Consider the following 288,358-nt stretch of genomic DNA (forward strand, 5'->3'; position numbering starts at 1 on the left):
TAACAGAGTGGGGGGCTGAAGGGTTGTGGTTAGTGATCGGTCTGAGCCCTTTCCAGACAGACGTAGAGTCAGTGACTACATTTACATGCACGTCCAAATCGAGCTGCTGTTGGTAATCGAGCAAAGGGTCCCAGCAGGGGTGCCAGAGAAATCCAATCCTACATGCACAAGTGAAATCGGGCTATTGTGCAAGGTGCATTGTGCACCCGAGCCACACGTGGCGCTACACGCCCCATCGTGTTGGTACACTTCCGGTTGTCGTCATGAAGAAGAGCTATAGTGTTGCCAGATACTGCTGACGTTTTCCAGCCCAAAACATGTTCAAATCCGCTAAACTGCACTTAAAACCCCCAATCTGGCAACACTAGCAGTTCCGTGTTGAAGCTGTTAGGCTTGCTCTAACAGACTATGGCTACAAACTGTCCGGCGCAGACCACTGTTTTGTAAGACAACTTATTTTGCACAATAATATTTTTCTAAAGTCCATTTTTTGCTTACAAAAAAAATTTTTTTTTTGCTTACAATTTAACTTATGTCTTAATAAACACACAAAAAGTTCAATTGTTTTGTTTTTATTGACATTCTTCAGATGTTGGACATATACACACACACACAAATACAATGACTTGTTTATGTACACAATTCACAGCTATGCAACAGCTGTACAGATGTATTTGGTGATACAGTAAGTGAGCTAAATTTTAACAGTGCAAACAATGCCACAAAAAGAAAAGATTCATGCCGTTGTCATGATTCGTTGTCATGCCGACCGAGGCTGTTGTGTTTCCCGCTTGTGGTCTCGTCACTCGTCACTTCCGGAAGTAGCTCGACAACTAGCTCGATAGGGTATACATGCACAAAGTAGCTTGGCAGAAATCGCATAAACTAGGTCGTGTAGCTCGATTCCGAGAAATCAAGTTCGGTTCAATTTCAGCCGAATTAAGGTGTATACATGGCATTTTGAACTTCGATTTCAGTCGAGCAACGGCAGAAATTCGATTCTCTCTATGTGCATGTAAACGTAGTGAGTGACTGAAAACTGGTGTTGGAGTTTCTCAGAGCACAGATGTTGTTTAGCTTCTCTCACTGCCTTGCTAAACATGTTCAGCTTCTCTCACTGCCTTGCTAAACATGTTCCTAGATTCTTTAAACCTATCCCTGTCTCCACTTCTGAACACTTCTTCCTTTTGCTGCCTTAGCTGTCTGAGCTTATCTGTGAACCAGGGTTTGTCATTTTTGTAACTCACCCTAGTTTGTGATGGAATGCAGTAGTCCTCACAAAAGCTGATGTAGGACATCACAGCCTCTGCGTACTCATCCAGACTACTGGTAGCAGTCCTGAACACATTCCAATTTGTACTGTCCAAGCACGCCTGAAGGTTTTCTGCAGCCTCATTGCTCCACATCCTACAACCCCAATTCCAAAAAAGTTGGGACAAAGTACAAACTGTAAATAAAAACGGAATGCAATAATTTACAAATCTCAAAAACTGATATTGTATTCACAATAGAACATAGACAACATATCAAATGTCGAAAGTGAGACATTTTGAAATTTCATGCCAAATATTGGCTCATTTGAAATTTCATGACAGCAACACATCTCAAAAAAGTTGGGACAGGGGCAATAAGAAGCTGGAAAAGTTAAAGGTACAAAAAAGGAACAGCTGGAGGACCAAATTGCAACTCATTAGGTCAATTGGCAATAGTTCATTAACATGACTGGGTATAAAAAGAGCATCTTGGAGTGGCAGCGGCTCTCAGAAATAAAGATGGGAAGAGGATCACCAATATCCCTAATTCTGTGCCGACAAATAGTGGAGCAATATCAGAAAGGAGTTCGACAGTGTAAAATTGCAGAGTTTGAACATATCATCATCTACAGTGCATTATATCATCAAAAGATTCAGAGAATCTGGAAGAATCTCCGTGCGTAAGGGTCAAGGCCGGAAAACCATACTGGGTGCCCGTGATCTTCGGGCCCTTAGATGGCACTGCATCACATACAGGCATGCTTCTGTATTGGAAATCACAAAATGGGCTCAGGAATATTTCCAGAGAACATTATCTGTGAACACAATTCACCGTGCCATCTGCCGTTGCCAGCTAAAACTACTTCAAAGAAGCCGTATCTAAACATGATCCAGAAGCGCAGACGTCTTCTCTGGGCCAAGGCTCATTTAAAATAGACTGTGGCAAAGTGGAAAACTGTTCTGTGGTCAGACGAATCAAAATTTGAAGTTCTTTATGGAAATCAGGGACGCCGTGTCATTCGGACTAAAGAGGAGAAGGATGACCCAAGTTGTTATCAGCGCTCAGTTCAGAAGCCTGCATCTCTGATGTTATGGGGTTGCATTAGTGCGTGTGGCATGGGCAGCTTACACATCTGGAAAGACACCATCAATGCTGAAAGGTATATCCAGGTTCTAGAGCAACATATGCTCCCATCCAAACGACGTCTCTTTCAGGGAAGACCTTGCATTTTCCAACATGACGATGCCAAACCACATACTGCATCAATTACAGCATCATGGCTGCATAGAACAGGGGTGTCCAAACTGATCCATAAAGGGCCGTGTGGCTGCAGGTTTTCATTCCAGCCATGCAGCAGCACACCTGACTTGGCTCATTCAATCAACTGAACTGTCCTCACAAGTCAAATACTTGCAGCCACACCCACCCTTGATTAAAGGGTGGGTGTGTCAGTTGATTGAATAAGCCAAATCAGGTGTGCTGCTGCATGGCTGGAATGAAAACCTGCAGCCACATGGCCCTTTATGGATCAGTTTGGACACCCCTGGCATAGAAGAAGGGTCCGGGTACTGAACTGGCCAGCCTGCAGTCCAGATCTTTCACCCATAGAAAACATTTGGCGCATCATAAAACGGAAGATACGACAAAAAAGACCTAGGACAGTTGAGCAACTAGAATCCTACATTAGACAAGAATGGGTTAACATTCCTATCCCTAAACTTGAGCAACTTGTCTCCTCAGTCCCCAGACGTTTACAGACCAGTGGCGTGCACAGATAGACACGAGGTGGTGCTCAAGCACCTGCCCCTCTGCCCTCTGTCCAAAAAAGTGCCCTTTTGAATTTTTTTTTTACAGTTTACTGAGGCCAATGTCGACATGATCTTTTAGAAAAGCTGCGGCATTAAAAGCGTGTGTGAAAATAATGTCCCGATGTGTGCCCCCTCCGCGCACACACCGGACCTCTGTCTCTCTTGCTCTGTCACGTGAACAAGCGTGCAGCGCATTCAATGTGAGGTTGCAGCAGCATAGCGTCCTGGAAACCACGGCCTTGTCGTAGCGCAGACAACACATCGGGCAGTCAGTCAGCTCTTCCCCTGCCCCACCAGCCAGGTAACACATGAATCGAGTGAAAATGTATTGTTTGCCCTCTAAGCCCAAGCTGTAATTATTTTGTTGTGAAGTAGCCCGTCGCATACAGAAACAACTGCACATAAGTATTATATTTTTTGCTAGACCATTTTCAGATTTAGGAAAACAAAAATTTATTTTTCTATTTTGTTCAACTAGAGATTCCTGGCAAAGTCAAAAAGCCTTGATGTGGTTGTTTTACACCTTTAAAAACTAAAACGGGTCAGTGGCGACCCGAACACAAGAGGAGGGTTAAATCTCAGACTTTTATAATAAGGTGTTCCACATGCGCAAAAAAGTGCCCTTTCCCCCCCAGAGCACTTGCCCCCCAAAATGTCTGTGCACGCCACTGTTACAGACTGTTGTAAAGAGAAAAGGGGATGTCTCACAGTGGTAAACATGGCCTTGTCCCAACTTTTTTGAGATGTGTTGTTGTCATGAAATTTAAAATCACCTAATTTTTCTCTTTAAATGATACATTTTCTCAGTTTAAACATTTGATATGTCATCTATGTTCTATTCTGAATAAAATATGGAATTTTGAAACTTCCACATCATTGCATTCCGTTTTTATTTACAATTTGTACTTTGTCCCAACTTTTTTGGAATCGGGGTTGTAGATGCCCTCACTACAGGTTTCCTCAGATTTATTTTCTGCTTGTATGCAAGAATCATATTTACAATAATCAATTCCGCATACAATGTGGAGTCTATTAAGAGTAAGCTGTTTGATAAGCAACATCAGGGTCAAATATCAATGGCCGAATTATCATTTTATTGGTTTGTAACCTGACACATTAATACACAATACAAATATTGTGATGGGGTCATTAGTACGTGTATGTTGAGGATTTTGCAGTGGTTTTGAACATGCCTCTGATTTTGGAACAGAAACTATCCATTATATACTGTAGTACACAGCACTGTTGAATTCCCAAATCTGATTGGTCAGAAGGTGTGGAATTAGTAAGAATAAAACACGAAGAGGCATGGTGTTATCGGAACTTATAATGCGGCTTTGTTGAATACTCAATTCTGATTGGTTAATTATGGAATGCTATGGTCTGTTATTTCTCTAACAATCTGTTGCTATGAAAAACAGACCATTGCTATGGACCACCAATAAAATAATTTTTAAATCAATATTTTGTGTTAAATTATTGAATTCTTTAGTAAGCAGCCATGTAATAAATGAGAATGTACGGCGGGTTGGGAATTATTGCAAAATAAACCCCTTCAGGGTGATTCAAAACCCCACTACTTTGTATGATTTATTCCTTACTTAGGAGGCAACTACAAAACAAGTGATGTTACAGCCTCTAAAGATAATTCTGAGGTAAAATTCTGAGGCATAAAAGGTCATTATGCTATGCTATGCTATGCTATGCTACGCTGCCTGTCCCTGCTCAGCCTCCACCTGAACTGAGGTGGTTCTGTTTTGAGGATTCTTATGTGACATAATTTCCTGTAGTTTTAGGAAGACCTCACAATCTGGAGGAAAGCTGTTCCTCTGGAAAAAAAAAAAAAAGTCAAATTTCAGAAAAAAATTTAAATACTTGAATAAATAATCTTACATGGAATCAGATCAATGTATAAGGTATATATTCATATATGAACCTTACATTAAGAGAAATATATTGGAGACCAGTTTTCTCTTGACACGCCACAGATGACAGGAACATCTGAAGTGACTGCTGTGTCAGTTTATTGCCTGCATGAATGGGTAGAAATGATTTTAACATCAACACATCCACATAAATGTATGATTTGTTATCATTCCACAGAAAGGTATGACTTGTTAATGACGGACCTGACAAGTTCAGAGAGAGAAGTGTTGTGTTGCCTGGATAAATCACTTTCCCTCTAATGTTCTGTATAGCAGGGTTCAGCAAAGGGCTTTGTGTCTCAACAACTTCTTCTGCCTTACACACAGAAAATATATATATACACAAAGCTTAATTTGAAAAATGAGTTTCTGTGTGGGAGAAACAGAGCTGCAGTGTTGAGTTGCCATCCAGAGACTGATGTATATGAGAATCCTAGCAGATCAGCAGTTTCTGAAATACTCAAACCAGCCCATCTAACACCAACAGCCATGAGCAGGTATACAGATGTTCCTAATAAAGTGGCAGTGAGTGTATCTCAGGAGAAATGACTGCATCTCTTGTACAAAGCTACTCTTTTGAGAGGTAACAAAATATTTTGCATTTAAGAGGTTACATGACATGAATGACATTTAATATGCTTCATTAAAAGAGATTTATTTCTAGAATAATCTTTTCCACTGTCCCACCTCTTGTTCTTTCACTGAGGGATGCTTGTCTTTTCCTTCTGATTTTCCACCTCTGCCTTGTGGTATCTTAGAATCTGATGCTGAGATTAACAGCAAATAAAAAAGTAAGGTTTTTCGCAAGCTTCAATACCAAAACGTATACAGCCAATGTTAAAGGTTCTGACTACAAAGTTGAATTCTGGGCAAAATGTTCTATTTCTATTGCTGTTGGAGTTTCAAGATGTTTCACTGCTGTACACACTGTGTATCCTATGTGTAAATGTTTTGCCAAGATAAATTGTGTCCCACATTTTACAATTCCAGAGATTGCTGAAGCAAATGAGCAACAATATCACATGATCACCGTGGGGCGTGTTTGACCTACTTTTAACCAAAACAAGTCAGTGTGGGCAAACATGGCGGACTCGGCTCTCCCGCCAGCTAAAAGCCAATAGAAAAGAAAAAGAAAGCCTGCCTCGTAAGTGCAACTGCAAAATTAAATGACGTCATTTTTCTGGACAATCATTATAGCTAGTGCTTAGCTATCTTAGCCTTAGAATGCATGGGCTCGACTCCATGGTAGCGAGTATGGAGTTATACACCTAATGTTTTGATCTTACAGAGAAAGAAACAACACAAAAGCAATAACAGAGAAAAGATATATTTGTCTTTTGTTTCACAGATCTATTTGTGAATGTCAACCACAAATTACATAAAAAGCTCCTCGCGTTTGGCTGTTTCCATGGGGTCATACTGTTTACCTCAAGAGGGAGGAAAACAGTCCCAAAACAGAGAAAAGCGACCATCAGCACGTCAAAATGATCACATCTCATCTGCATGATATTGTTCTTGATAGGAAAATGCCATGCACGATAAAATTTTTTTTGAAAATTTCAGATGACTTTGTAGTCAGCACCTTTAATTTTAATTTAGCCCTAAGTTCTAAATAATAAATTCAACTATTTTTACAATTTCAGTGTTATATTTCTCTCAAGAACACATAGCTGAGGAGGGTTAAGTGTTTACTTCTTTTCTTTTCTACTTTGGGGTCCTCTTTCTTTCCTGCTGTTGTCACTGTCTGAGTTGTTGGAGGCTTCTCATCCTTTTTGGTGGTATCCTACAAATAAGCAAAGAATCATATCTTCAGCTGACATTTCTCCAAACATTTACTTTCCCTAAACGCTGAAACTCCTACTCTTGAAGGACTTCTTACCAATCCTGGAATTATTTTTTTTTTATTTTCTTAAGAACATAGATGTGTGTATTTTTCAAAATATAAAAAAAGAAATGATTTACACCACAGAAATCCTGACCAGGATAAAGCATTGAAGGAAACTGAAAGAATGAACACCGTAAATATGTATGAGCCCATGTTAATGTTCCCTATCTTCATTCCACAATCATATGATCAACCTTTTCAGTCAGGTCCTGAGTCCTGCTGGCATAATAAAAAATAATAATAATTTGTCAGTATGCATCTACTGTTATGGAGACATCTGGAAATTACTGTGGAATTATATGTTAATCTACTTCATCTTAAGTGTGTTGCTGCTTCTCAATTTTTAAAGTGAGAGAGTTGCCTTAACCATTTATTGCAGTACACTGGTGTTCCATTCTGCCAGCGGAATGAAAACTGACTTATTGGATATTTTCAATCGGTATAAACAAATTATTTTATTGGTGTTAGTCTGCTATAAGATGAGTCAGGACACTGTTGTTTTTTTGTTACCCTTTTTTGACCAACAGGGAATGGGTTCTTGAACCAGTTCCATTCAGGAGTATTTGAACCTTGGTGCCAGCTAGCGAACCAGCCCATGTTTTCACCAGTTTTGAACAGAACCATTGTAATCAAGGATGCATCATGAATGGAGGGTGTTGCACAATTCACAACGGGGGTAAATCATAGTCCCAGAGCTCATTGATTACGTTCGAGCTTTTGTTCCATAATTGCAAATATTTATTTTTTGGTCCAATTTTTTCTGAAGATGTATCCTTTTCTGTTGCATACTCTATTGCTGTCCTCTGCTTTCTCTCCAAACTAATGACACACCTACTGATGTCATCATGGTTCATGCTGGAAAAACCAGCTATATTTTGGTTCTAGCTGGGAACCAAGTTTTCAGGTTCAAAACCAATTTATTTTTGGTCGAAATGCTGTGGACAGTTTAAAATTTGGTGCACAAACAAGAATGGAACCTGTTCCCTGTTGGCGTAAAAGGGGTATCAGTGTGTAGAGTATCATGACTGTGTTTAACTGCTGGTGAGCAGGGCGAGGAACATTGGAGGGGTGTGAGCCCCCTGCTGGACAAACAATTCACACCTCTCCACACTAGCATTGCTACAAAGATAAAATGGGTAGAACAATTAAAGCTTTTTTTCATAGAAAAAACTATATACAACTGCCACAATAAAATTATAACATTTAAACCTAATATACAAAACAAATATTTGTGGAAAAACTGCAAATTCTTAAAGCCCTGAGTGTCTACTTTCATATGAGCCATGAACCATAAACGAGATCACAAGTTCAATGCTGAATAGGGGCACCATCAAAACAGGTGCAACTTCCACATTTTCTGGTCTCTGGTTTAAAAAAAAAAGTTAAGCTAGAGATAACAGTGGACAGTGGTGGCTCAGCAATTAAGGCTTTGGGCTACATACTGGAAAGGTTAGGAGTTTGAATCCTGGCACTTAATAATCTACCTTTTTCTTGGTGATGCTTTTGATGTTGCTCTTCAGCAATGAGCTGCTGGGGATGGACAGAACTGACTCACATTTAGAGTCTTCACTAATCAACTGAGTTGACTAAAATTGAAGAAAAGAGAGAGGGGAAGAGGAACTCAAAAGAAATTCGGCAATGCAATGAAGAAAATGGAAGGATTTGATTCAGAGACAAACAACTATTAGGGGAGAATAAATAAAGGAGATGGCTATTAACTTGAGCTCAACATGACATATTAGAAAGTAGAAACAGTACATTCTTTCTCACCAGTTGGTCCTTCCTTATCAACTGCCTTCTCCTCTCGACTATTTCTTCATGCGTCAGAGCAAATGGACCAAGCACCTATACAGAATGACAGATACAGTGGGGCAAAAAAGTATTTAGTCAGCCACCAATTGTGCAAGTTCTCCCACTTAAAAAGATGAGAGAGGCCTGTAATTTTCATCATAGGTACACTTCAACTATGAGAGATAGAATGGGGGGAAAGAATCCAGGAAATCACATTGTAGGATTTTTAATGAATTAATTGGTAAATTCCTCGGTAAAATAAGTATTTGGTCACCTACAAACAAGCAAGATTTCTGGCTCTCACAGACCTGTAACAACTTCTTTAAGAGACTCCTCTGTCCTCCACTCGTTACCTGTATTAATGGCACCTGTTTGAACTCGTTATCAGTATAAAAGACACCTGTCCACAACCTCAAACAGTCACACTCCAAACTCCACTATGACCAAGACCAAAGAGCTGTCAAAGGACACCAGAAACAAAATTGTAGACCTGCACCAGGCTGGGAAGACTGAATCTGCAATAGGTAAGCAGCTTGGTGTGAAGAAATCAACTGTGGGAGCAATTATTAGAAAATGGAAGACATACAAGACCACTGATAATCTCTCTTGAGCTGGCTCCACGCAAGATCTCACCCCGTGGGGTCAAAATGATCACAAGAACGGTGAGCAAAAATCCCAGAACCACACGGGGGGACCTAGTGAATGACCTGCAGAGAGGTGGGACCAAAGTAACAAAGGCTACCATCAGTAACACACTACGCCGCCAGGGAGTCAAATCCTGCAGTGCCGGACGTGTCCCCCTGCTTAAGCCAGTACATGTCCAGGCCCGTCTGAAGTTTGCTAGAGAGCATTTGGATGATCCAGAAGAGGATTGGGAGAATGTCATATGGTCAGATGAAACCAAAATAGAACTTTTTGGTAAAAACTCAACTTGTCGTGTTTGGAGGAGAAAGAATGCGGAGTTGCATCCAAAGAACACCATACCCACTGTGAAGCATGGGGGTGGAAACATCATGCTTTGGGGCTGTTTTTCTGCAAAGGGACCAGGACGACTGATCCGTGTAAAGGAAAGAATGAATGGGGCCATGTATCGTGAGATTTTGAGTGAAAACCTCCTTCCATCAGCAAGGGCATTGAAGATGAAACGTGGCTGGGTCTTTCAGCATGACAATGATCCCAAAAACACCGCCCGGGCAACGAAGGAGTGACTTCGTAAGAAGTATTTCAAGGTCCTGGAGTGGCCTAGCCAGTCTCCAGATCTCAACCCCATAGAAAATCTTTGGAGGGAGTTGAAAGTCCGTGTTGCCCAGCGACAGCCCCAAAACATCACTGCTCTAGAGGAGATCTGCATGGAGGAATGGGACAAAATACCAGCAACAGTGTGTGAAAACCTTGTGAAGACTTACAGAAAACGTTTGACCTCTGTCATTGCCAACAAAGGGTATATAAGAAAGTATTGAGATGAACTTTTGTTATTGACCAAATACTTATTTTCCACCATAATTTGCAAATAAATTCTTTAAAAATCAGAAAATGTGATTTTCTGGATTTTTTTTTCTCATTTTGTCTCTCATAGTTGAGGTATACCTATGATGAAAATGACAGGCCTCTCTGATCTTTTTAAGTGGGAGAACTTGCACAATTGGTGACTGACTAAATACTTTTTTGCCCCACTGTAGGTCTGAATGGACTTAATGAGAGTGGAGGAAAATGATATTGTAGCCCAGGGTTATTTTATAACTCCTGATGCTTACACTGGGTACTACTTTATGTATTGTTTATGTTAGCTGCAGACCTACACGGTATAGCTATAGTCCCTTCATTAGCTGTTTTACACACTGCTAGTTATTTTCCACTGACCGTTAAGTATTGTTACTTTGTTTCATTTGCACAGTTTGTGTGAGAGCACTAAGTGGGCAGACTGGGGGAGGATGCGCATGAAGAGAACGGGTTCTGCACGAGAGAGAGAGAATCGGACCGAGCTACTTTTAACCAGTTGCTAGCCGTCCATCTTGCTGTGGTAATTACAGTATTGTATAGTATTAGTATTGTTTATTTGCCTTGCATTGGAGTTGTCTGATAGCGCTTCGAGCTACCAGGACGCTCGAGGTTCCTCAGACAGCCGACGTGGGACATATGCGGCCTGATAGCGCCTCGAGCTACCAGGCAGCTCGAGGTTCCTCAGGTTAGCCATCGAGGGAGCAGCATCGAGGGGGAGCGCACTCTGACTGACTGACTGACCGTTTGAGTTGAAAGGTTGCTGAGCAAGACACTGGAGTGACTGTCACGCGAACTGTGAGTAGGATACCTGCTTTGGCGAGGATCCTCACCGATTTTGCGAGGCGTTTTAAACAGGCCTGCAACGGGGGCTTTTCTTTTCCTTGTGTTATGCCGGTTTTTCCGTGATCACGTTTATGTGTAGTTTGAGTGATGTCATCGCAGTATTCTAAGCATTTTGTTTAACGGTACTGAGTGTTGTATTGTGTGCGCTGTATCCATCCTGTTGAGCTCATATCAGCCGCAAAGAGTTAGACACTGGGAGATTATCCATATTTGAATCACTAGTTTGTGACGCTTGAAAATATTTGTTTACACTCTCTGAATTTTCACACAGGAGTCTTTTCAATACGGATCGAACATAGCTGTTCAATCCATTTGTATTATAGTCTTTCATCATATTTAATTGGTATACATTTAAAGCATCTAATAGTCGGATAACTTTATTATATACTGTTCAGCTTTTTATTATCGAGTCAGCATCTTTTTGCCTTTTTATATATTTAAATAGACTACTTTACTATATTGCCATAGAGTTCTTGTTTTACAACCTTTAGTAAGGACACCTTTTAATACACGTTTCACCCACTTGTACTGATATTCTCACTGTTAATAAGAGTTTTTTGGCTCAGGTCTTGTAGAGTATCCAGGCAAGGGGTATTGTTGCACTGTGTCTTGATATAATACACTTTATTATACTCTTTTTATTTTATTATTATTTTTTATTACTGCCTCTGTGTCCATTCATTGTTTAGCATAGCAAGTTTATGTTGTCGCATCAAGTGTATCGTGTGGGTGGTTAAGTCTCATAGTTTACTTAAAAGGCTTGACAGGTGAGAACCTAACCCCCGGACCCAGGTTACACTTATTACACCCCTCTGAGGGAAAAGAGGGCTACAATATGAAATCTTTTGTATGCAAGTTCACACACATCAAGTCGAAGTCCAATAAATGGGATTCTCCATTTATGCAGTGTGTGTACATGGCAATTTTTTGTTACCAAGCCTCCTTGTGAGTTTTTTAAATGGAGTTATGAAATGTTATGTCTGTATGGAACTTCAGGTGTGGTTTCCCTTTGTTCAGGAGAGAGACCACACCTGAAGTTCCACCTTCTTCCAAGTTAACTTCCTATAAATTCCCATCTCTGCCTCCTTCTACAGGGATCCACCCAATCCCTTTCTGGTCCCTACTATTCAACAACTCCTACCTTTAGTGGGAGGGTGTGGTCTACACTTGGACACAATTATGGGTGGCACCATGGTGTAGTGTTTAGCACTGTTGCCTCACAGCGAGAAGGTTCTGGGTTCGAGCCCAGCGGCTGACGGGGGCCTTTCTGTGTGGAGTTTGCGTGTTCTCCCCATGTCTGCGTGGGTTTCGTCCAGGTGCTCCGGGTTCCCCCACAGTTCAAAGACATGCAGTTAGGTTAACATGGGGTGGCCTTGGGCTGAAGTGTCCTTGAGCAAGGTACCTAACCCCTAACTGCTCCCCGGGCGCTGTTATATGGCTGCCCACTGCTCTGGGTGTATGTGCACGTGTGTTCACTGCTTCAGATGGGTTAAATGCAGAGGATGAATCTCACTGTGCTTGAGTGAGCATGTGACAAACATTTCAAAAGGTAAAATTTAACATGTCACTTTGTAATATCAGAGTGGCACTGAACCCATTAGGAGATGAGCGTTAACTACTCTGCTGACTGTATGCGACCTAACACACATTGTAATTCAGCTCCTACCTCTGTCTCAACATGGGGAGAGAAATTCACTAAGAACACTAATTACACTCTTAACAGTGTCAAATTGTACAACAACACATTTACCTGTTGAACTACTCAGATAAATGATGTTTTCAAGAAGGTTTGAAGGTGCACCTGAGCCAGATGGGCTGCTCCTACATCACCGATGTGATTATTAGCCAGGGAGAGATACAACAAAGTGCAATTGAAACGCAACCCCTGTAAAAGTCCAATAAAGATAAGGATGAGAGGTGACAGCTGACTATTAGGCAGTTAGACAAACAGCTGGATACCTGCAGGAGAGGACAAAATGAGCATTTTGCCTAGTGACATAAATTCCTTCACTTATTCATCTTTATTAACCACTTTGTCGGTTACAAATTGAAAAATGAGAACAGATTAAGATAATCTGATTCTATTACAATCAATCACCTAATGCACATTAAAATGTAAGATGAAAATCCACGAATATGGACACAGAAGTGTTGCCATTATGCTGAGTTGATAATGATGTAAATTTCAGGACCTGTGCAAGATAAATAGCACCCGCATCACCAACAGTGTTGAAGGCCATGTTGAGTGACAGGAGATTCTTGGAGAGTGCTAAACCAATCAGACGTGCTCCCTCTTCTCCTATGCGATTGTTTCTCAATGATAGGTGAGTTATCCTAGCAGATAAGACAAAATTAATACTGAATACAAAATTATAAAAAAAAAAGTAGAAATCTATTTAAACACTGCATGCTCTATTTTTGTGATGGTGAAAGCACAGTTTGCTGTTTAACTTCGACATGTGGTTATTTTCATTAGGATGCAAGTCAAATGTGGTCATAAAGCAACAAGCAGATGCAGGGATAAGGACTGTATTCCTGACTCCAGGCGCAGTGTTATAATTCTTGACCCATTTCCTAACATTTTTCAAAAAGACATTCTTCTTCAACCAAAATATCATGACTTTATCAGATGTTTATTCATATTAAATAAGAATAAACACCTCCATTGTGGAAGGCCAATTCGCAGAAAAAGCTTTTATGAAGCATCTTAAAGTCATGCACAAGCTCCTGTTTCAATCAGAATTTAAATCCATACCAGCTGTGAGATTGAGATTAAAAAAAAAGAAAAAGCAGCGCAACTAACACTGATGAAACCTTCATGAGCATTATGGAACCATGTCCCTTTTTAATATTAAAAATGTATGATGTATGTGAACATGGGTGTGACAGGCACTTACATACTGTCCTCTCCCATCAGAATATGGTAACTGTTTTCTGGAATAGGGGTCCCCTCTAAATTAACTGTCCTATCACAGGCATAGCAAGAACATAAAGTCTTTAGTTATATATAACTAAAGACTTATATTGTATCATTTGTATTGTATTGTATCACTTATATTGTATATTGTATCATTTTTCATATTGTAATTTTTACAATATGAAAAATGATACAATATACTATATTGTTTTAAAAACATTTCATCTTCAGATTTTCTCTGTTAACCTTGTTCACTGACAGAGAAACAGTAGAACAGCAAAATCAGTCTAAAGTCTGAGTACATGAGTTCCCTTGATAATTAACATAGTGTAAGCATTCTTAAATACAAGTAATAAGTAATTGGTTTAATTTAAAACCTTTACATCGTTCTTGAATGAAATCTTCAGTGATGGATGCATTTCTGTATGCCTAAAGCAAGAAGATTTCGGTCTCAATATGTTAATTTTTGCAAGCCATACAGTCCCTTCTCCATTCAAGTATTGGAACAGCAAGACCACTTCTTTTGTTTTTGCTATACGCTGAAGATATTTAGAGTTAAGATCAAAAGATGAAGATGAGATGATAGATCAGAATTTCATGTCCTGATAAATGTGTTAAACAACTTAGAACATAGAACCTTTTCTTTGATCCCACCCATTTTTCAAGCAATCAGGTGATTGACAGGTATTTCTTGTTGCCCAGTTAGACTGATGGTTTAAACAAGTAATAGCTCTGAATGTCTACTCTTGGTTTTGCTTGAGAAGACTGCATTTGTTGTTAAAAAGGATAAACCAATATGACAATCAGAGAGCTGTCTATTAGAGAAAAGCAAGCTATTTTGAAGCTGAGAAAAGAGGGAAAATAGATAAAACCCATAGCACAAGCATAGGGTATAGCCAATACAATAATTTGGACTGTCCTGTAAAAGAAAGAAACCACTGGTGTACTAATAACCAGATATTGAATAGGTAAGTCAAGGAAAACAACAGCAGTGGATGACAAACATTGTGAGAGTGATGAGGAAAACCCCCAAAACAATAGTGACATCACCACCAACCTCCACAGGGCAGGGGTGAAGGTATCACAATCCACCATTCAAAGAGACTTCGAGAACAATAACATTGAGGCTATTCCACAAGATGCAAACTACTCCTCAACAGTAAGAATTGGATGGCCAGATTGGAATTCAGAAAGAAATACCATAAACATTCTGGAACCAAGATTAACATATATCAAAATGATGTAAAGGCCAAAGTGTTGAGAAAAAGAACCTGCTCATGATCCAAAACATACAGGCACAGTAGAGGTAATGTCATGGCTTGAGCTTGCATGGCTGTTTCTGGAATGAGCTCACTAATCTTTATTGATGATAGAACTTATGATATTAGCAGCAGAATGAATTCAGAAGCAAAATTGTCAACCAATTTCCAGAGAAATGCATCCAATCTATTTGGGAGGAACATCATGCAGCAAGACAAAGACCCAAAATGTACTGCAACAGAAAGGACTTCATCAGGGGAAACAGTGGAAGGTTTTAGACTGTTCAAGTCAATCACCAGACCTTAACCCAATTTGGCAGCATTTCAGCTCCTGAAGAGGAGACTGAAGGGAGAAATACCCCAAAACAAACAACAACTGAAAGAAGCTACAGTACAAGCCTGGAAAAGCATTAAAAAAAAAACAAGACTGCATCAGTTTGGTGATGTCAGTGGGTCACTAGGTTGATGCAGTTACTGCAAGCAAGGAATATGCAACCAAATATTAAGTGTTATTTAATTTAAGTGTCATGATCCACCCCGGACTTCCACTCCGGAGATTTACTATCTCCCAGTTCAGCACAATCCGGATCCGGGACGGGACTTCCATCTTGCTGGCATTCACTTCCTGGTCTGCTCTGCTGTGTATAAATAAGCTGTTCTCAGCCAGGGACTTTGCCAGAATATCTTGTCTGTTTCTCACATTGTCTCTGTGCCATTTTTTGCTTCTTGGATTTTTGCTCTTTTTTTTGCCTAGTCTTAGCCACAGTTTTTTTGCACTCACGTTTTGTCAGTTTTTCAGGTTTTTTGCACTACGTTTTTGTCTCCAGTTTTTGTCAGAACTATTTTTCATGTTTTTTTCATATTAGCACTTTGTCTTTGTCTACCTCATTGTTGTGTGGATTATTTTAGCTATTTTTGTTCATTAACTTTTTTTGGACTTTAATTAAATAATTTTTTATTCATTGGATTTTCTGGTTTGTGTTCTGCTATTGGATCCTAACTCACCACATCTTGCCACCCTTAACAGTACGTTCTGGCCAACATGGATCCAGCAGAACTTAACCATCTGAGAACGGCTATGCAGCAGCAAGGAGCCCTCCTCGGGACCCACCAACAGGAACTCAGGCAGATCACTCAGAACCTGACCACCTTGTCTGACTCACTCAACCTCCTAGCCACACAACTCCAGCACTCCCAAGCTGTGCCTATCCCTGCCCAGCTGTCTCTTTCTTCACCTCCCGCCACCACCGCTCTCCACAAACCAAGACTCCCTTCGCCTCAGCCCTACAGTGGGGAACCAGGTACCTGCAGATCTTTTTTGTCACAGTGTTCACTGATCTTGGAGCTTCAACCTCTGGCTTTCCCCACAGAATGCTCCCAGGTAGCCTATACCATCACGCTCCTCACCGGCAAGGCCAGGGAATGCGGGACGGGGGTCTGGGACGCCGATGCGCCCTGTTGTTCCAGCTTCAAGGAATTCTCTGAGGAAATGAGGCGAACAATCGATTGCTCTCTGTCTGGCCGGGAGGCGGCAAGAGAGCTCATGGAGCTGCGGCAGGGGTCCCGATCTACCTTGGATTATGCCATCGAGTTCCGGACATTGGCAGCGTCATGCGGTTGGAACGAGAGTGCCCTGGTCGACGCGTTCCTACATGGCTTATCCGACGCCATCAAGGATGAACTCGTCTCGTGGGAACTGCCATCGGACCTCTCCAGCCTGACGGACCTTGCCAATCGTATTGATGCGCGGGTCCAACAACAGAGGAGAGAGAGGAACCGCCACAACTTCAACCCCTCTCCACCACCCGCCTCATCCATTGAACCCATGCAGGTAGATCGTGTACGAGTGTCAGCGGAGGAACGACTGTGCCAATGGAGCACGGGGGCTTGTTTCTACTGCGGTCAGCAGGGACACATCTGCCGAGCCTGCCCACTAAAAGGACGAGCCCACCAGTGAATCGAGGGGCCCTGGTGGGCAATGCTCGGAACCAGTCCCCTGTCTGTGAAGATACTCAGTCATCCAGGTACATAGTAATCTGTGGTTGGTAGAAGAGAGCAACTGGACTTGCTTGAAAAGTCTTGAAGACGTTTCGCTTCTCATCCGAAAGGCATCCTCAGTTCTGTCTGTCTAATAGGGAGTATCAAGTATTTATCCTCTCATCATCATCATAGAATCCGAATCAGAATGCTGATGGCTGCATTGTAGGTGGCTGATAGATGTCATAGACACCCACCTCTGTTCAGTGATGGTCGTTCCAGGTTGACAAAAATGAACGATCCTCTCTGGCTAAGATGTCTGCCAGTTTTCTGGAAGTCCTCTCATACTCCCGCACCAGTCGAAGGGAACTCATCCAAAAGTGCGTAGAAACATATCTGTGAAGATACTCAGTCATCCAGGTACATAGTAATCTGTGGTTGGTAGAAGAGAGCAACTGGACTTGCTTGAAAAGTCTTGAAGATGTTTCGCCTCTCATCCGAAAGGCATCCTCAGTTCTGTCTGTCTAATAGGGAGTATCAAGTATTTATCCTCTCATGGATCATCATAGAATCCGAATCAGAATGCTGATGGCTGCATTGTAGGTGGCTGATAGATGTCATAGACACCCACCTCTGTTCAGTGATGGTCGTTCCAGGTTGACAAAAATGAACGATCCTCTCTGGCTAAGATGTCTGCCAGTTTTCTGGAAGTCCTCTCATACTCCCGCACCAGTCGAAGGGAACTCATCCCAAAGTGCGTAGAAACATATCTGTGAAGATACTCAGTCATCCAGGTACATAGTAATCTACACCTATCACCTAGTCCCCTGCCAACTGACCATTGCTCCCCATCATCACTCTCAACAAATCGGCATCACCATCTTCAAGCACTCGTTGACTCGGGGGCAGACAGGAACCTGATCTGCTCCGCCACAGCCAAGGATCTTGGAATCCCATTACTCACCCTCGAGGTCCCTCTCACCATTCTGACACTCACTGGCGCTGGCTTGACCACCATCACTCACCTCACCACCCCGCTCACCCTAAGGATTTCAGGCAATCACTCTGAAACTATACAACTTCATGTCATGAACAACCCTCACGTTCCCGTTATTCTTGGATTACCCTGGTTGATGCAGCACAACCCCCACTTAAACTGGACTGACCACACCATCTTAGGCTGGAGTCCTTCCTGCCTGGCCTCCTGCCTGAACTCCGCTCTGCCTCCCGCCAAACCACCTCAGCCCTCAGCCAGTGAGTTTCCCGACCTTTCTCATGTGCCTCCGGAATATCTGGACCTCAAGCCTGTCTTCAGTAAGACCCGAGCAGTGTCCCTTCCCCCTCATAGGCCCTATGACTGCGGTATTGACCTCCTGCCAGGGATGGCGCCATCAAGGGACGTCTCTACTCTCTTTCCCTCGCTGAGAGACAAGCCATGGAGAAATACATCACTGAGTCTCTGGCAGCTGGGATCATCCGCCCTTCCTCCTCCCCAGCAGGGGCAGGATTCTTCTTCGTGGAGAAGAAAGACAAGTCACTCCACCCCCGCATTGACTATCAAGGTCTCAACGGCATCACAGTCAAGAACTGCTACCCACTACTGCTCATGACTACAGCCTTCAAACTACTCCAGGGATGGTGTTCACTAAACTGGACTTGCGCAACACCTATCAGCTAGTTAGGATCAGGGAAGAGGATGAGTGGAAGACAGCCTTCAACACTACCACAGGCCACTATGAGTACCTCGTAGTCCCTTTCGGCCTGACTAACGCGCCCGCGGTATTCCAGGCATTGGTTAATTATGTCTTGAGGGACTTTAACACCTTTTTCTTCATTTACCTGGACAATATCTTGATTTTCTCTCGCTCCCTGGAGGAACATGGTCACGTCCAGCAGGTGCTTCAATGCCTGCTGGAGAATAAGCTGTTCGTTAAGGCAGAGAAGAGCGAGTTCCACCAAGGCTCCGTCTCGTTCCTGGGGTTCATCATTTCACCAGCCAAGATCCAGATGGACCCCCTCAAGCTAGAGGCAGTCGCTGACTGACCCACCCCATCTTCGAGATGAGAGCTCCAGCGCTTCCTGGGGTTCGCCAACTTTTACAGACGTTTCATCCGCAACTTCAGCATGGTGGCCGGACCTCTGTCAGCCCTGACCTCGACCAAGACCAAGTTCAAATGGGGGGAAGAAGCAGAGAAAGCCTTTAACAGTCTCAAGCACAGGTTTACCACAGCACCCATTCTCACCATACCCGATTCTACCAAGCAGTTTATTGTCGAGGTCGACACCTCTGAGTCAGGGGTCAGAGCCATCCTATCTCAGAGGGCCAATGACAACAAGGTCCACCCATGCTCCTTCTCCCGCCAGCTATCCCCAGCCGAAGGAAACTACATTGGCGACCGAGAACTACTGGCTGTGAAACTAGCCTTGGAGGAGTGGAGGCACTGGCTCAAGGGGTCTGACCTCCTGTTCCTAGTCTGGACCGACCATAAAAACCTGGAGTATCTCAAGTCTGCCAAATGTCTCAACTCCCATCAAGCCCGTTGGTCTCTTCTTCTCCTGATTCAACTTCACGCTCTCCTACCACCCAGGCTCCAAGAATGGCAAACCCAATGCCCTGTCCAGGATGTTCTCTTCCCACCAAGAGGAGTCCAAGCCACCCGAGACCATCCTTCCTCCATGCTGCCTGGTGGGAGCCGTTATTCTACAAGTTGAGACACTTGTGCAGAAGGCCCTGGAGCAGGACCCTGGTGAAGGTAACTCCAACAATATTCCTTGTAACCATCAGTTTGTTCCTTGTCATGTGCAAACTCAGGTGCTGCAGTGGGGTCACGGTTCCAAGCTGGTCTGTCATCCGGGAGCCGCCCAAACCCTGGCTCTCATCCAGCAGCGCTTTTGGTGGCCATCCATCAAGGAGGACGTCCAGGAGTTCATGGCAGCCTGTGACACATGCTCCTGGAACAAGACAGCCAATCGACCCCCCTGCCGGCTTACTAAGACCCCTTCCTACTCCGCATTGACCTTGGTCTCACATCGCCCTGGACTTCATCACAGGACTCCCCAACTCAGGTGGCAATACATGCATCCTCACTGTCATTGACCATTTTTCTAAGACTGTCCATTTCATTCCTCTGCCCAAGCTCCCCTCAGCCAAAGAGACCGCAGGACTACTCATCCACTACGTTTTCTGCCTACATGGTCTGCCTACCGACATAGTTTCTGACCAGGGTCCTCAGTTCACTGCACAGTTCTGGAGAGCCTTCTGCAAACTCATCGGGGCCACCTGTAGTCTCTCTTCAGGCTTCCACTCACAGACCAATGGCCAGGCAGAACAGGCTAACCAGGCTTTGGAGGTTGCACTCAGGTGCATGGTGTCCAGGGATGCCAGTTCTTGGAGCAAATACCTACCTTGGCTCGAATACGCACATAACACTCTCCCTTCCTCTGCCACAGGTCTCTCTCCGTTCCAGTGCTCATTAGGATACCAACCACCACTGTTCCCCAGCCAGGAGGAAGAGGTCGCCATACCATCAGCCCAGGCCTTTATACACCACTGCAGGAGAACGTGGGCATTGGCCCGGAGAAGACTCATTCGCTCCACACTCACATCCAAGAAGCAGGCCGACAAACGTCGCTCCAAGGCACCCACCTACCGAGTGGGTCAATGAGTTATGCTCTCCACACGTCACCTGCCACTTAGGGCCATCTCTCACAAGCTGGCACCCAGGTTCCTTGGACCCTTCCTCATCAAGAAGGTAATCAACCCATATTCCATTACACTGGTATTACCACTCACCATGCGACGTGTTCACCCCACCTTTCATGTATCACAGCTTAAACCTCTGGTTTCCAGTCCTTTGAAAGCTGAAATTAGGGCTGCACGATTATGGAAAAAATGATAATCACGATTATCTTGATCAAAATTGTAATCACGATTATTAATCACGATTATTCTTGATGTTAGGGAAATCACTTAAATTTTATCTCACTATATTCAAACAAACAATATGAACAGCTTTCAGTGCAGAATGAAATTTAAAAGAGAAGTTCTGATTTCCAAATGACAAATAAATGAAATTTATCCAAGAAATTACCAAAGGATGAAGGAACTGAAAACTCAATTGCAACAACTACATAGCATTATACTGACGCCTACAAGTTTTTAGCTAGAAAGACCAGCCTATCAACATGCTCTGGCTTTAAACATGAGCGAAGGCAGGTCACAGCATTGCCTCCAGTGCTAAATAGTCTGTTGTTCCGACATAGTTAGCTTTTCTCTCTCACCTCAATCTGTTACCTACTCTCACGCCATTAGGGGGCGAACCGACGCATGTAAGGTTTCATTACTCCGCCTAAATAAGCAAGCAAGCCAAGTGACTTGTTCGCCCCCTAATGGTTTGGCGGAGTACTGGTCAAAAAGTGCTTTATCAGATATGCAGCAGAGCTCGCATTTTAAATGGAAATAAATCACGATTTTCATTTAATTTAATCGTGGCAGCCAAAATCGCAATTTTTGATTAAATTTGATTAATTGTGCAGCCCTAGCTGAAATTCTTATCTATTTTCTCATGTTTATCTTCGCATTTCAAACCCGAATATCTAGTGTATAACACCCCCCCCCCCCCCCAAAAAAAAAAAAAAAAATTGGCCTTGCTTTTCCAAAATTTTTGGAGGATACTTTATATTGTAAGGCTTTTATGAAATCAAAGGTTGCTAAGTAAAGGATACAAGAATCAGGTCAATGACCTTAATTTCCAGGAAATGTACTCAAACTTCTGACTGGGGTTTACCGGGGACGAGCAGCATACAAGCAACGCTTTCCTTTAGTCACCTGATCTTTGTGCACATAGAAATTGTGTTCTTCAAGGTGGTCAGAATGGGGTTAGTCAATCCAATCTGCCACATCCTGTAAAATATAACGTATTATAAACAGAGCATAATGTAGCATAATACATAACACCTTGCATTTGTTTTTGTGCTCGGTTTTATTTTCATTGTCGGAAATGAATGTGCTTGTGTTTGGTGCAACAGAAAATGTGACATATATGAAACTCATAGTGTGCTTGAAAGTTTGTGAACCCTTTAGAATTTTCTATATTTCTGCATAAATATGACCTAAAACATCATCAGATTTTCACACAAATCCTAAAAGTAGATAAAGAGAACCCAGTTAAACAAATGAGATAAAAATATTATACTTGGTCATTTATTTATTGAGGAAAATGATCCAATATTACATATCTGTGAGTGGCAAAAGTATGTGAACCTCTAGGATTAGCAGTTAATTTGAAGGTGAAAATAGAGTCAGGTGTTTTCAATCAATGGGATGACAATCAGGTGTGAGTGGGCACCCTGTTTTACAACCCCGATTCCAAAAAAGTTGGGACAAAGTACAAATTGTAAATAAAAATGGAATGCAATAATTTACAAATCTCAAAAACTGATATTGTATTCACAATAGAACATAGCCAACATATCAAATGTCGAAAGTGAGACATTTTGAAATTTCATGCCAAATATTGACTCATTTGAAATTTCATGACAGCAACACATCTCAAAAAAGTTGGGACAGGGGCAATAAGAGGCTGGAAAAGTTAAAGGTACAAAAAAGGAACAGCTGGAAGACCAAATTGCAACTCATTAGGTCAATTGGCAATAGGTCATTAACATGACTGGGTATAAAAAGAGCATCTTGGAGTGGCAGCAGCTCTCAGAAATAAAGATGGGAAGAGGATCACCCATCACCCTAATTCTGCACCGACAAATAGTGGAGCAATATCAGAAAGGAGTTCGACAGTGTAAAATTGCAAAGAGTTTGAACATATCATCATCTACAGTGCATAATATCATCAAAAGATTCAAAGAATCTGGAAGAATCTCTGTGCGTAAGGGTCAAGGCTGGAAAACCATACTGGGTGCCCGTAATCTTCGGGCCCTTAGACGGCACTGCATCACATACAGGCATGCTTCTGTATTGGAAATCACAAAATGGGCTCAGGAATATTTCCAGAGAACATTATCTGTGAACACAATTCACCGTGCCATCCGCCGTTGCCAGCTAAAACTCTATAGTTCAAAGAAGCCGCCATATCTAAACATGATCCAGAATCGCAGACGTCTTCTCTGGGCCAAGGCTCATTTAAAATGGACTGTGGCAAAGTGGAAAACTGTTCTGTGGTCAGACAAATCAAAATTTGGAGTTCTTTATGGAAATCAGGGACGCCGTGTCATTCGGACTAAAGAGGAGAAGGACGACCCAAGTTGTTATCAGCGCTCAGTTCAGAAGCCTGCATCTCTGACGGTATGGGGTTGCATTAGTGCGTGTGGCATGGGCAGCTTATACATTTGGAAAGACACCATCAATGCTGAAAGGTATATCCAGGTTCTAGAGCAGCATATGCTCCCGTCCAGACGACGTCTCTTTCAGGGAAGACCTTGCATTTTCCAACGTGACAATGCCAAATCACATACTGCATCAATTACAGCATCATGGCTGCATAGAAGAAGGGTCTGGGTACTGAACTGGCCAGCCTGCAGTCCAGATCTTTCACCCATAGAAAACATTTGGCGCATCATAAAACAGAAGATACGACAAAAAAGACCTAAGACAGTTGAGCAACTAGAATCCTACATTAGACAAGAATGGGTTAACATTCCTATCCCTAAACTTGAGCAACTTGTCTCCTCAGTCCCCAGAAGTTTACAGACTGTTGTAAAGAGAAAAGGGGATGTCTCACAGTGGTAAACATGGCCTTGTCCCAACTTTTTTGAGATGTGTTGTTGTCATGAAATTTAAAATCACCTAATTTTTATCTTTAAATGATACATTTTCTCAGTTTAAACAATTGATATGTCATCTATGTTCTATTCTAAATAAAATATGGAATTTTGAAACTTCCACATCATTGCATTCCGTTTTTATTTACAATTTGTACTTTGTCCCAACTTTTTTGGAATCGGGGTTGTATTTAAAGAACATGGATCTATCAAAGTCTGATCTTCACAACACGTTTGTGGAAGTGTATCATGGCACGAACAAAGGATATTTCTGAGGACCTCAGAAAAAGTGTTGTCGATGCTCATCAGCCTGGAAAAGGTTACAAAACCATATCTAAAGAGTTTGAACTCCACCAATCCACAGTCAGACAGATTGTGTACAAATGGAGGAAATTCAAGACCATTGTTACCCTCCCCAGGAGTGGTCAACCAACAAAGATCACTCCAAGAGCGAGGCGTGTGATAGTCGGCGAGGTCACAAAGGACCCCGGGGTAACTTCTAAGCAACTGAAGGCCTCTCTCACATTGGCTAATGTTCATGAGTCCACCATCAGGAGAACACTGAGCAACAATGGTGTGCATGGCAGGGTTGCAAGGAGAAAGCCACTGCTCTCCAAAAAGAATATTTCTGCTCGTCTTCAGTTTGCTAAAGATCACGTGGACAAGCCAAAAGCCTACTGGGGAAAATGTTTTGTGGACGGATGAGACCAAAATAGAACTTGGTTTAAATGAGAAGCGTTATGTTTGGAGAAAGGAAAACACTGCATTCCAGCAGAAGAACCTTATCCTATCTGTGAAACATGGTGGTGGTAGTATCATGGTTTGGGCCTGTTTTGCTGCATCTGGGCCAGGACAGCTTGCCATCATTGATGGAACAATGAATTCTGAATTATACCAGTGAATTCTAAAGGAAAATGTCAGGACCCCTGTCCATGAACTGAATCTCAAGAGAAGGTGGGTCATGCAGCAAGAAAATGGCCCTGAGCACACAAGTCATTCTACCAAAGAATGGTTAAAGAAGAATAAAATTAATGTTTTGAAATGGCCAAGTCAACGTCCTGACCTTGATCCAATCGAAATGTTGTGGAAGGACCTGAAGCGAGCAGTTCATGTGAGGAAACCCACCAACATCCCAGAGTTGAAGCTGTTTTGTACAGAGGAATGGGCTAAAATTCCCCCAAGCCGGTGTGCAGGACTGATCAACAGTTACTGGAAACGTTTAGTTGCAGTTATTGCTGCACAAGGGGGTCACACCAGATACTGAAAGCAAAGGTTCACATACTTTTGCCACTCACAGACGTGTAATATTGGATCATTTTCCTCAATAATGACCAAGTACAATATTTGTCTCCATTTGTTTAACTGGGTTCTCTTTTATCTACTTTTAGGACTTGTGTGAAAATCTGATGTTTTAGGTCATATTTATGCAGAAATATAGAAAATTCTAAAGGGTTCACAAACTTTCAAGCACCACTGTATACTAACCTTCAGGCTTCACTTCTTCTGTCTTTTTTTTTTGCGAGGAGACATGAGACTTGGTACATTGTTAGGAGACTTGGGACATAGTGGGAAGACATGGAACAAAAATAAAATACCTAGACCTACATGTTTAATTTTTATTGTTTATCAAAACCTGTAACATGAATTGTATGAGAACAATGCTGGTACAGTGATACAAAAATATCAGTTTACCAAAACCTGACTAGACAAAACAGGTCCATTCTCAAGAAGGAATGAAATTAGCTTAATCCTCATGCAGGGACACATTTTTAATAATTTTATATTTGTAAGCCACAAACCCCTAACATAAACCATCTCCACTCTCCCCATTTGGCGAGTTTGGAAAAAAAATCCTTAAACGTTTTTCCCCCAAAGTTAAGTTTAATAAATACTATATATGGTAACAGGGTGGCATGGTGGTGTAGTGGTTAGCACTGTCGCCTCACAGCAAGAAGGTCCGGGTTCAAGCCCAGTGGCCGGCGAGGGCCTTTCTGTGTGGAGTTTGCATGTTCTCCTCGTGTCTGCATGGGTTTCCTCCGGGTGCTCCGGTTTCCCCCACAGTCCAAAGACATGCAGGTTAGGGTAATTGGTAGCTCTAAATTGACCGTAGGTGTGAATGGTTGTCGGTGTCTGTGTCAGCCCTGTGATGACCTGGCGACTTGTCCAGGGTGTACCCCGCCTTTCGCCCGTAGTCAGCTGGGATAGGCTCCAGCTTGCCTGCGACCCTGTAGAAGGATAAAGCGGCTAGAGATAATGAGATGAGATGAGAAATCCCCAATTCACCAGCGTACATTACACCATAGAATGGAAGTGGAGGCAAAGTAGAAAATACAAGTTTTGGTTGACAAAAATATTGAATTGCACAAACCTTACTGCAGTGTCCAGCTTCATGGCTGGACACTGAAGTAAGGTTTGTGCAATGTATGGAATGTATGGAAGTTACTCTAAGGGGAAACATCTAACTTCTGATGTCATCTAAAACCTGATTGGTTGAAATTAATTTATGGGAATACAAACTGTCCCAAGTCTCCCTGCGCTCCCCTACTACATGACATGCAAACCTGATTCTGTTTGAGGAGATGTTGTGTTTTTCTCATGAGCCCAGCAAGTCTAATAATACAGTATCTCGTGAAAAGCACAAACTTTACTACATATTAATCTTATTAAAATTGCTTTGGGGTGGAAGTGGGCATGATTAAATTACAATGGTGCAGAATGTGCACAGAGCATGCAGGTGAAAAGTGACATTGATATTTTTATTTTTTCATTTCACCTTTACTTAACCAGGTAGGTCACAAAGAATAAGTTCTTATTTACAGTTGCAGCCTGGCAAATGGCAAAGCCTCATGAGGAAAGGGGGTAAGGGCTAAAAATAATAACAGCAGCAGGTATCAAAACACTTCAACACACCCACAACTTCATAACAAGCATAAAAGGTAACAACTAGCATTATATAGGTGCCATGCAATCTAACACAAACATCAAACAGGTAGAAAACAAACAGCAGCATCAGGCAGTGCAACAAACAAGACAATATGTACAAGCAGTAAAGAAAAAGAGTACACTTGAAACAACATTTAGAGATATTAGTTGGGAAAACAGTTGCATGCATCAGTGGGTAGAAGAGAACTGCAGTCCAACATGAGCCCTGCCACCACTTCAACTAGAACCTTGGATGGCACAGGAGGATCCCCTACCAAAGCCCACTCTTAGGGACAAGTCAATGCCCATGGAGCTAGAGCCAGAGCATGGCAGCCAGGCCCTTCAAGACCTGTTTGGCCGGATGCACCCTTCATACTACACCCCCCCCCCCCCCCCCCCCCCCAGGCTGAACGGCGTCCCAGTATCTGCACTGCTGGACTCAGGGTGAACCATTACCCTGGCTCATCCCTCTGCCCTGATTCGGACTTCCCCACCCTGTGGAAGCCTGGCTGTCACCTATGTGCATGGGGATGTGAGGCCCCTGCTGCAGAGGTCCAGATAGGAGGCCGAACGTGAGTGGCCAGTAATGGTGGGCCTGATCTCTGATCTCCCTGTGCCCCTCCTTGTAGGCAGAGACTGGCTGGGGTTTCCCACCTCTGTGGGTGCCCCAGAGTGGAGGAAGAAGAGGAGGAACTCCAGAAGATCGAGACAGCAACAGCATACCCTGCCAGCTACCCTTGGGACCGCACTCCTGGCTGAGACAGCACCTGCGGAAGCCAGTGCCAAAGGTGAACCCTGCCTACCCTGTAACCCCCTCTCTTTCTTGTCTCAGCAGGCCACAAAGGAGGGGAAATTTGGGAAGGAACAAAAGGAGGATGAAGCACTATTGGGGCCAGGTGCTACAGGTGGGAGAGCTTGTATCCCAACAAAGGGCTACCCTCAGCCTACTTCCTGGTGAAGAGAGGGCTGTTATATTGTCACTGCAACTGCCAGGGTGAGCCCTGTGACCTCCCCATTGTCCCCAGGTCCAAAATCAACTCCATCAGGGAGGTCTAGGAAGGTGTGAAAACAATCACAGGCCACAATACAAAGACCAGAGTCATTGAGGGGACAGTGGAGAGGGCAAATGAGTTGAATGACTTCTTCAACTGGTTCAACCAGTCCACGTCCCCCCCACCCTCCCCCTCACTGCAGCCATCTCTCCTTCCCTCAACACACCTCCCCCTAGTCATCGCAGCAGCCCCCTCCTCCCCCACCTCAACACAGACTCCTCCATGCATTACTGCAGACTAGGTCAGAGGTCAACTGAGGAAGCTTCACACCAGGAAAGCAGCAGGCCCAGACAAGGTGTGTCCCGGACTACTGAAGACCTGCGCTGCTGAACTGGGTGAACCACTCCAATGCATCTTCAACCTCAGCCTGCAGCTGGGGAGAGTGCCCACCCTCTGGAAGACATCGTGCATCGTTCCAGTTCCCAAAAAGAATCGGCCCAGCGAGCTGAACGACTTCCGACTGGTGGCACTCACTTCACATCTGATGAAGACATTGGAGCGGCTCTTCCTTAGCCTCCTCAGACCCCAGGTACAACATGCCCAGGACTGTCTGCAGTTTGCATACCGGGCAGGTGTTGGTGTGGAAGACGCCATCCTCTACCTGCTCCACCGAGCCCACTTGCATCTGGATAAGGGAAATGGCACAGTGAGGATCCTCTTCTTCGACTTCTCGAGTGCCTTCAACACCATCCAGCCCCTTTTGCTTCAGGACAAACTGAACAGGACGCGAGTGGACCCCTGCCTGGTTGCCTGGATCTCCAGCTACCTCACCGACAGGCCGCAGTACGTCAGGCTGAAGGACATCACGTCTGACACTGTGATTAGCGGCACCGGAGCACCCCAGGGCATGGTGCTGGCCCCTCTTCTCTTCACCCTGTACACTGCGGACTTCTGCTACAACTCAGAGCTGTGTCACATTCAGAAGTCCGCCGATGACACTGCCATCGTTGGGTGTATCGGTGACGACAGAGAGGAGGCGTATAGGAGCCTGGTGAGGGACTTTGGTGTGTGGTGCAACAGTAATCATCTGCTGGTCATTGACTTTGGGAGGTCCAGACCAAGGTCACGACCAGTTCTGATTGAGGGAGTCGAGGTGGAGGCTGTGGATCCCTACAAGTACCTCGGGCTGTGGCTGGACAGCAAGCTGGATTGGACTTGCAACATCGATCACTTATACAGGAAGGAACAGAGCAGGCTATACTTCCTTAGGAGGCTGCGGTCCTTTAACATCTGCAGGAAACTCCTGTGGATGTTCTATCAGTCTGTGGTCGCCAGTGTCCTGTTTTATACCATGGTGTGCTGGGGGGGCAGCACATCCAAGGACACATCCAGGCTGGACAAACTGATCAGGCGGGCCGGCTCTGTGGTCGGCATGAAGCTGGACTCTCTGGTGACAGTGGCGGAGAAGAGGACTATGGACAAACTATTGAACATCATGGACAATGCCAGTCACCCTCTGCACACCATCAGCAACCAGAGGAGCCTGTTCAATGACAGAATGCTCCTTCCCAAGTGCAGGATGAACAGACTTAAAAACTCCTTTGTCCCTCATGCCATCAGACTGTACAACTCCTCTCTGGGGGGGGAGGAGGGGTAACAGGAGGACAGAGGATGGGAAGGAGCAGTAGCTTAGCCTAACAATAAGCAATACTGGACAATGTGCAATATAATGTGCAATATAAAGTGCAATATATCTCCTGCTGGCCCCCTTCCCCCCTCTTCTCTTCCCCATATCTTTTTATATTTGTATATGTCATTTATCTAGAAGTTGTTTTTTTCCCTCTATTTTCTATTTTCTGTTTATCCTGTAATGATGCTGCTGGAATCTTAATTTCCCTGAGGGAACCTGCCCAAAGGGATCAATAAAGTTCTATCTAATCTAATCTAATCATATCATACACCTGGCCCACACCAACCCACTCAGTGGCCACCTGGGACCCCAGAGCATGCTGGAAATGATCTGGGACCAGTTCCACTGGGCAGGAATGGTGGCTGAGGTCTGCAACTTCTGTCATTGGTGCCCACAGTGCCAGTGGACTTCCCCATACAGGCCTGCACCAGCCCTGCTAATTCCTCTGCTCATCATCAGGCTCCCCTTTGAGTGGGTGGGCATGGATCTTGAAGGGTCACTGCGTAAGTCCACCCGGGACCATGAGTACATCTTGGTCATTGTCGACTATGCCACCCGGTACCCAGAGATCATCCCTCTTTGCAAAACCACATCTAAAAGCATGGCCAGGGAACTGATGCTCCTCTTCAGCTGGGTCGGACTCCCCAAGGTGCTGCTTACAGACCAGGGAACCACCTTTATCCTCAAGCTCATGGTGGACCTGTGTCAGCTGCTGTAGGTCAAACACCTCAGGACCTCATTCTACCACCCTCAGACTGATGGCCTCATGGAGAGGTTCAACCAAACTATCAAGCACTTGCTGAAGAGGGTAGTAGATGAAGATTGGTGAAACTGGGACGTATGCCTCCCCCACATACTCCTCAGGCCTCTGCAGGGTTCATGCCATTCAAGCTACTGTTCAGCCGACAGCTCAGGGGCCTGTTGGGCACTATGAGAAAAGCCTGGGAGGAGCAGCCATCCCCTTTCTGCTTCCTCATTGACTATATCCAGGAGTTGCAAGAGTGGATTGACTGGGTGGCCCCCATCATCTGGGAGTACATGCAGGCAGCCCAGAAGGAACAGCAGCGGGTCTACAACTGGCCGACCCAACCCTGAGAGTTTCAGCTGGTTGACCATGCATTCCTGCTCCTCCCAAATGTGAGCTGCAAGTTCCTTGCTCACTGGTAGGGCCCCAGTGTTATCCAGGAATGAGCAGGTCCTGTGAACTCCTGCCTGCAGCACCCAGGTAAGAGAGCTCCCATGCAAATCTAAAATGTAAACTTGCTAAAACATTGGATTGAACTGGTACCGGCATGCTCAGCCTTTTCTGCTCCCCCACCAGGTCCAGCCAAGCCAGAGTCAAGACCCCTGCTGGAATAGTCATCTGACAGCGGCCCTACCGAGTCCCAGAGGCCCGCCATCATGTAGCCAGGAAGTAGCCAGGATGCTGTAGGAAGGAGTCATTGAGGAATCCACCAGCCAGTCCAGCCCAATCATCATACTCAAGCTGGATGGAAGCCTCCAGCTCTGCAATGACTTCCAGAGGTTTTGGTAGAATATTGGTAGGTAGCCCTCACCAAAGAAACATGGCCAAGACAGCCTTCAGTACCAACTCTGGGCACTGGCATTACCAGGTCCTTCCCTGTGGGCTCTGGTCCATGGAGTGCCTGTGATGTTCCAGAGGCTGATGGACATCGTCCTGAGGCCTCATTGCCCCTATGCCATAGCCTCTCTGGATGATGTGGTCATCCACTCCAACAACTGGCAAGATCACCTACGCAACCTCAGGGAGGTGCTGAGCAGATGCCACAACGCAGGGACTGACGGCGAACCCAAAAAATGTCATCTGGGGCTGACCAAGAGACATTACCCGGGGTACTGGATTGGCTGGGGCCTCCTGAAACCCCAAGAAAAGAAGACAGAAGCAGTCCAAAACTACCCCTGGCACACCACCAAGAAACAGGTACATGCCTTTCTGGAGCTGGCCAGCTATGACCAGTGCTTTGTGCCCATATTTGCCTCTATATCTTCCCCTCTCTCAGATTTCATCAGGAAGGGGGAACCAGACAAAGTCCACTGGACTCCCCCAGCCAAGGAAGTGTTCCGGACCCTCAAAACCGCCCTCACCAGCTCTCCGGTCCTAAGGAATCCTGACTTCTAGTGCCCCTTCCTGATACACACAAACATCAGAAACTGCCCTAGGAGCCATGTGTCACAACAATTTGAGGGAGAACACCCAGTGGTCTACATCAGCCAAAAGGTGACACCCACCGAACAGAGGTATGCAGCAGTGGCACAAGAAGCCCTCGCCATCATACTTATAAGTATTTTCACATATCCCTATAGGGGCAGCACGGTGGTGTAGTGGTTAGCGCTGTCGCCTCACAGCAAGAAGGTCCGGGTTCGAGCCCCGTGGCCGGTGAGGGCCTTTCTGTGCGGAGTTTGCATGTTCTTCCCATGTCTGTGTGGGTTTCCTCCGGGTGCTCCGGTTTCCCCCACAGTCCAAAGACATGCAGGTTAGGTTAACTGGTGACTCTAAATTGACCGTAGGTGTGAATGTGAGTGTGAATGGTTGTCTGTGTCTGTGTCAGCCCTGTGATGACCTGGCGACTTGTCCAGGGTGTACCCCGCCTTTCGCCCGCAGTCAGCTGGGATAGGCTCCAGCTTGCCTGCGACCCTGTAGAACAGGATAAAGTGGCTAGAGATAATGAGATGAGACATATCCATATATACAGGGTGTCCGAAAGGTCAGGAAACAATGAGAGGAAAACTACATATACTTAATTTTGAACTTATTATTTAAAACCAAAGCTCTTCATGATCACTCTTATGCTCTGGGTATTTTCTCAGCCATTGTATCATGTTTTTTGGATTTTTCTCAACATATTCTCATTGGCTCATGACATTTTGGACAGCCTTGTACAACTACTTACTCTAGGCTCTGTAGATTGCTGAGGGATGGTAATGTCTTACTCAGGACTTGAGCCATTGCCTCATTCACCTGCCATCCTAGACAATAACACAGATCACAGCAGTTGCTTTTATAAGATTCCCCTCACAAAATTGGTGCTGAATCACAATTTTTTTTTTTTTGCATGACTCTTCATTTGAAGATACAGTTGCCAAATCACTGGTTTACAGTTAGCTAATTGTTAAATTTTTTCAGGAGTATACAGTAGCATTAAAAGATGGCCTGTTCGTGAAACCCCAAATCAGAAAGAGTTGAGATGATATGGAAAATGCAAACTAAAAAAAAGAAAGTAGTGAGTTCTAAATTTACTTTGACTTGTATTTTATTGCAGGCAGTATGAAACCAAGAGATTTCATGTTTTGTTTGGTCAACTTCATTTAATTTGTTAATATAAATTCCCCTCCTAGAACTGCCACCTTATTGTGGTGGAGGGGTTTGTGTGCTTGAATGATCCTAGGAGCTATGTTGTCGGGGGCATTACACCCCTGTTAGGGTCTCCCAAGACAGACAGGTCCTAGGTGACAGGCCAGACCAAGAGCAGTTCACGAAAACCCTTATGGAGAATAATCGATCAAGGACTGTGACGTCGCCTGGTATGGCGCAGCTGGGGCCCCACCCTGGAGCCAGGCCTGGGGTTGGGGCTCATATGCGAGCACTTGGTGGCCGGGCCTTTGCCCACGGGGCCCGGCTGGGCTCAGCCCGAAGCAGTGATGTGGGCCCAACCTCCTGTGGGTTCACCACCCACAGAGATAGCCGTAGGGGGCCGGTGCAGTGTGGATTGGGCGGCAGTCGAAGGCAGGGGCCTTGACGACCTGATCCCCGAACACAGCGGCTAGCTGTTGGGACATGGAATGTCATTTCGCTGGGGGGGGAAGAGCCTGAGCTTGTGCGGGAGGTTGAGAGGTACCGGCTAGAGATAGTTGGGCTCACCTCCACACACAGCTTGGGCTCTGGAACCCAGCTCGTCGAGAGGGGCTGGACTCTCCACTTCTCTGGAGTCACCCATGGTGAGTGGCGGCGGGCTGGTGTGGGCTTGCTTATAGCTCCCCAGCTCAGCCGCCATGTGTTGGAGTTTACCCCAGTGAACGAGAGGGTCGCCTCTCTGTGCCTTCGGATTGGGGAGAGGGCTCTTGCTGTTGTTTGTGCCTACGGGCCGAATAGCAATATAGAGTATCCGGCCTTCTTGGAGTCTCTGGGAGAGGTACTGAGAGGTGCTCAGACTGGGGACTCCATTGTTCTACTGGGGGACTTCAATGCTCATGTGGGCGACGACAGTGACACCTAGAGTGGCGTGGTTGGGAGGAATGGCCTCCCCGATCTGAACCCGAGTGGTGTTTTGTTATTGGACTTCTGTGCTAGTCATGGTTTGTCCATAATGAACAGCATGTTTGAGCATAGGGGTGTCCATAAGTGCATGTGGCACCAGGACACCTTAGGTCGGAGGTCGATGATCGACTTTGTTGTCGTTTCATCTGATCTCCGGCCCTATGTCTTGGACACTCGGGTGAAGAGAGGGGCTGAGTTGCCAACTGATCACTGTAGGTTGAATTGGGATTAATTAAATTATAAATTATGTGATAATTGATAATTAAATTAATCAATTTATAAATAAAGATCAGTCTCATAAAATCTTAAATTATTAATCTTAATACTCACCGTGAATGGTTACACTCAAGATTAATGGTAGCTCTGTATTAGATGGGAAACCCAGTTGTATACAAAAGCTAAATTCTGAAGGAAAAAGGAGTTCTAAATAGTTGACCTTGTGAATAAACAACAGGAACAAGTAAAATGCAATTCAATTTTATTAGCTTTTATTTGTCTACTACTCACTAATAATAATAAACTCAAAATACATTCAATGTCAGCAAAGGTAATAACAAGACAAAACAATGGAACAATTACACCTGGACTATAAATTTGAGGGAAAGAGAGAGAGAAAGAGATAGAAGGAAAAAGAAAAGAATCCCTTGTGTGTGCATGTGTGAGGCTAGGGCAAGCCGATGCGTGTGTGTGTGTGTGTGACCTAGCTTGTCGTTAGCTAAAACAAAGGAATGTTAGCTAAAACAAAGGAATGTTAGCTAAATAGAACAAAGGATTAGCTCTGTGGCTAATGTGTGCTTTGTGTAGGTATCTGTGGGCAGATGCTAATGACTAGCCACTCTGGCAATGCTTAAACAAAATGGCGGTCAGTGCCTAGGTGTCGTATCACAGGTAACTCAATGAGGAAGGTATCAAAATGGCGTCGGAAAAATGGCGCCTGCAGGCCTAGTCGAGAACACAAGCCTACCAGCTAGCGTATCACCCTGAGGTAGCTAGCAATAAGTTGCTAAGGAGAATCTGACCACGCTACAGCTGGGTCCAAACACTGCACTTAACAACAATTTCCAACAGACTATCTAGGCAAAGAACTCAACGCGAGAGAGAGAGAGAGAGAAAGAGTGTGAGAGAGTGTGTATATGTGTTGGATGGAGAGAACTAGGCCTTGTAGCGGTCTAGCCTCGGAGCTTAAAATAACAAACTTGTCGCTGCGCTGCTAATCAGATAGGGAAGCTAGCAATGGAGTTAAGGAAAGATATCATGCAAGATACCCTGTCTAACAAGTTCAAAGAAAAAAAACAGAACCAAAACAAACAATAAAAACAAACAAACAAACAATAAAAACAAACAAACACCTTCCGTGTCTGAGCGGGTATGCTAAATAGCTCAAAGCTTAAACATGACCCTAACAACCATCTGAATAAGCTACAAATTAAAAATTTGCCCAAGTGCCTACTCAATGCGATGGAAGTTCTTTCTCCGATGTCCGCGCTGAGGGTCGCAGTCCGAGGAGAGGAGGTTAGCGGCGCGTTGCGTCCAACCGCGGCTAACGAAGCAGGGAGATGAAGGCCTAGCTGGCCCACGGTGCTTCAGGAGAAACCTCCGGTGATGCGTCGACGAGGAAAAGAACTGAGAGGAGCGAAGCTGTCCGCAAATGCCTCTTAGCGTGTGAAAACTACTTAACTGTAGTTAAACTTTGCAAAGGTTTAGAATCGAAACCACTATATCGCTGAAACTTAGCGGGTCGTTCAAAAGTTCGGCCGAAACTAATTTGAACAGGCTGTTCTCAGACAATAGCGGTTAGTCTCAACACTGTAGGCGAGCGTGCCTACAGTCCGTCCGACCACTCCAGTAGTCAGAACATGAGAGAGCGAATCGAGGCGCTCTCGATACAGTTAAAGCAGTTCCACTTCACGTCACATCCGGGTGGAGCGCGCAAGGAAATTGTGGGATCGTTATAGGGGGCGCTGGCGAGTTACCAACATTCCCCCCTTGGCCATAGGCGCTGAAAGGAGTGATACCCTATGGGCACATGGTGTTTAGTCTGCGACCCACGGTCCCTAGTAATCCACAATGAGGTAGTTCCACAATGAGGTAGTTCCACAATGAGGTAGTTCCAAGGGTCCTTTCTGTGAAAAGTCTTTCAGACACAGTTCAACAGTTCAATTCATTTCATACAGTCCATAAGATGCATAGGCACTTGGGCATGAAAGCATAGGCACTTGGACATGAAAACAATTACACTATGGCTACTTAACTACCTTCTACATACAATATTTCACACAGCAAACAAAAATAATCAAAACTCCATAAAGGAAAATGGAAAAGAGGGGTTAGTTAGCGTGTTAGCAAGCCTACTCTTCAAGAAAGTTAGTGGAGGCCTTAGGCCTGATGGAGAATCGGACAATGCCACGATCTAATTTCTCAGGTGCGTAGATCATTTTGTCCAGTTTGCGGTGTAGTGTCAGTATGTACCTATGTAGAGTGATGGCTATGAAGACTGTGATAACCCAACCGCTAGCTAGAAATCCCAGCGCAATTCGGCTTATTAAAGATCCTTGATCGGAAGAAGGGTTTGCGCGGTTATTCAAGAAAGTGGTAGCGATGCCAGTGGGCTTAAGATCGAATTGCACGGTTTTGGTCCCTTCCAGCAGTAGTTGTGCTTGGAGGGTGGAGTTTATCTCAAGTTCGTGACCTGGGAAGGCATCGGGCATTTCTATCTCGGTCTCATACTGGTCAGCGCTAAGGTGATGGAGGGTGATGTCACCCACGTGAACAGTGGCTCCTAGTGGGACACTTAGGAGAGAGGTTTCGTTAGGGATCTTCATTCTAGTGGCAGTGTTATGTTGATCATATGATACCAGAATCTCAGTTTGGGGAGTGTTGATTAGCCACCGATTACCAGCTCTTTCTACTCTAGTTCCTATTCCTTCATCTTTAATAGACAATTTGCCTGCACACTTCTGCTCGGGGACTTTTGTCAATCCACAGAGACGGTCTGTGGTGTCTCGGATAAAGGGATTGCTGGGGCAGACCCAGTGGATATCTTTGGTAGAGATGCACATGTCTAAGTTAGGGACGAGGTAGATAGAGGGGTTGTCATCGTGATAGGCTATGGTGGAAGGTGTCTGCAAACGTACGTGTACGTCGTTGTTCCAGAAACCTACATTAAGGACAGATTTGATTCTGTATATGTTTTGCCGTTCAATAACAGGGAGATTGAGGATGAAGCCTATTTCTAGGTTTTGAGGGTTCACAAAAATGGGGATAGCACTGCCAAGACTATAAGCCAGATGAATCTGTGATGAGTAAACGTTAGTCGTGGTAGTAGATCGGAGTATGCTGTCAACCATGCTGAGGGGTATCAAATATGGTGGGATTTTACCTCCACTCAGGGTGCTGAGAGAGCTACTTACTTCTCTCATCAGGTCCTGCATTAGGTCTCGGATTACTCGGACGTACTTGACTTCGCTTCTCATGATTGTCGCTAGCCTGTCTACGGCATGTACTGTGTTCTTGATTAATGTAGAATGCATGTTAACGGTTAGTATGGTTCCCTGCAGGGTTTTGCCTAGGCCCTGCAGCTCCTCCTGTTGAGTTAGTAGTCTACCCTGGATTTCTGGCATTTCTTCCTTAAGAATGTTCATTTCTCGTTTGACCGCGGTTAGGCTAACGGTGTTAACGGCAGAGAGGCCCATTGAGAACAGAGAGCCAATGGCGGATGCAGCAGTAAGTAGTCCTCCGAGGAACCGTTTAGGGCGTGTTTTGCCGCTGAGTTCCTCCTCAGTGACTATGAACTTCTGTAACTGTTCGAGCATGTGAACTGTGGTACGCTTGGCGTGTTCGATGTTGGACCCAATCTCGGAGTCAGGCCCGGTTTCGAGGTTTGTTTGTGTGGGCGATCTAAAATGCTTACGGTACACGTCCCAAGGATCGAGGCGGGTGTACACGCGCTGGGTATGGACGCGGCAATTGGTGAGGAGCAGTCCTGGGGCATCTTGGAGAACAATGCCACTCGGCGGACCTGGTTCCACTATGTTACCGGCCAATGTGGTCTGCAGGACTAGGAAGATACCGAGGATCCAGAGAGGGGCCATTCTGCAACATACAGGAGTTTGTTATTCCGATTTGAGTGATAACGAGGGTGGTTACTTATAGATGCACGCTTATGGATTGAGAGGCATGCAACTAAGTTGGGCAGGCTATAACTTATTGTTTGTCCACCCCCCTATGGAGTGTGGACTGCTCAAAAAGCTTTATTTGGTTGCTATGGACCCATCTATACGAAGGCGCCTGGCTGGGCTTCGAAGTTTTGATGCGGTAGGCGACGGGGGACAGTTTACCGACGATTTCGAAAGGGCCGGACCAACGGGGTAAGAATTTTCTGGCTACTCCTACCGGTTTGGTGAAATTGAAGTATAGGACTCTGTCGCCTACTTCGTACTCACGGTGTGTCGCCTTTCTGTCGTAGTAAGCTTTCTGTCCTTTCGCACTCTTTTCGAGGTGTTCCTGGGCCCACGCAAATGTGGCCTGCAAGTGGCGTTGCAAGTCGGTGACGTACTGGTGTGCAGTGTACGCGGTGGCAACGCTTAGGTCCTCTGGTCGGTAGAGGAGGTGTAAGGGAAGAACCATTTCACGGCCAGTCATCATTTCGAACGGGGTGACTCCGGTGGTGCGGTGAGGAGTGGACCGAATGGCCATCAGCACCAGAGGGAGTTTGATGTCCCAATCTTTGCCATGGTGACTCACATACTTGCGAAGCATGCTCACGATGGTTTGGTTGGCGCGTTCGACCTGACCGGAAGACTGAGGATGATACGCGATGTGGAATTTTGCCTCGACTCCGAGCATCTCCCACAACACTCTCATGACCTCTGCGGTGAAATGAGTACCTCGGTCGGAATCAATGGATAGGGGCAAGCCCCAACGGCTGAACACATGGTTCATAAGAAGGAGAGCGGTGGTCTCTGCGGTTTCGTTTGGGGCGGGCAAGCATTCCACCCACTTCGTGAACGCGCAAGTGACGGTCAGGAGATACTTATTACCTCGAGCTGATTTCGGCACCGGTCCGACCCAGTCTATCTGGAGATTAGACCAGGGGAATGAGATGCCTTTGCTTTGCAGTGGGGCGCGGTTCAACGGTTGGGCTGGTCGGAATTGGCAGCAAATCAAGCACCCTTTAACATACTCGGTAACGTCCTGAATCATGAAGGGCCAATAGACAATCTGTTGGAGTGTCTGGTAGGTCGCCTGAGCGTTCCTATGGCCCCCGCACGGGCTGTCGTGAGCGTACTGCAACATGACCCCCCTATGATCTGTGGGCACGACCCACCGGGGAGGTCCCTGGTTGCGTGGTGTGTACACCAGGAGTCCTTTCTCGAGTTTTAAGCAGTTTTTGAGATTGTGAAGGTGGTTTAAGTCTCGGGACTGTTGCAACTCTTGTGGGGAAATTGGGGACGCCACGGGGTCCGCAAGGAACTTACGGATTTGGTGGATCACGGGATCCCTTTCCTGCATAGACACCAGGTCGGCGTCCTGGGGCAGTCGGCCGAGTTGCACGGTTCCTGCTTGGGGTACTGCGTCAGTTTGACCTGCTCTAGCCTGTCGGCGAGTAATCGCGGTTACGTTATGGCGTGGCGTCTCGGGAAGCCATGACGGCTGGAATTCCCAAAGGGGGCCGTCTACGGCTCCCGCTTTGGCGAGGCCATCTGCCTCATCGTTACCGACTTTGTCAGGTCCTGGGACTTGAGAATGTCCCTTCACCTTCTTCCAATAGACGCACATTCCCTGTTCGGTTATGAGTCGATCGCATGCTAGGAAGAGTTCGGAGTGTTTCACTTCCTTGCCCCTTGCGTTTTTCATGTCCTGCACCTTCCACGAGGGAAAGTGTGAGACGAAGCTATGCCTGGCATAATTTGAATCAGAGCAGAGGACTAACCGCTTGATGTTCTCACGGGCAGCTTGTTGCAGGACGATGAGCACGGCTGCTACCTCCGCATATTGGCTAGTCTTAGCCCCAAGTCGGTGTTGGTATTTCCCTTGTCTAGGGCCGTTCGCCCATACGATACCGACACCGGCTTGGACTTTGCGTTCATGATGGAATGAGCATCCATCTATGTAAGCGGTGGGGAGGTCTTTGCAGACGTTCTCGTCATAGTAGTGGTGGTCGGAGGGGAGAGCAGGTACGGTTGTTAGTTCGGTTTGATCCGGACTATTCTCGCAGTCGCAATGCTGGCATTCCGCCAGGCCTCGGCCAAGCGCCATCTTGTGGTTCTGGGCGTACTTCACCTCGACGTTGTAGCCCTGTAGTGCCATCATCCAAGCTGCGATGCGACTGTTCGAAACTCTTCCCTCTCTCAGCCTCTGGCTGTTCAAGAACAAGACCGGTTGATGATTGGTCTCTATCACCACCTTCTGGCCACCAATGTAACTGCGAAAGTGTTCAACGGCCCAGACCGTGGCCAGCAGGGCTTTTTCGCAGTCTGAAAATTTAAACTCCACAGCACTGAGGGGCCGACTGGCGTATGCTACGACACGGCGATCTTTGTCATGCTGCTGTGACAGTGCAGCGCTCAGGCAGTGGGTGGAGAAACTAGCCTCCAAGAAGAACGGTTTGTCTTTGTCGGGATACGCGAGGCAGGGAGCGGAGCAGAGCTTCTGCTTCATGCTCTTGAACGCGAGTTCTTGAGGCTCACTCCACTGGAAGGGTTTATCCTTTCGGAGGAGCTCGGTGAGCGGTCGTGCTATCTCCGCGTAGTCCTCGATGAACTGTCGGGAGTAGTTGCAGACCCCTAAGAAGCTCCTGAGTTCGGATACGTTGGATGGGGCTTTGATATCTTGGATAGCCCGCACCCTCCCTGACTGGGGTTCAATGCCATCTGGTCCGACGCACAGTCCAACGTATTCGACTTTGGTGCGACACCACTGCCCTTTGGTGACAGAGAGCTTCGCTCCTGCTCTGGACAGCTGAGACAGAACATGGCGTATCTCTTCGAGGTGTGCATCAAAAGTCTGTGACCTAATGAGGATGTCATCGACATAGATCAAGTTGCCACGAGCTGCGGCATCGCTCATTGCCTTATGCAAGAAGATGTTGAATTCAGCGGGGGAGTTCGCGTAGCCGAACGGACATCGGTTGAAAGTTAGCTGGCGGTTCCCAAAGGAAAAGGCCAGCTTGTGCTGGTCAGCTGGATCCACGCGCATGGTCCAGAATCCACTCGCCACGTCGGCGGTGGAGAAGAACTTTGCACCCTTCACCTTGGCAAGTTCTTGATCCAGATGGATCATGGGCCATCTTGACAAGGGCACTTGCTTGTTCAGCTGCCTATAGTCAATGGTGAGACGCCACTTGCCGTTCGGTTTCAGCACTGGCCATAAGGGGGAGTTGTAAGTCGAGTTACACTCACGAATGATCTGCTTTTCCAGCAGAGTGTCCAGTGTTTCTTGTATTGAGTCGTATGCGGCTAACGGGATTTTGTATTGCCGCACGAACGTCGGTGGAGCGTTCGGATCTGTTGGGATTCGGACGGTGTGGATGTCCGTGACTCCGCAGTCATTGGAATCTCGCGCCCAGATCGCCTTGAAGTCGTAGAACAGTTCACGGAGCTGTCGTCTCTGGGCGTCCGTGGTCAGGCTGTCAGCTTTCACCAGCTGTTGTTGAACTTCTCGTTCGAAGCCTGGGTACGGTTCACCTAGAGCTGAATCGACGACCTCAGTTGCAGGGGTGTCGTTGCTCGATTGCGTGGCAAGAGCGTACACCAGCATGTGTTTCGGGGTGTCAGTTTTGGTCATGACTATGCGCTCGTCGCAAAGCATGATGTGAGGTTCGATGCGGATCATGTGGAAAGGAAGAGTGATCCAGGGAGGTTCCACTGGATCGGAATGAGTGTCCGGCGTTGGCAGCTCACCAATGACTGGAATGGTGAGTTCAAAGTCATGGAATGCCTGGTCTATCAGAAGGCCTAAAGGCCGACGGGCGGGGATCGTGATGGCGTCCCGCGTGGAGTTTTGAACCAGGAGGTAAGCGGAACGATGACTCACTTCAAGCAGCGGAGTCCCACACACGGCTAAATCGAGCTCCATGAAGAATCTGAGAGGCTGGAAGAACGCCTGGGAGCTACGAAACTGTTGGTCTTTCATGATGACCAGCTTAAGAGGGGAACCAGCAGTCCTAGCGGGAATGACGATGTCAAATTCGCTAGCGACATGGCAGGCTTGGGGAATCGTTTGTCCTGACCGCATCTGTTCCGGGTCAGCTTGGAACGGGTGCTTAGCAGCGTCGGCTTGGGTCCAGATGACCCGGTTGACTAGGTCCAGTTGGGCTCCCAGTCTGACCAAGATGTCTGCCCCAATGACCAGTGGGTCAGGAAGTCCGGGGACGACACTCAAGAAATGAAGGAATTCTCTCTGACCGATGGCGAGCGACACGGCGCAGACGCCTGTGGCTTTGATGGGGCTCTGGGGTTGTTCGGCTGACAGTAGCCGGTGGCTCTTCTGCACAAAGACAGGGGAAGGAGTGCTCTGACGCACTATGTCGAACCACGTTTGGCTGATGGCTGACTTCTCTGACCAAAGCGCTAACCTGACGCCAGGTGCCGTGACGCCGTTGACAATAATGTTGCCAGATATCCAGGGGTAGTACCTGGTTGGGGCAGATTCGCCAAGAAAGCAAAGGAAAGACGGGTGGCCATCAAGCGCGTTGCGGTTGAGAAGAGTGTCGGTTGAGTTTGGTGCGTCTTGACTCGGCTCAGGGTGGAGCGGAGTGGTCTCGAGGTTCTCGGGGACCTGCCCTGACTCAGCTATCAGTGGAGTAGCCTCCACGCTAACTTCATCGCAACAGGCTCGATCGTGACGACGAGGATCTGGGGTCTGTGGGGGCGCGACCTGGGCCCACAGTTGCCCACGACGACAGTCAATGAGGGGCGCTAGCCTATCTAGTAGGTCTTGGCCAATGAGGAACGGTTCTACCCCAACAGAGCAGATGTAAGTGGGGTGAGTGATGGACATGCCCTGGAAGGTGAGTTCTAACCATGCAATGGTTGTTACTGGGGCTTGATTCTGGGTGAAGCTAACCAAGTTGACGTCACAACGTTCGGTTCTGATGGGTCTACCTTGCGCGCGCCGCGCATCAGAAACCTCTGCAAAGACTTTGGAACACATCAGGGTGATTTCTGACCCGGTATCCAAGAGAGCTTGGAGGGAAACGTTGCCTTCTACCACCACTGGGGTATAGATACGCTTGGCGTTGCCTTTCCTAACCAAATCTCCAAGAAACTGCGTCAGGGGTGCATCCTGCGGGTCAGGCTTCACTACCGGGGGGGGTGGTTTCAACTCATCGCTGCCTATTGGGCAGGGGTCCTTTCCCCACCCCACGAGGTAGACACGCGGTGGTGGTGGGGATGGGTCCCGGCCTAGTCATGCTGACGGTTCGTCCCTGTCCTTGCTCGGCTTACCCTTCCTGTTCTTATTGCTCAGCAGTTGTTTAACTCGTGCTAATTCGGTCCTCAGTTCTGCCATCCCAAGCGGCTCTTGGTTGGCTTGTTTAATCCGTGCTAATTCAGCCCTCAGTTCTGCCATCCCAAGCGGCTCTTGGTTGGCTTGTTTAGCGGTAGCTAGCTTAGGGCTCCGCTCCCTTCGAGAGGAGTTGCGATGGGGCCTTGACTGTCCGCTATTCTGAGATTTAGGGCCGTGACTGCCAGGTTTGCGGTTACCTTGCCCTTTGGCGTTGGGGCCCTGTTCCCCCTTGGCTCCAGCTTGTCGAACTTTCCAGTTACCTTTGGGTTGACTCGACGTCTGGTGGCCGGGGTTTGGGTTCGCCCAAGGGGGCCCGCGGTTTGGGGCTTCACCCCCTTCTAGGCCTAAGGACTGACCTTCCTGCTCATATAGGCTGAGGACTCTGGGATCGTCCTCGTGGCGGTCCGTGGGTCGGACGAACGTCTCCCACGTTAGTTGTGCGGTGCGACGCATTTCTCTCATAGTATGGGGGCGCTGGCGACACGCGAGTGTTACTTGGTTACGGATGCACGGGTGAAGGTTATGGAGGAAGAGGGACTTGAAGTTGCGATCTTCCTCTAGCCCGGGCTCGCTTCTGCCCTGAAAGTACGCTGCACGGAGCCGACGGTAGTACTCGCGAGGGTGTTCGCTTCGTTTCTGTCTGATCAGAATAGCACCCATCGTCGCAGCAGTCTCATCCTCGTACAACGAGTATTCCTCTTTCAAGTACTTGCGTATCTTCTTGTAGTTGTCGAGGACTGACTGCGGTAAGGTCTCAACGAATGCTCGTACGCCGCTACCTAAAGTTTTCCAGACTAGTCTGGCCTTTTCATGCGACGTAGCCTCTGGCAGGTCCAGGAGGCTACGCTCGATTTCCCGGAAATAATCATTAACGCTTCGGTGTCTATGATTTTCCGGCTCAAAACGCTCTATGTCTTTCGCAAGGGCGTCGATTTGGCGGATCCTAGTTTTGCGTTCTGCGACGAGGCGTTTTGATTTTGACCCGTAGGGGTCCTCGCTGTCTTCGCTATTTGAGCTGCTCTCATATCGCCTATGTCTGCGTTTCGGCTTGGAGGCGGCCTCTCCGTCAGAGGAGTCTGAGGGTACGTAGCGCGGCGTTTTCTGCGGGCTAGAGGCTGCAGCGATATTGAAGCGCGAGGGGGTGTAGTGGGGAGTAAAGTAAAAACTCCCAGCGCCACGAGGTGGCGATCGCGCGACTTTCACGCGAGTTGAGCTTGAGTGCGGTGTCTGATCTACCGTTCTAAGCTCAGGTTCTTCCTCCTCCAGAGCGGAACTCTGTTCTTGGGAGGGTTTGGCCGATCCCTCATCTGAGCGACGTGCTTGCGTCACTTCTTCTCTGAGGTATTCTATTTCGCGCTTTAGTTCATCTTGTGTGGCTCTCAGGCCCACGAGGCTACTCTCCGCGCTTTCTGCTCTCCTTTGAGCTTCGGCCAGTTGTCGTTTTAGTGTTCTTTTCTCTTGTTCGAGGGTCATACACACATGTTCCATTTCCTTATAGTAGATCATGAACAATTTGGGTAGCCCTTCTGGGAGAGTCATAGTACGCTCCTTAAGTTCCCTAACGGCTATGTGTATTTCATCAAAGCGAGCCTTTTGGTCCAGATCACAGAAGTAATTTCTCCTATCCTCCGGGACTTGGCCTAAATCGCCTACAACGTCGAAGAGAGAGAGGAGGGGCCCTTCTGACTCCCTTGATGGGGAACGCGACATTTTGTTCGAAATGTATTAATTAACTTAAAGGAAATTAATACTAGGTGTTGATTAGGTTAGAATTTAATTTAATCCAAGTTGCTAAATAATTGATGTGGTTTCTTAGCTACTTTGTTTTCACTAATGTTTCACTTGTATTAATTAGCTCAATTAATAATTAGTTAACAATAATGATTATTATTATTAATAATATTAATTAAGTACTTGGATTAGATATTACTCTAATGTACCAATCAATTAAACCAGTTTATCAGCTAACTGTGGTTGGCAGCTGAATTTCAGTTCTGTGATTAACACACTGTTAATGATTCACCATTAAAGTCATCTGTGTTATACCTTGGCAGTTGATTTTGGGTATACAGCAGTTTACAAGTTATTGTTGAGAAATTCACAAGGTCATTAAACTATGCCTCACACGGGGCACCACTTTAATGTAGGTTGAATTGGGATTAATTAAATTATAAATTATGTGATAATTGATAATTAAATTAATCAATTTATAAATAAAGATCAGTCTCATAAAATCTTAAATTATTAATCTTAATACTCACCGTGAATGGTTACACTCAAGATTAATGGTAGCTCTGTATTAGATGGGAAACCCAGTTGTATACAAAAGCTAAATTCTGAAGGAAAAAGGAGTTCTAAATAGTTGACCTTGTGAATAAACAACAGGAACAAGTAAAATGCAATTCAATTTTATTAGCTTTTATTTGTCTACTACTCACTAATAATAATAAACTCAAAATACATTCAATGTCAGCAAAGGTAATAACAAGACAAAACAATGGAACAATTACACCTGGACTATAAATTTGAGGGAAAGAGAGAGAGAAAGAGATAGAAGGAAAAAGAAAAGAATCCCTTGTGTGTGCGTGTGTGAGGCTAGGGCAAGCCGATGCGTGTGTGTGTGTGTGTGACCTAGCTTGTCGTTAGCTAAAACAAAGGAATGTTAGCTAAAACAAAGGAATGTTAGCTAAATAGAACAAAGGATTAGCTCTGTGGCTAATGTGTGCTTTGTGTAGGTATCTGTGGGCAGATGCTAATGACTAGCCACTCTGGCAATGCTTAAACAAAATGGCGGTCAGTGCCTAGGTGTCGTATCACAGGTAACTCAATGAGGAAGGTATCAAAATGGCGTCGGAAAAATGGCGCCTGCAGGCCTAGTCGAGAACACAAGCCTACCAGCTAGCGTATCACCCTGAGGTAGCTAGCAATAAGTTGCTAAGGAGAATCTGACCACGCTACAGCTGGGTCCAAACACTGCACTTAACAACAATTTCCAACAGACTATCTAGGCAAAGAACTCAACGCGAGAGAGAGAGAGAGAGAAAGAGTGTGAGAGAGTGTGTATATGTGTTGGATGGAGAGAACTAGGCCTTGTAGCGGTCTAGCCTCGGAGCTTAAAATAACAAACTTGTCGCTGCGCTGCTAATCAGATAGGGAAGCTAGCAATGGAGTTAAGGAAAGATATCATGCAAGATACCCTGTCTAACAAGTTCAAAGAAAAAAAACAGAACCAAAACAAACAATAAAAACAAACAAACAAACAATAAAAACAAACAAACACCTTCCGTGTCTGAGCGGGTATGCTAAATAGCTCAAAGCTTAAACATGACCCTAACAACCATCTGAATAAGCTACAAATTAAAAATTTGCCCAAGTGCCTACTCAATGCGATGGAAGTTCTTTCTCCGATGTCCGCGCTGAGGGTCGCAGTCCGAGGAGAGGAGGTTAGCGGCGCGTTGCGTCCAACCGCGGCTAACGAAGCAGGGAGATGAAGGCCTAGCTGGCCCACGGTGCTTCAGGAGAAACCTCCGGTGATGCGTCGACGAGGAAAAGAACTGAGAGGAGCGAAGCTGTCCGCAAATGCCTCTTAGCGTGTGAAAACTACTTAACTGTAGTTAAACTTTGCAAAGGTTTAGAATCGAAACCACTATATCGCTGAAACTTAGCGGGTCGTTCAAAAGTTCGGCCGAAACTAATTTGAACAGGCTGTTCTCAGACAATAGCGGTTAGTCTCAACACTGTAGGCGAGCGTGCCTACAGTCCGTCCGACCACTCCAGTAGTCAGAACATGAGAGAGCGAATCGAGGCGCTCTCGATACAGTTAAAGCAGTTCCACTTCACGTCACATCCGGGTGGAGCGCGCAAGGAAATTGTGGGATCGTTATAGGGGGCGCTGGCGAGTTACCAACAATCACCATCTGGTGGTGAGTTGGATCCGCTGGCAGAGGAGGAAGCCGGACAGCCCTGGCAGGCCCAAATGTATGGTGAGGGTCTGCTGGGAACGTCTGGCCGAGCACTTTGTCAGGGAGGTCTTTAACTCCCACCTCCGGGAGAGCTTCTTCCAGCTTCTCAGGGAGGCGGGGGACATTGAGTCTGAGTGGACTATGTTATCTACCTCCATTGTAGACGCAGCTGTTCGGAGCTGTGGCTGCAAGGTCTCCAGTGCCTGTCGTGGCGGCAATCCCCGAACCCGGTGGTGGACGCTGGAAGTAAGGGATGCCGTCAAGCTGAAGGAGTCCTATCGGGCCATGTTGACCTCTGGGACTCCTGAGGCAGCTGATGGGTATCGGCAGACCAGGCGTGCCGCAGCTCGGGCAGTTGCGGAGGCAAAAATTTGGAACTGGGAGGAGTTCGGGGAGGCCATGGAGAAGGACTATCGGTCGGCCTCGAAGGAATTCTGGCAAACTGTCCGGCGCCTCAGGAGGGGGAAGCAGTACTCTGCCAACACTGTTTACAGTGTGGGTGGGGAGCTGTTGACCTCGACTGGGGACATTGTCGGGCGGTGGAAGGAATACTTTGAGGATCTCCTCAATCCCACCATCATGTCTTCCATTAAGGAGGCGGAGGCTGATGACTCAGAGGTGGACTCGTCCATTACCCAAGCCGAAGTCACTGAGGTGGTTTGCAAGCTCCTCGGTGGCAAAGCACCGGGGGTGAATGAGATCCGCCCTGAGTATCTCAAGTCTCTGGATGTTGTGGGGCTGTCTTGGCTGACACGCCTCTGCAACATCGCGTGGCAGTCGGGGACAGTGCCTCTGGAGTGGCAGACTGGGGTGGTGGTCCCTCTTTTTAAGAAAGGGGACCGGAGAGTGTGCTCCAATCACACTTCTCAGCCTCCCAGGGAAGGTTTACTCCAGGGTACTGGAGAGGAGAATTTGGCCAATAGTCAAACCTCGGATCCAGGAGGAACAATGCGGTTTTCGTCCTGGTCACGGAACACTGGACCAGCTCTATACCCTTCATCGGGTGCTTGAGGGTTCATGGGAGTTTGCCCAACCAGTCCACATGTGCTTTGTGGATCTGGAGAAGGCATTTGACCGTATCCCTCATGGTATTCTGTGGGGGGTGCTTGGGGAGTATGGGGTTTGGGGTTCTTTGCTAAGGGCTGTCCGGTCCCTGTACAAACGGAGCAGGAGTCTGGTTTGGATTGCCGGCAGTAGGTCAGACATGTTCCCAGTGCATGTTGGACTCCGGCAGGGCTGCCCTTTGTCACCGGTTCTGTTCATAATTTTTATGGACAGAATTTCTAGGCGCAGCCAGGGGCCGGAAGGAATCCTGTTTGGGAACCACAGGATTTCATCTCTGCTTTTTGTGGATGATGTTGTCCTGTTGGCTTCTTCAAACCAGGACCTCCAGCATGCACTGGGGCGGTTTGCAGTCGAGTGTGAAGTGGCTGGGATGAGAATCAGCACCTCCAAGTCCGAGGCCATGGTTCTCGACCGGAAAAGGGTGGCTTGCCCTCTTCAGGTTGGTGGAGAAGTCCTGCCTCAAGTGGAGGAGTTTAAGTATCTCGGGATCTTGTTCACGAGTGAGGGAAGGGTGGAGCGTGAGATCGACAGGCGGATTGGTGCAGCCTCTGCAGTGATGCGGTCGCTTTACTGGTCCGTCATGGTGAAGAAGGAGCTGAGCCAAAAGGCGAAGCTCTCAATTTACCGGTCGATCTACGTTCCAACGCTCACCTATGGTCATGAGCTTTGGGTAATGACCGAAAGAACAAGATCGCGGATACAAGCGGCCGAAATGAGTTTCCTTCACAGGGTGGCTGGGCGCTCCCTTCGAGATAGGGTGAGAAGCACAGTCACTTGGGAGGAGCTCCGAGTAGAGCCGCTGCTCCTCCACATCGAGAGGAATCAGCTGAGGTGGCTCGGGCATCTCTTTCGGATGCCTCCTGGACGCCTCCCTGGGGAGGTGTTCCAGGCATGTCCCCCTGGGAGGAGGCCCCGGGGAAGACCCAAGACACGCTGGAGGGACTATGTCTCTCGGCTGGCCTGGGAACGCCTCGGTGTTCTTCCCGAGGAGCTGGCCGAGGTGTCTGGGGAAAGGGAAGTTTGGGCTTCCATGCTCAGACTGCTGCCTCCGCGACCTGGCCCCGGATAAGTGGAAGAAGACGAGATGAGAATATAAATTCATTCCTGCATTTCAGGCCTGCAACACATTCCCAAAACAAGTTGAGATGGGGCAACTTAAGGCTAGTAATGAGGTATAACAATTAAATAATGATGTGATTTGAAAAAGGTGATGTGAACAGGTGATTGTAATCATGATTGGGTACAAAATCAGTATCCAGGAAAGGCCTATTCTTTGAGGCACACAGATGGGTTGAAGATCTCCAGTTTGTCAGCAAATGTGTGAGAAAAATACTGAAATGTTTTAAAACAATGTTCCTCAGAGAAAGATAGGAAGGGATTTGAATATTTTAACCTCCATGTTGCATAATATTAAACGATTCAAGAAATCTGGAGAAATCTGGAGAAATTTCGGTGTGTAAAGGGCACAAGTGTAAGCTGAACACCCATGCTCTCCCATGATCAGATGGCACTGCATCAAGAACGGTCATCAAGAATCATCTATAGCTGATTACAACCACATAGGCTTGGGATTACTTTGGCACACCTTTGTCAAGCAGTATAATCCAGAGTTACATCCACAAATGCCAGTTAAAACTTTACTGTGCAAAAAGGAAGCCTGATGTTAACGGTGTCCAGAAGCAACATCAACTTCTCTGGTCTTGGAGGCATCTTGGATGGACCTTCACACAGTGGAAATGTATATTTTGGTCACACAAATCAGTATTCCAGGTCTTTTTTGTAAGAAATGTGCTCTGGACCAAAGACTAAAAGGACCGTCTAGACTGTTACCATCAGCAAGTCCAAAAACCAGGGTGTGTCATGGTATGGGATTGTCGGTGCCATTGGCAAAAGTAACTAAATTCTGGGATGGCAGCATTAATGTAGAAAAGTACACTGAAATTTTGGAGCAACATAAGCTGCCTTCAAGACGACATCTTTTCCAGGAATATTTCAACAAGACCATTCAAAACCACATTCTGTACACATTACAAAGGTGTTGTTGTGGAAGAAGAGGGTGTCTGTCCCCTCTGTCCTCACAAGAGAATGTGTGGTAAATTTGAAATGAAAAATGTGACAATGAAGACCTCATACTGTTGCACACATTAAGACCTGTTTGCAGGAAGAACAAGACAAAATAACACCTGCAACACTTCATCCCTTGGTGTCTTCAGTCTCTGAACATCTTTTACATGTTTGTGAGAAAGAATGGAAATATTACAAAGTGGTAAATGCTTTACTGCCCCAATGTTTGTTTGTTTTTTAAATGTGTTGCAAGAATCAAAATTAAAATGCTTTTATTTTGAACAATCATACAATTCATAAGGTAAAACATAAAATAATGTGCTGTGTTTTGAATGTAATACAAGTCAAGGATTATTTACAAATCATTGTTTACAGTTTTACTTTCAACATACCATCCCAGTGTTTTTCTGATTTGGGGTTGTAGAATTGATTTGGCTTAATCCAGTATACAGAAATACTGAATTCCCAGAACATTCCACAAATGTTCTTTAAATGGTTTTAAACAGTTTATATATGTGACCTTACATTACAAAACCAGTCAAAACTCAAGTCATGATTTTGAGATACAGTGCCTTGCAAAAGTATTCATCCCCCTTGGTGTTTGTCCTGTTTTGTTGCATTACAAACTAGTATTAAAATGGATTTTTGGGGTGTTAGCACCATTTGATTTACACAACATGCCTACCACTTTAAAGGTGCAAGTTTTTTTTTATTGTGACAAACAATAATTAAGATGAAAGAACAGAAATCTGCAGTGTGCATAAGTATTCACCCCCTTTCATATGAAACCGCTAAATAAGAGCTGGTCCAACCAATTCGCTTCATAAGTCTCACAATGAGTTGATTAAGATCCACCTGTGTGCAATCAAAGTGTCACATGATCTGTCACATTAAGTCTGTATAAATCAACCTGTTCTGGAAGGACCCTGACTCTGCTACATTACTAAGCAAACAACATGAAAACCAAGGAGCACTTCAAACAGGTCAGAGATAAAGTTGTGGAGAAGTATAGATCAGGGTTTGGTCATAAAAAATATCCCAAACTTGGAATATCCCAGGGAGCACCATAAAATCCATTATAGCAAAATGGAAAGAATATGGCACCACTACAAACCTGACAAGAGAAGGCTGCTCACCAAAACTCACAGACCAGGCAAGGAGGGCATTAATCAGAAATGCAAAAAAATACCAAAGAGAACACTGAGGGAGCTGCAAAGATCCACAGTGGAGATGGGAGTATCTGTCCGTAGGACTACTTTAAGCCATACACTCCACAGAGTGGGGCTTTATGAAAGAGTGGCCAGAAAAAGTAATTTCTTTAAAAAAAAATATCACGTTTGGAGTTTGCCCAACAGCATGTGGCAGACTCCCCAAACACATGTGTGGCAGCGGGGGCGTGGTCAAGCGCCGGTCTGTGACAGGAGGGCGGAGTCAGGGAAGGTAAGTGGCAGAATCACTTCACCTGAGAGCAATTAACCTGTGTTTGTGTGTCTTCCCAGTGACCGCGCCCTATATGAGGAGGGAGAGCGAGAGCGGAAGTGGCTCATCCCTGAACCAGACGCCGGTTGTGTGTGTGTCTGTGCGAGAGCAATTATTGTTGTACTGAAAAGTGTGGCAATAAAGCCAAGTATTAAACCTGATCTCTGTCCTGCCGTCCTCTGTGCTCCACCCACACATAGGGAACTCCTACAGTGGTGCTGAAACCCGGGAAACGTGGAGCACCAACCCAGCAGCCCCATGGAATCCTCCCCGTTCGCCGACCTGGTCCACGCCCTCGCCACGGCTCAGCAAAGCCAGCACCAGGTGCTCGTCACACTCCGAAAGGAACAAGAGCGGCGCTTCGAAGCCCTGGTGCTGGCCCAGCAGGAAGATCGCAAGGCGTTCCAGCATCTCCTCACGTCGGCGGGGCCCACCAGCGCTCCGGCCGCGGGCCCGTCTCCCCTCACTGTCACCAAGATGGGCCCGCAGGACGACCCCGAGGCGTTCCTCACGTTGTTCAAGCAGGTCCCCGAAGCCTCGGGGTGGCCGATGGAGCAGCGCGCGGCGCGCCTCCTCCCCCTCCTGACGGGAGAGGCGCAGTTAGCCGCACTACAGCTCCCCGCCGACCGCCGGCTGGCCGACGCCGACCTTCGCCGGGCTGTCCTCCAGCGCGTGGGGCGCACGCCGGAGCAGCAGTGCCAGCGCTTCCGCGCGCTGCGGATGGAGGAAGTCGGCAGCCCGTTCGCGTTCGGCCAGCAGCTCCGGGACGCCTGCTGGCGGTGGCTGAGGGCCGAAGATCACGACGCCAAGGGAATCATCGACCAGGTGGCGCTGGAACAGTTCATCGCCCGCCTACCCGCCGGAACCGCGGAGTGGGTCCAGTGCCACCGCCCGGCGTCGCTGGATCAGGCCGTAGGACTGGCGGAGGATCATCTGGCGGCTGTCCCGACAGCAGATGACATCATCTCTTCTTTCCTCTTCTCTCTCTCTCTCTCTCTCTCTCTCTCCCCCTCCTCCTGTGTCCCGTCCTCGCCCCATTCCCCCACCGCGGAGGCGGGGGCCGGCACCACCCCAGCCGGCCCGCCGCACCCGCGGTGCCCTCCCGTTTCTCCCTTCTGTGTCTGTCTCTCCCCCACCTCAGGTGAGTGAGCCCCAGGTCACCGGTGCAGAGGGAAAGCCTGGGCCGGTTTGCTGGCGCTGTGGGGAACCGGGCCACCCTCAACAGCAGTGCACAGCAATGGAAGTGGGCGCGGTGGTTCGGATCCCCGACGCGCCAGAGGCCGCCCTCGATCGGGCCGGAGCGTATCGCATACCGGTGAGTATCCAAGGGGCTACATATCAGGCGTTGGTGGATTCTGGTTGTAATCAGACCTCAATTTGCCAAAGCCTGGTTCAAAACGAGGCATTGGGGGGAGCACAAGGGGTGAAGGTGTTGTGTGTGCATGGGGATGTTCACCGCTACCCTTTGGTGTCGGTCCACATTATTTTCAGAGGGGAAAAATTTATAGTGAAGGCGACGGTTAATCCTCGCCTTACCCACTCTTTTGGGGACTGATTGGCCGGGATTTCGGGGTTTAATGACGCGCCTAGTAGAGAGTGGGTCCTGCCAGTTGACAGGGGGAGGTCCCGGTGTCGCTTTGGCGGGAGCAGCTGTCACAGAGCCGTCTACGTCATCTCCGCGTCAGAGTGAGGAGCCGCCGGCTCCTCCTCTCTCTATTGGGGAATCCCTCGCGGATTTCCCATTAGAGCAGTCGCGAGACGAGACTCTGCGGCAAGCGTTTGACCAAGTGAGAGTAATCGATGGTCAAACGCTCCTGCCGAACGCCACCCCATCCTTCCCCTACTTCGCGATTATGAAGGATAGATTATACCGAGTGACGCAGGACACTCAAACTAAAGAGCGAGTCACGCAGCTTTTGATTCCAAAGAGCCGCCGGGAATTGGTATTCCAGGTGGCTCACTTTAATCCCATGGCTGGACACTTAGGGCAGGATAAAACACTAGCCCAAATAATGGCCCAATTCTATTGGCCGGGGATTTGCGGCGATGTCCGTAGGTGGTGTACGGCATGCCGCGAATGCCAGTTAGTAAATCCAGCGGCCATTCCAAAAGCGCCCTTGCGCCCGCTACCGTTAATCGAGACCCCGTTTGAGAGAATTGGGATGGATCTTGTCGGGCCATTAGATCGGTCAGCACGAGGGTACCGCTTTATATTAGTTCTGGTGGACTATGCAACGCGATACCCGGAAGCAGTGCCTCTGCGCAATATCTCAGCACGCAGTATTGCAGAGGCACTCTTCCGCGTCATCTCCCGAGTTGGAATCCCGAAAGAGATTCTGACTGACCAAGGCACTACGTTTATGTCACGAACACTGCGCGAACTGTATGGGTTATTGGGGATTAAGCCGATCCGCACCAGCGTGTATCACCCACAAACAGACGGTTTAGTGGAACGGTTCAACCGCACCCTCAAAAATATTATTAAGAAATTCGTAAGTGAGGACGCACGTAATTGGGATAAGTGGCTTGAACCCTTGCTGTTCTCAGTGCAAGAGGTCCCCCAAGCCTCCACGGGGTTCTCCCCATTTGAATTATTATATGGGCGTAAGCCGCATGGCATCCTGGACGTGCTGCGGGAAAATTGGGAGGAGGGACCTTCACAAAGTAAGAACGAAATTCAGTATGTTATGGACCTGCACGCAAAATTCCACACGCTCACCCACCTAACTCAGGAGAATTTGCGGCAGGCCCAGGAACGGCAAGCCCGCCTGTACAACAAGGGTACACGCCTTAGAGAGTTCACACCGGGAGATAAAGTACTCGTACTGTTGCCCACGTCGAGCTCCAAATTGATCGCCAAGTGGCAAGGGCCCTTTGAGGTCACACGGCGAGTCGGGGACGTCGACTATGAGGTGAGGCGAACAGACAGGGGTGGGGCGCTACAGATCTACCACCTCAATCTGCTGAAACTCTGGAACGAGGAGGTCCCTGTGGCGTTGGTGTCGGTAGTTCCGGAGAAGGCGGAGCTGGGGCCGGAGGTTCAAAAAGGGACATTGGCATCACGTACCTCTCCGGTCCCCTGTGGAGACCACCTCTCCCCGACCCAACTCACGGAGGTAGCCCAGTTGCAGAAAGGGCTGGGGGCCGTTTTGTCCCAGCAGGTGGAGGGGGAGGACCGCCCGGTCCTTTACATCAGTCGGAAGCTGTCAGTGCAGGAGGGGCGCTACAGCACGATTGAGAAGGAGTGCTGGCGATCAAGTGGGTGGTCCTCGCCCTCCGTTACTACCTGCTGGGGCGCCCTTTCACCCTCTGTTCGGACCACGCGCCCCACCAGTGGCTCCACCACATGAAGGATGCCAACGCGCGGATCACCCGTTGGTATCTGGCACTCCAACCCTTCAACTTCAAGGTGGTCCACAGGCCGGGGGCGCAGATGGTCATGGCGGACTTCCTCTCCCGTCAAGGGGGGGGGGGGGGGAGTCGGCTGCAGGCCGGACGGGTGCCCGGCCTGAGTCGGGCGGTGGGGGTATGTGGCAGCGGGGGCGTGGTCAAGCGCCGGTCTGTGACAGGAGGGTGGAGTCAGGGAAGGTAAGTGGCAGAATCACTTCACCTGAGAGCAATTAACCTGTGTTTGTGTGTCTTCCCAGTGACCGCGCCCTATATAAGGAGGGAGAGCGAGAGTGGAAGTGGCTCATCCCTGAACCAGACGCCGGTTGTGTGTGTGTCTGTGCGAGAGCAATTATTGTTGTACTGAAAAGTGTGGCAATAAAGCCAGGTATTAAACCTGATCTCTGTCCTGCCGTCCTCTGTGCTCCACCCACACATAGGGAACTCCTACAACATGGAAGAAGATTCTCTGGTCATTTGAGACAAAAATTTAACTTTCTGGCCATCATGGGAAATGCCATGTGTGGCACAAACCTAACAGCCTGAGAATACCGTCCCTACAGTGAAGCATGGTGGTGGCAGCATCATGTTGTGGGGATGTTTTTCATGTTTACATGTTTATCTGCTGGTCAGGACTGAAGGAAAGATGGATGGCACTAAATACAGGGCAATTCTGGAGGAAAACCTGTTTGAGTTAGCCAGAGGTTTGAGACTGGGACGAAGGTTCACAGTCTAGCAGGACAATGACGCTAAACATACTGCTAAAGCTATATTGGAGTGGTTTAAAGGGAAACATTTAAATGTCTTGGAATGGCCTAGTCAAACAAATTTGAGAATCTGTGGCATAACTTGAAGATTGCTGTACACCAACGCAACCCATCTAATTTGAAAGAGTTGGAACAGTTTTACCTTGAGGAATTCGCAAAAATCCCAGTGGTTAGATGTGCTAAGCTAATAGAGACATACAGTGGTGCTTTGAAAGTTTGTGAACCCTTTAGAATTTTCTATATTTCTGCATAATTATGATCTAAAACAACATCAGATTTTCACACAAGTCCTAAAAGTAGATAACGAGAACCCAGTTAAATGAGACAAAAATATTATACTTAGTCATTGATTTATTGAGGAAAATGATCCAATATTACATATCTGTGAGTGGCGAAAGTATGTGAACCTTTGTTTTCAGTATCTGGTGTGACCCCCTTGTGCAGCAATAACTGCAACTAAATGTTTGCGGTAACTGTTGATCAGTCCTGCACACCGGCTTGGGGGAATTTTAGCTCATTCCTCTGTACAAAACAGCTTCAACTCTGGGATGTTGGTGGGTTTCCTCACATGAACTGCTCGTTTCAGGTCCTTCCACAACATTTTGATTGGATTAAGGTCAGGACTTTGACTTGGCCATTCCTAAACATTAACTTTATTTTTCTTGAACCATTCTTTGGTAGAACAACTTTTAGTGTCGTTTTCTTGCTGCATGACCCACCTTCTCTTGAAATTCAGTTCACGGACAGATGTCCTGACATTTTCCTTTAGAATTCACTGATATAATTCAGAATTCATTGTTCCATCAATGATGGCAAGCTGTCCTGGCCTAGATGCAGCAAAACAGGCCCAAACCATGATACTACTACCACCAACATGTTTCACAGATGGGATAAGGTTCTTATGCTAGAATGCAGTGTTTTCCTTTCTCCAAACATAATGCTTCTCATTTAAACCAAAAAGCTCTATTTTGGTCTCATCCGTCCACAAAACATTTTTCCAACAGCCTTCTGGCTTGTCCAAATGATCTTTAGCAAACTGCAGATGAGCAGCAATGTTCTTTTTGGAGAGCAATGGCTTTCTCCTTGCAACCCTGCCATGCACACCATTGTTGTTCAGTGTTCTCCTGATGGTGAACTCATGAACATTGGTTAATGTGAGAGAGGCCTTCAGTTGCTTAGAAGTTACCCTGGGATCCTTTGTGACCTCGCCAACTATTACACGCCTAGCTCATGGACTGATCTTTATTGGTCGACCACTCCTGGGGAGGGTAACAATGGTCTTGAATTTCCTCCATTTGTACACAATCTGTCTGACTGTGGATTGGTGGAGTCCAAACTCTTTAGAGATGGTTTTGTGACCTGAAGTGAGTAGTTCATGTGAGGAAACCCAACAACATTCCAGAGTTGAAGCTGTTTTGTACAGAGGAATGGGCTAAAATTCCCCCAAGCCGGAGTGCAGGACTGATCAACAGTTACCGGAAACGTTTAGTTGCAGTTATTGCTGCACAAGGGGGTCACACCAGATACTGAAAGCAAAGGTTCACATACTTTTGCCACTCACAGATATGTAATATTGGATAATTTTCCTCAATAAATCAATGACCAAGTATAATATTTTTGTCTCATTTGTATAACTGGGTTCTCTTTATCTACTTTTCGGACTTGTGTGAAAATCTGATGATGTTTTAGGTCAGGGGTCATCAAACTACGGCCCCCGGGCCAACTACGGTCCATCACCCCTCTTTGACCGGCCCCCCAGCCCCTCTGCCCCCCACCACTTGAACCGACCCTATGAGGAAATCCCCAAAAGTGGTCATGGCCTATTTTTTTTAATTGCTTTTTGGCAAATAATAACATGTCTGCATCTTGTATTTTGTTGATTTTATCAATTAAAATTGATATTTAGTTATAAAATGAACTATTCATATTTTCCGAATTTTCGTCATATGCTCACGATCAAGCAGTGACAGGCAGCGCACGCGCAGAGAACTGTCAGTGTTCAGGACAGCAAAATGGCTAGCGGTAAGCGAAAAGTTGACAGATTGCAGAGTTTTTAAAGAACAATGGACCACCAATTATTTATCTGCTTCCTGTCCTTGCCCCATTCCCCCACCGCAGAGGCGGGGACTGGCTTTCCCCCAGCCAGCCTGGCACACCCATGGTGTCCTCCTGTTTTCCCATTCTTTGTCTGTGTCTTCTCCCCCCCAGATGAGTGATGTCCATAACACCGGTGCAGAGAGAGAGCCTGGACTGGTGTGCTGGCGCTGCGGGGAGCCAGGACATCTCCAAAATTAGTGCTCTGCGATGGAGGTGGGCGCGGTGGTCCGGGTCCCCAATGCGCCAGAAACCGCTTTCAATCGGGCTGGAGCATATCGCATACCGGTCGGTGTCCAAGAGGATATGTACCAGGCTTTGGTGGATTCCGGGTGTAACCAGACCTCACTCCACCAAAGCCTGGTGCAAGGTGAGGCATTGGCGAGAGCATGAATGGTGAAGGTGTTGTGTGTGCACGGGGATGTTCACAACTACCCTTTAGTGTCCGTCCACATTCTATTTCGGGGTGAAAAGCATAGTGTAAAGACGGCGGTTAACCCTCGTCTCACCCACTCGCTGATTTTGGGGACTGATTGGCTGGGTTTTAAGGAGTTGATGACACACATAGTGAGGAGTGGGTCCTGCAGTAATCCATCTGGGGAAGACCCCGGACTAGCATTGGCGGGAGAAGCTGTCACAGAGCCGTCTATGTCAGCACAGCGTCAGGGCGATATGCAGAGTGAGGAGCACCCCGCCCCTCCTCCCTCTCTCGGGGATTCCCTTGGGGATTTCCCATTAGAGTAGTCACAAGATGGGACTCTGCGGCATGCATTTGACCAAGTGAGAGTAATTGATGGTCAAATTCTCCAGCCAAATGCGAGGCCGGCCTTCCCCTACTTTTCTATTATTAAGGATGGGTTATACCGAGTGACGCAGGACAATCAAACTGGCGAAAAGATAACACCATTATTCATCCCAAAGAGCCATCGGGAACTCATATTCCAGGCAGCTCACTTTAATCCCATGGCCGGACACTTAGGGCAGGATAAAACACTAGCCCAAATAATGGCCCAGTTCTATTGGCCAGGGATTCGCGGGGATGTCCGTCGGTGGTGTGCGGCATGCCGCCAATGCCAATTAGTAAATCCCGCGGCCACTCCAAAAGTGCCTTTGCGTCCTCTCCCTTTAATCGAGACCCCTTTTGAAAGAATTGGGATGGATCTCGTCGGGCCATTAGATCAGTCAGCATGGGGATATTGTTTTATTTTAGTTCTGGTGGACTACGCAACGCGATATCCGGAAGCAGTGCCTCTCCGCAATCTTTCAGCACGCAGTATTGCGGAAGCCCTCTTCCACTTTATCTCCCGGGTCGGGATTCCAAAAGAAATCCTGACAGACCAAGGTACTACATTTATGTCACGCACACTGCATGAGCTGTATGGGTTACTGGGCATTAAGCCTATCCACACCAGCGTCTATCACCCACAAACTGATGGCTTAGTGGAACGTTTTAATCGAACTCTCAAAAACATAATTCGGAAGTTCGTAAGCGAAGATGCACGTAATTGGGATAAGTGGCTCGAGCCCCTGTTATTTGCAGTACGAGAGGTCCTGCAAGCCTCCACAGAATTTCACCATTTGAATTATTATATGGGCATAAGCCGCGTGGCATTTTGGACGTGCTACGTGAAAATTGGGAGGAGGGACCTTCGTCTAGTAAGAACAAAATTCAATACGTTCTTGACCTGCGTGCCAAACTCCACACACTTAACTCAGAAGAATTTGTGGCAGGTGCAAGAACGTCAAATCCAGCTGTATGACAGGGGCACGCGCCTTAGAGAGTTCACACTGGGAGACAAAGTACTCGTATTATTGCCCACATTGAGCTCCAAATTGATTGCCAAGTGACAAGGGCCCTTCGAGGTCACACGGCGAGTCTGGGACATCGACTATGAGGTTAGGTGAATGGACAGGGGCAGGGCATTGCAAATTTACCACCTCAATCTATTAAAATGTTGGAATAAGGAGGTTCCTGTGGCATTGGTGTCTGTAATCTCGGAGAAGGCGGAGCTGGGGCCGGAGGTTTAAAAAAGAAAATTGACATCACCAACCACTCCGATCCCTTGTGGAGACCACCTCTCCCCGGCCCAACTCACGGAGGTAGCCCAGTTGCAGAAAGAATTTTCTGACATGTGTTCGCCCCTGCCCAGCCGCACCTACCTCATAGAACACCATATTGAGATGCCCCCAGGGGTGGTAGTGCGCAGCCACCCTTACCACCTGCCCGAACACAAAAAAAGGTGGTCCGGGATGAACTCGAGGCCATGCTCGAAATGGGCATAATCGAGGAGTCCCACAGTGACTGGAGCAGCCCAGTGGTCCTGGTCCCCAAGACCGATGGGTCAATCCGGTTCTGTGTGGACTATAGAAAAGTCAACGCGGTGTCTAAATTCGACGCGTACCCAATGCCTCGTATTGATGAGCTGCTCGATCGATTAGGCACTGCTCATTTTTATTCGACACTGGATTTAACGAAGGGATATTGGCAGATCCCCTTGACTCCTCTGTCCCAAGAGAAAATGGCCTTTTCCACACCGTTTGGCTTACACCAGTTCGTCACACTTCCTTTTGGGTTGTTTGGGGCTCCCACGACATTCCAGCGGCTCATGGACAGGGTTCTCTGCCCCCACACTACCTACGCAGCTGCGTATCTCGATGACATTATCATCTATAGCAATGACTGGCCGCGGCACCTCGGACACCTTATGGCCGTCCTAAAGTCGCTGAGGTGTGCGGGTCTCACAGTTAACCCAAAAAAGTGTGCAGTTGGGTGGGTGGAAGTACAGTATCTGGGTTTCCACTTGGGTCATGGACAGGTACGTCCCCAAATAAATAAGACAGCAGCGATTGCGGCCTGCCCGAGGCCCAAGACCAAAAAGGGGGTGAGACAGTTCCTGGGGCTGGCTGGCTACTATCGTAGGTTTATACCTAATTATTCGGACGTCACCAGCCCGCTGACTCATCTCACTAAAAAGGGGGCACCAGATCCGGTCCAGTGGACAGAGCAGTGTCAGCGGGCTTTCTCTGAGGTAAAGGCTGCACTGTGTGGGGGGCCACTGTTACACTTCCCTGACTTCTCTCTCCCTTTTATGTTACAGACAGATGCATCGGACAGAGGGCTGGGGGCCGTTTTGTCCCAGCAGGTGGAGGGGGAGGACCGCCCGGTCCTTTACATCAGTCGGAAGCTGTCAGTGCAGGAGGGGCGCTACAGCACGATTGAGAAGGAGTGCTGGCGATCAAGTGGGTGGTCCTCGCCCTCCGTTACTACCTGCTGGGGCGCCCTTTCACCCTCTGTTCGGACCACGCGCCCCTCCAGTGGCTCCACCACATGAAGGATGCCAACGCGCGGATCACCCGTTGATATCTTGCCCTCCAGCCATTGAAGTTTGAGGTGATCCACAAGCCGGGGGCACAGATGGTGGCGGACTTCCTGTCCCGTCAGGGGGGTGGGGGAATTCAGCTTCAGGCCGGAGGGCTCCCCAGCCTGAGTCGGGTGCTGGGGTTATGTGGCAGTGGGGGCGTGGCCAAGCAGCAGTCTGTGAATGGAGGGTGGGGTTGGGGAAGGTAAGTGGCGAAGTCACTCCACCTGCTGTTAATTAGTGTGTGTGTGTGTGTGTGTGTGTGTGTGTGTGCGTGCGTTTGGTTGTTACAGGGAGGGAGCATAAAAGGAGAGAGAGAGAGCAGAGAAAAGCAGCTCTCTCCCCAACCACAATGCATGTGTGTGAGTGAGTGAATGGAAGAGAAAGTGAAAAAAAGCTGAAAAGGCAAACTGAAAAGTAAAAATAAAGTATTTGTGGAAACATCATCTCTCGCCTGCCGTGCTTCTGTGCTCCACCCACATCAGGGTCTTACTACAATCGGTTAGAAAAATCCACCTTTTGGTGAAGTAGCTTCATTTCACACTGAAAAAAATGAGGAAAAAATCCAATCTTTAATTGAAATAAATATATGGGGTGTACCCTGCCTTTCACCCGTAGTCAGCTGGGATAGGCTCCAGCTTGCCTGCGACCCTGTAGAACAGGATAAAGCGGCTAGAGATAATGAGATGAGAATTATTTCTTGAGGGATTTGTTTTTCTCTGAATAAATTTATTTCAGTTCAAGTTTAGATTTTTCTAATTTCTTTCAGTGTCAGATGAAGTGACTTCACCAAAAGGATTTTTTTCCCCTAACCCTTTTTACTAATCTTTATGGGGGGACAATAATCTTGGAGGGCATTGTAGTTCCAGTATGGACCATGGCAGGAAAAATCACAAAGCTAACAGGAGATAACTCAAATCACAACAATAGTTAAAGGTTGAGCAATTTAGTTGTGCATTTCTTCACACAACCCTGGGAAGAGGATATTATAACCGAGATCAATAACAGTGAAGATGAAATCAAAGATGATTTTGAACCAAAAATTTTGTATTGGTTTCCTATAGCTCAATGAACATCTTTTTTTTTTTTTCAAGCTGCACATGCCAGATTGGGCCTGAGGGAATACCATGCTATCGCCTATTTGTACCCAAATAAATGATCGTGGTCTTCCAGTCACACTTCCCTCACCTGGACTTCCACTAGCTAGGAAACAGTACGTCTCCAAGCACATCTGAGCCTTTGTTCCTGAGCCCTGCAAGGACATAATATGTTCTGAACCAGACGTGCTGCCTCCAGATGGGTCAGATGATGAAGAGATACAGGTGCAGGTAGATAATGAATGAATGAATGAATGCCTTTATTGTCACTAGTCACAAGTCCCAGCGAAATTGACCATCAACCTGTCCTTACATACACACATACACACAATTGACAGAGGGGGAGTAGACAGGACAGGAAGACAGGGATGAAAAGAAAAAATACAGAGTAACATGAGGAGAGGGGAGGAGAAAAAAGCAACCCACATACTATGCTCCTGTGAGGAGTACAGTGTGGGAACATTAAAAAACACCTCAGCACATAAGCACAAAATAACACAAGTACACTTTACAACATGAAAACTCGGGACTTGAGGGGGGGAGGAGAGGAGGGGAGGGGTGGAGGTAGAGGTAACCCAGCGCAAGCAAGCAGCTGTCCGTTCCTGCAGCCATGATGGCACTGGTCGCGCAACCACTTGTCACACTGGGGGTAAAAGCGGTGACCGCGGGAAGTGGGGGAAGGGATACAAGAGCATCTCACTGCAGTGATCTTCAGGGGGAGATGTTGTCCCAGCAACGGCCTTGGCCGAGGCCAGTGCTGTCTGAGGGAGCCGAAGGCAGATAAGATTGGGATTGTTTGGTCTTGGGGTGAGTAGACGCATTCTTTTACACGACTACTCTGTTTGTCCATTCTGGTCTCCGAATCAATCCATTTCCTTTGCAAAGCCGAAAGCTTCTCCATGATATCCATGTTGTGGTTCAAGTTCTGAATAGTCACAGTCTGAGTGCTGACAGCTCTGCCCACCGCTTCAATCATGTCGGGCAGCTTTATGGGGCATTGGACAGCTGTCACCATTTCCTGATTTCCTCGATAAACTAGGGCAGTGCCTAATCCAATCAGCAAAAGACCTGTAATCATGGTTCCGAATAGGTAGATGTCTTCAATGTCCTCCACAGAAAGAACCACCAGGCACACAACCCGCCACTCCTCCCACGTGTAGCCAGCTGCGAACGTTCCGGCAGAAGGGCAGATAAAAGACAAGAAGGATAGAGTCGAGGTAATGGATGTGGGTGAGGACATGGGCATGGCCACAGAAGCAGAATTGGTCATGGGTATGGCCATGGCAGAGGGGTTGAAGCAGGGGAGTTATTTGTTGTTTTACATGAACAGTAGATAACATTTTCAAGAAACTTTAGAACTGTAGACTGGGGGGGGAATCCTGTTTAAAAAAATCTATATTTTGTAAATATGTTCATAACATGTTCCTAAAAAGGTACATTGGAAACATTTGGTGTGACCATCTGTGAAGCCATAATGAATATGTGCCCCAAATCTCATTTTAATAATTTTTTAAAATATACAGTACTGTACAAAAGTCTTAGGCACCCAATTTTTTCATACAAACGTTGTTATAGATTTCTATTGTATAACTTTTTACATGGGCGGCACGGTGGTGTAGTGGTTAGTGCTGTCGCCTCACAGCAAGAAGGTCCGGGTTCGAGCCCCGTGGCTGGCGAGGGCCTTTCTGTGCGGAGTTTGCATGTTCTCCCCGTGTCCGCGTGGGTTTCCTCCAGGTGCTCTGGTTTCCCCCACAGTCCAAAGACATGCAGGTTAGGTTAACTGGTGACTCTAAATTGACCGTAGGTGTGAGTGTCTATGTGTCAGCCCTGTGATGACCTGGCGACTTGTCCAGGGTGTACCCCGCCTTTCACCCGTAGTCAGCTGGGATGGGCTCCAGCTTGCCTGCGACCCTGTAGAAGGATAAAGCGGCTAGAGATGATGAGATGAACTTTTTACATTATCAAGTCGGTACAAAAACATTTTAGAGTTCCAAATGTTTGATTTCCAATATAAAATTAAATGTTACAAAAAAAAGTTTGTATCTGAGCAGCATATTATATAAGAGATCACTTTTTAGATTAAAAAAGAAAACATAATGAAGGCTACTGGGTTTTGCTGCAAAATGAAGTGAGTGTGACAGTCAAAGTGTCCAGAGGAACTGTGACTGGTTCTGCAAGATGCTCAGTAAAACCTACAGCTCATTTCCTTATAAAACTGCACTCATTGTAGCTGAGACTACTTTTTTTTTTAAAGCAAAAGGTTGTCTCACACCAAATATTGACTTTCATTTATTATGGCTTACTGCTGTCTATAGTTTTTTTTGTGTTTGTTTTTAAATGTTGAAAATTTTCATTTCATTATTTTTAAGCCATTTTTGGTCTACAGCATTTCTTTACATGTGCCTAAGACTTTTGAACAGTACTGTAGATTGTGAAGGAGTTTATATAATAAACTTTACAGAGTTCTCCATTTCTGACTTTTCATATAAAGTAAAATGTGACTACTCAATGGTATATTGGTCAAATTTCTTTATCCATCAGCGCATCAAAACTTTTTTAATGGCCTTTGATGAGAACACAATAACTCAATTTTGAAAAACTCACCCATGTGACTGGTTTTGTAAAGCAGGGTCACATATAGTTGAGCAGAGTTACATAGTTATGTCAGAGATAAATGAAGCACTTCTTTAATGCAATACAGTGCCTGTTAACAGTCCTGTAACTGATATTTTACAATGCTGAATTTATTATAGGAGTTTAGTATAATTGCATATTTTTAAGTGCCTTACCAGATATTCGGATTCTCTTTACGCTCCGACAGTCCTCATTCTCCAATTCTATGTGAAGGCAGGGTTTAGGAGACCAGGTTGCCATATAGCTTTCAGAGGAAATCTGTTCTTGGCTGCTCTCTAAAAAGATATACCTTTGTTGTCATTTCAACAGAGTTTGTACATGTTGAACACATACTCAACATTTTTTTTTTTACAACAGTGGTAGGCTTACTGTCCTGATTTACACCCAATGACAATTTAATTCCAAACCTAATCTAATATACCTAAGCAGTTCCAGAAGTATTAGAGAGTGTAGTACATGAATACAATGAGAAGAAATAAGTATTCAGACACTTGTTTTTGTTATTGAATATAATTTCAGTGTATATTCAAATTTACACACGTCATCTTTGGACTTCTTGTAAATATGAGCAAAAATATTTATTCATAAGCATTAAAAAGATATGTTTAAAAACAAAATTGGCAGGGAAAAAATTTTGAACACCACAAATTACCAATATTAGTACTGTATCTTGTTGCAAAGCTGTCACTGGTAATTACAGTTTTGAGATGTCTAAGGTAAAAAGTAAAATATCTTTTTGTAGCATTGTGGTTCAATTTTGGCCCATTACTCTTGACAAATCATCTTCAATTCCCCAAGTTTATGAGAGTTCCTCCAATGACCCCATAATTTTAAAAATCCTGCATCCATTTTCAGTTGGATTGGATATTTGCTAGGCCATGCAAAATATGTTTGGGTTCGTTGTCCTGTTGAAATGTTCATCTTTTCCCAAGATTCTTTATCTTGGCCAATGAGATTAAATTCTTCTCTAATATGCCCTGGTCCATTGCTTCATTCATGTTTCCTCCAATGATGTCCAATGTCCCACTACCATTTGTAGAGAAGCAGTAAAATATCATAATGCTCCCACCACCATGCTTCACTGTAGTTATGGTATTCTTGAGATCAAACGCATAACCCTTCTTTCTCCAAACATGATAAGCTGAATTATTGTCAAAGTGTTCTGTTTTTGTTTTGCTTGAGTAGAGTATATTGTTTCAAAAGAGTTATGATTTGTCTAAATGCTTTTAGAGGTGTTGGGGAGTTTTCCCTGAGTTGTAGGAATGGAGATTGTGGTGATGTTCATTTCTTATTGCTCTGTGTGTAACTGTTGTTCCTGCTGCTTTCAGTTGGTCTTGCAACATTTTTGAGTGACTGCTGACTTCTTTCATATCTTCCTTATTATTAGTGTAAGAGCGCATTGTCAAATCTTGTGTAGCGCACCTGTCCAAGGTTGATTAGTTGTGGTTTTCATGAACTTTCCATCTTATCAAACCATTTGTACTGACGAGGATATTTAAGGTTTTTGCTGTGGCCTTGTAGCTTTTTCCATTTGAGTGTTGTTGTCTCTGAGAATGTCTGGTCAATCCGAAACAACTTACATGTAGGATTGCTACTGTAAGGCCATAGACAGTACAGCTAGTGACGCACATGAGCTGAGTATAACATCCAACTCATAGCTCATCTCTGTATAAGCTGTTCAGGGACCCATTCAGCTGTCAAAGCGGACTAAAATAATTCTGGAAAAATTGTGGTTATGAAAACCACGAAGAAGTATACTAGAACTAGATCAAGGTAGTCAGACAGATGTCCCCCTCAGACTCTATGATGGACCAATGGGAACCTGGAATTTCATCACAGACTGCTGGTCCTGATATGTCTTGTCTACCTACCTTCAAACCACTAGTAGTATCAACCTACAATGTACATACTCTTTACCCAAAAGGGAAGACCTATCAGTTATTCATGGGCTGCAATGATGCAAGCGTTGACATTGTTGGCATCCAAGAACATCAGCTAGTAACATCATCCCCTACTGAAGAACTATGGTCAGATGATAAGAACTGGGTCCTTATTTATAGCTCAACCAAAGACTAGGAGATGTTGGACTCGCAATGTCGAAATACATACACAAGTCCCTGCTAAGTCTTGATTCTGTCAGCCAGAGAATATTAACTGCCACATTCCATGGTAACCCTCAGCTCACCATTACAGTCATCTATGCACCAATGGAGGCTGCCACCACAGCAGAAAAAGATGACTTCTACAGCTCACTCAAAACCCACATGGACAAGGTGAAGAAACATGACAAACAGCTTATAATTGGTGATTTTAATGCTAGAATTGGTCTGGACAGCCACACATCCCACCCAATGTTGATTGGACCCCATTGCTTTTACAGCGAAACAAATGACAACAGGGATTGTCTTGTGAATCTTTGCCGAGAACACAAACTTCACCAAGCACAGACTAGATTCCCTCAACCCAGAAATCACCTTTGGACCTGGATGCACCCAGGAGGTTCCACTTATCAACTAGACCACATTCTCATCAATGGCAAATAGGTGAACTCCTTGAGGAACTGCAGAGCGTACAACTCTGTAGAGTTAGATTCAGACCATCACATTGTCAGTGTATACATCATCACCAGTCTTTGTACATCCAAAGGGAAACCCTGTCAGAGGCCCAAATTTGACTGGAAGAAGCTCAAGGACAGCCAAATCAAGACTAAATTTCAGATTGAGCTCTCAAACCGTTTTAAAGGCCTCCACTTTAAGGATACCACAACATCAATCACAGAGAGGTATGATAAGTTAGAGAAGACCGTGGCAGAAAAGGTGGTTGGAAAATGCAAACCCTGTGGAATGTCCAGCTGGGTGTCACACAAAACCTTGAAGCTGCGGCAGGAGAGAGATGAAGCAAAGAAGAAATACCTGCTTGCAAGAAGCCGGAAGTCAAGAGAGGCGTGGAGAAAGCTCAATACCAGCTTGAATGAGTCGTACAGGGTTGATGAACTAGCTTTCATACAACAGCAGATAGAAGACCTTCAAGAAGCCGACAAGAAGGGTGACTATAACACCATTTGGAAAATCATCAACTCTATCTCTAGCCAGAATAGAAGATCTAATCCTAAGGTGAAGAAGCTAGATGGATCAGCTCCGACCAATGATAGTGAGCTCCTTGCTGAATGGAGACAGTACTTCTCTAACTTACTCAATAACGACTGTGGATCACCACAGTTGCTCTCCCACCACCAGGATCAGGACCCACCCACTTTAGAGGAAACACAAAAGGCAATCAAAGACATGAAAAATAATAAAGCTGCAGGTCTGGACTTTGCGATCACTGCCAAAGCCCTCCAAGGGGGTGGAGACATTAAATGGCAAGCATCATTCACAAATTATGCATGGAAGTCTTCACAACACACATTCCCTCCAAGCAAGGGATTACCAATGTCATTGTTCCCTTGCCAAAGAAAGGGGATCTCAGCCTCATGACCAACTATAGAGGGATTACACTAATGTCTACTGCTGCCAAGGTGTACAACAAGATACTGTTGATGAGAATAATAGGCCATGTGGATCTGCTACTAAGGAAAAACCAGGCTGGTTTCTGCCCAGGAAGAAGTTGCACTCTGCAAAGCCACACCTTGCGAAGGATCATGGAAGCCTCTGGAACCTACCAACTTCCAATGGCCATCACTTTTATTGACTTTAAAAAGGCATTTGACTCCATTAACAGAAGCGTCATGTTCTCCATTCTACATCACTATGGAATCCCAGAGGCCATTGTCAAAGCCATCAGTGCACTCTACACCAACTCCAAGAGTACTGTCATGGTGGATGGGAACATCTCTGACCCCATTTCAGGTTACAACTGGGGTACTGCAAGGAGATGTTCTTGCCCCATTCTTATTCATTGTTGTTACTGACTTCTTAATGAAGAAATCAATGGAGAACACCAACTCTGGCATAGTTACCCATCCTTGTCAATCTAGGAGACACCTTGCCAAAATCCTAAATGATCTAGATTTTGCTGACAACATCACCTTGCTTGAGTCATCCATACCTAGGGCACAGGCACAACTTTCCAAATCAGCAACTGAAGCAAAACAACTAGGTCTCGTAATCAGTGTTCCCAAGACAGAGTACATGACCATCAACTGCAATCCACAGGCACCTCTAGAAGTATATGGAAATCCAATAAACCATGTATCCAACTTTAAATACCTGGGATCCATGATGGCGTCTAGTAACATTGACCTAACCAGGCGAAAGGCATGGACTGCTTTCTGGAAACTAGAAAAGATCTGGAGAAGCCCATCAATGCCCATTGCAATTAAAATCAAACTTTTAGTCAGTGCTTCTGTATGGATGTGAATCCTGAGTACTATCGGTCAACATGGAAAACAAGATAAATGCATTTGCCACATTCTATTATAAGATCATGCTTAACATCAAATGCCTTGACTGTGTGAGCAATGCTCAGATCTACAAAATGATAAACACCCAGCCCCTCATCAACAATGTATGGCAGTGTTAGCTACATTTCCTTGGACATGCCCTTAGGATGCCAGAAGAAAAGCCATGCAGGAGGTATGCCCTCTATATTCCAGCCCATGGCAAAAGGCATCCAGATCGACAGAGGACAAGCTATCTGAACTATATACAGAAACTGTTAGGGGACACAGAGGGCAATTTGTGCCCTGATTGCTGCATTGGCTGCAGATTGAAGGCAATGGATAGTCACCTACAAGAAAAATGCAGCTGAAGGATGATGATGACATTAGGAAGCTCCTTTAATTTTACCATGATTGCGATTCCTGAATGTCTTTTTTAATGACACCAGGTGCATTTTGCACAATAACTCTTTTTTTTTTTTTGCTAAATTTATATCTCATCTCATCATCTCTAGCCGCTTTATCCTTCTACAGGGTCGCAGGCAAGCTGGAGCCTATCCCAGCTGACTACGGGCGAAAGGCGGGGTACACCCTGGACAAGTCACCAGGTCATCACAGGGCTGACACATAGACACAGACAACCATTCACACTCACATTCACACCTACGGTCAATTTAGAGTCACCAGATAACCTAACCTGCATGTCTTTGGACTGTGGGGGAAACCGGAGCACCCGGAGGAAACCCACGCGGACACGGGGAGAACATGCAAACTCCACACAGAAAGGCCCTCGCCGGCCACGGGGCTCGAACCCAGACCCTCTTGCTGTGAGGCGACAGCGCTAACCACTACACCACCGTGCCGCCCTTAAATTTATATCTAGAATGTAATTTTTTTTTTTTGTAAATATAATATACATGATTGGCTAGCGTCACTGTAATTGACAGAGGAGAGAGGGTATAACACCCTCCCTCAGCACAGGTCAGTTTTGCTCTCTTGGGCTCCTGGCCACGGAGGGCTATGCCATCATCAGGATTCAAACCAGTGATTTCTGGATGAAAAGAAACAATTTTCTGTTGCACAACTCAGGAGCATGTATATCTTTTTAACATAGTGACTGAATATTTTTTCCCCTATCAATTTTGTTGCTTAAACACATCTATTTTAATCTTTATGAATACATACATTTTTGTTCATATTTACAAGAACAAAGGTAAAGGACATTGTGTGTGTAATTGTAAAGCGGATTGTGGCAGTGGGGGCATGGTCAAGCATCGGTCTGTGACCGGGGGGCGGAGTCAGGGAAGGTAAGTGGCAGAATCACTACACCTGTTGTCAATTAACCTGTGTTTGTGTGTCTTCCCAGCGACCATGCTCTATATAAGGAGAGAGAGAGCAGAGGAAGTGAGCTCTCTCCCCAACCAGACGACTCGTGTGTGTGTGTGTGTGTACGTGCGCGCGTGCATGGCTGGGAGAGTGGATTTTTGCATCTGAAAAGAGCAAAATAAAACAGTTTGGAACGTTATTCTGGCCTGCCGTCTTTCTGTGCTCCTCCCTCTCCTACGAACTGCCACAGTGGTGCCAAAACCCGGGAGCCGAGCACAGGAAAAGAACAGCCCCATGGAGTCCTTCCCCTTCACAGACCTGGTCCACGCCCTCGCCACGGCCCAGCAGAGCCAGCACCAGGTGCTAGTCACCCTCCGGAAGGAGCAAGAGCACTGGTTCGGGGCCCTGGTGTTGGCGCAGCAGGAAGATCGACAGGCGTTCCAGCACCTCCTCGCGTCGGCAGGGTCCACCACCTCCACCGCCACGGGCCCTTCTCCCCTCACCCTAACTAAGGTGGGCCCGCATGATGACCCCAAGGCCTTCCTCACGCTCTTCGAGCAGGCAGCAGAGGCCTCGGGCTGGCCGGTGGAACAGCGTGTGGCGCGCCTCCTCCCCCTGCTAACGGGTGAGGCGCAGCTGGCCGTGCTACAGCTCCCTGCCGACCGCCGGCTGGCCTACGTGGACCTTCGCCGGGCCGTCCTCCAGCGGGTGGGGCGCACCCCCGAACAGCAGCGAGCGCTTCCGCGCTCTGCATCTGGAGGAAGTCGACCGGCCGTTCGCGTTTGGCCAGCAGCTCCGGGACGTCCCGCCTGCTGGCGGTGGTTGAGGGCCGACAACCGCGACGCCGAGGGAATCATCGATCAGGTGGTGCTGGAGCAGTTCATTGCCCGCCTACCAGAGGGGACCGCGGAGTGGGTCCAGTGCCACTGCCTGGCATCACTGGATTAGGCCATCGAGTTGGCGGATGACCAGTTGGCGGCTGTTCCGACGGCAGGACAGCGGACATCCTCTTCTTCCCCCTCCTCTCTCTCTCTCTCCCCTCCTGTGTGTCATCCTTGCCCCATTCCCCCACCGCGGAGGTGGGGTTGGCCCCACCCCAGCCAGCCCGTCGCACCCGCGGTGCCCTCCCGTTTTTCCCTTCTGTGTCTGTCTCTTCCCCCTCCCAGGTGAGTGAGCCCCAGAGCGCCAGTGCAGAGAGGAAGCCCGGGCCGGTTTGCTGGCGCTGCGGGGAGCCGGGCCATCTCCAACAGCAGTGCTTGGCAATGGAAGTGGGCGCGGTGGTTCGGATCCCCGACGCGCCAGGAGCTGCCCTCGATCGGGCCAGAGCGTATCGCATACCGGTGAGTATCCAAGGGGATACATATCAGGCGTTGGTGGACTCTGACTGTAATCAGACCTCAATTCACCAAAGCTTGGTGCAAGATGAGGCATTGGGGGGAGCACAAGGGGTGAAGGTGTTGTGTGCGCATGGGTATGTTCACAGCTACCCCTTAGTGTCGGCCCACATTTTTTTCAGAGGGGAAAAATTTAGAGTAAAGGCGGCGGTTAATCCTCGCCTCACCCACTCGATAATTTTGGGGACTGATTGGCCGGGATTCGGGGAGTTAATGAGACATTTAGTGAAGAGTGGGTCCTGCCGTAGTTCAGCAGGGGGAGGTCCCAGTGTAGCATTGGCGGAAGCAGCTGTCACAGAGCCGTCTACGTCATCTCTGCATCAGAGTGAGGAGCCGCCGGCTCCTCCTCCGTCTCTCGGGGAATCCCTCGCGGATTTTCCGTTAGAGCAATCACGAGACGAGACTCTGCGGCATGCGTTTGACCAAGTGAGAGTAATCGATGGTCAATCGCTCCAGCCAAATGCCACCCCGTCCTTCTCCTATTTTTCCATTATGAAGGATAGATTATATCGAGTGACGCAGGACCCTCAGACTAAAGAGCAAGTCACACAGCTTTTGATTCCAAAGAGCCGCCAGGAATTGGTATTCCAGGCGGCTCACTTTAATCCCATGGCTGGACACTTAGGGCAGGATAAGACACTAGCCCGACTAATGACCCAGTTCTATTGGCCAGGGATTCACGGCAATGTCCGTAGGTGGTGTATGGCATGCCGCGAATGCCAGTTAGTAAATCCAGCGGCCATTACAAAAGCGCCTTTGTGCCCTCTCCCATTAATCGAGACCCCATTCCAAAGAATCGGGATGGATCTCGTCGGGCCATTAGATCGGTCAACACAAGGGTACCGCTTTATTTTAGTTCTGGTGGACTATGCAACGCGATACCCGGAAGCAGTGCCTCTTCGCAATATCTCAGCACGCATTGCGGAAGCGCTCTTCCGCATCATCTCCCGAGTTGGAATCCTGAAAGAGATTCTGACTGACCAAGGCACCTCGTTTATGTCACGTACACTGAACGAACTGAACTGTATGGGTTATTAGGAATTAAGATGATCCGCACCAGTGTTTATCACCCACAAACAGACAGTTTAGTTGAATGGTTCAATCACACCCTCAAAAATATAATTAAAAAATTCGTAAGTGAGGACGCACGTAATTGGGGTAAATGGCTCGAACCCTTGTTATTTGCAGTGCGAGAGGTCCCCCAAGCCTCCACGGGGTTCTCCCCATTCGAATTGTTATATGGGCGTAAGCCGTGCGGCATTCTAGATGTGCTGCGAGAAAATTGGGAGGAGGGACCTTCACCAAGTAAAAATGAAATTCAATACGTTATTGACCTGCGCGCAAAACTCCACACACTCCCTTAAGCGATATGCGATAAGATAAGCGATAAGCGATATGATAATATTGCATGCTATCAATAAACCCACTAGAAGGGAATAGAATACATGTCTGTATTCCATGGAAAGTGTCCTGTATGTATAATAATTCCCGATATTTCACTCTGATGATGTCCCTTCTGGTGTTTTAACGCTGACTCGACATGCGTTGTCAAAATGGGGAACCGGTTCAAAATTAAAATTCTTTTGATTGTGTATTTTTTGTGGATGTGTCCATATAATATAAAGAACATTCCACAATTGCGTCACAATATGAAATTTATCTTCCCATGTTGAAAATATTTTCACTCCTTTGCTTCACTCACTCGTGAATATGTTCACTACTCGAAGATAAACTTCATATCTTCGCATGACCATGTAATTATCATCTATGTCTACAGCTTGAGCAATAAAATTATGACATTTAAACCTAAGTAGGCTAGGTTAAAAAAAGAGAAATACTTTCAAATTCATGGCTTTGAGAATTCTTAAAGGCGGCACGGTGGTGTAGTGGTTAGCGCTGTCGACTCACAGCAAGAAGGTCCTGGGTTCGAGCCCCGGGGCCGGCGAGGGCCTTTCTGTGTGGAGTTTGCATGTTCTCCCCGTGTCCGCGTGGGTTTCCTCCGGGTGCTCCGGTTTCCCCCACAGTCCAAAGACATGCAGGTTAGGTTAACTGGTGACTCTAAATTGACCGTAGGTGTGAATGGTTGTCTGTGTGTCAGCCCTGTGATGACCTGGCGACTTGTCCAGGGTGTACCCCGCCTTTCGCCCGTAGTCAGCTGGGATAGGCTCCAGCTTGCCTGCGACCCTGTAGAAGGATAAAGTGGCTAGAGATAATGAGATGAGATGAGAATTCTTAAAGCCTTGAGTGTCTACTTACATTTGAGCCATTCACCATTACTGTGGGGTGTGAGATCACAAAGCAATTTTAATGCTGATAACAGGCATCCTAAAAGAGGCAGAAATTCTATGTTTTGGCCTCTGTTAAAAAAAATTAAGCTAAAAAACTTAAGCTTCTCATATGTATTCAGTGGCATATAAATAACACTGATCACATTAATTTCTGTTTACCAGTCAGACAGAACCTTAGAATTCCAAGGTCTTTTGGTCCTTATTTATTTGTCTATCAGTTATAGGTTGTGAATACGTTGTCTACAACAGCCTATTCTCTGGCACCTAAGCTGCTATGTTAAAAACCAGAGCACCAGCCAGCTCTTTGTACTTGAGCCTTTGAGTTGTAATGTTTTTATAAAGAGCATATCATGACAGCAAACACCTTGCTTCCATGCCTCACTCATCATTCATCACAGAGAGCTGAAGATTAATCGTTTATACCCATTGCTGTTTCTGGAGATGCTGCTGCTGTTAGTCGTCTCACATCAGGGATTTCCCTCAGGCCAAATAAAGCACACAGCTCTGGGAAATCCACTTCCAAATTGCCGGAGCACTGGTAGTCATCTGTAAGCAGAAAATGCCAGAAAAGTTTAACAGAAAATGCCAGAGCAATATGGAAACTTTGAATGTGCTGCTATTGGAGAAAGTCAATGGTCTTATCAATGCTTTGGACAGGGCATTTATCTTGTATATTCAGTCCTAACTATTAGAAAGCAGAGCATAATTAACAGGCATCAATTCCACTGCCAATACTTACAGCAAGACTTAACAAGTAGAAACAATTTTGATCAAGTCAAAGAATTTTTCTGATTTTTGTACTAATTGCATTGATAGCATGTCTTAAATTGTAATAATACATATTGTATATTTTAAAAATTAACAGAAAAGTGTTCATTTAGCTGTTTTTGTCTATTCACAACCATCACATTTTAATGACACTCCACCTACTCTGAAAACATATATCTGCTTCTTAATATATTATGCATGTCAATTTGTCATGTGACATACAGCAATTTTTTGGATAAAATATGTACATTAAAGTGGAAACACATGAAATGTTGTATTTTAAAATCATTTTCCTCAAAACATTGTTTTTCCATTTCCAGAATCAAAAGTCTCACTTTCTAAATGATCTGCATTCATGAAAATGTACACATTTAATCCTGTTCCTAGTTAGAAGGATATTCCAGAGGAATCTCACAAAATGTTACATTTACATTTGAATGAATTTTTATTTTCTTGCTTAAACAATAAAGAAATGATTTTCCAACCAACTGTCCAACAAAGTTTTTCTCTGAAGAGAGTCTTCACAGTGAAAGAAACCTTTGAATCCAAAGACCACATGTGATTTTTGGTGTTAAGTATGCAAAAAAGTACACGTTTAATTGGTCAAAATGTCGCTTGCATGAATAAATGTGCATTATTGAGAAGTTCCAATGCAAAAAGAAAAAAAAGAATTGTGAAAAAAAAAACTGGTGAAGTTTGATTGTGATACACTATGTGGACATGACACCCATCTGTGGTTCTTCCCCAAAATTTGGCAAAAAAAAAAAAAATGTGAATCACACAGTTGTCTCGAATGTCTTTGCATTAAGGGGCCCAAACCTGTTCCAGCATGACAATGCCCGTGTGCACAAAGCAAAGCTCCATGAAGAAGCGGTGTGTTAAGGTTGGAGTGGAAGAACTTGAGTGGCCTGTACAGAGCCCTGGTTGAACTCAACCCCACTAAACACATTTGGGATGAACTGGAACACTGACTGCACCCCAGACCTCTTCAGTACTTGATCTCAATAATGCTCTTGTAGCTGAATGAACACACATCCTCACAGCCACGTCCTAAAATCTAGTGGAAAGCCTTCCCAGAAGAATGGAGCTTTTTATAACAGTAAAGGAGAGTAAATCTATACTAATGTTCATGATTTTGGAGCAAGATATCCAACAAGCCCATCAGGGTGTGATGGTCAGGTGTCCACATACTTTTGGCCCCAAATGGCCCTATTCACCTGTAGTGCCTTGCGTTAAGAAATATGCCCAACCAAAAAAACCCACTCACATAAAAATATCAAGCTAAAAAAACAGCACAGGTAGATAAACATTAAAAAAGTCCAACCTGCAGTCTGTGGAGGCTCTTCCTCCAGTCCGGAAGTTCCTTTCTCCTTGCTGACTTTTTCCATCTGTTTTTTCATTACTTTTTTAAATATTAATTATTTATTTTCGACACAACCCTATTTAACAACGTTGCCTACTATAAATGGTGCATGCACACACTTCAGAATCAGAATCGGAATCAGACTCAAGTTTATTGCCAAGTCTGTTCTCACATTCAAGGAATTTGCTTTGGTGGTTGGTGCTTGAACAATTAAGATAGAAGAAATTTAAAAAAGTTATATAAATTGAATAAAAATAAGAAGAATCTAAAGCTATGGTCACACTATAGCTTGTGATGCTTTGTGATGGATTATTGATGAAAACGAGGCATTTTGGTGGCGATGCATGGCCGATATACACATGAGCTATAAGTAAGGCAAAGTCAGTAAGGCATTTGCATTTACAACTTGGTCCCAAGAGTGCGCACAATGCACTCGTGAGCGAGTGTGACCACTCGAACTGCACCAGACTGGAGTGCGCTAAGATGTGGCAGTCAAGTGTTCACCTGCTGTGTGACTGTGGTCACACAGCAGGTGAACACTTGACTGCCACATCTTAGTGCACTTCAGTCTGGTGCAGTTCGAGTGGTCACACTCGCTCACGAGTGCATTGTGCACACTCTTGGGACCAAGTTGTTATGGGAAACACCTAATACACCTGATACTGATTTGAGTGCAATCAGCACACACATATGGACGCTGTTTTCACAGAGACTTTGTGAAGTATCATTATCACTGTCACATTTGTTTCTTACCATGTTTATGGCGCTGGTTAAATACTCTCCTTTATGATTCTGCTTTCATTTGTGTTTTGTTACTGACTTTGCCTTACGTTTTGTTTTTGTAAATATCATACTTGCTAATAAGCACTCTTCCTGCATTTACATCTGTCTACTGCCGCATACCTGACAGAATACTTTGCAAAGTCTCTGTGAAAACAGTGTGCGTGTGCTGATTGCACTCAAATCAGCATCAGGTGTTTCCTATAACAACCGGGTCCCAAGTGCGCGCACCGTGCGCCGATGGATCCCCGAAAGTAAATGCATTTTTTAAGTCTTGGCATTGATGAGACTCCCACAAGCATCAGGGACATGGATTTCAGACAAATACATCTCAAGAGGCTCAAGGAAGGTTCCCTGAGCTTTAGGATGTATTCCCAAGTATTTGCCACTTAGTTTGCTGATGAAAATATCGCCACTAAATTTCAATCCATGCACTGAAATTTTTCCTGACATTTTTGGCCACTCACAAGGCAGAGACACACCAAAAACAATTCGCAAAGCTCTGAGAACATTCACCGTGCATCGCACAATTGGTGGCGATGCAACCAATTTTTCATCGCCAAGTATTCACAAATCCATCATGAACTGTAGTGTGACCAGGGCCTAAAATATACAAATTTGAAAAGTGGACATATTTACGGGGTATGTTCATGGATTGTTTTGAAGTCCAAGCTGTACAGTATGTCCCAGAATGTGGGTGGTTGACAAAATACAGATGAGTCACAGACTATGGATTCATGGAAATATTAAAAAACAGATACAAAATACAGAGTGATTATGGATTTTAATACAGATGCATTGAGGAGGCTAATAATTTACAGATTGGCCATGGACATTTCACTATATTACAGCTTGGTTACGGATTTCATACAGATAATGTATCATGGATGGTTAATTTTATGGATGTTGCTACAAGTCTATGGAATGAAAGGCTGACTAAAGATGCCATAATAAATTTGCAAGCAATTGCATATGAAGACAAAAGATTTGTTCATTTCATTGCAATTTTTCTGGATCTTATTGTAATTTTAAGTATGGGAGACATCTCATCTCATTATCTCTAGCTGCTTTATCCTGTTCTACAGGGTCGCAGGCAAGCTGGAGCCTATCCCAGCTGACTACGGGCGAAAGGCGGGGTACACCCTGGACAAGTCGCCAGGTCATCACAGGGCTGACACATAGACACAGACAACCATTCACACTCACATTCACACCTACGCTCAATTTAGAGTCACCAGTTAACCTAACCTGCATGTCTTTGGACTGTGGGGGAAACTGGAGCACCCGGAGGAAACCCACACGGACATGGGGAGAACATGCAAACTCCGCACAGAAAGGCTCTCGCCGGCCACAGGGCTCAAACCCAGACCTTCTTGTTGTGAGGCGACAGCGCTAACCACTACACCACCGTGCCGCCCCTATGGGAGACGTTGAAGAAATTAAACCAAAGTCTTCATCTTGCTCCCAAAAATGAACAACTCCTAGCTATGACACTATGTTTCTCATGGGAGATTTTTATGTTTCAGCACTTTTTGTGGAAACATCAATCATTTGAGGAAAAACCTGTTATACTTGCTTTGTTCATGATCCATGAGTGAAAATTTCAATCACACCATGAACTCTTATTTGAGACGCTCCATAGTTAATGTAAATCAAATCTCTCTAATGTGCCCATAGCTATTGATATGGAACGTAGTATATTAAAAGCAATAGAAGCAGAAACAACTCTTAAAGTAGTCAGGTGTTGGAGGCATTTGCAGATGGACATAGCGCGATATGTCTTGTCCACTGGTGGAAATAAAACTGATGCTAATTTGAAGAAAGGTGAAGAAATTTACGGAATTCTCCGTGTGCCAATAAAGACTTTGATTGAAATGGAAATTGAAAAACGGCAAAACAAATGGAGTCAAAAGTTCGTGGAGTACTTTAGGTCACAAATTCATCCCAAACTTGAGTATTTTGCAAGGGCTCATGTTGAAAGTTTTGTCAATCTGCATCTGGAAAATGGTGTTACATCTAATCAAAGTAAAGGCATTAACTGGCTCATGAAAGACTTGAGCAATTGGAAAGAAGGACCTATTGATTCTGTTATCATTTAAATTTCTGCAGCAGTATTATGTAGGAGAACTCAGATGAAGAAAGGCAGGTCTTGGAAACTTCACACTGAAAAGTGACCTTTATCATCTTCAACTTCCTCTGGAGCAATAGAGACAGATCACCCGTGAAGAGTTATCAGTCAATTGTCAAGTCCATAAAGTCATCTGACTTTTGTTTCACAGATGGTGTTTCTGAACCTACGGAATATTCAAATTTGTCGAAAACAGAAAAATCTAAAGAAATCATTTCAGGAGACCGAATATCTTTTGTCCCCAAAATGGGTTGTTTTGTTATATTAGGATACACCGTCCAATTATTTCCAAAAGAAAAACATTCCTGTTTAATTCCAAGTGACTGTTGTCACATTTTGTCCATGAATGCCAATGACTGTGGTATGTATGCGATAGCACACGCTGTAGAAATTTGTTTTGGTGGATTGCCAGAGACCGTACATTATGCCCACCAAGCTATGAGACAACATCTGAGAAGATGCATCGATAGAGGAGTTTTTTCATGATTTCCATCTAGTGAATGCAAACGAGATGAAGCTACAGAATTTACTTATGAAATAAAACTTTACTGCACATGTACAATGCCAGAATATGGATTTATGATTAATTATACAAAATGCAGGAAATGATTCCATTCAAGATGCCAGAATTGTAAACTCAGTAAAAAACAAATTAAGAAGTTAAATGTTTGGACTGCCAAATTTCATAATACAAATATTTTACCTTCATTTGTATGTTTATTAATTAACTATTTAATTTTAACTATTTGTATTTCACAGAAAATATCACATATCCATGAATAAAAGATCCATGCTTTGTACAATACTTTTTATTTTCCGTGAATCCGTATTCCGTGACTTGTCCATATTTTGTAAACAGGCTGGAATGTGCAAAAATAAGTCACATGATGAAGATGACATGACAAAGACATGCATTTAGGTTAACATGGGGCGGCCTTGGGCTGAAGTACCCTTGAGCAAGGCACATAAACCCCAACTGCTCCCCAGGCACTGTAGCGTAGCTGCCCATTGCTCTGGGTATGTGTGTGTGCTCATTGCTTACTTGTGTGTGCATGCGTGTGTTCATTTCTTGAGATGGGTTAAATGCAGAAGATGAATTTCACTGTGCTTGAGTGTGCATGTGACAAATAAAGGCTTCTTCTTCTTCAATGAAGAAGAGTCATGACATGAATATGTGAGAAGAGAATGGGTTAAATAAATAGCCAAGCTGTACAGCGTGTGCCAGAATGTGCAATAAAAGTTCAAAGAATGAAGATGTATGGCATGACATGACATGACATGACATGACATGACATGACATGACGTGGAGTTAGTAATCCCCCAACTCCGGCATTAGAGCCCTTACAGCGGGGCGAATGGGTGACGGCTCGGCGGCATAAGCGTAGAGTCAAAGCTACCGCTGAGGCTCGCTCACGGGAGCACCACTCCTCTCCGCGTCACGTGCCGAACAGGTTTGCTCTCCTTAGTGATGCACCCACTGAGAAACCTGAAAGAGCTCTGGTTATAGGGGACTCTATCATACGGCATGTGAAATTAGCTCAGCCTTTAGGGGCACCAGCAGCTTTAGTCAGGTGTATACCGGGAGCCAGGGTGCCGCACATAGCAGGTATTCTTAGGGTCCTAGGCAAGCACAGGTTCTCAAAGATAGTTATCCATGCAGGAGCTAATGATATACGCCTTCGTCAGTCTGAGGTTACTAAGAGTAACTTTGTAGAGGTGTTTAAATTAGCGAAGGCGATGTCCGATGCTGTAGTATGCTCTGGCCCCATCCCAATGCGGCGTGGCGATGTAGCTTACAGCAGGTTATGGTCGCTGAACTGCTGGCTGTCCAGGTGGTGCTCTGAAAACAGTGTGGGCTTTATAGATAATTGGGCTAATTTTGAGGGCACTGCTGGCCTGTTAGGGCAGGACGGTATCCATCCCACTCGGGAAGGTGCTGCTCTCATTTCCTGCAGCATAGGTCATAGTCTCAGAACAGGCCTAGTTAATTTCTGACAATCCAGAGCCAAGGCCAGGGAGCAGACAAACAGGCTAAACCGACTGTCTGCTAGCTGCACAGAGTCGTCACTCAGGGTCCACTACATCGAGACTGTGTCTGTTCCCCGAGCTCAACAAAAAGGTAGAAATTTTCAGAGAGTTTGTTCCAGTAACCTAATCAATATAAAATTAGATCATACTGACTGTACAGCTGCTGCCAGCACCTTTGATCTAAAGGTGGGGCTATTAAATATTAGATCTCTTACATCTAAAGCGCTAATGGTTAATAAACTCATTACTGATCAGGAGTTTAATGTACTTTGTTTAACAGAAACATGGATTAAGCCAAATGAATATATAGCATTAAATGAAGCGAGTCCTCCTGGATACAGTTATATACACCAGCCTCGTCTAATTGGCAGAGGAGGAGGCATTGCGGTTATTTATAACGATTATCTAGGTGTAACACAAAAACCTGGTTATAAATTTAATACATTTGAAGTTCTTCATACTCATATAATGTATGTAGCCTCGAAAAATAAGTCTACCCAGTTAATTCCATTGCTTATTATTTACAGGCCCCTGGGGCCATATTCTGAGTTTCTTTCTGAATTTGCAGATTTTATCTCAGATCTGGTTATTTCCTTAGACAAAGCTTTAGTTGTCGGAGATTTTAATATTCACTTCGATAACCCAGAAGACCCTTTAAAAACAGCGTTTGTGTCCATCTTAGATTCAGTCGGGATTAAGCAGAATGTCATAGGACCGACCCATAATGGTGGTCACACCCTTGATCTAATACTAACATTCAGATTAAACGTAGACAATATAGTCACACTTCCACAGTCTGAAGTTATCTCAGATCATTGTCTCATCTCATTCAAACTATGTCTGAGTAATAATATATGCACCTCACCACGCTACTGTATTAAACGTACTTTCACATCAACTACTGCACAGAGCTTTATAAATGATCTCCCAGAGCTGTCAACTTTGATTGGGTCACTGTCAGCCCCTGCAGAACTTGATCAGGCAACTGAATGCTTAGAGTCAACATTCTGCCATACTTTAGATAATGTAGCTCCTCTAAAAAGGAAAATGGTCAGAGACAAAAAATTAGCACCCTGGTATAATGATGACACTCGCACATTAAAACAGACCACTCGAAAATTGGAACGTAAATGGCGTCAAACAAAATTGGTAGTGTTCAAATTAGCTTGGAAGGAGAGCTTCCTGAAGTATAGAAAAGCTCTTAGTGCTGCGAGATCAACATATTTCTCCTCCCTAATAGAAGATAACAAAAATAATCCTAGATTCCTATTTAATACTGTAGCAAAATTAACCAGGAATAAGTCCACTATCAACACATGCACACCTGCAGTATGTAGTAGCAACGACTTCATGAATTTTTTTAATGACAAAATTGAGAATATCCGACAAAAAATTCAAACTACTAATTTAAGGTTAGACAATGAAAGTGACCTTGTAGTTAACAATATAACTGTATCAGATCATCAGTTAGAATGTTTTACTCCCCTAAAAGAAACTGAATTACTTTCATTAATCTCTACATCAAAAGCCTCAACTTGCGTACTAGATCCCTTACCGACACGTCTATTCAAACAGATAATGCCTGGAGTAATTGAACCGCTTCTAAAAATAATAAATTCTTCTCTTATGATTGGCTATGTACCCAAATCCTTTAAACTAGCAGTTATCAAACCCCTGATTAAAAAACCTGACCTTGATCCCTGTCAGCTGTCCAATTATCGGCCAATATCAAACCTCCCCTTTATCTCCAAGATCCTTGAAAAAGCTGTGGCACAACAGTTATGCTCATATTTACATAGGAATAACATCCATGAAATGTATCAGTCAGGATTTAGACCTCATCATAGCACAGAGACAGCACTGGTTAAAGTAGTAAACGACCTACTGTTGGCGTCTGATCAGGGCTGTGTCTCGCTACTTGTGTTGCTTGACCTTAGTGCGGCATTTGATACCACTGATCATTCCATTCTTCTGGATAGACTAGAAAATGTTGTGGGAGTTAAGGGAACGGCCCTCTCCTGGCTCAGGTCTTATCTAACTGATCGTTATCAGTATGTTGATATAAATGGTGATATTTCTAGACGTACCGAGGTAAAGTTTGGTGTTCCACAAGGTTCTGTCTTGGGTCCACTGCTTTTTTCTCTATATATGTTACCTCTGGGCGATATCATTCGTAAACATTGTATTAGTTTCCACTGTTATGCTGATGACATACAGTTGTATGTCTCTGCAAAACCTGATGAGAGACACCAGCTTAATAGAATTGAGGAATGTGTTAAGGACATTAGACACTGGATGCTTATTAATTTCCTTCTGCTTAACTCTGACAAGACTGAAGTACTTGTGCTAGGACCACATACAGCTAGAAGTAAGTTTTCTGATTACACAGTGACTCTGGATGGCCTTTCTGTTTCTTCACGTGCAGCAGTAAAAGACCTCGGAGTGATTATTGACCCCAGTCTTTCATTCGAAACTCACATTGATAACATCACCCGGATAGCTTTCTTTCATCTCAGAAATATTGCAAAGATAAGAAATTTAATGTCATTGCATGATGCAGAAAAACTAGTCCATGCTTTCGTTACCTCCAGGTTGGATTATTGTAATGCCTTACTGTCTGGATGTTCCAATAAGTGCATAAACAAGCTCCAGTTAGTTCAAAATGCAGCAGCAAGAGTCCTTACTAGAACTAGAAAATATGACCACATCACGCCTGTCTTATCCACACTGCATTGGCTCCCAATCAAATTTTGTATTGATTATAAAATACTACTATTGACCTTTAAAGCACTAAATGGTCTCGCACCACAGTACCTGAGTGAACTTCTGCTCCTCCATGACCCGCCACGCCTACTTCGATCAAAAGGTGCAGGCTATCTGCTGGTACCTCGTATAGTGAAGGCTACATCAGGGGGCAGAGCCTTTTCTTACAAAGCCCCACAGTTATGGAACAGCCTTCCAAGTAATGTTCGGGAATCAGACACAGTCTCAGCATTTAAGTCTAGGCTGAAAACATATCTGTTTAGTCAAGCCTTTTGTTAATGGTGTTTATGAGGTAAAGGTGTAGATCTGGAGGGTCCTCAGACATAGAGTGTTTTGGTAAACTGGGATGTATGGATGCTGTCAGTCCCCACTCGCTTGCTCACTCGAGCTTGTTGACGGTGTAGTGGCTGGCTGCTTTATGTCCCGGGGCTCCCTCATGCCTGTGTTACCTTCTGGCTCTCTCCTTTTAGTTATGCTGTCATAGTTAGTTGCCAGAGTCCCTGCTTGTACTCGGTGCAATATATATACTGCTCCTACTTATTCAGGTGACATTGGGCATACCTAACAACCTGTGTTTTCTTTCCCTCCCCCCCACCCCAAATCTGTCCCTCTGAGTTACATGGAGTCAACAGGAAATCTTTTGGTGGAGAGGGTGGAGACCTCGACTGGCTATCGTCGCCTGCAGGGAATCGGCCGTCAGACATTCTGTCGCATGTCCCAGACCCGGTGAAATGTAACTGAATTGTCTTGGCCAGCCCTAAGGGTCCCATCTGCATCTCATCATTGCTGAGGAGTGTGCTCCCATCACCCAATCAAGCATCCAGCCAGAGCAGGTCATGATATATTTTTTACCATATTAACATGCCATTGTTGTGTGTTATGCCTGATGTAAAGACTCTCGTCTCTGCAAGCCTACCACACAGATTTAATACTTGTCATTTTTAGGGCATACCTAACAACCTGTGTTTTCTTTCTCTCTCTCTTCCCCCCCCCCAATCTGTCCCTCTGAGTTACATGTTGATCCTGGGATTGAGATGCTGGCCTCTTCTGCCCCTCGGACCTGCTTGATCCATCCTGGTGCCCTGTGTCTGGTCGGAGTTTTATCGCACCGCTCCTGTGAAGGACGGCCCCATGAGGACAGTTGAGGGCTATACCTGTTAAAACTGTTAATATTATAGTCAGGCTGTCTGTTGTTGCCCAAATGAGGATGGGTTCCCTTTTGAGTCTGGTTCCTCTCGAGGTTTCTTCCTCATGTTGTCTGAGGGAGTTTTTCCTTGCCACCATCACCACAGGCTTGCTCATTGGGGATAGATTAGGGATAAAATTAGCTCATGTTTTAAGTCGTTCAAATTCTGTAAAGCTGCTTTGCAACAATGTTTATTGTTAAAAGCGCGATACAAATAAACTTGAAACTTGATGATGAAATGTACAAAATCACAGTTCAGAGACGAACTGCATTAATGTCACAGATTGAAAATGTGAGGTCATAGTTAGTGGGGGTCTCTGATCTTATTGATGAGGCAGCTGCAGTGGGGAAAAAGCTGGCCTTATGGCATGAGGTTTTGGTTCTAATGGACCACAACTTCCTACCAGAGGGAAATGATTCTAAAAGTTTGTGTCAGAGGTGAGAGGGGTTGGCCACAATCCTTTCTGCTCTCTTCAGGGTTCTGGACTTGTACAGGTCCGGAAGAGATGGAAGGTGCAACTACTCATCCTCTCAGCAGAACGAATGATGCGCTGCAGTCTGCCCTTGTCCCTGGCAGTGGCAGCAGCATACCAGACAGCAATGGTGGTGTAAAAGTGCACCATCAGTGTCTTTGGCAGATCAAACTTCTTCAACTGCTGCAGGAAGACCATCCTCTGCTGTGCTTTCTGGGTGAGAGAGCAGATATTTGTCTCCCACATGAGGTCCTGAGTGATTATAGTGCCCAGGAAGTGGAAATACTCCACAGAGGTTACTAGGGAGTCTGGCAGAGCACCTCCTGAAGTGTACAATCATCTCCACTGTCTTTAGAACATTACACTCCAAGTTGTTCTGCCTTCAACAGGACACCAGATGGTTAGTCTCTCACCTGTAGGCAGACTCATCCAAGGTTCTCTGCAACCTCATTGTTCCACTTCTTTTAAGTCCTCAGTACCAATTTCCTCAGCTTTAATTTCTGCCTGTATGTAGGAATCAGGTGGACCGTGACATGGTCAGAGTGACCTAGTGCAGCGTGGGGGATGGCATGAAAGGCATTGTTGACTGTAGTGTAGCAGTGATCCAAAATATTCTCTTCCCTGGTTGGGCATTTAATAAATTGTTTGTATTTGGATAGTTTGTGGCTGAGGTTACTTTTGTTAAAATGGCCGAGAACAATAACTAGGGAGTTTGGGTTAGTCTGCTTCACACCCAGTATCTGGTCAACCAGCATGCGCTGTGCGTCCTGCACGTTGGCCTGCAGTGGAATGTAAACACTGACCAGAATGAATGAAACAAACTCAAAGGGGGAGTAGAAGTGTTCACAATTAATGAAAAATGATTCTAAGTAAGTGTGTTGTAATGGCACTAGTTTATGTGCAGCGCGGAGCGCGGATGAATACATTGGGGTTTCATGTGTGTGTGGGAGGAATTGGAGGGCAGTTTGAAAAGTCATAGCTAGCAGAAGGTGCTCTAGCTAGATGCTCTCACATGTTGTAATGACCAGTTAATAAACCAGTCTTTGAAACGTTCATTTGATCCACGTTCGGTAATTCTACATGGTGTCAGAAGTCTAAGTAGATGGCGAAGTTTCCACCTCCCGAAAATTTAGATTTTTCTCGACCTCAACTGTGGCTGGAATGGCGCCAACGTTTCCAATGCTTCAGGATAGCAACGAAACTTCATAAAGAAACTGGAGAGGTACAGGTCTGTACACTGCTATATTCGTTGGGAAAGGAAGCTGAACAAGTTTTCAAGACATTCCAATTTGATCAGAGGGGTGACGAGAATAAATATGAGACTGTGTTGGGCAAACTGGACAATTATTTTGTGCCCAAAGTGAACGTCATTTACGACCGAGCCCGCTTTCATCAGCGAGTACAGAAACATGGCGAGAGCACCGAGGAGTACATAAGAAGCCTGCATGAGATGGCAGATACATGCTGCTTTGCTGACGTTAAAAATGAAAATGTCCACGTGTCAGTCTGGGTATGTGAAAAATTCTCTAGGTACTTGTATGGCCTGGACACATTCACTTTGCAGAGTGATAGCTTAATGATCATAGCAAAGAGCCGGATTAAAGTTGAACAACAAGTGCCTGCTACGTCAGCGACGGCTCAACTACCTGGGCCACTGTATCGATGAGGACGGAATCCGACCAGACGAGACCAAAGTCCAAGCCATCACCCAGTTGCAACCACCCAACAACGTGCACAAGCCAAAGCTCAAGAAAGTTGACACTGCACTTGATAGCCCAGGAGGCAGGCTGAGCTGTCTAGGCTATTTCATAGCAAACACTATGCTAAAGAAGAAGCAATTCAGATTCAAGGTGCATGTGATAAGAGGGGATGGCAGTCACCTTCTAGGAAGAAATGTTGCAGTGGCTATGGGCTTAGTTAAACGTATTGCTAAATTGAAAGAGCAGAATACCCCTTATCCGTCTTCTGATGTAGGACTGCTGAAAGTAAAGCCAGTAAAGATAACATTGAAAGAAGATGCAGTGCCTTACAGTGTTTCAACGGCAAGACGTGTGCCTGTGCCTATGCTCTCTAAAGTTAGGGAAGAGCTAGATCACATGGTGGCCAGTGGTGTAATCACTGAAATTAAAGAACCAACAGAGTGGTGCCCAGATAGCAGAGGGTCGTTGATTCGACGTGGAATCATCGGCATGTTCTTCGACCTATACGCCGTCGAATCACCGTCGATCACCGACGTTGATTCAACACCGCTTTGCTCATACGAGTTTCCGTTGAAACGACGTTGAAAAGTGGCTGGTGGTCGACAGAGAATAGACCCCCTTTCACCCTTTATTCAACTACGGATTTCGGTCGATTTATAGTTGAATTTTCGGCGATGATTCATCCAACTTTACTTCCTGTTTTATGTACAACAGGAAGGCTACAAATTAAGCAAAACAGGCTAAATTAAACTAGCTAACAATAAAGCATCGGGGCTCTTGCCTAGGATGAACACACACATGCATACTTCAACCATGAAAGTGAAACTTAATTTATATCAATGTGCGTAGGCTACGTCCTGTTTAATGTACAACAGGATATAAAAATGCATGCAACAATGCACCTCTCCTAATGTTTGTCAAGCTATCTAATGAGGCATAACTTTTAACATTTATAAGGAACAGAACACACTTGAACAAGTTCTTAGAAACATTTTATGATTTATTTATAATTGTGGCATATTCCTCCTGCGGCGCAGACCCGTACATGGAAACAGAAAAACATGACCAAAATTAATCTGATGCAGCATTGATAAAGAAAGTCAGCAGTAGGCTATGGGTTTCTAAATGCCACCCTACCTCATTATTTGGACATGGGGAAAAACTATATTTAAAATCCAAAGAGGGATGGAGGGAGGAAAATTAAAACAAAAGAAAGAAATGAAATATAGAGTAGAGAATATTTGATAAAATTAAGGATGTTTTTATTCAGTAAACATTATCTCTCTAGCCGCTTTATCCTTCTACAGGGTCGCAGGCAAGCTGGAGCCTATCCCAGCTGACTACGGGCGAAAGGCGGGGTACACCCTGGACAAGTCGCCAGGTCATCACAGGGCTGACACATAGACACAGACAACCATTCACACTCACATTCACACCTACGGTCAATTTAGAGTCACCAGTTAACCTAACCTGCATGTCTTTGGACTGTGGGGGAAACCGGAGCACACCCACGCGGACACGGGGAGAACATGCAAACTCCGCACAGAAAGGCCCTCGCCGGCCCCGGGGCTCGAACCCAGGACCTTCTTGCTGTGAGGCGACAGCGCTAACCACTACACCACCGTGCCGCCTTATTCAGTAAACATTTAAAAAAATGTTCTACAACACTCTAGCCTAGTGACTTACCAGTAACAAAATAGACTTGAAGTATTCAGATCCGCTCTGCATAAAGCAGCTAAATCCTCTCTCTGTCTCCTGGCAGAAAGCTGCTTGGTTTGCTTGTGTCTCAATCACAGCTGGTATTCTGTAGAAAGACTTCTTTTCACCTTTCCCATCAGCTTTGTTGGAACCCTAACACAGCACAAAAGTTTACCATTGTAGGTTTATGATGAACCAAGTGCCTCGTGGGTTCACATACCGCGCGCTGCCTTTATTTCCCCCAAATCACGAGTTTGTTGGTCTTCCAATGTGGCGCAGGGTTTGTTTACTTCCGGTTTCGGGTGACGTCAGTGAAAGGGGTCTAATGGGGGCATTACCGCCACCCACTGGATTGGGGTGTAAAGCAGTCTGAACAAAACGTGTAAACATAAACATAGGAGAAATGAACCCGTTTTTCTAACTCGTCCTCACTTAGTCTACTTTTCTTTTTTGATTAGTCTGGATTTGATATTCTAAATTTAAATGTGAATCAATGTATATTCATCGGACATGAACAAATGAATAAATCTTGAGTAGTCTTGAGGCGTGTGTGTCCGGGGCGCGGTGTCGCGGGGGGGGGGGGGGGGGATCGAACGAACCCTCCGATCCCCCCTGGCTACGGGCCAGTTGCTCATCCTACCAATGTTGAAAACTGGCCTGCAAAAGTGACGATGGTTCAACGTCGTATATTCAACCTTCTCTGACGGTCGACAGATCAACCTTTACCCACGTTGATTCAACGGTGATAAATCGACCCTCTCAGACGGCGGAGAAATCGACGTTTCACGGCGCCGTTTCAACGTTGATTTTCTGACGTACGACGGAAACCGAACATTCTGACCAAAACTCTATGTCGTTTCAACGACCCTCTGCTATCGGGGTGCGCACCTATAGTAGCAGTACCAAAGAAAAACAAAGAACAGATCCGGATATGTGTGGATTTAAAGAACTTGAACAGAGCAGTGAAGAGGGAGAAATATATACTGCCCACAATTGATGACATTCTGCCTAAGCTGGCTCATGCAAAAGTCTTCTCACTGCTGGACGCTGCTAATGGTTTCTGGCAGATACCACTGGATCCCGAGAGTGCCAAGTTAACTACATTTATCACACCATTTGGAAGGCTTTTCTTTAACAGACTCCCTTTCGGAATCACCAGCGCACCCGAGATCTATCAGCGAGAAATGAATGAACTTTTGAAGGATCTAGAGGGGGTGGCTACATACATAGATGACATTCTTATTTATGCAGAGACCGCCGAGCTTCATGAGGAGAGGCTCCAGAAAGCCCTTGACACGTTGGAAAGAGCCGGATTAAAGTTGAACAACAAGTGCCTGCTACGTCAGCGATGGCTCAACTACCTGGGCCACTGTATCGATGAGGACGGAATCCGACCAGACGAGACCAAAGTCCAAGCCATCACCCAGTTGCAACCACCCAACAACGTGCACGAGCTCAGGAGAATGCTAGGCATGATTTGCTACCTTGGCAGGTATCTTCCAAACCTGTCAGAAGTCACCAAGCCACTCACAGACTTGTTAAAGACAGAGGTAATGTGGGGTTGGGGTGCTGCACAACAGGAGGCCTTTAAGAGGGTGAAACAGTTAGTCATTGAGACTCCTGTTTTAGCATTCTTTGATTTAAAGAAAGACACAGTAGTCAGTGCTGATGCAAGCAGTTATGGGCTGGGTGGGGTTTTACTTCAATTACATGATGGACAATTGAAACCAGTAGCTTACTGCTCCAGGACAATGACTGATGCCGAAAAGTGCTATGCGCAGATTGAAAAAGAATGTTTTGTGGCAGTCTGGGTATGTGAAAAATTCTCTAGGTACTTGTATGGCCTGGACACATTCACTTTGCAGAGTGACTCAATACCAATGAGATGTCAGAGACTGCTGCTCCGTATGATGTGTTATAACCCAAAAGCTGAGTTTGTTCCAGGGAAGTAGTTGGTCATTGCAGACACCCTTTCTAGACATCCTCAGCCAGAGATGACGCAGGACATCGCAGCGTTGACCAGTGAGCTGGAGGCGTACGAGGAGGCTGTTCGTGAGGCATGGCCTATCTCTCCCAGCAAGCTTGGCATGGTCAAACAGCACACACTATGGGATGAAGAGCTACAGTTGGTGCAATGCTACGTCCTGGGTGGGTGGCCACAGTATTCAGCCAACGTGCCACTGAAGGTAAAACCTTACTATACTCACCATGACCATCTGACTCTGTCACAAGGGCTAGTGTTGTACAACAACAGAATAGTGATACCCCAGAACATGAGAACCGAAATACTGGAACGCATACACGACGGCCACCAAGGGATTGTTAAGTGCCGTGAGTGAGCTAAATGTAGTGTGTGGTGGCCTGGCATAAGCAAACAGGTACAAGAGACTGTCAGCACTTGCAGCGTATGCCAAGAGATCAAACCTACTCAGAGGAGGGAACCTCTGATCTGTACGCCACTCCCAGGCTGCCCATGGGAGAAGGTGGCAGCAGACATTTGCCAGTGGAAAAAGGATAACTTTATGGTAGTGGTAGATTACTTTTCAAGGTACATTGAAATTGCTCACCTAACTAACATGTCAACCGCTACAACCATAGCCAGCCTGAAGAATATCTTCGCCAGGTGGGGCTGTCCAAAGGAACTCATAACTGATGATGGGCCTCAATTCTCAGGGACTGTTTTTTTTTGCCCAATTTGCCAAAATGTTTGATTTTAGGCACACAACTACGAGCCCTCACTATGCACAAGCCAACGGAGAAGCGGAAAGAGCCGCGCAGACAGCCAAGCAGATCCTTAGGCAAGCTGATCCAAGCTTTGTTATCCTACAGAGCAACGCCACTGCAGGCAACAGGAGCTAGCCCTGCACAACTGATGCTGGGCAGACAGATCCGCTCTACACTGCCTACCTTGGAGGAGAACCTGCAGCCTGCATGGCCGGATCTGCAGAAAGTGCGAAAGACTGACAGCTGTGCCAAGCTGCGCTACAGTCAAACCTACAACGCCAGGTACAAAGCCAAACCATTACCTGAACTTCCGCCCGGAACCCATGTTTCAGTAAAGCTGGACAATGAGAGGGGATAGACTAAATGTGCTACTGTGGTGAAGAAGTGCCACACTCCACGGTCGTACATTGTACAGACCGAGCAGGGAGAGCTGCGGAGAAACAGACATCACTTCAGACCCATCTTTGGGGCCCACAGGCTCCTCAACAAGAACAAGTTCCGTTGGGTAGTAACACACACACAAACAAGGACAGTGACACACTAGTGACTTACCCAAGAGCTGACATACTTACCCAAGGCGATCAAGGTCCAGTCACTCCCAGTCCCACTGTGTCTGTGTTTCCAGAGACTCAGAGAAGCAGTGGCCGAGCAGTGAAACCACCAGACAGATATGGGGAATATGTGTAGCTACAGTATGTGTCAATCATAAATGTTGAATTTGCCTGTTCTATTGAAAAAAAGAGATTGACAATGCAAATGTTCTTTTAAAGTGAATACAATGTGTTATGAGATTGACAATGCAGAATGCGTTATGGAATAAGTAATGTTTAAAATGTAATGTTACAGTGGTAAGAATATTGAACAAGTTGACTTTTAACTGTTTTAGAAGTATTAATGTTCTACATGTCTTAACAGACTCAAAGAAAGGGAGATGTGTTGTAATGGCACTAGTTTATGTGCAGCGCGGAGCGCGGATGAATACATTGGGGTTTCATGTGTGTGTGGGGGGAATTGGAGGGCAGTTCGAAAAGTCATAGCTAGCAGAAGGTGCTCTAGCTAGATGCTCTCACATGTTGTAATGACCAGTTAATAAACCAGTCTTTGAAACATTCATTTGATCCACGTTCGGTAATTCTACAGTAAGGAGAACAGTGCTGCGGGATCACCGACATCACTGCACCAGTCACTGTTTACATAAAACCAGATTCCACCGCCTTTTATTTTACTGGAGAGATCCGCGTTACAGTCCGCTCTGAAAAGTTGGACGCCGGCCAGCTGTAGTGTAGAGTCCGGTATGAGCCACGTCTCCATGAAGTTTTAAGTTTATTTGTATAGCGCTTTTAACAACAGACATTGTCACAAAGCAGCTTTACAGAAAATTAAAGACCTTAAACACGAGCTAATTTTATCCCTAATTTATCCCCAATGAGCAAGCCTGTGGCAACGGTGACAAGAAAAACCTCCCTCAGGTGACATGAGGAAGAAACCTTGAGAGGAACCAGACTCAAATGGGAACCCATCCTCATTTGGGTGATAACAGATAGCATGATTATAAATAACGTGCTTAAACTATAACTGTGTCCTATATTGTCACAAAGTATAACTGTGTAAGCAGGAAATTCATTATAGTTTTAGCATTAAGTCTATTTTGTTGAAGTTATCAACTGTTCATTGATTAGAAACTTGAGTGCAAAACTGTTCATGACAACAGCAGTCCTCAAGTTATCATGTCAAAGAGAGAGAGAGAGAGAGAGAGAAAACACAGGTTGTTAGGTATGCTTAGTGTTACCTAATGAGTAAGAACAGTGTACTAGTACATTGTGTGCTGAGGGCAAGCGGGGACTCCAGCAAGACTATGACAGCATAACTAAAAGGGGAGAGCCAGAAGGTAACACAGACATGAGAGAGCCCTGGAACATAAAGAAGAAGACACTCCACCGCATAAAACAGAAGATGAAGAAAAGTCCCTGTTTCTCCCCACCAGCAGCTGGAATTCGTCCAGTTTGTTCAGAGCATTTTTTAAGGATTTTCCACTAGGAGACCAACTGGTCTGGGCAATACAATCACAGGCCCCAGAGTCCATGCGGCTGCACCGCTGCGGCATATTCTGTGATGCAAAATGGTTCACCAATCACCATACAGACAAACACACTACAGTGACTACACAGCTATCAAGAGCAATTACCAAGCACAAATGTTATGTCAAAGACACTCAAAGTTACACAGTAATGACATCGGATTCTGACATCAGCCATCTCAGTAACCAAATTTTAGTTTTGTTTTTCTTAACCAACATGATCTTGTGTGTACATCTTATAACATAGAGCTTCGTTTTCCTTGTTAAATGTATACTTACATGGTACTTGGTTAATTAATTGCAACTGATTGAACCAAATGACAAGACATAACTTGGTTTAAAATTTGGTCTCCCAGTGAAGCTGGTTTGGCATTGACTAGGAGACCAAATCTTGGTCTCCCAGTAACTACAGTATGTTAAAAAATGCTCTGAGTTTGTTCCATAGTGAGCGCACATTGGAGAGAAATATCGCAGGTAGCAGAGGCGCAAGATCCTCCGGCGTCTCACTGAGTGAGCAAAGGTGAGATCAGCTTTGACCAGAATGTCCAATAATTCCATGGATGACACCAGAAAGTTGGTAATAAGTCCGCTGTAGTTGTTCCCCTGATGTTCATGAACGCTTCTCTGGTGAAAGAAATTCAAGTATCACAGCAGACAACTGGGGCGGCACGGTGGTGTAGTGGTTAGCGCTGTCGCCTCACAGCAAGAAGGTCCTGGGTTCGAGCCCTGGGGCCGGCGAGGGCCTTTCTGTGTAGAGTTTGCATGTTCTCCCCGTGTCCGCGTGGGTTTCCTCCGGGTGCTCCGGTTTCCCCCACAGTCCAAAGACATGCAGGTTAGGTTAACTGGTGACTCTAAATTGACCGTAGGTGTGAATGTGAATGGTTGTCTGTGTCTATGTGTCAGCCCTGTGATGACCTGGCGACTTGTCCAGGGTGTACCCCGCCTTTCACCTGTAGTCAGCTGGGATAGGCTCCAGCTTGCCTGCGACCCTGTAGAAGGATAAAGCGGCTAGAGATAATGAGATGAGATGAGATGAGATGAGATGAGATAAGAAAAAACAATGCTCACCACCACACCGAGGCAGCCATCTTGCACTCATACCTTATTGTTCTTATTCCTGTTATTGATATTTTTAAAAGTATTTATACACTCCGTTTTGTTTATAAAGAGAATACCTTTCCTTAGTGTACCGTCAGTGCCTTTGACTTAGAGGGTTTCAGGCTATGTGTTTCGGTTGCCATAACAACCATCCTTCAGCGCTCTATCGTCATGGCGACCTGAGATGGCGGAAGTGACGTACAGGCGCGTAGCGACCCCTAGTGAGCAGAAAAGATTATGTGGCGCTAAAATTATTGCAAGTATTCTTCATGTAAGAAAGTTTATGGTGAGAGTTGTACCAGTAAGATTGCCTGTTTATATATTTGTTTATCTGCGTGGCGACGCAGTGAAAGGGGATTGTGGGTAAGCGCGCTGTGCACGTCTGCTACGGTGCTGTGCCTTTGATGCAAAACATGGGTCAAAAGTGACCCGGCTGAGTTTTTATCTTCTAGATCTTTGCAATAAATTAATTCCATCATTCAGTATTCAAGGTATTCCTCAATTAACTTGTTTTTGATCATCACACATCCTTATTTTATTTTTTCCTTTCTTACTTTCTGAATAAAAACCCTTTTTGTATCACTACCCTTCTAATGCACAACATGGGTCAAAAACGACCTGCATTCATTTTCCAGGTTATTTCATGTACGGCTGAGTGTTTCTATGATCTACTTTTGAAATAAATTCATTTTGTCATTTACTTTTCCAAATATGCAGTAAATATCTTGTTTTTGTTTCGCACAAATCATCATTTTTATTTTTCCTTTCTTAAGTTATGAACAGGGCGGCACGGTGGTGTAGTGGTTAGCGCTGTCGCCTCACAATAAGAAGGTCCAGGTTCGAGCCCCGGGGCCGGCACGGGCCTTTCTGTGTGGAGTTTGCATGTTGTCCGCGTGGGTTTCCTCCGGGTGCTCCGGTTTCCTCCACAGTCCAAAGACATGCAGGTTAGGTTAACTGGTGACTCTAAATTGAGCGTAGGTGTGAATGTGAGTGTGAATGGTTGTCTGTGTCTATGTGTCAGCCCTGTGATGACCTGGCGACTTGTCCAGGGTGTACCCCGCCTTTCGCCCGTAGTCAGCTGGGATAGGCTCCAGCTTGCCTGCGACCCTGTAGAACAGGATAAAGAGGTTAGAGATAATGAGATGAGATGAATGCGGGTCATTTTTGACCCATGTTGTGCATTAGAAGGGGTGTGCATATGTTTCGCATCAAAGGGTTAAGGTGAAAGCCGATTGGTTGCTAGAGAGGAGGCTTCGGTTGCGTATACAGAAGCGTTTAGATAAGACAAAAAAAAAATCTTCCGCGGCTTTAATCATCTCATTATCTCTAGCCGCTTTATCCTGTTCTACAGGGTCGCAGGCAAGCTGGAGCCTATCCCAGCTGACTACAGGCGAAAGGCGGGGTACACCCTGGACAAGTCGCCAGGACATCACAGGACTGACACATAGACACAGACAACCATTCACACTCACATTCACACCTACGGTCAATTTAGAGTCACCAGTTAACCTAACCTGCATGTCTTTGGACTGTGGGGGAAACCGGAGCACCCGGAGGAAACCCACGCGGACACGGGGAGAACATGCAAACTCCACACAGAAAGGCCCTCGCCGGCCCCGGGGCTCGAACCCAGGACCTTCTTGCTGTGAGGCGACAGCGCTAACCACTACACCACTGTGCCGCCCGGCTTTAATCAAATTCATAATAATATATTTGTTCCCTTCAGAGTAACTCGATGTTCCATGTACAGCTCGTGTGTAAACAATTAAAATTTGCTCGTGATCCCCAATTACACGATTGTTAGAGCTTGTTGAGCTCTAACAGCAATCAAGTCCAATAGCATTATGCCTCTAAGTCGTGTGAAAGGACTCAGATTTAAAGATAAGGTTAATTTCAATTCCATTCCAACTTAATCACCTTGTTTCATTTCCAAATGTACAAATAGAATCTGTTAAAGTGAACATCAAGCATGAAACGTGTTGAACAAGAGAACTTTGGCCAAGCAGACCGTATTAATAAGTGTCCTAAATAGAAATTTTGCTGTTTTCAGGCAGCACTTCGATATCTGCATCGGTACTTCTAAGCAGATGGTTTGAGACGGGCTTTGAAGGCAGCACACATGGGATATACAGTGGTGCTTGAAAGTTTGTGAACCCTTTAGAATTTTCTAGATTTCTGCATAAATATGACCTAAAACATCATCAGATTTTCACACAAGTCCTAAAAGTAGATAAAGAGAACCCAGTTAAACAAATGAGACAAAAATATTATACTTAGTAATTTATTTATTGAGGAAAATGATCCAATATTACATATCTGTGAGTGGCAAAAGTGTGTGAACCTCTAGGATTAGCAGTTAATTTGAAGGTGAAATTAGAGTCAGGTGTTTTCCATCAATGGGATGACAATCAGGTGTGAGTGGGCCCCCTGTTTTATTTAACGAACAGGGATCTATCAAAGTCTGATCTTCACAACACATGTTTGTGGAAGTGTATCATGGCATGAACAAAGAAGATTTCTGAGGACCTCAGAAAAAGCGTTGTTGATGCTCATCAGACTGGAAAAAGTTACAAAACCATCTCTAAAGAGTTTGGACTCCACCAATCCACAGTCAGACAGATTGTGTACAAATGGATGAGATTCAAGACCATTGTTACCCTCCCTAGGAGTGGTTGACCAACAAAGATCACTCCAAGAGCAAGGCGTGTAATAGTCGGCGAGGTCACAAAGGACCCCAGGGTAACTTCTAAGCAACTGAAGGCCTCTCTCACATTGGCTAATGTTAATATTTGTGAGTCCACCATCAGGAGAACACTGAACAACAATGGTGTGCATGGCAGGGTTGCAAGGAGAAAGCCACTGCTCTCCAAAAAGAACATTGCTGCTCGTCTGCAGTTTGCTAAAGATCACGTGGACAAGCCAGAAGGCTATTGGAAAAATTTTGTGGACGGATGAGAACAAAATAGAACTTTTTGGTTTAAATGAGAAGCGTTATGTTTGGAGAAAGGAAAACACTGCATTCCAGCATAAGAACCTTATCCCATCTGTGAAACATGGTGGTGGTAGTATCATGGTTTGGGCCTGTTTCGCTGCATCTGGGCCAGGACGGCTTGCCATCATTGATGGAACAATGAATTCTGAATTATACCAGCGAATTCTAAAGGAAAATGTCAGGACATCTGTCCATGACCTGAATCTCAAGAAAAGGTGGGTCTTGCAGCAAGACAACGACCCTAAGCACACAAGTCGTTCTACCAAAGAATGGTTAAAGAAGAATAAAGTTAATGTTTTGGAATGGCCAAGTCAAAGTCCTGACCTTAATCCGATGGAAATGTTGTGGAAGGACCTGAAGCGAGCAGTTCATGTGAGGAAACCCACCAACATCCCAGAGTTGAAGCTGTTCTGTACGGAGGAACGGGCTAAAATTCCTCCAAGCCGGTGTGCAGGACTGATCAACAGTTACCGCAAACGTTTAGTTGCAGTTATTGCTGCACAAGGGGGTCACACCAGCTACTGAAAGCAAAGGTTCACATACTTTTGCCACTCACAGGTATGTAATATTGGATCATTTTCCTCAATAAATAAATGACCAAGTATAATATTTTTTGTCTCATTTGTTTAACTGGGTTCTCTTTATCTACTTTTAGGACTTGTGTGAAAATCTGATGATGTTTTAGGTCATATTTATGCAGAAATCTAGAAAATTCTAAAGGGTTCACAAACTTTCTAGCACCACTGTAGAAGACATCAAATGAGTATGATGTATTTTGATGTAGTATGATGCCTACAATAAATTAAAAAAACAGTACTGTACAGAACACCGCAGGCTCAGAAGGCATCATTCAATGTTGTGCCTCAACTTTTTTCCCCTCCACTTTTCAGACACATCCAATAATTCAAATAACGGTACACAATGTAAATGCTCTACGCAATAGTTAAAATTCACTTTATTGGCAGATGTATTAATTGACTATCCATACAATTAAAATATGCTTTGACTGTATATCTTGAGTATCAATAGTTATGACCTAGTAAAGAATTATCACATGATTCTTGGCTAAATGTAAGAGCAACAGGCAGGTATATTCACAACAATGTAGTGCTTTTTATTAAAAAACAAACAAACAAAAAACAAATAGAATATAAAACAAAAAAGTAAAAACCAACAGCATTTTCATGACTTTAGAATCATAATTACAAACTTTTAACCAGAGTGGAAAAAGTTTTGACAAACTGTACACAACACAAAATGTCTGTCAGTCTGTCCATATACAATGCTTGCATGTTATTTTTGTGATTGTCTAAAATAACTAAACAAATCACACAAAAACACACAAATACAAGAAATACGAGCATCATAATTATGACCGTTATCACAAAAAGAAAAAAGAAGCTGTTTTCTCCCCCCTCCCCCCACCATCCAGAGTTGGTGGGGAAAAAAAAGATTAAGAACATGATAGTCAGCTGATAAAATTTTTTTTCTTGTTTAGTTTGTTTCTGCCATTTTTCAAAATAGCATCTTTATATTTTTATGTTGGTTTATTTTTTAGTGTTCAACACTTTGCAGCAAAGTAACGAGGAGTACATTTCCCTCCCCTTCAAAAGTAATAATAATTATAATAGCATTAAAATTAATAATTACAGTGACAGTTGTCAGGTCTGGGGTCACCGAGTCCATTTCGCCTTTCTCCTATGTCAACAAAATCTTGGACAAGTTGCTTAGTTTCTTTCTTCCATCACTGGGTTTTAACCTTCAGCCACATCCTCCTCATGCCCCAAGCTTAAATGAACAATGATGCCAATACAAACGGCGTAATAATAATAATAATAATAATAATAATAATAATAATAATACATATAGGGTTGAGTCCTGTACAATACAATACACAAAAAAAAAATCCATTATCAAGATATTGCTTTTTGGAGACATCTCTCACATATTCCCGTCTGCATATATACATAGCTTGGCACATCATATACATCTTCCTCTCTTGTCAGTTTTCTCCCACCTCTTCTCTTTCTCTGTCGTTTCTGTCAGTTCATTCAAAACAAGTGATGTTTGCTTGGGGCTAAAAATTATTAATATTGTCCTTTTGCGATCTAAAATGCATTTAAAAGAAACAAAAAGAAAACAAAAAAACATCCGAAGCCCCTCCCTTCTCCTGCCCAATCATCTCACTTGACTTCCCAGGATGTGTTAACTCATCCATTTTTGTTAATTGCAAATCAAACCCTTATTTAAAATTTTTTTTTTACCTAAAAGTTATGACATTTTCTTCTGACAGGCTACATACATTCAGGGCAGCGCTCAAACACACACACACACACACACACACACACACACCATTCTAAGGCGTTACAGTTAGTCAGTGCACCTCCACTGGTTAAACATCTTGTTGAGCTGGTAAATTGAACACTCAAAAACAGGGCAAGCTACTTCACAGACCAAAATCTCCAAGCTTTTCTTCTTCTTTTTTTTTTAAAAGACACAATATAGTAATCTCACCCTGCTCCCCTCCACTATTCCAGGTTTACAAAATAATGAAACCCTTCCCATCCATTCTGCCCTTGCCAATCCTAATATAATTACAGTATAACAGAAAAAAAAAAACAATAATGTACTTAATTATCTGTTTTGCTTATTTTTTTTGCCGCACAGCATCTTTCCAATACTGTAACGAGTGTTAGTGTACATCTCTGGGAGCGAATGACGTCCATGTTAGAAAAAAGTGCAGTTAGCTCTTTCTCCGCTTGCTTTCTTCCCTCCTCTTCTGCTGTCTCAGTCGACAGGCAGTGTATGTGCGTGCTACACTGCACCTCCTATGATATCCTTTATCCACTAAGAGGCGCTGGTCTCAGTCTCCTCTTATATCCAACTGCATGGCCAAACTCCCCCCCTCCCCCCCTCCCCAGTCCATTCTCAGAGGCCATATTCTTTCTGTATGTAGTACCACCTTGAAAAAACATTGACCTCTGTTGTCTTAGAAACAGAACAATTGTTATGTGACAGTTCATATGTGGTAGACTTAAATAGTACATATTCCTATGTTCATGTGTCACTGCAACGTAATTTTTTAAAATGCATCAAGGCAATAATTCTCTCATTGCTGGCAAAAAAAAAAAAAAAACACCATGTCCTGTGCACATACATGAGTCTCTCTTTAGTTCATTTCGGAAAAATAGAGCAAAATGGAGGACAGATGTTTTGAAAGGGGGAGCCTTTAAGCCTCAAGCGTCTCCCCTTTCTCAGACCTTCATCGTTCTTTTGCTGTTCCTGCATATTGTTCTGTTGCTGTCTGCTTGCCACCTGCAGCGATGCCATCACTTCCTGCTCACAAAGTCACTTAGTCCAAGAGTGCGTCTGCGCAAGCGGCGTCCAGAGCCCTCCTCGAGAAGATAAGTGACGTCTATAACTGCAGGACATACAAAAGGGAGCATTAGTCTGCTAAAAAAAAAAATTCTACTCTCCTCCGCTGTATGAACAGGCTGCCTGCTTGTGCTTCAAATTTTCACAGGGTTTAACATCTCTCTTGTATTTCTGAGTGCACTATGCATTCAAAAGGCTTTTTCATTCCATAACTGTTCTGAAAATAAAAGGGCTTTCCCTCTGCTTCTCCCTCACTAAACGACATCAGTGTTTTTCTCTTACCGTTTTTGCTGGGGGTCCGATGTAGGAGGTCCAGCAGGATCTTGTTGAGTCGTTCCCTCTGCGCTTCCCTCCGTCCCAAAACGGACAGATGCAGTAGTGAAGAGGAGAGCGAGGACGCCTCTGCTCCTCCTTTCTCCACGGAACTTTCTTCCACCTCCCTCCTCTCCTCTTCCTCACCCAACTCTTCCTCCTCTTCATCATCTTCATCCTCTCCAGCCCTCCTCTGCTCCTGTGGTGGCTCCAGTACAGACAGCGCAGTGGAGGACTCCTCGTGGTTACAACCCGCATGTGCTCCTGCTCCTCTTCCTTCTGTGTCTCTTGAGAAGGACAGCTGGTCGCATGACCCACCGGGGGAGGGGTCTTCATCACAAAGCCCGACTCCTTTGGAGCGTTCACTCTTCCAGGCTGATCGCCCGCCATTCCTCTTGTAGTTGTCGGGAACATGGTGAGGCTAAGAGAGGTAGAAATAGAGAAAGACAAAGAGAGAATCCAGAAAGAGAGAGAGAAAATTTGCTTGCTAATTACACAACATAAACATATGCATTATGGAACACATTCCATCAACATATCATCTGCTTTAGGTTTTCAAACCAAGATCAGTGTGCGTTTAGTGTATTCGCAATTAGGATAATTATCCCATGTGACATTTTCCCCTCATCTTCTACACCTAATCTCAGTGTGAACGACAGTCGCCCACCAGTGACAGTTGTCAATTTTCACATGAAGCATAAGCATTGCCATGGAATAGGTCAGTGTGTTTACATGTTCATTTCTGTGGTTGCAACATCTAAAAAAAATATTTATAGATAAGTAAAGAAGGCCGCAACACATCCTCTACTCTCTGCTTTACTACAGTGGACAGTTATGTATGATACACATCTACAATATACTGTACTACCTGAGGTTAAAAAAAAAAGAAAAAAAAAAGAAGGATTACTTCAACAGTCTAGATCAGGGATCATTAAATACAACCCCAAATCAGGTAAAGTTGGGCTGGTATGTTGAAATTGAAGTTAAAAGAGAAAACAAATAATTATTTGTAAATTATCATTGACCTATATTACACTCAAAACAATACAACAGCGCATTATTTGACGTTTTACCTCATGTATTTTATTACTGCTGTTTTTTTTAAATAAACAATTATTTAAATTTTGATTCTTGCAACACATTTAAAAAAAAGGATGGTAGATTCCTTCTCATGGCGGCACGGTGGTGTAGTGGTTAGCGCTGTCGCCTCACAGCAAGAAGGTCCTGGGTTCGAGCCCCGGGGCCGGCGAGGGCCTTTCTGTGTGGAGTTTGCATGTTCTCCCCGTGTCCGCGTGGGTTTCCTCCGGGTGCTCCGGTTTCCCCCACAGTCCAAAGACATGCAGGTTAGGTTAACTGGTGACTCTAAATTGAGCGTAGGTGTGAATGTGAGTGTGAATGGTTGTCTGTGTCTATGTGTCAGCCCTGTGATGACCTGGCGACTTGTCCAGGGTGTACCCCGCCTTTCGCCCGTAGTCAGCTGGGATAGGCTCCAGCTTGCCTGCGACCCTGTAGAAGGATAAAGCGGCTAGAGATAATGAGATGAGATGAGATGAGATTCCTTCTCACAGTACTTAAAAGATGTTGAGGCATGAAGCGTTTCAGGTGTTACAACCCCAATTCCAAAAAAGTTGGGATGCTGTGTAAACTGCAGATAAACACAGAATGCGATAATCTGCAAATCATGGAAACCCTATATTTCCATACAATATACAATTTAATTGAATAGTACAAAGAGAACATATCAAATGTTGAAACAGAAATTTTATTCATCTCATTATCTCTAGCCGCTTTATCCTGTTCTACAGGGTCGCAGGCAAGCTGGAGCCTATCCCAGCTGACTACAGGCGAAAGGCGGGGTACGCCCTGGACAAGTCGCCAGGTCATCACAGGGCTGACACATAGACACAGACAACCATTCACACTCACATTCACACCTACGCTCAATTTAGAGTCACCAGTTAACCTAACCTGCATGTCTTTGGACTGTGGGGGAAACCGGAGCACCCGGAGGAAACCCACACGGACACAGGGAGAACATCAGGGATGTGATTTTTCCGCGAATTCACGGAATTCTGCTTTTTTCACCTCAAAACTTGAAAAAAAAAATGTTTCCGATTTTTCCCTCAAATCCACATTCGTATCCTATTCGTTCCGACTTTGTTTGAAAGATGGCAGCCTCGGATTTGCATCTTTATGCCTCGATCACGGAGGCTGCCATCTTTCAACTGTTTGTTTGAAGCGAGCGCGTTCATTGGTTGTTACAGAGCGATGGGCCAATCACGTACCTCGTTTCATCTCATTGACGTAATTACGTCATTTACGCAATTACGTCATTGAGATGAAACGAGGTACGTGATTGGCCCATCGCTCTGTAACAACCAATGAACGCGCTTGTTAGATAGCTGTACGTAAGCTCACTTCAAACAAAGAGTTGAAAGATGGCAGCCTCCGTGATCGAGCGTAAAGATGCAAATCGAGTTAAAGAAATCGACAGAATAGTGAAAAACAAGTTCCGCTGGGAATGGTTGGAGAAAGAGCTTGCTACAGACGTTGGACATGAGACTGTGAGACATTTGTTCAGTGATTTCGTTCTTTGGGGAGATGGCAGAGGTCTCTGGCTGTCAAGTTTGGGGATACTGGGACCTCCCCTGTCCGAGCTACGAGCGTCCAAAGTCGGGCTGGAGCCCGGGATAGAAACGAAACCTAAGCGGAGCGCCGCGGCTCGCCTCGGGGCGAATTACGTCCCAAGCCCTGCTCGCGCTGGTTCTTGGGGGGGGGGGGGGGGTGAGAGTGTGTGTGTGTGTGTGTGTGAGTGAGTGTGTGTGTGAGAGTGTGTGTGAGAGAGTGAGTGAGAGTGTGTGAGTGAGAGTGAGTGTGTGAGAGAGAGAGAGTGAGCATCTGTGTCAGAGTTGCATGTTGACCATTAAATTGGCTTGAATTTGTTAATCATGACAAGTTTTTTCTTGTGTGTTTTGCTTGCCATTTTAGTACAATTTTTAAGTCAGAAAACCCCAAAACCCAGGAGCTTCGGGGGGCTTCCCCCCTTGTCCCCCCACCAGGGCGCTGCCCTGGACCAGCTGGGGGCCTGCGGCCCCCAGACCCCCGCCTAAAATTTTCAGATAATTTCACCAGCCCCAAATCACATCCCTGGAACATGAAAACTCCACACAGAAAGGCCCTCGCCGGCTGCGGGTCTCAAACCTGGACCTTCTTGCTGTGAGGCGACAGCGCTAACCACTACACCACCATGCCGCCCCAGAAATTCTATTGTTTTTTTTTAAATATCTGCTCATTTTGAATTTGATGTCAGCAACACATTTCAAAAAAGTTGGGATGAGGTATGTTTACCACTGTGTTGCATCACCTCTACGTTTAACACCACTCTGTAAATGTTTGGGAACTGAGGAGATCAATTGTGTGCGCATGCACCAGCTCGTGTGCAGCCTGCGACGAACGTTCCTGATTCCTTTTCTCTATTTTTCTACTTGTCTTATCTTCACTTTTTTTTTCTCCGTTACCATGACACTGTAATCATGCCACCATGAGGGTTGCAAGAGTTTTGGCGTTTTTGCTCGCAGTCGCAAAACTTTTTTTCAGCACAGCGATGCAACAACTCCACGCCACCTGCATTGTTTACACCAGGGATCAACTGATCGAACTGAAGCCGGCCGCTCTAGCGACAAGACCGGAGAAGATCCCTGCGGTAATTTGGCAGAAAACACACAGAGGATGCAGAGGAAATAAGAAGCTACGGAGAAAGAGGGTGGCTTTGAGACAACGGAAGCTTATTGAAAAAATCTTATAAGCCGTGTCTCCCCTCTATCATCATGGGGAACGTGAGGTCCCTCGGGAATAAAGTGGACGAGCTGATGGCACTGGCCCAGAGTCAGACAGAGTATCGGGAGTGTAGTTTAATGTGCTTCATGGAGACATGGCTGCACCGGGATGTTCCTGACGACAACGCTACAATCAAGGGCTTCCACATGGTGTGTGTGGACAGAGACTGCACCAGGAGCGGTAAGCGCAAAGAGGGAGGGCTTGCTGTTCTTGTGAACAACCGGTGGTGTAACCCAGCTCACATCACCATGAAGGAGCGCATCTGCAGCCCGGATGTTGAACTGTGTGCTGTCGGACTTCGTCCATATTATCTGCCCAGGGAGTTTTCTAATGTCATCATGGTGGCTGTTTATGTTCCCCCTGCTGCAAACCCAAACACTGCTTGTGACACTATTCATTCTGCAATAGCCCGGCTACAGACTCAACACCCGAGTGCATTCATTGCTATCTCGGGTGACTTTAATCATGTTAATTTGGACAAAACACTTTCCACTTTCACCCAATTTGTGAACTGTCTTACCAGAGAGGGAAGAACAATGGAGCACTTGCATGTGACGTCACAGCCGATCCAGATTGTGACAGACGCCATCTTGTCGGTCAAACGCCATATTCCGCCTTCTACTTCTACTTCTGGTTCTACTTCTGCTTTTACTTCTACCTTTTCTTCTGGAAAACCCTACTATATACAATTCTACTACAACGGCTGCGGCTACAAGCTCTCCCTACCTGTGCACGTTTTTTATGTTTTTTGTGTGTATTTTTGCATGTTGTTCGTCTGTACCGGACTTCAATATCCACTACAACCGTATGGACTTACTGGACATTGGTTTCCAGCAGAAAATGACAGTTTGTAGCGATTTCCATCGCATGCACAACATTCCGGACGAGAAAAAAAAAAAAACATTCCGGACGAGATAGCGAGACCAGCGGGGTCTCCGTGGATTGTTATCGGAAGCAAAGCCAAGGAGGCGGCGCCGGGAGCGGAAGCAAAAGCGAGGCTGCAGGCAGAGCCGGCCTGTTGACTAAGCTCAGAAAACAGCTGCTCAAATCTCCACTGCCAAGCCTCTACCTCTCCAACGCCAGATCCATGTAAACAAGACGGACGAGCTGGAATTACCTTATTCTATTCTATAATCGGCTGGTCAGTGCTATACTCAATACTTAAGTGACTTACCCGTCCAATGAGGATTCTTGTTTACAAGATGCCACATCTGAGTCGCTGACAAATCCTGAATTTCTGTAGAGATAACTGTCCAGAGATTTATAAGCACGCAGTGCTTCACCACTGAACAACGAGGGAAAGTTAATGAGGTAATTATACACGTCCGGGTATTCCGCTGGCAGTTCAAAATCCGGTCGTGAAAACTCCGTCCGGAAAGCCATAAGGGTCACAAATCTGTAGATCGTTTATTTTAGACATATATCTAGTTATCTGTTCATTAGAAAAATGAGCCGTGTAGTCCGTCGGTTGAAATTGATCCATTCTGCACACGAGTGCAGCAGTATTCAGCGGTGTTTTTGACCGACAAGATGGCGGTTGTGTACTTTCCGGTCACGTGACTGCAAGATCTCTATAGACCTGCTGTATGCTAATGTTAAAGAGGCTTACAGCTCTTCCCCCCCTCCCCCCACTGGGCAGGTCAGACCACAACCTGATTTACCTCTCCCCCTGCTATGTGCCTCTGGTGAAGAGACTACCCACCACATCAAAGATAGTGAGGAGATGGACAGATGAGGCCAACGAGACACTGCAGGGATGCTTCGAGGTGACGGACTGGCAGACACTGTGTGAGCCCCACGGAGATGACATTGATGGGCTCACAGAGTGCATCACGGGATACATCAACTTCTGTGTGGACACCACTGTCCCAGCTCGGACTGTCAGCTGTTACCCCAACAACAAGCCATGGGTAACGAAGGACATCAAAGCCCTCTTAAATGAGAAGAAGAGGGCTTTCAGAGCCGGCAACAAGGAGGAGGTGTGAGGAGTACAGCGTGAACTGAGAGCAATGATCAGGGAGGCCAAGGAAAAGTACAGGAGGAAGTTGGAGTGGAAACTCCAACTGAACAACATGAGAGAGGTGTGGAGTGGAATGAAGACCATCACTGGTTACAAGCCAACCAACAGTGAAGGAGTGGATGGCAATGTGGAAAGGGCGAATGAGCTGAACCTTTACTTCAACAGATTCGATGGCGTGACCCCAACCCACCACCACTACTCTTCTATGGGATAGCTACAACCACACACTTCGCATTCTCTCCCCCGCCTCTTCTTGCCCAACCTCATCCCCATTTCAGGACCTCGTTCGCACCTCCTCAACAGACCCCTGGCTGAGCACCCCCCCCAAGAAACATCTTCATCCCTCCCCCACCCATCACCTCCACACTGATCATCAGCAAGGAGCAAGTGAGAAGACAGCTGAAGAGACTCCATGCAGGAAAATCAGCAGGCCCAGATGGTGTTAACCCCAGAGCCCTGAAGACCTGTGCCCTCCAGCTAAGTGGAGTACTTCAGCATGTCTTCAACATGAGCCTGGGTCTTCAGAGGGTCCCTGTGCTGTGAAAGACGTCATGCCTTGTCCCTGTACCAAAGAAGCCGCGTCCCAGTGACCTCAAAGACTACAGGCCCGTGGCACTGACGTCACACATCATGAAGACCCTAGAGAGACTCATCCTGGAGCAGATCCAGCCTATGGTCCAACCACTTCTTGACCCCCTTCAGTTCGCCTACCAGCCCCGTCTTGGAGTAGAGGACACAATCATCTACCTGCTCAACAAAGTCTACGGCCACCTGGACAAGCTAGTCAGCACTGTGAGGATCGTGTTTTTTGATTTCTCCAGTGCTTTTGACACCATCCGGCCGGCTCTGCTGGGTGAGAAGTTGACAGCGATGCAGGTGGATGCCCCACTGGTGTCCTGGATTGTGGATTATTTGACTGGCAGACCACAGTACATGCGCTTGCAGTGCTGTGTGTCGGACAGAGTGATCAGCAACACCGGGGCTCTGCAAGGAACTTGTCATGCTCCGCTCCGGACATCCACTCCGGAGATTACAAATCTCTCATGCCAGCGCCGATCCGAATCCGGAACAGGAATTCCTTCCTGCCTGCATTCACTTCCTGGTTTTCTCTGCTGTTATAAAAATGCTGTTCTCAGACAGAAACTTTGCCAGAACGCCTCGCTTTGCTTCTAGCTGTTTCTGTGTCTCGGTTATGTTTCATGGTTGTTTGCTCAAGCTCATTTTTCTATTTCATGGTTTTTGCACTAAGGGTTTATTTCTAGTTCATGTTTTTTGCACTAAGAGTTTATCCTAGTTCATGGTTTTTTGCACTAGGGGTGTTTTCTTGTTTTTGGTTTCTTGTCCTAGCATCTTTTTGTCCTTGCCTGTTTCGTGTTTTTCTCTAGTTTTCTGTCTCTTGTTATCTGGATTATTTTTGCCATTTGTTTTTGTCCCGTTTGTTTACCCTTGTGCCACGCCCTTTTCCGTGGATTAAATCTCTCTATTTATTTGATTACTGTCTGTGTTCTGCTTGTGGATCCATCTCACCACACCTCCACGATCCCTAACAGGACTGTTCTTTCTCCTTTCCTTTTCACTCTGTACACCACTGATTTCAGCTACTGCACGGAGACCTGCCAACTCCAGAAATTTTCTGATGACTCTGCAGTGGTTGGACGTATTACTGGTGGTGATGAGAGTTAGTACAGGATGGTGGTGGACAACTTTGTCACGTGGAGCAGAAAGAACCACCTACAGCTCAACGTGACGAAGACGAAAGAACTGGTAGTTGATCTGAAGAGAATCAGGGCTCTGGTGAACCTTGTTAACATCCAAGGGGTCAGTGTGGACATGGTGGAAAAATATAAGTACCTGGGGGTGTACTTGGATAATAAACTGGACTGGTCCAAAAACATGGGCATGGCATACAAAAAGGGCCGAAGCCGTCTCTATTTTCTGAGACGGCTGAGGTCCTTCAACATCTGCTGAACGATGCTGCGGATGTTCTATGAGTCTGTGGTGGCCAGTGCCATCCTGTACGCTGCTGTCTGCTGGGGCAGCGGCTTGAGGGTGAAGGACACTAACAGACTCAATAAGATCATCAGGAAGGCCGGCCATGTTGTAGGTGAGGAACTGGACTCTCTGACAGTGGTGTTGGAGAAGAGGACACTGTCCAAAATAAAGATAATCTTAGACTGTCCTTCCCACCCTCTACATGAGGAGCTGATCAGCCACAGGAGCACGTTCAGTAAATGGCTGATTCTTCCACGCTGCACAACTGAGAGACACAGAAAATCATTCCTACCTGTTGCAGTCAAGCTGTAGAATGCCACTGTATAACTGTGGTACACTGTCTTACCATGTATACTGTATTCTTAATTCGGGTGCAATATATGTATACAGAGTCTCTTCATTTTGCTTTTATTTGAAGTTACTGAACTTATTTAAATTTATTTTATTTGTATTCTTTTTTCGGATGATTTTATCTTCTATTTTTAGACATGTTTACTTCTTCTCTGATTCAGGAGCTTTGTAGCAAATTTGAATTTCCCTCCGGGGATTAATAAAGTAAGTCTGATTCCAAATTGCTGTAGTCCTGAAAGAGAAATGTTGTCCCATTCTTGTCTGATATACAATTTCAGTTGTTCAACAGTTTAGGGTCTCCTTTGCTGTATTTTGTGCTTCATAATGTGCCAAGTGTTTTAAATGGGAGACAGGTCTGGACTGCAGGCAGGCAAGTTAAGCACCTGGACTCTTACTACAGAGCCATGCAGTTTGAATATGTGCAGAAAGCAGTTTGGCATTGTCTTGCTGAAAGAAGGAAGGCCTTCCCTGAAAAAGATTTTGTCTGGATGGCAGCATATTGCTCTGAAATGTGTATATATCATTCAGTATTAATGATGCCTTCCCAGATGTACAAGCTACCCATGGTATGTGCACTAATGCCCCCTCATACCATCACAGACGTTGGCTTTTGAATTGTGCACTGATAGCAAGCCGGCTGGTCCCTCTTCTCTTTAAGCTGGAGGACGTAGTGTCCATAATTTCTAAAAGTTATTTCTACTTTTGATTCATCAGACCTCAGGACAATTTTCCACTTTGTCTCAGTCCATCGTAAAAGAGCTCGGGCCCAGAGAAGATGGTGGTGTTTCTGGATATTGTTTTATATCTGGTTTTAACTTGCATTTGTGGATGCAGTTAACGAACTGTTTTCACAAACAAAGGTTTTCTGAAGTGTTCCTGAGCCCAGACAGTGATTTCCACTACAGACATGTGTCTGCTTTTAATGCAGTGTGCCATCTGAGGGTCTGTCGTCAGTTTTCAGCCTTGTCTCTTGCATACAGAGATTTTTCCAGATTCTCTGAATCTTTTAACGATATTATGTACCATAGATGATGCGATTCCCAAATTCTTTGCAATTTTACATTGAGGAATGTTATTCTTAAATTGTTGCACTGTTTGCTCAGGAAGTATTTCACAGACCGGTGAACCCCTCCCCATCTTTACTTCTGAGAGACTCCACTTCCCTGGGATGCTCTTTTTATACCCAATTATGTTATTGACCTGTTGCCAATTTACCAAATGAGTTTTTTTTAGCATTACACAATTTTTTCAGTCTTTTGTTGCCCCGTCCCAACTTTTCTGAACCACGTTGCTGACATCAAATTCAAAATGAGCATATCTTTTTCAAAAAAGAATAAAATCTCTCGGTTTCAACATTTGCTGTGTTGTCTTTGTACTATTTTCAATGAAATATAAGGTTTTCATGATTTGCAAGTCTTCACATTCTGTTTTTATTTATATTTTACACAATGTCGCAACTTTATTGGATTTGGGGTTGTATTTTGTCCCATTCTTCCTGCAAACAGGTCTTAAGGTGTGCAACAGTCTGGGGTCGTTGTCATCATATTTTTCATTTCAAAATTCTCCACACATTCTCTATTGGGGACAGGCACCCTCTTCTTCCGCAACCACGCCTTTGTAATGTGAGCAGAATGTGGTTTTGCATTGTCTTGTTGAAATATCTCTGGAAAAGATGTCATCTTGAAGGCAGCGTATGTTGCTCCAAAATCTCAATGTATTTTTCTGCATGGCGGCACGGTGGTGTAGTGGTTAGCACTGTCGCCTCACAGCAAGAAGGTCCAGGTTCGAGCCCCGTGGCCGGCGAGGGCCTTTCTGTGTGGAGTTTGCATGTTCTCCCCGTGTCCGCATGGGTTTCCTCCGGGTGCTCTGGTTTCCCCCACAGTCCAAAGACATGCAGGTTAGGTTAACTGGTGACTCTAAATTGAGCGTAGGTGTGAATGTGAGTGTGAATGGTTGTCTGTGTCTATGTGTCAGCCCTGTGATGACCTGGCGACTTGTCCAGGGTGTACCCCGCCTTTCGCCCGTAGTCAGCTGGGATAGGCTCCAGCTTGCCTGCGACCCTGTAGAACAGGATAAAGCGGCTAGAGATAATGAGATGAGATTTTTCTGCATTAATGCGCCATCACAGAAGTGTAAGTTACCTTTGCCAAGGGCACTGACACAACCCCATACCATGACAGACCCTGGCTTTTGGACTTGTTCCTGGTAACAGTCTGGATGGTTCTTTTCGTCTTTGATCCAGAGCACATGGCATCCATTTCTTCCAAAAAAAGACCTGGAATACTGATTTATCTGACCACAATACACATTTCCATTGGGTGATGGTCCATCCCAGAAGCCCCTGAGCCCAGAGAAGTTGAGGGCACTTCTGGACACAGTTAACATAAGGCTTCCTTTTTGCACTTCCTTTTTGTTAATCCGTATTATAGTGCTTGACAAAGATTTGCCAAAGTAACCCCTGAACCAGGATGACGGTTCTTGATGCCGTACCATCTGAGGGATTGGAGATCACTGGTATTCAGCTTTGGCTTGCGCCCTTGCCATTTATGCATCAAAATTCCTCCAGATTCCTTGAAATGTTTAATGATATTTTGCACCATAGAGGGTGAAATATCCAAATCCCTTCCTATCTTTCTTTGAGGAACATTGTTTTTAAACATTTCAATAATTTCCTCACGCATTTGTTGACAAACTGGAGAGCCTCTGCCCATTTTGCCCAACTTTTTTTGGAATGTGTTGCAGCCCTGAAATGCAGGAATGGATGTATATTAACAATCAAAATGAAGCTGACCAGACAAAACATGAAATATCTTGGGTTTATATGGTCTGCAATTAAATGCAAGTCAAAGTAAATTTAGAAATCATGGCTTTTTTTTTTAAATTTCCATTTTCCTGATCGTCCCATCTCTTTCTGATCCGAGTTTGTAACAGGATACATTACACTTAGTCACTGTCAAATCTAACAACCAATAACGCATCACCTTCAATGTGAAATGGGCAGACAGTACATATACAGTGCTTTGCATAAGTTTTCACTCCGTTGAACTTTTCCACATTTTTCAGTGTTACAAGCTGGAACTGAAATTGACTTGAATTGTAATGAATTTCATGCACCTCAGTTAAACAGCCCATATTACAGAAGCTAATTTAAAACAAAATCAATATAATTTGCAAAATTAAAAAAAAGTAAAAGTCATGTAAAAAAAATTTACAAGTTGTGATTGGAGACGTGGGCGGCACGGTGGTGTAGTGGTTAGCGCTGTCGCCTCACAGCAAGAAGGTCCGGGGTTCGAGCCCCGTGGCCGGCGAGGGCCTTTCTGTGCGGAGTTTGCATGTTCTCCCCGTGTCCGCGTGGGTTTCCTCCGGGTGCTCCGGTTTCCCCCACAGTCCAAAGACATGCAGGTTAGGTTAACTGGTGACTCTAAATTGAGCGTAGGTGTGAATGTGAGTGTGAATGGTTGTCTGTGTCTATGTGTCAGCCCTGTGATGACCTGGCGACTTGTCCAGGGTGTACCCCGCCTTTCGCCCGTAGTCAGCTGGGATAGGCTCCAGCTTGCCTGCGACCCTGTAGAAGGATAAAGCGGCTAGAGATAATGAGATGAGATGAGACTGGAGACGTATTCACCTCTGTTGCAGTCAAGAGACATCTACAGCATCAACTTTTTAATGATAATTAAGAATAAAAAACTGCTTATCATGGACAAATTTTTTAAGTAACTGAGTTTACAGCCTTGAATTCATTGCTCTATCTTCTCCCCCTAGTGGAATAACAGAGCTCTTTCGAATCAATCCACTTGTTAAGTGTGACGTCAATAGCCATTTCCAGGACCAAATGTCCCTTCAGTATTACCAATAGACTTAGCGATTTTTCAGACCCCTTTAGTGACTTTAATAAAAAAGAAAACCTCAGGACAAATCTAGTGATTTTTCCAGCACACGTTGTATAGCCATATTGACTGTCTTGAACTCAATATGGCTATCCAACTCACATTACAGCTGCTGTTATACAAGTTTAACAAGATATCCCTTGCTGGCAACTATGCCATAACTCAAATGCGACTGAATTGAACAAAACGGCAATACGCGTCTTACCGACATATAACAAAGAATCCTGTCAAGTTTCATGAAATTCCTCCAAAAATTGTGAGAGGAGTTAACTTCAGAAGGTGAGCACCCTTCCCAGGATGGACGGACAGACAGACGGACGGACATCGCCACGACATAATCCCCCTTTGGGCCTTTCGGCTAGCGGGGGATGAAAACTTTTTGCCAAATTACATGAAATTCCTCCAAAAATTGTGAGGGAAGTTTCAGAAAGCAAGCACACCTTGATGAAATTGCCAAAGTACAACTTTGTACAATCAAGAGCATAACTCTGGTAAAATTTTCACAAATGAAATTAAATTGCAATATGCATATTACTGTCATATAACAAGGCCTTTTGCCAAGCTTCAAGAAATTCATCCAAAAATTGTGAGAGGAGTTGATGTCAGAAGGCAAGCACACCTTCATGAAATTGTGAAAGTACAAGGTTGTTAATCAAGGGCTGTAACTCTGGTAAAATGTGACTGAATTTAACGAAATTACAATGTGTACTACCGACATACACCAATGCCTCTTGTCAAGTTTCATGAAATTCCTCCAAAAACTGTGAGATGAGTTGATTTCAGAAGGAAAGCACACACTCATGAAATTGTCAAATTATAATTTTGTTAATCAAGGGCTGTAACTCTGGTAAAATGTGACCAAATTTAAAGAAATTAGAATATGCGTATTACCAACATATAACAAAGAATCCTGCCAAGTGTCGTGAAATTCCTTCAAAAATTGTGAGAGGAGTTGATTTCAGAAGGTGAGCACCCTTCCCAGGACGGACGGACAGACAGACATTGCCACGACATAATCCCCCTTCGGGCCTTTCAGCCAGCAGGGGATAAAAAGCAGGTTCGCGCAACTAAGGCCGAATCCCATTTCACCCCTTGGACCAACCCCTTGGCCCTTCCCCTCCATTTTGCGCGTTCACGTGAAGGGGTAGGGGTATCCCAATCCCAGTTAACGCGGAGGGGTAGGGGAAGGGGTAGGGCTTCTGTACCCCTCCAAACGGAGATTTTCCTGGAGCTGACTCAGAACGAAGGGGTTTGAGTGATTTCCCACAATGCCATGCGGATTTCAGTGAGATTTCATGCGGATTTCAGAAAGATGGCGGTTCCCGCGGCGAAAGATTGTCATAAATGTATTTTCTCCATTATTTACGTGTTTTAAGTTGTTATCCAGAGGAAACACGCCGCTTGATTCGCTTTCGAGCTGAGAATGAGCAGCGATTTCTGAAATCCAAGCTGCTGCTAAAAAGCTTTGGGAGTGAGTATTGTTTTCGGTTGCTTGACTGCGTACGTTTTGTTCTGTTATTCTCGCTTTTATTGTTTACATGAGTGTTCTGACACCTCATTCTGTCGGATGTGGTGCACGAAGCGCCAAAGATATCCCATTCAGTGGTGTTAGTTAACAAATCACACCCTGCCAGCAGAGATTTCTGGCTCTGACTGTAGCGGCTGGTCGCAGCCAATGACGCATTTGGTCGCGTTTTGCTAACGTAAACACTGACGGAGGTACGCGATGACGTATGCGATCGTTGAAGGGCTATCCCAATACGTAGGGGTTGAATTTCAAGCCCTATCCCTTGTAGCTCAGTTTCAAGGGGAAGGGCCAAGGGGAAGGGGAAGGGGTAGAAATTAGAATTGGGATTGGGCCTAAGTGTAATGCTGGACTTGTGCTTGTGACCAATCACTGATAACGCATGACCAATCACTGAAAACCCTGATCCCCCCCGACCAATCAGTGATACCCACTGTTTGTCCCACTCTTTTGCCTTTGTTCTTCATTTTAAACTTTTTTTTTGGAGATATTACATTTTATAAGTACTTCCTTCATGGCAATTAAATGAATTTTTTGGACCTGGATCTATTCAAACAAGTGACACAGCACTGCAGCATGTTGAGAAGAACAAAGCTTGGCCCCGGAAATACTGTCCATCATGGCTGAACAAGCAGATAAAACAGTCCACACAAGCGGATTTTAATTTAGGACATGGATTCTGTGACACCCCTGGAAAAAGACTGATAATTTATTGAACTGGTTGGGAAAGGAACACACCATCACCAATGTTCCTAGTACTAATGTTCCTAGTACACTACTGAAAAAACATATTTAAGTCAGCTTTATGCAGTCCAATTTCTGCCGTCGTAGATATAACTGTACATTGCAAAGGATCATGTTTGTTCAGGAGTTGAGAATGCGTGTCTTAGGACATGTAACGTCCTAATCTCAGACTGCAGACACACGTCTACAATCTACCAATAGGAGGATGGCATAAGACTACACAAAACTCACACCACAGCTACAAATACGGTCTCAGTGATGGCAAGCAAACATAAAAAAAAGAGCAATGTGGTGAATCATGGCAGCGGAGAGAGCTGTTTATAATGCATCTCAGGACAGGACAGAGCTAAAAGGGACGAAAGAAGTAGAGGATGAACGTGTGTTATCGCACAGTCTGTTGCTGAATTTACACACAGTGTAAAACCTGCTTTAAAATCGCAAATACGGTATAGTGGTGAATACTTCAGCTGTAAACACTACACAGGCTACATTACTAAACTCAGACTGACAGACAAAAACTTACTGAGAAGTCCCTTTTGGGTGCGAGTCTCTTGGGGAAGTGGTTGAAGGCGTAAGACTTGGTGCACACTGGGTAACGGTTACGGTGGATTTTGTAAAAAAGATGAGCAGATTTGTCCAACCGGTAATCGCAGATGTACACATCCTGCTCCTTCACGCTTTTCGGCCGACCTGCCACCATAGAGGAGGAAGAGGAGCAGAGAGAGTGTTTGACTGTGTGTGTAGGTCAGAGTGTGTATGAATAAGTGTGTGAAAAGACCTCCGTTGTGTACATGATGTCCTGAGGTGTGTTTTATCACACGAAGCACATCTCACCCTTGCAGTAGGTGTACAGGTCCAGGACACAACACATTCCCACCACTGCCTCCAGAGGAATGATCTCATAGAGCGGCACTCGGAACAGCTCGTTATGGTAGAAGCGGCGTGAGGGCGAGTGATGAGTCTCGTGAGGTCGGAAATAGTGATGACCAAAAGCAAATCGCTCACCCCTACCGAAAACACAAACCTGGTTAAAACACTGCATTCACAAAGAAAGGTTTGTTGCGCTCTAATAGCACTGTTTTTGTATTAGGTTGCAGTTATACGTGTGTCCTCTAGGGGCTGCTGTCACATGAACCACACCAGAATTTACTGAATTCCAGTGCACAAGTAGAAGAGCAAAAAACAATGCTTCACTGTCGGAATAATAAATAAACGATAACGCAGACATCATGTTGTTTGGGGGAAAAGATTATAATGATAATTATAAATCAAAAGTTTATTCAGCAGAAAGAGTGGCTTTTGTATGACAGCACTTTAATTTAACTGGTGTTTTAATTCCCAATTGTTTTAATTCTTCTGAGTCCATCAGAAGAAAAAGAAAGAAGAGTGCAAGAATAAACTGGCCACTGTAATGAACTATATAGTTATATATATAAGTTAATGAACTATATAGTTATAAAGCCTCACATTTTATATTAGGCATATCAGACGCTTGCTGGCCATGGTATGAAAACTGTGCATGTAGATGCTCATCTAAGACCCCGTCCACACGTAGCCGGGTATCTGCTAAATCGAAGATATTTTTCTACGTTTTGGCCTGTCATCCACATGAAAACACATCAAAAACGAATATTTAAAAAAACTCCGGGCAAAGTGAAGATTTTTGAAAACTCCGTGTATGCCTTTTCGTGTAGACAGAGATAACCGGAGGTTTGCGTTTTAGAACGTCACAATCTGCCCTGACGTCAAACGTGCGACCTTTGTTTACTGCAGAAGCCAGATTAAGCATGGACTTAAGCTAGCCGCACACCACGGCGATCCACGCGGTACCGAACCGACCCATTTCAGAGCCGACTCCCGACAGGGCACGCACATATCCTCCGACTGTTGACGAGTGCAGTCGCGATTGAAGCGACACGTGACAACTTAATAGCTTTGTGATTGGCTATTGGATATAGTTACTGTTAAATCCAACACTTGAAGATGCTACAGGCTGAATTACAAATGACACAACACGGAATATGTAACGCACTATCTAGGCTGCATGAGCTATTATTCCCAACCTTAAATAGTGCACTTATATAGGGGAGTTAAAGCGATTTGGAATTCAGCCACACAACTTGAGCAGAGTGGCTTTCCAGCCCACTGTGTCTATGGATAAAGCTTCAGTCTATGGAATTACAGTATATACCTGCATTAGGTGCTACCAACACGTATTTCTCGCGCTAGAAATTGTGTTTAATGATGTCACGTGTTATATGCGAAAGATATGATTGGCTATTGCTAGCGACTCTCGCCGATCAGTCTGGCTCCCGATTAGTTTTTCGAATCGGCTGTGAGATGAGTCGGGACCATCGAAAACTAGTCTTTACGCCTGACTCGCGACTTCAGTTGGCTCGGTACGCTGAAAATCGGCGTAGTGTGCGGCTAGCTAAAGAGTAATGGATCGGAGTAGTGCCTTGAAAGCGTTAATTATTGTGCAGGTGCTATTTACATGTTTAATTTTAGAAGCCCAACTACTGCTCCAAGAGCACAGGCGATGTGATTAGGGGGTAGGATTTGGGGAAATAGCCATCTACAGGTTTGGAATGCTTATGAATGTGATTGAAAACGCAGATGTTCGGTTATGTGTGGAAGGGATTTTTTTTCGAAGACGAGGTGGTGTGGATAAAACATTTTTATAAACGGAGGGGGGGAAAATGTTCGGTTTTAAAAATACCCGGCTACGTGTGTACATGGCATAAGTTTCCAAATCTGTCATTGCTTAAAGCTTGAATATTTTCTATCATAAATACTATCATTAAAAAAAGGCTTATGATTTCTGCTTTCCAAATAAATTTATCTCGTTATGATCTGTTCAGTACTTTGGGAGTAATGGCAGGTTGAAGTTGGTACAACAGAGTGCACTCTGTTTGCGTGACAGGAAACTGCCCGTGCTTTTTGAGTCATGGGAAAGCAGTCAGACTCTCTTCTGATCGGTTTCTGACTGGATTACTCGTGAATATCAATCAGGTAACTTTTATCGGGATGTTCTCTCGCCCTCACTGTTTCTGATGAAGTATTCAGCAAAATTTTCCGTCAGCTAGTTTTGATGTTATGATTCAAGGGAGACTTTGAAGTGAGTTTTCATAGCTTTACCTACTTATTTTTTCAAATCAAATTGATTCATATAAATAAATAACTATTTTAGAATATAACTGTAGTTGTTTTGATGAAAAATATTGAGGTCTTGGTGGTCGGAATGAGATTTAAAAAAAACCTAAGTCAGAAACGCGTGTCAATTTCAATTAAATTAACTGGAATTGTTTACTGGATGTGGCTCACACAGTTTTTTCAAGGTTCGTCTTGAAAGCCGTGAATAATAATTGAAATAATTTATATTCTTTCATATAAACACTAGTAAGCCCTACTTTTGAGAAATACAAAGGCCTACAGAGCACAAAAAGGGTATTAGAAATATTCTTTTATTACTTTTTATTTTGACAGAGAATGGTAGATATGAATGACGTTCAGTGCTTATTTATGCAGATTTTATAATTAACACTGATTTCTCCTTCTTTGTGATGTATAAATGAGAGTTAAGATCAGCTTTATATTGCACAAATAAAGCCATTTGGTGAAACTTTGAAGAAGAGAGTGTACCGATTTAATGTTTTTTACCTAATAAGAATAACTTATACTAATTAAATGCTAATTTGCATAATTGTTTTTGCTATTTAAAAAAAAAATCGTATTCAGTATACAACCAAATATGTGCCTGACAATTTCCACAGAAATAACTTGGGGAAAAAAAAGTTGTTAAGAAAAAACATTTGATGTCATTGGTTAATGAGGCCCATTTTGGACCATATGATCCTCATACAGAATATTACAGCAGTTTTCTAAAAATTAAGCCATTTTTTCAATCTTTGAGTTTTAATATCTCAAAAACGGATAAACATACTTTAATTCTGTAAAAAAGTATGATGTTCTGCATTAAATTCAGAATTCAGTGAGACCAGTTTCAAGCAATTTGGAATGAATTTTCACCTGATATGCCTATTTATAAGTTATGTAAATTAACACAATGTCATGATGATCGTAGTTTTCTGTAAATAAACATAGCAATACAATAGAGTGATGGGTGTCTGAAGCAAGCATAAAACACCTCCATCAACCAAACAACGATCACGTAACATCGCAGTGCCTTTAGTGTTGTATGAATTCTATCTAAAAATGCAGCCTATTACCACCATAATATCATCGTTCATGCTGTTTGTCATTGTATATCACATTAAAACGGTCACCACATGCCTAGAGAATTAAAGAGCTCACTTTTCATTTTTCCAAAGTTTCTCAATGCGGAAGATATCCAGTTTGTCTCTGTTGACATGGGACAAGAGGCGATAGGACTGGCGCAGTGGCTGGCCCTCTGGAGTGCGCCTGCTATCCCTCATCAGGTACACACAGTCACCTGAAAACAAACAAACACACACAAACCATAGCATGTGAAATGTATAGTATATGAAGTATCAAATTATAGCTTTACCTAGTTAGATATACATTAGGAATCACTGGCATATCCAACAGAATATCTGCCTGGTCACAAACACAAACGCACACACATACCCTGGTGTAGCAGCAGCTCGTCCCGGAGAAGACAGATGTAGTAGATGGAACCTGACTGCGCATAACTGGGCTGAGGCACCATAGGGACCTCCTATTAGTTAAAAAAAATAAGAGCAGGAAGTCAAACAGTGTGTAAGTTTTTTTTGAGATTTAAAAGCAGTATGACATTTTAAAAGGTGACATACTCTGTCCACTGGGCGAGGGTCACACTGCTCACAAAGATAATGCTCCACCTCAGCCTCTAAACGCATGCAGTCACAGTGCTGCCAGACCTGAGAGAGAGAGAGAGAGAGAGAAAGAAAAGCAGGTTTTATGTCTCTGTCACTACGTTCACACTGCAAGGCTTAATGCTCAATTCCGATTTTTTTGTGAAATCCGATTTTTTTGTGAGGTCGTTCACATTAACAAATATATGCGACTTGTATGTGATCCTCAGTATGAACGAAAAGCGACCTAAAAGTGTTCCGCATGCGCATTGCAGGATACGACGACGTCACACGCAGTGAGCATGGCCAGTGTTTACGGAAGTAAAACCGCCCGGTTGCGGTATGACCCATCCAATCTAGCTTGAATAGCTGTATCCCCCCAAATGGAAATCAGCTCCCTAACCTCTGCGTCCTTCCATTGAGAAGATTCAGAACCTTCACAGCCCGAAGCGTCCCTCGCATTGATGTCATGCGCAGGGGCGCAGATACGTTTTTTGAACTGGGGGGGACAAAGCTGCCAGCAAACCAACCCCAACCCCGATATGCCTGTCAAACTTGTTGTTAGTAACCATAGCAACCAAGCTCGAGCTCGCAACCTGTGCAGTCTGCGCAGCTCAACCAACCGAATATCAGTCTTTGTTTTGTTTTATGTGAGTTGTTGCAACTATGTATACACTGCCGTGCACCTCAATAAACCGAATGGTAATTAGTCTTTTGATTTTTCCGTGAGGTTTGCCTTATGCAAAGAAAGACAGCATAGACGTTTTTTCCTCCCTATAAGTAGGGGGGACCGAACGAGGTGAATTTAAATATGACTCGTCCCACCCTCTATCTGCGCCCGTGATTATGCGCCATGTTGTTGTAACTTTTTTTGAGAGACCCGCCGCCTACTTCAGCGCAGAATAGTGACGTTTGTGGCTTGTTGATGACGTGTAAGTCGGATGAATGCGACCTGGCGGTTCAGACTGAAGTCGCATATGAAAAGAGCGGATAGGAATCGGAATTAGCACCACATATCCAAACGGCCTGGGTCGGATTTGAAAAAAATCGGATCTGTGTCGTTCATATTGTCAATAAAAGATCGGATACAGGTCACATATGGGCGAAAAGATCGGATTTGAGTCACTTCAGCCTGCAGTGTGAACGTAGCCTGTGTCACTTACTTACACTTAATTTTAAGTGTGGAATCTTAACATAAGTTATTCTGAAAATGTCCCAAAACAACTTGAAGTGTCCTTCATTTCAATGCTTCGCGTTCCCTCAATACTTCAACAGAACATTAGTGAACCTCTTTCGGATTCCTTCACAGGCTTCTGATTTTGACGTCTAATTGAAGTCAACTCGCATTTTCGATTGTTACCAAGTTACTTGCTTCTTTTACAAGGGATGCTGATGGAAAACGAATCATCAACAATGATTCTCAAAGCACGTGAACATCACACAGCAGCTAAGCAACCATGTCTGACCATGCTGTTCTATAAACAACTACCGTATTTTCTGGACTATAGAGCGCACCTGTATATAAGCCGCATCCGCTCTATTTTTAAAAAAAATTAAAAAAAAAAGATATACAAGCCGCACCGGGCTATAAGCCGCAGATATCTATGTTGAAAAATTAGATATTTACTGCATGTACAGAACGATTTTGTACTGTAAATGTACATGTATGTACCTGAACAGATTCTTTCCGAACAGTGCCTTTTAACACGGCAGCAGCTTTGCTGATTAAAACGGAACAGAGCCAAGAGAAAATAACCGGTATTTATTTACCTTCATTTCTCCTGTGTTTGAAACCACAAGTCACTTTAATCATCTTCGCTGGATTTGAAAATAATTACCAGTTAGTAATTTGTCGTGCGTGTTCTATCTGCTAAAGATCTGCTAATTCTTCTTTGCATTGATTTTTCGTCTATCTTATTTTTGATTCTACTTCCGGTTAGAGCGCCCCTAGCGGTGGAAGAAAAATCCACAGAATAGCCGCACCTTTGTATAAGCCGCATGGTTCAAAACCTAGGAAAAAAGTAGCGGCTTATAGTCCAGAAAATACGGTATATAAAGATAATACAAAAATATAGCCTCAACTTCAACAGAAGAAATAAAATACTAGCAGAAGCAACTTCTGACACAATAAATACAAAAAAAATCCCAGACAGTTTAGTGTCTCGCTAATTGGGTAGGGCCAAGTCTCAGGTACTTATTACCAACATCTCGCCCTAGATGAACAAAACCCTGCTGTACGTATGTACATACTTGCCAACCCTCCCGATTTCAGCGGGAGGCTCCCGATTTTAGCCTCCGTCTCCCGCCTCCCGATCGTATTTGTTAAAAACTGGATAATCTCCCGGTTTTGGGAAATCCCTACCGCCAAGTTAAAAATATTCCTGATGATGTCCAATCAGAATCAAATGAGAAACACTGCTGACATCAACTGATTTTTAACCAATCAACAAACAGAACGACAGTCACTTCCGTAATGTAGGATTCACCCGGGCTGTCCGACATATTTTACAAGCAGTCATTCATCATGGCCACTAAACCCAATACCAAACGGCAAAAATATGAACGCAAATACCAGGTTGCATGGGAGAATGAATTTCCATGGATAAGCAAATGCTCAGCCAGAACAACATATTTTGCAAAGTAAGACTACAAAGCGATTCATTTATCCCAATTATTCAATTGCGATTCAATTATCCCAATCTTATGGTGGGGTAAAAGCAGGTAAATTACATATTCTTCAAAACTACAATAGGTCATTCACACCCTTTTATGTAAATTCTTAATGTTCTCATCTCTCTCATTATCTCTAGCCGCTTTATCCTTCTACAGGGTCGCAGGCAAGCTGGAGCCTATCCCAGCTGACTATGGGCGAAAGGCGGGGTACACCCTGGACAAGTCGCCAGGTCATCACAGGGCTGACACATAGACACAGACAACCATTCACACTCACATTCACACCTACGCTCAATTTAGAGTCACCAGTTAACCTAACCTGCATGTCTTTGGACTGTGGGGGAAACCGGAGCACCCGGAGGAAACCCACGCGGACACGGGGAGAACATGCAAACTCCACACAGAAAGGCCCTCGCCGGCCCTGGGGCTCGAACCCAGGACCTTCTTGCTGTGAGGCGACAGTGCTAACCACTACACCACCGTGCCGCCCTTAATGTTCTTTTTTTTTAATTAAAAATAGTTGATCATTTGTACGTGTATGTACGGTAACAAGTACTTATGAGACATTGAAATTAACTTAAGATTTATATGACGTTTTGTATTTTTTTATAGTAAGAAGTTTTATTAAATTGCATATACAGTAGGATCTGCGCCTCTGTATAAACCATACCTGCAAACTCGTCAGAGAAAAAAAGGTGACGGTGTCCGGGGGGGGTGCGGATAATGGTGACGCCGACACTGAACTCAAGTAAGTGTTAAGAAATAAGAAAACAATAAAAGAACCAAAACACAAATTATATTATACTGAAAAACATTTATTTTTTCCTTCTCTAGCCTGGACAAGGGCTTCACAAACACTCTTACGCACGCAAACACCATGGAGGGAAACTGAAAAACACTATTTTTCAGTATGTTTTGCATGAATAATGAAAATTAATGAATACTGATGCACGAGTTTTAAAGATCATAGGATGAATCGCAGCTCCCTGTGCGTCTGTTTTGCAACAATGAGACTGTTGCGCAACGTTTTATGTAATCTTGCAATGTTTTACTATCAGTGCGCGATTTATCAGCTTCAATTTGCCACGCTTTGTCACTAGTATATAAACTCTGTATAGTCAGCTGCTTCAGACCACCACTGACCATGGCTGCTGCTGCACCAATACCTCCTCGCCGTCTATTGGGATTGCTGAATGTCCGAGTACAACTCCAAGAACTCCAGCGAAGACGTTTGGGCGTGCTGGCATTACTTATCCGTCGTCGACTCTAACCTGACTCGTACGTGCACTCGTACCATGGATTCGTTAATTGCACGAGCGCCGCGCGTTCAATCGTCCAATTACCAGATGATTCGCGCCACCCTATCGCACTCTCTTACAACACCTGCTTTCATTGTACAACAGTCGCAAGATATATCGCAAGATTTCATGCTTTTGCATTGCACAACGGTCGCTTTAGACGTGCAGGTTTTGCACGACTACTTTTTCATATGCGATTATTTCGGCAACAGTTAACGATCAATATGAAAATGTATCGGTCGCACGAATGTTTGGTCGCTTCTGATCGTGATCCAATTGTGAAACATGCTTTAGCAAACAAATATCTGTTGTTTTAGCTCCAAAAAGGCTGACTTACCTTCAATTACCATCAGAGTTTCCACATTAGGTTCAGGGGTCTCTTAACAAGCGCGAACATAGATGGCAGTGTGTTTCAGATCCTGAGGCAAAGGCTGAGATTCCGATTGGTCCAGAAAAAATGTCAATTATAAGAATTGTCCAATAATGGCCTATAACATGGCAGCAAGCCCACCCCCCCTCTCTTGACAGGCGCGAGCTCAGTTGAGATTACGATCGGCCCAGATGCTGCCCCCCCCAAAAAAAAACTCTCCGGTTCTACACGATTCACGTGAATGACCCAATTGACAATGAAAAAGGTGACTGTCGCCAAAAAGCGACAAGTTTGCAGGTATGAGAAACGAAATATATTTATCATATTGAAATGTTTTTAACTCTTGAGAATTTCTTTTTGCAGTTGTGTCGCAGAAATTTTAGCATCAGCCACGGTGGAAAAAATTATGCCAAAAACGACACCATTTCAGAAACAAACTGTACAACTTCTAAAGTGTTTAGTGAAATTTTGCATGACAGAATTTGTTTGATGAGTGTATTTGAAGTGTGTGGTAGTGTCTTAGTGCTATTTCGAATTTATGTTTGAAAGTTTTAAGTGAAAATTTCAGGCAGGAGATTTTTCAGCTCAAAATCTGATTTAAGACTTCCCTTTCATTGTTATATTAAAATTCAAGACAAGAGTACTATTTCAGATTTTTCACTCTGAGCTCTCTCATGCCTGATACATGAATCCCATAACCGATAGTAATTGATCGAACAATATCAACAATTCAAAAACTCTTTAACTGTATAAATTTCAAATGGTTTGTAATTAATTGGGATCCACTGTTTTTATTGTTTCAACCGCGCATCATACCCTCGTCCAATTGAAAAGGTCGTTCACGCACTTTTCTCCCCCATGAGAATTTTGAGAAGTTGACAAGTATGTATGTACCATGCATTTCTCACACTGGATCATCAGGCCCTCGTCCTTGTACATGCCACAGATGCAGCGGATGACGTCATCATCTTTGTTGACGTGGTGAGCATGATCACGGTCCATTGAATCGGAGCTGTCTGCCTCGCTAACCGTCTCGCCGACGATCTCGTCAATCTGCACCGCGGCCTCGTGTCGTGCACCATAGTATGCCTTCCGCAGCCGGCACATGTCCCGGCCCACCGAAGACTTCCGTCCGTAGTATTTCTTTACAAGACAGATAAAAAGGTGAGGCAGGACATCTGACAATGATGTAATTTGTAACAGAAAAACAATACAAAATTCAACCAAAATGTGTCTCTTAAGTAGAAAGGAAAACATCTGGCAATGCTGTAACTTTGAACTTTGTCCTGGAACTGTGTACGATGGCCAAAAATAAAGGCATCTTTAAAAAGTTAGAAACATTCCTTGATCTGTGCATAGATTCAGTGTGGGTTTTTTTTTCCTGAGTTGGACACAGGCCATTAAATTCCACGGCAGTCTGCTTTGTTTTTACTTACAGCTGGAATTCAGATTAGGTGGGAATTTCAATCTTGTACCGCTATTACACCACAGACATGTAGGATCTAAATAGTATTAGCTGGTATTAGGCTTGCTGGTGATGTTTCTTGAAGGGCTATGGAATATGTCCAGGCTCTATAAGGTGGTGGCTTGTGCAGTTAAACTGACCTCGGCATTGCGGAACACCTTGAGCATGTCTGTATCAAAGGCCTCCACTGTTTTGTAATGTCCGGTAAGGATCTGCTTTTCTATGGTACTAAGGTCCAGAGGATCTGACACCTTCTCATAGTACTGCATATTCCTGTGTACACACACACACACACACACACACAAGCAATGAGGCACCAAAACAGCCAGAACCACTTTTCCAAAGTGTTACTCTGAAAGAACTAATTAAGGATTGGATATGAGATTGATATCTATACTGAATTCAATTTGATCCTGGACTCATAATTTCAAATAAAATTTCAGCATTAAATCCAATCAACCCTTCTGGATGCATCTGGAGACAACATACTGAGCTTTCAGTCTATTAGGAAACCCTACCCAAGTTTTTATGCCATACACCCACCATTTCGATACACTTCATAGACTAACAATTCCTTTAAAGATAAAATGATCCCATAGCCACGCTAAACAAATTTAGCACTACTGCCTTAGGGTTCAGACATTTAATTTTTTTAAGATGAACAATAATAATTACATCTTCTCAGGCAATGCATTTTCCGATATGCTGATATTATTTGGGTTTTAGGAGTATTATTTGGACATGTGTACAGTGCATATTACATTAATCGGAGTATGCACGGCTACATGTAAACAGGAACATTAGTGAAAATTTCATTTTTATTCACCATGTAAACAGCTTAGGAGGAACACTGCCTTTTTTGGAATAAGGACAAAAACTGGAATATTTTTATGCATGTAAACATAGTGACTATGACTTTCTGAAAATACAATATCTGCAAAATACAGTAAGGTTTCAAATACATGTTCTTACCTCTTTTTAGAAGGCAAGTTAAGTAGGGGAGCTGCAAGAGTTTGGCCTGAGGAATCTACAGAGAGAGAGAGAGAGAGAGACAGTCAATAATATATTTAATACTTATACACTATGAAAAGGGGGCAGCACAGTGGTGTAGTGGTTAGCGTTGTCGCCTCACAGCAAGAAGGTCCGGGTTCGAGCCCCGTGGCCGGCGAGGGCCTTTCTGTGTGGAGTTTGCATGTTCTCCCCGTGTCCGCATGGGTTTCCTCTGGGTGCTCCGGTTTCCCCCACAGTCCAAAGACATGCAGGTTAGGTTAACTGGTGACTCTAAATTGACCGTAGGTGTGAATGTGAGTGTGAATGGTTGTCTGTGTCTATTGGCCCTTTTCCACTACCCTTTTTCAGCTCACTTAAGCCCGACACGGCTCGCGTTTCGACTACCAAAAACCAGCACGACTCAGCTCGCTTCAGCCCCTAAAACTCGCACCGTTTTGGAGTGGGGCTGAAGCGAGCCAAACCGTGCCGAGTGAGGCTGGGGGCGTGAGCAGACACTCCCCTGTGCACTGATTGGTGAGGAGGAGTGTCCTCACATGCCCACACACGCCCCGCGAGCGCGCTGGGATCTGTAAACACCGCAAACCCGGAAGGAGAAGAATTACGAATTACGAGAATTTCTGAAGCCTTATGCGCCGCCTCGCCTCATCTATACGCTCTTGCCAGTATCTGTTGGCGTTGTCGGTGACAACAAGCCACAGCACCAAGACCAGCAACACTAACGACTCCATGTCCTCCATGTTTATTGTTTACTATTCGGGTCGTGAGACTACCGCTTAAAAGCTCACTGATGTCACTGTTTGCGCTGCTTAACGACATCACCTGACGTCCACCCACTTTCGCTAACTCCACCCAATGTGTCCACCCACTTCCAGCCAGCACGGTTCAGCGCGGTTGTAGTCGAAATGCAACTCCAACAGCCCCACTCAGCTCGACTCAGCACGGCACGGCTCAGCCGCGTTTGTAGTGGAAAAGCGGCATGTGTGTCAGCCCTGTGATGACCTGGCGACTTGTCCAGGGTGAACCCCGCCTTTCGCCCGTAGTCAGCTGGGATAGGCTCCAGCTTGCCTGCGACCCTGTAGAAGGATAAAGCAGCTAGAGATAATGAGATGAGATGAGATTATGAAAATAAAGCAAGTGTCCTATGTCCTAGAGATGTGCAGAAGAACCTGCATGAAACTATTGTTCTCCACCCTACTGCATCTAACTGAGCTTAACCCTGTGAGAAAATCTTTAGGATGTCCAAAGTGTCTAAGTCTTATTTCTGGCTCAAAAAGAACATATTAAAATTTGTTAGAGTTTTTATAAACAAAAAGAGTTACACATGCAATCTAGTTATAAAAAGCCCAGAGTTAGCCTAACTACCCGACATTACTTGGTTATAATCTGACTCAAGAATCAATCAAGAACTGGATGAACAATAACTGAAAAAGTTATCTACGTATAACTACGGATTAACAAAAAAAGACAGACAGTACTGTTTGATCCTAAGCGGCGGTCTAGTCGGCAATGGCAGATACTCCATACGTTTATATGAGAGGAACACGAGGCATACAAGTCTCTTGATGCTTACAACTTCGTTGTTTGTTGACATGTAATGTTTTACGCTTCGAAGACACATGCTAGCTAAACGTGTATCACGGGCAACTCCTCAGGTTGTTGGAAAGGTGCCTGATTGGCTAGGATAGTGTTTACGAACCCTTCCATTTCTGACATCTAACACAGCAACGTTACATTTTAGAAAAATTCTGGCTTCCTGTTACAAACCCCTCAAGTTTCCTACTTTTTTTGCAACCAGGGGGCTTGGCTGACGTCACAGTGACGTTGGTGTGTTTTTTGTATTTCCAGACACATTTGTCAACACAGTATACACTCACCGTCCATTTTAACAGGAACTTGTTCCGGATTCTAAGATTCCTGTTCTTGAATGGCAGGAGTGGAACCCAATGTGTTCTTCTGCTGTTGTATGCTGAGATGCTTTTCTGCTCACCATGGTTGTAAAGAGTGATTATATGAGTTACTATAGCCTTCTTGGCAGCTCAAACCAATCTGGCCATTTTCCTCTGACCTCTCTTATCAACAAGGAGTTTGTTTCCACCCACAGAACTGTCACTCACTCAGTGTTTTTTGTTTCTTGCACCATTCTGTGTAAATTCTAGAGACTGTTGTGTGTGAAAACCCCAGGAGATCAGCAGTTTCTGAAATACTCAAACCAGTCCATCTGGCTCAAACCAACACCCATGCCACAGTGAAAGTCACAGAGAGAACAATTTTTCCCATTCTGATGTTTGAAGTGAACATTAACTGAAGCTATTGATTTGTATCTACATGATTTTATGCATTGTGCTGCTGTCAAGGGTTTGGCTGATTAGACAACTGCATAAAACAGCAGGTGTACCTAATGGGTGTTCCTAATAAAGTGGCTGGTGAGTGTAGATCCTTGTGAAACACAAGGATATCCATCCATCCATCCATCCATTATCTGTAGCTGCTTTATCCTGTCCTACAGGGTCGCAGGCAAGCTGGAGCCTATCCTAGCTGACTATTGGCGAGAGGCGGGGTACATCCTGGACAAGTCGTCAGGTCATCGCAGGGCTAACACACAGACACAGACAACCATTTTCGCTCACATTCACACATACGGTCAATTTAGAGCCACTAATTAGCCTAACCTGCATGCCTTTGGACTGTGGGGGGAACCGGAGCACCCAAGGAAACCCACGCAGACACGGGGAGAACATGCAAACTCCGCACAGAAAGGCCCTAGCCGGCCGCTGGGCTCAAACCCAGGACCTTCTTGCTGTGAGGCGACAGCGCTAACCACTACACCACCGTGCGGCCCGAACACAAGGATATTTAAATAATATTGTCTGGCGTTGAGTGGTATATCAGATATATTCCATTCAGCTAGCATGATACTGAACGAGTTGAAGACAAGTAGCTGAATGGAATGTGTCTGATATACCATGAAAAAAGCCAGCCAATATTATTATTATTATTGTTAATAATACACATTCCTTTCGGGTGTTCAACGTGTCTTTCTCATCTCATCTCATTATCTCTAGCCGCTTTATCCTTCTACAGGGTCGCAGGCAAGCTGGAGCCTATCCCAACTGACTACGGGCGAAAGGCGGGGTACACCCTGGACAAGTCGCCAGGTCATCACAGGGCTGACACATAGACACAGACAACCATTCACACTCACATTCACACCTACGGTCAATTTAGAGTCACCAGTTAACCTAACCTGCATGTCTTTGGACTGTGGGGGAAACCGGAGCACCCGGAGGAAACCCACGCGGACACGGGGAGAACATGCAAACTCCACACAGAAAGGCCCTCGCCGGCCACGGGGCTCGAACCCAGGACCTTCTTGCTGTGAGGCGACAGCGCTAACCACTACACCACCGTGCCGCCCCCTGTCAAAATCTTCCATGTTTAATGAAGCAAACCTGCTGGCCATGTTTGTTTACAAATTGTCAATGTTGTTCGCTAGCGCAGAAGTTTTATGTCGCCGTCGTGTGACGTCATGTTGTCTTGACAACCATGCAATATCATAACCCATATTCAATGGTCATTCCCCGTTGGGCAGAAGTGACATAATACACGTAGGATAAGCGATATGCAAAGAATATCGCATGCTATCAAACCAAATGAATTCCCCTAGAAGGGAATAGAACACGTTTTTATTCCAGCGAAAAAGTGTCCTATATGTATAATGATTTTCAATAATTAACAGCTAAGAATTGTTACACACTCTTAAGTATAATTCCACATGCTTTTGTGTGTGTGTGTGTACACATGTATACATGTCAGAGTCAGCATGTGCCCAATCAGCCAAAGACAGACTGCTCATTAACACTGAGATCAGGGCTCGAAATTAACTTTTTTTCTTTGTGTCCCCCAGTGGTCCCGAATTCTGTGTTGTATTGTCCCGAATGGAAGCAATAGTGGCCCCATTTTTTCCTCTCTGAAATAACCAGTGGTTAATATTATCATATGAAGTTACTATTATATTTGTAACTATGCGATTTTGAACCCTTTATATCATTTTTACAATAAGTCACAAGACACAAGCGACACATGTCCAATACATCATCTACTTCAAAATTACAGTTATTGCATTTTCAGTTTATTAAACTTTGGCGATCTCACTGTATGAATAGATACCCGTTTATTTAAAGGGGCCAACTAGCTCATTCAGAAAATGTTTCAACTCCCTACATCTGCAGTACACTTTAGTTGAAAATAAGACCCCTTTTATGTTCATTTCATCTACTTATACCTTGAATATCTGTTGGCATGTATAAGGCCAACTTATAATTTTCACCATTACCGTTATCCATTTTTATGAACTTTCCGTTATCCATTTTTATGAACTTTCCGTTATCCATTTTATGAACTTTCGCTGCCGAAACATCAGCACAGTGCCAGGTCCGAGCCTAGTTGTGCTGCTGACTGACTAAACTTTCTGAACTAGAAAGACACCAAGAAAACTCACTTATTCTGTTGAACGGTATCTTCCGTCAATATCATCCACATCATTCCTGTTGTATTTTATAACGTGTCTAACAGTGTTCATTAAGTTCATTCAGTTGCTAGCGTTGCCTGCAGACCAGGCGATGACACTTTGGATCCTGAAGGTCCCGGAGACGTTATGTCTGGGCTTTCAGTTTCTTCCCCGCGGTCGGTCCGCTTCAACCACTTCAGCATTTTTGTTCTGGCAAGAGTCGGCGCAGCGTGTGCGGTAGCAATTCCATTCCAAGTCCATATAATGCGGACTCCGGCCGAAGATTCTAGAACAGAATGCGCTGCTCTGTAGCCTACGGATGTAGGTGCATCGAAAGTGTAGCTACTATGTATTTTTCGCTGTTAACGTTTTAAAATTAAAATTGACAAATTAGGTGAATGTCTACGTATGTGTTACGGCTTTGTAAATAATATTAATGTAGAACTTTTTTTCTAGATCTATTTTTTCCATTGTCCCGGGATTGTCCCAGATATGATAATTTTGTGTCCCGATGACATTTTTTATGGTCCCTGGGACATCGGGACACCGTTAGTTTCGAGCGCTGACTGAGATAACACATTACTTGGAGGTGTTGAGAGAGTGTCATGTAAAAGAAGCAGGAATCTATGCGAGTCTTTTTATGTCTTAACTCTTACTGATGTGTGTGTGTGTGCGCGTGCGTGCATGTACTGACCCTTGTAGCTGGTGATCATATCACAGATCTCTTTGAAGATGTGTGCAAGACGAGCTGTGCGAGTGACTTCAGTGTTCTCCTCAGCAGCAGCGAGTCTGCGTGTGCGCACCGAACGAGAGGTCTGTAATGCTGAGAACTGCGTTAGGAACACATCTGCAACACAAACATACACAGAGGGATAATTCAGTATACAAGCAAATATGCAATTAAAAAATTAAGACACACTTTCATGTAAACACATGCAGCACTACGTTTATCTGCGGTAAACCGGAGTGTAGATGCGACCCACGCACGTACACACACCTGACTTGATGTTGCCATCATCACGAATGACTCCTCCCCAGCGGGCATACTGCGAGAGGCTGCTCTCCTTCTCTCTCTCCCGCTCGCCCTCCCTCTTCAACAGCTCCCGTTTGTCCCTCATCTTCTCCCAATTGCGCACCAGGAACACTCGGTGCTTCAGGACAAAGTTCCTGCAACCAACCGGTCAGACTTCTTATGAGTATGCTGGGATATGTAGTTGTATTTAAACACATTTTGATGAGCTACTGAAAAGATATCGGACTCTACCTCTCTCTATTAGACATCGGCTTCATCAGAAGGTGCTGGAAAAACTTGCTGCTGTCACTGGACTCCTCCTCCTGGGGACAAAAACAGATGTGTGATATTACTAGGGACAAGGAGGGGGGAAAAAGTTCCACCACTGATTCATGAATATCTTTTTTTTACTTCACACCCTCTTACCCGTTTTTTAAGATGGTGTTTCGATTTGCGCTTCTCTTTCAGCCTCCCAAGCCTTCGTGCCCCACCTCCTGATCCTCCCGCTTTCCCAGGCAAGCCATTGATTCGTTGACTCTTTCCACCAATGATGCCACGGCAGCCGTCTGAGCCACACTTACACGCTTGCTGAACAGGAATAAAGTGAAAAACTTTTTTTTTTTTTACTTTGCATTGTTTTATTACAAACAGGTGTCTCAAAACTTTATCTACATTTATTTTTCTACATAATGTCCATTTATTTTTTTCATGGTGCGGGTTTCATCAAATCCTGAGCTCTGATTGGCTGGCGAGCGGGTCCGTATCCTACGGTACGGACCCCAGTTACGGACCCCGGTTACGGACCTCTGGCGACTCGCTTGTTCACAACAACAAAAATAGTAGCAATTTTTCTCAACATTTATATTTTTTTAATAAGATTTATTTATAAGATCTCATCTCATCTCATTATCTCTAGCCGCTTTATCCTGTTCTACAGGGTCGCAGGCAAGCTGGAGCCTATCCCAGCTGACTACGGGCAAAAGGCGGGGTACACCCTGGACAAGTCGCCAGGTCATCACAGGGCTGCACATAGACACACAACCATTCACACTCACACCTACGCTCAATTTAGAGTCACCAGTTAACCTAACCTGCATGTCTTTGGACTGTGGGGGAAACCAGAGCACACCCACGCGGACACGGGGAGAACATGCAAACTCCACACAGAAAGGCCCTCGCCGGCCCCGAACCCAGGACCTTCTTGCTGTGAGGCGACAGCGCTAACCACTACACCACCGTGCCGCCTATTCCCATACATGAAAAAAAAAATCTATATTTTAAATTACGGACCAGCAATTCAGCTAGTGTATCATGCATAGATAGATGGGTATTTTTAGATATTTATCTCATGTTTTCCTGAATCGCTTTGTGATAATGCTGGTTAAACTACGCTTACGGGCCTAGTGATATCAACAACACAGTAGTTAATTATATTTAAACAGTCTAGTTCTTTTTGTAGCACATGGTATTAAAAGCCTGTGTCTACCAGATGTGGATTTTTGTGTTAGCAGTGCCCCCGACCGTTCCAAAGCGCTTCGCTCAAGTGCTTATTGTTGCTAGGTTACAAAAACATCAAGCACTTCTGCTTTCCTTCGTTGTGAACGTTAAGTCTCTATTTACTTCAGAAAGTGATTTCAAATGATGATCATGGTAACCCTTCAATGTTAGATTGTAAATAACTGTGAGTATCAGTGACAGCCAGGATCAGTTTCTCCCCCACTATTGTTGATGGTGTTGATATAGTAAGTCCTGCCCCTTCTTAATTTTGATTGGTCAGCGAGAGAGAAGTTTGACAGTGTTCCAAAAGTTGAACTATTTTCAACTGAAAAGAACTGTATGCTGAGGATGTTTTTGCACCAAGGACGTTGAGTGCTGTCAACGCTGAATTTTGCATAGAAACCAGACGCTTCCAGCACAAAATACACATTTGGATGAAATCAGTGCTGGTGCAGTTATAACCTAGCTTGCAAGCTTTTCATCAACAAATACAGCCAGGACCTAACTACTTGTACAGAAAGATGACATTCAATTTGAATAGCATGGCAAGATAACCAACCACAGACAAACTGACACACCTAAGATTATCCTGTTTACTCTCTGATAACTTTTAAAGATGGAAACAGTGTGAACTTTTTCCAATCTAATGACTATGTTTCTCTGAAATGCTCACTGGGTCAGACTGAAATCTTGAACTTTCTGAAGGTTGTATCCACTTGGGCAAATCGTCTGAGGTTGGAGATGGGTCAGTCAGTGCCTCTGTAAACCCGACTATCAAGCCAGCTTATGATGATTTATAATGCTAACATTACTAAAATATTTAGCTGTGGTAACATATTTCTTAGAATGTAACACATACTAAGAACAACAGACACCAGATTAAGAAAATAATAATAATTTGTGACCATCTAACCTCATCTAGCAAATAGTTAAAAGCATCTAATGAATGCCATAACCTTTACCGTATTTTTCGGACTATAAGTCGCACTTTTTTTCATGGTTCGGCTGGCAATGCGACTTATACTCCGGTGCGACGTATATATGTTTTGGGTTTTTTTTCACCGCGGAATAACTGGAGCTGATGCTGAGTCTGACGACAGCCACGCAGAAGAAGAGGAAACGGCGCTTCGTCTGCCGCTGGAGTTGGCAGAGTTGTTCAGAAGCGACACCGAGGATGAGGAATTCAATGGATTTGCTGATTTGGAGTGAAATCATCAGCTTGATAAACTTGATTGACCTGTGTTTTATTATTAATGATAGGCCTATAGTTATTTAAATAAGTTATGTAGTGATTTTAGGCAGTGCTTAATTTGTGAAGTGGGAGGTCCCAGAACGCAGGAGGTGGGTGGGTCCGGCGACTCAAAAAAAAAAAAGGCGGGGGATGGTTTACTATAACTTTACGCACATGCGCTTATTGTGTGTGTAAAATAATAATAATAATAATAATAATATCAGACATTATGATCTTAGAAAATGCTTTAGTGACAAACAGTTACAGACAGTAATATGTCGTGATATTATATTATAAAATATTAATTTTTATTAGTCTATATATTAAATTATATATTACATTTATCTTCTAAAATAACAGACTGTACTCATCACAACCGGTTTATTTCACCATTGGAGATCAGATCACACAAGACATGAGTTAAATGACTCATTTTAAGGATTTAAGTAGGGGATTTAAAAGCGGTTGTTGTTGTTTTTTTTTCACTAGACGGTTGTTTTTACTACCGTACCTGTCTTTGGAGATGATATACCTATAGCCTACTTGACCTCTGATTTGATGAAATAAAATTCGACAAAAATGAAGAATGACACTCCTCGATGATGACTACAGCTTTAATAACAAAGATGAAAGAGCCATGGGGCGATAATAAGCCCTACCGGTAAAAATATTCTAAAAGCAAACTGATTAATGCATCAGTAATAGGCTACTAATATTAGTTATAATAATAATATAGGCTATTAGTAATAACGATAGTGATAGTATTAAAGATAGTAGTAGATATTTAAAATAATCAGACTAGGCTACTTACAGGGCAAAGGGCACGTTATCACTGCTCAGCTGTTCGTTTATTAAATAAACAATGCAGTCACGCAGTAACCACGCGCCGCTTATCAGATACAATCACAGATTCTATGGATAGAATAACCCTTCAAAAAAGTGCGACGTATATATGTTTTTTTCGTCTTCATAATGCATTTTTTGGCTGATGCGACTTAAACTCCGGAGCGACGTATAGTCCGGAAAATACGGTACTTTGGTCTCTTGCTTGAAGAAAAAAAGCCTGCGATTCTTTCATCACATTAAATTAGAAGGTGGACCTGGCTGCACACAGCTCTGTTGCCAGGATTATGACTGACTGGCTGGTTGTTTTTTGGCCAAAAAGCACCATGTGTGTATCTGACATGTAGGATATAAGTGCCCATCTGCATACACACCTGCTCTTCAGTGTTAAAGGAGTGAAAATTGTAGTCGTAAGTCAGCTCTGTCCCACTGTCCATGTCTCTGAGGGCAAACAGTCCAATCCTGTACACCCCATTCACGGACCTGGAAATAATAGAAGAAAATATATACATCATTTGACTGCAAGAAGGTTACACAGCATGATCACATACTATTAATTTAATGTTCAATTAAATTCGATTAAAAAGTTTATCGAATTTAGCCAACAGTGTTACATTTAAATAAAAACGATGACATTTTTTGTCTATAAAGTTGAGGTTAGAAAAAAAAGTTTAAAAAACATATTGTGATGCTTGAAATATCTCAGAATGTAACACAATGACGATATTATATTGTGAAATCGTCCAGTCTTAACTGATTTGATCCAAACCATGTAGTCATAGAATTTCCACAAAAATAGTAATATTTGGGTGGCATGGTGGTGTAGTGGTTAGCACTGTCACCTCACAGCAAGAAGGTTCTGGGTTCAAGCCCAGCGGGTGGTTGGGTCCTTTCTGTGCGGTTTGCATGTTCTCCATGTCTGCGTGGGTGTCCTCCAGGTGCTCTGGTTTCCCCCACAGTCCAAAGACATGCGGTTAGGTTAACATGGGGCGGCCTTGGGCTGAAGGCACTTTGCCCTTGAGCAAGGTACCTCACCCCCAACTGCTCCCCGAACACTGTAGCATAGCTGCCCACTGCTCTGGGTATGTGTGTGTGCTCATTGCTCACTTACAGTGGTGCTTGAAAGTTTGCGAACCCTTTAAAATTTTCTATAATTCTGCATAAATATGACCAAAAACATCATCAGATTTTCACACAAGTCCTAAAAGTAGATGAAGAGAACCCGGTTAAACAAATGAGACAAAAATATTACACTTAGTCATTTATTTATTGAGGAAAATGATCCAATATTACATATCTGTGAGTGGCAAAAGTATGTGAACCTCTAAGATTAGCAGTAAATTTGAAGGTGAAATTAGAGTCAGGTGTTTTCAATCAATGGGATGACAATCAGGTGTGAGTGGGCACCCTATTTTATTTAAAGAACAGGGATCTATCAAAGTCTTATCTTCACAACACACATTTGTGGAAGTGTATCATGGCACGAACAAAGGAGATTTCTGAGGACCTCAGAAAAAGCGGTGCTGATTCTCATCAGGCTGGAAAAGGTTACAAAACCATCTCTAAAGAGTTTGGACTCCACTAATCCACAGTCAGACAAATTGTGTACAAACAGAGGAAATTCAAGACCATTGTTACCCTCCCCAGGAGTGGTCAACCAACAAAGATCACTCCAAGAGCAAGGCGTGTAATAGTCGGCGAGGTCACAAAGGACCCCAGGGTAACTTCTAAGCAACTGAAGGCCTCTCTGACATTGGCTAATGTTAATGTTCATGAGTCCACCATCAGAAGAACACTGAACAACAATGGTGTGCATGGCAGGGTTGCAAGGAGAAAGCCACTGCTCTTCAAAAAGCACATTGCTGCTCGTCTGCAGTTTGCTAAAGATCATGTGGACAAGCCAGAAGGCTACTGGAAAAATTTTTTACGGACGGATGAGACCAAAATAGAACTTTTTGGTTTAAATGAGAAATGTTCTGTTTGGAGAAAGGAAAACACTGCATTCCAGCATAAGAACCTTATCCCATCTATGAAACATGGTGGTGGTAGTATCGTGGTTTGGGCCTGTTTTGCTGCACCTGGGCCAGGACGGCTTGCCATCATTTATGGAACAATGAATTCTGAATTATACCAGCGAATTCTAAAGGAAAATATCAGGACATCTGTCCATGAACTGAATCTCAAGAGAACGTGGGCCATGCTGATGGTGATGCTTGCCCAAGCTGATGGTGAACCTGAAAAGACGGGATGCCTCAGCAAACTTGTCGGCGATATGCTGTAGGGCAGATTCTGTGTGGGCCATGAGGGCACAGTCGTCAGCAAAGAGCGCCTCCAGTATCACCTTTTCGACTGTCTTTGTCTTGGCATTCAGGCGGCGCAAGTCAAAGAGGGACCCGTCCATTCTGTATTTCAGGTACACCCCATGCTCAAGATCTCTGACAGCGTGGCTGAGGATGCAGGCGAAGAAGAGGTTGAAGCTAAAATGCAGCCTTACTTCACACCATTTGATATCTCAAAGGCATCTGATGCCTCGCCGCCAGAGAGTACCAGCCCTGTCATGCTGTCATGGAATAGGCAGATCAAGGTTGTGAACTTCCTGGGGCAGCCCAGCTTCTGTAAAATTGTCCACAGAGCCTCTCTGTTGACAGTGTCAAAAGCCTTGGTCAAGTCAATGAACACTATAAACAAGTTCATATTCTGTTCTCTGCACTTTTCTTGGACTTGGCAGACTGCGAAGATCATGTCAATAGTGCTTCGACCGGGGTGGAATCCACACTGTGCCTTGGGCAGGATCTCCTCAGAAACAGCAGTGATCAGGTGGTTGAGAAGGAAGCGCGCCAGTATCTTGCCAGAGATGGACAGCAGAGATATGCCTCGATAGTCGCCACAGTCTGACTTGCCACCCTTGTTTTTGTAAGGGAGATAATCGTGGCATCCCGAAACTCCTGAGGAATATCCTCTTCCTCTCAGATGCTGCAGAGAACTGTTCCCACAGCCTTATAAATCTCTGCAGGGATCCCATCCTTGCCTGGAACTTTTCCAGAGCAGGTCTGGCTGATGGCTTTCTTGACCTCATCTAGGCTGGGAGGGGTGTCAAGACTGTCTATCGTTGGTCTCTGAGGGATCTGGTCTAGGGCCTGGGGGCTGACAGTGGAGGGTCTGTTGAGGAGAGTGCTGAAGTGTTCCTGCTACCTCTCATTAATGGTGCTCTTGTCCTTCAGCAGCGTGCCATCGGTGGACAGGAGGGGGGTGATGCAGGGTCGGGACGGTCCATATACGGCTTTAATGGCACTGGAGAACATCTTAGAGTTCTTTGTGTCAGCATACATCTGGACCTCATCCGCCTTCCTCTGCCACCACTCATCCTGCATGCAGCGGAGAGTGGCCTGGGCACAGCTTTGGAGGTGCTTGAAGCGGTCACTCTTGGGGTTGGAAGACAAGTCGTTCTGCTGTGCTGTGAACACTTTCCACTTGTTGTCCAGGAGCTGGGCGATGGCAACATTCTTTTCGTCAAACCAATCCTGCTGGACTCTCTTTTTTGGGTCGAGTATTGACTGGGCTACCTCCTTCACCAACGTGCTGAACTGGTCCCACTGCTGAGTTGGGGTTCCAGTGAGGGGTCTGTGGGAGGTCAACTTGTCATCCAGGCAGCTCATGAAGTTATCTCGACATACTGGGTTCTGAAGTTTGATAGTGTTGAACATCTTAGAGTTCTTTGTGTCAGCATACATCTGGACCTCATCCGGCAGACCTCATCGTCTGACATGCTTTGGCTTTTTGTGGTGGGTAGGGGCGATGTGCAGCTTGATGACCGACCTAAGAAGTTGGTAGTTGGTCCAGCATTCAGCTCCTCGTATGGCCCTGGGGACCCTGAAGTCTCTGGTGTCGCATCTGCGGCAGATTGCAAAGTCAGTGAGGTGCCACTGTTTTGATCATGGATGCATCCAAGTTGATTTATATTTGTCTGCTTGCCTGAACAGGGTGTTGGTGATTGTCAAGTCATTTTCTGCACAGAGATTCAAGAGCAGTAGGCCATTAGAGTTCATTTGTCTATGCCATGTGGCCCCAGCACGCCTATCCAGTTAGCGCACTCTGTGCCGACTATGGCATTGAAGTCTCCCAGCAGGATGAGCTTGTCTCCGGGGGTTGTAGCCTTTACGAGGTTGTTGAGGTCCTCGTAGAAGGTTTCTTTTGCCTTGTCGCTGCTGGTCAAAGTAGGGGCATAGGCGCTGATGACTGTGACATGATGGGAGACAATGAGTGGGAAGCGGAGCTTCATCAGGTGCTCATTGATCGAGATAGGGAGGTCAGGGAGCTGCTTGAGAAGCGTGCACTTGATGGCCAGGCATACCCCATGTATTCTTTCCTCATCTTGGGATTTGCCTTTCCAGGAAAAGGTATAGCCACCCTTCCGTTCGGTGACGGATCCTTTGTCAGTTAGCCTGCTCTCGCTGACGGTAGCGATATCAATGTTGTAGTGCACCAATTCACTCACTAGGAGGGCTGTTCTCTCAGGTCTTGCTGATGTTTCCCTGTCCATTAGGGTTCGGACGTTCCATGCTCCAAAAATCATTTATTTGTTCTTCTTTGTATTTTGACCGCTTGGGGAGTAACACTACCAGCCACGGTAAGCTAGCTGGCTATGGGTAGAGGGATGAGCAATTTTTGAGACACCTTTTCTAGTCTCCTCCCTCATGTGAAGGTGAGCAGTGCTGTCCTAAAGAGGGCTGCTCAGTCGCCTGGGGGAATACCGAACTCCTCTGTCATCCTGGGGTCAGAGAGAGAGCGACTCTTGTCACCAGGCTGCCTACGTGCAGGGTTGGAACTACAACCCTGATTCCAAAAAAGTTGGGACAAAGTAAAAATTGTAAATAAAAACGGAATGCAATAATTTACAAATCTCAAAAACTGATATTGTATTCACAATAGAACATAGACAACATATCAAATGTCGAAGTGAGACATTTTGAAATTTAATGCCAAATATTGGCTCATTTGAAATTTCATGACAGCAACACATCTCAAAAAAGTTGGGACAGGGGCAATAAGAGGCTGGAAAAGTTAAAGGTACAAAAAAGGAACAGCTGGAGGACCAAATTGCAACTCATTAGGTCAACTGGCAATAGGTCATTAACATGACTGGGTATGAAAAGAGCATCTTGGAGTGGCAGCGGCTCTCAGAAGTAAAGATGGGAAGAGGATCACCAATCCCCCTAATTCTGTGCCGACAAATAGTGGAGCAATAAGGAGTTTGACAGTGTAAAATTGCAAAGAGTTTGAATATATCATCATCTACAGTGCATATCATCAAAAGATCCAGAGAATCTGGAAGAATCTCTGTGCATAAGGGTCAAGGCCGGAAAACCATACTGGGTGCCCGTGACCTTCGGGCCCTTAGACGGCACTGCATCACATACAGGCATGCTTCTGTATTGGAAATCACAAAATGGGCTCAGGAATATTTCTAGAGAACATTATCTGTGAACACAATACACCGTGCCATCTGCCGTTGCCAGCTAAAACTCTCTAGTTCAAAGAAGAAGCCGTATCTAAACATGATCCAGAAGCGCAGACGTCTTCTCTGGGCCAAGGCTCATTTAAAATGGACTGTGGCAAAGTGGAAAACTGTTCTGTGGTCAGACGAATCAAAATTTGAAGTTCTTTATGGAAATCAGGGACGCTGTGTCATTCGGACTAAAGAGGAGAAGGACGACCCAAGTTGTTATCAGCGCTCAGTTCAGAAGCCTGCATCTCTGATGGTATGGGGTTGCATTAGTGCGTGTGGCATGGGCAGCTTACACATCTGGAAAGACACCATCAATGCTGAAAGGTATATCCAGGTTCTAGAGCAATATATGCTCCCATCCAGACGACGTCTCTTTCAGGGAAGACCTTGCATTTTCCAACATGACAATGCCAAACCACATACTGCATCAATTACAGCATCATGGCTGCGTAGAAGAAGGGTCTGGGTACTGAACTGGCCAGCCTGCAGTCCAGATCTTTCACCCATAGAAAACATTTGGCGCATCATAAAACGGAAGATATGACAAAAAAGACCTAAGACAGTTGAACAACTAGAATCCTACATTAGACAAGAATGGGTTAGCATTCCTATCCCTAAACTTGAGCAACTTGTCTCCTCAGTCCCCAGACGTTTACAGACTATTGTAAAGAGAAAAGGGGATGTCTCACAGTGATAAACATGGCCTTGTCCCAACTTTTTTGAGATGTGGTGTTGTCATGAAATTTAAAATCACCTAATTTTTCTCTTTAAATGATACATTTTCTCAGTTTAAACATTTGATATGTCATCTATGTTCTATTCTGAATAAAATATGGAATTTTGAAACTTCCACATCATTACATTCCATTTTTATTTACAATTTGTACTTTGTCCCAACTTTTTTGGAATCGGGGTTGTACAACTGCCAGTGGTTACCTCCACCTGTTGCTTCACCTCTTCCCCGTTGCCGCAGAACTTTAAAGAAAGCAGAAGAGTTTTGGGCAGAGTTGAGGGATTGCACATAGAAACCTGTGCGGGAAGTTGTTTAAAGTGGGAAAGTCATTGCACTGGGGCGATCCCTCTCTCTCGGCCTTGGAAGTCGGGTTCCGATGGTACGAAGAATCGTCACGACTGGGGACTTCTTTGGCTGCAGTGGATGACCATGATGTCTTCCACGTCTTGCCAGGCTCTGGGCGCTCCACAACGCCTTGCTGTCGCCGCCTTTGTGATCGTTGAGTCTCATCTGATTTCTTCCGCACACTCCGCCGGGTCCAGTCTCCACACGCTTTGGACAGACATATCCCTCCTAACTCACCAGAGGGTAGGAGACCCGACCGGCTACCCTCACCTGGTCTGGTCTGCTAGCCAAAGCGGTGTTCTGGGGTGTGGCTGCTGCACGTGCTACAGCTTCTACGAGCCACAGGTGAGAGCTGCATGTCAGGTGGGAGCCAATGAAGGATGAGCTACCCTGAAAAGGGCATAGCAAGCTCCCTCTACAGAGGTACTGTCCCTCCCTGACACCCCATACACCCTGTAGTTTTCACTACAGTAGAAAAGCACAAACAGCCTCTCTCTCACCCTGTAACTCTAACAGTGTGGTTAACGTAGCTTTTTTTTTTTTAAATGAGCTTTACATATTCTGACAGAGCAAAAGGCACGATTTCCAGGAAGCGTCCCTGTTTTTTTCCCCTCCAATTTGCACACTGAATATTACAACTTGCAAATTAGCATTTACAAGGCACCATGAATGTAGCATATTTTCAGCTCTGAAAGCACTCTTCTGTAAGTTTATAATAGTTTTTCATTTTGATATGGTTGTATTCAATCTGAATTTCTGTTTAGTATTAGTTATAGTTTCATTTTTATTTCATAGACTAAGTTATATTTCATTTTAGTTTATTATAGTTTTCATTTTGGTTTTAGTCATTTTAATTAAGGACAACAACTCTCAAGGAATGAGAAACAATCAGCTTATCAAGATATCAACATTTCAAGGCTAAACTTTCAAGTGACGTGTTTGTTTCAGACTGAAAGCCTGTTAATACACAAAAAAAGGCAAGAACACGATTAAATATTTCACAAAGACGCTATTACCTGAATTTACCATGCACTTCCTTGTACCACTTTCACAATTAAATTCAAAATAGTCCCATTCAGGTCTCACTTCAGACTTCACTAGAAAATAACGGTCTACTTCCATTTGTTAGTGAGTGTAGCTCTTGACATGCTATATCGCCATCTGACGGTTGTTGACTATAGTGACACAGAAGTTTGGAAGTGTGCCATCCTCTGCCTCGAATGGATACGACATCCGCCGTCTTCCAGCAGTAACAATTATTTTTTGTCTTTTCTTTTATTTGTGAGGGTTTTTTTTTTTAGAACTCATTATTAGTTTACTTTTGTTTTACATTTTCTTTGAGTAAATTATTTCTGCTTATAAAAATGTCTCAAAACTGTTATTCTTCATCTTAGTTTTGGTTTATGATAAAACCCCTGCTCTTCTGTAACAAAAACAAAAATCAGGAGCAGAGCTTTTTACAATCAGCCTGCCTTGCAGCCGCTTCCCATAAGCCTCATAGGATGTGTTTAACTGTATGTTTTAGGTTAATGCTAAGCTGAAGTTGTAAAACTGGTAGAAACTCAAGCTCTACTACACCAAAGTCCTGTAAGACACAGTCATGGTCGCACATGGCTTTGGGTGTGTGAGAAAGCATGCATGAGTGAAGGAATGCACATTTGTGGGTATCAGTGTCTAGTGGGCAGCACAGCTGTGTCCTCCACCCTCTCTTGCAAAACAATTGTTCTTCCATGACAAGACGGACGACCCACCAGCCCCTAGTCTGGAAGCACTCATTCACTTTTGTGTATGTGGTGTGTGTGTGAGCGTGTGAGTCCTTTGGTACTAAGCAGATGTTGGCTCTGTAACCTAGAGCTTGAACATGTCCTGTTCCAGAGGATGTTTATGTTTGGCTAATCATGCCATTTATTATCATCAACATCTGTGATCTTAATGTGCAGAAAACGTTTTGATGTAATCGCTTACTCTTCACAATCACTCTGTATAACAACTATGGCTGCAGTAACAGACACTATGCAACCAAGAATTACTGGTTTAAAGTATACATTAACCCTCTACTGAAGATTTATGGAACACATCAGTCCTCAATACAGTTGCTAAAGCCTCGTCGAGCATGTGTGATGTCACTTCTGAATCACTGTACACTATTAATTCTGACTAATGCTGATTTTCCATTTGCAAATGTTCAAATCGAAATTAATCAGCCCTAGCTAGTGATTTGTTCACGTTTCTTACCATTTCTGCATCTCACAGTTGGGCTCACAGCTGTGGTTGATGAAGCGCGCCTCGTTGCCCATGCGGTAGCTGTCAATCACCATACCACTGTCCAGATTTAGACAGTACTGACCACTGTGAGAGAAGTACTGCTCCATCATTCGACTCCTACAGACACAGGAATTTCATTCAAGATTTAAACCATGAAAATCATTATTTGCTGTGGTGTAATGTGTATAATCGAAGAACTACCCCAGCAAGTTGAAGGACAAAAAAAGGTACATCACAGATTTCTGCTTTACCTGGCCACTGAATGGCTTAAAGTAATGGCTTATTTACTCCCTTGCTGATTTCTCAGCCTCTTGTAGATTCAGGTGCCTGCTTTACAGTGCAGGGGTTTAGAACATCTGTTACGGTACATGGAACACCTGTTTTTCTTGTGTCTGTTGGCTTTGTTAGCAAGGCAAGTTAAATACGGTATATCCAAACCTCACTCCTTGTTTGTCAAGAAAGACATTGGCTTTTACCTGGACAAGAGCACAGGCAGGGTCTGGGACCTTCTGCTAGGCAACATTTCACATTATACATTCAAGTAACAAAAACTTCCAGCATATTTTCAAGGAGATCTTATGACAGACCAACAGTCCAACAACTGCAACTCACACCCCCAAATTCAGATTCATCTTCTCTATTATTGAGAATTCTCAAAATCCAATTCATATTCAAAAAGGTCATCTTTAACAACTGTCTGTTAGGAGCAGGGCTTTGAACCAGAATTTTTTTCCTATTGGTTCGTTCCGAACAGAAACGGAATTTTAACGTTTCCGGTTTTGGGTTCCACCATTAAATAGACGTTCCCGAACCGGTTAGAACAAAAAAATTTCGTTCCCGGAACGGTTAATTACGTTCCCTGTCAGCTGTTTAACAAATGGCTATAAAATTATGTCTCTGTCTCATCCAGCTTAAGCCAAATGTAGGCTAATTCTATTACAACCTTCATTAAATAAGACAAGAAATAATTCAAAACAATTATTATTTCAAATGTTGGCGATTTGGATTCTCAGTATGTCTTCCCATCTACACAAACAGAAAAAGTGCCAAAAATGAAAGATAATTCGTTTAGTGTGTTACCAAAGGCTAGTCAGGCCCTATAGAGGGCTACCGCATGACGTCACCGCGCCGTGAGATTTTGTTAGGCGCCATATTGGAAGACCAAGTACACATCTATGCAAGTACATACATACATAAAACAAACTACACCTGAAATGTAGCCAGGGCCGGTTCTGCCCTAATCTGGACCCGGGTGCAACATCGCGCAACCCCCCCCCCCAAAAAAAAACACCAGTCTAAATCAGGACAACCATCACATAACTATAACTATAAACATTTTATATAAACTATTTTAACTAAATGGGCTATAATAAATAAGCCTGCAGGCAGCCACGGCGGGCTGCCTCAGAAAAGTAACCATTTGTCCTACCTTAAAACTCGTTTTGCATTTTCTGCCTCCTTTTTTGTATTTTCAACCCTCCGTTTATTTTCTTTCCTTTTCTGAAAACCCAATTTGTGTCCAGACATTTTGTTCTGCTACCAACGAACTAACTCGTCAGGTCTCGTCTCTCGAGCCCGCGATGATTCCCGTGGGAAGGGCAACAATTGATACATTTTTACAAACAGCCAATAGGGAGGTTGCATCGTTCAGGCTCTTCTTTGCTCAGACACTCATGGCTTTTTTATTTGTAGGCTACGGAAACTTTGAGGAACGAAATAAAAACCGGTATTAACCGGTTACCATTATTTTTAATAAGCGTTTCTGTTCCGGAACATAAAAAATAAAGTTTCTGGTTTCGTTTCTGTTCCATTTGAAATAGAAAAAGTTCCCGGTTTTCGTTTTCGTTCCCTGAACCGGTTCAAAGCCCTGGTTAGGAGACAGCTAAACAAATTCTATCCCAGCAAACAATTATATCACAGCAAACTGTTTGCAGGGATAGAATGTTACTCTAGTTATCCATGTCACTATGGATGATGAAAGAGTGTTTTTTTTTTTAAATTTTGCAGGTTTTTTTTAAAAACACAATACAGGGTGTCTGAAAAGTCATGAACCAATTAGAGTAAAACTACATATACATAATTTTGTGTTTATCATTCACCACATATACACGACATTTTCTCAGCTGATATTTTTCCCCCCGCAGATTTTGCCCAACATTTTCAGACTGATGTACATGTTCAATATTCCCACTGGCTCCTGACTTTTCTGACACCGTGATGATTATTAAGAATTTTCTCCATAATTTTCTGCCTCAGATCCAACAACAATGAGAGTCAGATGACCTTCTGGATCTGGTCTCACTGAGCTGCTTACCTACTGACTGCAACGTGCACTTTATAGTGAGCGGTCTGGTGGCTCTGTTATGGTCAGGACATTTTGTAGGTGTGGTTCAGTGCAGTACCAGAGACTTGTAGAATCTATGGCAAGGTACACTTAAGCTATTCTGACACTTCTTGGTGGTCCAACACGATACTAATATGTTATGTTGATTTTGCCACCCCTGAGGATTTTTATAAACTGGCAACATAGCTTTAAACCCTCCTGTCTACTGCAGAGGGCCCTGGTAGTGTCACACATTTTGATTTTCCAGTGTTGCCCTATTTTCTCCCTCAATTTGGTCCTACTAATTCCCACCCAACAGCCAACTTTCCCTTATCACATGACATCCATCAACCTAACAAAGGCTCCTCAGAGACCTGTCAAGCCACTCTCCATGCATGACACCCATGACTGGCTAGTGTCGCTGTGATTGACAGCAAGAATGCAAGCGCCTCCCACCCTGAAAGCAGGACCAATTTTGCTGATGGCTGTGGTATCATTAGGACTGAAATTCATGATCTCCAAATGATAAGGCATATGGTTTTCTGTTGCACCACTCAGGAGCCCTCCAGTGTTTTTAATACTATACAACCCTCTTTACTTGGCGAGACCTAAGGGGGTACTGGAAGACAGTACCACAATCACCTGAATCACTGACTATATGACATCCAAAAGAGTTTGCAGCACTGCGTCTCGGACCAAGCAGTTAGCGTGGGAAGGCGCTCCACAGGGTACAGATCAGTCTCCTTTCTTGTTCACAGTTCAGATTTCAAGCACAATTTAGATTTATGCCATCGGCTCAGACTCCTATAGTGGGGTGTGTCAATGCTGGGCAGAAGTCAGAATATAGGCCTGTGATCAACAATTTCATTGAGTTGCATGGGAAAAACAACATGCAGCTCAATGTGGCCAAGACAAAGGAGATGGTGATGGACTTATTTAGGAATACCAAGACCCCACTGATCCCAATCTCCAGGGAGACAGTAGACACTTTCCGACCAAACAGTTCTAGGGACTTATTGCTGGTGCTGCCTTGACTCATGTTTGACCACACAAAGTGCACTTATTTTTGGACCGATCATTGTGTACTTGCGTCACTCATGCTGAGAGAGTACCTACCCTGAAGTAGAAGCTAAAAAAGTCCCTCAAAATGGTGTTCTAAGATCTATGATCTTTCTCAGTTTCTGCAGTACAGAGAAACAAAAATGGGGGGACTTCCTCTAACAGATCTAAAAACACCTAGCTACCAGGCCGGACTGGATGTATACCACAGAGAGACAGTATTCAGTAAATGACAGAGCAGGCACTACGTTTTGAGGAACCTTTGGTCTTTCAATATATGTAGCAAAATGATACATGGTGGCAGAAGGCAGGAAACTAATTAGCAAGACTGGAGAGGTCTCTGGGGCCAACCTAGACTCCTAGGAATTGACTGTTTAAGGGAGGACGCTAAACTGGCTAAACTGTTGCTCATCATGGACAACGTCTTCCCCCTCCTCCATGAATCAAACAATCAAGCATTTTTAGTGCAAACTGATTCAGATACTGGATGGCACAGTGGTGTAGTGGTTAGCACTGTCACCTCACAGCAAGAAGGTCCTGGGTTCGAGCCCAGCGACCGACGAGGGCCTTTCTGCATGGAGTTGGCATGTTCTCCCCGTGTCTGCATGGGTTTCCTCTGGGTGCTCCGGTTTCCCCCACAGTCCAAAGGCATGCACGTTAGGCTAATTGGTGGCTCTAAATTGACTGTAGGTGTGAACGTGAATGGTTGTTTGTCTCTATTTGTCAGCCCTGCAATGACTTGGCGACTTGTCCAGGGTGTACCCCGCCTCTCGCCCATAGTCAGCTGGAATAGGCTCCAGCTTGCCTGCGACCCTGTAGAACAGGATAAGTGGTTACAGATAATGGATGGATGATCCAGATACCATTCAGCAACGAGCAGAACAAGAGGACTTTCACACCTTTTTGTCAAGCAGATACAAGATCATTCATTGTGCAATAAAACCTTTGCTTCTGAAGATGTTTTTAGCAGAATGCCCATCAACCAAGCATAATATTTAACCTTCAAAAATACTGTCTTTGAATGCTTAACTCCTTTCACAGGCCCAACTACCTCGTCCACTGTAGGTATGTCATATTTTACTTCAGAACTATAATTAATACAAATAGATAATACATAAACACTAACTGCTTAGTGAGTTGCACTGCTATATAGATGTGAACAAGAGTGTTCGGAGAGCACAATATCCCCCGCTAGCAACTAGGCCATAACTCTGGTAAAATGTGACTGAATTGAACAAAATTGCAATATGTGTATTACTGACATATAACAAAGAATTCTGTCAAGTTTCGTGAAATTCCTCCAAAAATTATGAGAGGAGTTGATTTCAGAAGTTGAGTACCCTTCCCGGGACAGACGGACGGACATCGCCACAACATAATCCCCCTTCGGGCCTTTCGGCCAGCAGGGAATAAAAATTGTGAGGGAAGTTGATTTCAGAAAGCAAGCACACCTTGATGAAATTGCCAAAGTACAAGTTTGTTAATAATCAAGGGCATAACTCTGGTAAAATTTGTCCAAATTAAACAAAATTTCAATATGCTTATAACTGTCATATAACAAAGCCTTTTGCCAAGTTTGGTGAAATTCCTCCACAAATTGTGAGAGGAGTCGATTTCAGAAGAACGTACACACTCATGAAATTGTCAAAATACAAGTTATTTAATCAAGGGGCAAAACTCTGGTAAATTTTTCACAAACCAAATTAAACAAAATTTCAATATGCGTATTACCGTCATATAACAAGGCCTTTTGCCAAGCTTCGAGAAATTCGTCCAAAAATTGTGAGAGGAGTTGATTTTAGAAGGAAATCGATTTCAGAAGGAAATCCTCCTTTGGGCCATAATTTTTTCACACTCTCATGAAATTGTCAAATTATATTTTTGTTAATCAAGGCTTGTAACTCTAGTAAAATGTGACAGAATTTAACAAAATTACAATCTGAAACTCTTTCACTCTCATGAAATTGTCAAATTATAATTTTGTTAACCAAGGGATATAAGTCTGGTAAAATGGGACCGAATTTAACGAAATTACAATCTGTGTAGTATCGACATACAACGATGCCTTTTATCAGGTTTGGTGAAATTCCTCCAACAATTATGAGAGGAGTTGATTTCAGAAGGTGAGCACCCTTCCCAGGCCAGACAGATGGACATTGCCATGACAATCCTCCTTCGGGGCTTTCGGCCAGCAGGGGATAAAAACCAAACAGTATATTTTAATCCAAATGTTAGTTAATTATAAGTTACTAAAGTTACAATCAGTACATTTAAAATCTAAAATAATTAATACACTTTTCTGAAGCTTAGAAATTGTTGTAATTATTAGATTCCAACCTTTTACTTTTCCTATTTCATCCACTATTTAGCCATTACATTACAGTACGATCACAAATCAAAAATTTTCAAAACTAACACTGAACAGGGACTAGAAGGCACCATTTTCTCACCCACAAAACACCCAAACTGCGATTTATTTTCTTAATGGTACTCTTGAGCTTTGAAGCCAGTATGCGGCTAACCTGAACTCCTGCTCGCTGACCACCTCTCCAAGGTACTCAATGATGAACTGGCCAGCACGCAGTGGCTCTTTAGTGCGGATGCCCCAGCCCTTTCCTTCCGTCCTGAAACGCTCCAGACACTGAACCCACTCGTGCCTCTGGATTCGCTGATTATCACATTGTTCTCCACATGGACAAGTGCTGGGAGAACACTCCGCAAAAATCATCCTGAGAGAGAGAGAGAGAGACAGAGAGAAGGGGGGGAGATAGAGAGTGAGATGAAAGAATCACAATATAATGAAAAGCTCTTGATCTAATCATCGACTATTTTTAAAAAAATCATCCTATATTTAGGATTTCAAGAACTTGTCAAGAACAAAATTTCTTGGAGTGCTACAAAAAATGTTGTTTGTGGCTGTCGTCACACTTGTGTGCCATCGTACGTGCATCAGTCGGACTCTCGGGCGCGCTCCGGACTGGGCGCGCACCGAGCAGACTCTCGCACACGCACTGTTAACTATGCCCACCTGCACAGGATTAAGTCGCATCAGCGTGCCTGTATAAAGACTCTGAAAACACACGCTCAGTGCTAAGTTACGTTACGTTGCAAACACATTACCGAGCCTTAGTTCCTTGATTGTTCTCCTGGTTTTCTGATCCCTGATTTCCTGTTTCCTCTTTTTTGATTCTGTCTTTGCCTGTGATACTCCGTTTGTGCCTTGCTCTTGCTTGTTCTCCATTTATGGTTTATGCTCGCCAATTTGGATTGTTTGCCTTTTGTCTATTTTATTAATAAAATTATATTCTGCAATTACATCCGACTGCAACCCATCCCTGACAGAACACTTTGCCAAACTATGGATGTAGCAGAAGTGTTCCAGCATGCCATTCCGTGCCACTTCCAGATTTTCGTACGTCAGCCCCTAGCCTTGTTTTTCCAGCAGCGTATTGGAATAACCACCCCAGCACTCTATGATGGAGTATATCACCCTAATGGATTCAGCCTGCAGCATGCCTTCTTTTATGCGGATCTAGAAGAGCCTAAGCCTCCAGAACCTGTCTGGGTAAGCTGCATGATTTCCTGGCTTACGGGACGGGCATGCCGATGGGCCGAGTACACTGTAAAAAAAAATGATAGCAAGTGGAAAATATCTTGAAAATAATTAAAACAATCTAGCATTTCCTATTAGAAGAATACCAATTCTGAGATTATTAAACCTAGTTCTAGATTGCAACCAACTTATTCTAAGATGTCTTATCAAGTAAAATTATCTGTCCATGCAGCAAGATAATTTCACTAGTATTAAGTCATTTTCTCCTCAAATTCAGTTTTCAATTTTTTGCAGTGTACCTCATTAGAATAGAGCACCCGTGCCTCTGGAGGTTGCAGGCTTTTCAGGTCATGCTCCGTTACATCTATGAAGCATTAGAGAAGGAGGACCCCCATCAATTTTTGGGGGGGGAGGTCAACATCACGTCTGAGGCTGATGTAGCGGCAGCAGAAGAGGCCATTGCTCCAGAGGTCCTCTCAGTGGCTGACACAGCGACAGAGGCGACAGTTGCTCCTGAGCTCCTGCTAGTGGCCGTTGCTCCAGAACCAGTCCCACAGCCCGTACTACAGTCAATCCCAGAGCCAGCACCTGAACCAGAGCCAGAGCAAGTGCCAGAGCCTGCATCAGAGCCAGAGCCTGAACCAGACCACAAGCCAGAGCCACTGCTAGAGCAAAAGCCAGAGCCAACACCAGAGCCAGAGCAAGAGCCAGCGCCTCTGCTAGAGCAAGAGTCAGAGTCGGAACCAGAGCTAGAGCCAGCGACCAAACCAGAGCCAGAGCTAGGACCAGTGCAAGAGCCAGTGCCAGAACCAGTGCCAGAATCAGAGCCAGTGCCCAAGTAATGCCGACATCAGAGTTGGTGCCAGTGCCAGTGTCAGATCCAGTGTCAGAGCCAGTGCCAGAACCAGAGTCTGAACCAGTGCTAGAGCCAATGTCAGAGTCAGAGCCAGAACTAGTGTCAGTTCCAGAACTGGTGTCAGAGGACGACGGGGTGGCCTCTGCCTCAGCTGGCTATGAAGACATCGTTGCTCCACCACCGGCCGGCCATGAAGATGTCGTTGTCTCACCGCTGGGTCCTGACCAGGACCGAAACGATGCGCAGACAGAGCTTGAGCCCATGCCCGAGTCCAGTCCAGAGCTCAAGCCCATGCCTGAGTCCAGTCCAGAGTCCAAACCATGATCAGAGCTCAAGCCTGTATCCAGCCCAGAGTCCAAGTCATGTTCAGAGCTCAAGTCCATATCCAGCCCAGAGTCCAAGTCATATTCAAAGCTCAAGCCCGTATCCAACCCAGAGTCCAAGTCCTGTCCTGAGCCCGAGCCCACTTCCAGTCCAGAATCCAAGTTCTGTTCTGAGCCCGAGCCCAAGCCCAAGCCCCCACCTAAGCCAAGAATCTGGCACCACGTCGGCTCAGAGTGATGTGCCGATGGCATGGCATCCAGCGTCAGTCCCTCATCACTGGGGCCAGGAAAGATAGATTTATGCTCCTGGAGGGAGCTCTGGGGGGGGCGGGGGGGGGGGGGGTGTTCTGTCACACCTGTATGCCATGGCGCATGCATCAGTCAAACTCTCAGGTGTGCTCCGGACTGGGCGCGCTCCGGACTGGGCGCACCAAGCGGACTCTCACACACGCAACGTTAACTATGCACACCTGCACAGGATTAAGGTGAATCAGCATGCCTATATAAAGACTCTGAAAACACACGCTCAGTGCTAAGTACTGCGTTACGTTGCAAACACATTACCAAGCCTTAGTTCCTTGATTGTTCTCCTGGTTTTCTGATCCCTGATTTCCTGTTTCCTCTTTTTCGATTCTGTCTTTGCCTGTGATACTCTGTTTGTGCCTTGCCCAACCTTTTGCTTGTTCTCCGTTTATTGTTTATGCTCGCTGATTTGGATTGTTTGCCTTTTGTCTCTTTTATTAATAAAACCATCTTCTGCAATTACATTCAACTCCAACCCATCCCTGACAGCTGTGGGTGTTATGTATGAGTCCAGTTTGGACAGCCACAAAAAGGCTGATTGTTAAGGGATGAGAGGGAGTTCAATATAAAACTATAAACATGGTTTTCCGAATTCAAACAGTTATGCACTGTATACACGTAAATTATGGCTGGGAGGTCAACATGCCTGGTAGTATCCAGTGCAAATTTTCAAAGTAAATCTCAGTTTAGCAGTGACACTAAAATACACAGAGGATGACTAATATAAACAGTCAGAACCATAAACATTTGTACACTGATAAGTTATTATTAGTTCAACTGTCTATGATGGCATGTCTTTGAGTTGACAAATAATTATTAAAATAATATGAGCTTAAAGTGCAGACATTCAGCTTTAATAGTTACATCCAGATTAGAGTTTGCCAGAAAACATTTTTAAAAACCTGTACAGGTCTGGAACAAGATCCTGTAGACAGATGAAATATCCAAAAGACAACTTGTACCAGAATGAATTGAAGAGAAGAGTATGGAGAAGCTCATGATATTATAGCATGGGGTGTATGGCTGCCAGTGGAACTGGCGCCATTGTATTTTTTTCAAGTGACTGCTGACAAAAGCAGCAGGACGAATTCTATAGCGTACATGGACGTTTATGTCAGATGAGTCAATATTCATTGGATGGCGCTTCAGAGTACAGATGGACAATGACCTGAAGCGTACTTTGAAAGCAATCCATGACTTTAAGCGCAAAGACGTGGAATGATCTGCAATGGCCAAGTCAATCACCTAACCTGAAGCTAATTGAGCTACATTTCACTTGCTGAAGGCAAAACTGAACACAAGGCACCACAAATAGAGATGAAAGTGGAGCAAAGAAAAAAACCCTGAACTTTTGAAAGTCAAACTAAGACGGGGGGGCAACGTCCCCCGAAAATATTTTAATAACATAACACGCAAAATCCTGCATTCTAGTGCATTTTAGTACTTATTTTCACTAAAACAAGTTATAACTTTTAAGCCTTTTTCTTTCATGTACATTAATGATTAACATGTCAAAAATACCACATTTAATTCCCCTAGTTAATGAGTAATTTTCAGGAGTGCATTTAGAAAACGCGGTGATTTTCCTGGCTACACAGTTAATTACTTTGAAAAAAATCAGACAGTTGAAGGTAAACTCAGCAAAATCCCAAAACAGTACTGTTAAAAAGTAAAGGTCTGTTAGAGTTTCTAAAGCTTTCAGGTTTCAATGTTGGGGACATTGAGCCTCGTTTATCAATCTTTTAGTAGAGTTGTGCGTTTGCATAAGCTAAAGTGAACTAAAAATTTCCAATTCATATTTATGCGAGTTGAAGCCAATTGTTCGTATTGTCTGTAAATTTAAACACACCAATGAATACCAAATTTCTCATATAAATCAGGGGCGTAGCTAGGATTTTTCAAGGGGGGCGGGGGGTCACACACTGACTGGCAGACTGAGTGCATTATGTAACAAAAAATGCATAATGTCATTGAGTCAAAATTTGCTAATGGGTAATAATGGTGAGACGCGTCTAAAAAATCATCTCCATCCACTATTTTAAACATAAATTGGATATTTTTTGGTTTAAATAAAATAATATTGCTCTAAGAAATAATGTTGACAACTTCAGATATCACAAGCTATATTTTCCCAATAAAATCATGAATTAATTTTTTGAAGTTGGTGAATTTTAGACACCCGACCGTAACAGTTCTGACTAACCAACTTCGACAAGGTTTGATTGCTATACAACTTATTGTCGGAATTAAATCAACTACACTCCATAAAACAGGTTTACTGAAGTGTTTAAAAAACCACATACAATGGGCCTGCACATTTTCTAAACACGAAAAAATAATAAAAAAAAGACCCTTATGCACGTTACTGTCCGTCAGAAGTCAACATCAACTTGTGAATAAGAATATTCCAACTAAAAACATTAATATAGAACAATATATGTAATCAATCACTTTAATATAAAAGCACCAATTGATTTATAATTAATTCTCGCCTTGGAATCTGCCTGTTTTCAAAATACATCGATGGTAAAATCAAAGGATCGCTGTCTGTCAGAAAATAACGTACACAAGACTGTATCGTATATCTCCGACCGGCATAGCACCGCATGATACACAAACCTCCAGGAAATCCACACTACCACAAGTTTTGATGACATCATCGCTTTCCGAGAAGATGGAGAAACTGGCCGCCTGAGCAGCGTGTTTGCAGTCTGTCAAGAAAGCTAACGTGCATAATACGTAACGCACGTAAGTATAGATTTGTTCTTCAGTCACTAAAAATGAACCGTAGCGATCGGGGAACTGGCTGAAATACTTCATTATGGATGTAAACAAAAATTGACGCCAGTGCAACTGAAAGAATTTGCCGGGAGGGTGAATGATCGTGTGGAATGTGTTGGTCCCTGACAGAAGCAGGAAGTCGCACGTTACAATCTGACGGACATTTCTTATGCACGTTATATTTTGACGTCCCCCAACTGAAGATAAATACAATTTGTTTTGGGTGTACTTGTCACCATGTCAGACAGGTCAGACAGGTCTCCTTCTGGAGTCAGAGAGCTTTAAGTGGACTTGTTGGAAAAAGGAAGAGATTGATGGCCCAGAAATACGTTTCCATGGCTGTAATCCAAATTTTAAGTCTCATTTATTACTTTATGGTGCATGCATATTACTATCAGACAGTTCCGGCTGTGTGCAATACTCATGTTGTAGTCTTCATTTATGAATTTTACTATATAATTTTAGTCTTAGATTTCTCCTGTTACTTAAATATTCATATTCCCCTTTCCCTAGTCAGATCTTATAGTGCAATTAGAGTACATTTCAATGAATTCATCTTTGGTAATTTATGTCCGTCAAAAGTAACATGCATAAGTATACTAACCCACGTGTGTTTAATATTGTATTGTTCCACAAAGTCCTGTTTCCAATCCTTAATGTTAATAGTAAGTTACTACTGTTATGTTATGAGGATTTCTTCACAATGAATTCTTGTGTTATGTCGGTTCATAAGTGATAACAGAAAAGTTATCACCTTGGCTCTTGGTCGTGAATCTTTTCACCTGTTTCTTGAATAATTATATTCTCATTTTCTGGAAAGATCTTTGATATTTTCCATTAAGTATTGTAAAAGCCTGATTATTTCATTCCTATATGCATGGAGGTTTGTAAAATAAGGAGAAAAAAACTAAAAATACTTCATTTTTTTCCGTCAAAAAATAGCATGCATAAGCGTAGATTTGATAACTTCGCAGACGATTTTTTTGAAAATCCAGTGTGATTACTATCTTTTCAATTGTTAATACGTTTAATAAAATAATAAAAGTTTAATATGATGTAGTTTAATTTTTCAGTAAAAGAATATGAATTTTGACATGATTTGTTACATATTATTACCCATTAGCAGATTTTCATCCCATTGCTAGTTTTAGGTAGCTTAGAAACCGGCTCTTCCATTATTGCTGTTTCTTCCACATTTTCTTGATGTTGTGTTCTAGAAACGGCACTAAAACTTAGCTTCGAAACCACAAAATGCAACTTTGATGGAAAAAAATATATAATAAATTGCTTATCTCGCTTAATGTCGAAAGGAGGAGGAAAGTTTTGCTTGTTTTGACATGGCGAATTATTAACACAAGGAAATACTTGTAATTTGCAACTAAAAAGACCGCAGCTACACTGGCAGCTTGAACATGCTTTCTAGTGCGATTGTGTTGCGTTTGTGCAGAATGGTGTCAGTCCTGCGCGCCTTAGCGCGTGCACCTGGAGGTGCGCCTTGGGCGCGCGCGCCTAATGAGCTCCGGCACACGCGCCATTAACAAAGAACACCGGTCTTTAATCAATGAACTATGTTTGGACTATTTAAGGACTGCGCCCACGCAAGGACGATGTGAAGTATTACACCGTGTCTAGGAACGCAAAAAATCCGAAAAATAAATTTCTCCATTCGGAAAACCGGAGATTTTCAAGAGTTTTGTCAAATATCCGTATTTCCGGGTAAATCCGGAAGACTTTCATCCCTGCACAAAGAACAAGCAAGAAGTGAAGACAACTTCAGTAAGGGCCAGACAAGCGCATCACCAGGGAGGAATCCCAGTCATGTCTATGGGTTCAAAATCAAGGCTTGTTTAAAAGTAAAATGTTATTCAGGGATGTGATTTGGGGCTGGTGAAATTATCTGAAAATTTTAGCCGGGGGTCTGGGGGCCACAGGCCCCCAGCTGGCCCAGGGCAGCACCCTGGTTGGGGGACAAGGGGGGAAGCCCCTCGAAGCCCCTGGGTTTTGGGGTTTTCTGACTTAAAAATTGTACTAAAATGGCAAGCAAACACACAAGAAAAAACTTGTCATGATTAACAAATTCAAGCCAATTTAATGGTCAACATGCAACTCTGACACACACACTCACTCTCTCACTCGCGCGCGCACACTCTCTCTCTCTCTCTCTCACTCACGCGCGCGCGCACACTCTCTCTCTCACTCGCGCGCGCACACACTCAGTCTCTCTCGCTCGCTCTCTCGCGCGCGCTCTCTCTCGCTCGCTCTCTCTCTCGCTCTCTCTCGCGCACACTCTCTCGCGCGCACGCTCTCTCTCACTCTCTTTCTCTCTCTCGCGCGCGCGCACTCTCTCTCTCGCGCGCACTCGCTCACACTCTCTCGCTCGCTCTCTCTCTCTCTCGCGCGCGCACGCTCTCTCTCTCGCTCTCTTTCTCTCTCTCTCTCGTGCGCACTCTCTCGCGCGCACTCGCTCACTCTCTCTCGCTCGCTCTCTCTCGCTCGCTCGCGCACGCGCGCACTCTCTCACTCTCGCGCGCACTCTCTCTCGCGCACTTTACGCTCGATCACGGAGGCTGCCATCTTTCAACTCTGTTTGAAGCGAACTTACGTACAGCTATCCAACAAGCGCGTTCATTGGTTGTTACAGAGCGATGGGCCAATCACGTACCTCGTTTCATCTCAATGACGTAATTGCGTAAATGACGTAATTACATCAATGAGATGAAACGAGGTACGTGATTGGCCCATCGCTTTGTAACAACCAATGAATGCGCTCGCTTCAAACAAAGAGTTGAAAGATGACAGCCTCCGTGATCGAGGCGTAAAGATGCAAATCCGAGGCTGCCATCTTTCAAACAAAGTCGGAACGAATAGGATACGAATGTGGATTTGAGGGAAAAATCGGAAACATTTTTTTTTCAAGTTTTGAGGTGAAAAAAGCGGAATTCCGCAAATTCGCGGAAAAATCACATCCCTGGTTATTACCTGTTAAGGCAGTCATCCAAGCAGCCCTTAGCAACGTGGTCCTCAGGGGGCCTGCAGTTACAGGTAGTGGCTTCATAGCCTGAGAGTGGCTTTACATCAACATATACATCTAAGGGAAAGAATACAGAAAGGTTTTTAACGATGCACAAACCCGTAAAACACAACCCACATACTAGAAAATGTGAGTGCAAATGCTTATCTGCAAGCAGATGCATATGTAGGTAAAGAGTAGAGTCTTACTGGATCTTATTTTCTTGTAGAGAGGGACATCTGGTCTCTTATACAGCTGAAATGAATAATATGTTGTTAACAGTTGACGGGTGATAGACGATAATGAATAGAAAGTGAACTGTGTAAATAAAGCGAAGTTGTACAGGCAAACTAAACTACCTGGTCATGTTTCCAAAGCCATAGGATGTCATAAGGCAACTGGAAATCTATGCGTTTCTGTCTCAAGTACTTCCCTGGAGAAAAGAGGAGGTAAGAAAGTGGTTAATAATAGACAGGCTGAAGGGGGTTGATACACTGAACCATTCATTTAACTTTGCAGCCTGCAGTTTACACAAAAGCCAATGTTACCGAATACCTAGCTGATGAAGTTATAACCTGATAGCCATCCAATGTGTAACTAACAATCAGCACGAATGCTCAGTGATCTTCAAATTAATCAATGCCCTGCTCAGTGAGCAACAGAGATTTAGACAGAAGCAACATGTACGACTTTATTACCTTGGGATAATATAATAGGGAGAATAATGACCTAATAACCTTGGGATATTGAAAGGTGCGATAGAAATTTAACTTATTATTATTATCAGACCCGTTGCAACAAGGTAGGCAGACTTGGCAATTGCCTAGGGCCCCAGCCCTCGAAGGGCCCCCGCTGCCGAACGACTGGTTATGTATTCAATAGCAATGACAACTTTTTGAGCGCGGCAGCGCAGCGCCTAATGACACTTGTTGAAATACCCTAGTTCCAAGGGGGGCCCCCTAATGCACAACAGCGCCTCCCTACACGCTTTGGCCGAAAAGTGCAATGACAGTCTGTTGTCAACCGCTCAATGCCCATCTCCGTCCAGTCAAGTGGTTGCAGAGCTCCGCGGCAAAAAAAACAAAACAAAATCAAATACGAAGCGAAATTACCCCTCAGGGAGCCAGAAGAGAAAGAAGAAAAGGGAAGAGGAAGACAGAAAAAAACAAGACACTGGTAAGTGAGAATGTACACACTCATTAATACCAAGCGGGTCGACAAGCAAATTTGGTAGCTAGCTTACGTTAATGGTAGTTATCTTGTAGACAGTGTTTATAGCTGCCTTTGCTGAAGCCAAAGCCCGCAAGCAGCAGTTTTAGACATTTTGCCCATGATTCTACACTGTAAAAAATGTCCGTAGAATTAACAGTGAATTTATGTAAAATCATGACATAAAAAAAACCGTAAATACAAAAACAATGAAGCAGTGTGTAATTTACATCAATATACTGTAAAACTCCTAACCAAATGCCACTGTTAATTTAACAGTAAGAATATGTTGAATTGATCATATTTTTTTGTATAATTTACAAATTGTTGTAGTTTAAATACAGACAAACTGTAATACTAAAACAGAATGTGATGGTTAAAATTACATCATTGCCCTGTTAAAAAAACAAAAACATGCCCACCATTGTGGCTCAGTCAACTAAGGCGTCATACAATGAATCTGGGGACCTGGGTTCAATTCCGACCTGAGGTCATTTCCCGATCCCTCCCCGTCTCTCTTTCCAGCTCATTTCCTGTCTCTGCACTGTCCTATCCAATAAAGGTGAAAAAAGCCCAAAAAAATTCTAAAAAAATATATATATCTGTCTAGTAGATCATTACTTGTAACCATCATTTTGAATCATTGTTTATTGTACAATGAATATCCGTAAAATTAACAGTTATGTACTGATTATTGTACATTGAATACCTGTAAAATTGAACATTTTCAAACTGTTGTTTTTACAAGTGTTGATATACCTTACCGTAAAGCCATATACACTGTCACTGTATTTTTTACGGTGAAAAAATGGCAACCACAGCTGCCAGTTTTTCACTGTAAATTTGACAAGATTTTTTTTTTTACAGTGTAGTTGTGTATTCTTAAATTTTTATATGTTTTTCGATACCTTTTGCACTTTTCTGTGTGTGCTGGTTCTTATTAAGATTCTTATTCATGTTTGTAATCATTTAATCACCATTTGAAGTTATTTCTACTTGTGTATATACTGTAAATATTTAGTGTTGTGTTATTTGCACATTTTATATTACTTTGTCTTATTTTCATATTTGATTTTTATATATATGTGTGTGTGTGTGTGTATTTTGTCTATTCTTGTGTTTAATTGGGTTTGATAATTATTTATAATAATGTAAAGAGTTCATTTATTAAGTAAAAATCGTAAGAATGATTACAATATGTGTGATGTTTATTTATTAAGTCTTCAGTGGGTAGGCGGCCAAAAGGCCTTTCGTCGAGGGGGGGATAATTATGGGCCCCAGATCCCCCTTTGCCTAGGGCCCCCAAATAGCTTGAAACGGGCCTGATTATTATTATTAATGGTTCAGTGTCAGTATCACAGAGAATTGATAACACTTTTAACAGATTGTTTATTGTTTTAATCTTTACCCCAAAAGTCAAAAACAAAAATAATGTGGATAACGCAATAAAAGTAGCTATCAAGATCATGAGCAACAACCTACGGTAGATTTTTTACCATCTTTGAAGCTCGAGCTGTAATAAAGCACTAAAAAAAAATGCATGTTCACACGCTATCATCCTGCAAAAGCTCTTATGCCATGTACACACGTAGCCGGGTATTTTTAAAACTGAACATTTTCCCCCCCTCCGTTTATAAAAATGTTTTATCCACACCACCTCGTCTTCGAAAAAAATCCCTTCCACACATAACCGAACATCTGCGTTTTCAATCACATTCATAAGCATTCCAAACCTGTAGATGGTTATTTCCCCAAATCTTACCCCCTAATCACATCGCCTGTGCGCTTGGAGCAGTAGTTGGGCTTCTAAAATTAAACATGTAAATAGCACCTGCACAATAATTAACGCTTTCAAGGCACTACTCCGATCCATTACTCTTTAGCTAGCCGCACACTACGCCGATTTTCAGCGTACCGAGCCAACTGAAGTCGCGAGTCAGGCGTAAAGACTAGTTTTCGATGGTACCGACTCATCTCACAGCCGATTCGAAAAACTAATCGGGAGCCAGACTGATCGGCGACAGTCGCTAGCAATAGCCAATCATATCTTTCGCATATAACACGTGACATCATTAAACACAATTTCTAGCGCGAGAAATACGTGTCGGTAGCACCTAATGCAGGTATATACTGTAATTCCATAGACTGAAGCTTTATCCATAGACACAGTGGGCTGGAAAGCCACTCTGCTCAAGTTGTGTGGCTGAATTCCAAATCACTTTAACTCCCCTATATAAGTGCACTATTTAAGGTTGGGAATAATAGCTCATGCAGCCTAGATAGTGCGCTACATATTCCATGTTGTGTCATTTGTAATTCAGCCTGTAGCATCTTCAAGTGTTGGATTTAACAGTAACTATATCCAATAGCCAATCACAAAGCTATTAAGTTGTCACGTGTCGCTTCAATCGCGACTGCACTCGTCAACAGTCGGGGGATATGTGCGTGCCCTGTCGGGAGTCGGCTCTGAAATGGGTCGGTTCGGTACCGCGTGGATCGCCGTGGTGTGCGGCTAGCTTAAGTCCATGCTTAATCTGGCTTCTGCAGTAAACAAAGGTCGCACGTTTGACGTCAGGGCAGATTTGTTGTCATTTTTTTGGCGCAGATTGTGACGTTCTAAAACGCAAAACTCCGGTTATCTCTGTCTACACGAAAAGGCATACACGGAGTTTTCAAAAATCTTCACTTTGCCCGGAGTTTTTTTAAATATTCGTTTTTGATGTGTTTTCATGTGGATGACAGGCCAAAACGTAGAAAAATATCTTCGATTTAGCAGATACCCGGCTACGTGTGGACGGGGTCTGAGTAGTTTGTTATTATTAGTCGTCTAGTAGTATGCAGGGTGTCTACAGGTTTGTCCAAGTTAAATTTAAGACTTTTTAAAACTTTTTCATACCATATTCCAAAATAAATTAAGACCAAATCTAAAGTCAAGCAAAAACGTACTCTTTTGAAAAAAAAAAAAAAACTATATAATTTAATGTAACTTATTGTTCTTGTAAACATTCACCAGAAAACACTATTCTATTCTAGTAGAAGTACTTCATTTCTTTTCCTTGACAGGCATTCACACACTCAGAACGCAATATAAGGATCGGATAAACTTGTAACTATGCGACAATCAGAATGCAGTCGCAACGTTTGAATCCAATGTGAAAATGTGAATGAAGTCACACACACAGAATCCAATGCAACAGGTTTTTTTTTTATTATTATTTTCTCTGCTTGGGGAGTCACATTGTAAGCAGAATTGTTCAAATCCATCTTTGGTCAAACAACAATGCAGAAAACAAACAGTTAAACAATGTGAATGCACACACACCTGAAACTTCAGCTCACTCACTTGAAAGGTACGCTCACTTGCACTTCTTAAAACACTTGGAACGACACCCACACACAAACAATACTATTCTCTCACATGCACGCAATAGAATATATTCTCTTTCTCACTCACACACAATATTCTCTTACATCTCGCAGATCTATCCTCTTCTCCACGACCGTTAGTGGTGGCAGCGCTGAAGTCGGATATTCGAGGCTGATGCTCGCAGCCTTTAGCAAAAGCAACGTGCTTGGCGCTCTTCATATGAGAGTCCACCGCTCTTATCCCCATTGTGCCCAACTTAAAAGTCTTAGGCCGAATCCCATTTCACCCCTTGGACCAACCCCTTGGCCCTTCCCCTCCATTTTGCACGTTCACGTGAAGGGGTAGGGGTATCACAATCCCAGTTAACGCGGAGGGGTAGGGGAAGGGGTAGGGCTTCTGTACCCCTCCAAACGGAGATTTTCCTGGAGCTGACTCCGAACGAAGGGGTTTGAGTGATTTCCCACAATGCCATGCGGATTTCAGCGAGATTTCATGCGGATTTCAGAAAGATGGCGGTTCCCGCGGCGAAAGATTGTCATAAATGTATTTTCTCCATTATTTACGTGTTTTAAGTTGTTATCCAGAGGAAACACGCCGCTTGATTCGCTTTCGAGCTGAGAATGAGCAGCGATTTCTGAAATCCAAGCTGCTGCTAAAAAGCTTTGGGAGTGAGTATTGTTTTCGGTTGCTTGACTGCGTACGTTTTGTTCTGTTATTCTCGCTTTTATTGTTTACATGAGTGTTCTGACACCTCATTCTGTCGGATGTGGTGCACGAAGCGCCAAAGATATCCCATTCAGTGGTGTTAGTTAACAAATCACACCCTGCCAGCAGAGATTTCTGGTTCTGGCTCTGACTGTAGCGGCTGGTCGCAGCCAATGACGCATTTGGTCGCGTTTTGCTAACGTAAACGCTGACGGAGGTACGCGATGACGTATGCGATCGTTGAAGGGCTATCCCAATACGTAGGGGTTGAATTTCAAGCCCTATCCCTTGTAGCTCAGTTTCAAGGGGAAGGGGTAGGGGTAGAAATTAGAATTGGGATTGGGCCTTCCAGCATGCTACACAGTATGCCTTGTTGGCATCTTTGGGTACAGCTTTCAGCCACCACGAGTATTTTGCATCTTGCAGCCAGTTATCATTAAATTTACATTTACCCATTGTGGCTCGGACTACCCTCCATCAACAGATCAGGCACTGAGTGGTTGTCAAGCACGCGCGTGTCTAGCAACCGGTGGATTCAGAGCCTGCGCGGTATAACTGTGAGCATCAAAAACGATTAAACTGTTTCCCCATCCAAAGTGTACCACATTTTAACGATATGACTGAGTAAAATCTCCATAAATTTAAGACTGAAAATTTAAGACCACGGGGTTTGAAATTTAAGACAATTTAAAGGGATAGTTCGGGATTTTTGACATGAATCTGTATGGCATCCCCATCAATAGTGTCGTGCAAACACACTGACTTCCCCCTGACAGCATCCTGCGAGTCCGGTTCTCGTCCAGTTTTGGTCCAGACGAAAGTAGTCCGTCAAGTTTGTTGGGGTCACGAAAGTAAAACGTTTTTCGTCTCAAAACAGTGATATATTTGCATCACAAAACCGTTGTCAAATAAAAAGTCAGACCTCGAAATCGCTTGGCACTATTTTCTCTCCCTCGGTATCACTGCGCGCTGCCGCCAGGTGACAGCCACGGCTGTTTCATTCATTGTTTTAGTGATGGGAATTTCGGCTCTTTTTCGGGAGCCGGCTCTTTTGGCTCTTCTTACTATAAGGAGCCGGCTCTTTCGGCTCCTGAGATTTTATTTTTGATTTAAAGGAGTACGCCACCCCCAGATGAAATTGAGTCAGTCCCTGCAGTCCCTAGAGTTGGATGAGTGAGCCAAAGCGTTTTGTAGCCGACCCAGCCATTGTCCTGATCTATAAACGCCCCGGTTAGCTTAGCGTAGTCGCTGTAATCCGGCGTGTCCAGCTAGCATTGTCGTTACAAAAGTGAATTAAATAACTCAAGATTTTTTATAATTATTTCTCATGACTTGTACAGTCACATCGAATACACATATCAATGCAAATTAACACGAAGGGATTTACTAGACCAATTTATATCTGGAACTATTTTCAGCCACAGCACAGGCAAAGCACCGCTGCAGGCGCAAAGACACCGGGTGCGCAGCGCCCGAAAACGGGTGCGCAGCGCCTGAAAACCCGTTTTCAGGCGCTGCGCGGTGTCTTTGCGCCTTCCTTTTCCTACCTATTCCTTTAATTGCTGCAATTAACTAGTTAATTCCGATTCTATTTCTCCTCTCAGTTATAATCTGTCCTGCTTTTGAAAAGATCCACTCTGGGGGGACAGATGCTGCCACTATACACATCCTCCGTGCCATCACGCGTGTAAGCCGTGGATAGAGTGCAGCCTTGGTCTCCCACCAGCTTAGCGGGTCTGCGTTTCGCTGTCACCTGGCGGCAGCGCGCAGTGATAAGAAGGGAGAGAAAGGCCCAATCCCAATTCTAATTTCTACCCCTACCCCTCCCCCTTCCCCTCCGCCTTCCCCTTGGCCCTTCCCCTTGAAACTGAGCTACAAGGGATAGGGCTTGAAATTCAACCCCTACGTATTGGGATAGCCCTTCAACGATCGCATACGTCATCGCGTACCTCCGTCAGCGTTTACGTTAGCAAAACGCGACCAAATGCGTCATTGGCTGCGACCAGCCGCTACAGTCAGAGCCAGAAAACTCTGCTGGCAGGGTGTGATTTGTTAACTAACACCACTGAATGGGATATCTTTGGCGCTTCGTGCACCACATCCGACAGAATGAGGTGTCAGAACACTCATGTAAACAATAAAAGCGAGAATAACAGAACAAAACGTACGCAGTAAAGCAACCGAAAACAATACTCACTCCCAAAGCTTTTTAGCAGCAGCTTGGATTTCAGAAATCGCTGCTCATTCTCAGCTCGAAAGCGAATCAAGCGGCGTGTTTCCTCTGGATAACAACTTAAAACACGTAAATAATGGAGAAAATACATTTATGACAATCTTTCGCCGCGGGAACCGCCATCTTTCTGAAATCCGCATGAAATCTCGCTGAAATCCGCATGGCATTGTGGGAAATCACTCAAACCCCTTCGTTCGGAGTCAGCTCCAGGAAAATCTCCGTTTGGAGGGGTACAGAAGCCCTACCCCTTCCCCTACCCCTCCGCGTTAACTGGGATTGGGATACCCCTACCCCTTCACGTGAACGCGCAAAATGGAGGGGAAGGGCCAAGGGGTTGGTCCAAGGGGTGAAATGGGATTCGGCCTTAATAGTGCCAAGCGATTTCGAGGTCTGACTTTTTATTTGCCAACGGTTTTGTGATGCAAATATATCACTCTTTTGAACACATACTGTTTTGAGACGAAAAACGTTTTACTTTCGTGACCCCAACAAACTTGCCGGACTACTTTCGTCTGGACCGAAACTGGACGAGAACCGGACTCGCAGGATGCTGTCGGGGGTAAGTCAGTGTGTTTGCACGACACTATTGATGGGGATGCCATACAGATTCATGTCAAAAATCCCGAACTATCCCTTTAAGACTTTTTAATGGCCTTATTTTAGGAAAATCAAATGTAAGACTTTTTAAGGACCCGCGGCCACCCTGGTATGGTTTTATTTTCTGTTCATGTTTTACTCTGTGTGTAAAGTAATAAATAAATCACTTGGCTGTCAATAAGTGGACTTACCAACATGAATGGGAGCAGGAAGCAGGCCATACTCATGTTCACCTGGAATATACTCCAACTTCTCCTTCTTTAACTGTAGCAGCTGACCACGAGGACTGATGGCGAAACAGGAAAAGAGGGCGAGAATGGTGGGGTGTTAACACGATCATAAGGAAAAGTTGATAAGATGGCGCTCTGTATTTAAACTAACCCATTTCAGATTAAGATTTAAGATTTCTGTGCTTGACATACTCATCTGTCTTGTACACATCAGAATAAAGGCCAGCCTTCTGAAATTTCTTCTTGGGTGGCCTAGCAGCTTTTTTCTCCCGTTGGGTCGTCACTGATGTGGGTGGAGCTTGTACCATGGGGGTTGGACCTGTGCGTTCAGGGGAGGAGTGGCCATCAGATTTTCCTTCCACAGCACTAAAAAGTAAATACAATTACGTTAATTTTACCCACTGTTTGGGTTGAATCGTTGGGTCAAATCATTACGCCACGGTTTTACAACAGCGGAAGTTTGTTAATAAAATATATGAGCTTAGCTTTGTCATTAAATAAATAAAATAAATAAAAAGCCAGACCTCTGAAAGCTTTGCATCTCCTCATGTGCCAGCCATCCTTTCCCTCCTGTCGGCTGTCCCCGTGTGACCGTCTCCTCCTCTATGGTCTCTGGCCTTGTTTCCTCCTCCTCTTCTTCCTCCCTCTCATGCGCAGTCTCATCCTCATCCTCTCCATTTTCATCCCTGTCCCTATCCCAGTGCTTCCTCTTTCGGCCCTTTCGTTTTTGTCTCTGTATGACAGACTCGATGGCATCTGTAACCGTGTCTTCCTCCCATTCTTTACTATGCTTCTCTGGTTCAGGCTCCAGTGGTGGAGGCGATGTTGGGGGCAATGCTGATGGCGAGGGTAACGGATTCTTGCGGGGCCGTCCCGGGCCCCTTTTCTTAACCATGTTATTCCCTGTGCGCGCCTGTCTCTGCAGCTTCTTGGCCCGGAGGATCTTGTTGACATGATGCAAATTGTTTTTGGGAGGAGGCGGAGCTGAACGTTGGGAAGGACGGGAGGGGGAGGAGTCCAAGCAGCAAGTAGGCTGTGAAGAGCGCGCAGATGGACTTCCCCCTGGCTGCTCCAGGCCACAGGCAGCAATGCAGGAGGATGAGTGGGAGACAGACAGAGGAGTATGGTGATGGTGTCGGTGAGGAGTAGCCTCTGAAAAATCAGGTGCGCTGAATTGACCGTATCGTGTCTGTATGCCGCAGTTTCCTTTGAGAAGAGGAAGACAGGGATGGGAAGCAGAGAGGGGACATGACAAGATCACCATAAAAAGGTTTTCAAACAAAATACTGGTTTATTTTGTTTACTGAGCTATCTAGTACTGGGCATTTTCATAAAATATTTTCATGTAATATTTGTTCTAATATACACAAATACGTGGTCTTACTCATTTCATACACAGTGTGGGAAATAAGGAATTTTAAGCAGACTGTCACAGGACAGACAAGTCTGAAATGTTGTCTGTCTGTCAACATTTCAGCCTGCCTGAATAATGGGCCAAAGACCCGGAACAATGCAGCCCAGGGCCGTCTTTGGGCCCCAGAAGCTGAAGGGCTTTAGATGCCTGTAGATGGCTTCTCAGCTATTTCCAGGTACATTTTTGTGATCTTCAAAGGCCAAATTACACTAGACATTAGTTGCTAATTACACTACAAATTGAATATAATTTACAAGAAAATGTCAGAAGATTCAAGAAAAACATGCTTAAAGTTCTACCCAAGAAAACAGTAGCACACACAGGTCAGTTCCATGTCTAGAAAAATGTATGGGGGACAAGGATGTTCCAGTTGGTTACAACTTACTGGTACTCATATGGCCCTTTTCCACTACCCTTTTTCAGCTCGCTTCAGCCCGACACGGCTCGCGTTTCGACTACCAAAAACCAGCACGACTCAGCTCGCTTCAGCCCTGCTTAGCCCCTAAAACTCGCACCGTTTTGGAGTGGGGCTGAAGCGAGCCAAACCGTGCCGAGTGAGGCTGGGGGCGTGAGGAGACACTCCCCTGTGCACTGATTGGTGAGGAGGAGTGTCCTCACATGCCCACACACGCCCCGCGAGCACGCTGGGATCTGTAAACACCATAAACCCGGAAGAAGGAGAATTACGAATTACGAGAATTATGAAGCCTTATGCGCCTCGCCTCATCTATACGCTCTTGCCAGTATCTGTTGGCGTTGTCGGTGACAACAAGCCACAGCACCAAGACCAGCAACACTAACGACTCCATGTCCTCCATGTTTATTGTTTACTATTCGGGTCATGAGACTACCGCTTAAAAGATCACTGATGTCACTGTTTGCGCTGCTTAACGACATCACGTGACGTCCACCCACTTTCGCTAACTCCACCCAATGTGTCCACCCACTTCCAGCCAGCACGGTTCAGCGCGGTTGTAGTCGAAATGCAACTCCAACAGCCCCGCTCGGCTCGAATCAGCTCGGCACGGCTCAGCCCAACTCAGCTGCGTTTGTAGTGGAAAAGCGGCAATATATAGGTATTATAATAACACTCATGAAACATTATGTCAACAATGAATTTTTTTTATACTATGTTTATAATAAGTCTATAAGAAATTTAGTAATTACAACTATTCTTACATTACAGAGTTAAAATTTTGAGTATGAGATTCCAAGTAACTTTGTAACAAAATTGCTTAAAATGACTCAAAACTAAACATGGTCGTATTTTGCATTCAGACTAAAAACCTGCTGGACTAGAACTTAGAAAATAGTGGAAAAGAAAAACTATTAAAATATAAATCTACATCCTACACAGCATATGATTATGACTGTCATTCTTATTATGAAAGAAAAAAAAATCCACATAATAACAACCACTGATTGGCAGTTTGGCACTTAATATAATGATGTACTGCAAAGTTTCATGTAAACTGAACTCAATCAACTGACTGGATCAATCGGATACTGTCAACCCTAAAACACTAGGTTCAACTGCATCATGTAATAAAAACAACAGTGAATACTGAGTGTATTATTATTGTCTTATTTAGTGTGCCACTCGAGGAGAGGGAGGTGCCTGTAGATTTTTGCAGGGCTAGGACCTTCGGTGGCCGAGTTATGAATTTTTAAAGGCTGGCTTGAGCCATAGCTCATATTTCAAGTTTTTGGCGAGCAGCGCTCACGCGGAGGTTTCGGGGGCGAATAACGGGCCGAAGCGGGGTCGTACTGGGCCAGGCCTGGGCTGGTTTGAAAGAGCTCGGGGAATGGGAGGTGCTTGTAAATTTTGATGGGGCTAGGACCTTCGGTGGCGGAGTCATAAATTTTTGAATCCCTGTGCGTGCGAGCGGCTGGAGCAAGGGCTAGTGCGCTCGCTGCTGACGTTGGATCGGGCCACGCTCACTGCTGATGTCGGATCGGGCCATGCCTGTGCTGGTTTGAAAAGGTCCGGGGAGAGAGAGAGGTGCCTGTAAATTTTGGCAGGGCTAGGACCATCGGTGGCCGAGTTATGAATTTTTAAAATCGGGCCTGCTGGGGCCCCTGTTTCACAAGCCGCGTTACGTGTATTCGCCCAGTGTAACAGTTGGAAAAAAATCAGAAGTAGATTAGACCCATATCTTTACAATTTTTCATGGGCCACCTGGTCTGATGCTTTTGAAACACACACAGACACATTTGAATTATTTTTATTGGCCGTCCGGTCAGATGCTTTTGAAATACAGACGGACAAATTTAAAAATTAACAGTAAATGTCTGCCAGTCCGGCCTCATTTTCCACACTGCATACACGTGTACAAGAAATATATTTCCAACTCCCATTTATTTAAAACTAAAATCTAACAAAGCCTATTTTCTGCCAGATCAGAATGATGTGAACGATATGGCTTGTTGACTGATGGTGACAATTCCTCTGCAATGTAAACCTGTCAACAGTGCTAGAAAATTGTGGAAGAATATAGAGGTATTTACAGCTCTTATGTTTTGGCACGGTGGTGTAGTGGTTAGCGCTGTCGCCTCACAGCAAGAAGGTCCTGGGTTCGAGCCCCGGCCAGCGAGGGCCTTTCTGTGTGGAGTTTGCATGTTCTCCCCGTGTCCGCGTGGGTTTCCTCCGGGTGCTCCGGTTTCCCCCACAGTCCAAAGACATGCAGGTTAGGTTAACTGGTGACTCTAAATTGAGCGTAGGTGTGAATGTGAGTGTGAATGGTTGTCTGTGTCTATGTGTCAGCCCTGTGATGACCTGGCGACTTGTCCAGGGTGTACCCCGCCTTTCGCCCGTAGTCAGCTGGGATAGGCTCCAGCTTGCCTGCGACCCTGTAGAAGGATAAAGCGGCTACAGATAATGAGAATGAGAATGTTTTTACACAATGTACAAGTCATGAACAGTGCACAGTGTATTTTGCACATATACAAATAAAGGAAGATCATGGTTTGGTGTGCACTTGACTTTTACTTCCCCCTGCCAGCTATTTTAGTTTAAAGAGCTAAACTGAAGAGGCGCTAACTGCACTTGGTTTAAAATGGCTTAAAATGAGCTTTATTATCTTCTCATTTAACTGGGTCAAAAGCATTTTGCGAAGTGAAGCTCGGCAATATTGGATCAACTTTGTAGCACCTGACTCATACCTGACTCAAAAAGTCTCATACCTGACGTTTTCCCATCTGTCTACCACACTAAAATGGTGTAGATGCAGTTTTTCTCAAGGCCACTCAGGCACAAAGAAGCTGCGTGAGCAGGAAAGAAGGGGTAAATGGAGAGCTGATGTAGGCAAATGGCTAATTCTGATTGGTACTTTGGCAGACATCACATCACACTTATCAAATATGACCTGATTACATAGTAGGGAAAATGTCTGCAGAAAAAAAAAATGTGGATTTAAACAATTGGATAACAAGATTTATGAAGTTACAGACTAAACATTAACCTTCTGGGATCTGAGGGTGTTTTCTGGTACTCTAATGATTTTGGTATGCTCTGATTTTGTTGTCAATTTCAACAAATCTAAGCAGTATTTTCAATGTCGTATGACTTTTTTTGTATTCAGCACAAGTTCAGCTACGATAATATGTACGATAGTATGTACAGTGGTGCTTGAAAGTTTGTGAACCCTTTAGAATTTTCTATATTTCTGCATAAATATGACCTAAAACATCATCAGATTTTCACACAAGTCCTAAAAGTAGGTAAAGAGAACCCAGTTAAACAAATGAGACAAAAATATTATACTTGGTCATTTATCTATTGAGGAAAATGATCCAATATTACATATCTATGAGTGGCAAAAGTATGTGAACCTTTGCTTTGAGTATCTGGTGTGACCCCCTTGTGCAGCAATAACTGCAGCTAAATGTTTCCAGTAACTGTTGATCAGTCCTGCACACCGGCTTGGAGGAATTTTAGCCCGTTCCTCCATACAGAACAGCTTCAACTCTGGGATGTTGGTGGGTTTCCTCACATGAACTGCTCGCTTCAGGTCCTTCCACAACATTTCCATTGGATTAAGGTCAGGACTTTGACTTGGCCATTCCAAAACATTAACTTTATTCTTCTTTAACCATTCTTTGGTAGAACGACTTGTGTGCTTAGGGTCGTTGTCTTGCTGCTTGACCCACCTTTTCTTGAGATTCAGTTCATGGACAGATGTCCTGACATTTTCCTTTAGAATTCGCTGGTATAATTCAGAATTCATTGCTCCATCAATGATGGCAAGCCGTCCTGGCCCAGATGTAGCAAAACAGGCCCAAACTATGATACTACCATCACCATGTTTCACAGATGGGATAAGGTTCTTATGCTGGAATGCAGTGTTTTCCTTTCTCCAAACATAATGCTTCTCATTTAAATCAAAAAGTTCTATTTTGGTCCCATCTGTCCACAAAACATTTTTCCGATAGCCTTCTGGCTTGTCCACATGATCTTTAGCAAACTGCAGACGAGCAGCAATGTTCTTTTTGGAGAGCAGTGGCTTTCTCCTTGCAACCCTGCCATGCACACCATTGTTGTTCAGTGTTCTCCTGATGGTGGACTCATGAACATTAACATTAGCCAATGTGAGAGAGGCCTTCAGTTGCTTAGAAGTTACCCTGGGGTCCTTTGTGACCTCGCCAACTATTACACGCCTTGCTCTTGGAGTGATCTTTGTTGGTCGACCACTCCTGGGGAGGGTAACAATGGTCTTGAATTTCCTCCATTTGTACACAATCTGTCTGACTGTGGATTGGTGGAGTCCAAACTCTTTAGAGATGGTTTTGTAACCTTTTCCAGCCCGATGAGCATCAACAACACCTTTTCTGAGGTCCTCAGAAATCTCCTTTGTTCATGCCATGATACACAAACATGTGTTGTGTAGATCAGACTTTGATAGATCCCTGTTCTTGAAATAAAACAGGGTGCCCACTCACACCTGATTGTCATCCCATTGACTGAAAACACCTGACTCTAATTTCACCTTCAAATTAACTGCTAATCCTAGAGGTTCACATACTTTTGCCACTCACAGATATGCAATATTGGATCAATTTCCTCAATAAATAAATGACCAAGTATAATATTTTTGTCTCATTTGTTTAACTGGGTTCTCTTTATCTACTTTTAGGACTTGTGTGAAAATCTGATGATGTTTTAGGTCATATTTATGCAGAAATATAGAAAATTCTAAAGGGTTCACAAACCTTCAAGTACCACTGTATGTCATGATTAAATTAACAGATAAATGATGTGTGAAAAAACATGACCTTACCCATTGTGACAAACCGTTCTGATCACCTGAGGTGATTCTGTTCAGTCTTAGGAATGTATCAAGCACAAAAACTTCAATCTGCTCCACTGATTTGGACAATTAACTGGCCATCAAAAAATTTATGTCCTATTGTTTTGGGATAAAGGGTTGGCAGTGGGAGGGGTATTCAATGAGAAGTGTAAAAAATTTTCATTCCATTCAATGAGAAGAGGGAAAACCCCTCCCACTTAATTAACAGAGTTAATTAAGATTAACTCTTAATCCCAATGGGTAAGGCAATGTATTTTCACACATTCCAACACAGTTCTAAAATTGCTTTTTACAACTGTCAGTATGAGTGTTGAGAACTGCAAAGCTGAACAAACTACAAACATGGCTGCTCAAGACTACAACGCCCATGAATCACAGCGCCCCCAGTCACCAGAATATTGAACACAGCTGAAGTGCATCTGTAATCAGCACAACGTTACTTAAACACCTCGCACTCAAGTACTCATTGTGAAGTATCGTTCTGAGTTCTCCAGTTCATACCAAGCCTTATCTTCCTGACTGCTTACCGTTATTCTGACTCTCACTACTCTTCCTTGTCTATTCTCCCTGCCTAGTCTACGTTGTCCTGTTCGTCAATCGACCGACCCATGCCTGTCCAGGACCATGAGTCTTGTTTCACAATTTGGCTTCGTTACCATTTGTTCCCCGTCTCCTCTGCAATTACATCAGTAAGTGCTTGCGCCCGGACAACAACAGCTTCATTTATCTGGTATTTGACTCTATTTTGGTATTTGAGTCTATTCAGTGTCTTGAAATTAACTCTTCAGTCCTTGAAAAAAATGTCGCAGTCTTACTTGCCCAATGGGCAAGCAGCACCCAAAACATACTTGCCCGAAAAACAATTCCACTTGCCCAGAATTTTATTTTATTTTGGAGAGGACAGAATGCAGTTAATTTTTTTTAAATAGATGAAGCATAGGGCGGCACGGCGGCGTAGTGGTTAGCGCTGTTGCCTCACAGCAAGAAGGTCTGAGTTCGAGCCCCGTGGCCGGCGAGGGCCTTTCTGTGCGGAGTTTGCATGTTCTCCCCGTGTCCGCGTGGGTTTCCTCTGGGTGCTCCGGTTTCCCCCACAGTCCAAAGACATGCAGGTTAGGTTAACTGGTGACTCTAAATTGAGCGTAGGTGTGAATGTGAGTGTGAATGGTTGTCTGTGTCTATGTGTCGGCCCTGTGATGACCTGGCGACTTGTCCAGGGTGTACCCCGCCTTTCGCCCGTAGTCAACTGGGATAGGCTCCAGCTTGCCTGCGACCCTGTAGAACAGGATAAAGCGGCTAGAGATAATGAGATGAGATGAAGCATAATTATGAAAAATCCACAAAACCATAACACCAGTATATGCAGACACATTCAGAAAGAAAGAAGTTCTAGTAGCAGAGGAATTAATAATTTAGGGTATATTAAGCTGTGGAGAGTTTTGAATGAGTATAATAATAATGCTGGAGCTTTGTTTCTGTTATCAAAGGAACACAGTCCAGTGCAAAATGTCATCATGGAGTCAGTGTAGAAATGACCCTACAGTTCAAGAGTTCTACACAAATGCACTGAGCTTTACAACAGCTGCACGCACGTGAAATGGAAATAAATCGACTAAAGCAAGAAAAACTATTTTGGATAAAACTGTTACTGTCCGTGACACACTTATCAACCTGTGTGACTCAGTTGTGCCTTTGAATAGAGAATAAATGAAGAGAGAACTGAACATTAACCGTTTATTGAAATGATTATTACAAGGGTGATTTATAGTTACTATATGACTACAGCTACAACTGGAATGTGCTGATTCTATTAGCGTTTGTAATTATTGTACCATCCACTATTAGATAAAGTTAAAATAAAATCTTACAATATTGTTTGAAAGTCTAAAGCAAGCTATTTTATTTTACAAATAATAACACATCAGATATTGTTTTAAAAATAAGCATCACTGTATAAATAAAGTGCAAATAGCTCTGTAACTGCATGTCCTTGGGGTTGATGAGACATGGAGGGGAAGGAATAGTTTACCATCCAGCCCACAGTTCAGGATGGAGTCCTTTGAGAGTAAATGCTTTGGCTTTCGCAACATTCTTTTCCCAAAAGCTGATGACGGGAAAAAGTCTTTACACAAAGGTTTTCTTGCTTTTGTAGGTTTTTTAACTGTTCTTCTGTGTCAGGACTTTTCGGGGAAAAGAAGGTATACTCCAACACATAGCTAATGCTAACACTAGACCACAAATCTGCACTGTCACCCCAGTCGTTTCAAGGAATTTTGTACGGATCATAACCGCTAATAAACTCTAATTTCCGTGTATATCTATCCTGCGGGGGCGGCACGGTGGTGTAGTGGTTAGCGCTGTCGCCCACAGTCCAAAGACATGCAGGTTAGGTTAACTGGTGACTCTAAATTGACCGTAGGTGTGAATGTGAGTGTGAATGGTTGTCTGTGTCTATGTGTCAGCCCTGTGATGACCTGGCGACTTGTCCAGGGTGTACCCCGCTTTTCGCCTGTAGTCAGCTGGGATAGGCTCCAGCTTGCCTGCGACCCTGTAGAACAGGATAAAGTGGCTAGAGATGATGAGAGGACGGCACGGTGGTGTAGTGGTTAGCGCTGTCGCCTCACAGCAAGAAGGTCCGGGTTCGAGCCCCGTAGCCGACGAGGGCCTTTCTGTGCGGAGTTTGCATGTTCTCCCCGTGTCCGCGTGGGTTTCCTCCGGGTGCTCCGGTTTCCCCCACAGTCCAAAGACATGCAGGTTAGGTTAACTGGTGACTCTAAATTGAGCGTAGGTGTGAATGTGAGTGTGAATGGTTGTCTGTGTCTATGTGTCAGCCCTGTGATGACCTGGCGACTTGTCCAGGGTGTACCCCGCCTTTCGCCCGTAGTCAGCTGGGATAGGCTCCAGCTTGCCTGTGACCCTGTAGAACAGGATAAAGCGGCTAGAGATAATGAGATGAGATGAGATTTACAACCAATGGGAGACACCCTTTGTTGGCTGTCCACCAATCACAGGCTCCCGTGCCACAGTGGCAGTATGTTGATAAATATTTTGAAAATAAAAATATAATTATGAAATATATGAAACCATCAAAAGCAATTTAAAAAATCTTTATATATACATACACACACACACACACACACACACACACACACACACACACACAGGTTAGAGGTAAGGAATATTATTCAGTGATTATCGTTTATTATTAACTCCAATCGTGATATAAAAGTTCCAAGTTTGACACCTGCCCGCTTCAACCGCGCTGCTGGTACGCGATGTCCTTGACCCTCGTCGCCCTTAGCCAACTGGTATAATTACGTCATTAGGTGGACCCCCTGAGCCGAGCTTTCCAGTACACTCGAACATGTATACTTCGACGGATTATAACCAGAAACAAGGAAATTTAAATCGTTTCCTCAATGTTTTTTTGTACTTTTATATATTGTCGTGTTGATGAATAAACTTTAACGCATTTCCGTGACACGAGACGAGCTACTTTAAACTGGTTCCCTGCTCTCTTAGTGCAGAGTGAGCATACAGTTAATGTCTCTGATGCTTGGTAGGATTAATTTTATATGGCAACCAGTCCAGGAAAACAAAGATTTTCAATAGACACAGGTGAACTTTGTTTTGAGGAGGAGTTCGTCTGATTCACGTCGCAGAATAATAACAACTGAAATGCTACTGCTGGACTGACAGTTCAGACCTGCATCACGGAGCGGTTGCCTGTGTTGCTTAGGTTGCCAGCATTAACTTTTGTTGTCCGATCGGACGGTTACCATTAAAGTTTTACTCGTCCTTGCGCATACTTTAGTCGTCTCGGACGATTGGACATACGGTTTCTCAAGCATTGCTCTTGTACTATTTTACTCAGTTCAGAGCCACAACCAACTCTGTTACTCTTTTACACAATTACTCTGTAATTTTGCTCCCACTTCAACTCCAAATTTTACTCTCTAAACTCAAAATCGAGCAAAATTAACTATTTTTGAGGAAAATACTTTTAATCCTGGAAAAACTGCTTGATCATTTTTCCTGTGTATGCATTACAGTGCACACATCAACCGATCTGCTCATAATAAATAGGAGAAATATTTACACTTATTCAAGTTGATCTTTGACTGGATCGAGTCAAAGTTTTAAAAAAAAAGGGGGGGGGGGGGGGGGGGGGGGCACCACTCAGTGTCACAGTTCTCAAGATTGAACTGAATCACTGCCCTGAATCATGAAATGAATGATGAATTGAATTGCTGTCCTGAATCATCCGAAGCGCTTAAAATTCGTGTGCCATCTTAAACAAGTTTTAGTTCCAAATAGCCTAAATTATGTCTGATTAGATTTTATCCTGTTTACGGTGGGCGTTGCCACAGCAAAAGAAAAAACAATCGAAACCGAAAGAGTGAAAGTGCCGTTACCCTGTGAATAGTCTTACGAAGGCGTAAGTGGGCGCTCAGCCTCCAAATCTGGTGTGACTGAGTAAGATGACAAGTTTTATGTTTCATTTAATTGAGGTAATTTAAAAACTATATATTAGTGGGCACATAGGAAAGTATAACGTTTCTGTCAATATGCTTATCATGCTTGTATAATGAAAAACTCGAAGATATTTATCTAAATGCATGACCTACTCATTCTAAACCTGTTGAGCTTCGCTGGTGAAGCTCTCGACCCCAAAGGGTTAAAGGTTTTAAGAGTTTAAGGATTTAAAGGCAGTCAAAGGATTAAAAGGTAATTAAATCTTTATCAACCCTTTATCTTTCTTTCTTTATCAACCCCCCACTTGCTATTTTTATAGTACCAGCCAAAGTATTAATTAAGAGACACTTGATGTCTTAAAGTAATGATGGACTGTTGTTTCTCTTTACTTAGTTGAGCAGTTCTTGACATAATATGGATTACTACAGTTGTCGATAAAAGGAGTCATTTGGAGGAATAAATGGAAATGGACGACCATTTCCATTAGCTAATTTCTCTGGACGCTGGAGAATTAAAAGCTCAAGAAACTTCAAGGAGCTGCTTTAAGCGCTTGGTGAGGTTTGTATATGTAGCCAATAGTAGTCTGCGCTTCAATAAACGTGTTTAGGGATGCCAGGAGTTCCACAACATATTCAAATACAGCAAGAGATTTTGCAGGACACATTAACAGCTACAATAGTACACTCTACTGTATTAACTTCTGTAACCTTCACAATGTCAGACTATATCTGGGTCACCTCCAAGGGGTCAAGATCTGATTTTTATTCAGGTCACTTCTCAAGATGGTTTAGAAATGCAAGGCAGCTAAATCTAAAACACTACATAATACATTTTATTTCTTTGAAAAACTTTCATAAATTAATTTACCTGACTCTCTCTTCTCAGTAGATGTGGAGAGATCTTTCCTCAGTGATCTGTCCAAATGTGTCAGACTTGAGCCCTCTGAGCTCCCACCTTTCCTGCCCTGATTACATCTAAGAGAGGTCCGAGTGAGGGCTGAAGCAAAAAGGTTGGTGTGGTGGGATCCCGAGTCCTGTTCCTCATTTGGTGAAGTGTGATCTTCATCCTCACTGTCTGAGCAACCCATTGAGTTATGCATATGCCCATCAGAGAACGCCCCCTGCCCAAGAGTCTGATTGTGGGAGAGTTTGGAGTAATCAACATCGTAGCTGCCAATCTTGAACCAAGAGTCTGCAGGATGGTGCCCCCGACTCCCTTGACCCAACGATAGCCTTGAAGGCACCAGACAGGACACAGAGGCTTCTTTCTGCTTGTACCTTTCTGCTGAGGATGATGAAGAGGAAGAGGGGGAGTTGCCAGACGTGGCAGCTGCCTGCTTGTTAGCACTAGAATCAGCTGAGCCATCTGGACCATACCCGCAATGCTTAAGTGATTCCATGCTTCCCCCTCTTCTCCCTCTCTCTCCTCTTCCTGCTCCCATGCAATCACCACCATTTCTCCCTCCTCCTCCACCACCACCATCATCGCCCTCTTCCTCCCCACAGCGGTCACGATGTTTATGTCTGTGCTTGTGTTTATGGTGCCAACTAAATGACAGTTCAGAAGACATAGGGGGGTACAGCACTGTTGAACGTCCCCCACTGAGATACTCTTGTCTTAGAAGCTTGTGTTTTTTCTTGTGGAACTTAGAAGGGTTGAGAAGGAGGTGGGGAGGGTGGTGATGATGATGAACATATGAAGGAGGAGGAGGTGGAGGGAAGGAAGGGCTATGGTGGCCATGGTGAGATGGGGCAGAATGTGGAGCCTGGTGGTGAGGGTGAGGGTACAGTGCACTGGCTGGGGGATAGCCCCGATAATAACCAAGTCCAAGAGGAGCTGAAGAGTATGGAACACTATAAGAAGGGTGATAGAACCCTCCACTGGTAAGGGGGAACCCTAGGCCAGGAACAAAAGGCACCTCTGACATTGACTCTCGAAGCTTGGGGGGCCTTCCACGCTTTTTCTTGAGATCAGGCTTACGGACATAGTGCAGGGAATCGCATGGGTAGGCTGGGTGGGGTGAGTAGTACCCACTAAAGTTGATCCTGAAGATTGTGGGTAAAAGGTCTCTATGCAGGTAATGATGAGGTGTGGGGTTGGTGCCACTGCCAACGCTACTGCCTGCCCTGGTACTAGCCAAACCAACCCCATGACTTGTGCCAGCTGTTCCTGCACCGAGACCCAGGCTGCTGCCCAGACGAAGAGCAGGTGTGCGGTGCGAAATTCGTATTCCACAAAGCCGTACACATATCTCATCAAGCTCAGCCAGGAAGTCAGGATCCTGTCTCCGTGAACGCAGTTGCAAGTACTTCTTCTTGCGTTTGCGTTTCTGCCTTTTCAGCTTATCATAGCCTGGGCATCCATGCCCACGCCGTTTGCACTTATGCTTGTGCTTCTCTTTGTGGCCCACTAGTGCTGAAGCAGGAGCCAATGGATGTGGTCGCCGTAGATCAGCTGACGACCTCTCTCCAAGGGGGGATGGTGTGGGTGAAGGACAATCAAGAAGTACAGCAGACGAATGTCTCCTACTGCCTCTGGGATTGTGCCCTACCCCTATGCCCACTGACGTCCCCATCATTCCAGGCATTAGTAGCCCATTGGTCATACTCTGTGAGGCACCTAACCCAGCTAACCCACTAGCACTCCCAGCTTTCTCCCCACGATCTGATGTACTGTTGTTGTCGGTTCCAATGCCACTGTCACTGGGCACAGTCTCCTCACTGTGTGATTCGCTGACTGGGGAAGGCGTGGCCTCCTTCAGCTCGCTAAGAGGAGCAGGGGATGTAGGCAATAGGGGCCTGGGAGGTGAGAGCTTGCGGCAATGGTAATGTTGTCGGTAGTGGTGGTGGTGATGGTGGTGACCTCTACAAGAAGGTTTCTTCTGAGAGGACAGCGAAGGTGTGGAACCTCCCAAAGAACGCGGGGAGGGTGCTGAAAGAGTTGGTGGAGTAAAGGGAAATGAGTGGTGACTACAGTGTGAGTGGGGCATCAAGTGGACTGACCCTGGCTCAACAAAACTTGCGTCACTGATGGGGCTTTGCCCCCCACTAGATTGGGAAAGTGAAGGGGAGGGGAAAATGTCAGAGGGGGGAATCTGGTTTTGCTGGTTTTGTGAAGCCAAAGACTGATGTGAGTGGTGTGGGGAGGAAGTGTTTGGGGTCAAAAAAGGTTCAGGTGGTGGCGTAGGGACACCCGGTGAATTGTTGGCTGGTGCTTTTGGTTTGCGGCCCCTTCTTTTACCCATGTAAATTGTCCCTTTTTTGCTTACATTGATTTGAGGTCCAAGTTTGCCACCAAATGTTGCAGCAAGGGTTGAGAGAGACTGTGAAGCAGAAGCCACTGTCCCTGACATGCCTGTACTTTTAGTGACCTCTGGCTCAGGTCCCGATCCTGACCCCAACAGGATCTGGCTGAGAAACCTCTTCCGCTTTACAGTCTTCATCTTGTTGATCTTGCCTATAATTGTCTTCATTATGAGCTGCCCATTGCCTTTGTTGTGAAAGCTCTTCTCGCCTGCCAGAGTATCCCCTGGCTCTGGAGCAAGTGTTGGAGGCTGGGTCTCCTGTGGAAGGGTTGGAGGCAAGCGTTTTGGTCTTCCTCGCTTTCGTGGCATGGGTTTCGGAGGATTCAGGTCCACCTCTGGGTGTAAGACAGGTGGGTCCTGCTCCTCTTTGGACATGGAGTATACTTTTGGGGGAGTCACTTTGAGAGGCAACCGACCACGTGTAGGTGCATCCAGCGTTGGCATTTTGGACTTAGGCCGGCCCCTTTTCTTGGGTGGTGGTGAATACAGCTCAGAGACAACAGGGAGCACACGATTAGCATTAGGCGGCCTTCCCACAGGCCGACGAATGGGTGGGGAGGATGAAAGGTCGGTAGGCAGTGTGGTGGATTTGGGTTGACTAGGAGTTGCATCTTCTTTCGCTCTTTGTGTGCGATTGACTGCCTTAGTCCAGCGAGGTCTTCGACCTCGCCGCTTTTTCAGAGGCTTAGACTCCTGCTCTGCTGGTGATCCAGGGGATGCAGGGTCATGGTCATCACAAAGTGGTGAGAGGCTGCTACTAGTACTGGTAGGAATAGAAGGAGAAGCAGTGCGTTTGGTGGACTCGGCAAGGCTATGTTCTCCACTAGCATTACTTTCTTGTGCAGGACTTCGTTTAGGTGAACTTAAGCTTTTTCCCTTCTCTCCTCGAGGTACACAGAAGGGCCCCTTCTCTTTAGTGTCCTGCTTCCCTGACAATGCAGGGGAAGAGCCTTTACTTAATTCTCTGAGGTTAAAAATGTCCTTGTCCCTCTCTTTCTCCTTATCAATGGGTTCCTCTGTTTGTAAGGGGCTTGCAGTGATCCTTGATCCAACTGATGCAGGCATCACCTGGTGGCTGATCCCACTCCCTATTCTCTCTATGGAAGAAGAGAAAACAGTAGGTGAGGATGAATGTGGCCCAAGACGGGATTGTGATTTTATTCCATTGCTATTATCATTGTCATTGTTCTCATTGTTGGTTGTTAAGCGACTGTTGCTATAAGATACTGCAGGAATGTTGCTGTTACTGTTGCTACTTGAAATCTCCTTTGAAAGTCCTCCAGCTTCCTCTTTTCTAGGTAAGCCAGATAACTTCTCCAGGATACTGTCTTTGTTTCGTGAGCCATATGGACGACCTGGGGGCCGTGACACAGGGGGAGGAGGGGCAAGATGAGCTACTCGGGAATATGTATTCCTGTTGGCCATGGCCCGCTCAGGCCGCTGCAAATTCGAGATCAGGGGAGGTGAGCTGCTGTGTGCAGGAGCTGGGGTTACTTTCCGGGCTTTGGGCTTGGGACACTTAGTAGGCGGGCAGGTAGCTATAAGCTGCGCGAGTTTCTCAGTGACTGTAGGAGTACCCCAGTTTGGAGCTCCTCTTTCTTGCTCCTTCTGGCTATCTGTGTAAGTGTACTGAGGTGGTTTTGTGACTCCATCAATTTTGGGGTCATGTGGAGACGCACTGGGGGGAGGAGTTAGTAGTGAAAGAGCTGTTGGGTTGGCTTGGGCTACAAGGCTCTTTTTTCCAGAGGAGTGCGATTTGCTGTCTGATACAGGGCAGTGACTGTTAAGGGATTTTTCTGAAGGTGCAACAGATTTCACATCTGCCTTTCCTTCTGACTTGCAAGCCAGCTTCAGCAGACCCTAGTGAGAAAAAAAATATATTCAGGAACTCCAAAGTTTGAAACTAATGAAATGGAATTTATTTATCATAATATATGTAAAAAAATATAGATAATTTTTTTAGGTGTGTGTGTGTGTGTGTGTGTGTGTGTGTGTGTGTGTGTGTGTGTGCGCGCGTGTATAAATAAAAGCAATGTTTTTAATCACTAAAACCTTTGCTTGGAAAAATGCTAACATTTATTTGAGAAAACAATATTACAGAGATACGGGGGAAAAAGAAGACCTCAAGGGAAAAGACACTGACACAGAGAAAACTTAGAAAGAAAATAAGAAAAAAGTGAGAGCAAGAAAGGATGTAGATATCAGGGCCTGACTTTCATCCTGGGATTGAAGGAATTTTGCATGACTTTAATCATTCCCATATTACAAACCAAGCCCAGCATTTGTAATATGGGAAATTCCTGCACATATTTACAAGCCATAGAGATACCTAGATATGAAATTAATAAATGAAAAAAAAAGAGAAAACAATTCAGTGTAACTGTAGGCTGCTGTTATACGGCCAATCTCTTGTTCGCCCTTTTTCTTACTTGTGACCATTTTGCATGTAGCATATCTTGTTGGTGAGGGGAAATTTTTCAGCAACCACAAGTGTTTGTGTATTTATGGTCTGCATTTATAAATGCAGATCATAAACGCACAATACACAGTATATGGCCAAAAGTATGTGGGTACCTGACCATCACACTGAACTTTCCCCAAACATTTGCCACAATGTTGTCTCCAGTGATGGGAATAACGGCGTTAGAAATAAACGGCGTTACTAACGGCGTTACTTTTTTTAGTAACGAGTAATCTAACTAATTACTTTTTACATCGTTATAACGCCGTTCCCGTTACTTACAATAAAATGCTCTGCGTTACTTTATTAAAGCTGTTCTCATCTGGCACGCTGCTCGTTCAGCCTTTCTTTACTCTGCTTTAGTGTGGGGCGGGGAGACGCGAGACAACGGCATAGTCAGCCAATCAGAGTAGCTTTGGACAACATACGTAGGTAGGCTCCGCCTACTGCACTACTGCGTGCTCTTTCAATCAGAAGACACAGCGATGGTGAGCGGTCAGCCCAGCACTGCGCTTTCAAACTGGAAATACAGCATTACTTTTCATTACTTGAAATAAAAGGCAAAAATGTCTACGTGCAATGCACATTACGTCGAGGAACAAAGCGTTTGTCCTCGTCAGTGGCCAGTAATTAGTAACAATTTTAATAACTACAAAAATATACTAAATTTGATAGATGTCTTATCTCACATTGTCCCACAAAAATATTAATATAGTGTAGATAACGTTACTAACTGGTTCTGTTAAGTGTCCATTTCAGTCATTAAACACATTTAACATTTACTTTTATTATGATTACACTAACTGAATTTTTTTTTTGGGGGGGGACACAAAATGTAACGGAATAATTACTTTCCCTGGTAATTAGTTACTTTTATGACAAAGTAACTCCGTTACTAACTCAGTTACTTTTTGGGAAAAGTAACTAGTAACTATAATTACTTTTTGAAAGTAACGTGCCCAACACTGGTTGTCTCAATCTGGAAATAGGATGTTCAACAAGCACATATGGGTGTGATGGTCAAGTGTACACATTTGGCCATCTGATGTAGAGCCTTATATACTGGGATAGACAGGGAAAAGGGTGTAAATGGCTACGTTCACACTGCAGGCTGAAGTGACTCAAATCCGATCTTTTCGCCCATATGTGACCTGTATCCGATCTTTTATTGACAATATGAACGACACAGATCCGATTTTTTCAAATCCGACCCAGGCCGTTTGGATATGTGGTGCTAATTCCGATTCCTATCCGCTCTTTTCATATGCAACTTCAGTCTGAACCGCCAGGTCGCATTCATCCGACTTACACGTCATCAACAAGCCACAAACGTCACTATTCTGCGCTGAAGTAGGCCGCGGGTCTCTCAAAAAAGTTACAACAACATGGCGCATAATCACGGGCGCAGACAGAGGGTGGGACGAGTCATATTTAAATTCACCTCGTTCGGTCCCCCCTACTTATAGGGAGGAAAAAACGTCTATGCTGTCTTTCTTTGCATAAGGCAAACCTCACGGAAAAATCAAAAGACTAATTACCATTCGGTTTATTGAGGTGCACGGCAGTGTATACATAGTTGCAACAACTCACATAAAACAAAACAAAGACTGATATTCGGTTGGTTGAGCTGCGCAGACTGCACAGGTTGCGAGCTCGAGCTTGGTTGCTATGGTTACTAACAACAAGTTTGACAGGCATATCGGGGTTGGGGTTGGTTTGCTGGCAGCTTTGTCCCCCCCAGTTTTTTGTCCCCCCCAGTTCAAAAAACGTATCTGCGCCCCTGCGCATGACATCAATGCGAGGGACGCTTCGGGCTGTGAAGGTTCTGAATCTTCTCAATGGAAGGACGCAGAGGTTAGGGAGCTGATTTCCATTTGGGGGGATGCAGCTATTCAAGCTAGATTGGATGGGTCATACCGCAACCGGGCGGTTTTACTTCCGTAAACACTGGCCATGCTCACTGCGTGTGACGTCGTCGTATCCTGCAATGCGCATGCGGAACACTTTTAGGTCGCTTTTCGTTCATACTGAGGATCACATACAAGTCGCATATATTTGTTAATGTGAACGACCTCACAAAAAAATCGGATTTCACAAAAAAATCGGAATTGAGCATTAAGCCTTGCAGTGTGAACGTAGCGAATGTGTCATAAAATGGGAAGTTAAGCCAGATGAAAGACAAAGAAAAAGCAATGAAAAAAGATTGATCTTGGTTACTGAAAAGACAGAAAAAACTGGAACGTCAGACATGCAGATTAAAGAAGCTAGAAAGATTTGCTCAACAAAATCCCCACCAAAATCTTGACTTAAACTTTCATCTGAAATGGAGCTATGTAATTCTTTCTAGTTAGTTAATATTCACGTTTGCCTTTCCCATTTCAAAACCCCAAAGTGAACCAACTTACTCTTTTAGCTGGGGTATTCCCATTCACAGGAGTTTCAGGGCTGGTAGAAGTGGAAGGAGGAAGAGGTGGTGTAGGTGCAGCATTAGATGGAACACCTGATGGCTGAGGCACTCCTGGGTTAACAGTGGGGTCTTTTTCTGCTTCTTTAACATGTGGCATACTAGGAGTGTTGCCACTACCATCAGAGGGTCCCACTCGACGATTGCCTCGTCCACCGCCTCGGCTTCCATGTCTAACTGTTGCTCTGAAGGCTGGCCGGCATACGTAGTTCTCAAGGATTTTAGGGGGCTTCTTCATTCGTTTGGCCTGAAGGCCTATCTTAAGCTTAACGTTGCCCTCTGAGTAACTGGTCTCTTTGACAGAGAACTGTGGAGACTGCTGTTGCTCACCAGTGCCACCCTCCGAGTTGCAGGGAACAGCCGGCACTGCATCTCTTTCCTTCTCCCACTTCCTTTTTTCATCTTCATCGTCTTTCTTCCCACCTCCTCCTTCCTTCTCACACTCAACTGGTAGGGTATTTGCGGGGAGAGGAGGTGGTGTGGTGGGCCCTCCTTGTGTCCTCTGATCCATTGATGATATGAGAAACAGAGAAGGGCTGAGCAGGATGTGCTCACAAGCAGTACAGGATTGGGGAATACAGAATCCAGCTGGAAGTGGAAGATGGGGAGGGATATAATAATAGTTGTTGGGTTGAAGCAGGGTCGTCCTTTCCTGGCTGCCCAGACCTTGACTCCTTCAAACTGGTGAGGAAGAGAAAGCAATTGATTAAGAAGACATTCTTCATTACCCATAATTCTAAAAATACACATGGTATTAAAATTATAACAGCTAATAAAAGTACAATGAATGCAAGGCAAAAGGTACATCACACAGAGGTTCATATAGTCTATGGGACTGTAACTGGCAAAAATCTGATAGCTGTGGCCAACTAGATAAATCATACTGATCATGCAGCAGAGGATCTAACTAGCCTTTACCACTGACCTCAAAGTGACAATTTTAAATATCTCATCTCATTATCTCTAGCCGCTTTATCCTTCTACAGGGTCGCAGGCAAGCTGGAGCCTATCCCAGCTGACTACAGGCGAAAGGCGGGGTACACCCTGGACAAGTCGCCAGGTCATCACAGGGCTGACACATAGACACAGACAACCATTCACACTCACATTCACACCTACGCTCAATTTAGAGTCACCAGTTAACCTAACCTGCATGTCTTTGGACTGTGGGGGAAACCGGAGCACCCGGAGGAAACCCACGCGGACACGGGGAGAACATGCAAACTCCACACAGAAAGGCCCTTGCCAGCCCCAGGGCTCGAACCCAGGACCTTCTTGCTGTGAGGTGACAGCGCTAACCACTACACCACCGTGCCGCCCACAATTTTAAATATTTTAAAGTAAATGTATAACAATATATTGTGTGACAATATATTGTGGTACAAATTTATGATGATTCAAAACAATGAAATAAAAAAAAAAAATCAACCACGATTATCATCAGGCTGCATACCCTCATAGTTTTTCCTAGTTGTAACTTCATTGTTCAGACAGCAGAGGGGCAATAACATACAACAGAGGGATTGCATGTAACTTCGCCATAAGTAGACATATCAGACACTCGCTGGCTGTGCTGTGAAAATTGTGCATGCAGATGCTCATTTAAGTTTCCAAATGTCATTGTTTAACTCTTGAATATTTTCTATTGTGAATACCATCATTAAAAAAAGCTCATCTCTGCTTTCCAAAGCAATTTATCTTAAGATCTGTTCAGTACTTTAGGAGTAACGGCAGGTTGAAGTTGGTACAAGAGAGTAAAAACTCTGCTCATGTGATGTCAGGAAACTGCCGGTGCTTTTTGAGTCATGAGAAAGCGGTCAGGCTCCCTCTCTTCTGATCGGTTTCTGACTGGATTACCTGTGAATATCAGTCAAATAACTTTTTATAGGGATGTTCTCTCACTCTCACAGTTTCTGATGAAGTATTCAGCAAAATTTTCTGTCAGCTAGTTTTGATGTTATGATTCACGGGAGACTTTGAAGTGAGTTTTCATAGCTTTACCTACTTATTTTTTCATTTTCAAACTGATTCATGTAAATAAGTAATGGTTTTAGAATATAACTGTAGTTGTTTTGATGAAAAATATTGAGATCTTAGTGGTCGGAATGAGATTTTAAAAAACTGGAAGTCAGAAAGGTGAGTGTCAATTTCAGTTCAATTAATGTGAATTGTTTATTGGATGTGACTCTCACAGTTTTTTTGAGGTTGGCCTTGAAAGCTGTGAATATTATCATTTATATTCTTTAATATAAACACTAGTAGGCCCTACTAGAAATAAAAAGGCCTACAGAGCACAAAGAGGGTATTAGAAATAATCTATCACTTTGAGTGTACCGATTTAATATTTTTACATAATTAGCATAATTACTACTAATTAAATACAAACTTTCATAATTGTTGACAAATTTTTCAAAATTTGTATTCCATATACAACCATTTATGTTACTGTCAATTTCCATGTAAATATCTTGGAAAAATAAAAAAAAAAGTTAAAGAAAAAAAACATTTGATCTCATTCGTTAATAACTCTCTCTGGGTTAATAAGGCCCATTTTTGGACCATGTGATCCTCATACAGAATATAAGTTTTCTAAAAATTAATCCATTTTTTTCAATCTTTGATTTGTAATATCTCAAGGATGGATAAACATTTTAATTCTGTAAAAATGTTCTGCATTCAATTCAATTCTGAATTAAATGAGACCAGTTTCAAGCAATTTGTATTCAATTTTCACCTGAAGTGCCTACTATAAGCAGAAGTAACATGGCTCTAATGCTGCGAAAACAGACACAAAAACTCTGAAATGGGAAAGAGACGTGTGACTGACTTAGGGCTGTGCGATATGGGAAAAAATGAATATCCCGATACATTTTCTCAATTTCACGATATATATCTCGATATATTTAAATCTCCTCTAAAGGACCCCATGAAATCTAACTTTTACTCTTTACTGTTTTCACTACAATCCCTGCAGATTAAATAACATTCTTGGTTAACTTTACAGGTGGTTTTCAACAACACATTTTAAACGTTCATGTTGGTGATTACAACCCCGATTCCAAAAAAGTTGGGACAAAGTACAAATTATAAATAAAAACGGAATGCAATAATTTACAAATCTCAAAAACTGATATTGTATTCACAATAGAACATAGACAACATATCAAATGTCGAAAATGAGACATTTTGAAATTTCATGCCAAATACTGGCTCATTTGAAAGTTCATGATAGCAACACATCTCAAAAAAGTTGGGACAGGGGCAATAAGAGGCTGGAAAAGTTAAAGGTACAAAAAAGGAACAGCTGGAGGACCAAATTGCAACTCATTAGGTCAATTGGCAATAGGTCATTAACATGACTGGGTATAAAAAGAGCATCTTGGAGTGGCAGCGGCTCTCAGAAGTAAAGATGGGAAGAGGATCACCAATCCCCCTAATTCTGCACCGACAAATAGTGGAGCAATATCAGAAAGGAGTTCGACAGTGTAAAATTGCAAAGAGTTTGAACATATCATCATCTACAGTGCATAATATCATCAAAAGATTCAGAGAATCTGGAAGAATCTCTGTGCGTAAGGGTCAAGGCTGGAAAACCATACTGGGTGCCCGTGATCTTCGGGCCCTTAGACGGCACTGCATCACATACAGGCATGCTTCTGTATTGGAGATCACAAAATGGGCTCAGGAATATTTCCAGAGAACATTATCTGTGAACACAATTCACCGTGCCATCCGCCGTTGCCAGCTAAAACTCTATAGTTCAAAGAAGAAGCCATATCTAAACGTGATCCAGAAGCGCAGACGTCTTCTCTGGGCCAAGGCTCATTTAAAATGGACTGTGGCAAAGTGGAAAACTGTTCTGTGGTCAGACGAATCAAAATTTGAAGTTCTTTATGGAAATCAGGGACGCCGTGTCATTCGGACTAAAGAGGAGAAGGACGACCCAAGTTGTTATCAGCGCTCAGTTCAGAAGCCTGCATCTCTGATGGTATGGGGTTGCATTAGTGTGTGTGGCATGGGCAGCTTACACATCTGGAAAGACACCATCATTGCTGAAAGGTATATCCAGGTTCTAGAGCAACATATGCTCCCATCCAGACGACGTCTCTTTCAGGGAAGACCTTGCATTTCCAACATGACAATGCCAAACCACATACTGCATCAATTACAGCATCATGTCTGCGTAGAAGAAGGGTCCGGGTACTGAACTGGCCAGCCTGCAGTCCAGATCTTTCACCCATAGAAAACATTTGGCGCATCATAAAACGGAAGATACGACAAAAAAGACCTAAGACAGTTGAGCAACTAGAATCCTACATTAGACAAGAATGGGTTAACATTCCTATCCCTAAACTTGAGCAACTTGTCTCCTCAGTCCCCAGACGTTTACAGACTGTTGTAAAGAGAAAAGGGCATGTCTCACAGTGGTAAACATGGCCTTGTCCCAACTTTTTTGAGATGTGTTGTTGTCATGAAATTTAAAATCATCTAATTTTTCTCTTTAAATGATATATTTTCTCAGTTTAAACATTTGATATGTCATCTATGTTCTATTCTGAATAAAATATGGAATTTTGAAACTTCCACATAAAAACTCCGTTTTTATTTATAATTTGTACTTTGTCCCAACTTTTTTGGAATCGGGGTTGTAATCACAATTGAGTTGAAATAAGACTTTTTATTCAACAAAGATGTGGCACAAACTGCAAAAACAATCTTGAAAATTGCAACAAAGAAGCAACACAATACAGAGCTGCTCAGAGCTCAAACCAATAAAGTGCAAACTCAACACTGAGAGACATTTAGCCTAAATAAGAAAAGTGCTCATTCATTAAATTATTTTAAAAAATAGATCTCCAAGCTATTAACCTGACTACTGAGAACCACTGGAACATTCACAATAGAGAGAGAGAGATTGAGGGAGAGAAGAGAGAGATCTGCAAAACATAATTTTTCTCTTTGCACACTTTTGAACTGAATGTTTTCTGGCTCTGCCTCTCAGATGTGTATAATTCCGGTATTGCCTTCTCTGTAAAATGTCTGCGACCAGGCAACTCATGTTTGGGATCGAGTGTGTTCAGTAATTTTTGGAAGCCTGGTTTTTCCACTATACTAATTGGGATCATGTCTTCGGCAATGATGTTAGTGATTACATCCGTTATAGCTCTCCATCTCTGACTCGTTTTCTCATATGGGGGGGCTTTGGAGAACGAGGCCGCTAGGGTCGTTTGTTTAGCTTGTGGGGGGTTTTAGCTCGTGAGCAAGTAGTTCGGAGTTTAAGAGACTCTTCATACTGTACCGGGTGAGTTTCAGGTGATGGAACATATTTGTCGTGCTGCTGCCTTTCGTGATGACAGGTTTTTTTTTTTTGCACACTTTACAAACTGGCATTTGCTGTTCCACGTCCTCCTCGCGATATCCAAAAAATGCCAGTTGACTGACCCCTTACTCGTTCTTTTAGGAAGTAATTTGTCGCTGAAATTGACAGAGCTTACACGGTAGCCTATGCAACACCAGCGATTGCACGAACTGAGTCAGCGCTGTAAACCGGAACCAGGAAATCTTCCCGCCGGCAGCATTGCCAGATACTGCTGATGTTTTCCAGCTCAAAATATGTTCAAAACCCGCCAAAACGCACTTAAAACTGCCCAATCTGGCAACACAACCGAAACTAGAAAATCTTCCCGGAAGTTCCTTTCAGCACCGAGATGTCGCCCGGGATTGGTTGGCGAGTGCGTGACGTTATTGTTTTCTTTACCCTTAGGCAGCCTCTCACGTTACTGCCTGAGGGACAGAGAGAAAACCACCGGGAAATGTTTTAAACAAACACGAAACAAACGCAAGTCGGAAGATGACCATAAAATACTTGATAGTTACGATATAATAATTTTATGTATCGCACACAGAATTTTCGCGATATATCGAGTATATTCAATATATCGCACAGCCCTAGACTGACTGACTGTACAAATAGATTTAACAAGAAATCAGAGCTCTCTTTTTACAGACTGCTGAAAACAAAATAAAGGAGAAGCAAAAGGAAACAGTACAAATGTTCATAAATGTTTATTGAGAACTCCTATTATTAACTTTTTCATTTTTAATAAAAGGAATATTTCAGCGGGCGGCACGGTGGTGTAGTGGTTAGCGCTGTCGCCTCACAGCAAGAAGGTCCTGGGTTCGAGCTCCGTGGCCGGCGAGGGCCTTTCTGTGCGGAGTTTGCATGTTCTCCCCGTGTCCGCGTGGGTTTCCTCCGGGTGCTCCGGTTTCCCCCACAGTCCAAAGACATGCAGGTTAGGTTAACTGGTGACTCTAAATTGACTGTAGGTGTGAATGTGAGTGTGAATGGTTGTCTGTGTCTATGTGTCAGCCCTGTGATGACCTGGCGACTTGTCCAGGGTGTACCCCGCCTTTCGCCCGTAGTCAGCTGGGATAGGCTCCAGCTTGCCTGCGACCCTGTAGAAGGATAAAGCGGCTACAGATAATGAGATGAGATGAGGAATATTTCAGTTAATAGGCTATTATATTTTACGCCAACCTTTACAAATGTGTGTAAATAATTATTGTTGATTATTAAGAAAATTATTTTTTTTATTTAACAAAAGGAATATTTAAGGTAAAGAATAAAAAAATGTATGTTGCTTTTTTGGCATTTTTAAATAAAATTTCCTTAATTTCATGTGGGTTTTTTTTTTCAAAAATATTGTAAATCAAATCATGAATTGGGTGAATTAATATGTCACAATTTTAAAGATAACGTATGAATCTATTAAATAACATTCCGATGAATGTAGAGATTCACTTTTGCTCCCGACCACACAGATAAAACATTCAGTGCAATTACAGTGTTCAGCACAATACTTTGCTTGAATTCTTCTTTCAATGTTTATGAGCAAAGCTAGAGCGCTGGAAAATCATTAACCTAATTCACTGACGCAGGAGTGACTTGCCTGGAAATGAATACAAATTGAGCAATACAAATAGTTTTTGGAAATTGAAAAAAGGGAAATTAGCTATGTGACTTGTTTTTATAATCAGATAAATGTTAGTGAATGAATCGAATTAGAAGAACATCCATAAAGTGCCCCATTTCTCATAGTTATTGATTTGTTATATGAGTGCTGACTGTTGACATATGATAGCTGACTTGTTACACCATGTATCAGCTGAAAGAGACCACCACAGGTCCTCCGCTGACCAGATGCTATTTAGTTACTGGACCATTTGCAGCACAGCAAAGACACCAGACAAAACATGTCAAACGTAGGGTTTTTTTGTGTTGTTGTAGCTATAGTTGACTTTCACCTGCCATGGTTTACTGGCAGCATCAGGCGACTATGATATGACTGCATAAATTACGTTATGCAAAAAAAAAATTACGTTATGCAAAAAAAAAAAAAATGTTTTAGTATGACTAAAAATCACACACATCCCAGCTAAAAATGTCAATTACATTGTCTATTACCTTACTGTACAGGAGTGAAAACTCACAAGCAAAAACAACAGTACCCTTTTCAGTCACGTGACCTTCGTAAACGCGACCGCCATTTTGGACATGTAGTGGACTTCGGCTCAAATCGGTTTGAATGCGAGGAAGGCGACAAACATAAAAGAAAAAGGAGCGAGATGCAGAAAACTGTATTTACTAGTTTACTGTAATTACGATCTGGCAGCTATTTACACCGGATCCAGTGTAAATAGCTGCCGGAGCCAACGTCCGGCCGGGCCGCGAGCGAGCGCGCTCCGGAACCTCGGACGTTGGCTCCGGCGGCTATTTACACTGGATCCGGTGTAAATAGCTGCCAGATCATAATTACAGTAAACTAGAATGGAATGTTAACAGCAATGTAATGCCTCTTCTGGCTAATTTTATTCGTCTTACCTCCAACAAAGTGGTCACTACACAAGCGTTGGTATGCCGCTATCCATCTTCTCCGTCGGTCAGCATCTACCGGGATCCGATAAAATGATAACCCTTGCCTTGTTTGTTGATGGTTACTACATCCAGGTGCACAACAATATAGTGGCATGATGGAAGTCTTGCTGAAAATAAACACTTTCTTTGCTGCCGTTCCTCAATGCTGACTGTGGTAAACTACTGGTAGTACATGTCCAAAATGGCGGCCGCGTTTGTCGTGACGTCACGTGAAAAGGGTCCATATATGTAAATCAAACAAACCTCACTGTCTGGCTCAGAATCTGTGAATATCTGGAACCAAAACTGTGGTTTTGGATGAAGGACCACACCACTGTCCTTCACTTCTATTGGCGTTTATTTACTTAGTGGTGCTGTGCTTTGAACAGAATAGAGGGGGGCTGACAATTTGTGCATAGCAGCAAGTTACAGTCAGTAACATACAACTATATGACCAAAGGTTTATGAACACCTGACCATCACGCCCATATGTGGTTCTTCCCCAAATTGTGGCCACAAAGTTAGAAGTACACAATCATATAGAATGTCTCTGTATGCTGTAGCATTACAATTTCTCTTCACTGGAACTAATGCCGCTTTTCCACTACCAACGCGGCTGAGCCGTGCCGTGCTGAGTCGGGCTGAGTCGAGCCGAGCGGGGCTGTTGGAGTTGCATTTGGGCAATTCCATGTAAATGTCAACCTCACCATGCAAAAATAAAGCATCCCAAATTTCAAACTAAACAAACTAAATAAATAAACAAATAAATACATAAATAAATATTTTGATCACCTAATATGTCACTGTCAGTCTTTCTTTCTTATAATGTAAACCCCAAGCTAAAATCAACTTTGATCATGTACAATTCTATATTATTGCCACAAGCCACAGAAATGTATGCTAAAATCCACAAAACAGCAAAACAATAGCATCCTAAATATTATTTAAGAACTTTGATAGTTTTAGCTGATATTTAGAGAGTTTTTCAAAGGGTTATGGTGGTTAAATTGCTGATTTTCTAAACATATGCCATGTCTATTTCAGACGCGTCACATCCATAACGGAATTTCGTCACATCCATAACGCTGACTTTTCCTTCCGAAACTCTGCATGAAATACAAAATATTTTAAACAAAGATTTTTTAATATTCACCTTGGACCCCTCTATCAAACGGATATCTCCATTTCGACATTAGGTTTACGATTTCACAGAGTTTGATAAAAATGTACAGTCACCCAAGAAAAGTGATACTTTTTCTGTCACATCCATAACGCATCTTTTATTGGCGTTTTCTGGCATGCCCTAGATGTACTATGGGAATTGTTCTTGTTCTATCACTTCTCCAGTATGGTACAGCCTTAAAATATGCAACACCTGTTTAAATACTGGGAGACAATAAAACATGCACTGGGTCATTTGTTGCCATTTTGAGTTCAAGTGTCACGTCCATAACGCTGGAATTGCTCATTTCGACTATAACCGCGCTGAACCGTGCTGGCTGGAAGTGGGTGGACACATTGGGTGGAGTTAGCGAAAGTGGGTGGACATCAGGTGATGTCGTTAGGCGGCGCAAACAGTGACATCAGTGATCTTTTAAGCGGTAGTCTCACGACCCGGATAGTAAACAATAAACATGGAGGACATGGAGTCGTTAGTGTTGCTGGTCTTGGTGCTGTGGCTTGTTGTCACCGACAACGCCAACAGATACTGGCAAGAGCGTATAGATGAGGCGAGGCGCATAAGGCTTCATAATTCGTAATTCTCCTTCTTCCGGGTTTACGGTGTTTACAGATCCCAGCGTGCTCGCGGGGCGTGTGAGGACACTCCTCACCAATCAGTGCACAGGGGAGTGTCTCCTCACGCCCCTAGCCTCACTCAGCTCGGTTTGGCTCGCTTCAGCCCCACTCCAAAACGGTGCGAGTTTTGGGGGCTAAGCAGGGCTGAAGCGAGCTGAGTCGTGCTGCTTTTTGGTAGTCGAAACGCGAGCCGTGTTGGGCTGAAGCGAGCTGAAAAAGGGTAGTGGAAAAGGGCCATAAGAGACCCAAACTTGTTCCAGCATGACAATGCCCCTGTGCACAAAGTGAGCCAGGGTTCGACATTAACTTTTTGATCCATTTATCTAGTCGGACAAGCAGTAAGATTTTTCACTTGTCCTGACCATATATTAATTTGTCCTGACTAGGGGTGGGCAAAAATATCGATACGGCGATATATCGCGATACTTTGTCTTCCGATTCAATATCGATACTCAAAATTTGAATATCGATATTTTTTCAAATAATAAATCATGTTTCAGACGGGTTGTAAATCCAGTACGACTTCCGCACCTCCGCTCCGCAAGGTGTCGCTGTGCCGCTACCTCACTGCAAGGCACTCTTCGTCTTCTCTTTTTTTCCCCGGTGGTTGCAGTGAGGAAAAAAAAACAAGCAAGCATGGCTGTTAACGTAAACCGAGAGACGCCGCCGAACTTTAAGGCAGATGTTTGGAGGCACTTTGGATTCCAAAGGAAAGGAGAAAAAAAAAAGTGAGCTGGACAAAGAGTACGCACTTCGCAAAACCTGTTTCACTCCAATTAGATATTCAATTTCTACTGCACGTGACGTAATCAGCTCTCAGAGGAGCCGTCTCACCTCTGAGCATGCTGACCAGTTGCTCTTCCTGAAGAAGAACATGCAGTTTTGAAATGTGTGCTCACAGTACAGGTTTGGATTAAACTTTACACAAGTACTAAGCACAAGTTAAATGTTCTCACGTATATGTTCTCAAGTTTACAAAGAACAAATTGATATTAGTGTTAGCACTGAAATGTCTGTGCAGTCTGCAGTGCAAGTTTTAAGTTTTCATAAAACAATTTGATTCTGCTTGTTAAGCAGCACTGATGTGTCCATGCTTACAGAAAAGTTGAGAATACTAGCACAGAAATGGGAATTTTCTGTATGTTGTAGTGAAGCAACTCTTGGTTTTGCCAGCAGTGGAATAGAGACAAATATATGTCTGGCTGGAGTGTGTAGTTATGTATGTGAAATGTAACTTTACAGTGGTCAATAAATTCTGATTTTCTTCAGTGACACAGATATCGTGATGTGGTTGAAATTTCTTGCAATATATCGATTATCGCTGAATCGCTGTACCGTGATATTATCGTTATCGTGGGCAAAATATCGCCATGGTATCATATCGTGAGGTATCTGGTGATACCCAGCCCTAGTGCAGGGGCTTCAAAGTTTGGGAGAATAGCAGGGTACAAATAATTTACAGCAGGGTGCAAAATGGTAAAATGTCTGCCAGCGGCAGACATAATGCACGCAAAGCGTGCATAGATAGATAGATAGATAGATAGATAGATAGATAGATAGATAGATAGATAGATAGATAGATAGATAGATATGCATGCAAGTACGAATTTTTCATGGGGCAGGATGGTTTGGAACAGGCCATCTAAAATTGGGATAACATTTACCCGGGACGGCTATTTGAGGCGGGTCGTCTAGCTTAAGCTTGATTAGCGTTGTTACGCACGCCAGTGTTTCCCACAGAAATTTTGGAGACTATGGGGGAGGCGCGGGGGTTGTTTAAAATTGAGTGATATGTTAAATATTAAGTTATTACTGAAAAACGATTGATTAAAAAAACAGACACTGAGAAATGGTCCTATAAACAACTTTACCAATATAAAAGATTACCAGGACTACAAAAATGCAGAAAAATAGGCTTTACTTATCCAAATGCACCTGTTGGTTCAAAAGTTAAAGTGCAGAGAACCTCACAGCACAACATGAAGTTACCTTCAAATATAATATAAATGCCTCAGCTTTCATGTAAGAAAAAAAAAAAACTATTAATACTAGTACTGTGTGCAGGCAGTCTCTCCTGAAGACTAAATTAAACAATAATTATAAACTAATAAAATAAATGGCTCAGGCTTCATAGAAGAAAAAAAAAAAAAAAAACAATTTGAACAGAATCTCACAGTATGATGCTGAAGCTGCCTAAACAATGGAAAATAAAATACCATTTTGGCAAAAATGTTGGCACCCATTAATTTATTGTATTAAGTAAAAAAATATGTTGCCAGATACTGCTGACGTTTTACAGCCCAAAATATGTTCAAAACCCGCCAAAATGCACTTAAAACCGCCCAAATTGGGCGGGAAAACGCGCAATCTGGCAACACAGGCGGCAGTAATGGCTGCACTCGTGTCGAGGATGTAAACACAATCTGGCAACACAGGTGGCAGTAATGGCTGCACTCGTGTCGAGGATGTAAACACAGTTGGCGTGGCAACGGACATACATGACATAGTGGATATAATTTACGTTCACAACTTTTTTTGCTGTCAGAAATATTTAATATTAAATTTTGTGACTCGACTGACAATAGCCGGCGGCATAACAAGCCATAGCCAGCGATTTGCGGCCGGTGACCGGCTACTTTTGAGACCGCTGCTAGTCCTGACCATAACCTTTTTATTCTCATGTATTTACTAGTTCAGTGAAAGGAAAGTGGTTAACAAAGTGTATCAAAAAGCAGGTATAGTTATGATAATCATTATGCTTTAATTTATAATTTTTCAATAAAACTCAAACCTTAACTATAACAATAAACAGAAACTATCCAATGCCCCATTATGGTGCATGTGTTGTTATAACTCATTACCTGATCTGCAGTTTTGAGTTAGACTTACCCAAATTCAAAGCCTCTCAATTAATCCAATAAAATTTAAAGTATAAATTAAGTTAAAGAAATAAAACCAAAAGAAAACAAGTTGGACATGATAAGGGTGACAGAATCGCATTGTAAATAAAATCAAACCGTTAGTGAGTTCGGCACTGTCGTATACTTCCCCCGAAATATTTTACGACATCTGAGATAGTCAATGTGTACCACACAAAAGAAAAATATAATGAATGTTTGAATGAAATGAAGATTCACCACAGATATTTATTTTATTGAGGTATTTGATCACCAGTTCTCCGATTTCGGTGAATTCAGTGTCTAATAATCTATAACTAGATATTACGCTGTGCTTATTTTTACACACGCACCTGCTGTACTCGGCTTCCCCGGAATTTTGTGAACAATAACACGGCCAGATCGCTGACAGGATTGAACTGGTTTTGTTGGAACTTTATTGAATTAACTCTGGAATAATTACTATTAATTTTTTTTTGGTGATTTTCAACAATCCTGAAAAGATGTGGTCCCTAAAAGATATAAAAACATAAGGAATCATTACTATAAGCCTGCCCACACAGAACACTGATTGGTCTACTTAACAAGACAGAGTAATCAGGATGTGCGCTCTCTCTCGCTCTTGCTCACACACTCGCTCTAGATTCCGGGATATTGTATCTAACTTGTGGGCATCAGGGAGCCACTATCAATATGCAGGAGACTCGGGAATAATTCAACTTGTCCCATTGGACAGGCAGAAGTAGATTTGACTTGTGTGGACCAAACATTTAGTTGTCCTGGACAGTTGAACGACCGTTAATGTTGAACTCTGTGAGCTCCATGAACGCATGGAGTGTTAAGGATGGCGTGGAAGAACTTGAGTGTCCTGCACAGAGCCCTGACTGAACTCAATTCCACTGAACACCTTTTGGGCAGTGTTGCCAGATTGGGCAGGTTTAGGTGCTTTTTGGCTGGTTTTGAACATATTTTGGGGTGGAAAACGTTAGCAATATCTGGCAACACTGCTTTTGGGATGAACTGGAACACCGACTGAACCCCAGACCTCCTCAGTGCCTGATCTCACGAGTGCTCTTGTGGCTGAATGAAGAGAAATCCTCACAGAGACACCCTAAAATCGAGTGGAAAGCCTTCCCAGAAGAGTGGATTTTACTGTAACAACAGAGGGAATAAATCTGGAATGGGATGTTGAACAAGAACATATGGGTCTGATTGGTCAGGTGTCGTCAAACTTTTGGCCATACTGTGTATGTGTATTATTGGAAGTCCTATTTTAAAGCTAGGGTGGGTCATTTTGGAGAAACCAGCAAGAATAAGCTACAGTTTGAAAGCATCCAACCAAAAAAAAAAAAAAAAATCTCAGCCCCTTCCCTTCAAAATCCATGAATGTGCACTGCCTGACTACTGCTGGAGGACAAGTCCATGAGAAAGAGAGAGAGTGTGAGTTGGGGGAGCAATATGTCTGCCTTGCCTTGTGGAAGACTCCAATCACATGCAATGAGGGCACAGGCAGAGTGCACGCAGGTAGGCAGACAGGCAGGTAGGCCATCCAATCATTTCATTCAGACCAGATGAAATGATGGAACGACATTTTACTGTTACATGTGACTGTCACAGATGATGGATTTTTTTTCTTCTTTTTATTGTCAGAGCATTTGATTTAGGCTACGTTCACACTGCAGGCTGAAGTGACTCAAATCCGATCTTTTCGCCCGTATGTGACCTGTATCCGATCTTTTATTGACAATATGAACGACACAGATCCGATTTTTTCAAATCCGACCCAGGCCGTTTGGATATGTGGTCCTAATTCCGATTCCTATCCGCTCTTTTCATATGCGACTTCAGTCTGAACCGCCAGGTCGCACTCATCCGACTTACACGTCATCAACAAGCCACAAACGTCACTATTCTGCGCTGAAGTAGGCGGCGGGTCTCTCAAAAAAAGTTACAACAACATGGCGCATAATCACGGGCGCAGATTTAAATTCACCTCGTTCGGTCCCCCCCACTTATAGGGAGGAAAAAACGTCTATGCTGTCTTTCTTTGCATAAGGCAAACCTCACGGAAAAATCAAAAGACTAATTACCATTCGGTTTATTGAGGTGCACAGCAGTGTATACATAGTTGCAACAACTCACATAAAACAAAACAAAGACTGATATTCGGTTGGTTGAGCTGCGCAGACTGCACAGGTTGCGAGCTCGAGCTTGGTTGCTATGGTTACTAACAACAAGTTTGACAGGCATATCGGGGTTGGGGTTGGTTTGCTGGCAGCTTTGTCCCCCCCCCCCAGTTCAAAAAACGTATCTGCGCCCCTGCGCATGACATCAATGCGAGGGACGCTTCGGGCTGTGAAGGTTCTGAATCTTCTCAATGGAAGGACGCAGAGGTTAGGGAGCTGATTTCCATTTGGGGGGATGCAGCTATTCAAGCTAGATTGGATGGGTCATACCGCAACCGGGCGGTTTTACTTCCGTAAACACTGGCCATGCTCACTGCGTGTGACGTCGTCGTATCCTGCAATGCGCATGCGGAACACTTTTAGGTCGCTTTTCGTTCATACTGAGGATCACATACAAGTCGCATATATTTGTTAATGTGAACGACCTCACAAAAAAATCGGATTTCACAAAAAAATCGGAATTGAGCATTAAGCCTTGCAGTGTGAACGTAGCGTTATTCATTGCTGTTGGGATGTAAAGAGAATTTCAAGAAATATAACCAAAAATGCTTCTAAAAAAAAAAAAAAAAAAAAGACCTACCCAAGCTTTAAGCCCTAAAAGCAATGACAGTTTTAAATTATGCTGAACAAGCAATTTACTGTATTACTTCTAAAATATAGCTAAGCTAATGAATTAAAACCAGTGTCCCAAGTTAACAAACTGATCAGAATAATAACAGAGAATAATCTATTGAAATTATTTTAGATGGATGGTCTGAAGATGTTTAATCAAGCATGGATGTGTCACATCAGGGTTTGTGCTGACAGGTGGAAAATACTTGAGTAAGCTGTACTTTGCTAGTAGACTTAAGTATTACTTTGGTGTATTTATACTTTTACTTGAGTGTCACTGAAATTCCTGTTCTTTATTAATCACAAGGCAAGGATATGCACTTCAGTGCTGTCAGGGTATTTATAGATAATCAGAAGCAAAAACATTTTGCACTAGTGAAGCCATTGTTTCTCTATGGAGACAGCTACAGCTCAGCGTACAGAGCTTCAATTCAATGCAAAGTTCACCTCTGACCTTTTCAAACCATAACCAAAATGAGCCTTTACACAGGCAGCAGTAGGTGGCACAGTGGTATAGTGGTTAGCACTACTGCCTCACAGCAAGGAGGTTCTAGGTTTGAGTCCAGTGGCCGACGGGGGTCTTTCCGTGTGTGGTTTGCATGCTCTCCCCATGTCTGCGTGGGATTCCTCTGGATGCTCCAGTTTCGTCCAAAGACATTCAGTTATGTTAACTGGCTACTCTAAATTGCCCACTGGCCACCCTACTGCTGCAATTCTGGCCAAGTCAACCAAGCATGGCTTGTCTCAAGCCTGGATCAGGTTTGGCAAGTGGCAATGATATGAAGCAGCAACGATGTGCTTTTTCCCTTCTTGTCCAAAAGACTACCAAAGCCAGAACCATTGTACAATAAACGGGCTCCTGGAATTACCTGTTTTCAAACACGTCTTGATGTAGCACCACTTCAACCTTGCAGGTTAAAACGTATGATGCACCTACTTTAATGATGAGAGAAGCTCAAAACGCTGATCATCTCCAAGCACCCTAACTTGCACACACTATTCATTCCCAACTCCCACCGCCAAACCCCTGCTTCTGTCAGTGATGCACCATTTCATATGGACCCTTTTCACGTGACGTCACGACAAACGCGGCCGCCATTTTGGACATGTACTACCAGTAGTTTACCACAGCCAGCATTGAGGAACGGCAGCAAAGAAAGTGTTTATTTTCAGCAAGACTTCCATCATGCCACTATGTTGTTGTGCACCTGGATGTAGTAACCATCAACAAACAAGGCAAGGGTTATCATTTTATCGGATCCCGGTAGATGCTGACCGACGGAGAAGATGGATAGCGGCATACCAGCGCTTGTGTAGTGACCACTTTGTTGGAGGTAAGACGAATAAAATTAGCCAGAAAAGGCATTACATTGCTGTTAACATTCCATTCTAGTTTACTGTAATTATGATCTGGCAGCTATTTACACCGGATCCAGTCAGTACGTTTACATGCACGTCCAAATCGAGCTGCTGTTGGTAATCGAGCAAAGGGTCCCAGCAGGGGTGCCAGAGAAATCCAATCCTACATGCACAAGTGAAATAGGGCTATTGTGCAAGGTGCATTGTGCACCCGAGCCACACGTGGCGCTACACGCCCCATCGTGTTGGTACACTTCCGGTTGTCGTCATGAAGAAGAGCTATAGTGTTGCCAGATACTGCTGACGTTTTCCAGCCCAAAACATGTTCAAATCCGCTAAAATGCACTTAAAACCCCCAATCTGGCAACACTAGCAGTTCCGTGTTCAAGCTGTTCGGCTTGCTCTAACAGACTATGGCTACAAACCGTCCGGCGCAGACCACTGTTTTGTAAGACAACTTATTTTGCACAATAATATTTTTCTAAAGTCCATTTTTTGCTTACAAAAAAATTTTTTTTTTTTGCTTACAATTTGACTTATTTCTTAATAAACACACAAAAAGTTCAATTGTTTTGTTTTTATTGACATTCTTCAGATGTTGGACATATATATATATACACAAATACAATGACTTGTTTATGTACACAATTCACAGCTATGCAACAGCTGTACAGATGTATTTGGTGATACAGTAAGTGAGCTAAATTTTAACAGTGCAAACAATGCCACAAAAAGAAAAGATTCATGCCGTTGTCATGATTCGTTGTCATGCCGACCGAGGCTGTTGTGTTTCCCGCTTGTGGTCTCGTCACTCGTCACTTCCGGAAGTAGCTCGACAACTAGCTCGATAGGGTTTACATGCGCAAAGTAGCTCGGCAGAAATCGCATAAACTAGGTCGTGTAGCTCGATTCCGAGAAATCAAGTTCGGTTCAATTTCAGCCGAATTAAGGTGTATACATGGCATTTTGAACTTCGGTTTCAGTCGAGCAACGGCAGAAATTCGATTCTCTCTATGTGCATGTAAACGTAGTGAGTGTAAATAGCCGCCGGAGCCAACGTCCGAGGTTCCGGCGCGCGCGCGCGGCCCGGCCGGACGTTGGCTCCGGCAGCTATTTACGCTGGATCCGGTGTAAATAGCTGCCAGATCATAATTACAGTAAACTAGTAAATACAGTTTTCTGCATCTCGCTCCTTTTTCTTTTATGTTTGTCGCCTTCCTCGCATTCAAACCGATTTGAGCCGAAGTCCACTACATGTCCAAAATGGCGGTCGCATTTACGAAGGTCACGTGACTGAAAAGGGTCCATACTGCCCTTCAAGATCACACTTTCGGATGAGATAATCTAATCGCCACTCCATATTGTGCATTCTGAATGTAGGATTTAAATGTCAAAATCGCAGCACCGGACCAGTGCGTTATGTGATGGCTGATATTCATATCACCGAGATTTGTATTGTATCAAAGAAGCAGTATTATCCTGCTCCCTTTAACCTTTTGAACCAGCTTTAGAGTGTTTAGGATGAAGACTTGCCCAGAGCAGGTGGTTTCTGTGACCTCGGCACAGAGGGCCCCCTGGGAGTCAGAGAACCTGGCTGGTTTCTCCAGTCCTATGTGATCGCCAATCAAAACAGCAGCAATGGAGAAAGAGGAGGCAGAATACGAAAGTAGAAGCATGCAGATGGCTTCTTCATGCCCTGCTAAGGGCAAAGGCTTAACAACAGACCAGACAAGCATGGCCGATTCGAGCAGTAGGGACCATATAGAAAAAATAAAAAGTGGTTTCATTAGTGCCTGCAATCTATGCAGGGATTATTGCCACTATAAATTATAGTTCAGAATTTGGTATCTGGACTTCCCCCATGTTTACTACATTCAGTCAGTACAGATCACTAAAACCTATAGCATAATTTCTGTCAAATGATATCAGCCTTCTTTCTGCTGGAGAGCAATTCCAGCGTTATGGACGTGACACTTGAACTCCAAAATGGCAACAAATGACCCAGTGCATGTTTTATTGTCTCCCAGTATTTAAACAGGTGTTGCATATTTTAAGGCTGTACCATACTGGAGAAGTGATAGAACAAGAACAATTCCCATAGTACATCTAGGGCATGCCAGAAAACGCCAATAAAAGATGCGTTATGGATGTGACAGAAAAAGCATCACTTTTCTTGGGTGACTGTACATTTTTATCAAACTCTGTGAAATCGTAAACCTAATGTCGAAATGGAGATATCCGTTTGATAGAGGGGTCCAAGGTGAATATTAAAAAATCTTTGTTTAAAATATTTTGTATTTCATGCAGAGTTTCGGAAGGAAAAGTCAGCGTTATGGATGTGACGAAATTCCGTTATGGATGTGACGCGTCTGAAATAGACATGGCGTATGTTTAGAAAATCAGCAATTTAACCACCATAACCCTTTGAAAAACTCTCTAAATATCAGCTAAAACTATCAAAGTTCTTAAATAATATTTAGGATGGCTATTGTTTTGCTGTTTTGTGGATTTTAGCATACATTTCTGTGGCTTGTGGCAATAATATAGAATTGTACATGATCAAAGTTGATTTTAGCTTGGGGTTTACATTATAAGAAAGAAAGACTGACATATTAAGGCGACGGGAACAATTCTTGTGACAAATTGGTTCAACTTATTCACATCTGTAAAATACAGGCCTAGGTGAGATCTCTGGGAGCGGTTTTGATGTATTACATGTTGCTTTATTTTTGCATGTTGAGGTTGACATTTACATGGAATTGCCCTGTACAACCCCCCGTCCCACACCTCATGTCCTTTTCCTCTTACTCACTTAGACTCGTTCCTTACTCACTTGGAAAGCTCACAGTACAGTGGTCAAAGCTGCTGTGTTCTTGCTAATCAAAAACACATTTTCTCCCGTACCCCCTCCCTTCTTCTCTTTCCTCTGTCTATCCCTCCCTCAGTGACAATCATTTTCTTATTTGCTAAGTGTTCTTGGCCCTACAAACATGTTCACTACACAGTTATTAAGTCACACACACACATAGTTTGTTTCTAAGAAGTAAAACCATGAGTGAAATCTTTCACTGGAAAACTGCTGTGGATAAAAAGAGGATCGTGACTTGCGGGGGTTTTGGCAAAAAAAAAAAAAAAAAACACCACAACACTTAAACCCACATTTTCAGTGGCACTTGAAAGTTTGCGTATCACAATTTTGAATTTCTCGTTCATTTCGACAGCTTTCCAGACACAGAGCCTGAAATGTATCCTTTGTTCCCATAATTGCAACTGTAACAAAAGAAAGCCACTTCTCTCCCTTTTCACTTTAAACATCCACTTTTAGCTTCCACTGCCCCAAGCCTTCTAACTTGCCACAAATAGTCCAACAGCCATACCCCGGACATTCTGAATGAAACTGTAAAACGCTTCTTAATCTTCTTCTAGAAACCAAATGATTAACGTCAGTAATGACATTCAACACTTGTCACTCATTTGAATCAATTCAGACATTCAGATATTTGATGAAATGGTTTTGTGTTGGGTTTCATTGAAAATCAGCCATTGACTACGTTTACATGCACGTCCAAATCGAGCTGCTGTTGGTAATCGAGCAAAGGGTCCAGGCAGGGGTGCCAGAGAAATCCAATCCTACATGCACAAGTGAAATCGGGCTATTGTGCAAGGTGCATTGTGCACCCGAGCCACACGTGGCGCTACACGCCCCATCGTGTTGGTACACTTCCGGTTGTCGTCATGAAGAAGAGCTATAGTGTTGCCAGATACTGCTGACGTTTTCCAGCCCAAAACGTGTTCAAATCCGCTAAAATTCACTTAAAACCCCCAATCTGGCAACACTAGAGTTCCGTGTTCAAGCTGTTAGGCTTGCTCTAACAGACTGGCTACAAACTGTCCGGCGCAGACCACTGTTTTGTAAGACAACTTATTTTGCAGAATAATATTTTTCTAAAGTCCATTTTTTGCTTACAAAAAAATATTTTTTTTTGCTTACAATTTAACTTATGTCTTAATAAACACACAAAAAGTTCAATTGTTTTGTTTTTATTGACATTCTTCAGATGTTGGACATATATATATATATATATATATATATATATATATATATATATATATATATATACATACATACATACATACACACACACACACACACACAAATACAATGACTTGTTTATGTACACAATTCACAGCTATGCAACAGCTGTACAGATGTATTTGGTGATACAGTAAGTGAGCTAAATTTTAACAGTGCAAACAATGCCACAAAAAGAAAAGATTCATGCCGTTGTCATGATTTGTTGTCATGCCGACCAAGGCTGTTGTGTTTCCCGCTTGTGGTCTCGTCACTCGTCACTTCCGGAAGTAGCTCGACAACTAGCTCGATAGGGTATACATGCACAAAGTAGCTCGGCAGAAATCGCATAAACTAGGTCGTGTAGCTCGATTCCGAGAAATCAAGTTCGGTTCAATTTCAGCCGAATTAAGGTGTATACATGGCATTTTGAACTTCGATTTCAGTCGAGCAACGGCAGAAATTCGATTCTCTCTATGTGCATGTAAACGTAGTGAGTGTGTGATGTGTATAGTTTGGAGTTCTTGTCCTCTGTATATCACTCGCTGCTGCTGAGGATGGCTGCACGTGGACAGCCTGAAGCTCACCATGAGATTACTGTGGATCCACACAGAAACCAGAAGGAGGCACATCAGGTAAAAATTCAAATTCAATCCAAATTGCTTGAAACTTGTCTCACTGAATTCAGAATTCAATGCAGAACAACTTATACCCTGTCCACACTAGGGATTTTGTACCGATACGAAACTACTTTTGTACCGCAACACCTGTCCACACTAGCAACTATACCGGTACTGTAGCGGTATAACTGTATTGGTACGAAACCCACAAATGTATGGGTTTCGTACCGGAACAGTATCGGTACTGTAGCGCTTCGCTGTAGTGTGGACAGATGAAGCGGCTCTGTATCGATACAAATATAATGCACATACGCAAAGTCACACACCTCAATCGATGTCTTCGCTGAATAAAATAGTGAAGAACGGAGATTCGTTTGTTTCTTTCTCAACTGCCTCGCGCGTTTTATACGATTCGACTGAATAAATGACCACCAGAAATACAGACTGTACATTGACAACAAAAAGCACACACACGTTGTTTCATCCGCCATATATTCTCGGAAGGAAGTTACTCGGTAACCACGGAAACATTTCGCGCACGCGCATTTCAACTACCGTGAAAGAAAACCGCAAACATTTCTCGCTAGTGTGGACAGATGCACTGAACTGTACCGGTATACTTTGTATCGATACAGTTATACCACTTTTGTACCGGTATAAGTGTGAACACAGCAATACTTTTTACAGAATTAAAATATATGTTTATCCGTTCTTGAGATATTACAAATAAAAACTGAAGAAACGGCTTAATTTTTAAAAAACTGCCGTAATATTCTGTATGACGATCACATGGTCCAAAAATGGGCCTCATTAACCAATGAGATCAAATGTTTTTTCTTCATAACTTTTGTTTTTCAAGATATTTACATGGAAATTGGCAGTAACATAATTGGCTGTATACTGAATAAAAATTTTGAAAAATTTGTCAACAATTATGCAAATTCATATTTAATTAGTATTAATTATGCTAATTATGTAAAAATGTTAAATCAGTACACTCAATAAAAAAGTAATTGAAGATTATTTCTAATACCCTCTTTGTGCTCTGTAGGCCTTTTGATTTCTCAAAAGTAAGGCCTACTAATGTTTATATTAAAGAATATAAATGATAATATTCATGGCTTTCAAGGCCAACCTCAAAAAAACTGAGAGAGTCACATCCAATAAACAATTCACATTAACTGAACTGAAATTGACACTCGCCTTTCTGACTTCCAGTTTTTTAAAACCTCATTCCAACCACTAAGACCTCAATATTTTTCATCAAAACAACTACAGCTATATTCTAAAATAGTTAATTATTTACAGGAATCAGTTTGATTTGGAAAAATAAGTAGGTAAAGCTATGAAAACTCACTTCAAAGTCTCCCGTGAATCATAACATCAAAACTAGCTGACGGAAAATTTTGCTGAATACTTCATCAGAAACAGTGAGAGCGAGAGAACATCCCGATAAAAGTTATCTGATTAATATTCACAAGTAATCCAGTCGGAATCCAATCAGAAGAGAGGGAGCCTGACCGCTTTCCTGTGACTCAAAAAGAAAAGCACCGTCAGTTTCCCAACGTTCCACAAGCAGAGTTTTTACTCTGTTGTACCAACTTCAATCTGCCATCACTCCTAAAGCACTGAACAGATCTTAACCAGATAAATTTCTTTGGAAAGCAGAAATTATAAGCTTTTTAATAATCATATTCGTGATAAAAATTATTCAAGAGTTAAGCAATGACAGATTTGGAAACTTCGATGAGCGTCTGCATGCACAATTTTCACACCATGGCCAGCGAGCGTGTGATATGCCTACCATACCAGAAAGATGGCTGTGGAACAATCTGCACCCAAGTCTCCATCATTGTAGACAACACATCAAGTTAAAACCAGAATGAATTTAGAGATGACTCAGACGCTCATACTCATAAGTTCCTGTGAACACAATTGCACTTTTTGACTCTATAGTATACAGTTATAGAAGAGAAATGATTTATAATCACACTATCCAGGGTCACACAGATGAGGATGGCACTTTGGAGTCTGGTTCCTCTAGCAGTTTCATCCATCCATCCATCATCTGTAGCCGCTTATCCTGTTCTACTTCCAAACTGGAGCCTATCCCAGCTGACTACGGGCGAGAGGCGGGGTACACCCTGGATAAGTCGCCAGGTCATCACAGGGCTGACACAGAGACAAACAACCATTCACACTCACATTCACACCTACGGTCAATTTAGAGCCACCAGTTAACCTAACCTGCATGTCTTTGGACTGTGGGGGAAACCGGAGCACCCGGAGGAAACCCACGCGGACACGGGGAGAACATGCAAACTCCACACAGAAAGGCCCTCGCCGGCTGCTGTGACCTTCTTGCTGTGAGGCAGCAGTGCTAACCACTACACCACTGTGCCGCCCCTGGTTTCTTCCCCTGAAAAGCTCTCAGGGAGTTTTATCTTGCCACCATCACCCCTGGCTTGCTCATTAGGATCTAACTAAAAATGCACAATATTTCTGTAAAGCTGCTTTGTGACAATGTGCACTGTTAAAAGCGCGATAAAACCAAGTCGAGTTTTAGATGCATGGTAAGGTTTACTAGGGGACTATGTGTGTCAGGCTGGGAAAACCCTGGCTGAACTCTGTATAGACCCCTTTCACTGACGTCACCCGAAACCGGAAGTAAACAGACCCTGCGCCATTTTGGAAGACCAACAAACTCGTGATAAGGGGATAATAACGGCAGCGGTATGTGAACCCACGAGAATAAAGTGGAGTGGCAAACGACTTAAACAAACAAATCTGAGCTGTTTTATTTATGATTTATTGGCCCAACAGTAGACTTGAAAGAAACCTGTGTGAGACTTGGCAAAAAACTGTGGATATAATGGATAAGTCTGTGCATGATCTGCGGACACTTTGAGGTAAGCAAACGCAAGAAATTCAGATTTAAAACATGCTAAATTGGCCTCAAGTTGATAACTGTATGAGGAGCAAGCCTCCCAGACTTCTACAATTTAATAATAATAATAATTTAGGATGGTTTGGGGCTTGCTCGCTGCTGCCAGGTTGGTTGTTGAGTAGCCTGACTGTTTTGTTTTTTTTTCTTGCGTGTGGTATCATTGTTGACGCGAGGTTGTTTTTTGAACATGCCAATGCGGACACGATTTCCCCTGATGAGTTATGACTTCAGACGCGATGCGTGTGTGGAGGTGTGGAGTCCGCGTGATATGTGCGTAAGATAGGCTTCTCATGTGTTTGGAGATCCGCGCTCTGAGACAAGCGCAAGCACACACACCCCCAAGGGAAAAAAAGGGGCCCCCCGAAAATATCGGCATAGTTCGAACACTGAGTGTAGGCACTGGGTGTAAACAACAAATAGTTTACAATGTCTGGGTAGCAAACAGATGGCAGAATTGGTGTCCGGTCCTCCTTATGTTTCCATTCTCCCTTGCCCCGAGTCTTATCATATGGGTCAAACCCATCAATCACAGCCAGTTTCTCCACATACCGTGCCCTTTCTGCAGCTGGTAATGTACTCACATAACCAGAATTATCATCCATCGTGTCACTTAACTCTCGCTCGTACTTTGGCCCAATCCCAATTCTAATTTCTACCCCTACCCCTTCCCCTTGGCCCTTCCCCTTGAAACTGAGCTACAAGGGATAGGGCTTGAAATTCAACCCCTACGTATTGGGATAGCCCTTCAACGATCGCATACGTCATCGCGTACCTCCGTCAGCGTTTACGTTAGCAAAATGCGACCAAATGCGTCATTGGCTGCGACCAGCCGCTACAGTCAGAGCCAGAGGCAGAACCAGAAATCTCTGCTGGCAGGGTGTGATTTGTTAACTAACACCACTGAATGGGATATCTTTGGCGCTTCGTGCACCACATCCAACAGAATGAGGTGTCAGAACACTCATGTAAACAATAAAAGCGAGAACAACAGAACAAAACGTACGCAGTCAAGCAACCGAAAACAATACTCACTCCCAAAGCTTTTTAGCAGCAGCTTGGATTTCAGAAATCGCTGCTCATTCTCAGCTCGAAAGCGAATCAAGCGGCGTGTTTCCTCTGGATAACAACTTAAAACACGTAAATAATGGAGAAAATACATTTATGACAATCTTTCGCCGCAGGAACCGCCATCTTTCTGAAATCCGCATGAAATCTCGCTGAAATCCGCATGGCATTGTGGGAAATCACTCAAACCCCTTCGTTCGGAGTCAGCTCCAGGAAAATCTCCGTTTGGAGGGGTACAGAAGCCCTACCCCTTCCCCTACCCCTCCGCGTTAACTGGGATTGGGATACCCCTACCCCTTCACGTGAACGCGCAAAATGGAGGGGAAGGGTCAAGGGGTTGGTCCAAGGGGTGAAATGGGATTCGGCCTTTGTTTTATATTGTGAGTGCATGTACTTGGTCTTCCAATATGGCGCCTAACAAAATCTCGCGGCGCGGTGACGTCATGTGAAAGGGGTCTCTAGGCTTTATCCACCTCTAACATACACTGATACCTCAAATTTATGAAATTCATTACGCTTTGATCAAGCTGTTGGTAATGGACATACACCACATTGATTTAATCTGCAATCAGAATTTGACTAGCTGTCAAATTGTCCAAAAATGTTCCTTCTCATTGTCAAAAACAGAGAACAGCGCTTACATGCTCTACAGAGAAACTGGACAAAGTTTTAAAACAACCTAATAACAAGACAAGAAACTTTATCAACAGAAGACACTGAATTTATCAGAGATTATTTCCCCACTGATGTTAACATGAACACATTCTTCTGGAGTGAAGAGACAATGATGAGACTCGATGCTGATACTGATCATGATTAGCTGATAGTGATCACACATTTCCTGCTGTAAACCTATCACTCTTTATGAGAACTGTTATTGGTGAGTAGTATCACAAATATGCATTCCAGAATATTAAGGAAGTTAATAAGAACTCGTTTATGGTGCAAATATAATATAATGACTTTTAATAATCTACAAGTTTGTCCTGTATTATTATTCTTGCTATTAATCATGGAATGACTGGATAGGTCAGCTGTTTATAAAGACTGGTGTGATGATAGATTGTTTTCATGGTCATATAAAGAACTGTGCAAAAGTCTTAGGCACATGTAAAGAAATGCTGTCAATCAAAAACGGCTTAAAATAATGAAATTAAATGTTTCAACATTAAAAAAAATACTATCGACAGCAGTAAGCCTATAATAAATGAAACAAAGTCAATATTTGGTGTGAGACGACCCTTTGCTTTAAAAAAAAAAAGTTGTAGTCTCTGGTACAATGAGTGCAGTTTTATAAGGAAATGAGCTGTAGGTTTTACTGAACATCTTGCAGAACCAGCCACAGTTCTTCTGGACACTTTGGCTACGTTCACACTGCAGGCTGAAGTGACTCAAATCCGATCTTTTCGCCCATATGTGACCTGTATCCGATCTTTTATTGACAATATGAACGACACAGATCTGATTTTTTCAAATCCGACCCAGGCCGTTTGGATATGTGGTCCTAATTCCGATTCCTATCCGATCTTTTCATATTTGGCTTCAGTCTGAACCGCCAGGTCGCATTCATCCGACTTACACGTCATCAACAAGCCACAAACGTCACTATTCTGCGCTGAAGTAGGCGGCGGGTCTCTCAAAAAAAGTTACAACAACATGGCGCATGACATCAATGCGAGGGACGCTTCGGGCTGTGAAGGTTCTGAATCTTCTCAATGGAAGGACGCAGAGGTTAGGGAGCTGATTTCCATTTGGGGGGATGCAGCTATTCAAGCTAGATTGGATGGGTCATACCGCAACCGGGCGGTTTTACTTCCGTAAACACTGGCCATGCTCACTGCGTGTGACGTCGTCGTATCCTGCGGAACACTTTTAGGTCGCTTTTCGTTCATACTGAGGATCACATACAAGTCGCATATATTTGTTAATGTGAACGACCTCACAAAAAAATCGGATTTCACAAAAAAATCGGAATTGAGCATTAAGCCTTGCAGTGTGAACGTAGCGCATGACTGTCACAGTCGCTTCTTCATTTTGCAGCAAAACCCAGCAGCCTTCATTATGTTTTCTTTTTTAATCTGAAAAGTGCTGTCTTATGTAATATGCTGCTCAGATTTGTATCTGAGCAGCACTTTAACATTTAATTTTGTGCTGGAAAACGAACGTTTGGAACTCTAAAACGCTTTTGTACTGGCTCAATAACGTAGAGGTCATAAAATAGAAATCTATAACAAAGTTTGTATGAAGAAAAGAGGGTGCCTAAGACTTATCATCTGTAATCTTATTTATTACACACTGAACGCAATTTTTCTCCCATTTCCCTTTTCATGTAAACAGACTTTAAAACGCTACAACTTGCACTTGACAGGGTATTTATTTGTCTTTAAAAGGATAGCTTTAACTTTAAAGCCGTGCTAATTTCTAAAGTTTCAATTACCTTTTAATTCCACTAATACCATCCACAGTTGTCTCAGATTTCAATAGAAAACCGACGTGAGAGACAATACAGACCGAGTTTTATAGAGTTTAACAGCTGAAGACTTGCTGCTGTTAAGTTCCGTCAAGAGAAAGAGTACAAATACGACAAGCTGGAAATTAACAGACTATCATTTGATGTGTGTTGAGTAGATGAGTTGTGTGGAAATGACCGAAATACACCAACCGGCAATGCACACAGGTAGAGGTAGGGCAATTGTGACAACATGAGTTGCTCATTAATGTATGTAGACTATATCATGTTTAAGGAATTTCAGTTTAATTAATACTAGCATTAAAAATCTACTGTATACAAACTACTACTGTTGGACAGACCTGCTCCAGGCAGCTAGACTGTAAAAGATTCCTTTTAATAACAATGACAAAACTATCATTCACTTTCAGAGTAAGATTTTGAGTAGGAGTCCCTGAGGATGAATTTCACAGACACTGAATCTCATTTATCCATGATTTATCTTTTCGTAAAACTGTGTGTAAATGTTTGACGAGTTGCCTTTTTTTTTGTTGACAGATTTAGAAAAGTTTCAGAAAAGCTGATTTTCTTCATACTGGCACGTTTACACTGATCACCCATAACATGCACAATGTGTTCCCAGCACATCTCATCTGCATGTAGTGATGCCCGAAAAACTCCATAAAAGGTGACCTGCACAGAGAGCTGAGAGCACGAAATGAATAATCAGGGTAAATTCTGAAAATCAGAAGTGGAAGTCATTTTGACTCACTTCTATGGCAATAATAATAATAATAATAATAATAATAATAATAATAATAACCAAGCACCAAATCTTCCATCAGCTGAAGCATTTGTTTACAGCTGCTTTTGTCATAATTAAATGATTCAATTTATTTTCCCTAATTTACAAGTTTGTGTTGGCTTGCTTTATTTTTTTTAAATATTATTTAATTAATCCTCATAATATAAAATGAGTAGTGAACTAGCATGTGGATGAGAGACTCCAAAGCAGTTCTATAAGTCGTTTTATGGCCCTTTTCCACTACCCTTTTTCAGCTCGCTTCAGCCCGACACGGTTCGCGTTTCGACTACCAAAAACCAGCACGACTCGGCTCGCTTCAGCCCTGCTTAGCCCCTAAAACTCGCACCGTTTTGGAGTGGGGCTGAAGCGAGCCAAACCGTGCCGAGTGAGGCTGGGGGCGTGAGCAGACACTCCCCTGTGCACTGATTGGTGAGGAGGAGTGTCCTCACATGCCCACACACGCCCCGCGAGCGCGCTGGGATCTGTAAACACCGCAAACCCGGAAGAAGAAGAATTACGAATTACGAGAATTATGAAGCCTTATGCGCCTCGCCTCATCTATACGCTCTTGCCAGTATCTGTCCGCGTTGTCGGTGACAACAAGCCACAGCACCAAGACCAGCAACACTAACGACTCCATGTCCTCCATGTTTATTGTTTACTATCCGGGTCGTGAGACTACCGCTTAAAAGCTCACTGATGTCACTGTTTGCGCTGCTTAACGACATCACGTGACGTCCACCCACTTTCGCTAACTCCACCCAATGTGTCCACCCAGCACGGTTCAGCGCGGTTGTAGTCGAAATGCAACTCCAACAGCCCCGCTCAGCCCGACTCAGCACGGCACGGCTCAGCCGCGTTTGTAGTGGAAAAGCGGCATTAGATAAGGGTGTCTGGTAAACGCTGCAAACGTAATCCGTGCAAAGACATGATTTGAAGTTGATCAAGTCAAGGTTTACATTAGTTAGGCTTCTTATGCATAAATTTACACACCCTCAGGAGCACGAACGGGATATGGACTTTTTTTTATTGACAGGATTTTCATGAACACCAAATTTCTTATGGTTGAGAACGCTCATACAAATGATTCATTAACTAATTTGATCATATCCAGTTTGATGAATGGGTTATTGTATGAACAAGTTAGTTATTTCAACTAACTGCAGCTCTAACTTTTTATTTTTACAATATTGAGAAAAGCTGAGAAGAAAAGAAAAGAAAAGACAAGGTTGGTGTGGTGGGTGCGAGTTGCCTTGACAGCCACTGACATTGCTGGGGTGGAGTGAGGTGGGGGTCAAGGGTCAAATGTGAATGAAAGGTTCCAGACAGATTCTCCCATGCCGCTTTCAGCTAACGTTACTGATTTTACCAAAACAGCAAATCACTAAACTAGGATACAAACAGCATAGTTAGGACTCCCTGATCAACACACACACACACACATACACACTTTCACAGTTATTAATCAGTTATAAACCCATAGACACTGAACGAAATGTTTCAATTCACAAAAAAACCACCAGCCCTTCTCCATTTCAAAGTGTTGAAAATCAGAATTCCAACTAATAAAACGCTTCAGTAGTAGTAATAATAATAATAATAATAAATAAAGCAGTGTGTGTTTCTCCTCATGTTTCCTCGCAGCTGCTTTAGAGAAACCTACCGTACACACCTCCAGAACAGTGCAATAAAAGCTACACAAACGTGCTTGAGTTTCTCCGCTCATCCAGCCATTAATTAATATGACACGAGTGACATATTAATTTATTGAAATAAAGCATATAAACTACTTACCGTTGATTATTTAAGGTCAAAAACACAGCTTTCACATCATTCGGATCAAAATCCTCCCTTCATGAGTGCCAACATGGTTCCTTTGGTGAACTGCTGATGTCCCAAAATAAAAAATAAAAACACACAAATAATAAAAGATCAAAATCGTGGAGGAAGATAACTAGTTCAGCAAGCACTGTATGAACTATTCCGGAGTGCAGAAATGTGTGTTTAATCTTCCTGGAGTATAATGGACCTGTCTTGGCTCCCAAACTAGCAACAGTGACCCCAAACCTGTCTCTTCTGAGCAATGTGTTGTACACATCCACTAACACTGCGAGGCGAGGTATTACAATCTAATAATAGATTTCAGGAAATAACGTTAAACAGGAGGAAAGGGAAAGCTTCGAAAGTCATTGATTCAGTGTGCAGATACTGTGTTTATTCTGTCGCTACTTTTCTATCCAGCTAGCTAAAAAGGCTAGCTATCATTTTTCAGGGTTTGCCTGCAAGCGCTAAGGTGGCCTTCCTACCAACGTGGCAGTAACCCACGACTACCCACATGACTAATCGTCTTGTTTTGATGATTTAAATTAATAAACAAATCAGAGTTACAGCCCTGAAAAGCATGCCCACGGAGCGGTGGTGGTGGCGGTGGGGTAATCAATCCTGTCAGTGGCACATTGCTGATACGGCTAGCTGGCTAACTCCGAGCAGCCCGCACCAACGTAGCTTAGCTCTACCGAAGACACCTCAAGACAACCAAGCTTAGCAAAGTATCAATCTTGACTGCATGACAGTGATAAAAATGCTTGCGTGTGCTTCCTCCAAAAGCACTGAAAGCAGAAGTAAAAGCAAGCGCTATTCGGATACAGCCGCCTGTACAGTGTTATTAAATAAAACACGAACTGTCAACAAAATGGCGGCCGCGTTGAATCAACAGAAACCCGAAATGGATCTCTGCCTCAATTTTCTTGGCCTCTTTCTCGTCTCCGGATCTGAAGTCTTTTTACCCGTAATGTTCCGAAAATGTCGCCAGGCTTTCCTTGTCCAGGGACCGGCGAAGGGTCGTGTTTTTAAAGGCGTGAGTATGGGCCTCTGCCCGTTAATCGGGCCTCCATGTCTGATGAGCCCGTAGCGTTTCTGTCAGTACAACACGGGCATTCTCCCAGTGAGAGGAGGGAGGGGAGGGAGAGAGACACAGGGACACACACACTGTGTGTGTGTGTGTGTGTGTGTAAGAGAGAGCAGAATGTCAAGTTTCCACTTTCTCCTGATTTCCACCTAAACGTTACGTTTCTGCGTCTACCAAAATGGAGCCCCGTTTCCTAGCAACTGAGTAAAATAAAATTTGATATATAGATTTTAAAATGTGTAATTATATATTTAAATATATTATGTGTTTTGTAACTTGAGACACAATAACCACCTGTAAGAAGGTTAGAAAGACTTTAGGAAGGGTAATGTCCAGGGTCCGTGGCGGTGTATATATATATATATACCCTTAGTGACAATATCGCGATTCCTACGGGAATCGGACTCGGGTCCTCTGGCGGAAGCGCACAAGTGGGGTGGAGCGAGTGATCCTTTTCATTCGATGTTTTTCCACGCTCGCGCCGATTCAAGCCATCCCATTGGCTGCATATCAAAGGGGGCGTGGCCTAGCGTTGCTCAAGCCACACATTTATTTACATGCACAGACAGACTGTTGAACTGGTTGTTCCTGAATTATTTATTTAGATTATCAGCCAGATTACAAGTTATTAAAGATGTGTTAAATCATGATTTTTCGAATGAGTAGACCCTCTTTGTTGTCCTAAATCTTGAAGACATGCCATGGCCCAAATGTGTCATGATACCATGGCAGATAATATTTATTATATAACATAATACTATTAATTATGAATCAGCAGAACATCAGAGTAAATTTTTATGAACGATAATTCATCAACTTGGGCGGCACGGTGGTGTAGTGGTTAGCGCTGTCGCCTCACAGCAAGAAGGTCCTGGGTTCGAGCCCCGGGGCCGGCGAGGGCCTTTCTGTGTGGAGTTTGCATGTTCTCCCCGTGTCCGCGTGGGTTTCCTCCGGGTGCTCCGGTTTCCCCCACAGTCCAAAGACATGCAGGTTAGGTTGACTGGTGACTCTAAACTGACCGTAGGTGTGAATGTGAGTGTGAATGGTTGTCTGTGTCTATGTGTCAGCCCTGTGATGACCTGGCGACTTGTCCAGGGTGTACCCCGCCTTTCGCCCGTAGTCAGCTGGGATAGGCTCCAGCTTGCCTGCGACCCTGTAGAAGGATAAAGCGGCTAGAGATAATGAGATGAGATGAGAATTCATCGACTTATGTCATAAAAAGTTTCATGATACGTTCTGATGTAGATAGATAGATAGATAGATAGATAGATAGATACTTTATTGATCTGGAAGGAAATTTAAGCATCCAGAAGCATAATATGGCACACACATAAAAAAAAAAAATGTAGGCTGGGAGGAATTAAGACGTAAGAACAAGTAAGTACCTGCTTATCTGAACGTTACACTGGACGAATACTGTACCTTGGGCTGCATTGCGATACACTTTATGGTCAAAGGTACACTACCGTTCAAAAGTTTGGGGCCACTTTGAAATGTCCTTATTTTTGAAAGAAAAGCACTGTTCCTTTCAATGAAGCTCACTTTAAACTAATCAGAAATACACTCTATACATTGCTAATGTGGTAAATTACTATTCTAGCTGCAAATGTCTGGTTTTTGGTGCAATATCTACATACAGTGGTGCTTGAAAGTTTGTGAACCCTTTAGAATTTTCTATATTTCTGCATAAATATGACCTAAAACGTCATCAGATTTTCACACAAGTCCTAAAAGTAGATAAAGAGAACCCAGTTAAACAAATGAGACAAAAATATTATACTTGGTCATTTATTTATTGAGGAAAATGATCCAATATTATATATCTGTGAGTGGCAAAAGTATGTGAACCTTTGCTGTGAGTATCTGGTGTGACCCCCTTGTGCAGCAATAACTGCAACTAAACGCTTCCAGTAACTGTTGATCAGTCCTGCACACCGGCTTGGAGGAATTTTAGCCCGTTCCTCTGTACAGAACAGCTTCAACTCTGGGATGTTGGTGGGTTTTCTCACATGAACTGCTCGCTTCAGGTCCTTCCACAACATTTCGATTGGATTAAGGTCAGGACTTTGACTTGGCCATTCCAAAACATTTACTTTATTCTTCTTTAACCATTCTTTGGTAGAACGACTTGTGTGCTTAGGATCGTTGTCTTGCTGCATGACCCGGCTTATCTTGAGACTCAGTTCATGGACAGATGTCCTGACATTTTCCTTTAGAATTCGCTGGTATAGTTCAGAATTCATTGTTCCATCAATGATGGCAAGCCGTCCTGGCCCAGATGCAGCAAAACAGGCCCAAACCATGATACTACCACCATCATGTTTCACAGATGGGATAAGGTTCTTATGCTGGAATGCAGTGTTTTCCTTTCTCCAAACATAACGCTTCTCATTTAAACCAAAAATTCTATTTTGGTCTCATCCGTCCACAAAACATTTTCCAGTAGCCTTCTGGCTTGTCCACATGATCTTTAGCAAACTGCAAACGTGCAGCAATGTTCTGTTTGGAGAGCAATGGCTTTCTCCTTGCAACCCTGCCATGCACACCATTGTTGTTCAGTGTTCTCCTGACGGTGGACTCATGAACATTAACATTAGCCAATGTGAGAGAGGCCTTCAGTTGCTTAGAAGTTACCCTGGGGTCCTTTGTGACCTCGCCGACAATTACACACCTTGCTCTTGGAGTGATCTTTGTTGGTCGACCACTCCTGGGGAGGGTAACAATGGTCTTGAATTTTCTCCATTTGTACACAATCTGTCTGACTGTGGATTGGTGGAGTCCAAACTCTTTAGAGATGGTTTTGTAACCTTTTCCAGCCTGATGAGCATCAACAACACTTTTTCTGAGGTCCTCAGAAATCTTCTTTGTTCGTGCCATGATACACTTCCACAAACATGTGTTGTGAAGATCAGACTTTGATAGATCCCTGTTCTTTAAATAAAACAGGGTGCCCACTCACACCTGATTGTCATCCCATTGATTGAAAACACCTAACTCTAATTTCACCTTCAAATTAACTGCTAATCCTAGAGGTTCACATACTTTTGCCACTCACAAAGATGTAATATTGGATCATTTTCCTCAATAAATAAATGACCAAGTAATAATATTTTTGTCTCATTTGTTTAACTGGGTTCTTTTTATCTACTTTTAGGACTTGTGTGAAAATCTGATGATGTTTTAGGTCATATTTATGCAGAAATATAGAAAATTCTAAAGGGTTCACAAACTTTCAAGCACCACTGTAGGTGTATAGAGGCCCATTTCCAGCAACTCTCACTCCAGTGTTCTAATGGTACAATGTGTTTGCTCATTGCCTCAGAAGGCTAATGGATGATTAGAAAACCCTTGTACAATCATGTTAGCACAGCTGAAAACAGTTTAGCTCTTTAGGGAAGCTACCATATAAAACTGACCTTCCTTTGAACAGATTGAGTTTCTGGAGCATCACATTTGTGGGGTCGATTAAATGCTCAAAATGGCCAGAAAAATGTCTTGACTATATTTTCTATTCATTTTACAACTTATGGTGGTAAATAAAAGTGTGACTTTTCATGGAATATACAAAATTGTCTGGGTGACCCCAAACTTTTGAATGGTAGTGTATGTGGAAAGTTGACCTGACCAAACTGTTGCCACAAAGTTGGAAGCCCACACTTGTATAGAATGTCTTTGTACAGTGATCAGTGATTCATTTTCGGAGCAATGGTGATCAGTGATTTGTTATTGGGAACAATGAAAACCAGTGATTAGTTGTTGGGAACAATGATGATTACATTACAGGCATTTAGCAGATGCTCTTATCCAGAGCGACGTACAACAAGCACACACACACACACACACACACACACACACACACACACACACACACACACACACACACATATACAGTGGAGCAAAAAAGTATTTAGTCAGTCACCAATTGTGCAAGTTCTCCCACTTAAAAAGATGAGAGAGGCCTGTAATTTTCATCATAGGTATACCTCAACTATGAGAGACAAAATGAGAAAAAAAATCCAGAAAATCACATTGTCTGATTTTTAAAGAATTTATTTGCAAATTATGGTGGAAAATAAGTATTTGGTCAATAACAAAAGTTCATCTCAATACTTTGTTATATACCCTTTGTTGGCAATGACAGAGGTCAAACGTTTTCTGTAAGTCTTCACAAGGTTTTCACACACTGTTGCTGGTATTTTGGCCCATTCCTCCATGCAGATCTCCTCTAGAGCAGTGATGTTTTGGGGCTGTCACTGGGCAACACGAACTTTCAACTCCCTCCAAAGATTTTCTATGGGGTTGAGATCTGGAGACTGACTAGGCCACTCCAGGACCTTGAAATGCTTCTTACGAAGCCACTCCTTCGTTGCCCGGGCGGTGTGTTTGGGATCATTGTCATGCTGAAAGACCCAGCCACGTTTCATCTTCAATGCCCTTGCTGATGGAAGGAGGTTTTCACTCAAAATCTCACGATACATGGCCCCATTCATTCATTCCTTTACACGGATCAGTCGTCCTGGTCCCTTTGCAGAAAAACAGCCCCAAAGCATGATGTTTCCACCCCCATGCTTCACAGTAGGTATGGTGTTCTTTGGATGCAACTCCGCATTCTTTCTCCTCCAAACACAAGTTGAGTTTTTACCAAAAAGTTCTATTTTGGTTTCATCTGACCATATGACATTCTCCCAATCCTCTTCTGGATCATCCAAATGCTCTCTAGCAAACTTCAGATAGGCCTGGACATGTACTGGCTTAAGCAGGGGGACACGTCTGGCACTGCAGGATTTGAGTCCCTGGTGGCGTAGTGTGTTACTGATGGTAGCCTTTGTTACTTTGGTCCCAGCTCTCTGCAGGTCATTCACTAGGTCTCCCTGTGTGGTTCTGGGATTTTTGCTCACCGTTCTTGTGATCATTTTGACCCCACGGGGTGAGATCTTGCGTGAAGCCCCAGGTCGAGGGAGATTATCAGTGGTCTTGTATGTCTTCCATTTTCTAATAATTGCTCCCACAGTTGATTTCTTCACACCAAGCTGCTTACCTATTGCAGATTCAGTCTTCTCAGCCTGGTGCAGGTCTACAGTTTTGTTTCTGGTGTCCTTTGACAGCTCTTTGGTCTTGGCCATAGTGGAGTTTGGAGTGTGACTGTTTGAGGTTGTGGACAGGTGTCTTTTATACTAATAATGAGTTCAAACAGGTGCCATTAATACAGGTAACGAGTGGAGGACAGAGGAGCCTCTTAAAAAAGAAGTTACAGGTCTGTGAGAGCCAGAAATCTTGCTTGTTTGTAGGTGACCAAATACTTATTTTACCGAGGAATTTACCAATTAATTCATTAAAAATCCTACAATGTGATTTCCTGGATTCTTTCCCCCCATTCTGTCTCTCATAGTTGAAGTGTACCTATGATGAAAATTACAGGCCTCTCTCATCTTTTTAAGTGGGAGAACTTGCACAATTGATGGCTGACTAAATACTTTTTTGCCCCACTGTACCCAGGGTCTGGGGAGCAGTCGGGGGTTAGATGCCTTGCTCAGGGGTACTTCAGCCATGGATTTTCCTGCCAGTCCAGGGAATTTAACCAGCGACCCTTTGGGCCCAAGGCTGCTTCTCTGACCTTTAGGTCATAGCTGCCCCAATGATCAGTCATTAGTCCTCAAGAACAGTGGTGATCAGTGATTTGTTGTCATAACCAATGATAACCAGTGATTAGTCATTGAAAATAATGGTAATCAGTTATTTGTTATTGGGAACAATAGTGATCAGCAATTAGTTGTTGGGAACAATGGTAATCAGTGATTAGTCCTTTAATAAAGTTGCTAAAGGGGTGTAAAAAAATCACCAAAACTCATGGCAGGGGCACAGAACATGATTTTCAAAATCTGAGAATCACTGATCATCTCACACTACATAACTCTGAACATGCATTGCATTACTCACATTACTTTCACCTATATCAATTTCTTACAGCTTTAGATGCAACTCAAGATATTTTTACATGAATAAAAAACAACTCACTAATGAACTGTTTGGAGGACTTTATTTGTATAGGTAGTCGTATGGGGCCGAGTAAAATTAAGGATTAATTTCATGAGTGATTTCGAAGTTTTGAAAATTCCCCAAGTCGCAAAGCGATGAGAGCAATTTCAAAACTTTGAAATCACGAGTGAAATTGATCCTTAATTTTATGAGGAACCATACGATTACTTGTTTATAATATATAGGGGCAAATTCATACTTTGGAAGCCATTCAAGTTCACAACATTTGTCATTCACGTTTTCTGAACCAATCAGGGCGCAAGACTATCTTGCACGTTTGAATCAGTTTCTAAAGCGTCTTTCATCATGACACAAAAAAACTGCTATAGCACCTTGTCTAACTCACAGCATTCATATGCCACTAGAAAGTCGTTTATTTGTCTTTCTGCAGCCCATTTCTTAAACACGGAATGCCAAAAATTCATACTTTTTTTGGTATTTTCATTTTCGCTTGCAGCTTTCAATTGCTTTATCATGTCTTCATCAAATATAGCGAAACACGGCATTGCTGAGTCAACAGAGTCAGCCATTTTGTTGACAACATTTGCTAATTTTTGTAACCATAACCAAGCAATGAACTAGCCAATAGCATTTCAGAAATACAGCCCTGCGTTAAGGAAAAAAGCCCTCCTTGATTGACCAATCAGAATTGAGTAATTTGGCCCTATGTATTATAATAAAAGGAATTAACCATTTACTGAAAATTAAGGTACCGGTATAAACACACAGGATGGAGATCTAAATTGCATTTTTGTTTTACATGCCATTCACATCTCTGAAGGTTATTAAAGATTAGTCAGATGATAAGCATGCAAACTAATGTGAGTTTGCACTTTACATTATACCATTTCAAACCTTCTGTAGTAATATTAGTTTTATTCAATGGGGACGTCAACTAGTTTAGAAGGGGTTTGGGGGTAATAAGACCCTAAGAAGAAAAGGATTGCTTGTGATTGTGTCCTGTGGTTCCTGAGTGACACTTCTGTGCAGTTTAATTTTGACTGACAGTGAAAATTTGTGGTCAGTTACGTCAAAATCCGACATGAAAATGAAATTAACGGAAGCAAACCAGAGCTTTTTCATATGCCGCTATTTCTATGCTGTTGTACATCAGCAGCAGAACTCGCGATGTCAATAAACCAATTCCTTTCAAAATTTCCTTTTACATTTAGCAAGCTTTCATGAAGCTCCTTAGTTTTAGCTCACTAATATTTTATCAGCAGCAAGTCAAAGTCTATATTTTTATTCATATGTTACACATCCTAACAGGTTATATATTAGTAACATAAAATTTAGTACATATTAATAACATAATAACCATTGTTTAATCATTGGTGTTGAATCCTGATATTATACAGGTTTTTCAAAGGATTGAACAGTTAGTTAGAATGTACAGTTAATACTGATTAAGATGTGGTTTATACAAATTTATTAAAAATGATAAATCAATATTTATAGCAGTTTCCTTCATGTTTTATGCAAAAAGACTCCTGTCTCCCAAAAAAGAAGCTGTTCACATGTCAAATGTCATATATCTGCTAGAACAGATTTCTTCAAGGAATTATGATGCACACTGAATTTAATTTGGTTGTATTTCTACTCATTAGTTACCTGGACTACAATGATGTTATCATGGGCATGCATACTGAGTTAGACTATGCTCAGCACATGCACAACTCAGGTTCATTAATCATGCTAATTTAGACTCTCTGGGAGGGAGTCATTTCTTTGGGGAGTCTTTTATAGGGGAAAAAAAAACCGAGATGTGAACGTGCTGAGCATAGTCTAACTCAGTATGCATGCCCATGATAATAGAAAGCACATAGAGACCGAAAAGGGCTCTGGATTCTCAACTTTACATCTCAGTGTTGTGGTTTGGCAAACAAGATGATCATGAGGCATCAGAGAACAGGCTATAAAGATCTGGTCCCTAAACAAGATGTTTAACTTGCTTTTAAATATCTTACTTTGGATCTGCAACCTCCACTCTGTCTCTCAGCATCTGAACAACCCTCCCACATCTTGAGTTCTTTTCCTCACTATCATTTGAATCAGCCACCAATATGTTTTCTCTTTGCTTTCTTCATCTATCCTTTGCCTTCTGTCTTCCACATTAAGAAAGTCTTCTTGGCTTACTCTTGTGGGACGGTGTTTGCCTCGCATGTCTCACTTTTGCAGGATTCTAACCTTGTACTTATCAGTTTGTAGAATAATGGTATTAAGCTCCAATTGTCTAGCTGTGTTTAAGGCTTAAAATAGGACTTCTGATAATACAGATACACTATATGGCCAAAAGTTTTTGGACATCTGACCCATGTGTGCTTGTTGAACATCCCATTCCAGAGTTACACTGATCAGCCATAGCATTAAGAAACACTGAGAGATGAAGTGAAAAACATCCATCCATCCATCCATCCATCCATCCATCCATCCATCCATCCATCCATTATCCATAACTGCTTATCCTGTGCAGGGTTGTGGGCAAGCTGGAGCCTATCCCAGCTGACTATTACCCTGTCCACACTAGGGATTTTATACCGATACAAAACTACTTTCGTACCGCAACACCTGTCCACACTAGCAACTATACCGGTACTGTAGCAGTATAACTGTATCGGTACGAAACCCACAAATGTGGACAGATGAAGCGGCTCTGTATCGATACAAATATAATGCGCATGCGCAAAGTCACACACCTCAATCAATGTCTTCGCTGAATAAAATAGTGAAGAACGGAGATTCGTTTGTTTCTTTCTCAACTGCCTCGCGCGTTTTATACGATTCGACTGAATAAATGACCACCAGAAATACAGACTGTACACTGACAACAAAAAGCGCACACACGTTGTTTCATTCGTACGGAAGCCGAGAGAGGCCCTTCATATAATCCTTTTTTTTTATTCACCTTGTTATCCTGAGATAATGACATAATTAATTCAGGATCTCGAGAAAACAACACAACTAATTTGAGATCTCGAGAAAACAAAACCGTTATTTCGATATCTCGAGAAAACAAAACAATTATTCCGTGATCTCGAGAAAACAATTATTTCATGATCTCGAGTAAACAGCTGAGAAATGGTTCATTCAGGTACGCCAAGAGACTTGTGATATGCTGACTTTGGGGCTATTTCTCATTCTGTATAGATGCAACTTTGGTCATTAGAATGTCTGGAATAATCGATCACCTAATAAGGCAATATTTTGATCAGGGGTTGACACAGGGAGAGATTGCATTAAGTCTTTTAATAAGGGATAATTTCAAAAATAGTCCGCGGCACCTCTGCAGAAGACTGGCCCGGCTTCGTCTCTACCGACGGAGATACAGTGATCCAGCTGAGATCATGAAATAATTTTGTTTTCTCGAGATCACGGAATAATTGTTTTGTTTTCTCGAGATCTCAAAATAACATATCTGTGAAGATACTCAGTCATCCAGGTACATAGTAATCTGTGGTTGGTAGAAGAGAGCAACTGGACTTGCTTGAAAAGTCTTGAAGACATTTCGCCTCTCGTCCGAAAGGCATCCTCAGTTCTGTCTGTCTAATAGGGAGTATCAAGTATTTATCCTCTCATGGATCATCATAGAATCTGAATCAGAATGCTGATGGCTGCATTGTAGGTGGCTGATAGATGTCATAGACACCCACCTCTGTTCAGTGATGGTCGTTCCAGGTTGACAAAAATGAACGATCCTCTCTGGCTAAGATGTCTGCCAGTTTTCTGGAAGTCCTCTCATACTCCCGCACCAGTGAAGGGAACTCATCCCAAAGTGCATAGAAACATATCTGTGAAGATACTCAGTCATCCAGGTACATAGTAATCTGTGGTTGGTAGAAGAGAGCAACTGGACTTGCTTGAAAAGTCTTGAAGACGTTTCTTGAAGAAAGTCTTGAAGTCTTGAAGAGAGGATCGTTCATTTTTGTCAACCTGGAACGACCATCACTGAACAGAGGTGGGTGTCTATGACATCTATCAGCCACCTACAATGCAGCCATCAGCATTCTGATTCGGATTCTATGATGATCCATGAGAGGATAAATACTTGATACTCCCTATTAGACAGACAGAACTGAGGATGCCTTTCAGACGAGAGGCGAAACGTCTTCAAGACTTTTCAAGCAAGTCCAGTTGCTCTCTTCTACCAACCACAGATTACTATGTACCTGGATGACTGAGTATCTTCACAGATATGTTTCTACGCACTTTGGGATGAGTTCCCTTCACTGGTGCGGGAGTATGAGAGGACTTCCAGAAAACTGGCAGACATCTTAGCCAGAGAGGATCGTTCATTTTTGTCAACCTGGAACGACTATCACTGAACAGAGGTGGGTGTCTATGACATCTATCAGCCACCTACAATGCAGCCATCAGCATTCTGATTCGGATTCTATGATGATCCATGAGAGGATAAATACTTGATACTCCCTATTAGACAGACAGAACTGAGGATGCCTTTCGGACGAGAGGCGAAACGTCTTCAAGACTTTTCAAGCAAGTCCAGTTGCTCTCTTCTACCAACCACAGATTACTATGTACCTGGATGACTGAGTATCTTCACAGATATGTTTCTACGCACTTTGGGATGAGTTCCCTTCATTGGTGCGGGAGTATGAGAGGACTTCCAGAAAACTGGCAGACATCTTAGCCAGAGAGGATCGTTCATTTTTGTCAACCTGGAACGACCATCACTGAACAGAGGTGGGTGTCTATGACATCTATCAGCCACCTACAATGCAGCCATCAGCATTCTGATTCGGATTCTATGATGATCCATGAGAGGATAAATACTTGATACTCCCTATTAGACAGACAGAACTGAGGATGCCTTTCGGATGAGAGGTGAAACGTCTTCAAGACTTTTCAAGCAAGTCCAGTTGCTCTCTTCTACCAACCACAGATCTCGAAATAACGGATGCCATATATTCTCGGAAGTAAGTTACTCGGTAACCACGGAAACATTTCGCACACGTGCATTTCAACTACCGTGAAAGAAAACCGTAAACATTTCTCGCTAGTGTGGACAGATGCACTAAACTGTACCGGTATACTTTGTATCGATACAGTTATACCACTTTCGTACCGGTATAAGTGTGAACACAGCATAAGCGTGAGAGGTGGGGTACACCCTGGACAAGTTGACAGGTCATCGCAAGACTGACACATAGAGACAAACAACCATTCACACTCACATTCACACCTACGGTCAATTCAGAGCCACCATTTAACCTAACCTGCATGTCTTTGGACTGTGGGGGAAATCGGAGCACCCGGAGGATATATTATTTCTTGAAGTTGATGTGTTGGAAGCAGGAAGAATGGGCAATTGTAAAGATCTGAGCAACTCTGACAAGAGCTAAATTGTGATGGCCAGATGACTGGGTCAGAGCATCTCCAAAATAGCAAGTCTTGTGGGATGTTCCTGGTATGCAGTGGTTAGTACCTACCAAAAGTGGTATAAGTAAGGACAACTGGTGAATTGGTGACAGGGTCATGGGCACCCAAGTTTCACTGATGCACATGGGGAAAGAAGGCTAACCTGTCTGGTCCGATCCCACAGAAGAGCTACTGTAGCACAAATTGCTGAGAAAGTGAATGTTGGCTATGATAGAAAGGTGTCAGAACACACAGTGCATTGCAGCTTACTGTATAAAGGACTTTGTAGCTGCAGACTGGTCAGAGAGACCAGGTTGACCCCGTCCACCCCTGAAAGCACCTAGAATAAGCCCATGAGCATTAGAACTGGATCATGGTGCAGTGGAATAAGGTGGCCTGGTCTGATGGATCATGTTTCCTTTTACACCTTGTGGAAGGCTGAGTGAATGTGCGTCGCTGACCTGTGGAAGAGATCGCACTAGGATGCACGATGGGAAGAAGACAAGCTGGCAGAGGCAGTGTGATGCTCTGGGAAATGTTCTGCTAGGAAACCTTGGGTCCTGGCATTCATGTGGAAGTTACTTTGACATGTACCACCTACCTAAACAGTGTTGCAGACCAAGTACACCCTTTTATGCTAACAGTATTCCCTAATAGTAGTGGCATCTTTCAGTAGAATGATGCACCCTCTCACACTGCAAAATGTTCAGGAATGGTTTGAGGAACATGACAAAGAGTTCAGAGTGTTGACTTGGCCTTCAAATTCCCCAGATCTCAATCCAGTCGAGCATCTGTGGGATGTGCTGGCTGGATAAACAAGTCCGATCCATGGAGGTCCCACCTTGCAACTTCAGAATAAGAATCACTTTATTAATCCCTGGAGGGAAATTCAAAACTTACAGGACTTAAAGGATCTGCTGCTAATGTCTCAGTGCCAGATACCACAGCACACCTTCAGGGGTCTTGTGGAGTCAATGCCTCAAAGGGTCAGAGCTATTTTGGCAGCACAAACAGGACCTACACAATATTAGGCAGGTGGTTTTAATGTTATGGCTGATTGGTGTATTATGATTAGACATTTTAAATGACATAAGGTAGTGATTAGAGATCATTTCAGACAATGTTTTCTATATTCACTATTCAATATTAAATCAAGTTCAGTGAAATGAATGTATTGTGTTAGATTCAGATTAACCTCTGTTTAAGTCTAAAATAGACACATGCTTTCAGGTTTTTTTTTTTTTAGATTATGAGTATTTGAAGTCATGTACTTATTTGATCCAATTTAAACTTCTGTTAAACAAAATACACTGAATCTCTGATCAGTTATACTAGTAGTTTTGTTAAGTGCTGTAGATGTAAGGAATATAATCTTTAATAACACAAGCTTCAGTTCGAAGGTGATTTTTCATTAATTAGATTATCTTATTTTCTCTTTGCATTTTTATTTATATATGGTGGAACCTTTAAGATAAACCCCGAGGATGTGAAGAACTTTTGTGCATATATTTCTATTTCCTTTAATATTATTTACATGGTTATTAATTGAGATATCAACAACAGCAGTTTTTAAGTAATGACCAGAATATGAAGGTCCTGGTTTGAAGAATGCATGCACTGGGGTGGTTTGCAGTCGAGTGTGAAGTGGCTGGGATGAGAATCAGCACCTCCAAGTCCGATGCCATGGTTCTCGACTGGAAAAGGGTGGCTTGCCCTCTCCAGGTTGGTGGAGAAGTCCTGCCTCAAGTGGAGGAGTTTAAGTATCTCGGGATCTTGTTCATGAGTGAGGGAAGGATAGAGCGTGAGCTCGACAGGTGGATCGGTGCAGTCTCCGCAGTGATGCGGTCGCTTTACCGGTCCGTCGTGGTAAAGAAGGAGCTGAGCCAAAAGGCGAAGCTCTCGATTTACTGGTCGATCTATGTTCCGACTCTCACCTATGGTCATGAGCTTTGGGTAATGACCGAAAGAACAAGATCACAGATACAAGCGGCCAAAATGAGTTTCCTTCGCAAGGTGGCTGGGCACTCCCTTAGAGATAGGGTGAGAAGCACAGTCACTTGGGAGGAGCTCGGAGTAGAGCCACTGCTCCTCCACATCGAGAGGAATTAGCTGAGGTGGCTCGGGCATCTTTTTCGGATGCCTCCTGGACGCCTCCCTGGGGAGGTGTTCCAGGCATGTCCCCCCAGGAGGAGGCCCTGGGGAAGACCCAGGACACGCTGGAGGGACTATGTCTCTCAGCTGGCCTGGGAACGCCTCGGTGTTCTTCCCAAGGAGCTGGCCGTGGTGTCTGGGGAAAGGGAAGTTTGGGCTTCCATGCTCAGACTGCTGCCTCTGCGACCCGGCCCCGGATAAGCGGATGAAGACGAGACGAGACAAGACCAGAATATGAGGGTTGATTCATTGAATCCAAGGGCGTTGCCAATATCGTGGAATCTACACCTGACCAAAAGCAAGGTCTTGATGAAGATAGTTTATTACATCAGTTTTGCTTACAATAAGTCTCACCACAACAATAATTAGCCAAGGAACACAAGTGAAGGTTCAGCATGGTAGGGCAGTGAGAAGTATCTGTGTATTGTTGTACCAGATAAGGCACTAGGCAACTTTTAAGAGGCATTAGTTGACTATGTCCATTTTGTCATTGGTCACCAATTGTAACCAAATATGTAATATGCAGTCAGTGTGAAAATAGCATAGACAGGACAGCTGTTGGACCAATTCCTCTGGTGAGTAGTGATACTCCTCCCCATACACAGTGTATAAATAAGGGAAAGAGAGAGAGAGAGAGAGAGAGAGAGAGAAATGCAGGGATTAGTTATGTGTTAAATTGCAAGGATTTTTCATTTGAATAGAACTTTAAATGTAAATATGGCATCCAAACAAAGCACATGCTTATAATTTAATCATATTGTAATGATACAGTATTTTTTCCATAAACACTGGCTTGGATTTATAGAATGTGCTTTTTTAACTTACTTTTTCTCTCCTTACTTAAATTATGTTGTTCAGTTTATTTCTCCATTTATGTAATAGCCATTTATAATTTCATTTTATTTTAAGATTTCTTTTAGCACAGTTTAGCTTTTTAACTACTATATTAATAATGTCATATCTGATAATACATACATACTGCCAGTAGAGGGATGCTTAGCAGAAGTCAGCAAAAGCTGGAAAATCCCTTCTTGTTATATGTCCAAAAATATGTGGGTGGACTTTTTTTTTAAACACAGTAACACATGAAGGATGGTGGTCTGTGTGATGACTCAGAGGATGATGGGAACTCACCAGCTTGCTCTGAAGAGACGTGGATGGCAGGAAGGGATGAGATCACTTCTTTGTCAGCTGGCGGAGGGCCAGTGCTCTCCAACTGACCCAACAACTGCAAGAACAAGGGTTGGCATTGCAAGACGGGGGGAAAAATTTGGATAATTTATGTTCTAAATAAAGTGAGCCGAATGAAACCAAGATATGAATGTGGTCAACACCACCCACGTGTTTGATAACTGTCTCCAGACATGAGAAACAAGATCATTGTTAGGTCCCTCGGTCAGACCAATAGTGTATTCAAGTATTATGAAGAGAGTATGTAGTAACAATACAAATGACTCACAAAACATTTTAAAAAATGCTGTTGATGGCTGAGAAACTGTATTACCAAGCTAAAAACTGCTGGCACATTTTTCATCAGAGTCACAAGGTGTTAAAAAAAATGAAGATTTGTTTGAATACAAGCTATGCAATGAAACACAAGCTTAGGCTGGAACCAATTACTATTTTCAATATTCAGTCTCAGTTACTCTTTGGATTAATTGGGATTTCTAACATGAAATTGATCAGCGTTATCTTTAAAATTAAGACCCCTATTTTTGTGAATAAAACAAATAAGTTGTGTTTACATTTGGTAGTTTTCTTTATTACAGATTAAATGATTCAGTAAGCTGTATTGCATTAGGCGTAATAAGAAGTGAAAAAAATCAGCATACGCTCAATCCAATTAGCAACAAGGCAAGGCAAGTTTATTTATATAGCAAATTTCATACACAGTGGCAGTTCAATGTGCTTTACAGAGGTAAAAGCAAAACAGTAAACAATAGAAAATAAAATTACATAAAATAAATGGGGAAGAAGAGAGAAAAAAATAATAAGAATTAAACAATAGTAGAAATTAAATAATAAAATGAAGTAAAAGTTCAGTAAAAAACAGCAGAATAAAATAGAATAAAAGTTAAGTAAAGTTTAAAGTGCCATTCCACCATTGGATGTATTCTTTGGCATAAAATACAATATATTTTATGACAACATGACTAGACAGAGAAATCTTTTAGCTTCAAAATGATATATCAAACATAATTTTTTGACAACGACAAGTATATTAATTTTGCGACCAAAGTCACCTACCCTTTTAATTTCCGCGCGGTAGTGAAACGTGATGTCATCAGCAGGTTCCCCTTCTTGTGTACCACGTGTCGGTCTATTTTTAGACCAGGAAACCCCCAAAGTGAGAGAGTCATTTCTCCTCGTATATGGGGGCCAAAAAAATTGCGAAAAATTGAGTTAATCTTTCAGTTAGCTAGATTTATTGGTATTAGCTAGATTTATTGGTATTATTTTTATCGCGTTCTATCTGCCATTGCTGATAATGTGTGCCACGTCACACGTCACGTGGTACACAAGAAGGGGAACCTGCCAATGACATCATGCGCGGAAATTAAAAGGGTAGGTGACTTTGGTCGCAAAATTAATATACTTGTCGTTGTCAAAAAATTATGATTGATATGTCATTTTGAAGCTAAAATATTTCTCTATCTAGTGATACCGTTTATATATGTTGTCAAAATATATTGTATTTTATGCCAAAGAAAACATCCAGTGGTGGAATGGCACTTTAAAACATGCAGAGACTGTAAAAGTTAAGTAAAGTTTAAAACGTAAAGATGATGATATTTGTCAGTTAGCAGAAAGCATCTGAGAACAGCTTGGTCTTTAGTCTAGATTTGAAGCTGCCAACAGCAGGAGCATTTTTGATGTCCTCTGGGAGTTGGTTCCATAGCTGTACTGCATAGTAGCTAAAAGCTGCTTCACCACACTTTGTTTTAACAACAGGTTTTACCAGTAAATTTTGCTGCTGCGATCTGGTAGATCTGATTGGGTTAGGCCGCTGCAACATATCAGAGAGGTAATTGCACCCTGTACCATTTAGAGATTTGTATACAAGCAGCAATACTTTAAAGTCAATTCTGTAGCTTACTGGAAGCCAGTGAAGGGACCTTAGAATTGGAGTAATGTGCTCTGTTCTTTTTGTTCGTGTGAGAACCCTAGCCGCTGCATTTTGAATCACCTGAAGTCGTTTGATGGTCTGCTTTGGCAGGCCTGTGAAAAGGCCATTGCAGTAATCAACCCTACTAGAGATGAAGGCATTTATAAGTTTTTACAGATCATTTTTTGACATAAGTCCTCTTAGTTTGGAAATGTTTTTAGGTGATAAAATGCCGATTTAGTGATTGCTTTCATGTGACTGTCAAAGTTTAGCTTGCTGTCAATGAAAACACCAAGATTTTTAACCATATCTTTTGTTTTAATCCCCTTTGTGTCAAGAATAGTGGTAATCCTGAGTCTTTCATCTTTTTTCCCAAATAGAATTACTTCTGTTTTATCTGTGTTCAGCTGAAGAAAATTTTGTGACATCCAGTTGTTGATTTGGTCGATACATTGGTAGAGACATTCAAGGGGGGCATAATCATTAGGTGATAGAGCAAAATAAATTTGGGTGTCATCTGCATAGCAATGATACAAAATTGAGTTGTTCTTGATAATTTGTCCAAGTGGGAGCATATAAAGGTTGAATAGTAATGGTCCAAGGATTGACCCCTGGGGGACACCACAGGTCAAGGACATTGATGTTGAGGTACAATTTCCCATGGTAACTAATGCCGCTTTTCCACTACAAACGCGGCTGAGTCGGGCTGAGCCGTGCCGTGCTGAGTCGGGCTGAGCGGGGCTGTTGGAGTTGCATTTCGACTACAACCGCGCTGAACCGTGCTGGCTGGAAGTGGGTGGACACATTGGGTGGAGTTAGCGAAAGTGGGTGGACGTCACGTGATGTCGTTAAGCAGCGCAAACAGTGACATCAGTGAGCTTTTAAGCGGTAGTCTCACGACCCGGATAATAAACAATAAACAATAAACATGGAGGACATGGAGTCGTTAGTGTTGCTGGTCTTGGTGCTGTGGCTTGTTGTCACCGACAACGCCAACAGATACTGGCAAGAGCGTATAGATGAGGCGAGGCGCATAAGGCTTCAGAAATTCTCATAATTCGTAATTCTTCTTCTTCCGGGTTTGCGGTGTTTACAGATCCCAGCGCGCTCACGGGGCGTGTGTGAGCATGTGAGGACACTCCTCCTCACCAATCAGTGCACAGGGGAGTGTCTGCTCACGCCCCCAGCCTCACTCGGCATGGTTTGGCTCGCTTCAGCCCCACTCCAAAACGGTGTGAGTTTTAGGGGCTAAGCAGGGCTGAAGCGAGCCGAGTCGTGCTGGTTTTTGGTAGTCGAAATGCGAGCCGTGTCGGGCTGAAGTGAGCTGAAGCGAGCTGAAAAAGGGTAGTGGAAAAGGGCCAAAAGAAGCTTCTATCTTTTAAGTATGATTTTAACCAATTGATAACTTTACCAGTCAACCCAACCCAGTGTTCAAGTCGATATAGCAGTATGTTGTGATCAACAGTATCAAAAGCTGCACTGAGGTCCAGTAACACCAGGACCGATGTTTTGCCTGCATCAGTATTAAGACATATGTCATTTATAACTTTAATCAGCACTGTTTCAGTGCTATGATTGGCACGAAATCCTGACTGAAAGTTATCAAAACAGCTGTTTGATATCAAGAAGGCAGTTAATTGATTGAAGACAATTTTTTCAAGGATTTTCCCGATGAATGGTAGATTTGATATTGGCCTGTAGTTGTTTAATACTGAAGCATCCAGATTATTCTTTTTAAGTAGGGGCTTTTTTCAGGGACACAGGAACAATGCCAGTCTCTAGGGATGTATTTATGATCTGAAGCACATCTGTAATTATGAGGTGAAGAACAGACTTAAAAAAGTTGGTGGGCAGAATGTCCAATTCAGATGTTGAGGAACTGGCTACGTTCACACTGCAGGCTGAAGTGACTCAAATCCGATCTTTTCGCCCATATGTGACCTGTATCCGATCTTTTATTGACAATATGAACGACACAGATCCGATTTTTTCAAATCCGACCCAGGCCGTTTGGATATGTGGTGCTAATTCCGATTCCTATCCGCTCTTTTCATATGCGACTTCAGTCTGAACCGTCAGGTCACATTCATCCGACTTACATGTCATCAACAAGCCACAAACGTCACTATTCTGCGCTGAAGTAGGCGGCGGGTCTCTCAAAGTTACAACAACATGGCGCATAATCACGGGCGCAGATAGAGGGTGGGACGAGTCATATTTAAATTCACCTCGCTCGGTCCCCCCCACTTATAGGGAGGAAAAAACGTCTATGCTGTCTTTCTTTGCATAAGGCAAACCTCACGGAAAAATAAAAAGACTAATTACCATTCGGTTTATTGAGGTGCACAGCAGTGTATACATAGTTGCAACAACTCACATAAAACAAAACAAAGACTGATATTCGGTTGGTTGAGCTGCGCAGACTGCACAGGTTGCGAGCTTGAGCTTGGTTGCTATGGTTACTAACAACAAGTTTGACAGGCATATCGGGGTTGGGGTTGGTTTGCTGGCAGCTTTGTCCCCCCCAGTTTTTTGTCCCTCCCAGTTCAAAAAACGTATCTGCGCCCCTGCGCATGACATCAATGCGAGGGACGCTTCGGGCTGTGAAGGTTCTGAATCTTCTCAATGGAAGGACGCAGAGGTTAGGGAGCTGATTTCCATTTGGGGGGATACAGCTATTCAAGCTAGATTGGATGAGTCATACCGCAACCGGGCGGTTTTACTTCCGTAAACACTGGCCATGCTCACTGCGTGTGACGTCGTCGTATCCTGCAATGCGCACGCGGAACACTTTTAGGTCGCTTTTCGTTCATACTGAGGATCACATACAAGTCGCATATATTTGTTAATGTGAACGACCTCACAAAAAAATCGGATTTCACAAAAAAATCGGAATTGAGCATTAAGCCTTGCAGTGTGAACGTAGATTTTGTACAGTTTTTTCAAGGGTCTCGTAATCAATCAAACAAAATTCTGACATTGTGTTGAAATTGTCTGTCTGTGTCACTGGTGATTGCAGCTTTTCAGTTATTTGCAACTGAGATTATATTATGAGCAATATTCTGCCGTATTTTTATCAATTTTACCTTTGAAGAAGGATGCAAACTCATTGCATTTATTAACTGAGAGAAGTTCAGGTGCTAATTGTGGTGGGGGATTAGTTAGCTTCTCTACTGTTGAAAATAGCACATGGGCATTGTTCATATTCCTGCTGATGATGTTGGAGAAGAAAGACTGTCTTGCTTTACCAATTTCATGATTATATTTACAAAGCATCTCTTTATGGATTTGATAATGGATGTGAAGTTTAGATTTGCGCCATTTTCTTTCAGTCTTCCTACATTCTCTCTTTAGCAATTTAACAGCTGGGTATTGCTTCCATGGTGCTTTCTGCTTGTCATTGGCTCTTTTGATTTTGAATGGAGCAATATCATCCATAATTTGGGTCATATTTAAATTAAAAATTTCCAGTAAGTCGTCTACAGAGTCTGACGTTTTGGTTGAGATCCGAGAGAGAGCTTGCTCAAAGAGAACACGTGTTGTCGTTTATGACTCTCCTACCCATAGTTGTTGAGCTGTTCTGAATGTGAGGGGACATAGAAACATCAGAGAAAATACAGAAATGATCAGATAAGGCCAGGTCAACAACAGTAGTAGAAACAGTAAGACCCTTTGTGATAACGAGGTCAAGGGTATGACCACGAGAGTGGGTCGGCCCCTGTACATGTTGTACTAGGTTGAAGTTGTCAATAAGTGCAAGTAGTTGTCTGGCATAAGTGTTTTCAAGATTATCTACATGCAAGTTAAAATCCCCAGATATAATCTCATCTCATTATCTCTAGCCGCTTTATCCTATCCAGGGTCGCAGGCAAGCTGGAGCCTATCCCAGCTGACTACGGGCGAAAGGCGGGGTACACCCTGGACAAGTTGCCAGGTCATCACAGGGCTGACACATAGACACAGACAACCATTCACACTCACATTCACACCTACGGTCAATTTAGAGTCACCAGTTAACCTAACCTGCATGTCTTTGGACTGTGAGGGAAACCGGAGCACCCGGAGGAAACCCACGCAGACACGGGGAGAACATGCAAACTCCCCAGATATAATAAGACAGTCAAACTCTAAGCAAATTACTGACAACAGTTCACCAAACTCTTCCAGAAAAACTTTGGCTGAATGTCTCGGAGGCCTGTAAATAGTTAATAACAATATGCTAGGAGAGCATGTAACAAGTGCACGTAAGTGTTCAAAGGATGTAAAATCACCAAGTGAGGACTGTTTACATTGAAAAGAGGCTTTGAATATATTCGCGATCCCTCCACCTTTCCCCTGTCAGGTAGCACTCATGAAATTAAAATTTGGGGGAGCTGCTTCAATAAGGGTGGTAGCACTCTTTGCTTGATCCAGCCATGTTTCAGTTAGAAGCAAAAAATAAAGATTGTGTTTGCAAATAAGATCATTAATTAAAAATGACTTGTTTGAAAGTGATCTAACGTTCAGAAGAGCTAGCTTTACAGAAAGTCTAGAACAAGAGAGTATTATACTGGCCCAGTACATAAGGACACAGTTCTAGAGCCATAGATCATTTGCTTAAAATAAGGCTCTCATAAAATGCTCTCATACCATGCATGGTGTCATTTAAGGAAGAACAAATAAATGAATGTCGTATAATGATAGTAATAATGTTTCAATTTTCAATGCCCTATCACAACTAATTTTAACTAAGGAGATGGAAGATGTATCCTGCTGGCTTAAAGACAATCATCTCACTCTCAACATTAAAAAGACTGTATCTATGTGCTTTTCTATAAGAGGGAAAGCCACCTGTTCTATCAGAATAGACCAGGACACTATAGATGAAGTTAACGAATTTAAATTTTTAGGTATCATTTTAGATTCTCAGCTTAAATTTAATAAACATATTAAGAAACTCACTTCGACACTCCGAACAAACTTGAACTGTTTTAGAATGATAAGGCATCACATACCCACTAAGGCAGCCTTATTGTTCTTTCATGCCATGATACTTTCTCATCTGTCTTACTGCATTACTGTATGGAGCCAAGCCTCCCAGACAACAATGAAACCTATTCTATCATTATACAAACAGGCACTAAAAATATTGGATCACAAACCAATAATGTGGCATCATTGCTTAATAGTGAAGAAATATAACTTCTTAAGTTTTGAGAATTTTATGAAGTTTTCTTTTCTTAAACTAATTTTTAAATGTGTAAATAACCTTGCTCCTGCTGTACTATGCCCTTTTGTAATAAAAATAAGTACAAGAAGGGTAGCCACCAGGGGCGCAGTGAATGGCAACTGTATAGCAGAGGGGCGTAAAACCAGTTTTGGCCAATCAAGTTTTTCAATACTTGGGACAAATTTCTGGAACGACTTACCATCGGAAATAAAAACACAGACTGAGCCTAAAATATTTAACAAAAAAGTAAAACAATTTCTTAAGGCAAACCAAAAATGCAGCCATCAGGACAGGCAATAGATAATATACACACATATATACACACACACACACACCATATACTGTCTGTATACACAAGTGGTGTTGTTTATCTTTTTTGTTTATCTGTGTTGTTTATTTTTTGGTATAAGGTTTTTATGCTATAGCAAGCATGTTTTAAAATAGCATATATCTGTATAAATTTTGTTTAATGTGATATTTTATTATAATAGGTAGCCTGATCAGGGACAGGGGTTGCAAACTAGCCATTTGGCTACAAACCTCCTATGTATTCACATCTACAAGTTTTGTCATGGCTTTGCCACGTCATGTTTGTAATAATGTGCACTGCATTGTCCCTGCCAAATAAACTATAAAAAAAAAAAAAAAACTAGAAATAGGAACATACTTCATTTCATAAGGACTCTATTAATAGGACTCTATTAATATGCGAAGTGAAACCACACTCATGTCCTACTTGTAATACCACCTCTTACCCCGACTTTCCTGGTTTCCTGACCACAATGATAAAATACTAATTACAAAAAAAGGCAGGAGGCAATATGATAGAAATGCCACCATATATTTTTTGAACCTCAGACTGATCAAGTCATAATGCCCTGATTTATTATTTATTATTAAAAGTCTGTGCGTCTAAAAACATGTGCAAACTTAATAATGATGGGAATTTCCGGTGAATGAACACATACATAGAGGCTCATTTCTTTGATATCACAAGCAGATATTCGCTGTTTTCACTGTGTAAATGATTCTGATATGGACAGATTTAATATAATCCCATACAAAATGTGTTAACCATGAAAATGTTTTTGACAAAGCTTTAATAAATGCATGACTGGTATCACACTTCCTTGGTAAAAGGTGTATCTAATAATGTGTTAGATCCAAAAAGGACAGGAAAAGAAATGTAAATTCAATAATATTGAGACAATTCTTGAAGAATTTGAAGAAAACAATTGTGTATTATAGCTATAAAGAGTGTCTAGCTGTACCAACTACAACCACAAATCAGAAAAAATTGGGACGGTATGTTGAAATTGAAATTAAAGTTGAAAACAATGATTTGTAAATAATTTCTGACAAGAATTTTACTCAAAACAATACAAAAGCATATTATTTTATGTTTGTCCTCATTAATTTTATTGTTTTTTTAAATTAACACATTACAATTCTGATTCTTGCAACACATTTCAAAAAAAGTTGGGACAGTAAAGCATTATAATCTAAAGCACTTTATAATGTTCCATTCCTCCTCACAACACTTAAAAGATGTTTAGGGACTGAAGACACCAAGTGATGAAACATTTCAGGTGTGATTTTGTCCCATTCTTCTTGCAAACAGATCTTAAGCTGTGCAACAGTATGGGGTCATCGTTGTCATTTTTCATTTCAAAATCCTCCACACATTCTCACAATTGGGAACAGAGGGGACAGGCACCCTCTTCTTTCACAGCCATGCCTTTGTAATATGTATGTCAGGGTGCAGGCGCAGAGGAGAGCAGGTGCATCACAAACTACAAACCAAATCCAAATTGACAGGCTGAATGCATAGTCAGAGTCACGCTAGGGTTGGTCAATGTACAAACTGAATGTCAAAGAACAGGCAAGAAGTTGAGGTCAGGAATAAACGTAAACAAAGTCGGAAACACCAGAAGTCAGGCAGTAATATGAAAAGGCTCAGTATGCTCGTGCACGGGGACGCAAAACGATACTTTGCACTGAAGGAGTGTATATGTGTAACCCTAGTGGTTATTTTGCCAGTCTGTTTAGTCCAGACCTGGGCATTTTACGGCCCGCGGGCCGCATCCGGCCCTTTGGTTCATTCTGACCGGCCCGCCTAAGGTTAATGAGAAATTACAAAATAAACGTATCTAATTTTACCTCGTGCATGGACTGAACGTGCATTGCTTTTATTTTGAAGTTGTGTTCCACAAAAACGCAATGCGCGTGACATGAAAATGACATGAAATCCCACGAAACCTAATCCCGCGATGACTACTTCAGTAATTTGTCCAGACCAACCACAAACTTGTACGCCATCCTTCAAACGGTCCAGCCAATCACATCGTGTGATGTCACCAGCAGGCGCCGGAGCCGATCTCCGGTGAAAAGCACCAAATGAGGTGATTAAACTACAAATGTGGGCATCATTATTATAATATGATGTATCTTGCTTGATATTTGGAGTAGAAAGACAATATTGTGATGTCTTTATTGTGTTTTGGGGTGAATGTGACTGAAAAAAAAAGGTACAAACGTTCACATTTTGTTAACCATTGTTTTGGGAAATTTGATTGAATAAATGACATTTTTTTGTAAGGCAACCTCGTTTTTTCCATACTCTTACCAGTCTTAGCAGCTTGTAAAAACAATGTTATTTATTTTTTTTATATAAAGAAATACAATTAATATTATGCAGAATTTAGTTCAGCCTTTTGGTCCGGCCCTCCACAAAATTTTCTGTTTCTCATGTGGCCCCATGGAAAAAATAATTGCCCACCACTGGTTTAGTCTGTGTTAAAAGGCACACTGCCTCTTTAAGAGTCACGACAGCAAGCTCCGCTTTACGGCTGTAGTGCGGCGATCTCAGCGCAGGAGATTTCGCGCGTTCACTTAATTACATGCTAGAGAGGAGAAGAGACGTAGCCGAGCTGCAGCCTGTCTCTAGCCGTCTTTGCTATCAAGTCACCATCTCATCTCATTATCTCAAGCCGCTTTATCCTTCTACAGGGTCGCAGGCAAGCTGGAGCCTATCCCAGCTGACTACGGGCGAAAGGCGGGGTACACCCTGGACAAATCGCCAGGTCATCACAGGGCTGACACATTGACACAGACAACCATTCACACTCACACCTACGGTCAATTTAGAGTCACCAGTCAACCTAACCTGCATGTCTTTGGACTGTGGGGGAAACCGGAGCACCCGGAGGAAACCCACGCGGACACGGGGAGAACATGCAAACTCCACACAGAAAGGCCCTTGCCGGCCCCGGGACTCGAACCCAGGACCTTCTTGCTGTGAGGCGACAGCGCTAACCACTACACCACAGTGCCGCCCATCAAGTCACCACTGTTTATGATATCTTCTGCTAGCATTGCATGTGGACTGGAGCCAGACAGAGAGCCATTTCCCTTGGACATGAGGACAGGTCACCCGCCATCACCTGGCTCGGCTTGAGGAGCACTTGAGTATCAAAAACTATATTTTTTTCTATAGAGCTCTATAGTGTGTGTGGTTTTTTTGGGTACCCAATTTTTTATTTTTTTCTTCCTTGGGATTATTTATTTATTTTTTGGACTGAGTGATCTCGAACTGTGGATTACAACATTCGGAGGAGAGTTTTAATTGTTCATTATCCAAGAACAAAGAGACTGATTTAATTTTGATAAACACTGAAACAGAAGAGACGTTTCACTGGAACTCTGGGTTGATATTACAGCTACATTGCTGTCCTTTATTTATGTTGCCTGATTAGGTCAAATTATTCATACTGAAGCTGAAGAGAATTTATTTTGATATTATATTTTTTATTTGAATCTGAAGTGGTTGTGTCGTTACAATAAAAGAGACACTGATTTAAAGGAAGGGTACGTTCCAGTCCAACAATTTTTTTCTTGGACTATGGTAGCAAACTACTACCAGACCCAAAATAAATTCCTGTCAAGTATAAGTTAAAGCTGGTCTCATCTCTGTTATTTCTGCTAAGGAGGGGCAAATAGATATTTGGTTACATAGGAAAATTGGCACCCGAACAGGGACTGGAGCGTATCTAACCTTTCATAATTTTTCCCTTTATTTCTTCTGTGAGAGTTTTTGCTGAACTTAGCAAACAGAATGGAACTGTGTGAAATGTATGGGTTTGACCCAGAATGCACAGTTGTGATCAAAGGAGTCAGGGCAGATATTAACCTGCATAATGTGAAGAAAGCATTTGCTTCATTGGATGATGTAGTAAGGATTAAGCACCTTGATGACCTTTCTGATGCCATTTTGTGTCAGTTTACTGAGACTATAACTCCATTACTTGTGGAAGGGGGGCACTCAGATGATGATGATGATGATGATGATGATGGTTCTCAATGGAAGAGTTTGCTAGTAGGGGAATATTGCACAGAAAGTGTAGATGAGGCAGCACCTACTGCTAAGGTATTGCCCCTTGCTCGTCTACTTGATGACATGACAGCCACTTTTCAAGAGCAGATCAGTGAGTTGGCCATCATCTACAAGGTCTATTTTGAGCCAGAGTGCAGCAAGTTATGTATGTGAAAAAATGGACATTAATAAGGACCATGTAACATCAACTCCTGCCCCTCGCCTGAAATCACAGCCTCTCTCTCACCCTTTAGCTGAGGCTACCAGTGAAGCTGTCAATCTCTCAGGCAACACACAGCCCCTTAAAGGTGCCTCCACCTTTATTACTCCAGTAAGATCAATGTGGCAGCGGGGGCGTGGCCAAGCAGCAGTCTGTGAATGGAGGGCAGGGTCGGGGAAGGTAAGTGGCTAGGTCATTACACCTGATGTCAATTTGTGTGTGTGTGTGTGTGTGTGTGTGTGTGTGTTGCAGGGATAGAGTATAAAGGGAGGGGGAGAGGAGAGAAGAATGTCTCCCCAACCACAGCACTTGTGTGAGTGAGTGAGTAAAAGAAAGAAAGAAAGCATGCAAGCAAGCTGGAAAGCTCAATAAAGAGTGTGTGTAAACACAAATTCTTGCTTGCCGTGCTTCTGTGCTCCACCCTCATCGGCGATTACTACAGTGGTGCCAAAACCTGGGGAGCCGCACAGAAGGGAACCGCCCCATGGAGTCCTCCCCGTTCAAAGAGCTCATCCTTGCCCTCGCTACCGCCCAGCAGAACCAGCATCAAGAGCTGCTCACCCTCCGGAAGGAGCAGCAGCAGTGCTTCGAAGCCTTGATGTTGGCCCAGCAGGAAGATCGCCAGGCGTTCCGGCACCGGCTCACATCAGCAGGGCCGCCAGCTGCCGCTGCCACCACCCTCACGAAGATGGGACCGCAGGACAATCCGGAAGCGTTCCTCGCTCTCTTTGAGCAAACAGCCGAGGCGTGGGGGTGGCCGCTGGAGCAACGCGCGGCGGGCCTCCTCCCGCTCCTAACTGGCGAGGCGCAGCTCACAGCGCAGCAGCTCCCTGCTGACAGCCGGCTGGTCTATGCAGACCTGAGGAAAGCCATCCTGCAGTGGCTCGGCCGCTCCCCAGAGCAACACCGTCAGCGCTTCCGGACACTGACACTGGAGGAGGTCGGCTGGCTGTTTGCATTCGGCCAGCAACTCCGGGACGCCTGCCGGCAGTGGCTGAGGGCGGAAGACCGCGACGCCGAGGAGATCATCGATCTGGTGGCACTGGAGCAGTTTATCTCTCAACTTCCGGAAGGAACGGTGGAATGGGTCCAGTGTCACTGCCCGGCATTGCTGGAACGAGCCATCGAGCTGGCGGAGGACCATCTGGAGGCAGCTCTGACAGCAGGCAGACGAGGTGCCTCCCCTCTCTTCTTTTCCCCCTCTCTCTCTCCTGTCTCTGGTCCCCCTCCCCACCCCGTTCCCCTGCCACGAAGGCGGCGGCTGGCTCCTCCCCAGCCGGCCCGTCGCACCCGTGGTGTCCTCCCATCTCCCTCTTCTGTGTCTGTGCTGTCTCCCCCTCAGGTGAGTGACACCCATAACACCAGTGCAGAGGGAAAGCCTGGGTCGGTGTGCTGGCGCGGTGGGGAATTGGAGCGTCTCCAGAATCAGAGCCCCGCAAGGGAGGCGGGGGCTGTCATCCGGATCCCCGACATGCCAGAAACCGCCCCCATCGGGCTGGAACGTTTCGCATACCGGTGAGTATTCAAGGGTATACATATCACGCTTTGGTGGATTCCGGTTGCAATCAGACCTCAATTCGCCAATGCCTGGTGCAAGGTGAGGCATTGGGGGTAGCACAAGTGGTGAAAGTGTTGTGTGTGTGCGCACGGGGATGTTCACCATTACCCTCTAGTGTCTGTCCATATTCTATTCCGGGGTCAAACGCATAAAATGAAGGTGGCGGTTAATCCTCGTCTTACCCACTCGTTGATCTTGGGTACTGATTGGCTGGGATTTAAAGAATTAATGGAGTATTTAACACGCAGTGGGTCCTGCCCTAGTAGGTCACGGGAAGATCCTGGTGTGGCATTGGCTGGAGAAGCTGTCACAGAGTGGACAGTGCTTATGCTAATGTCACCGGGGGGAGGAACTGTTCATTCAGTTCTTGGAGACATACCAAAACAATGGAGGGAAAGCTTCAGAGTATCTGCGTTGCCTACAGGCACTCCTACAGGAGGTCATAGAGAGAGATGGTGTAACTAGATAAGACGCTGAGTCTCAGTTACTTAAGCAGTTCCTTAGAGGCTGCTGGGATGGTAGTTTGATAACTGCATTGCACCTTAAAGAGCTGCTCAGCAATCCCTTCATGTTGACACCCACCTTCTCTGAGTTTCTCCTTAAAATCAGAACTCATGAGAAAGAGAGTCAGTTAAAGGAAGTACGGAGGAAGCAACACAGGAGTCACGCCAACAAAGGTTCACACCAAAACTCTGGTGACTATGGGTGAGCCTGAGGTCACAAGCAGCGATGCCTTAAAGGTCCCAGATGCTGCCACAAGAGAACAACTAGAAGCTGATCTCAGGAAAAATACATCCTCTCCAGCTACACAGCGGCCCAGGTGGGCAAAAGATGGGCAGAAATCCTCAAACAAATCTAAGAACAGTAATGCTACTCCCCCAACTCCTCTGCTGCCCACAGAACAACACACAAAACTTAGGAAGTTCTGTTATAACTGTGGAGAGGACTCCCACATGCTGTCACAATGCACTAACCCATCTAATGCTGTTTTGGTGCAGACAAAATTGTGCAAGAGACATAACAGCAGACAGGGCCAGTGACAAGTTGCCCCACAATCTAACCTACCTTTAAACATGTAGGAGCTCCTTCTAGGGAACAAGCAGGAGCTCAAGGCCCAACTAGTTCCACCTGCTCTAACCATTTAATGTATGAGCCCCCACAATTGCAGGCAGATGACACTCTAATCTATGTTGGCCTGGTTGGAGAACCCTGCAAGGATGAAGCTTGGATGGACAGAGTTCATTGCCACTGTTTGATGGATTCTGGATCACAGGTCACTATAGTATCTCAGTCATTCTACTCCCAACATCTATCCTATAGATCACTTTACACTGTGGGGCGGGTACTTGACATTGAGGGAGCAGGGGGGCAACCGGTCCCATATTTAGGGTGCATTGAAGTGGTGCTTCAGTTTCCCCAACATGCCTGTGGTACTGAGAAACATGCCTTAGTGTTAGTGAGCCCAGATCAGTCATATAATGAGAAAGTCCCTCTCCTAGTTGGAAGCAATGTCTTGCGTCTGTTAGTACGAGACTGCATAAAGAGAGGTGGAACACAGTTTCTTAAGACCTTACCAATCCAGACTAATTGGGCTATAGCATACTCAAAATACTGTGAAAACACAAAACCACAGACAGTGTTCGTGTTCTTCGTGTGACACTCAGCAGCAAAGTACCAGTGCGGTTAAAGCAGGGTGAGACAGAGGTATTAAAGGGCATCTGTCATACCAAGCCTAGAGGTGATCCATTTCAAGCTCTTGTCAGTGGCTCAGAGGAGTTCTCCACTCCTGGAGGATTGATAATCTATGATCAAATAGTGGATGTGAAACCTAAGTGTCATGGTAAGTTCAAGCTAGCTGTTAAAAATCTGAGCGTGACATCATTTTGCAGCTGAAAGCTGTCCTTGCAGAATGCTCTTCCATTGACTGGGCTGTACCAGTGGCACCCTCTGCTCCCATTGCCTCACCAGATGCTAAAACCCTACAGGCACACTATCTCTCAGTCTCTCCCACTAAAGAGGCCCCACAGACTAGTGAGACCCTGGAGCTTGACTTTGGTGATAGCCCTATATCAACACAGCTTAAAGAATACATACAGGCTAGAGTTGATAAAGAAGTGCCACATGTGTTCTCCAGACATGAACTTGATGTCGGCAGTGTTTCAGGAGTCACTCATCGTATTGAGTTAGAGCCCCATGTTCCATTCAAAGAAAGAACAAGATGAGTCTCACCAGCAGACTTCAATGACCTCAAAAGTCATTTGCAGGACCTTTTAGCAGCAGGCATTATTGAGGAATCTACTAGTCCTTATGCCTCGCCAGTTGTGCTTGTTCAAAAGAAAAATGGGGACCTGAGAATGGTGGTGGACTATTGAAGGCTGAACAACCTTACAAAGAAAGATGCATATCCTTTGCCTCATATTGAGGAGACATTCACATTGCTGTCAGGCTCAAAATGGTTCATGGTGCTTGATCTCAAAAGTGGTTACTATCAGCTGGGCATGGAGCCATCTGATCGGCCCAAGACAGCCTTCACAACCCCCTTTGGTATGTGGCAATTTCGGAGGATGCCACAGGGCCTGACCAATTCACCTGCAACCTTCCAAAGAACAATGGAGAAGGTAATGGCTGGACTAAACCTGCAGGAAGTCATTACCTTTTTGGATGATCTAATAGTCTTTTCAGACTCACTGGAGCAACATGAAGAGAGGTTGATGAAAGTACTGAAATGCATTGCAGACTTCGGGTTGAAACTATCCCCATCCAAATGCAAATTTTTCCAGACGAAAGTAAAATATCTTGGACATGTGATATCGGCTCAAGGGATCCAGCCGGATCCTGATAAAGTAGCAGCCATCAGAGAGTGGCCACGGCCTCAGACTGTTCGAGAACTGAGATAATTTCTGGGTTTCACGGGATATTACTGGAGATTTGTTCGTGATTATTCCAAAATTGTCAGGCCCCTCAATGACCTCTTCAAAGGAGAGTTTGCTCCCAGACACAAAAGTCAGAGCCACTGGAAAAGACCCAAGTCTCCTTATCTCACAAATATCTGGAGCAGTAGCTGTCAGGAAGCATTTGAGTTTATCATTGAAAAACTGACATCAGCTCCGGTACTTGGCTTCGCAGATTGGCGATTGCCTTATGTAGTTCATACCAATGCCAGCACTGTAGGGTTAGGAGTGGTCTTATACCAGGTCCAAGATGGTCAGTCTCGAGTGGTGGCCTACGTCAGCCGTGGGCTCTCTAAAAGTGAGAGAAACTACCCTGCCCATAAGTTAGAATTTCTCGCACTTAAATGGGCAGTAAGCAAGAAATTTAATGACTACTTGTATGGGGCTACCTTTAAGGTGTTGACTGACAACAAACCTTTGACCTGTGCTCACAAGTGCCAAGCTTGATGCCACGAGCCACAGGTGGCTCGCTGCCATATCAGCCTACAACTTTGATATCCATTACAAATCTGGCCAGCTCAATGCGGATGCAGACGGGCTGTCGCGATGTCCTCAGGAGGACCCATATGAGGACGAGGAGTCGGTAGATTTGGACCAAAAGATAACCAGTCTCATGGACTGTGCTAGTCTGTCTCCTGAGGAGTTCAATGTCCTGGATGGAGAGGCAGTGAGCTCTCTGTGTATGTGTCATGGAGTTAAAGTCCTTGCAATCTCAGATGAGAGTATAGAGTATGGCTGTGAGATACCAGCCATTGAAACCCTCTTATGTGGTGAAAGTGCTGTCCCTGACGACCTAGAGGAACTGCTTCAATGGCCAGGCCAGCCAACACTTCCAGGGATGTCTATAGGTGACTGGCAGCAGTTACAGAGCTCTCAGATGAAAATCTGGCCCGTGTCAAAGAAATCTTAACACATGACCTAGACAGTGACGCAGTAGATAAGTGGCTCGGACAGCCAGAGGTGGCACTACTTCTCAAAGAAAGATCAAAGCTAGTCTTTGTAGATGACATATTGTACCACAAGATTTTCAATCAGAGGGGTGAAGCTTTCCTTCAACTTGTCATGCCTAGTTGTCTCCAAGAATGAGCGTTCCAAGGTGTGCATGATGAGACAGGGTACATGGGCATTGAGAGAACCTTAGAGCAAGCTAGAGCTAGGTTTTACTGGCCAAAGATGGCTCAGTATATTGAAAAAAGATGTAAATTCTGTGAGAGGTGTGTGAGGAGGAAGTCCAGAGCACAAAGGGCAGCTAAATTAGTTAATATTAAGGTTAGTGGCCCCCTTGAACTAATTTGTGTGGATTTTCTCTCTCTCTAGAATCAGACTTCAGGGACACCCAAAACATACTCGTAATAACTGACCATTTTACTATATGCTCAAGCATACCCGACAAGAGATCAGACAGCTAAGACTGTAGCTATGGAACTGTAGGAAAACTTCATCAGTCATTATGGTTTTCCTCGCAGAATACACAGCAATCAGGGTGCCTGTTTCGAGTCAAAGTTAGTGGCAGAGTTGTGTAAACTTTCAGGGATAAAATCTCGCACTACTCCATACCACCCGAGAGGCAATCCTGTAGAGAGATTTAACAGGACTCTGCTAGACCTCTTGGGAACTCTGGAAGACAAGAAAAAGGATGAGTGGAGAAAGTATGTCCGGCCTCTGGTGCATGCGTATAATTGAACCAGGAATGATTCAACTGGAGAAGCTCCTTTTCTTTTGATGTTTGGAAGACAGCCCCGCCTTCCTATTGACCTCTGTTTTGGCATTAGTCCACAAGGCCACAATCCCACCATACATTCACACTATGTGTGGGAGCTCAAAAAGAGACTCAGACATGCATACCAGCTAGCTTCTAGTCATGCAGAGAAGAGGCAGCTACTGAATAAGGAATGCTGGGATGCCAAAGTGACTGCTCTGCCTCTGGAAGTGGGTGACAGGGTTCTCATAAGAAACCTGAGCCTGAGAAAGAAACACAAAATTTCTGACAGATGGGAAACTGTTGTTCACATTGTTGTCAAACAGCCTGATGAGAACATACCAGTCTATGTGGTGAGGCCTGAGGATGGAGGAGGCAAAGAACGAGTCTTGCATAGAGACATGTTGCTTCCATGTGGATTTTTACCTGCGAATTTGGAGGAACAAAGTGACAATGTGGTTCACAGTGGACTTAGTGAGGTCTCCAGAATGCCTGATGAGGAGCAGGAAGTCCGAGAATCTTCATCTGCAAGTGCTGAGGAGGCAGCAGAGGACAGAGACCTCTCAACTTCCAGGGAAGAGGAGAACTGGGAAACTGATGATATGTCAGTTCAGGCTCATGAGAATGATGTATTAGAGGCACAAAGTGAACCCCAGCCGCAAAGCTCTCTGAATCCTGATGCCCCTGAGTTTGGTTCAGATGGCTCTGGGTTGTCAGAACTTGAAAACACTCCAGCCCAATCACAGAGTAGGCCACGGAGAAGGTGAGCTCCCCCAGTTTACCTTAGTGATTATCAGCTTGGTTCCAAGTTTACTTGCAGGCAGCACAGAGTTACTCCACCAGTACATCAGACACTGCTGTATAGCTTGTTAATATCTTTTCAAGAGCAGATTCTGGGATTATTGGGTTCTCTTGAAAGACAGACTGACGAGGACGTCAGATTTTAAGGGGGGGAGGATGTAACCCTAGTGGTTGTTTTGCCAGTCTGTTTAATCTGTGTTAAAAGGCACACTGCCTCTTTAAGAGTTACGACAGCAAGCTCTGCTTTACGGCTGTAGTGTGGTGATCTCAGCACAGGAGATTTCCTGGGTTCACTTGATTACATGCTAGAGAGGAGAAGAGACATAGCCGAGCTGCAGCCTGTCTCTAGCAGACCCAAAATAAATTCCTGTCAAGTATAAGTTAAAGCTGGTCTCATCTCTGTTATTTCTGCTAAGGAGTGGCAAATAGACATTTGGTTACATATGCAGGGCTTAAGTAGAGTGGTAATTAGGCGGATAATGAGGCAGAGGTGTTTCTAATATTCAGGAGAGGTTGGGCGCAGTGGCATTTGGGAGATGTGGTCTGGAGTGGCCATGTTTGGATGCTGCTCTGAACAATAACTTTGAGCGTTGTTACTGACCATGTGCAGAATGTGGTTTTGCATTGCCTTGTTGAAATCTCCCTGGAAAAGATGCCATCTTAAAGGCAGCATATGTTGCTCCAAAATCTCACTGTAATTTTGTGCATTCATGCTGCCTTCACAGAAGTGTAAGTTACCTTTGCCAAGGGCACTGACACAACCCCATACCATGACACACCCTGGGTATTGGACTTGTTCCTGGTAACAGTCTGGATGGTCTTTTTTGTCTTTGGTTCAGAGCACACAGCATCCATATTTTACAAAAAAGACAGAGAACAGGGTTCCCGCGGGGTTTTAAAAGGTAGTAAAAGGTAGTTAATTAAAATAGGCTAAATTATGGCCAGTAAAAAGTAGTAAAAGGTAGTAAACGTAATCTGACGTGGTAGTAAATTTTTTTTGACCCCCATCCAACTGGGCCTATGTGTTTTCTAATTCGTTTAATTAACCTGCATGCCATAATATCCATAAATTACTACATTTGGGCGAATTTATTTTTATGTATCGAGGAGGACCGCAGTGAGGAGTTGGTGGCGCATGCGCATTGAATTCCAATAATGGTCGAATCCAGTATAAATTTATACCAGAGATTGTTTAGTACGAGACTGACTTTGTTTATACGGCTCTAGTTGAATCTGTCTGTTGACCCGACTGGCGACATCTGCACGAGAATTAAACAATGGGGAAATGCAAATGTTCAGACCTCTGGCTGGAGGAACCTGATTTTAAAGACTGGCTAAAGGTGGTAGATGGCAATCGGCGAGAGGCGTTCATTGAAAAGTTGATCGAAGAAAAGGTCAAACAACTGAGGCACATGTAATGCGTTGTGTGCGCGCGCGCCTGGTGTGTTGTGTGCGCGCGCGCCTGGTGCGTTGTGTGCGCGCGCGCCTGGTGCGTTGTGTGCGCGCGCCATGTGAGGCATCCAAAATGTGATGAGCAAATCTGTTGAACTGTTCAAATGATTAAGATTAACCCTCTAAAACACTGATCTCTGGGAGGAAGGTGTTGACTCTGCCCACGGGCCTTCACGACTACAGGACTGGTGCAAATGACTATCTTAAGCAAACTTGGCAATGTGTTGAGAGACTGCCAAAATAGGGCTTGGGTTATGTGTGTTTTGTATCTTTAGGGTGTGTGTCTTGTCTTTGTCATGTGTGTGTGCACCCATGTGTGCGTGCGCCTGGTGCGGTTTGTGTGTGTGTGTGGGTTCGTGTTTGCCATTAGACCTGATCTAAATGTAATGAGTTGATGTACCTAAGCACATAAGATTTTTTGTGCAAACCTGTTCAAAAGATTATTCCATGAACAAAAGGTTGGCCATCTTGAAAGTGTTGGCCAACAAAATGTAATCAGATCTTGTACCTAATGTAAAGTGTTGTAACACAAGGTTTAGTGCAAATCTGTGTACCTGTTAAGAGGTTATGGGCCACAGTTTCACAGTTCAATAAAATTATAACTTATGTGGAAGTTTGTTTTCTTTTATGCAAATATGCATTACTCCATGTGTAGCCCTAGCAATGGGAAGTTCTATTATGCGTCCAAAGGGAAAGAGTTACACTACCGGTACGTTCAGATTTTCTTTCTATCTTGTCTCATCAATCCAACTCTTTGGGTAGAGTTGTCACTAACTTATATGTAGCACATTCACTTGGACTAACACGTACACTCAAAGATTACCTTGTTAAATTGTGAGAAAATGTCCAAATCCAAATTGTCACTGTGGTAGTAAAAAAAAATTGTGAAGGTAGTAAAAAGGTAGTAAATTCAACATAAAATATCTGTAGGAACCCTGGAGAATACTGTGACTACATGTGACTACAATACATGTTTCCAGTGTGTGGTGGTCCATCCCAGATGCCCAGAGAAGTCAACAGTGCTTCTGGACACAGTTAACATAAGGCTTCTGTAGAACCAGAGCAAGTGGGTGGAGCACAGAAGCACGGCAGGCCAGAACTGAGTTCTCAGAAACTTTTTATTTTCTGTTTTATAGGTGGCTTTTTAGCTCATTCACTCTCGCACACACATGCATTCGGGTTGGGAGAGAGCTCCCTTTCTCTGCTCTCTCTCTCTCCTTTTATAGGGCGCGGTCACTGGGGAAGACACACAAACACAGGTTAACTCACATCAGGTGCAGTGATTCTGCCACTTACCTTCCCTGACTCTGTCCTCCATTCACAGACCGACGCTTGACCACACCCCCGCTGCCACATACCCCCCACTGCCCAACTCAGGCTGGGGAGCCATCTGGCCTGCAGCTGACTCCCCCCCACACACACCTTGACGGGAGAGGAAATCTGTGACGACCATCTGCGCCCCCAGCCTGTGGACCACCTTGAACTTAAACGGCTGGAATGCCAGATACCAATGGGTGATCCGCGTGTTGGCATCCTTCATGCGGTGGAGCCACTGGAAGGGCGCGTGGTCCGAACAGAGGGTGAAAGGGGGTCCCAGCAGGTAGTAGCGAAGAGCGAGGACTGCCCACTTGATGGTGAGGCACTCCTTTTCTATGGTGCTGTACCGGCCCTCACATACCGACAGCTTCCAGCTGATGTACAGCACTGGACGATCCTTCCCCTCCACCTCCTGGGACAAAACTGCCCCCAGCCCTCTGTCTGACGCGTCCGTCTGCAATATAAAAGGGAGAGAAAAGTCAGGGGAGTGTAACAGTGGCCCCCCACACAGTGCAGCCTTTACCCCAGAAAAAGCCCGCTGGCATTGCTCCGTCCACTGGACCGGATCTGGTGCCCCCTTTTTAGTGAGATCAGTCAGCGGGCTGGTGACATCCGAATAATTAGGTATAAACCTACGATAATAGCCAGCCAGCCCCGGGAACTGTCTCACCCCCTTTTAGGTCTTGGGCCTCGGGCAGGCCGCAATCGCTGCCGTCTTGTTAATTTGGGGATGCACCTGCCCGTTGCCCAAGTGGAAGCCCAGATATCGTACTTCCATCCGCCCAATCGCACACTTCTTCGGGTTGGCTGAGAGACCCGCCCACCTCAGCGACCTAAGGACGGCCCTCAGGTGTTGTAGGTGCCGCGGCCAGTCATTACTATAAATAATGATGTCGTCAAGGTACGCGGCCGCATAGGTGGCATGGGGGCGGAGGACCCTATCCATCAGTCGCTGAAACATAGTGGGCACGCCAAACAGCCCAAAAGGAAGTGTGACAAACTGGTGTAAGCCAAACAGTGTGGAAATGGACATTTTTTCTCAAGATAATGGAGTCAAGGGGATCTGCCAATAACCCTTCATCAAATCCAGTGTCAAGTAAAAGCGAGCCGTGCCTAGTCGATCGAGCAACTCACCAATACGAGGTATTGGGTACATGCTGAATTTAGACACCGCGTTGACTTTCTATAGTCCATACAGAACCGGACCGACCCGTCAGCCTTGGGTACCAAGACCACTGGGCTGCTCCAGTTGCTGTGGGACTCCTTGACGATGCCCATTTTGAGCATGGCCTCAAGTTCTTCCCGAACCACTTTTTTCTTGTGTTCGGGTAGCCTGTAAGGGCGGCTCCACACTACCACCCCCGGGGGCGTCTCAATGTGGTGCTCTATGAGGTTGGTGCGGCCGGGCAGGGGCGAGAACATGTCCGAAAATTCGGTCTGCAACTGGGCAACCTCCGCGAGTTGGGTCGGGGAGAGATGGTCTCCACAAGGGACCGGAGAGGTACGCGATGCCAATGCTCCCTTTTGAACCTCCAGCCCCAGCTCCGCCTTCTCCGGAACCACCGACACCAATGCCACGGGGACCTTCTCGTTCCAGAGTTTGAGCAGATTGAGGTGGTAAATCTGTAGCGCCCCACCCCTGACCGTTCTCCGCGGTGGGGGAACGGGGCGAGGACGAGACACAGAAGGGGGGAGAGAGAGAGAAGAGAGGAGCAAAGAGGGGATCTGTGATCCTGCCGTGGGAACAGCTGCCAAATGATCCTCCGCCAACTTGATGGCCTGATCCAGCGACGCCGGGCGATGGCACTGGACCTACTCCGCCGTTTCTTTGGGAAGTTGCGCGATGAACTGCTCCAGCGCCACCAGGTCGACGACTCCCTCGGTGTCGCGGTTGTCGGCCCTCAGCCACCGCCTGCAGGCGTCCCGGAGTTGCTGGCCAAACGCGAACAGGCGGCCGCCCTCCTCTAGGCGCAGAGCGCGGAAGCGCTGACGATGTTGTTCGGGGGTGCGCCCCACACGCTGGAGGACGGCCTGGCGCAGGTCAGTGTAGACCAGCCGGCTATCGGCAGGGAGCTGTAGCGCGGCCAGCTGTGCCTCTCCCGTTAACAGGGGGAGGAGGCGCACCGTGCGCTGTTCCACCGGCCACCCCGATGCCTCTGCGGCTTGTTCAAATAGCGTGAGGAAGGCCTCGGGGTCATCGTGCGGGCCCATCTTCGTTAGGGTGAGGTGGAGTGGGCCCGCAGCGGTGGAGATGGTGGACCCTGCCGATGTGAGGAGGTGCCGGAACGCCTATCGATCTTCCTGTTGCTCCAGCACTAGGGCCTCGAACCGTTGTTCTTGCTCCTTTCGGAGGGCGAGCAGCGCCTGGTGCTGGCTCTGTTGGGCCGTGGTGAGGGCGTGGATTAGGTCTGTGAAGGGGGAGGACTCCATGGGGCTGTTCTCCTCTGTGCTCGGCGTCCCGGGTTTCAGCACCACTGTAGAGGTCAGAGCAGGTGGGTGGAACACAGAAGTACGGCAGGCCAGAACTGAGTTCCAAAAACTCACTTTATTTGCACTTTACAGTTGCAAAAACATACACTCTCCCAGCCACACGCGCATATATATATATATATATATATATATATATATATATATATATATATATATATATACACACACGCATCAGTCATCTGGTTCGGGAGAGAGACCGCTCTGCTCTCCCTCTCTTCCTTAAATAGGGCGTAGTCACTGGGGAAGACACACAAACAGGTTAATTCACCTCAGGTGTAGTGATTCTGCCACTTACCTTCCCTGACTCCGCCCTCCAGTCACAGACCAATGCTTGACCACGCCCCCACTGCCACACCCATACAGTTCGCACAGTGTGTGTGACATAAACGTAGTGCCTTGATCAGTCACAATCTCTTTGGGGATTCCGACTCGGGAGATGATGCGGAAGAGTGCTTCCGCAATACTGCGTGCTGAGATATTGCGAAGAGGCACTGCTTCCGGATATCATGTTGCATAGTCCACCAGAACTAAAATAAAGCTCGTGTTGACCGATCTAATGGCTCGACGAGATCCATCCCAATTCTTTCGAACGGGGTCTCCATTAATGGCAGAGGGCGCAAAGGTGCTTTTGGAATGGCCACTGGATTTACTAACTGGCATTCGCAGCACACCGTACACCACCTATGGACATTGCCGCAAATCCCTGGCCAATAGAACCAGGCCATTATTCGGGCTAGTGTCTTATCCTGCCCTAAGTGTCCAGCCATGGGATTAAAGTGAGCTGCCTGGAATATAAATTCCCGGTGGCTCTTTGGGATCAAAAGCTATGTTATCGGTTCCTTCGTCTGAGTGTCCTGCATCACTAGGTATAACCTATCCTTAATAATGGAGAAATAGGGGCAGGACGGGGTGGCGTTTGGTTGGAGCATTTGACCATCGATTACTCTCACTTGGTCAAACGCATGCTGCAGAGTCTTGTTTCGCGACTGCTCTAACGGGAAATCTGCGAGGGATTCCCTGAGAGAGGGGGAAGGAGCCTGCTGCTCCTCATTCTGATGCGGTGATGACGTAGATGGCTCTGTGACAGCTGCTCCCGCCAATGCCACACCAGGACCTCCCCCTGCTAAATTATGGCAGGCCCCACTCTTCACTACATGTGATATTAATTCCCGAAATCCCGGCCAATCAGTCCCCAAAATTATCGAGTGGGTAAGGCGAGGATTAACTGCCGCCTTTACTCTAAATTTCTCCCCTTGAAATAGAATGTGGACTGACACTAAAGGATAGTAGTGAACATCCCCGTGCGCACACACAACACCTTCACCAATTGTGCTCTCTCCAATGCCTCGTCTTGCACCAGGCTTTGGTGGATTGAGGTCTGATTACAGCCGGAGTCCACCAAAGCCTGATACATATCCCCTTGGATACTCACCGGTATGCAATACGCTCCAGCCCGATTGAAGGTGGTCCCTAGCGCATCGGGGATCTGGACCACCATGCCCGCCTCTATCGCCGAGCACTGATACTGGAAGTGCCCCGGCTCCCTTCAGCACCAGCATACCAGCCCAGGCTCTTCCTCCGGTGTTTCGGAGCTCACTCACCTGAGAGGGGGAAGACACAGACAGGGAAGTAGGACACTGTAGGGAACCGCGGGTGCGGTGGGCTGGCTGGGGTGGAGCCGGCCCCCACCTCCATGGTGGGGAAATGGGCTGAGGACAAGAAACGGAAGGGGAGAGAAGAGAGGGGAGAAGAGGAGACATGCTGTCCTGCCGTTGGAACAGCCGCCATATGGTCCTCCGCCAGCTCGATGGCCTGATCAGCAATGCCGGGCGAGGGCACTGGACCCACTCCGTTGTTCCTTCCGGAAGTCGGACGGTGAATTGTTCCAGTGCCACCAGTTCAATGATTCCCTCGGCGTCATGGTTGTCGGCCCTCAGCCACCACCGGCAGGCATCCTGGAGTTGCTGGCCAAACACGAACGGCCAGCCGGCCGACCTCCTCCAGGCGCAGCGCACGGAAGCGCTGCCGTTGCTGCTCCGAGGTGCGCCCCACACGTTGGAGGACGGCCCTGCGGAGGTCGGCGTAGACCAGCCGGCTGTCGGCGGGGAGCTGTAGCACAGCCAGCTGTGCCTCACCCGTTAGCAGGGGGAGGAGGCACGCTGCGCGCTGTTCCACCGGCCAACCCCATGCCTCTGCTGCCTGCTCAAAAAGAGCGAGGAAGGCTTCGGGGTCATCGTGCGGACCCATCTTCGTTAGGCTGAGGGGGGGAGGGTCCGCGGTGGTGGTGATGGTGGACCCCGCCGATGCGAGCAGGTGCCAGAACGCCTGGCGATCTTCCTGCTGTGCCAGCACCAGGGCTTCGAACCGTTGTTCTTGCTCCTTATAGAGGGCAACCAGCGCCTGGTGTTGGCTCTGTTGGGCTGAGGCGAGGGCATGGACCAGGTCCTTGAAGGGGGAGGACTCCATGGGGCTGTCTCCTTCTGCGCTCCGTCCTGGGTTTCAGCACCACTGTAGAACCAGAGCAAGTGCATGGAGCATAAAAGCACGGCAGGCCAGAACTGAGTTCTCAGAAACTTTTTATTTTCTGTTTTATAGGTGGCTTTTCAGCTCATTCACTCTCGCGCACACATGCATTCGGGTCGGGAGAGAGCTCCCTTTCTCTGCTCTCTCTCTCTCTCTCTCTCTCTCTCTCTCTCCTTTTATAGGGCGCGGTCACTGGGGAAGACACACAAACACAGGTTAACTCACATCAGGTGCAGTGATTCTGCCACTTACCTTCCCTGATGCCGCCCTCCATTCACAGACCGACGCTTGACCACACCCCTGCTGCCACAGCTTCCTTTTTGCACAGTAAAATTTTAACTGGTATTTGTGGCTGTAACTCCGTATTGTAGTGTTTGACAAAGGTTTGCCAAAGTAATCCTGAGCCCATGTGGTTCTATCAGCTATAGATGAATGATGGTTTTTAATGCAGTGCCGTCTGGGGGATCGGAGATCACAGGGTTCAGCTTTGGCTTGTGCCCTTCCCCTTGATGCACCAAAATTCCTCTAGGTTCCTTGAATCGTTGAAAGATGATATGCACTGTTGAGGGTGAAATATCCAAATCCCTTCCTATCTTTCTTTGAGGAACATTATTTTTAAACATTTAAATAATTTTCTCATGCATTTGTTGACAAACTGGACATCCTCGGCCCAACTTTGCTCCTCAAAGACCAGGCCTTTCAAGGATACTGATTTTGTACCAAATCATGATTACAATCACCTGTTGATGTCACATACTTCAAATCACATTATTGTTTAATTGTTTTAATAATAGTAATTATTATTAGCCCTAAATTGTCCCTGTCCCAACTTTTTTTTTTAATGTGTTGCAGGCCTAAAACACAGGAATGAATGTATAATAACAAATGAAATTAAGTTGACCAGACAAAGCATGAAATATCTTGGATTCATTCTGTCTGCAATGAAAGACAAGTTAAAGTAAATTTAGAAATCACTTCTTTCTTTTTTATTTGCATTTTCCATACCGTTGTCAGTAAGCCTGCTGATATTGTCCAAACTACAAACATGGACTCCTTGAACTACACTTCCCAGAATTCACAGCACCCTCTGTCTCCTGACTATTAACCACAGCTGTGACTTATCACTCTAATTAGTCCCTCTGCCTATTTAAACCTCACTGTCACACCACTTCATTGCAAAGTATTGTTTTACTATGCTCAGTTCATGCCAAGCCTTGGTTCTTCTGACTGGTTCTCATTTTTCTGACCTTTGTGGCCCTCTTTCACATTTATGCTTTTGTCTTCTCTTGTTTGCCTTTTGTCTGACCATCGTTCGTCCTGTGACTCCGATTCTCATCTCACGTTTTGGCTTGTTCACTGTTTGGTCTACGCTCCTCTTCTGTGCATACGTCTGTAAGTGCCTGCACCATGACAACCGTCCCAATGTTTTCTGATTTTGGGTTGTATATTTTGCCACTGTCATGTAAAGTACTCCTTTTTTTTTTAATAAGAATTCCATTATGCACCACTTTCTACAGGCGGTGTATCTGCCATTTCCCCCCCCCCCAATGCCTCACAACATATGTAGTCATGAACTAATCTATATTTGCTACACTGAAAAAAATGAGAACAAGTAAAAGTATTATGTTAAATATAGGCAAATTCAACTAATATTTCTGCTTAGTTTTTGTTTAAACAAATATGATGAAGCAGCTTTTTAGTTATTCTTACTCAGTTCAAGGCTGAAATTGTCTTGTTCTATTGGCAGATAATTTTGTTTATTTCCAGTGTTTTGTTTCTAGAGAGAAGCAAAATTCTGTCAAAAGAATAAGACAATAAGCTTGCTGTGGATCTGAGGACTCCTCTGGAAAAACTGCAGTGTAACATGAAACTGTCACATCAGTGTCTGTGCCCAGGGTTAGGAAATACTTGGGTAGTTCTACTGCATGTATTGATGCATCATGTATGCTTAAGTATAGGTTATTAATACTTAAAAGTGCTCTTGTCTCATTGCACATCCTTTTTAATTCTTAGATTTATAGCTGACCAAAGTATTTGTTACAAATCTTGAAGGTCTCTCATCCAACCAATGATTGTATGTTATACATTAATTGTACAGGCTCAGTTTAGTATCCAAACAATTCATCAACATATCAAAGAAATAAAAAAATAATGCCAGTTTATCACCACCTTAGATCAAAAGGTGCAGGCTATCTGCTGGTACCTTGTATAGTGCAGGCTACATCAGGGGGCAGAGCCTTTTCTTACAAAGCCCCACAGTTATGGAACAGCCTTCCAAGTAGTGTTTGGGAATCGGACACAGTCTCAGTGTTTAAGTCTAGGCTCAGTGTTTAGTCAAGCCTTTTGTTAATGGTGTTTGAGGTAAAGGTGTAGATCTGGAGGGTCCTCAGACATAGTGTTTTGGTAAACTGGGATGTATGGATGCTGTCAGTCCCCACTTGCTTGCTCACTCAAGTTTGTTGACAGTGTAATGGCTGGTTGCTTTATGTCCCGGGGCTCCCTCATGCCTGTGTTACCTTCTGGCTCTCCCCTTTGTTATGCTGTCATAGTTAGTTGCCGGAGTCCCTGCTTGTACTCAGTGCAATATGTATACTGTTCCTATTTATTCAGGTGACATTGGGCATACCTAACAACCTGTGTGTTCTCTTCCCCCCCCCCCCCCCCCCCCAAAAAAAAAAAAAAAACCAAACTGTCCCTCTGAGTTGCATGTCGGTGGTGCTTTTGTGGCTGGGGACTGCAGTTGACTTGCTGACTTTGGGACTGTGGTTGTCGTGAATGGTTTTGCGCTTGGGTTTCCATCGGTGGGTGGTTTATAGCATCAATGAAGCTGACTTTACGTTAGGACTGTTAATGTTAGTCATGTTGTCTGTTGTTGCCCAAATGAAGATGGGTTCCCTTTTGAGTTGGGTTCCTCTTGAGGTTTCTTCCTTGTGTCGGCTGAGGGAGTTTTTCCTTGCCATTGTCACCACAGGCGTGCTCATTGGGGATAGATTAGGGATAAAATTAGCTCACTTTAAGTCGTTCAATTTCTGTAAAGCTGCTTTGCGACAATGTTGATTATTAAAAGCGCTATACAAATAAACTTGACTATACCGATCTGTGTCTGAATATAGATAATCCACCAAGCTGTAGTGTTGAACTATATGCTGGAGTATGTTGGATTCAGCAAAGCCTTGTACAAAATTAAATGAGGGGTCGTCTTTACCTCCTTAGAAGGCATGGATTCTAATGTGAAAAATCATTTGTTTGATTCTATAAAGAGGAATAGTCTTAGATGCCCTGCTCTGTATTCTCCAACCTTATAAATGTTATAAGAGAAGAGTGCTGTTTTACTGGCAAAGGGAAGTTGTACAAAGTATCAAATGCAGGGGTGCCAATAATAATGGCACGTGTTTTTGTTGAAAATAATTTTCTTGAGGGATTTTGTACATTTACAAGTATTATACTTTTAACGATTTTACTTTCACCTGAATATATTTTTGACTGAATACAGTTTTTATTGATTAAGATTTTGACACTATTTATCTGGCATATCACTAAAGTGATGTGGCCACTCTGGCGGCTTCAGCCATCAAAGTATCTAGGGAAGAATTACAGTAGTGGTTTCCCATTGCCTTCTACTGGATTATTATAGAGGTTTTCTCCTCTCTATCATTATCTCTCACACACATGGACAATTTAGAGTAGCTAGTTAACCTTACCGTATGTCTTTGGACTGTGGGAGAAACCGGAGCACCCAGAGGAAACCCACGCAGACACGAGGAGAACATACAAACTCCACACAGAAAGGGCCCCCATTGGCCACTGGGCTTGAACCTAGAACCTTCTTGCTGTGAGGCAACAGTGCTAACCACTACACCACCGTGCCACCCATGACACAATCTATACTTTCCCTTAAAGGATATGGGACATGGATTTTTACCTGGGCATAATTATGTATAAAGGACATAAGAAATGCCATCTAAATCACTGCAGGGCGTCAAATGTGAAAATCATCACATTATTCAAGTTTTTTTATACATCAGCGTAAAACAAGGATTCGTTAATGAGCTAGGTGGTCACGTGACCTGTGACGCAACAAAAACTTTCCAAGGAGCCAGCGCTTGGGAATCTAATGTAAACAGGTTACCGAAATGGACACCATCGACAGTGATATTCCCGATGTTTCACAGAGATGTGAAGTTAGATCCTATCAATTCGAACCGATAGCTGGAAATTCACATGAACATACGGTAGATCTTGTCTTTACTCTGACGGGTCAGATGATTCTGAGAGTGAGGTGGGGTTTACATTGGACCGTATCAGCGGATCATCAGATTAACGTTTTTAAAAACGATTAGCGTGCACACAGCAACGCCAATACACGATTCGCGTGCACACAGCAACGCCAATACACAGATACGCTAATCACATGACTAATTAGATGGCATGTAAGTTGAAATGTAATGTGTAAATTTCTCCTCAGCGGCTCGGCTCCGCAGGCATCCTGCGCTCCAAATCACTCCACCCTGAACAGAGAGTGCCCTCTGGAGGGTGCGCACTCCCCGGCCCTGCGCAGCTCACAGAGTGCGCGAGTGAAGCGCACGAGCAGTGATTCGGGACTGAGCCGCTGTGTGTGTGATCCCAGTGCATATCGGGCATGCGCAAGTCACTTACCACTTGCAAGTGGAAGGATGGCAAGCCTAAAGACAATCATAACTACACAATGGGCAGTATTTGCAGTATTTTCATACTTTTATACTCTTTAATGAAAGGTGATACAAGGCGCCGTTTTTCAGCAGTCGTGTCACATGACCAACACCAGCGAATCAGGAAGGTGGATGTCACAGTGACGTTGTCCAATGACGATGTCAGCTAGAGCTCAGCACAACGTATCCTCATATCTCAATGTTTACACAGCACCGGATCAGATACGAACTGGGTTGAATACGTGGGCCCTGGCGGATTCCCGTTTCCCGGCGTTTTAATGTGAACGGACAGTGCATCCGCAAAGAAAACGAGACAGATACGGTCTAATGTAAACTTGGCCTGACAGTTCATTCAGCCCTCATGAAACTGAAAGCGGTCGGCTTGATAACACTTCCTGGTAAGTTAAAAAGAATTCTGCCCAAAGGCTAATGATCTGTTAATGTATTATTTTTGTATCATACATTGAAAGTTCATCATAGATCTAGCTGAAGTCCATTGCAAGCTAGTTTTTTTTTTTTTGCTGATATTTTTCGAGATTGATTGAGATACAATGCTTCCAGAGTCCGAGATGAAAACATTCAAAATGGCGAAACGAGTCAGAATTATGATAATCAATAATTGATACACCCAAAATTATAATACTAATCCTTACCTCGGCTTTCAGTCGCTTAGCGCAGAGGTCTTCAACAGAGGGGTCGCGAAATCGCACCGGATCACTCATCAACAAAAATATTCCTGCCCTGTCCCCTGGCCTCCGTGCAGGGATGCAAACAGCGCGCCTTTTGGCGGATGCTGCCTTTTTCACGGCTGAATCGCACAGATCCAATTTAAAAAAAAAAAAAAAGCGGTATTAATTCATGAAACATGAAGTATAAGGATGAGAAAAAAACAGTTTAAATCGGGAAGCTGCGCACATTTGTGCAGCCTGGCACAAATGTGCGCAGCTTCCCGATTTAAACTGTTTTTTTTTTTCTCATCCTTATACTTCCTGTTTCATGAATTAATATCACTCAGTACCTGAGTATTAATGTTGAAAGAATCCTCAGTGAAATGGTAAACAGTGAAATGGGAAACAGTAGGTACAAAGTTTTTTTTTTTTTTTTTTTTTTTTCCCCCAAACAGGTGTTCTGTAAAGTTATCCTACCTCTTGGATTTGTCCTACCAAGCCTACTGCGCATGCGCAGGTGAGCCCACACTTTCCTCAGCTTTGGGTCCTTGGGGAATGCAAAAAAACTTACTCCAGGGCATTTCCCATTGGAATTATTGCAACCATAAGCAGCACAATACACCATGATGTCCAATGTATGATGTCCAATGTACTTTAAAGACTATAAAAAACAATTTTCTTGTCATCCACTTCTCCATTCATCTACCCGCTTGTGCTGTGCCCAAAAGTTTTTGTTACATATGATCACGTGACAGCGGCTCTTCCGGTTGCAAAAAATGCATATCGGAAGTCGAGCAGAAATGCCATATAATCATCACGAATATAATGATTTTGCTGAATTTAATAGATTTTGTATTTGTTGATGCAATTAATTCATATTTTTAATGGAAAGAAACTGATATAGCGTACTTTTTATGTTTCATGTCCCATATCGTATAATTTCTCAGTACTTTTCAACGCTGTGCCTGCATGTTGAACAACAAACTATGCAAACTACACTACCCATGACACTTTAGCCAACCTCAAACAATGTATCCGCACTTCTGATCCTAAAATATAATTGTGGAAGTTGCCCTGATGTGGGTGGAGCACAGAAGTATGGCAGGTGATTGTTAGTGTTTAGATACATGTTTATTCTGGCTTTTCAGCACAACACTTTCACAACTGGGACAGTCAGACACACACCATTGTGTTCTGGTCCCAATCACCACTCCTCTGCTCTCCTACTCCTCTTATACAGCACTGTCACTGCAAGACACGCACATTAATTGACAACAGGTGTAGTGATTTGGCCACTCACCGTCCTTGACTCCACCCTCCATTCACAAACCGATGTTTGGACATGCCCCAGCTGCCACATACCCCCACTGCCCGACTCAGGCCAGGGAGCTGTCTGGCCTGCAGTGGACTCCCCCCAATGGGACAGGAAGTCCGCCACCACCATCTACACCCCCGGCCTGTGGACCACCTTGAATTTCAAAGGCTGGAGGGTGAGATACCAACGGGTGATCCACGCGTTAGCATCATTCATGTGGTGGAGCCACTGGAGGGGGGCATCCCAGTAAGTAGTACAGGAGGGTGAGGACTGCCCACTTGATAGCCAGGCACACTTTCTCTATTGTGCTGTACTTGCTTTCACGCATTGACAACTTCCGGCTAATGTACAGCACAGGACATTCCTCCCCCTCCACCTTCTGGGACAGAATGGCCCCCTGTCTGATGCATCTGTCTGCAAAATAAAGGGGAGAGAAAAGTCAGGGGAGTGTAAAAGTGGCCCCCCCACACAGTGCAGCCTTTACCCTAGAGAAAGCCTGTTGACATTGCTCCATCCACTGGACCGGATCTGGTGCTCCCTTTTTAGTGAGCTCAGTCAGCAGGCTGGTGACATCCGAATAATTAGGTATGAACCTACGATAGTAGCCAGCCAGCCCCAGGAACTGTCTCAACCCCTTTTTAGTCTTGGGCCTCGGGCAGGCCACAATCACTGCAGTCTTGTTAATTTGGGGACACACCTGCCCATGACCCAAGTGGAAACCCAGATACCGTACTTCCACCTGCCCAATTGCACACTTTTTTTTGGGTTAGCTGTGAGACCCGCACACCTCAGCGACTTTAGGACGGCCCTATGGTATTCTTGGTGTCGTGGCCAATCATTGCTATTGATGATACTGGCCACGGAGGCAGTGTGAGGGTGGAGAACTCTGTCCATGAGTCGCTGGAACATCGTGGGAGCCCCAAATAACCCAAAAGGAAGCGTGACGAATAGGTGTAACCCAAACAGTGTGGAAAAGGCCATTTTCTCTCGGGATCGAGGAGTCAAGGGGATCTGCCAGTATCCCATCGTTAAATCCAGTGTCAAATAAAAACAAGCAGTGCCTTATCAATCAAGTAGCTTGTCAGTGTGAGGCATTGGGTATGCGTCGAATTGAGACACCGCATTGACCTTTCTATAGTCCACAGAGAACCGGACTGACCCATCAGTCTTGGGAACCAGGACCCCACCAGGCTGCTCCAGTCACTGTGGGACTCCTTGATTATGCCCATTTCGAGCATGGCTTTGAGTTCATCCCGGACTACCTTTTTTTTTTTTTGTGTTCGGACAGGTGGTAAGGGCGGCTGCACACCACCACCCCTCGGGAGCGTCTCAACGTGGTGTTCTGTGAGGTGGGTGCAGTCGGGCAGGGGTGAGAACACGTCAGAAAATTCTCTCTGCAACTGGGCCATCTCCGTGAGTTGGGCCAGTGAGAGGTGGTCTCCACAAGGGACCAGAATGGCTGGAGATGTCAAATTTTTTTTTTTTTTTTTGTACCTCTGACCCCAGCTCCGACTTCTCTGGGACTACCGACACCAACGCCACGGGGACCTCCTTATTCCAGCATTTTAACAGACCAAGGTGGTAAATTTGCAATGCCCCACCCCTGTCCATTCACCTCACCTCATAGTCGACATCCCCAACTCGCTGTGTGACGTCGAAGGGCCCTTGCCACTTGGCGATTAATTTGGAGCTTGACGTGGCCAATAATATGAGCACTGTCTCCCAGTGTGAACTCTCTAAGGTGCGTGCCCCTGTCATACAGTCAGACTTGATGTTCTTGTGCCTGCTGCTGTAGGTGCAATTGGTAATTGAGTGATCAATCTCATTAAATCTGAAGGTTAATAATTAAATCGAATCATTCTCATTGAATCAGTCTCATTAATAAATACCATTAATTTTGGTGCTTAATGATAAATTACCAAACAGCTAAATTATGGTATATTCCAAATTATGATCACTTACCATATTACACAACCTATATGCACCTTGGAATCCTTTAAGATTGACTCACTTCATAAATATCGGAACAGCAAATAAACACACAGTTTCAATAATAATGGAATTTATTATGACAAAGATAAAAATGAATAACAGTTGAAATCTTCAGCAAATAGTGAGGTGTGTATTAAAAGGAAATTAAACATGAAACATGTGTGTGTGTGTAAGGCCTTCTGGCCTACAACGAAGGAGTTAGCTTTGAATGCTGGCTAGGTGTGTGTATGTGTGGGGGAGATGACCACATGTTTCTAAGTAAAACAAAAGAATTAGCTTTGGTTGCTAAGACAAAGGAATTAGCTTTGTGTTGCTAGCTAAGGCAAAGGAAGGCTAGCTAGCATGTGTTTGTGTGTGAGAGGCCTGGTGACCACGTTTCTAAGTAAAACAAGAGTTAGCTTTGGTTGCTAATTAGACAAAAGAATTAGCCGTATGTGGCTAGCTAAGGCTCAAGAATCCTACCTCGTGTAGTTAAAACAAAAGGTGTGTATGTGAATGTGGGGGAGGACCGCCACGCGTTCCCTTGAGACAATACCCTTAGCCCTGGATGCTAATGAGGCAAAAGAATTAGCCGTAGGCTAATTTCACTAGCTTATAACAGTACTGAATCCACTGAAATCTTGATGAGGTCAAAATATGTGTAAATAATGAAATTAAAGTGTTAGAAAGAAAAAGGGGGCATGCAAAACCTATCTATTAAACAATTGAGAGATCAAAAATAGAACAATGATAGAAACACAATCAGTGTGCACACTTATGCCGCTTTTCCACTACAAACGCGGCTGAGCCGTGCCGTGCCGAGTCGAGCTGAGTCAGGCTGAGCGGGGCTGTTGGAGTTGCATTTCGACTACAACCGCGCTGAACCGTGCTGGCTGGAAGTGGGTGGACACATTGGGTGGAGTTAGCGAAAGTGGGTGGACGTCACGTGATGTCGTTAAGCAGCGCAAACAGTGACATCAGTGACAGTGGCGGAACAAGTCAGAGCCGGGCCGGGGGCGGGGCAAATGACCGGGCCCTTTATTAAAGCTTATCATAACATCATTTTAGGCTACAAAATGTCTGCAACTGCGGTGTTTACCAATTTCAACACTACCGGGTGCAACTATGTTATTTAGTACATCAAGTCCTTCAAACGAACATGTAACTCAGAAACAAAAAACATTAGGATACTGGACATGGCTCATAATAAAACAGCAATAGCCTATACTGCGCACATTATTTGAAGGGCATACGAATGAGCGCTCAGAGGTTGCAACGGTGACAGGAAGAGTCAGAAATAAAAGGAGGGCGGTGCAAACCTCACTGAATGCACTGTGTTTACCAATTTCAACACTACGGGGTGCAACTATGTTATTTTGTACATTAAGTCCTTCAAACGAACATGTAACTCAGAAACAAAAAAACATTAGGCGACATACTGTACATGGCTCATAATAAAACATCAATAGCCTACTGCGCGCATTATTTGAAGGGCATACGACGAGCCTTGCGCTCCGCGAACTCGTCCCCGATGCTCTGTATGTCACTGATTCAGTGAGCTTTTAAGCGGTAGTCTCACGACCCGAATAGTAAACAATAAACATGGAGGACATGGAGTCGTTAGTGTTGCTGGTCTTGGTGCTGTGGCTTGTTGTCACCGACAACGCCAACAGATACTGGCAAGAGCGTATAGATGAGGCGAGGCGCATAAGGCTTCAGAAATTCTCGTAATTCATAATTATTCTCCTTCCGGGTTTGCGGTGTTTACAGATCCCAGCGCGCTCGCGGGGCGTGTGTGGGCATGTGAGGACACGCCTCCTCACCAATCAGTGCACAGGGGAGTGTCTGCTCACGCCCCCAACCTCAGTCGGCACGGTTTGGCTCGCTTCAGCCCCACTCCAAAACGGTGCGAGTTTTAGGGGCTAAGCAGGGCTGAAACGAGCTGAGTCGTGCTGGTTTTTGGTAGTCGAAACGCGAGCCGTGTCGGGCTGAAGTGAGCTGAAGCGAGCTGAAGTGAGCTGAAAAAGGGTAGTGGAAAAGGGCCATTAAAGGTCTGATGACACGTTTTTGACATCTTTGGCGATGTTTTATAACATAAAAAGTAATTCCCGATGATCCATATATTAATTCACGAAGGTGCCTATTTTACAAGTTATGATAAAAAAACGCGGCTATTTGGGCAAATTTGACGGGGCTGCAGCACCCCGGAGATGAAAGAGGAGGAGGGGCTATATGACGTCAGCGAAAGAATCTTCCTCCTCACTTACCAGTTTGTTGTTGATGCGAGAGGTGTTCAGTTTATCATTATTAGTATTATTATACATTTTGTATAGTTATTATGCCTTCGCGTTGTGTTGCCGGCTTTTGCTCCAAAACCCACAAGGATGGGGTAAGTTTTTATTCAAGTTTCCTAGAGATCCCGAGCTGCATGCGAAGTGGGTGAAGCAAGTCAGGCACACTCGTGACAAGTGGGAGCCCTCACCAACATCCGTCCTGTGTTGCTGCCATCAGCAGTGGCTACAGTATTCCAGAAGGGGTCTACTAGTAGCTACACCGGATCCAGCAGTCGCCTGGGACAAGGCGACTCCTCCAAAGACAGTCCTCCTGTTAGAACATGTGTTGAGAAACGACATAAGATAAAGGTACGTAGAGCTAGAGTGCTCCGACATGATGCTAAAAATAGTAACACTGCGGTCTGTGTGGCCATCTTGGAAGTGACTCGCTCCAGAGCGCTCATAGAGTACACATCATAGAGTACACATTCATGATAATCATAAATGTAATCATAAAGTCGGCGTGATATCAGTCATGTATTTGCTTGTGAAAGCTTGCGGCTTTCATGTAACTGCCGCCTAGCAACGAGAGGCAAAGGGTAAAGACGGTAGGCTATCATAGATTCTATTAGGAAGAGATCAATATATGATTGCTTAAAAATTAGGTATTTTAACAATTTGCATCTGTTTTGTGATTATCGTGACACTTGTGTGTTATATAGAACTGTATGTCTTATCAGCACATCGAGGATCTTCCACCGGAGGCTTTAGCAAGTATTCGTAGCAACACTACACTTTACCCTTTGCCATGCATTGTTAGGGAACGGTAGCAAGTACCCCGATGACTGACTTCAAGAATATGTAGAAAAAATTTAGAAGTTATACTTTCCAAAAGTCATTTGAGCTTAGTGTATTGCATTTCTATTTATATTGTAGGTTCTTGCTGATGTTTTTGCAGAGTATGACGCAGCTGCTGAATCAGAAGCTGCAGAATTTGTATGTACTAGTTGTGAACATTCACATTATCAATCTCATTTATTTAAAATCGGATAAAATCATGCCATCATGATCACTGCTTAAAGTACCAGTATTTGGTTGTTCTTTTGTTCAGAGGAAGAGCTAGCACTAGAGAGTTCACCGGCGTTTTCATGCGCCATTTCCATTGAGTAGAACCAGAGTAGAACAGCCAGTGAACCACAGCGTGTTCTTCCGCTGACGTCACAACATGCCCGCGAGCCACGGACCCAGTTTTCTTGCGCTCTGCAATTAAAAGTTGGATATTCGCGTAACAGCTTCTTTTCACGTAATTATAACAGAAATCTAACATGTAGAGTCATGTTTGTGTCATCAGACCTTTAAACAGTTCCTGAGTTTAAATTCACACTAAGTAAATAAACTAATTCCTGAGACTAGTCTTATGCCCAAAATTTGCCAGTCTTACTTCAGTATCTCGCCTCTACGCGAGATTATGAGAAGATGTTCCAAGACTTTTGGAGTTTCACTGTGGTGGAGCACGTGAGTCACTTCCATGGAAAGCAGAGGATTTCTTGGTCCGACGCGTGGTTGCTCGTGCTGAAAAGAAGTTCTCTGATCAGACAATGTGCACAGCTTTTTAATTAGAAGGATCCGGTCACTTCTAAACTTTAATTAACTGCTTGGGCTGCAGTCCATACGTACGTATAATGAATAACTGAAAACCGGTTGTAACTCAAGCTGAGTTTAAAATCGTGCGATCCGAGAATCTACCATGGCCAAAGGTGAAAGGAACGCACAAAACTCTGATTCTTGAGGAAAAGAAAAGATGTCTTTATCTGGTTTTCTGGTGCAGGGTATCTCTTTGTGTCTGGATGGCTTGAAATCCAAGACGAGAGAGAGATGGAAGCGTTGTTCTGTTACTTATGCCTTCAGGGAGGAAGTGACGTTGGTGATCCCGCCCAGCGTGATGTAGGTCAACGCGGAAGTTGGCTGATGGGAAATGTAGTTTCTTAAATGGACTGTACCTACACTGCAAATTCTCCTGTGTTAAATGAGTGAGTGTGTGGAGTTTTGTGTGCTAGAACCTGTTGAATTTTGTTCTTAGTTGGCAAAGGTCCCTCTTCCCAATTTTCACATAGCGCATCCAAAATGCCACGCAGCTTACGCCCATATAATAATTTGAATGGTGAAAACCCATGGAGGCTTGCGGAACCTCTCGAACTCCAAATAACGGGCTTGAGCCATTTAACTCAATTATGTGCATCCTCCCTTATGAATTTCCGAATTAAGTTTTTAAGTGTTTGATTAAATCGTTCCACTAAGCGATCCATTTATGGGTGATGTATGATGGTGCGGGTAGGCTGAATTCCCAATAACCTATATAGTTTGTGTAGTGTGTGTGACATAAATGTAGTGCCTTGGTCTGTCAGGATTTCTTTCGGAATCCTGACCCGGGAGATAATATGGAAGAGTGCTTCCGCAATACTGCGTGCTGAGAGATTGCAGAGAGGCACCACTTTTGGATATTGCGTTGCATAGTCCACCAGAACTAAAATAAAGCGATATCCCCGTGCTCACTGATCTAATGGCCCGACGAGATCCATCCTGAATCTTTTAAAAGGGGTCTCTATTAAAGGGAGAGGGAGCAAACGTGCTTTTGGAGTGGCTGCGGGATTTACTAATTGGCATTTGCGGCATGCAGCACACCACCGACTGACGTCCCCGCGAATCCCTGGCCAATAGAACCGGGCCATTATTTGGGCTAGCGTCTTATCCTGCCCTAAGTGTCCGGCCATGGGATTAAAGTGAGCCGCATGGAATGAGTTCCCTATGGGTCTTTGGGATTAATAACTGCGTTATCTTTTTGCCAGTCTGAGTGTCCTGCGTCACTTAGTATAACCCATCCTTAATACTAGCAAAGTAGGGGAAGGCCGGGGCGGCACGGTGGTGTAGTGGTTAGTGCTGTCTCCTCACAGCAAGAAGGTCCGGGGTCGAACCCCGGGGCCGGCGAGGTCCTTTCTGTGTGGAGAACCTTTGTGTGGTTAACTGGTGACTCTAAATTGACCGTAGGTGTGAATGTGAGTGTGAATGGTTGTCTGTGTCAGCCCTGTGATGACCTGGCGACTTGTCCAGGTGTACCCTGCCTTTCGCCCATAGTCAGCTGGGATAGGCTCCAGCTTGCCTGCGACCCTGTAGAACAGGATAAAGCGGCTACAGATAATGAGATGAGAGGTGAAGACCGGTGTCGCATTTGGCTGGAGCATTTGACCATCGATTACTCTCACTTGGTCAAATGCATGCCGCAGAGTCTCATCTCGCGAGTGCTCTAATGGGAAATCCTCAAGGGAATCCCTGAGAGAGGGAGGAGGGGCAGGGTGCTCCTCACTCTGCTTATCGCCCTGACGTGGTGCTGAGCTGGCTGTCGGTGGGGAGCTGCACCGTGGCAAGCTGCGTCTCGCTGGTCAGCAGGGGAAGTAGGCGTTCTGCGCGGTGCTCAACCGGCCAACCCCATGCATCGGCTGCTGGCTCAAAGAGTGCGAGGAAGGCTTCTGGATCGTTGTGCGGATCCATCTTTGTTAGGGTGAGGTGGGGAGGGTCCATTGCAGTGGCGGTCGAGGACCCCGCCAACACAAGCAGGTGCCGGAATGCCTGGCGGTCTTCTTGTTGGGCCAGCATCAAGGCCTCAAAGCATCGTTCCTGCTCCTCTTGGAGGGCAATCAGCACTTGATGCTGGTTCTGCTGTGCTGTGGCGAGGGCATGAATGAGGTCTTTTGAAGGGTGAGGACTCCATGGATGGGCTCCCTTCTGCACTCCCGGGTTTCGGCACCACTGTGGAAGCTGCCCTAAAGTGGGTGGAGCACAGAAGTATGGCAGGCTGTTGTTAGTGTTTAGACACATGTTTATTCTGGCCTTTCAGCACAACACTTTCACGACTAGGGCAGTCACGCGCGCGCGCGGACACACCGTGTTCTGGTCCCAATCACCGCTCCTCTGTTCTCTTACTCCTTTTATACAGCACCGTCACTGCAAGAGACACTCACAGACACACATTAATTGACAACGGGTGTAGAGATTTGGCCACTTGCCTTCCCCGACTCCGCCCTCCATTCACAAACAACACTTGGCCACATCCCTGCTGCCACAATAATAAGTTTAAAAACACACACACAATTTGTACTGGCAGCGAGGGTGTGGTCAAGCATCGGCTGTGAACAGTAAGGAGTCCGGTTGAACCAGTAGGTAACATGTTATGAGTTAAACCTGTGTCTTATTACTGCCTGTCTGTTAATGTGTGTCTCTGTGTGTCTTGTGCATGCGTGCGCGCATTTGTGTTGGTCACTGAGAAGTGAGCATTAAAATAAAATACACCCTGATTTGTCTTGCCTGTTCCCTGTCCATCATCCCACCTCAGAGAATGGTTACACTAGTGCTGAAACCTGGGAGTTGTGGAGCAAATGCCACCATGGAGTCCAAACCAGTCAGAGAGCTCCTTCAGACACTCACCATCGACCTCCAATGCCAGCACCAAGAACTTCTCACATTGTCCATCAAGCAGAGGCAGCACTTCCAGAGTCTGTGTGAGGCCTAGGCGAAGGACCAGCAGGTAGTGTGGCACTTGGTCCTGTCAGCGGGTACTCCAGCGGTTGCTCCTGCGGTCAGCATTCCTGTTCAGCCGATCAATATGGGGCCTCAAGCTGTTTGAGCATATAGTGGAGGCAAGCTCATGGCCAACCTCACAATGGGCTGCTCTTGTTGGGGGAAGCACAGCTCATGGCTCGGCAGCTCCCAGCCACCAGCATATTGATGTATCCGGACCTGAAGCAGAATGTAGTGCAATGGGTTGGCCGTGGCCCCAAAGAACATTGCCAGCATTTCTGCATGCTGGCCCATGGTGAAGTTGGCTGCCCATTTGTGTCCAGGATGCCTGTCAACAGTTGCTGCTGGCAGGCGAGTGAGACATCAATTGCGTGACACTGTAGCAGTTTGTCACCCAACTGCCGAGCTAGACCTCAACACCGTGCAGCATCGCTGGAGGAGGTGGTCTGGTTGGCATAGGACCACTTGACAGTATTTCCAGGAGAAGGCACTCCTGCAACTTCTCTTATTCTCTCTCTCTTCTCCCCTGCCACAGCCCCACAGATACTGGGGCCAATTCCCCCGATACCCACTCCCTGCACTCGTGTCTGTCCTTATGTCTCCTCATCCCTTTCTCCTTCTGTGTCTGTGCTACCACTAACCCCCCTCCCTCTCCACAGTGTATATGCCACTGTCTCCTTTAAGTCAAGTTTATTTATATAGCACTTTTAACAAGACATTGTTGCAAAGCAGCTTTATAGAAAATTAAAGGCTTTAAAAATGAGCTAATTTTATCCCTAATTTATCCCCAATGAGCAAGCCTGTGGTGATGGTAGCAAAAAGAAACTCCCTCAGATGACATGAAGAAACCTTGAGAGGAACCAGACCTCTTTAGATCATATTTTTATTTATCGTAATGAGTGGCAGCAGCATTTACAACGTCAAAGGGCTGCCTTTAGATTGTTGAGGCACACTGGGCTCATGGCAAACCTGAAGAAGTGTGCAACTGGACGGGTGGAAGTATGGTATCTGGGCTTCCACTTGGGTCATGGGCAGGTGCGTCCCCAAATTTGATAACACTGCAGCAATTGTGGCCTGCCCAAGGCCTAAGACTAAAAAGGGGGTGAGGCAGTTCCTGGGGCTGGCTGGCTATTATAGGTGGTTTGTGTAACTTTTCGGATGTCACCAGCCCGCTGACTGACCTCACTAAAAAGGGGCACCAGATCCAGTCCAGTGAATGGAGCTGTGTGAATGGGCTTTTGCACAGGTTAAAACAGTTTTGGGTGGGGACCTGCTGTTGTATTCTCCTGACTTTGGTTTTGCAGATTGATGCGTCAGACAGAGGGCTGGGGGCAGTTTTGTCCCAGCTGGTGGAAGGGGAGGAGCCTGGTGCTGGACATCAGCTGTAACCTCTCAGTGCAAGAGTCTAAGTACACCACCGTCAAGAAGGAGTGTTTGGCCATCAAGTGGGCGTTTCTAACTCTCTGGTACTACCTATTACGATACTCTTTCACCCTCTCTTCTGACCATGCTCCACTCCAGTGGCTCCACCGCATGAAGGATACCAATACATACATCGCTTGTTGGTATCTGGCCATTCAGCCCTTTAAATTCAAGGTGGTTCATAGGCCAGGGGTGCAGATGGTGATGTCGCATTACCTCTCCTGCCAGGAGGTGGAGTCAGCTGCAGGCCAGACAGCTCCCCGGCCTGAGTCGGGTGGTAGGGGTATGTTGCAGGGAGGGTGTGGTCGAGCATTGGCTGTGAATGGCAAGGAGTCAGGTTGAACCAGCAGGTAACATGTGACAAGTTACACCTGTGTCTAATTACTGGCTGTCTATTAATGCGTGTCTTTGTGTGTCTTGCAGATGGCCAGTAACAAGACTGTGAGCTGTGTTCTCTAAAGTGTGTGTGTGTGTGCTAGTCACTGAAAAGTGAACATTAAAATAAAGCACACCTTGAATTGTCATGCCTGTTCCCAGTCTTTCATTGTCCCACCTCAGGGAACTGTTACAGTGGGCTTCTGGTCACATCTGCCAGATGTCACATCCATGTGCATTTGCACTCTGAATGTGCAGCACATACTCAAGACTACCATGTGCAGTGCACACTACAAGGACTAATTACTATGCACCTGTTCTTGATCAGAGTACAATCATGGCATGTGCTTATGACTCCACAAGCACACAGACTTGGCAAAGTATCCACATTGTACTTAGCATCCCACGTTACCAAACTTTATACTGTTTATGCTACTTTGGCTATCGACTGTGTTTTTCTGTATTCCTCTACTCTCATTTGTGATTGCCTCGGTTACTCTGTTTCTGCCTCATATGACCCTTGCCTGCTTCACAACCCTGCTTTTGCCTTAGTTTTGTATCATTTGCATGCTTGTAAATAAACTATTTTTGCAATTACAGCCATCATCCACCTTGATACTGACAGAATATTTCACCGACACTATGGATGTAATGGAGAACAGGTATACTGCACAATGCCTTGCCAGGGCTTCTGTTCCTCAGCCTGGATTGATATGGTTCCTCCAGCATCTCAGATTAGACCCACCTGCACCAATGATGAAGTGGATTACCTGCCAGATGGATTTTTACTCCAGTTCAGGCTATGATATGAGGACCTAGTGGAGCCCAAGCCTGCTAAAAAATTATGGGGAGGGTGCATGATATATGGGTTCACTGGACTAGCACACAAGTGGGCTGAGTACCTACTCACTGTTGAACATCCATGCCTCAGAGACTCAGTCATTTGGCACTATGCTTAAGTCCTGGTTTCAGGCTTGAGGGAAGGAGGATCCCCTAGAAATTTTCTGGGGAGGCTGATGCCCTTGAGGTCGACAGGGCAGCCTCCACTCCACAGCTTCCCCCAGAGGCCGACAGGGTGGACTCCACTCCACAGCTCACTCCAGAGATCGACAAGGCAGCTTCCGCTCCAGAGCTTACACCAGAGGCTGACAGGGACTCTCAACACATGGGCTCACCATTCACAGGCCACTTGGGCATTAGGCGCATATACCAGCTCTTCAGGGCCAAATACTGGTGGCCCCACACGCTCATCGACGTGCATAACCATGTCTCCTCCTGCACAGAGTATGCCTATGCCAGAGCCCATGCCAAAGCTTATGCCTCTGAGCCCATGTCTGAGTACAAGGCCATGTCAATGCCTGAGTGAGCCCATGCTCAAACCCATGACCATGCCGGAGTCCATGCCAAGATCAAAGTCTAAGCCAGAGTACAAGCCCATGTCCACTCTTGAGCCCATGCCAATGCCTGAGTCTATACCCATGCCAGCGGCTGCATCCATGCCAATGCCAGGGTCCATGCCCATGTTCGAGTCCATGCTGATACCAGGGTCTATACCCATGCTCAAAAGCCCATGTCTAGCCCTGAACCCATCTCTATGCCTGAGCCCATGCCCATGTCTAAATCTATGCCGGAGCCCATGTCTGTGCCTGAGCCAATGTCTACGCCCATATGCACGCCAATGTCTAAGCCTGAACCAAAGCCTCCACCTGCATCAACGCTCCCATTCAAGGCCCGACTAGAACCCAAGAGTGGAGCTCCGAGGGGACTTCATCCAGTGACCAGGTCCAAGGATGAGGACCTGAGGTTTTTAGTTGGGGGGGGGGGTTCTGTCATGTCCATGTGTGTTTGCACTCTGAACATGCAATGCACAACCAAGTCTACCATGTGTAGTGTGTGCTGCAAGGACTAATTACTATGTGCCTGTTCCCATGCTTACCAATTCATGCGGTAGTCTACTACTTTTGACAGGTGGATACTGCCAACCAATTTAAGTTCTAAAAACTACTGCATGACAATGATCAGCAAACACCACTGGATTTGCTGTTCTGATCTTACTTCAGCTGTTTTTGACACGGGATGCAAGTATATAGCGTCAAATAGTCCTATTAAGTGAAGCCAAGAGCCAATGGAACAGTGTGAAAATGTTGAATCTAAATGGTATTGTTTTATCACACCTGTTCTAGCCAATTGACAATGAGGTCAAATATTACAACAGATAGCGCTAGTATTTGTAAAAACCAAATGGTCTGGTGATCATGAAAACTGAAGAAAAAAAAGATTCACTGTAACAAGTTCAAAGCGACTTGGTCATTGGATCATCCATGCATCAAAGCATCAAGGCAAGGTGAGAAGCATGTATTTTGTGAAGCATGTTGGCCTGATTTTCTCAATTTTCTTCAAATATGGCACTCAGAATGGAGGAGAATGCACAATTTTACACCCTTTTTTTTTATTTTATTTTTTTTTCAAAATTTACTGTGGAGGCATGCCCCCAGACCCCCCAGAAGAGCATGATTGCGTCCTGCAATCTGACTTACCACTTTTCATTCTCAGGGGGTTGCTAAGTATCTTTTCCTGATCAGAGCACAATCATGGCACATGCTTATAAGGACTCCACAAGCACACAGACTTGGCAAAGTATACATGTTGTACTTAGCATTCTTCATTATTGTGTGTTAACTGATTGACAGATTGTGTGTTAACTGACTGAAGTATGGTGTGACTGAAGTATGCGTGCCTTCCCCAGCTACAATGATTGGTAAATATCATGTACATCTGGAAGTCTGTTGCCTGTGATAAGTTCTTCTGTTCTCACCACTTTCTAGAAAGTATTGTGGCTGTGGATAAAGCACTTGCCAGTTAGGATGCTCTCCATGGAACAGTGGTGGTTGATGAGGATGGTAAGGGCCAGTCCACAATTCTTTAGCTTCAACAGAAAATAAGGGTCTCTGGCAGGCAGACCTAATGATTGTCCCCATGCATACTGTATGAACACCATGCACAGTGATCTGATGCATCCTTGTCACAGAATTCCCTAACATTCAGTGTTTTTGAATTGCCATGGCTACAGAACCATAACAATAGAATCATCTGGTTGGTCTCCCTACTGCATTGTCACCTGAATATCTTGTCCATGCATAACTATTGCATCTGGTTGAAGGCCCTGAAGTGGGTCTGTCAGTCAAAAGCTCAGTGCCAAGTTTCCCAAAAGCATCATAGCACAAAGATCATTGTTAAATGGTAGAGCAAGCAGCACAATGAACACTCACTCTCCTAGTTAAGATGCTCTTAGCATTAAGAGGCTTTTGGGAAACCCACCACAGACTGCTATGCCAAATATTCAGTTTTTTTTTTTTTTAAAGTAAAAACCAAAGTATGTGCTCTGCCCTGTCATAGACCTTTTAACTGTGCTATTGACCTGCAGTCTGCTACTCCTCTTAGGTCACATGTCTATCTTCTATTTCCCACTGAAAGTAAAGCTATGGATGAATACACAGATCAGCTATAATATTTAAACCACATGCCTAATATTGTGTAGGTCCTGCCAAAACAGCTCTGACCTATCGAGACAAGGGCTCCATAATACCTATTTTGTACTGCGGTATCTGGCAACATGTCCTGTAAGTCAGGGGTTCTCAACTTTTTTCCTAATTTAAGGCCCACCTATTCATACTTGTAATGAGTTGGGGTCCATTAACAAAGATCCACAATTATTTTGGCTCATCTATTCCATTACAATCTAATAATCTATTGTAAAGTGTATTAATGGAATGCAACATCACTCCCTGTTACAGATGGGACCCCAGGAATTAAGTAAATGCAAGAAAAACCAAAATGTTTTTAATTGTAGGTATTGTGTTTAAAACTGTATGGGTGTGCCAGAAGCTAACATAAAACCATGCATGCAGGGCATTCTCAGTTAAAAGGGATTAATGATCCAAAAGTGTCGCCTTGGTCATTTAATACAAGAACTTATACTTTGTTGCTTGTCCAACAAACAAGCTATTAAAACCAAGAAGTACAACCCCGATTCCAAAAAAGTTGGGACAAAGTACAAATTGTAAATAAAAGTGGAATGCAATTTACAAATCTCAAAAACTGATATTGTATTCACAATAGAACATAGACAACATATCAAATGTCGAAAGTGAGACATTTTGAAATTTCATGCCAAATATTGGCTCATTTGAAATTTCATGACAGCAACACATCTCAAAAAAGTTGAGACGGGCAGCAAGAGGCTGGAAAAGGTACAAAAAAGGAACAGCTGGAGGACCAAATTGCAACTCATTAGGTCAATTGGCAATAGGTCATTAACATGACTGGGTATAAAAAGAGCATCTTGGAGTGGCAGCGGCTCTCAGAAGTAAAGATGGGAAGAGGATCACCAAGCCCCCTAATTCTGTGCCAACAAATAGTGGAGCAATATCAGAAAGGAGTTCGACAGTGTAAAATTGCAAAGAGTTTGAACATATCATCTACAGTGCATAATATCAAAAGATTCAGAGAATCTGGAAGAATCTCTGTGTGTAAGGGTCAAGGCTGGAAAACCATACTGGGTGCCCGTGATCTTCGGGCCCTTAGACGGCACTGCATCACATACAGGCATGCTTCTGTATTGGAAATCACAAAAAGGGCTCAGGAATATTTCCAGAGAACATTATCTGTGAACACAATTCACCGTGCCATCCGCCGTTGCCAGCTAAAACTCTATAGTTCAAAGAAGAAGCCGTATCTAAACATGATCCAAAAGTGCAGACATCTTCTCTGGGCCAAGGCTCATTTAAAATGGACTGTGGCAAAGTGGAAAACTGTTCTGTGGTCAGACGAATCAAAATTTGAAGTTCTTTATGGAAATCAGGGACGCCGTGTCATTCGGACTCAAGAGGAGAAGGACGACCCAAGTTGTTATCAGCGCTCAGTTCAGAAGCCTGCATCTCTGATGGTATGGGGTTGCATTAGTGCGTGTGGCATGGGCAACTTACACATCTGGAAAGACACCATCAATGCTGAAAGGTATATCCAGGTTCTAGAGCAACATATGCTCCCATCCAGATGATGTCTCTTTCAGGGAAGACCTTGCATTTTCCAACATGACAATGCCAAACAACATACTGCATCAATTACAGCATCATGGCTGCGTAGAAGAAGGGTCTGGGTACTGAACTGGGCAGCCTGCAGTCCAGATCTTTCACCCATAGAAAACATTTGGTGCATCATAAAACGGAAGATACGACAAAAAAGACCTAAGACAGTTGAGTAACTAGAATCCTACATTAGACAAGAATGGGTTAACATTCCTATCCCTAAACTTGAGCAACTTGTCTCCTCAGTCCCCAGACGTTTACAGACTGTTGTAAAGAGAAAAAGGGTTGTCTCACAGTGGTAAACATGGCCTTGTCCCAACTTTTTTGAGATGTGTTGTTGTCATGAAATTTAAAATCACCTAATTTTTCTCTTTAAATGATACATTTTCTCAGTTTAAACATTTGATATGTCATCTATGTTCTATTCTGAATAAAATATGGAATTTTGAAACTTCCACATCATTGCATTCTGTTTTTATTTACAATTTGTACTTTGTCCCAACTTTTTTGGAATCGGGGTTGTACATTCAAAAGAAGTGGATATAGAAATCACTCAATGGGAAAGATCCTTACATGCTAATAAAGAAGGATTTTTCCTGCGAGTTGGAAAATTATCCATCCGTTGACTTCCCCGACATCTCAAACTACAGTACCTGGTGCTGCAGACATCGTTCTACATGGACAAACAGATGAAAACCTGGAAGATCATGGAGGCATGCAACTTTTTGTGTGTGTCTGGGTTAAAGATCTGGGGATCGGGGTTGTACATTCAAAAGAAGTGGATATAGAAATCACTCAATGGGATTTCTATATGAATGCAGGACCCAAGGTTTCCTAGCAGAACATTGCCTAGAGCATCACACTGCCTCTGCTGGCTTGCCTTCTTCCCATAGTGTATCCTGGTGCCATGTCTTCCACAGGTCAGCGACGCACATTCACCCAGCCTTCCACAAAGTTGGGACAAAGTACAAGCTAGACACCGGTAGACGGATGGAAGAGTATTTATTAGCAGGCGTGATATTTACAAAAGCAAAATGGAAAGCAGAGTATTTGAACAGCATTATTAACATTGATAGAAACAAACATAACAGTGATAATGTTAATACTTGACAAAGCCTCTGAAGTGTCCATATCTGTGTGCACGCCGATTGCGCTCATATCAGTATCAAGTGTTTCCCATAATGACTGGGTCCCAGGAGTGTGCACAATGCACTCTGTGAGCACACATGATCACTCAAGCTGTGCCAGACTCAAGTGCGCAAAGGCGTGACAGTCACATCTGCTGTGTGACCACAACTTTTAGCTTGCCTGTACATCGCCACCAAAATGCCTTATTTTCATCGATAACCCATCGCAAGCTGTAGTGTGACCATAGCTTACTGAGGCAGATGTGATGTTGGATGCAACCTAGCAATTGTACCCTACTATGAGTAAAAATTAGCTTCAACTTGGAAAAAAATCGTGGCCCACTAATGGGCTGCGGCCAAGTGGTTGAGAAGCACTGCTGCAAGTTATGAGGTGGGGCCTCCATGGATTGGATTTATTTGTCCAGCACTTTCCACAAATGCTCAATTGGATTGAGATCTGGGGACTGATACGTCAATACTTTGAACTCTGTCATGTTCCTCGAACCATTTCTGAAACATTTTTTCAGTGTGGCAGGGCACGTTATCCTGCTGAAAGAGGCCACAGCCATTAGGGGATACTATTGATATGAAAGAGTATACAGTGGTGCTTGAAAGTTTGTGAACCCTTTAGAATTTTCTATATTTCTGCATAAATATGACCAAAAACATCAGATTTTCACACAAGTCCTAAAAGTAGCTAAAGAGAACCCATTTAAACAAATGAGACAAAAATATTATACTTGGTCATTTATTTATTGAGGAAAATGATCCAATATTACATATCTGTGAATGGCAAAAGTATGTGAACCTCTAGGATTAGCAGTAAATTTAAAGGTGAAATTAGAGTCAGGTGTTTTCAATCAATGGGATGACAATCAGGTGTGAGTGGGCACCCTGTTTTATTTAAAGAACAGGGATCTATCAAAGTCTGATCTTCACAACACATGTTTGTGGAACTGTATCATGGCACGAACAAAGGAGATTTCTGAGGACCTCAGAAAAAGCGTTGTTGATGCACATCAGGCTGGGAAAGGTTACAGAACCATCTCTAAAGAGTTTGGACTCCACCAATCCACAGTCAGACAGATTGTGTACAAATGGAGGAAATACAAGACCATTGTTACCCTCCCCAGGAGTGGTCGACCAGCAAAGATCACTCCAAGAGCAAGGCGTATAATAGTCATCAAGGTCACAAAAGACCCCAGGGTAACTTCTAAGCAACTGAAGGCCTCTCTCACATTGGCTAATGTTAATGTTCATGAGTCCACCATCAGGAGAACACTGAACAACAATGGTGTGCATGGCAGGGTTGCAAGGGGAAAGCCACTGCTCTCCAAAAAGAACATTGCTGCTCATCTGCAGTTTGCAAAAGATCACGTGGACAAGCCAGAAGGTTATTGGAAAAATGTTTTGTGGACGGATGAGACCAAAATAGAACTTTTTGGTTTAAATGAGAAGCGTTATGTTTGGAGAAAGGAAAGCACTGCATTCCAGCATCAGAACCTTATCCCATCTGTGAAACATGGTGGTGGTAGTATCATGGTTGGGGCCTGTTTTACTGCATCTGGGCCAGGACGGCTTGCCATCATTGACGGAACAATGAATTCTGAATTATACCAGTGAATTCTAAAGGAAAATGTCATGACATCTGTCCATGAACTGAATCTCAAGAGAAGGTGGGTCATGCAGCAAGACAGCAACCCTAAGCACACAAGTCGTTCTACCAAAGAATGGTTAAAGAAGAATAAAGTTAATGTTTTGGAATGGCCAAGTCAAAGTCCTGACCTTAATCCAATGGAAATGTTGTGGAAGGACCTGAAGCGAGCAGTTCATGTGAGGAAACCCACCAACATCCCAGAGTTGAAGCTGTTCTGTATGAAGGAACGGGCTAAAATTCCTCCAAGCCGGTGTGCAGGACTGATCAACAGTTACCGCAAACGTTTAGTTGCAGTTATTGCTGCACAAGGGGGTCACACCAGATACTAAAAGCAAAGATTCACATACTTTTGCCACTCACAGATATGTAATATTGGATCATTTTCCTCAATTAATAAATGACCAAGTATAATATTTTTTGTCTCATTTGTTTAATTGGGTTCACTTTATCAACTTTTAGGACTTGTGTGAAAATCTGATGATGTTTTAGGTCATATTTATGCAGAAATATAGAAAATTCTAAAGGGTTCACAAACTTTCAAGCACCACTGTACTTGATCTGCAGCAATGCTTAGGTAGGTGGTACGTGTCAAAGTAACATCCACATGAATGCAGGACCCAAGGTTTCCCAGCAGAACATTGCCCAGAGCATCACACTGCCTCTGCTGGCTTGCCTTCTTCCCATAGTGTATCCTGGTGCCATCTCTTCCACAGGTCAGCGACGCACATTCACCCAGCCTTCCACAAAATGTAAAAGGAAACATGATCCATCAGACCAGGCACCACTGCACCATGGTCTAGTTCTGATACTCATGGGCCTATTCTAGGTACTTTCAGGGGTGGACAGGGGCCAGCCTGGTCTCTCTGACCAGTCTGCAGCTACAAAGTCCTTTATACGGTAAGTTGCAATGCACTGTGTTCTGACACTTTTCTATCATAGCCAACATTCACTTTCTCAGCAATTTGTGCTACAGTAGCTCTTCTGTGGGATTGGACCAGACAGGTTAGCCTTCTTTCCCCATGTGCATCAATAAGCCTTGGGTGCCTATGACCCTGTCAATGGTTCACCAGTTGTCCTTCCTTGGACCACTTTTGGTAGGTTATAATCAAAGCATACCAAGAACACCCCACAAGATGTGCCATTTTGGAGATGCTCTGACCCAGTCGTGTATCCGAAACAACTTGTCTGTTGACAAAAAGTGGCATAGATCCTTATGCTTATCCATTTTTCCTGCTTCCAGCATGTAATCTTCGAGAAATGATAACTTGCTGCCGAATATATCCTACTTCTTGACAGATGCTATTGTAATGAGCTAATCAATGTTATTCACTTTACTTCTCATCTGTTCACTTCATCTCTCAGAGAAGTGAGGAAAAGAGTGCATGCAGGCTGGAATGGATGGAGAGTGTCAGGAGTGATTTGCGACAGAAGGTTGTCAGCAAAAGTGAAAAGGGAAGTTTACAAGACAGTAGTAAAAACCAGCTATGTTGTATGGTTTGGAGACAGTGGCACTGACAAAAAGACAGGAGGCTGAACTGGAGGTAGTAGAGTTGATGTTGAGATTCTCATTTGGAGTGGCAAACTTGGACAGGATTAGAAAGGAGCATATTAGAGGGACAGCACATGTACGAGGGCTTGGCGACAAAGTGAGAGGCGAGATTGAGACGGTTTGGACACATACAGAGGAGCGCTAATAAAAAGCTATTAACAAAAGGCTTGACTAAACAAATGTTTTCAGCTTAAACACTGAGACTGTCTGAGCCCCGAACACTACTTGGAAGGCTGTTCCCTAACTGTAGGGCTTTGTAAGAGAAGGCTTTGCCCCCTGCTGTAGCCTTCACTATTTGAGGTACCAACTACCTCACCTTTTAATCTTAGTAGGCATGGCGGGTCATAAAAGACCGAAAGTTCACTCAAGTCAAGTTTATTTGTATAGTGCTTTTAACAACAGACATTGTTGCAAAGCAGCTTTACAGAAAATTAAAGACTTTTAAACTTGAGCTAATTTTATCCTCAGTGAGCAAGCCTGTGGCAACGGTGGCAAGGAAAATCTCCCTCAGATGGCATGAGGAAGAAACTTTGAGAAAAACCAGACTCAAAAGGGAGCCCATCCTCATTTGGGTGATGACAGATAGCATGATTATAAATAACTCACTTCTATAACTGTGTCCTATAGAGTCACAAAGTATAACTGTGAAACCAGGAAAATCATTATAGTTTTAACGTGAAGTCTGCTTTTTTTGAAGTGTTACTGTTCATTGATGGAAACTTGAGTGAAAAACTGTTCATGACAACTGCAGTCCTAAAGTTAGCAAGTCGTGTAGTCATCAGGCC

At 44.1% G+C, this 288,358-nt stretch overlaps 2 protein-coding genes across 3 annotated transcripts; both read right to left on the minus strand.

Moving 5' to 3' along the window:
- Positions 1 to 4,628: 4,628 nt before the first annotated feature.
- lrrc71 (leucine rich repeat containing 71) lies at positions 4,629 to 76,782 on the minus strand. The gene is made up of 16 exons (XM_060904926.1): positions 76,707 to 76,782; positions 75,038 to 75,160; positions 65,384 to 65,503; positions 32,450 to 32,525; positions 21,988 to 22,062; positions 13,904 to 13,972; positions 13,199 to 13,340; positions 12,808 to 12,891; positions 8,643 to 8,717; positions 8,357 to 8,458; positions 6,680 to 6,770; positions 5,667 to 5,754; positions 5,542 to 5,558; positions 5,192 to 5,302; positions 5,004 to 5,092; positions 4,629 to 4,891 (listed from the first exon to the last, which is right to left on the minus strand). Exons 1-16 carry the CDS (start codon positions 76,780 to 76,782, stop codon positions 4,769 to 4,771), a joined length of 1,461 nt encoding a protein of 486 aa, XP_060760909.1. The 3' UTR covers positions 4,629 to 4,768.
- Positions 76,783 to 99,481: 22,699 nt separating this feature from the next.
- ash1l (ash1 (absent, small, or homeotic)-like (Drosophila)) lies at positions 99,482 to 219,658 on the minus strand. 2 transcript variants are annotated; one of them, XM_060904928.1, is made up of 27 exons: positions 219,487 to 219,658; positions 218,495 to 218,584; positions 187,918 to 188,657; positions 180,615 to 184,911; positions 169,079 to 169,760; positions 168,747 to 168,920; positions 168,516 to 168,610; positions 160,573 to 160,646; positions 160,423 to 160,468; positions 160,183 to 160,291; positions 151,910 to 152,116; positions 145,976 to 146,122; positions 137,531 to 137,639; positions 134,012 to 134,173; positions 133,838 to 133,908; positions 133,571 to 133,740; positions 133,268 to 133,420; positions 128,028 to 128,082; positions 127,196 to 127,328; positions 126,485 to 126,733; positions 121,229 to 121,315; positions 121,044 to 121,134; positions 120,750 to 120,888; positions 117,270 to 117,442; positions 116,959 to 117,125; positions 102,050 to 102,500; positions 99,482 to 101,813 (listed from the first exon to the last, which is right to left on the minus strand). In XM_060904928.1, exons 3-27 carry the CDS (start codon positions 188,485 to 188,487, stop codon positions 101,722 to 101,724), a joined length of 8,703 nt encoding a protein of 2,900 aa, XP_060760911.1. In that variant the 5' UTR covers positions 188,488 to 188,657; positions 218,495 to 218,584; positions 219,487 to 219,658; the 3' UTR covers positions 99,482 to 101,721. The 2 variants fall into 2 exon arrangements, with proteins under 2 accessions (XP_060760911.1, XP_060760910.1); XM_060904927.1 differs by having other exon boundaries at positions 218,495 to 218,587.
- Positions 219,659 to 288,358: the final 68,700 nt, after the last annotated feature.

The sequence above is a fragment of the Neoarius graeffei genome, chromosome 22 (assembly GCF_027579695.1).
Source record: "Neoarius graeffei isolate fNeoGra1 chromosome 22, fNeoGra1.pri, whole genome shotgun sequence".
Classification (NCBI taxonomy): domain Eukaryota; kingdom Metazoa; phylum Chordata; class Actinopteri; order Siluriformes; family Ariidae; genus Neoarius; species Neoarius graeffei.

Coding starts and splice junctions, on each gene's coding strand:
- lrrc71 (XM_060904926.1), bottom strand. CDS start 76,782: ATGAAAAAACAGATGGAAAAAGTCAGCAAGGAGAAAGGAACTTCCGGA. Junction 75,161..76,706: donor AGAGCCTCCACAGACTGCAG/GTTGGACTTTTT, acceptor TTCTGCTTACAG/ATGACTACCAGTGCTCCGGC. Junction 32,526..65,383: donor AAAGAGAATCCGAATATCTG/GTAAGGCACTTA, acceptor GTTATTGTCTAG/GATGGCAGGTGAATGAGGCA.
- ash1l (XM_060904928.1), bottom strand. CDS start 188,487: ATGGATCAGAGGACACAAGGAGGGCCCACCACACCACCTCCTCTCCCC. Junction 160,292..160,422: donor CTACAAGAAAATAAGATCCA/GTAAGACTCTAC, acceptor TCTTTCCCTTAG/ATGTATATGTTGATGTAAAG. Junction 127,329..128,027: donor AACTTGCCTTCTAAAAAGAG/GTAAGAACATGT, acceptor GTGTGTACACAG/GAATATGCAGTACTATGAGA.